The sequence below is a fragment of the Phycodurus eques genome, chromosome 9, assembly GCF_024500275.1.
Source record: "Phycodurus eques isolate BA_2022a chromosome 9, UOR_Pequ_1.1, whole genome shotgun sequence".
NCBI lineage: Eukaryota > Metazoa > Chordata > Actinopteri > Syngnathiformes > Syngnathidae > Phycodurus > Phycodurus eques.
Window position 1 is genome coordinate 28,875,622 of NC_084533.1, and position 288,358 is coordinate 29,163,979.

Genomic DNA, 288,358 nt, shown 5'->3' on the forward strand with positions numbered 1-288,358 from the left:
TTGTTCGACTGCAGCAAAACAAAAAGTAAAGTGCTGCGGGTGGTGGGGGTTAGGTTAGGTACTTCCTTCTCTTTTGACACTTCCGCTTGTATGGCACTTGAGAGAAATATGTCAATCATACCTCTGGTGCTAACGTTTAAACAGGAATGAATTGCAGGTTGTACGCTTGATGACTTCGTAGTTTCACTTAAAATAATGAACGCTAAATAAATACTCACAAATTTCTTCTTGCCCTCTCCATCCTCGTAGCCCTTCTTTGATTTCTTGTCTTTCTTGGGCCCGGGAGCCGAGGCGGCGTATCCCGTGTGTGAATCCATACTTGTAAAGTGAATTGTTTTCCTTGAACTTGGAGTCAAAGTAGTTTCCGCATGGAGGACACTTTTCTGACGCAAAAAAAAAAAAAAAGAAAGACTCGCACTCAAAGCAAATGTGTGAACTGACGACCAAGCAAGACAATAAAGGCAGAGCAACTAATGATAACGATGATAATAACAATATGAATAATAATGATGATGATGATGATGTCCACGGGCCTGGGCTGGTGGCCCTGCTAACTAGCCACAATTAGCAGAGAGTTGCTAATGATCTGGTCCCGAGCCAACTCCGCGCGAAGCCGCCTGTCCTTCGTCCACAAGGAGGGAAATTCAAAGCGCAGCGGCTCGTCGTCGTCGTCGGGGCGTACAAGCACCGAGCCTTCCAACTTCTTCCCAAAAATAAAACAGCACGACTTCGGGCATCGGCAGCCACGTGGAACGTAAACACAAGTTAGTTCACAGATGACTTTTGTTCACCGCGGTTCGACGCAAACACAGCTAGCGTTAGCTTTAGCTAGGCTACTTTGTCAGAATGAGTCCACTCCTAGCAGATGGTTCCAGACGCCGCGGGTGCTGCTTTCGTGGCGACTTCACGTGCCTGCTGCGGCGCCAGACAACTTTGAAACTGCGGCATGACACAAACCAGGAGACTGCTTTAACGCCGAGCCAGTCGTCTTCTTGTACTTCTTGAGGGGCGGAGGCAGCTTGGGACGAGTTCACCTGAACTACTCAACTGCTTCCTGGTGTGCAATGGGTGCACTTTTTGTTTGGTTGTTGTTGTTGCTAGACCTAACTACTTTTTAGGCAACCCGAGCAACTGCGGTATTCGTTCCAAAAATTGAAAACAAAACCAAAAAAAAACTTTTGAAAAGTGACCCAAACGATAAAATGTATTTTCCTGTCAAAACGACTCATTTGTTTTAACCCTTAGATGGACATATGGGTCAAAAATCACCCAGATAGATCATTTTCTCGCAATATCTTTGTAATAATTAAAAAAGAAAACCATAATTTAACATTCTAGCTATTTAAAAAAAAAAAAACTCTTTAAAAGTTTTACAATATTTTAGGTTTTGTGTGACTTCCCCACACTTCCTTAAGTGGGTCAAAAATGACCCTTATTATTATTATTATACCCTGGTTAGTTGAGTGTTTGCATAACATGTCTTTCAAGTTGTCACAAATGATTCATCAAAATAAAAACAAGAGAAGAATTTTCAATTGCAATGTAGTTGCCATAAATAAAGATGATTCTGATATAGGAGAAGAGTTTACCTAGTTGAATTCTATTTCTTAATCTGCTACTTTTTCTTTGTCTTTGTAGCACTATGCTGCCTCTCATAGGTCAGTCTTGGTACTATAACAGACAGTGTGGTGTGCTATGTTCCTCATCTCCAGTACACCATGCATGATAAGGGAAATAAGGGCACACAGCAGTTTTTCATCATCATGTGTGGGGTAGGCGGCCCAGTGGACGATTGGTTAGCACATCTGCCTCACAGTTCTGAGGACCCGGTTCAAATTCCAGCCTCGCCGGTGTGGAGTTTGCATCTTCTCCCTGTACCTGCGTGGCTTTTCTCCAGGTACTTCGGTTTGCTCCTCTCTCCCTCAGCTCTTAGATGAGGTCGCACACTGTATACTGTACTCCGCTGCATTATGTTGTGCTTCTCAAATGAAATCCACGTTTATTATACACTAGCAAACAATAACCCGTGTGTTTATTTTCATTTTAGTGGAATAATATTTTTCTGATGATGCCCTGAATAAATGTTTTTTTGAATCCAGCGCCCACATTACCACTGTTTTATGTAATCCCCAGAGTCCGGTACAAATGTGCTTCGCCTCTAAAAAAAACACGTTCACACAAACACAGCTGCAGTGGATTACACTGATAAACTCATTTATCCGTCGTGGTATGTGAGAGACGTTTCCAACAACAAGGCTACGGAGGATGTGAGCATGAGTGGTGTCAATGAAGCTGACAGCGCTGCAGTTGCATTTATTGCACACAAGTTGACTTGTCCTTCAGCCTCAAGTCTTACTTCCTCGGGACAATTACGCTATATGACTTGGGGAACGGTTAATTAAAAGTGAAAGATGGTACGGCCGGGAGTCAGACGGCTTTCATAAAGATGCCCAATGAGGCCATATTAAATCACAGCGGTGACCTCTGCAACAAAAACGCCAGCATTCATTCATTCATCAGATGATACAAAGACTTCACTGTAAGAGGTTTTCAATATCTTTATGTCATGGTATAGACTTCTGGTCTGGCATTTAATCACTATTGTTCAATCTACAGGATGGAAAATGTGTTGTTTGTTGCCTTATTGCACAAGACTTTTTTTTTTTTTAATACTGTCATGAAAATCGACTTTAAAGGCCATGGTAAAACACTATGAATGCTGCATTCCAGAAATCTGGCAAGTCAGAAACGCACTGTAACGCCCACGTCTTCTGACTTGCAAACATGGGGCAAATAAACGTATACCCTGAATTCAGCGAGACCCGGTAATCTGACGTCACCCGCAGAGATTCGCTGAAATAGTTTAGAAACTATTTATTATCTGCATTCATTGATTATAGACAATTTTACCGCCTAACACAAATGGTTTTGCATCAAAAACAATTGCTGTGTAGCATAGATAGCTACATATCTCCACAATCTCTGTGTGAAACATGATCCAGGCTGCCTAAAATATTTTTCATTCGTGTATTCACAAACAAAGCAAATAGTAGCTCATCAAGGTCGCCCGCAATGTTTTGGACTTATTTCTGACTTCCCAGAACACTTGAATAAAAGAAAATGCTAAAATCAAAGTTTGTTGCATACATGTACCGTAAGCTGTTTTCAGCTTCCAGAGACACATAACCAAGTATGAAAGTCAAGAATTGGGTCTACTCCTGCAGTAGGCCCAATTTTCCAACATTACATACCTTAGTGTGCTCAGTGACTCAAAAGACAATCGTTGCTTGTTGTGACTCAACCCTGGCCTCGCCCATCTTGTGTGCACTCTTATTTCAGATCCCTATCCACACAGTCCAGTGTCTTGAGAGAAAAGAGGAAGGCAACGAGTTCATATGCAGAAGCAGTCCGCGGTCTCACCCGTCCAGGCTACTTGTACGACGTCCGGGCCTCTCTCAGTGACCTGTCATACGGCATGGAGGCGAAGAAAGAGTTCCGCAGCTGACAGTTAATGAAAAACACAATGATCAGCACCAGCAGAAACAACAGGAGGCACATGACCACGTAGGTGAGGAGGTCCGGTTTTTGGAGCTCTCCATCTCGGAGCCCTCCTCCTCCTCCTCCTCCTCCTTCCTCTCCTCCTCCCCCCCCGCGACCCGCGGTGGGCCTCAGCAGGGCGGCCACGCTCACCAGGCTGCCGTGGGACACATTGACAGCGGCGGGGGTGCTCGCAGAAGACTGCGCCATGAGCACCAGGCCCAGGTGAGGGCTAATGGTGGAGTTGAGGAGGACCTGCTTCAGCATGGCCTATGTGGGCTCACCAGCTGACCGGGTGGACTAGAGGGGAAACAACACATAGTGCCCTTTTTAGGAATTTTCAATGATGCAATCATGCTTGCTTATGGATCGTTCCTGATCCATTCATTGGAAAACTTTGATACTGCCACGTCAAAATCAGCGTGACACTTTTGTCTTGGGACCCCAACAGAGAGACACACATTAGATACTGTAGAATTTAGATATCGATTTATTGTCGCGCGGCACGGTGGACGACTGGTTAGAGCGTCTGCCTCACAGTTCTGAGGACCCGGGTTCAATCCCCGGCCCCGCCTGTGTGGAGTTTGCATGTTCTGTCCGTGCCTGCGTGGGTTTTCTCCGGGCATTCCGGTTTCCTCCCACATCCCAAAAACATGCATGGTAAGGAGAAGCGGCTCAGAAGATGGATGGATTTATTGTCGCCTACAAAATAATAATAATAACAATAATGATAATATTAACTACGCAGTACCTTGCCATGTCAATTATAATGCACAGTGCATAAATTAAATGAAAATTGTGCCAAGAAAAATGTTTGTGAATTATTATTTTTTTAATCCAAATGTACTGTACTGAAGAGTTAAATACAAGTATAGCGTATTTAACAAATGTACTGTATTGGATTAAAAAAGAATCGAATTGAGTGATTCTTGATGTACCACTAGAGGGTGCTGGCGTACCGTTAAGTGTACGTGGGTCACACTTTGAGAATCAGTGGCTCCACCACGCCCGCGACCCCACTTAGGATAAGCGTTACGGAAAATGGATGGATGGATGATTTAGTCTTCCATTTAGCTAACATCTAAGTTTTTGGAATGTGGGAGAAAATCAGAACACCCCGAGGAAAACCCACGCAAGCACGGGGGCGAACGTTCAAAATCCACAGAGGAGCAAAGATTTGAAACAATACTTCAGAACTGTGAGGCCCACGAGCTAAACACTACGGCACCGTGCTGCCAGGTATAACCACATTGACAGTATGACGTGTCACTATTCTTGTTTTCAAGAAGTTATCATTAACATTGATCCCTGATTGGCAGGGAGCAATCACATGGGCCTCCAGTTCACGGTTCCTCCCCTCCCAAAAGGGTTTATAGCTTGCATTAGTTTACCAAGCAATACAAATCATTTTAACGGAGTGCCTTGGAAATATTAGATTAAAACTACTCAGTGTATTTCAAGGTCAGTGTTAAAGTCCATAACGTCGACAATGTAGGCACCTGTGTAAGAAGTCGTAGACCTGGACAACAACTGCCATCCATGGGTGACTTTGCTCATGCGAAACGTCAGAAGAACATAAATAATAACAATGTTCGTCACGAGAAAGACTTACGTGGGCGCGTCACAGGTGATAGCGGACAGGACAAATCCCGGCTGCGCATTCCTATCGGTTCCCTGTTCGATGCCGACAAGCCTCCCCGAGGACGCAGCGGTGCGACTGCTTCCCGACACAGTTCCTATGTGTCTGGCTCGGATTCAAAACAGATTCGAAGCGGCAGAAAGGGTTATGAAAACAAGAAACTGTGGTCCTTATCTCCGATCGACTTTAGGCTCCTTCCGTGAGCGATCGAGCGCATCTCTTCTTGCGCGTCCTGGCGTGCATCGCGACAAGCCAGCCTCTCGCCCGCAAACCCGCTTTTTGCTTTTTGCTTTTTGCTGCTCCACCACACAGATTAACGCTCCGGTGCGGTTAGAATGACGAGCGCAGGGAGGTTAACCGAGCCCAAATACAGAACATGTCTCGCAGCAGGTCGGCTGCTCATCTTCGCCCTTTTCTGCGCGCCACCGGGGAGCGCAGATCCGTTTGTGTTTGGGTGTGTGGGCGTGTCACCTGACAGGGACGTGCTACAGTCAAGTCACAAAGTCGACAGAAATCTTAACCCTCTCCATCTCTCTCTACAAAGTCACGAGAGGGTTTGTGGGGTCGCGGAGGAGAATGTCGACGAGAGGCGGGAGGACACATTGGAAGGCCGCCGTGAACATCTTCTTACACTTTTCAACCAATAAAAAGATTCAAGATGAAAAAGATGAGCGAGAGCCAGCGGGGAGTCGCAGAGCCTGACATAGGAATTGCAAATCAGACAATCAAACATCCTTTTTTTTATGACTGGAGAAAGAAAAAAAAAAAAGGCCACGCATCGGGAACGTGACGACAGTGGTTAGACATATTTTCTTCTGGAACGTGAGTCAATAGCATAGCATAGCATGTCATAACATGTCATTTAAGTAGAAAAAAGAAGTGTACCCATCCAGACATCCATTATTTGTCGCAGAGTTGATACAAGTGGAGTGGAGTGGAGTGGAGTCACCCCCCCCCACCTATGTTCTCCTCTCAAAATAGGTCTTAAGTGACTTCACTGAATGATTTGGTTGATCTTCCTTGATTTTGCATCCCTAGCCGCTCGTCTCCAGCTATTGCGGCTCAACCTGTCAATCGGCCGCCGGATGTGATGTCGGCCCCATAGCGAGAGGCGAGTGTTATGCCTTTTTACCGAGTCTTATTCATGGTAGTGGCAGCGGCGGGGCGACGGATATTCCGATTTTGCGGTTCCATCATACTGTGATGTTGTCTCGATTTGATGTGACACTTGAGTGCTAATTGACATAAAGAAGCCAGGTTCTTCTTCCATGACGCGGCAGACATAAGAATGGACACCAAAGCGGCCCACCCTAAGAGCTCTGCCGGTCTGTTTCATATTCATTTGCACCTGTTCTGTCACAACAGAAGGTTCTAGCAGGCAGTCTGCAAGGACACGCGCGCGCGCACGCACACGCACGCGTTGCAGCAAGAAACAAGACCGAACACAAAACTGCTGACTGTTCCCAAATTAGAAGCTGTGACGCTTGAGAGAAAAAGGGTTGTGGACTCCAAATAACAGACCTCTCCCCTTCAGTGGCCTACATGAAGTCTACATGCAAGGCCAATTTTGGGTGGTAAAATGTGCTTTTCACATGGGAAATCTAATCGCAGCCCAAAGCTTGCAGCGGTAATTGCGGTTTATTGCGTACATTCCATTGCTACTATCGTCATCATCAGCGTCTACTGTCCGCAGGGCTAATGTAAAAATACACTGAGGGGGGGAGCTGGGGAAAAACAACAACTAAACATGAATGTAAATACGCTCAAGTTGTGACGTGTTGTCAGTATGAGCAAAGAATGTTGGGAGGATGGATCTTCATCAGCAGACTGATCGAGTTGAGAGGAGATGCAAAGAGTCATAAAGTTATTTTCATTGACGGTCAGGTAAGTTTGAAGTCGACGATATGTTTAGCAATTGAATTTTAGTTGACGGTGTTGGAAGTGCAAGAGGGGTGGGCGATATGAGCAAACAAAAATAGCTTGATATTTTTTGTTTCCAACCCCAATTCCAATGAAGTTGGGACGTTGTATTAAACATAAATAAAAACAGAGTCGCTATGAGGTTGAGCTCAATAACTGTGAGCCACCAGTAAGGAATTTTGATGAAGAAAAGGTCAACTGTAATTCTACACAGATGTCCAGCCTCCATTAAAGGCCTCTCAACAATCACTGGTTAAAAAAAATAAAAAAAAATAGCAAAATACAAATTTGACTACTTTCATGTATTCGTCTCTCTCACTCACTCTCTCTCTCTCACACCGAACACACACGCGCACACATGCGCGCACACGCATGCAACATGACACGCTCATGCAATGTTACATTTTCTTCTCTCGTTACCTCCTATATGTCCTCCATGTTTTTGCCATCATCTTAATGTGTTGTGCTTCCCTCCTTGCCCATCATTCCCTCCCACTTTCTGATTCTTAATCCACTTAATCCATGACAAAAAAAAAATAGTAAGGGAGGGAAAAGACAACTCATCCATGAAGCACACTCCAAGCTTTAAATTGGAGATAAACAACTACAAAATGAACAAGAAAGCTCCAATTATTCTACGGACTTTAATAACATTGAAGAAGGAAAAAAACAGTTACCAGTTACCAGTAGTCCCAAATGTCTGCCTTGGAAGTCAGCAAAGATTATGAGCCCTATTTTGGTGAACGGCTTAATTCCTGCGCGGCGGGCGGTGCAACTGTGCGCCAGAGGCGGGTTAGCCCGGTGTTGTTATTTTTGTAGACAGGCGTAAGCCGGCGGATCCGGCTTATATATATATATATATATATATATATATATATATATATATATATATATATATATATATATATATATATATGTACTACCGGACAGAAGGCCGGGTGCCAAATGCGCCGCCCGCCGATGGTAAAAAGAAACAATGCAACATTGAGTGATCAAATTACAAGTAACACAGTAGTGAATATGAAATGCAAACTCAATCACTACCCTCTCTAATATACGTAATGGAAAAATAGAAAGTTATCTATCTTTTTTCAGCACAGCACCATCTGCTGGATCTGGTAGGTTTTGCCCACACATGACCCTAGTTCGAAAACCGAATAAATAGGCGTATAAAGAAAAGGGGAAAGAAATCTGCTCTCTAACAAAACCAGCCAGATGTCATCCATCTTGTATGTACTAGAAATGTCCTTTTCTGTCTGACTTCTGTCTAAAACCAACACGAAATGCACCAAATCCAGATTTCCTTCCTCTCATTTCCCCGATAATGGTGTTGAGTTCCTCCTCCGTGGAAGAAAATCAGCCAGCTTCAAAGAATATTTTGTTTCTCTGCCAGTGTAGCAGTCACCCCCACTGGCGCACCTCAGACGCTCTACAATTAGTCACTTGATTATCTCACTGCAACTCAAATGCTGTGCAGACCATAAAAAAAAATCAAACATTCAAAAATAAAAAATTGCGCACTCTAAAACTAACCGATTGTCATGCAGGCCTAAACATTTTTTACAACCATAGTAAGGATAAGCAGTGCATAAAATGGATGGATAATTTCCAAGGGCGTACACTTCTATACCTTTCTGTGACTCCTCTAGTCTCTCTGCATCCCTGTTGTAACCTGCTCAGGACACTCAAAGCTCATTGGCTACTTCCTCCCGAGAATATCTTGATTGAATCCTGGCAATGACGATGTAATGTCGATCGATTGTTATGATTGCTCTCGATGTCACAAATGTATAGGCCCATTTATGGATCGAAGAAATGGAATTTTGCTGTTCAGTTCCTTGTTAGCGAACAGCAAGTTGTACAAAAAATACTGAAACATTGAAGAGTAAGAGAGAGAACGTCAAGTTAAGTTCCCCTTTGAAGATTTTTAGGTTTATCCTGAAATTTCCCACAAAAGTTGAAGACCCCTCACTTGATAGGAGTCATGTGAGTAAAGAAACAAAACAACAACAACAACAGCACCTGGTCACTGAAAACATCAACACAGTACATTTTTTGAAAGGATAGAAACAGATTGAGCTTGACATGGATTACTTGCCAAACAGATTGCAGCTCAAATCAATTCAATGTGTGCACACTCCCTGGCCACAACATTTGGTACACAATCGAACGAGATCCAATACAAAAACCATCACACGATAATTGCCCTGTTTTGGATGCCCCTTTTCCAAAGTTAACATTTCGACAAATGTGTCACCTCCCGCAGCAGGAGTATTCGAAACACAGTCGGTACGACCCAACTTCACTGGAACCAAATGAAGCTCTACTAAGCATCTTCTGTGGTCATGACCGTACTTTACAACTCTTGTGTCATTTTAACAGCCGCGGTCACACTGCAGCGAACTGATGCCTCGCGCCCTGTGTAACTGTGTATGCAGTAAAGATGGGGGCTCGTAGAGATTTGCAGCGGACATTTCATATTGATAGATAATGATGATGATTATTATTAAGTGGGAGTGGCTTGCACATCCTTTTTCCCCATTAGCCAATGGTGTACACAAGCCTAGCAACAAGTGAGCATGCTGACATAGGACGTGCCCAGAAACAGGAAATAGAGCAATATTGTTCTGTATCTGTGTTGCTGCGTCTCCTACACTGAACATTTTCAGTGGGAAATATATGTTTATGGATCTCATATGATTTGCGCGATTTGTTATGTTACAGCTTGAAGAGAAATTGCTATTTAAAATGAACATCAAGTCAGACAACTGTATTTTGTTTCAAGTCACACCACACCACACCACAATTTATTTGTTTTTCACATAAAACACCCCTGTTCCAGACCTAAATCAATGTTAGAAAAAGAGCAAGAGAGTCCCTGAGCGAATAAATGACGAAGGCCGACGCAAAGCAGAACGAGGTGGTCAGAGAGGCAAAGCCAATCGGAAGATGAATGGTGTTGCAAACACCCCATAAAAGGCAAAGTATGTTGGAGCAACCTAAATACGCTGAAGCACAATGTTGCTGTACATTACCGGCAACGGCTGTGCTTTGCAAGAAACACAACTTCCTCTCTCTGTCCCAATCATGTAGACTCACTCTAAAAAGGCAGAGTCAGTGTTAGAGAGTACAAAAAAAACAACAACAACAACACGTTGCAGCAGTTCCCGTCATCTATCGCCGTTGTTGGCCCCGTGGTACGACTACAGAATCCATCCAGCTGACATCGGGTGACAGGCGCGGTACACCCAAGACAGGTCACCAGCCAGTCTCGGGGCACATACTGTACGGGTATCGACAAACAAGCATTTGCGCTAACCTTTGGAACCTTCAGGTCACAAAACATGGCTTTTGGAAGGTGGGAGGAAGGCGCAGTACCTGGAGAAAACCCACACGAGCTTGAGGAAAACACTCAAACTGCGCACAGGAGGGCCTGAGCAGAGATTCGCATGCAAAGCTCTCGACTGGGAGGCACGTGCGCGTGTGAGCTTGCTGCCCTTCCGCAATTCAGTCGCCCGATGACCAAGAAAAACCTAAATCATGTATTTATGATTAAAAAAAATGGTAAAAAAAACTCTCCTCAATCAGTGCCTCTCAATGTGTAGTACCGCTATTGCTACACGGGTTCCCTCTCCGAAAAAAGAAGAATCACTGCCTAAGTACAGTTCCGTTGAGTTTAAATTAAGGTCTACACACTTGCAATCTTTAGGAACCGCTTGTTATTTAACTTTTATGTGCAATATATTTCAATCTCATCATTATTCAAGTCTTTTGAAAAAATATTTTCCTTCTACTGTGAATAACGCTTGAGTGGCTCATTTTTGAAGAACACTTAGGCCTTCTGCACTACTGTAATTGAATGTTGGGCATGCTGGTGGTCAAGTCGTCCTTTCAGTGGTACTTGCTGTAAAAGGTTTGAGAAGCACTCATGGTGGAGTTCCCAAGTACATGAAAGTGGCTACATTGACTAAACTGTGACAAAAGTCAATGTTTACAAAGCTATTTGACAAAAATGACAATAAAGTCCAATTTAGATATATCAATCAATCAAAGTTTTCTGTGTCTATCCTTGATGAACTGCTGTGGTTTACGGCAATCCATTTTTCGAGTAGCTCACTCATGTCTACAGGGAAACGTTTCAGTGATCATGTATATTTTCTATGGTGCATATTGTATTGTTAACATATTTGTGGATTTCTTTTTTAAAATGAAAAAAAACAAAAATTAATGTACACAATGAGCCTACAAATAACACAATACCTCAATAAATAATGAAAACGATAAATCAACAGATGATAAAGATGTGGCACATCAGGAGAGGGTGCAATACGTCTGCTTCACAGTTCAAGGGTCGTGGGTTTGAATCCGGGCTCCGACCTTCCTGTGTGGCGTTTGCATGTTCGCGCGCACACACACACGATTCTGATAGCGTTCACTAAATTGTGAATTTTCTACTGAATGTTGTCCGTCATATTGGTGCATCCGAACGTTTTCATATTCATTGCAGAATTGCCACTCAGTGTTGTTTTTTTTCCAGAGAAGTGAACTCATTTTCTATCCGACGTAGCTACCTCGTACGTGCGTGACAGCGGCCGGATCCGTCTCGGCGAGGCTATACTGACACGCCTGGAAGATCGGCCATGTTGCCTGGAGTCCCTACATCCATCGCCAAGGTCTGCGTTCTTTCCAGCAAAATCAGTTAACACTCGACAGCGCTTTCATTTTTCGGCCGACGGCAACCTGGCATTCCAGGCCCATTCCTCAAGCGCTTATTGACTGCAAAAGATTTGCATTTGCAAGAGTATTTTAAATACACTTGTTCAAATATTTGGCACCCGTGAAACCGGATATGTTATGGAAAATTAACTTTTGCCTATTTACAAATAGTTGGGTTTCTGGAGTGCCAGATCTGTGCATTGCCATAATTCATCTCGGAGCTCTTCAGGCAGTTCCTTTGACCTCACGATTCGCATTTGCTCTGACATGCACTGTGAGGTCTTGTGTAGACAAACAGGCGTGTGGCTTTCCTAATCAAGTCCAATCAGTATAATCCAACACAGCTGGACTCCAATGATGATGGAGGAGTCCAGCTGTGTTGGATTATCTCAAGGAGGAGCAGAAGAAATGGACAATATATGAGCGTCACAGCAAAGGGTCTGAATACTTCTGGCTGTGTCAAATTTCAGTTTTTCTTTTTTAATACATCTGTAAAAATTTCAACCATTCCATTTTTTTCGGTCGATATGCGGTGCTGTGTGTACATTCGTGAGGGGAAAAAAAACGTTAATGATTTTAGCAAATGGCTGCAATATAACAGCCAAGAGTGAACAATTTATGGGGGTCTGAATACTTTCCGTACCTACTGTACATACAGTGTGTACATACATGTGTGTGTTCACACTACTCTCCTCCAAATCCTTGGAATCCTCGTCTCATCCGAGGCAGGAGGTCACGCCGCTCCGAGATAGAAGGCAGATGGAGCGGTTGAGATGGATGCAGAAAAGAAAGAGAGGGAGGATGAGGATGAAGAGTGGAGAGAGGCTGCAGGGGGTGGGGTGGGAGTCGGTAGGGGTTGGGGGCGTGCAAAGCTCTCGCCTTGGGCCTCTGGGACACATTTCACCAGTGAGCAGGTTGTCAGTTAGACTGAACACACACACACACACACGCTGGCAAGCTTGAGCTAAGAAACTCAATGGCTGCTGCGATCGAAACAAACACACATCCTCATTGACAAAGTGTGTTATTAAGCGAGGCTCTTCAGGCTGACACTCGCATCCAAAGTCTGACAGAGCGCTGAAGGAAATCAAATAATTGGAATATCTTATCAACTTCCAAATGCAGATCACTCTCGGACTGACTTGGTTGCTATGGAGATGTGAGCGTTAGTGGGCTTCGTCGCAGCAGTTTGTGTGCACAATTACGAGACAGGTGTCTCTTAATTGAATTGTGTTTTTGAGGTCTGTATAGCGGTGGTCCTCAACTGTTGTGACCTTAGGGCCTGCATTTCCCTATTGTTGCAAAACCCACTTTCAAAGAAGTTAAGGACAACAAAGAATTATTTGAGTTTAAAAAGCGCCTCTGAAGATACAGCATTTCATATTTTTAAATGCCGTTTGAAAAGAGTGCTTTTCCGCCGGTAAGGCATATTACTTGCAAATGACGTCCTCCAGCCAAAGGCTGAGCTGCACTGTATTTGTTTACAGAGTAAACTAGTGGCAAAGTAACATTTCTTATTGACCGCGCGCGCGTACGGTGCACCGGCCTCTCGGCGGCTCAGAGGAAAGCGCTCCCGAGGGTCATCGAGACCGGCGTCTCCCCAAAATCCCGTGGCATCGTAAAGGACACCCGTCACCCCGGTCGCTCACGCTCTGTTCCGATTGTTGCCCTCAGGCACATCCATAAACGCAAGGAGAAAAAACACTCAAGCACTTCGAACCACCCTCAGTGCTCCGGAAAGATAATGCGACAGGAAGCATGCATGTCTGCAGATGTACGTTCACGCAATGCTCGCACGTGTGACTGTATGTTCTATGCCTGCTATTTATTCTTTTATTATGATATACTTTGGATTTTCTAAAAGCACTTTTGATTTTGTTGCACCCGTGACAATGAAAAAGATCGATTTTAATCTATTCAGGGGTGCCAACTGTGTAAAAGGATCAAATAGGGCCCACCACTTCAATGTTGCAAATAGAAACTCCTTTTTTTTTTTCTTCTTTCCCCGGGCTGCTGTCAGTCATGAGACCTATTAGAGAAAACGGAGACTTTTGAATTCTTGGATACAAATAGTTGGGTCTCTGGAGCTCCTGCCCACCCATCAAGTGTGGAATTAAACCACCAAGTAAATCTTAAATTTGCTGCCTATTTCTGAAAACGTGTCTTTGAATGAGATAGTCTGCACCTTCCGCCTACTCTGACATCGCAGTTGGGCTAATTAACGTAACAGTTTCTCTGCCAATGGCTCATTAGCTAGGCTGGCCGGAGTTCCAAAGCAAAAAAGCCACTTTCAAGCAGCAGCTAACAGCTAAGCAGAGCTGCAGTGTTAGCACTAATTATCTTTGGCTAACAGTGTTACCAGGATGATCTCCTGATAATAAGGTTACAATAATGTTCAACTGAGCCGTTCACACACACACACACACACACACACACACACACACATTTCTCCATTTTCTCTGCAGTCCAACCAAGAAACATAACACCGCACCATTCGAATCTCCCTTCCAGTTTCAGTCGCGCAACTTGTTCTGCTAGTCGAATTGACATCCAAAGAATTTTGCACTCAGCATTGACGCGACAAACGTGGCACGCCGTCCTTCATTCGGTCCAAATATGAGTGTAGTTTACGATCCTTTAAATAAGCTCGGGTAGCGCGTTTTGTAGGTTAGGTGAACAGCAAAGTTTTTTTGTTTTTTTTTTATGAGTGGACAATGTGGGACCACATTTGCACAAACTTGTATTGAGAACGTTACTTAATATGACCTGTTTGCAATAAAATGGATGCACGTAACATTGTACCACGTGATGCCCAGGGGGCGGGGCTAAGGGTGCAAAAGGGGCCATGTGAAAGGTTTCATTGAGTAGTATGCTGGGCTGAATGGTGCAGTAAGTAGAACGGTTTGCTCGTTTGCATTGACTGAACTTGGATGTCATTGTTGGACTTTTCGTTTATATTTTTTGGAAAAGAAACATTCACTGTGTTACACTTTGGAGGGCATGCACAAAAAATGACGCCACCATTCACCAGCGTCGTCATCGTCAGAGTAGGACGAACGCCCGGTCGCCACAGTTCTTCAGAAATGCTCACAATGATGAGAGACTTTTTGGCAGCACAGAATCGGAGAGAAGGGAAGAGAAGCTGCTGGCAGAAGTGGGTGGCCTGAGAACTTCTCTTCCGCACGACGACCACAACCTCCGACCGGTCCACACTCCAAACCTGCCGCTCGGCACAACAACCGCAAGCAGTTCCAGGCGAAATGTGCCAACACCAGCAGCCAGCGTTGCGTTGCATGGTTAAACACGTCATTGTGAACACACCGCATTTTTATGCTTAGAACACGAAACAAAAGAAAATATTTCTTCTCTGAAAATGACATGAAATAAACAAACTGCAATTCATTCAACACGAAGACAGTGACGGACCAAGCAATTCCGAGCTGACCATTTATTTCAAGGACCAAAAAATATGGCAACACACTGTAAGGTTTAAGTTCAATAATATTAAAAAATACAGTATTTCAGCCTATATATTCTCCTAGCTGTGGCAATGAATGGCTATGTTTGTCGTGGGTGTCTAAAGATCAAAGGCTGAACATAAACAACTTGTGTGTGTTGAAGGTCAACACGGCATCAGTGGCTCTTGTGCATCTTAGCCATCAATGTTAATGCAATATGAACAATGACTGAGCTATAATATTCCATCCTAGGATCTAAATACTGTATTACGCATGGAACATCCGATGTGAACAAGACTACAGTAGTTATAATCAGATTGACAATAAATGAATAAATCATACTGTATGTTGTGTATCAAGCTATACATTGTAGACTTGAAACAAATGTAATATCATAATGAATGCAATGGAAATGTCGATGTCAACAGTCATCAGCTATGCTGTAAGTGCAGCTACAAAAAGGGAGTTTTGCAGTTCAACGATGGTGACCCACACACTGAATATCACTTTCGTACCGTCCCATCTTTCCAATAGCAAACATCCGTTTGGCCGAGCGCTAGCAGAAAAAACAAAAACAATAAACAAAGCTTTGAGCCTCTGTGTGGTCCTTTGTGGGAGCATCTTCAGGCTTTAAAAACAAGAAACATAAACAACAGAAGGGCATACTAAGTCGCACGCGGCTCGGTGGTTACCAAGATGTGATATTCGCACGTCGAACGGCTCCGGCAAATATTGGGGGAGCAGTTGGAATTTGAAAATTGGGTCCGAAAATATTATGAATGTCATCTACACAGCTCAGGCTTTGCTTCGAAAACATTCTGTTTAGCACTTAGGCTGTTTACTCGACTCTTTGCTTTGTTAAGTACAAATGAGCAACTGTTACAAATACAAAACGTGCGTCGAGATAACATTTGTTGTGAATTTGGCACGAAAGAAACGAGGTGCATGCAGCACAGTGCTCGAGCGGTTTTTTTAAAGGGAAGATTCTGAGTGTTTCTGTTCCTGTGCCAGTGTTGTACAGAGTAGAATAATTCCCGCCATGGCGGACGTCTGCATGGGTGCAACTTAAGCCCGGCAACACAAAGAAAATCGGCCTGCTTTTGTCCCAACACACAGACTGATAATTGGGCCAATGTTGAACATTTCCGATCTCTTTCAATCACAGTCATCCAAGGCCCGATCTTGAACGTCTGTAAGCTCATTATCGATTATCCTGTGGTGTGTATTGTTTTGTTCCTTCTCCTGTGTCGGGTCTGGGTATCAAAAGTCGGAATGTGCGTAGCCTGCTTAACGTTAGCGTTTTATTTTGATCCACTCCACAACGTGCGTGCTGTGCGTTCAAGCAGCAAATCGTGTTTGAAGCAGAAGGTCGTGCTTTTTTTTGTTTGAATTGTGAAATCTTTTGAACTGAGTAAATGCATCCAAAAATATTTCTTCGATAATCACTTTTCCCCGGGTTGTAGCAGAGGGAAGAGTATGAATTAATTAGACTGCCTGGTGTAAAAAGGCCCGTGGAGTCTCTTGAGAAAACGTACGGGAAGCGTCGATCAAGATTTCTTCCCTCCTCTTCTTCCTCCATGTTTCATCAATCAATCTTCTGTCGCTTGATGTGTTCATATTTCTCCTTCTTTTTCTTCGAGCAACTTCTGTTTTTTGCACTGTCAACTCAACGCGATCAAGCTGAGTTTCTTACTTTTTGCTTGAAGACAGGAAATGATACGAAATGATACTTAAAGTCAAATTTGTTTTGCACTTTTGTCCTTGTGTCTCTCATAAACATCCCGCTTCCCGTCCCTCGCTTCTTATTCTGTTAGACAATCGAGGCCCAGTTTTTCGAGCGTCCTTCCCGTCCCGTCAGGGCCTCGTGGCGTTCTTGCCAAATTTCTCGGCGAGTTGCTGAATCAGCAGCGACAGCTCCCCGGCAGCCTCCGACTTGTCCTCCAGCAGCTCGTAACGCAGGCTGGAAATGTCCTGCTTGATTTCCTTCAGCTCACCTGTGAAAAACGCGACAATGGCAATTTTGTGTTGATTATTGTGGTTGAAGTTCAGGGTGGTACAAAACTGGTGAGAGGTGTTTCTGCAGTATATTTTGTTGTGTCAGGGGTAAACTATGCACATTTCATATGCACAAGCACATTTCGCTGTGATAGCGTCAATGTACGTAATACAATAACGAACATATTGTTATCAGGAATACTTTCTAACAGGGCCAATAAAATACAGCCGCGTACAGCCGTTGTATCGGCAGGGTGTGAAATTGTCGGTACGGTATATTTTTAGGAATTCAAGATTCTGGACCACAAGGTCGAATATGCGTTCGTATCAAATATAAAGCGCAAAGGATCGTTAAATGGTACATCGAGTTCGGGATGTGAGCAGCGTACGAAAATAAAGAAATCCAAAGCGTCCGTTACCTTCGTTGACTTCATCGCTCTCTCTGTCCACTTGGGCCTTGAGCACGTAACGCTTAATGAGTCGCTTCATGATCTTCTGCAGGGCGAGAGAGAGGACAAGAAAAGGAGGAGGTGACGAGGTGATGCGGCGACACTTGTATACCGAGACGGCAAACGACGAGCGGCTCGTTAAACTTTGAACACGCACGCGACAGGCTCCGCCACGAACAGAGATGTCGGCTACTGATCTCGGAGCCTGCAAACAAGCCTGCGCCGCTTCGTATTTCATGGGCCGTCTTCTTTGTTGACGTCTATCGCCGACTGGTTGACTCGGAAATGAGTGCAGTGGGCCGGGGAGGGAATTGTTCTTTTGCATATCTCTCAGGACGGCGGTGATGGTGGACAAATGAGGGCAGGGTCCGATCCCTCTCGTTGCGGCCAGATCGTTAGGGTCATTTCGGCCTCATTATCTTGCTCAAGATGCTTGACTTGCAATCAAATTCGTAGCGCTTGCACACTCACGGCATGGTACGGCATTCTTTTCTCGTTTCCACTTTTTTCATTGATTGATGAGTTTGTTTGGGAGCAACTTCCTGTCTGCCGTTTTTAGACATTTCGTTTTTTTCCGAGTAGGCATTCTTCAAGAATTATCCTTCTTGCATATGAAAAGTCTACAGTCTAGTCTAGGTTTTTGCTAAATGGAAAAAAAAAAAATCATGTCAAAAATGTTCCACCATCATTATGACCATCTTTTGAAGCTCAACTGCAAAACAAATAACACACACACACACAAAACAACCAAAAACTGACTGAAATCATGTGATTGCACAAGTGTGAGCACCCGCTTATAACTGTGAGGTGGCTGTGTTTAGAATTAAGCACTCACATTCAAACTCCTGTTAAATGGGACTCGGGACACGCCCGCCACCATCTCAAGTGCCTCTGGTTAACCCAAATTATTTGCAGATGTTTCAGTAGGGTTTTGCTTTCTCGCAGAAACCGAAAGGTTTTGTGCTTGATTTGAGAGAACCCCAAACGTCGGAACTGCGAGGCAGACGTGCTAACCACTCGACCAGCTTCAATTTATCGCATTGCATTAGTTCTCTGTTGACTTTTTAGCATCCAAATTGAATCGAATACAAGTTTTTGGATTTGAATCTTGACCACGTGCATGCAGGATAATGAAACCCCACATAAGAGATTTCAGATTTGAATTTCCGGACTGACTTTAGCACAACTGCCTCACAGTCGAGGTCCCGCGTTCCAATCTCGGCTCAGCTCTTCCCGTGCGGACTTTGTTCTCGCTGTGCTTGTGTGGCTTTTTGCAGCACTCAAAAATAAATAAATACAACAACAAACCTTTAGGATACTTTAAAAACGAAACAACGCATTGGTGTGAATGTTTGTGTGCTTGTGTGTGTCCTCCGTGAACCCCGCCTCTCGCTCAAGGTCATCTGGGATTGGCTCCGGCTCACCCGTGACCCTAATGAGGTCAGACGCGTGGATGGACGGAAGGTACTGTACGGTACGCTTAGAACTGTCAAATATCCTTACTTTTGCTCAATTCATTCAACTCACCTCGTATCTGGTTGGATGTTTTCTAGAATTTCGGGATAAGTTGTGGAACTCGTCTCCCAGGGGCGGGTAGGACCTGAAGTGTTCACCCTGGTGCAAGTGCAGACAGTAGTCAAACGTTAACTTGAAAGGAAACGTGTGACCTTGCATATTTGGGTCATATGAAAAGAGAAAAAGGAAGAAATTCCCTTGACCTAAATGAAGCTCTATTAAGCATCTTCCATATGAGAAGATGCTTCTCATATGGAAGCTAACTAGCTGTGGTCACATTGCAAGAAACGGATGCCTCGCGCTCTGTATGCAGTAAAGTAAAACCACATACGGTACCCGACAGCAGTCAAAATAAGTACAGCTTTATGACAGTACATTTCCTTTGTACATAATCAAAAATATACTCAGGGACATTTCTTTAGGAACATGCATATTTCAAGGTGATCCAGTAAAAATGTTGCCACAAACATTCTTGTTTGTGTCATGTTATTATGTAAATATTGATTGCAAACTGCTCAATGTGGCACAGTGGTGGGCCGTTGTATTGTGGTTTTCTAGAGTATTTATGGTTTCTATAATTGCGAGTACTTGTGATAAGGCGTTAAGAGACGGATTAAGTCGAGTAAGTTCCTAATGCAGGCCCAGGTACTAAACATACAACCCCAATTCCAATGAAGTTGGGACGTTGTGTTAAACATAAATAAAAATGATTTGCAAATCATGTTCAAGCTACATTTAATTGAAGACACTACAAAGAAAAGATATTTAATGTTCAAACTGATCAACTTGATTATTATTAGCAAATAATCATGAACTTGGAGTTTGATGGCTGCAACACGTTCCAAAAAAGATGGGACAGACAGGGTCATGTTTCCCGCTGTGTTACATCACCTTTTCTTTTAACAACATTCAATAAACGTTTGGGAACGGAGGACACTAATTGTTGAAGCTTTGTCGGTGGAATTCTTGCTCGATGTACAGCTTCAGCCGTTCAACAGTCCGTTGTCGTATTTGACGCTTCGTAATGCGCCTCACATTTTCAATGGGAGACGGGTCCGGACTGCAGGCGGGCCAGTCTAGTACCCGCACTCTTTTACGACGAAGCCACGCTGTTGTAACACGTGCAGAATGTGGTTTGGCATCGTCTTGCTGAAATAAGCAGGGGCGTCCGTGAAAAAGCCGTCGCTTGGATGGCAGCGTATGTTTCTCCAAAACCTGTATGTACTTTTCAGCATTAATGGTGCCTTCACAGATCTGTAAGTTACCCATGCCATTGGCACGAACACAGCCCCATACCGTCACAGATGCCGGCTTTTGAACTTTGCGTCCATAACAGTCCGGATGGTCCTTTTCCTCTTTGGCCCGGAAGACACGACGTCCACAATTTCCGAAAATAATTTGAAATGTGGACTCGTCGGACCACAGAACACTTTTCCACTTTGAATCAATCCATCTTAGATGATCTCGGGGCCCAGAGAAGCCGGCGGCGTTTCTGGGCGTTGTTGGTAAATGGCTTTTGCTTTGCATAGTAGAGTTTCAAGTTGCACTTACGGATGTAGCGCCGAACTGGATTTACTGAAATTGCTTTTCTGAAGTGTTCCTGAGCCCATGTGGTGATATCGGTTTTTGATGCAGCGCTGAGGGATCGAAGGTCACGGGCATTCAATGTTGGTTTTCGGCCTTGCCGCTTACATGCAGTGATTTCTCCAGATTCTCTGAACCTTTGAGGATATTATGGACCGGAGGTGATGAAATCCCTAAATTCCTTGCAATTGTACGTTGAGGAACATTGTCCTTAAACAGTTGGACTATTTTCTCACGCACTTGTTCACAAAGAGATGAACCTCGCCCCATCTTTGCTTGGGAATGACTGAGCCATTCAGGGAAGCTCCTTTTCTCCCCAATCATGGCACCCACCTGTTCCCAATGAGCCTGTTCACCTGTGGGATGTTCCCAACAGGTGTTTGATGAGCATTCCGCAACTTTTTCGGTCTTTTTTGCCACCTGTCCCAGCTTTTTTTGGAATGTGTTGTAGCCATAAAATTTTACGTTCAAGATTATTTGCTAAAAACAATCCAGTTGATCAGTTTGAACATGAAATATCTTTTCTTTGTCGTGTATTCAATGAAATATCGGTTGAACATGATTTGCAAGTGATTGGCCCGTCACATCAATTTATGTGGCCCGCGAAAGCAAATCAAGTGCATCGACTTCATCTTTCTTGCGAAAATAAGAACATTGCAAATCGTCTTCCCTTTTATACAACGTTGATTGCAAACATTTTTGTTACCAATCCCCATTTGAAAATAAACTGAATTAACAACTTTTTACTGGCTTCTGGTTTCAAATATAGTTACTGATCGATTTTGTTTGTGTATATGTAATAACATCAGGCAATTGCACATTTACTGTATATGTGTTCGCGCTCATGACGGCCCTCCGAGGGAAACCATGACTACGATGTGGCCCGCAGCAAAAATGACTTTGACACGCCTGGAATTGGGGTTGTATTATAAATGGTGAGTTTGAAGTAAACCACGACATTGAATTGAACGTGCTTTTCCCTAACCTTCATTTGCATTTTTAACTCATCATCTAAAGTAACAAAGGATATGTGCTTGATGTATATGAACAAAGAAGATAAAGCCTATTAGGAAAGGAGCTAAATGCGCAACCATCTGTTGCTATTGCAATCTGACATCGTCTGACAATTACGCGCTTGGTAGGAGTGAATACAACAGCTGGAACAAAGCGCCACATTGAAAGAAACCTGGCAATTATTTCATGGCCACAATGTGGCACGAAAAACATCTAATCAAAAAATGTTTGATGTTGCTTTTTCCATTGTATTTAGTTTCTCATCACTATACTTGTTTTGGGTCTCTACAGCGTAGATAGTTACCTTGGCCTGAGAGTTGAGCATACCGAGCTCCAACTCATTCCTGCGCTGATGTCCGCCCACCTTGCAGAGACGTAAAAGGCCGGACCTGATGCGCAGGACCAGGTAGTAGAAGGACTTCGGACTGGGAACCAGGTTGAAGGGGGCGGGCAGAGTGCGACCCTCGTCGAAGTAGGAGAGCCACAGCTTAGCACGAGCAAACTTCCACTCCACGTCAGCGTCCTCCTGCGGACACAGTGTGTTTGAAATGGTGGGTAAAAGGTGAAGTAAAAAAAAAAATATTTTTTAAAAAGACAAAAATACTTTTCTTAGACAAGGAGGTTGTAACTGTTTGCACTGACATGCTAGCATCGGTCAACAGGGCATGTGTGTTTCAAAGCGGCTTGCGATTAACACGGCCCTGAGCTTTCAAGGGCCTCCAATTTGTATTTCCTCTCCATTCAGCCATCTATTTTTGTGCTGTGTTTGAAATTGAATACCACGACCCTGGTGACCTTCTCCCCCCCCCCCCCAGCAGGACACGCCTTTTATTTCTGAGAGATTAACCCAGGTCTACTCTTGGGTCTCGTTCCACTTGAACGTGACCAGACGTCATTCCGAAGGAAGACCCTTATTAATCTAATGAAAAACGAGCAGTGGCTCCACGCTAATGAGTTGTCGTCAAACTACGCTTGCCAGTATTGGCCACGCTATCTCGCATCACGAAAATCTTTCGTAGCTGAGCTTCAGATGGCCAAAGACTCAGGGGCAACGCCAAAATGTAAACAAGCTGAGTTAAAAAAAAGAAAGAAAGTTAGGTACAGATAATAATATAGAGCAGCAGTAGTTCATCTGTAAGGACTTCGACTTTGGAAACGGAGGGTCACGGTTCGATCCCGCAGCGGACAAAAGTAATTGTAACGCGTTGCTGTAGTCACCGTTTGCACGCCCCATCACGCAGACATCTTTCCTTGCACGCATGCATGTGTGGGCGCTCCGCTTCTCTGTGTGGTGCCGAACACAAAAAGACGGCATAGTCATAGCGATCTAAGAAGATCAGAATTTTGTGCCGAGTGGGAAACGTCGCAACACGTTCCATTCACACACGCACTCAAGTTGGTCTCGGCTCTCTCTTACTACCTCTGCAGGCGGAATCTTGAAACTCAGCCATTACTCATGGGAACAAGATCCAATGATTATTACCTCGATCTCCTGGTACGAGCTGTTTATCATGGCAATGAGCATGTTGAGAAGGACAACCACCATGGTGACGTTGTAGACCCCGTACAGCACGTAACCAATGTTCTCGATGAACTTGTGGTCATACTTCAGCACCACGGAGATCACTTCTGACAGCCCGAAGATGGACCAGAAAAGAGTCTTAAAACTCTCCTCGACGCTGTCATGACAGACAAACGGAAGTGGTAAGAACACTGAAAAAATAATTTAACAATTAAACACTGACGGAATGCGTCACATTTAATATCTTAGCTTTGATTAAATGAAATTGATTCATTTAGTGTATGTGAAAGTTTAACTTGAAAGTTTTTACTTCATGTAAACCATGTTTGAATGTTGAAACAAACATTACTAGTGTTAGCGCCTGCTAACTTAGCTTAGTTTAGTTTAAAAGCAGTGCTCATACACATTCATTCACACTCCTACAAGCGTCACACAAGGCACATGTTCTCACCGTCGTTATTTAACTACGTTTTATGGCGTCTTTGCGGTTTATGTGAGAGAAATAAAAATGTTTACGCAGCGGCTAATCCCGTCTCCAGTAGGCTAGCATCTACCTGGCCTGCACTCGCCGCACAATAATGCGTCGGATTCGAAGGCTGACTATAACGTCCAGTAAAGGAAAGATAGGCTTAAAAACATAAATGACTATAAATCAACTGTAACGTTACCAAAATGCAAAGTTTATTAATTTATTTTTTTTACATCAATGTCAACATTGCCTCCTCTGTCCAAGTCCACAATGCATGTGAAAATCACAGTCAATTCAAGTAAAGTCTTTGGCCAAGCTGTAAAACTCATTCACTGCCAGCTTTCCCCGTTCACATGGATATTTGACTTCTAAAGCCGTCAATGGCAGTGAATGTGTTTAAAAAAAAAAAATAATAATAAAAATAAAATAAGAAATTTGGAAATGTCATTCTCAACGACACCGTGGTTATAAAAGCCGCTTGGGTGGATAGTGGAGTTACACTCCTCTCACCCTTCTTTTTCGACTGATAAAGGCCGGTGAGAGTAGCCGAGGATAAACGAAATTCAACAGTGAACCTCATCCATCCATGAAAGACAACATTTTAAGTATTGGATCAATGCATTCCAAACTCTCTCAAAGGTGTTTTAGATTCTTCATAATCAATCTGCGATGAGCGGTCCTGAAGGGACTGACCCTTAAAAACATAAAACTTGAGCCACACCATGTTAAAGTGAAAAATGAGACACCACCTGCACAATATCAGCGCTATTAGACTTTCACCGTTTGTCTACAATGCTAAAACCGCGAGGCGCTTCGTTCCAAATAGAATCGGCTGGCGTCCACTCGGCGAAGAAAGCATTCATCCTGGAGGAGATTTGGAGAGGGACCAGAACTGCTGCTAAAATGATGTAAAGTGAAGCGAGAGAGAGAGAGAGAGAGAGAGAGAGAGGACTAAATAGGATGGATTTGAACACTTCCTTCTGTTCGTATGTTCCTCACCAACGGACGAACTAACGGCTGAAAGAAAACTGCAGCGCTTTTGTTGACATTCGAACTTGCGCTCCGGCAGCAAATGTGAGGGACGTCACATGATTGCCAGATTACAATTTTAGCATCCTGGAGCATTCATAACTTCACTCCACCTGTTGTACTTTGTAACAACAATAGGGCTGTCCATTGTTGATTTTTTTTGTTTTTGTTTTTTGTTGTTGTTTTTTTTTAAATCAGATGAATCACACTTTGGAATTTGGATGAATCGAGATTGATCACAGACACCAAATATGCCACACATAGCACATTTAGCTTTGAGATGATATTTTAAACTAGTTGTGCTTCAACGAAAAGAGTTCAGCGCTGCACTCTATGCAAATGACTTTGGTTTTATGGAAAATGTCCCACCGGGTTGACTTTGAAGCTAAATTTGCTGCCGGGCACTCCAGTCGGAGTCTCGTCACTCATCTTGGCGTAAGTGTTGACCTGATCGCTGAGCAATATCCATACGCCTTTAAGCTAAAGGAGCGCGTGTGCACTCAAAATAAATTGATTTCATACATGATTAATGCAATAATCACTTGCAATTAATTAATGCATTAAGGCTTTAATTTTGACAGCCCTCGACCAGAGGGCTCAAACTCTGGACCTCCTGTATGCCAAACGCCATTGTGAAGGGAGCTCTTCCTATAGATTTGAATTATAAAATATTTCTTTCATATATTGTATGAGTTATTATTTGTATTAATATTGTTATTTTACTGTGGTTTGTTTTCTGTTCAACCTGACTTGTACAGCACTTTGAAAAATAAATAAACGAAGCCGATTTCGGCCTTGGCACCCCGGCCCGCGGCGCAGACATACGAAGAAGATGGGAGGGAGATTGTTGTCTAAAAAAAGCAATCTGTTTTTAAACCCAAATTCCTGCAGCTCCTTCACTGTCGCTGCTGGCGGTATTTCAATCCCACTCAGCAACCGTGGTTCTTTGAAATCTTGGTGCTTCTGTGATGTATTTTGCAAACATCAGAAACGCGTCCTCACCATTGCCCTCACATGCAGCCAACAGGCTGCCAGGAGGACAGCCGAGCAAGGTGATTTTGCTGAAAAGCCGGTTATTTTCATTCCTTTCACATTTGAAATAACGTCTCATCTCTTAATTGGACTCTCTCCTTACAAAACGCAATTCCCTCTCACTTTGAGATGTGACGCGTTGAAAGACAAAGAGTAATTGCTGGGTCTTGATGATATGTTTTCCCAAATATGCTTTTCTTCAAATTATTCCCCAACCTGCCCGTAAGCAACACATTTCCGACTGGGTGTTCCCATCTCATAAACACAAAGAATTATAGCACGGAAGTAATGATGGTGGGCTGTGCTCCAGGGTAGATTCAAGTGTCAGAAAATTCTGATTTCAAATTTTCTGTGTATGGGGAATTATAAACTCCAATGACTTTTTTTTTTTTTTTTTTTTTTTTTTTTTATTATCGGCCTCACTATGTGCCCTTAAACTGACATACTACGACGGATGAAACTGAGAGTTTTCAGACGTACGTCTTTGCTTTTTATGCGACTGTCACAAGATTCGGCGAGAGTCGTTTGCGAAAGGGGCATTCTGAAAATATGCACTTAGCAGCAAATATCTTATGCACCTCCACATGGACCCAATAAGTGTCAAACTCATTTTTGTTGCGGGCCACGTTGCGGTTACGGTTTCCCTCAGCGGGCCATTATGACTGTGAAACCACATAAATGGTTAATCGCCTCTTAATATTGCATACACATCCAGTTCTACTTGTGTTGATGCCACCGTTTGCGTTCAATTACGTGTCGCTTCAAGAGTTATAACACCTCACCTATCGATGCTATTTGTTAGCCCTTCTATGGCGTTTTGCATCGAGTGTTAGCATTAAGCTAGCGGAAGGTTGGAAAGTTATGTGGTTGTTTTAAATAGACAAGGTGTCATTTTCTTTGTTTTACGTAAACTTCAAGTTTGAGTGGCATGAGACGGCTTGAAGCCTCTTTTCGGAATCTCAATCTGCCAAACGGATGCTTTTTGCGACGTGACTTGAGTTCACTGCCAGCAGACAGCGCTCGTACATCGAACTGTTGCTCGGAAGGCAAAGCAAAACGTTGACCGAATGGTGGCTCCTATCTGGAAAAAAATTGCAAGGAGTTTGATTTTCGACCTGAAGAGACACGAGACAAAGGTGTTTTTTTTTTATTTGGGGGGCGACTTTTTCCAAAAAGTCTTACAACCTCAGGCTCTTATTTTTCCAAATCTTTTTTTAAACCAAAAAACAACCAATCCGTGTTTTCAGTGTTGCCCCCCTCAAAAAAAAAAAAAAAATACAAAATACAAAAATAACAATTGGAAAAAAATTGAAAAAAAAGAAAAAAATGTAAGTGTAAAAATAAACCGGCGGATCGCTGAATCCGTGTGTGCCGAACCGCGAGTACGCGGCGGGCCACTGTACACCGGTAATCTCCATACAGTAATTTTTTGGGGGGCAGCTCTCATTATGCAGAGGCCAGGATGCAAGTGGCTGGATTATGTTAACTAAGGCGTTGCGTTGTTATGGTGACACAAGTCTGTGTGTGTGCATGCGCGCGCCCCATTACAGAGCCTGTTGGGAGCTGACACTCTTAATAATAGATAATAGGACGTCGTCCATCTCTGCCACCGGATGCCCGCTCCCCTGCTGCTTTACTGATGCTTGGACAATGGTGTCATGACAACACGCACACACACACACACACACACACACACACACACACACACACGGTTTAAGACATGCGGCAGAGATGAAAGTGCTAATGTCCTGCAGAGGCGTGTTCGTGTGTGTGTGTGTGTGTGTGTGTGTGCTTGTGCGCACGCCACCTTGGCTGCGCAGGAGCCGTTCCAGCCTAACTGCAGACAGGCCCAAATCAAGCCGATCCGCCTCAGGGATGTGCTTCTTGTAGCTCTTGCTCTTTGCTTTCTACGCGACTCCGCCATTGTCTTTGCTCTGCTCTCGCCCGCTCGTTCATGTGCTCGCTCTACCGAGCGCTACTTGGTTATAATCCAATTGCGGTTGTTTTTATATCTCCCTTCCAATCCCCACTCGCCCCCGTGTGCTTCCCGGCAGCTTTCAGCTATTATATCCACCCTTCATCTATTCCTTTCAATTGTAGATCTTTTTCTCTCTCTTTGTCTCCCCCCCCCCCCCCCCCCCGCCCCATAACACAAACATTTCTCCCATTTTTATGATCTTCAGGGACCTTCTCACATAGCTCAGAGTGAATGTGTAATTTGCATTTTAGGCCTTTACAAATAATATGATATACAATACTGAATGTGTCTTTCTTGACAGCGACTGACCAGCTCTTCTCTTCAAGCCGACAGACACATATTGATGACTGGTTTGAAATGATCTGTCCTTTTCAGGTGCCAAAATCCCTGTCACGACGGCAATTGCAGGGATGGGAGCCTTGCACAGTAGATGTTGCTGGTAAGGAAATGAAGGAGGGCAGGAGAGGAGTGTGTTTGTAAGCATGTTGTTCTTTTAGGCATTTGTTTCCTTCCTTCCCCATTTTCTCTTTTTGTTCAGTACTCTTTTCATAGGCAACTCAATAAATGTGTTGTGATTTTAGCTCTTAGTTTGTGTGAAAAACATTTTTGTTGATGAAATAGTAAAAGGTCAGCAATTATAGAGAGTCTTTCGACTTGCACTGGAGCACTTTTACCGTGTTAATACAAAGAGAGACACGATGAGGCTGATGCTAAATGGAGGAGAAATAATATGCTGACGACATACAGTAGTGCGCAGAGTGGCTTCGCTATTTCGTTCACAGCACCTGGGAAAGTTGGAGGAGGAATGAAGCCTTTTCCAATTACTCGGCGGCCGCTCGACCGCCTGAGCCACGGATGCTGCAAATTAGTTTTCAAGTGACGCATTAACATAGTTTACAGTGACATTTGTCCGACTATGAAGGTCGACGTGACCTTCTTAATTCAACGATTTTCTAAGCAAAAACGCTTCCACTGGGATCACATCTGATCTACAACAAATTCCTAATACCGGAATCACACTCACTAGAATAATTTGAAATGCACAAATCAGGTGACGGTGGAAGTCAAATACTTGTACACACGGCTTGACATGAACTTGAAGAAAACATTGCTGCACGTTTGAAGTTTGCTGACGAGCACTTGGATATTCCACAGCACTACTGGCAAAATATTTTGGGGACATATGAAACCAAAAACGAATTGCTTGGGAGGAAGACAACATCCTATGAGGAGGAAAAATGGCACAGCCCACCAACATCGAAACCTTATCCCAACTGCGAAGTATGGTGGAGGGATCATCAGGGTATGGGCGTGCTTCGCTACCACAGGGCCTGGACAGCTTGCTATCATCAATGGAAAAATGAGTCAAGGGTCAACCAGTGATTAAATCCAAGGGTTCAGTTGGTTTTTCCTCTCGGTCCTGTGAATTTTATTTTCAATAAAAATATAAAAACATTTTTATCTGGTATTAGAATAAGCAGACTGTTTGTTTATTCTTGTGATTTAGATAAAGATACAAAACTTTGACCAATTAATGCAGATTTCCAAAGGTTCAGACACTATTTCCTCACACTGTTTCAAAGTTTGACCACTTACAATATAGTAAGACCTAAAAGTTTTGTTCTTCTGCTGCATTCTCCTGATGGCAATGATTCCGATGAGGACACCATCGGCACCTTCTGTTGATATTGACCCTTTTGAGTTACACCAGGAATCTAATCAATATTTACTTCTGTGGGTAGTTTGCAGAGAGGTACAAGTTCTTCAATAGTATGGCACCGCAGAAAACTTATATTAATATTACATATTTTGGTTGTTCAGCTACATGAAAGTGGTTCGAGTGAGTGTGGTTAGGCATTGTAATAAAAGAAATCCATGAAAAAGTCATGAGACAAGGATGTTTTTGTTGGATTCCCAGCTTTACGCTGCACTACTTTAACATTTGCTTCCATTTTCTTCCAATTGCGCGTGTCTATCGCAGTTCAGTGAGTCAAAAACTGGCAAACGACAAGAAAAAGGCCACAACATACTCGAGCGGAGATCATCAAGAAAATGTATGTTCCGATGTCCTACAACGAGTCATTAGCCGTAAAACGGGTGCAATGCTGACGTGCGCCAAGTCTGCGTGTCAACGCTTGCGTTTGCTTCCCAGTCAGCTTGACCTTCTCTCATCTTCTGTCACTCTGCCCGCTCACGTCCCCCTCTTTTGTTTTTGCATCCTGGCAGCTCTCCCGCATTTTTGGCCCGAATAAACGGCACAGCTCCAAACGCCCTTCGCTGCGCATCCGCAGCCGCATCCCTCCCTGTGCTCCTCGCTCCGTCCTCCATTCCCTCCGCCTCCTAGACTTCATCCCCTTTTGTTTGTTGCATTGCGAGCTCCCTCCGGTCGCGATTGATTTGTTCACTTTAATTTGGCCTCTTTCATTTTTGGGATCGTTTAAATCAATAATTTCGTGGCGGGAAAGTCCAAGGACTTCCAGTCTATTCCACCGCTCTGTGCGGTGCTTTCACGCAACATGAAGACGTGCATGTCCACTGGCCTCAGCCGGACTGACCAAATGTGAATCCTGATAAGTGCGTGTGTGCTATTCCAACTGTACAACCGTATTGTTTGAAAAGCTGTTAAATTATGCAAAACACAGGCGTTATGCACGCGCGTATCTCTGTGTATTTGCACAGACGGGGATACTCCCACTGACCACAACAGCCGCTCCGTCTAACGCAGGCGCCGTATGCAGCCCGTGAGAGCATTTGATCGGGCTCGCCGAGCAATTCTAAAAACAAATGGAACCTCAGAGGAACTGTTAGAAACAGCTCCAAAGCAATTAACCCACAAATGCTTATGATACTGTATATCAAATAAAATGCACATTGCAACAATTGCCTTGAATATGGTCTTGAGGGGGGGGGGGGGAATGCAAGAGACATTCTCCACCCAGGTAGAATTGGATTCTGATCCAAAAGCTTGATCAAAAATCCGAATTATTAGAGTCACTGTGACATATTCATCAGAATCCCAATCATCCCAATCGAGGACTTTGTCTCCGCTAGGTGGAGCCGCTCGAGTACGACAACAGACAATCGATTGACGAAACCGCGATCATTGCGTTGACCCTGCGGAAGACGGATTCATTTCGCAATACGTGCGCGGCTTTTCTCCGGGTACTCCGGTTCCCTCCCACGTTGCAAAAACATGCACGCTAGGTCAACGGAAGACTCTAACCTGCCCGTAGGTGTGAATGTGAGTGCCAACGGTTGTTTGGTGTTTGTTGGTTGTGATTGGCTGGCGACCGGTTCGGGGTGTACCCCGCCTGTCGCCCGAAGATAGCGAAGACGGCGTGAGGAAAAGGAATGGTTATGTGTGATTATTGTTATTTTAGTTTCTGCACTGCATGTTTTGTTTGCCTTATTGAGCCACACGATGCACTGAATAGGAAACACAAGTACATATGAAATGTTCAAATGGAGATTTCTTTGCAGAGACAGATTTTTGGGGGCGAAACGGCTTTTGTCTTGACTATTATGTGTGTACCTAAAGTTATGTGCGTGAGGTGTCACCAAAAGCACAGCAAGTGAGAACGCGCGACGGCGTCTTCACGCGTGTGGGAAGACGCAAATGGCCCGACGCCCCATCGAAGCCGCCTCCCGCCTCGACTATCGTCTGTCTATGGCGTTGTGCATTGTGTGACAGCATTAAGGTAACGGAAGGTTGTTTTAAAACACGACGCGTCCTCCTCTTCGTTCGATGTCGAGTTTGACAGTAAACAATTTTCAGCTCCAGGACGAGAACCGGTCACCGCTTGCTGTCGGTGAGTCGAGTTCACCGCCGACGTGCGAGCGAGTCAAAGCCAAACGTCGCCCCAACGACGGCTCGTATCTCGGAAAACGCGCAAGTCGAGTCGCTTGCATCTCAGGGCGCGGTCCGAACCGGTTTCCTCTGCTTTGCGAAGAATTCCTTCAAGATGTTGGAGAGGGTCCGTGGGTCCATTCGGGTCCATTCATCCAGAACAACATTTGCTAGATCCGATGGTGGACCTGAGAGAAGGTGTGGATCACTTTTGTTTGGGTCGGGGTCAGGCTCAAGAATTCTCCCCAGCGCGCCTTTGTGCGCAGCGGCCCAGTCAAGCCGGAACAGAAAACGAGCTTCCCCGAACTGTTTCCACAAATCGTGAAGCAAGATACGTTGGCATGCAGCTGCCAATGAGATTTAGGGGCTACTGAATTCGGAGCTGTGTCCCAATACATTTGTGCTGTACAGTATTTTGCCACAAAAGTTTTTGGGACTGATGACTTGAGCCAGTTCTTGTGCGGTGAGCGTCTTGCCTTCGGCAAGCAAACGCCTCGCTGCGGGCTGAGAGCAGAAGCCACACTGACCCCTGCTGGTGGAAGTGACGAGCGCAACATGTTTCTTGCTTTCTCAGCCACAACACAGAAGGCGATTGAAGGGGGAGGTATAGATCGGAGCAAATTGCAACTCATTGAGGATTTGGATTTACCGTTGATTTCGCAATCCTACATTTATCACAACTACCACAACATGCACTTGTTTGGTGTTTGACTAACAAGCAGTGGGTTTTTTTTGCTTTAATGTCACAGGAGATACAGCTGGGAAAAAAACATCTTCTGACAAAATGAGATTTAAAAAAAGATATGGCAAAAATAAAACAATAGACTAGATCGTAAGACTAACGGCGATGATTTTTTTTCTATATTTCTTTAAAAAAAAAAAGAAAGTAGTGCGCATAAAGAGTTAACAACTCCGTATCTTTCTTTTTCTCGCTGTAAGTCATTCAGTGTTTTATTGGCTTTCTATTAAGTCATTTAGTTTTATACCCCGTGTTTTAAATGTTGAAACTGTATCTAATTAGTATTATTGTTTCATTTATATACATTTCTTTCATTTCTGTGTTAAATCGAGGGAATTGTGCAAAACAAGTTAACGAGAAAACATTGACGAGAAATGTGCCTCGAATCAAGTGGCCTATTTATGTGGATGGAACCGAGGAGGCCAAATCGGTGTTGGAGCAAAACCACTCGTCACAACATTCGACTAATCCTCAATTTTCCCGGAGAATTGGAGACGCGGCCTGCTCATTTTCAAAGCTCTCGAGCCCCGACCAAGACTTTCCCCAAACATCTCGTTCAGGAATATTCCGACATACAACGGGTTTTCTTTTCTTCCTTGTATTACCCATTAGCTGTCCATCTTTTCTTTAACACTGTAAATGTGGATTAGGTATTTGAGAACTAAGCATAAAACAAGGAAAAATACACAGTCTATTGCGGCAACTCATTTTGTTTCTTCCTTCTGAAAGTCTGCTAGCCTAATGCTAACACAATGTAAAACGCCATGGACGGGCTAACGAAACCAGCATCAATTTCACTGTAATTTTAAACCTCAACAATTTCTATGTGAACCCAAGCGGTAGCAACACTTGTAGTCACACGACATAAGAATACGCACAGGCATATATTTTTGAATCCCTAATATTAATGCAGTTTAGCTGCTCGGTCTTCTTCTGCGTTCCGTCATCAAATTTTGGTGTTTGTTTTTGCCTCGTTTATGTCTGTATTAAGGCTGACACTATTGAATGGTTTTAAACTGGATTATATCAATTCAGGGGATAACAATGTATTTTGCATTCAAGCTTATTGCAAAATCCTTCAGACTGTTTATTAACCTCTTACCGTTGACGATTTGGTATCGTTTCACGATGAAACAATACCGAAGCAGGAACAATTGCGCAATATCACAGGAGAGGGAGTGATGATGTACTCGCCAAGCTTTTGGAAATTGAGAGCAACTTGTTGGGTTCGGATTATTGTCCAAGGCTACTAGTTTCTTTCATTCACACTTCTTTTTTCAGGTTGCGTCCGGTTCAACGACATCTCAACTGCACGTCACTCACACTGCGGCTGCAAATAATTATTGACTGACTCGGATTTGTTTTCCATAAATTGGTTATCGCTCCTCAGTTATTGGTTTGGTCTGCAACACGTCAGGAAAAAAAGCCCAAAATGTTGAACATTGTAATCCAAGGTTGAAGCAAATGTTTGCAAATGTCTTGTTTTTGATTCAACACAAAAAACAATCAGTCTACTTTGATAAAGGACTTCCAGAAATCAAAGAACATTTACTATATATAGAGAGGCTGAAATCAGAGGATTTGCATAATTGTATGTTCAACAATGGCTCTACACGATTAATCGATTGTTTTTATGAAGTACGAGATTGTGTCAGGAAATCGAGAAAAAGCCGAGGCGTAACTCACGTGGTGAAGGCCGGATTGTACTTGGCTCCAAGGTAGTACGAGTACAGGTTGAACATGCCGATCATGAAGGCCACGAACACCATGATGAAGATGACCATGAACTTGAAGATGTCTTTGACCGTGCGGCCCAGCGAGATCTGCAGCGGGCCGAAGCTCTCGTTGGCCGGAAGGATGTAGGCGATGCGCGAGAAGCTCAGCACAACCGCGATGGCGTACAGACCCTCGGAGATGATCTGAGGGTCTGACGGGCGCCACTTGTTCCTGGCTGGACCCGCGGGTGGGGTGGGGGGGGGAACAAAGTGGGAGTCAGGGGATTGTCTGCTGAAGCTGTAAACGTTGGATTTGAATGAGACGTTCAAGTGTCAGAGACTTTTTGACATCCACCGTGAAGCGTTTCATACGCGACTACAAAACCATTCATGACTGTGTCAAGCAGAGCAGAGTCTGATAAAGTGGCGTCATAAGAGCCCGCGGGCATTTTTGCACGTGCAAAGTCAACATTTCGTGCGCTCCACTCCTTTTCAAGTGAAGCGAGAATGCGGATGAAGGTGCAAAGACGAGATGAAGCGGAGCAAGGAGCGGAAGTGACAAGCGATGGATGTGAGAGCAAAGAGCGGCGATCAACACGTACAAATTCTGGGGAGGCGCAGGAAGGCAGGGGGAAAAAAGAATGGTGCTTGGATTCAAAGTTCATAAAGCGAGGAAAGAAAACAGAAGGGCTACGTTAGGAAGAATGATGCAAAGACTTCTTCTGGGAATAGTTAGGGTGGCCCTGAAAAGACAAGGAGAGCAATCAAATGTGAGCATCACTGACAAAGGTGAAGGAAGTAATGAATACATCATCATGTGCTTCCTGTGCGCCGCCTTCATTTGTATGACACCATCAGGCCACTAGATGGCACCACGGATGAAGATTCTCTTCTCCTCCAAGATGCAAAAAGCCTTGGAGCACATTTCCACAGGTATGCTACCTACGGGCGTCATAAATGCAAGGGTCGCGTGAAAACACAAGAGTTTGCATTTCCGAGGGACGCAAACAGAGTTCAGGAGGATTTGATGAGGCTGTCGCAAATATTTCGGAAGTATTCTCTTGCATGCACTCCATTCCTTGAGTCCCGTTCAAAGGAAACTCCCTTTTTAAACTCATTTGAAATGCAGACCTTACTTTCATTCTCTTCTCTTCTACAGTTGTTGTTTCTTCTTCTATGACTTCCCTTGTTGTCTACCTTTTGATGACTGTTGATGACTCAAGCATTTCATACGCGAGTGGATCTTATATCTTATAATATATTCTTACGAAAACTGTCCCATTGCACGATAATATTTTGTCCAGCAAGCATTCCATTATTTCTATTTTTCTAGACAGACTAACAGAGAGTCGAGCTGTAATTGTGCGCAGTCGCAATAAGAGCGAGCTTCTCACCGAATGTAAAGTAGGCCACCTCGTCAGGCAGCGAGGCGTTGCTGAGGTCTTCATCCGGCACATGCATGTCCACGTACTGCTGGGCTTTCGATGCCTTGAGGAACGCCATGAAACGTGCCGTGAAGGATGCCGCAAAGATGGAGAGCATGCCGAAGTCCAGAACGTTCCACAGGTGCATGACGTACTCCCTGGGCCCATCGCTCCAGATCTCCTTGCACTCGGACCAAATCATACCTGTTGAGGCGGGCGACAAACAAACACGAATGTACTGAGAAGGTTCTCGCCGTTAGATCAACGCGAATATTCACAACAGCACGTTCCTTCAAACAAACGTTAACAGTTAAGGTGATCATTTATTAAGAATTCACCATTTGAGATTCACACGTTCTCATTAAAAGTCCGAGTCTGTCGTCTGGTTGGAGCCGAAGATTGCTTGTTTGTGGTGCAAGCATACGGAAGCGTATTGCATTCACTTGGATAGAAAACAAAAAAAAGAAATCCTGTTTTTCGGACTATTTTTTTTCGGTAATCTTTTTTCCGAGTCATCGGGACACATCGAACTCACGCGAGAACCTGCGAACTGCAAGTGACTCTTTGTGGAATCCGTAGTAAGCAACATGATCAAGATTTAATTTGAGAGATACTTGGAGATACTCCTGTCTTTGAGTCACATAGATGGTATTGTTATTAGTTTGTCGACATTACGCAGGCGCCTTAATTGAACCGGTTAGGTAAACGCGTATGGGCAGGTTGAAGGTGTGCGAGCAGTAATCCGCCATTAGCGAGTCCGCAAAGAGTCACTTGCGGTTCGTAGGTTCTCGCGTGAGTTCGATGTGTCCCGATAACTCGGAAAAAATTTTGTCAGAAAAACAGAAAAAAATAGTCAGAAAAACTAAGCCCTCAAAAAAATGACTCAGAAAAACAGGAGTTTTTTTGTTTTTTTTTTATCCAAGTGAATACGATACGCTTCCGTACAAGCATCAGTGGGATCTCTGCCAATTGAAAGCAAGCTGTCGCAATCCGACTGTTCCGTCTTCGACCCAAACTTTTCTTTTCTCATATACGGTGGGTACGGAAAGTATTCAGACCCCCCTGCATTTTTCACTCTTTGTTATATTGCAGCCATTTGCTAAAATCATTTACATTCATTTTCCCCCTCATGAATGTACACACAGCACCCCGTATTGACAGAAAAAAAAACGGAATTGTTGACATTTTTGCAGATTTATTAAAAAAATAAAAACTGAAATATCATACGGCCAAAGTATTCGGACCCTTTGCTGTGACACTCATATATTGAACTCGGGTGCTGTCCATTTCTTCTGATCATCCTTGAGCTGGTTCTACGTCTTCGTTGGAGTCCAGCTGTGTTGGATTATACTGATTGGACATGATTGGGAAAGCCACACCCCTTGACTATATAAGACCTTACAGATAACGTTTGGGACGATCGGAACCCTTCCTAGAGCTGAGCAATCGGGAGAGAAGAGCCTTGGTGAGAGAGGTAAAGAAGAACCCAAAGATCACTGGGGCTGAGCTCCACAGATGCAGTCTTGAGAGTCAACCATCACTGCAGTCCTCTACCAGTCGGGGCTTTATGGCAGAGTGGCCCGACGGAAGCCTCTCCTCGGTGCAAGACACGTGAAAGCCCACATGGAGTTTGCTAAAAAAACACCTGAAGGACTCAAGGATGGTGAGAAATAAGATTCTCTGGTCTGATGAGACCAAGATACAACTTTTTGGCCTTCATTCTAAGCGCTATGTGTGGAGAAAACCAGGCACTGCTCATCACCTGTCCAATACAGTCGCAACAGTGAAGCACGATGGTGGCGGCATCATGCTGTGGGGGTGTTTTGCAGCTGCAGGGACAGGACGATCGGTTGCAATCGAAGGAAAGATGAACGCGGCCAAGTAACGGGACGTCCTGGACCAAAACCTTCTCCGGAGTGCTCAGGAAATCAGACGGGGCCGAAGGTTCACCTTCCGACAAGACAATGGCCCTAAGCGCACAGCTAAAATACCGAAGGAGTGGCTTCAGAACAACTCCGTGACTGTTTTTGAATGGCCCAGCCAGAGCCCTGACTTGAACCCAATTGAGCACCTCTGGAGAGACCTGAAAATGGCCGCCCACCAACGTTCACCCTCCAACCTGACAGAACGGGAGAGGATCTGCAAGGAGGAACGGCAGGGGATCCCCAAGTCCAGGTGTGAAATTTTTTTTGCATCATTCCCAAAAAGACTCATGGCTGTATTAGCTCAAAAGGGTGCTTCTACTAAATACTCGGCAAAACTTCAATTATTTTACCAAAATGCTGCAACCTCAAGATTGAAAAATGTAAGGGCGTCTGAATACTTTCCGTACCCACTGTACGAGCGCCAAGTGGGTGATGTCAAGCACAGTACTGTAGAGTGATATGAGAAACAATACAATTGTTGTCTGAATCTTAATAGGTAAATAATTTTGTGAGAATATGAAATAAGAAGATCAGCAGGTAGTGAACAGCTGCGGTCCGGCAGCAATTGGATTTGTTGATCTCGCTCTCCGTCTCCATGTTTCCCGATGTTGTTTACCAGCGTTTCTTCTTTGATGAGCTTCTGTCTGTTCTCGTTACGCTGCTGCATTGTGTTGCTGTAACGTTTGCTGCGCTCGGGTCGCATTTCCATCCTGCTTTCTGTTCTCCGAGTCGGCCACCTGCTGGCAGTTTCCATTTGAGCTTCAGGAAATCAAAGTCGACTGTTGCATTCATCGTGTAATTCTACTTCATGCCAAAACTGGGAAGGCGCTGATGGTGCAGAAGCTGTCGTATACGTAGATTCTAGTAGACTATAACAAGGCTGACCGCTTTCTCTTGCTTGCGTCATCATAGACCCATGATACTAATTTACGAACGCAAATCATTTTTTATTACCTCTACCTTGATTTAATAGATGTGGATTCGTTTGTGTGCATATTGCCGTCGACGGGTTTCGATAAATTGTGACAACCTAGATGTCTTCATGACGTGAAGGCGGTTCCACTTTTCCACAGTTCTGTGACATCGTAAAAATACAATGGGCAAGAAAAGCGACATCTTTGTTAAATCCTTCTTTCAAAATATACAAGTAAACCTCGATGAGAACTCTTGCAGTCGGATTTCCCAATAAAAATATGTTGAATAAACAAATATTGGCAACTTCCTAAAGCTGTCACAAACTCACCCAACACCCACTTCATGATCAACATCTCGGTCCAGGAAAATTGAGTGGTCTTGACCCGAAAAACTTGCCGCGGGTGGTCCGTGATGGTCTCGTTGGGCAAGTTCTTCACGCCCTCGAAGCGGTCGGAGGCGTTGACGACCAGTAGACCCAAGAAGGTAGTGAAGGAGACCGCGTGGGCCACAAACTTCATGAATGGGCTTCGCAGGATCTGACCCAGCTGGAAGGGACAAACATGAGAAAAGCTTCACTCCGTGTACTACAAACGCCAAACTAGGCTTGCAAAATTCCAGGAATTTTCAAAGTTGGGAACTTTCCATGGTAATTAACAGGAATTTATGGGGATGAACCAGGAGTTAAAAACAAAGAAATGTCGGCGCTTATAATAATAATTTCGATGGAAAATTTCCAATTTGGAAGATTTCCAAACTTCCCGATGGAAATTTACCAGAGACTTTCTAGAAATGTTCAGGAAATCTTCCGGCCCCTTTACAACAGTCCTCCCAAAAAGCACGTTCTGTCACGCGACAAGACAAATTTGCATTTCTAAGCAGAACAATGCACGGACACGGATAAAATGCAAAAGGGCTTGAAGCATAAAGAGCTATCCAAAAAAAAAGCCTCACACGTACATGCACACAATTCCAGCACCGCTCTTCAAAGCTGCTGTGTTCAATATTATTTTCCCACAGGGGACCACAACTCCTGTCTGCAAGGCACATAGCAAAGCAGAAAAAAGGGGAAGCCCCATTCTGCAAAAACCTCCTCGAAACCTCGCCCCGCTGCTTCACGCTCCCAGCTGCTGTGCTGAGAAAGTTGATTCATTCCCCTCTTTGCGTGAAATCTGGAATTGTTTTTTTTGGGGTCGGTAACAAGAGATGATCACTCTTCAAACAAAAATGCCGTTTGCAGAAAGCGAGCATCTTTCAGCAAAATAAAAGGTGCTGTGTGTGAAATGAGCGTCGCACCAGGGATTTCAAGATATTCTGAATTCTGCACTCACGAATTCTGCGAGCCATTCACGCCCGGTACGCCGTATGTGCCGAAGAGTGTCCACTGACAATAGTAACGTAATCCCACGGTCCCTTGAAAACATTTCTTCACACAAATGTACAAAGGGTGCTTGGCTGTAATTAGTGCTTCCAGTGATATCCAGCCCAACCGTCAACAAGAAATGGATTGAGAAGGTGCCACGTGGGTACTGATTCATGGGTTTTCCCACGTGGCGCCCAGAATCTGAATCTCCCAGGCAACGAGCGTGAAAAGTACAAACGGGGCCCAAAAAAGAACAGCGATGCACGACAGGAACCCGACATAACAAGAAAAGAAAAAACACATTGAATGAACATGGTTCAGATGTTGATCATGTTCGTAATGCTAACAATACACGAGATCAGGATTGTGGGAAGACTTTCAACAAGATTACCTTCACAAATATGCATCAAGCTGCGCATTTCAAGCCAAAGTTCATGTTTTACGTGCTCTCTCAGCGTAACGCCGCTGCAGGAAAACACACTTGTACAAAATTAATCAGGCAAACATTTAAAGCACTTAAAGGGCCTTGACAGGGTTTATGAATCCTACAGCACACATGCAGGGAGAGTGCTAAAACCTTAATGATAACTAAGCAGTGGTGTCAAAGTCATCTTTGTCGCGGGCCACATCGTCGTTAGGATTTCCCTCGGAAGGCCGTTATGACCTCATTGCGAAGGGCGAATACCGGCCTCATTTCAAGGGATATGGTACTCTTGGAGGTCGCCGACATCGGCCACCGATACTTAAAGCAAAAAAAAAAAATCGGACATGGAGTAAGTCCTCCTCACCAGTAGGTGGCGCTGCAACACTGAGGCAGTTTGACACCTTGGTAAATCCTCATGTGCGTCAGAAAGAAAGAAGAGTGTTTTTTCACAGTTGTCTGTCATTGTATTAAATGGAATTTGACGTATCAAAAGTACAAGTGGTATCTCTATCATGAGTACTCCAGAGTGAGTGTCTGTCTGAAAAAAACCTACATATAAATGTAGGATCGGCTAATATTGTTACATATGCGCAACAGATTGATGGATAACTCGTTTTGAAATCAGAAGCCAGTACAAAAAAAATGTTATTCAACTATCAATTAATTTTATTTTAAAAGTGGAATTGGTTACAAAGAAATGCTTACAATAGCTGAACGCTACCAAAAGTGAAGTGAAGTGAATTTGTAGTGTTGGTATTTCAGCAAGAGATATGAAGTGGACGTACGTGAGTTTGCTTTTGCGGGCCACTTAAAATTATGTCGCGGGCCGGATCTGGCCCCCGGGCCATGCGTTTGACACCTGTGATCTAGAGGATTAAAAGATTATCAATCAAGGGGATCTGAAGATTTGCATAACAGCTCACTCATCTCGGGAGTATACGTATGTCATATTAAAGCCTGTCACTTTAGATTGTAATCTACAGTACCGAATGCAGACAAGACGACCGCTCCGCACTCTACCGTTCCCTCGTTCCACCGTATCTTTTCACCGTGTTGAGGTTCAGGGAAACAACAGCAGGGGGACTTTATTTTATGGATATATTTGACGGCTATAGCACCTTTTACAAAGTGCTTTGACAGACTAAATAGAACGCAATAGATAAATACACGGTAGGATATCAACGTCATAGTCATATAAAAACAATGACAGCTACGACGACGGGAGAGAGAAGATGACCGAGGACCCAACAAACACAACTGATGTGGAATGATAAAAATTGTTTGGGACAATAAATACTAAATAGATATTAAAACACACAGTCAAAAATATAAAATGTGATTTGATTAAAAATTCGACTACTAATACAAAAATAAAATCAATATTCAAGGAGGGAGAAGACACCATCACGTAAAAGCCAGGCTGTAAAAACGTTTTAAGAAGTGATTTAAAAGATGCCACCGGTTTTGCACGTCTCAGCTCCACAAGCAGGTCGTTCCAAAGTCGAGGCACCCCAATGGAAAACGCTAAATCACCTTTAGTTTTAAGCCCCGAGTTTGGAACAACCAGAACGCTGCCTCCCGAGGATCTGCGGCCACGGGCGGGCTCAGACGTGGTTAAAAGCTCAGTTATGTAGCTCGGAGCCAGGCCCGTCCGTGCTTTAAAAGTAATGAGTAAAACTAAAACTCCATTCTAAAACAGACTGGGAGCCAATGAAGTGAAGCTAAAATTGGAGTGATGTGGAGCCGCCAATTTGAAACAGCCCAACTGCTGCATTCTGAACCAGCTGGAGGCGAGAGAGTGATTTTATTTTTTATTTTTTAATTTTTTTTTTACTAATACCGGGGAGGACTGAGTTATAATAATCCAACCTGGAGAAAAGTAGGGCATGAATCAGTCGTCGGAGGTCGGGTTTAGTAATTTTTTTATTTCATTTTGGCTACGGTGCATATGTGAAAGTAACATGACTGGACGTCTTTATTGATATGGGTTGTGAAGGTAAGATCCCAATCAAAGATAACCCCTAGGTTTGAGATTGTCTAAATTTCAAGGGAAAGGGACCAAGGCTAGATTTAATAATGTGGGTGGTATTTTGCAAATTGAAAAAATATATTTTGGATTTCGAGTTATTTAGGTGGAGAAAGTTTTTTTGTGCCATCCGGCAGCTGATGTCAGAAAGGCAATCTTTTACAGCTCCTAGGTTTCTAGGGTCCTCTGGTCTGGTCCTTATGGCACTTAGTAATTTGGCCAAGGGGCAGCATATAAATAGAAAAGAATATTGGGCCTAACATCGAACCTTGCGGTACACCACAGGCGAGGGCTACAAGATAAGAATAAAACCAACTAAGTGCAGTGTTCCTCATCCCCACCCAATGTCTTAGTCAATCAATTAAAATCGCATAGTCATCTGTGCCGAAAGCTGCACTGAAATCCAACAGAATAAGTATTACAGTATGTGTGAGTGTTCATACCTTGCTACATGGCATGATCCAGTAGGCAACAGCCAAGAATGGCAGGCCAACGGTGACACCGAGCACGGTCCAGCATTTTACGCCAACCGACTGCTGCCTGAGACCAGGAAGGTTCTCATACCAAATAGTCAGTAGCTGCTGTTGACAGTTCGGATGGGCGACAAACTGGGGAGAGAGGGTGAAGAACAATTATATGACAAAATTTGCGAGGGGAAAATGGGAGAAAGAAGAGAAAAATAAGCGGGAGCATTTCAGATTTGATGTTCTACTCAAAATTTTCATACCTCTGCTTGGGGTCCTTCACTCATAAATGCACACATTGAAAAAACTAAAATCCAGCTAAGATTAGATGAAATAAGAGTTTTCTTTGTCTGCAAGCATCAAGCATTTTTCACTTTATAAGGTACTAGGCTATAACATCTTATTGAGATTTAGTGTTTGGTTATGAGTAAATTCATCTTAAAATAAGAAAGTGGCTGATGATCACATATCACCTTCTTAATTGTGAACGTTGCCTTAACAATGTGTATTCATATTCATAGTGAGGATGGGGCGCTGCTGGCCTCGACTCGGGACGTTGTGAGTCGGTGGGGAGAATACTTCGAAGACCTCCTCAATTCCACCGACACGCCTTCCCAGGAGGGAGCGGAGTCTGGGTTCTCTGAGGCGGCCTCTCCTATCTCTGGGGTTGAGGTCACCGAGGTAGCAAGGCCCCGGGGGAGGATGAGATTCGCCCCGGAGTTCCTTAAAGCTCTGGATGTTGCGGGGCTGTCCCGGTTGACACGCCTCTGCAACATCGCGTGGACATCGGGGACAGAGCCTCTGGATTGGAAGACTGGGGAGTGGTCCTCCTTTTTAAGAAGGGGGACTGGAGGGTGTGTTCCACCTGCAGGGGGATCATACTCCTCAGCCGCCCTGGTAAGGTCTATTCAGGGGTGATGGAGAGGAGGGTCCGTCGGGAAGTGGAGTCTCAGATTCAGGAGGAGCAGCGTGGTTTTCGTCCTGGCCGTGGAACAGTGGACCAGCTCTACGCCCTCGGCAGGGTCCTCGAGGGTGCGTGGGAGTTCGCCCAACCAGTCTACATGTGTTTTGTGGACTTGGAGAAGGCGTTCGACCGTGTCCCTCGGGGAGTCCTGCGGGGGGTGCTTCGGGAAAATGGGGTACCGAACCCCCTGATACGAGCTGTTCGGTCCCTGTACGACCGGAGTCAGAGTTTGGTCCGCTTATCCGGCAGTAAGTCTGACTCGTTTCCGGTGAGGGTTGGACTCCGCCGAGGCTGCCCTTTGTCACCGATTCTGTTCCTAACTTTTATGGACAGAATTTCTAGGCGCAGCCGAGGCGTAGAGGGGGTCCGGTTTGGTGGGCTCAGTATTGCATCTCTGCTTTTTGCAGACGATGTGGTTCCGTTGGCTTCATCAAGCCGTGATCTACAACTCTCACCGGAGCAGTTTGCAGCAGAGTGTGAAGCGACGAGAATCAGGACCTCAAAATCTGAGACCGTGGTCCTCAGTCGGTAAAGGGCGGCGTGCCCTCTCCGGGTCGGGGATGAGATCCTGCCCCAAGTGGAGGAGTTCAAGTATCTCGGGGTCTTGTTCACGAGTGAGGGAAGAACGGAACGGGAGATCGACAGGCGGATCGGTGCGGCGTCTGCGGCGATGCGGACTTTGTATCGGTCCGTTGTGTTAAAGAAGGAGCTAAGCCGAAAGACGGAGCTCTCGATGGCACCGGTTGATCTAAGTTCCTACCCTCACCTATGGTCACGAGCTGTGGGTCGTGACCGAAAGAACGAGTTTTAAGAATAGTTATTTTTATTTACTTGATTTTAAAAACTCTTGCCAAGTCAAATGTTACTGTTTTATTAGGAGATAATGTTGTTTTTGTTTTTTGTTTGTTTTGTGTTTGTTTTTTGTTTTTGCAGTGTGACTGCAGTTGTAGTAGATCCTTGCTTATTTTGTTTTTTCATTCCCTTCCTCGCTCAGTCTCTTGTATTAAACTATCAACAGACAGATCTCTGTATAGGATCTTTTTTTTTTAAAATCACCTCACTGTTACCAGGATTTTCTATTACGATAAGTGGTAGAAGGTAGCAAGCGAAATCGATAGGAGCAGTTAACTTTTTTTTCATCCGAAAAATCCCGAAAAATCTGCGACGCTTCAAAATAAACTAGAATAACCAGTAAAGGGGCCAATAAAGCATTGCTCAGTATTCCAGTACCGTGGCGGCCAGAGAGAACAGAACACTGAGGAAACAGTTGACAGCTGTTGACTTGTAAAATCAAACATGTTTTGTTTATTTACATTGTGACTTCATTTAAGTGGCACGTAGAAAAGAAGAAAAAAAAAGATACGAGGTGATGCCACTTCGCCCTTGTCATCCGCCATTTAGATTGTGAGTGTTGAACTTATTATTTTTGGAATTATTGTATTAAAGTATTCGGATTACAGGGTTAGAAGTCAACCACTGCAATGGTAAAATGGGACTTTAATCCTTGCTTGTATTGTATTATTACCAAGACATAATGCAGAACAGAAAGGCACTTAGCCATTAAGACAGCAAACTACATATTGGCCCAAATTAGCTGCAATAACCAGTCGTGAAACAAACATTTTCTGGTATGAGTGGAAGAAATTAATTGAGCACTCAATCACACTTGCAGTCCTCCCTCCATTAGTTTGCCTCCTATTTTCACAGAGTGTGAATCTGTGCTAATTTAGATGCCCCGATAAGCCAAAGTCAGACACAACCGCCACTGATCATTCGGCAAGTTGCTTTATGCGCACTGAACCGAAACAAATCCCATCCCTCAATCCGGCAACATGCATCACACACACTCGGGCGCCACCTGGTTTCCATGGCAATAAGCCCCCTCCCTCTCTGCTTGTCTCCTGCGCAATTATCTCCGAGTATTGGTCATGCTGGCTTTTTGCTTGTACTGAATTAATGCCAGCATAAACAGTTTGGCCAACACATGCATGGGACACTAACGTGCACGTTCAGTATAAACGAGGGATTTGCCAGAGGAGAGAAATAGGAAGTCAAACAGTTGAGCTTTGGATGTGAGAAAAAAAAAAAGATGTGGCAGAGGTAATGGGAAATGGTGATTGGTTTGACATTTGGTCTTTAATAGAGAGTCCAGGTTCCCATCAGCAATGAAACTCGTGAGACCTCGTACATGATAAAAGATTCCTGCACATGCAAAGAAAGGTATCCTCTTTGAGCAGCTTTCTAGCATGCGGTGACCTACAGGTGATCCAGAATGAATGTGGCAGCAGTTTAAAAAAAGGCCACGTCGCTCAGCTGCGCACAACGCCTTGAAAGTGACTTCTGGCTCTCAGCACCCCCCGACTTACACTTATACAGGCTAACTCACGAATACGCTGCGCAGCGGCTGATGTGAGTGCACGTTAGGAGTTGTCGAACAGACCAGTCGACGCGTCGACTTTACCGCCGCGCAATGACCATTATAGCTTGAAGTCGATTAGCTGCCAATCACGTGTGCGTTTTGGCACGAACAACACGGACGTCACAGCAAACTAGCAGCGCAGGCTTACGAGTGTGGAAAAGTATGTGACTTACAATGGACCTAAAGCACGGTCACTTGCATCATATGCAAGTCTGTTCTCAACCATAACAAAAGCACAAGTGCTACTAACGCCAGTTTGAAAATGCATCCAATAACGCTAGCTGACAAACAGCCGAAATACAGCCAGTCAGCAAATTCTTCCCTTCTGTAACACCGTAACGTCTGCTTGCACAAGCCTTGGTCGACAACAACAACATCTCTGTGAAAATGATAGGGCCACCTGGTTAAAAATGCTTGATTGTGCTCCTAACTTATTTCGTGACCATTGGAAGTTTTCAATTTGATCGAATGGCAATGACATATGGCAGCGGTGTCAGTCGTTTTTGGACGCAGGCCACATCGTGGTTAGGATTTCCCCCGGAGGGCCGTCATGACTTAATTGGGTAGGGCGAATACCGATACCGGCCTCATTTCAAGGGATATGGTACTCTTGGAGGTCGCCGACATCGGCCACCGATACTTAAAGCAAAACAATTCTGACATGGAGTAAGTCCTCCTCACCAGTAGTTGGCGCTGCAACACTGATGCAGTTTGACACCTTGGTAAATCCTCATGTTTGTCAGAAAGAAAGAAGGGTCTTTTTTCACAGTTGTCTGTCATTGTGTTCAATAAAATTTGAAGTATCAAAAGTACAAGTGGTATCTCTATCGTGACTACTCGAGAGTGAGTGTCGGTCTGAAATATAGTCGTATCAAACATGCATATAAATCTATGATCGCCTAATATTGTAACATATACACAACAGATTGATGGATAGCTAGTTTTGAAATCAGAAGCCAGTACAAAAAAAAATTGTTTTTCAACTATTAATTCATTTTATTTGAAAAGTGGAATTGGTTACAAAGAAATGCTTACAATAGCTGAATGTTACCAAAAGTGAAGACAATTTGTAGTTTTGGTATTTCAGCAAGAGATCTGAAGTGGACGTATGTGATTTTGCTTTTGCGGGCCACTTAAAATTATGCCGCGGGCCGGATCTGGCCCCCGGGCCATGAGTTTGGCACCTTTGACATATGGGGTCCCTCAAGGATCAGTTCTTGGACCGCTTTTGTTCAGCCTGTTTATGCTACCCTTGGGTCACGTTCTTCCAAACTTTAATGTTAAATATGCAGATGACACACATTAATGTCTAGCAGTCCCCAAAGGACTCTCGTTAAATTGAGGCCTTGCCTTGATCGGGCTTTGTAAAAGGCGCTATAGAAAAGTATTTCCAATATTTTGGTTCCTTTATTTATGACGGGCTTAAATATTAATAAGCATTCCTCACTGTGTAATTACAGTAATATCTCTCCTATGGACGATTATTATCTTCATGAAGGCATCATTTTTAATAAAGCTCTCTTTCATAAATCTCACGAGATTGTATAATAAAGTGGCAGTAGTGCACCTTGATACGTTGTTTTTCCTGTTTTGTTTGCCACTGGAAGTTGGGTCTTGTACAGCGCATGTTTTACAGTTGAATAACTTATCTTGAACAAAATCCAAATAGTTGTTTCAAATGCTGCTCAGTGACTATAAAGACTTGAATTTCAGACGTTTACCTTCTTCACTTCATACTTGATAGCCAGTTTGACACGGCTGAGGCAGGGTCGGTTGTAGGGGCTCGGCGGGCACAGGTCGACGTCGCCGTTCACAATGGCTTCCACTTCCTCAGTGTTCCGACAGAGGTCCAACACCCCCACCACAAAGTCTTTACACTGCATTGACAGCTTACGGTAGTCATTCTGAAGATGGGAAAGTAGATGGTCAAGTACTGTTCACAGAACACAATGTCGGCCGATTTCTGTGCATCGTTTTCCAATTGAAATATTCAACATTCCTGAATCCACTCTACGGATCCTAAAAAAAATGGAATGCAGAGTCTATTATTTATTTATTTATTTATTTATTTTTTTATGCTACACGCATGCAGTTTGACAGAAATCGGTTTAGCAGAATCGGCTACGCGCGGCATTGCCATCAAAGATTGCTGGGATAGGCTCTGGCACGCCCGCGACCCGCGTGAGGATAAGCGGAACGGAAGATGAATGAAATTCCACATCATATAAGATGTGGCTCCGAATGAAACAAAAGAGAATTATTCATTATTTTCAGGGCAATTTGTGATGCTTATTTTGTCCATTTTCTAAAGTCATACACAGTCTGACACTACCTGTTTGTATCAATAAAAACAAGTAAAGTGACAACAACATTGACTGAATAATTCCACATTTCTCTGGAGACAAAATGCAATATAATAATTGTAGCCACTGTTGTTGTGGTCTTGTGGTAATGATAATGAGACTTGAGGTCATATTGCTTGCAGCTCGAGTTCAAAGTCTGATGGGCGAGCAAAGTGTAATACTCGAATACAGAACATATCATATTAACACCAAGGCTTATAATAAAGAGGTTTGTATAATGAGCACGAGCGGGAAGCTGCTTCGCAGTTTAAAATGAAGGTCAATCTCCAGTGAAGCAATGTCTGCTTGTTCTTTCGCTACTAAAAGTGTGGCCACACATTGCATGATTCCTTAACTCTGTAACAGACATGTTTGTTTACAAGGAAACGAAGACAACGAGACTTCAGGGTAGACCATGTAGTGTTTAAGAGTTGCAATGATGTTTGCATTGGAAGGTTATTACACGGCACGCTCACGAGTCAGAGCGTGTGTTTGGTGCCCCGGGGGGGGGGGTTGAGATAAAGGCGTGGGGATGATGATGTGAGAATGAAAACGGAGCCTTGCGCGAAGTAGAGGGAAAAACGGTTACGGTCGAGTGACTCCAATATAAAGTGAAGTCATGCAAGATGTGTGAAGATGGGTGAGAAAAGGATAGGCTGTTATGTTTTATAAAAGGGCTAAGAACACTTATTTCATGTTCTTTCTCGTGTCTCCTTTTTCAGCCGAACATGCCGGCCAACCTCCCGTTTGGTCAGCTGAGGTTACGCTTGATTTTGCACAATCGGCCCCGCGATGTATTCTGTTCTTTTTGTTGTAATTGTCTTCTTCAGCTCCTGCCGCCTTAGCGATATTGAACTCAGCGGCCAGGACACGGGTACGTGCTCATCAGTCGCTCCACTTCCGGGTCGACAGTCGTGAGGATAATTCCTTTCTGTGCGCACGAGAAAGTCTCTCGAGATATGCCGGTGTGTTCCCCAACAATGGACCTTCCAATTCTTGTTCTGCGCAACTTTAGGGGCACGCTTTCGTCTGTAAATGTTGGTAGAACTCCGACTTGTATGATCTCAGTCAGGGGCAATCGACGAGATGTTGAACTCATCTTTACGCTGTTAAACTACAGGGAACCGAAACTAAGAGCTCAACTGGTAGAGAAATGCTTGTAGGCTTCGGCAAGGTAATGTCACCGTCATTTTCCCCTCATACGGACTCTCCCATTGATTGAGAGGTCGAGAGTCAGCATGTGTCCATGGGCTCTGATGACAAATGGATGTGCGGTCTTGAAAATGTTTTTGGGAGCTAAATATTCTGCTGTCAGGGAAGTCGTCACACATGCTTTCATAAACTGCTCTCCTCCTTGTGCTGTGACAGGGTTGTGTACGTGTGAGTTGTTTGCGCTTGACTTGACCCACACAGGGTGAAGCCCTCCCTTTTGTGTGGGCAAACGTCCCATAAAACATAATAAGTGCATTTCAACAGCATGAGGATGAGCCTGAATCATATGATTGATGACAACCACGTCAGAAAAGGAAGCGTTCTGTGAGGGATGAAATGGCAGGAAACTTCAAATGTGTTCCCCTTGATAAAGGTTGGTTGTCAATAAACCGATCAAAGCCTTCTTTTTTCAAGAATATCTCCAAAATGGTGTCATCTGCCACCACACGACGCTCGGAGCCGCAAATAGTGAGGACAGCACGCAGGACGCCACGCACGTCCGGTTCTCATCTTGCAAGTGATTTCCCGAATTCGAGACGTCGCTCTGCTGCCCGTGTTGCAAACCCGCAAGAGGAGGAGTGCAACATTTGTGCACAGGTAGCTCCTCAACCCCCAAACTTCACTTCACCCCCCTCACCACCTGACCAACTTTCAGAGCTCCAGCCACGGCCCCCTTCTTCCACACTCATTTCCCATTTTCGCATATTGTAGCGTCAAGAGATGACGGCGGAGAAAAAGAGAGAGCGAGAAAAGACGGGCTGACGATAATGAAATGCTAATGAGACCGACGAGCACCAACGCAACTCCGCACCCTCAGGTGCGCCCTTCTCATTAACTCGTCTGGAGACGGAGCACGGTGACGGTACGGGGACGGCGGACGACAAACAAGATCGGGCAGATGAATGAGATGAGGGATAAATTAAAAGAGAAAAAGCGCTTGGCAGATAAAGGAAGAGGTGATTCATCAGCAAAATTGAAATTGTTATCAGATCATCGTTATCTGACGTGATGATTTAGACTGTAAATACAATGCAGAGTGTAATCAAGTGGAACTACACGATGTTGGCATACGTATTGGGAGTCTTTCATTACATCCACTGGAGGTGAAAATGGGAAAATGCTGCAACGGGAGTTGGCCTCCCCGTTACCGTTATGACGGCTTTGGCTCATCTGGGGAATTCCTTGATGGCCCTGGCGTTACGCGATGAGCGCAGAGCCACACTGGAACAGATATTACAATGTTTAAAGAGTGGAATCGGCCAAGATGAAAAGATATGTGGAAGAATTAACATTCGAGCAGCATTCATAAGTCTTGTCCAAACTGATTGACAAATTTTGCTCACTGACAAAAAAGCATCTTCCTTTAGACCAGTCCTCTGTTGTGACCGCGATAGAGCGTCTCGTTGCCCGCCCTGAGTGCATGCAGGTCGCACAGAGAAAGCTGGCAATTATTTTATTTTTTAAAGTCTGACTTGAAAGGGAGTGTGTAGACTTGAGTTTCGGGCTGGCGTGGCTGCTTTAGAGGGCCTTATTGTCCGCCGCATCACAAAAAGAAGGCGGAAGAGCGAGGTAAGAAAATAGGCGTCGATGGTTAATAAATCACCGATCAACATTGACTCCAAAGGGTGCTACATCTCTACTTATGAAACCCAATCACCAATCTTGTGTTCTGCGATAAAGTATCATCCCCCAGCCACCATTTAAAAAAAAAAAAAAAAGAAAAAAAGCCCCCGGTTAGAGGGCAAAGTGTGAAATATGAATATCTATCTGGCGTCCGTTGAATGCGATATTATTTTGAATGCACGCACAGATAGACGGATGAGAACTTGAACGAACCAACGGGAACTTACCTTGAACTCCGTCTCAATGTTGGCCAGTCTGGCCAGCTCGTTGCTGAGCTCCAGGGCGGTCAAGACCGGATCTTCGCTGCTGAGTGACAGGTAAGCTGCACTGGCCAGGCCCTTGTAGGCGTTCATCCTCGAGCGTGAATGGCTGAACGAGTCCTTTTTCTGTTTTTCCACACACTCGGAGCACTTGCAGAAGTAGTCGTGAGGCCTCTCTATGCGAGCCCCTTTGGTCAAGAGAATATGGACTATCTCGTACTCTTGGCAGTGAGCAGCCAGGATGACGGGTGTGACATCGTGCGAGAAACGCGTTCCATCCTCATCGTAAGCGTAGAAGTCGTCATCGCGCATCTCCTGCTCCGGGGGACTCGAAGCCAGGCGCAGACCCCCGCCAAAGGCAGGGTGGCCCAGGACGGCTTCTACGATGCGGACGTAACCCTTGGAAATAGCCAGGAGGAGGCCGTCTCCGATCCGAGCCAAGCCGTCCTTCTTCAGGAGCAGCTCGGTGACCTCCAGATGCTCGTTTCCGACGGCCAGCTGCAATGCATTCTGGCCCATGTAGTCCACACAATTGAAGTTGAGAGTTTTGGAGTCTTCCAGCATTTTACGCACGACGGGAATATTCCCGTACTCGGCCGCATCTAGAAAACGCTCCTCCTCCGCGGTGAGAGCCGAACCGCGCTCGTTGAACATGTACGCCGGGCCCCGGACCGCCTGGCGACGCCCCTTCTCCCTCAGCGTGGTGTGCCGGCGGTGCATAGCCTCCACCCTGTACAAATAACAGGAAATGCTCAGGACCAATTAAGGTAATACGGCTAAAAATAGCAAAGTCAGAAAGCAAGGAAACGAGACCACGAGGCAGTATCGTTAAATGCGTCGCACTTGGTGTTTTAAAAGGGTACAACAAAGTCCTTGGCGACTCTTGGCGACAACTTTGTTGGCAGGGATTGGTCATAGTTCATTACCAGAGTTGAGCACGGATCTTTCCCCTGGCACCCAAAGAGCTTTTACGACGCTTGGGGCCCTTGGAACCACAACCGGGGTCACAGCTCATCAAAAGGAGACGTCAGGCCAATGGCTATTAGGCAGAGATGAAGTCATCATCTTCGTCGTCTCTGGCATCCATCCATCCATCCATCCATCCTTTTCTAAAGCGTGTGTCCTGTTGACGGCCCCTCCCTCACTGTATTGTATGTATTCCGCCTGCAGCGGCTATTCCTGATTGATAATAACTTTACTATTTGTACCACTACAGCATGCGGTCAGCCATTAAGCTACGTCAACATCCCGTCAAAATGCATCTTCACTGACGCGTTGTGTGTTTTTGGACCACAGCGTCTCTGCCGGGCGCCCACACGGCGTTGGGGCCCGCCCGTCCAGCTCGCCACAGCCGCGCCCCACAATTCAGGGTAACTGTTTATTTCGTGCGCTAGCTTGTGAGCTAACTGGCTAGGAAGCTAACGAGCCAGCGAGCTCGCCAGTACGGTTGTCGTGTGTGCGTCCGCATAACAGCGACACATCAGGTGAAGTTAACTGTTTCATAGGCACAGTGACAGTCATCTTGTGCCACAGACACAAACTTGATTGACAGCTGAAGGGGAACATTCAGTTGAACATTGAATTACAATAAGAGCGTTTTGGACAGTTGTGTGTGTGTGTGTGTATGTATGCGTGTGTGTACTTTACTTTTTTATGCACATCCAGCATAAAGAAGCAAAGGGGATTTGGTTGCACAAGTGTGCACACCCTCGTAACTGTGATGTCGTTGTCTTCAGAACGAACCAATCACATTCAAACAGATGTTAACCATTTAAAGTGTCTCTGCCCCAAATAAATTTCAGCTCTTCTAGTTAGCTTTGCCTGACTTTTTTTTTTTTTTTTTTTTTATTTTGCTAACACTGACTGATATTTCAAACTGTTCATAATTCCAATTTGGAACATATAACACATTTTCCCATACGTGTTATATTGTGTTTTCTTATGGTCCGATGAAACCAAGGTTGAACTTTTGGACCATAATTCCAAAAGATATGTTTCGCGCAAAATGTTTCATTTGCTCCGTGTCCATGCTCTTTATTCAAAATGCTCTTATCTCAAACCATCTTTCCCCATTGAAATGAATGGAAATGCCATTAATCCGTTACGGCCTCCCCTCCGTAGAATAGAATATATAGAGACTTTATAGAATATAAAGTAGGCCGCACGGTGGGGACCTGGTTAGCACGTCTGCCTCACAGTTCTGAGGTAAAGAGGTGCAATAAGGTTTGAAATCATATTTTGGAGGACAGCCTGTGAAAGAGGTGCCCAGCACACTTGCATCGAGGAACAGCTCGTTTTCAGGATCAAAGCCGGGTTGCTCATCGTGTTTCGCCGCTAATGAGAAACAGCCACGTGCGCACGGCCGACGTCCCGAGCTTCTTTCGAGGCCTTTCAAGCCCAACGCTGGCGTATCAAAGCTGAGATCAAAGAGCCGGCATTGTGAGCCGCCGCTCTCGATGGCGGATCGCCTGGCCGGCGTGCGCACCCGTGAAAGCGGCACCGTCGGTGCGTGCTTGTGGACGCTTCCCACGTAGCACGGATGCACCGCGCTCAGCCCACTGTTGATTTTCACAGCGAACGGCTTCAACATATAACAGTCGCAGAACGGACACGAGTCCTGTTGAGCGCATCTTTAAATACGAGGAGTGGAAAAGTAGAACAAAAGCTAAACACGCTAATTCAATTGAACCCACGCAAGTTCCACTTTCGCGCATCCACTCTGTACATAAAGTGCCGCGAAAAGGTATTGGTATTATAATTTTAATATTTTTAGGCCACAAAGGAACTCAGGACAACTTGGAAAGAACTGCAGGCCTCCCTTGCCTGAGTGAAGGTCAGGGTTCAGGACACCACAATAAGGAAGACTGCAGGGGGGAAATGGCATCCGTGGCACAGTTCCGAGGCCAAAACCACTGCTGACCAAAAAGGTTCGCCTTTCCTTCATAAATGAAATCACCACTTAAAAACAACATTTGAAGGTTACATTTGTTTGATGATGTTAAACATTCAAGTGGAGAAACGATGCAAAAGTATAAGAATTGGAGAAGGGGGCAAATGCTTTTTCACGGCACTGTAACGTGAGTTCACGGCATCGCGTTCATGCTGGTTCGGAGGAGGAAAGCCCAGCAAAGAAAAGGAGGCACAGTGGCCCAGTTGGCGGGCCGAAACGGCTCAACCAGTGCAGCAGGTTGGATAGGTGCATTTTTGTTCTTTTCTTTTCTTTTCTTTTCTTTTCTTTTCTTCAATTGATGAAATCCCCGCCACGCAGAACCATCAGCGGCGCCGGTGGAGATCTTTGGCTTGACTTCGACTCTACTTCTTAAAGCTCTTCTTGTAAGACCTTAACGCATTGCCGCGATAGCCCTTATTTAGAAATGAAACATATACGCACTGGCCAAAGCATTAGGCACAATCCCATTTTACTGACACCTTGTAGTATGGGATTGTCACGCTTTGCAAAATGTATTACTATGCGCAATACATTTTGCAAAGCTGATGGCATTTGCTTGAGACTGCATTTATATCGGGAAATGTTAAAACTGCATTTGCGATCGGTCGCTCGTCGCGTGTCCTCGCCGGGCGGCCCCGCCTCTCCTCCGTCCGCAAATAACAACGCAATTTGACTTCGTACGGAGAGATTGCTCAAGTATTGCTCAGCTGCGTGCGGTCTGTGCCCTGTGCCCCAATTCCCCTCGTCTGTCCAGCGGCATTTTCAAGAAACGTCACAAGATTGAACACACACACAGGAACTATTCAACCTCCCCAGTTTCCAGATAGTTGAACTGATAATACTTATAGTTGTTGTTGTGAGGCACGCCGGGCGCATCTGCCTCACAGTTGTGAGGTTGCGGGTTCAAATCCCAGCCTCGCCTGTGTGGAGTTTGCAGGTCTCCCCGTGCCTGCCTGGCTTTTCTCCCGGTACTCCGCTTTCCTCCCACACGCCCAAAACATGCACGGTAGGTTCACTGAAGACTCTACATTGCCCGTAGGTGTGAATGTGTTGTTTCCATGTGCCCTGCGATTGGCTGGCGACCGGTTCAGGGTGGACCCCGCCTCTCGCCCAGAGGCAGCCGGGTTAGGCGCCAGCATGCCTGCGACCCGCGTGAGGAGAAGCGCTTCAGAAAATGGACGGACTGATACTTGTTCCTAATAATATGTCCTTCCTCATCTCGCTAAACGAGGCTACCAAATTACGAGAAACGCCTCTCTCGGCTTCAGCGCAGTTCTCTCCATCCTTATGACGGGGCCGATCTGAGCTGAGGCGTGAGAGACCCTGGACTGGTCGCCAGCCAATTGCAGGGCACATAATAGACAAACAACCATTCACATCAAAACCATTTGGGCCAGATGGATTTTTCCTTCCAGATATTATTAATTGTCGATGGGTGGGCTGCTGGACAGCCCCCCCCCCCCCCTCCCTTCAACGCCCCTGCCTTTGAAGGTTAGGCTGGACGAATCGAATCATATAATAGTTTATCACTTGTTTTCCTTGACAAGAGAGCAAGAAAGAATTTCCAAATGAACCAAATGTTTCGGGTCTTTCCTCGTCCTAAATCGTCGTCCAATTCAGGACGGAGCTGATTGCAAATGAGCCTGCACGTGTGCCAAGTCGAACCAAGCAGTCGATTTCATCGTCGCGAGCCAAAGACAACAAGTCAAAGTCAACGTTAGAAACTCACGATTGCCGGTTGTCGGAGTTGTGCTCGGTGTCGGTGTGCTCAGTGGCGCGGCGGCTCCCGCAGTCCGGCGCTTCGGGGGCTTCGGGGGCTTCGGAGGGTCGCTGTCCGCGGTGCTGAAGGCCCCCGTCCTTCCCGGAGCCGCGTCCGGTCCAGGGGGGCGACGGCGGCTCGTCGCGGCGCTCGCACACCACGTCGAGGTGCGCGTAGCGGCGCCGAGAGTCCCCGCTGCGGTTGCGGAACTTTGGCGGCGTGAGCTGAGGGGAGTTCTGCGGGGACGAGTGAAGACAGTCCGTCGAAGCCAGGTAAGGCGGCTCCGTGTGCTCCAGGAGCGGAGAGGCCGAGGAGAAGAGGTCCCGGCGGGGAGGCGATCCTCGGTGGACGCGCAAAGGTGCGGAGGGAGACGCGGAGCGACGCTCTTTCTCGCCGCCATCGCTTCCCTCCCCGTCGTCGGACATCGGCGCACTCGGAGGCACAGAAATACTTCAAGAAAACATCAGATACGACAGCGCTAGTTTGCTAGTTTATGTGACGCACATTGCGCAAAGCGTGGCAAACTTTCATCGCAACTGCGCGCGAGCGTGGAGTCCGGATCCTGCCAGCGCGCGCACGAGGAGCCAGCGCGCGCACGAGGAGCCAGCCCCTCCTAAAATGGAAGCCGCTAATCAAAAGTGACATCTGCGCTCACTCATCTCAGACATGATTGAGGACACACACCGAGAGGAACAAATAGACGCAGCGTGATGAAATACAATTGCTTTGACTTCTCAGACTCATTTTCGTTTTGCAGCCGTCGTCCAAAGTGCAGAATTGCTGCAGCGCCTGCTCAAATCCGGGCGAGACGTCAAGTGCAGCACACTGAAGAAACCGCTCTGAAAGTATTCTTCCATCCGTTGCACATGATGATCGAAATGTGCTAAACATTTAGCAATGTCACATGTTCAAATTCAATACGTTCAAGTGACCCTTTCCTCTGTGCGGTGAGCAACCGAGCCTCATTTGGGACTTTGGAAAAGTTCGGAATTTTGGCAAGCGCCTGTTTTCCCGTCTCTTCACATCTCCAATCTAATGCTTTCAGGCACTCTAATTTTCCACATGCAGGCTCATTTATGTACGATTTTGAAGAGCGCAAACGCAAAAGCAGACAGACGTCTCTGTGATTTCCGTATCGTTTTTTAAATTTCTGGCCTCCAGTTTCAAGATTTTTATTCGACGAGGCTACGTTCAAATATGGTTTGAAAACTGCACATTGTCCCTGAAAGGGGGCGTGCGCGAGCGCACGGGATCGACACAAAAAGTGGCGCTAGCTTCAATCGAGTGCTCATTCATTCAAAAATGACAGCCGAATGTGGAACGCGTTACATCTATCTTCAAACATTGCTCCAAAGCGGACTACCAATTGAATCAGGATCTTGCTAATGAAAGGAAGAGTCTACCTCGTCGGCCTCCTGGTGGGACCTCTGTCGACGTAGACCCAGCAAATAAACATTGATCCAGCTGACATCTCGCCTGCGCACGTCAATAACGAGACGCGGCTCGCTCCTGCAGTCGCGCGACCCCGAAGCAGCGAAAACATTCCACTTTGTCGGCTAGTTTGCGCGAGCGGGCCGCTGCACATGTGACTGCATGGTGATGGGAGCAAATGATCGTATGGGCTATATATTTCCCACTGCCTTTGCTCCGCAAACACAGCCAGGGTTTTCCTAAATCAAAAGACAATGGAATCCGTCCATTCTCTATGCCGCTTAACCCGACTTGGGGTCGCGACCCGCAGCGGTGCTGGAGGGAAACCGTGGAGGACATAATGCGTCATCGATCGAGCGACTGGCAAAATGATCATCGGGTCGACGATTTGCGTCCTCTGACACGTGACAACGATCGGCCTGTTGAAGTCAATAGAATGAGAAGCCGGGTGGCTGCGTGGCCTTCCCTTTGTTTTGCCAAAGACTCAGAGTCACAAGCCAATCGCTCTCTCGCACGTGTCAACCGGCTCGGCCCAGCGATTAGCGCGAACTAATCTAATGACAGTTTGCCCATCGATCCTCCCTTTTTGTTCCCGATGGCGCGATGAACTGTAAACAAACGTATCTCGGACATGCTTGTCGGAACTCCCATCGTGAAAATGGATTTGAAAATACTAAATCGGGCAATCGGATGTTGACGCGATTCTGATGCACGACTAAAAGAACGACTTGAATATGAATATGGCGAATGGAATGAATCGAGGCCACATTGCCACAATAAGTGTAAGCGTTGTAGTGGGAGGGGTCAGTGCTTGAAAACGTTAGGAGACCACCGCACCACCTCGTGTAAGGTTATAGCTGCCCGACATTTACAGCACTGGCAATTCCCGACAGCACTATGGAAAAGCTCGTGAACACAAACAACAGAAGACAACTTTCACTGTCACAGGAACAATGAAAATCAGTTGGCCCATCTCACAATTTGCGGTGCTCATGTTAAAAAAAAAAAGAAACAGCACAATAGCAACGTAAAGACACAATTATCAAAAGACACTTCTCTGCAGAACATACAATTTGGGTTTTGTTCAGACAATATTGGACAGTCCTTGTTCATTGTATTGCATTTATGTGTGTTGGTGGGGGGCAGATGCCTTCCCCAGCTTGATACCTGTAATGTTAAAATATCATTATTGTTATTCATTTTCCATTTCAACTTCAGTGTTTTGTAAAAAACGAAAAAAAAATGGTTAAACACCGGGCTTTAAAAAAATTTTTTTTTTTTTTTTTTTTTTTACTATTTCTATTTTTCTACTATTTCTAGGAGGGAGCGCTCTGCCTCGAATGAGGCAATCCGGAAGACGGAAGAACAATGAAAGGAGTTCGTTGCAAATGCAGGTCAGGGCTAAACGGTGAAAATGAAACAGCTTCCAATAGGCCGCAATGACTTCCGCGGCTTGATTCGGTTTTTCTCAGTCGAGGATCCTCGCCCTGTCTGGTCCACAAAAGGATTTTTCAAATCTGAAAAGATGCTTTTCTTTCTTTCTTTCTTTCTTTCTTTTTACTGTCAAACTAAACATAACACAAATAGAATTGCACGTCTATTTAAGGTAACCACAGCGCTTTGCCTCAATAAAGTCAGCTTAATACGAAGAAACAATTCCAAATGCCATAGATGGGCTAACAAACAGCAGTGGTATCCAGCAACAGACATTTGAACCCAAACGTTTAGCTGTACAATGTAACAGCTCATGCATATTGTATACTCTTTATTCTCTGCAAAAAAAAACAACCTCCTGCAGCTTACCGAGTCAGTTGTGAAACTCTTCTTTGTGTGATGTCTGTATTACACTGCCCCCAAGTGGTGGAGGTGCACACACCAGAAGGTGTAGGCCCGCAACAATGTCCATTGACATGAAGCAACAAATGTGGCAAAAGCTGTTGAATTCTTGACATTTGATTCCATTATGTAATTACTGTATATTTTTGAAAGTAAGTATTTTTTTTTTACAGAGTGCCTTGATTGTTCTGGGGGAGGCTGCAACGGAATAATGGCATTTCCATTCATTTCAGTGGGGAAAAGCAGATTGGCCAGATGAAAGTTTTCCCGGAACGATGTAACCTCATATCTCAAGGCGCCACTGTTCCGAACATCCTGATCCATTTCCTTCTGGGCGTGAAGGGGGCATCTGCGGCGGGCATCTAACTGGCGGCCTCTGTGAAGTGGAGACCGAAGCGTCAATTACCCTCCTCGGCGGGCCACCAAAGTCTCAGCTTGCGGAGCTGCCCTCTCAGCCAAATAGACCGAGCAACAGGGGGGAAAACGTTTCAGTCGGAAACAGAGGACTGCTTTCCGGGATTGGCTCCGCACGCGTCGATCTTCGGCGATCGGCCCCGATATAGCGCACGGCACACTTGCCGATGTCATCGCGCGTGATGTCAACATGTCCCGCGAAGCAGCCACGGGCCTCACTGGACCTCATTTCAAAGATTGGAAATGGATGTCGATTTAGCAGCATTACGTGACGGCCGTCGAATTCAAGGCCCGGGGGCCAGATCCGGCCCGCCACATCCTTTTATGTGGCCCGCGAAAGTCACGTGCGTCCACTTTTGATTCCTGCTAAAATCATAGCAGTCAATTATAAAGTTGAGATAATGCTCTTTTGTTTCTGTTACCAAACCATTTTGTTACAGTAAGTTGAACAATAGTTGAAGCAACTCTTTTCAAAAAAGCAGCTATCCCTCAACTTGTTGTGTCTATGTAACAATACGAGGAGGCGATGAAACATTTGGATTGTTTCGCGTTCATAACGGCCCTCTGAGAGAAAATCAAGACTTCAACCCGCCTTACAGCTTTAGTCAATTGAAATATGGAACACTTTTATTTTACATGGCACCGGACTCCAATATTGTTGTGATCATGCAACATTGAATTGGTCTGCATTGTGATGTGACCGAGCTCATAACACAACAAATTTAACTTGCTTAAACAGCGCATGTCTTTTTCTTTCCAATCGAAATCCAAATCCACTGGCAACATGCGGTTATTCTGTCGGGCGTAGACCGACATTGTCGCAACAGCCAGACTGCGTGTCACCTTTCTGCCTCATTTACTGTATCGTTAACGATGTCTGATTAGATTTGACATCTGTTTAGGGAGCGGTTAGTACATCAAATACACAATGCATTTCCCTTCCATGATATTTGCAAAACAATAAAAAATAAATACATTTGCTTTCTTCTATGAATGATGTGACTGCAAACAAAATAATCCGTTGTTGAGGCAACGGTATTGTCAAATCTAAAGGGAGTCCAAACATTTGCAGGCCTGCACATCGTCGTTCGCATGCCGCCTATCTCTTCAACACACATTTGACTCTACCACGGAGTCGGTGCGATTATTACTTGTGCATTCATTTCGCGACGACATTTCACGTTTGCGGGAGTGGAAATGTCAAATAGCTCACTTTAACGTCACGGTGTTAAATGTGGTTCAACTACTTTTTAGCTGGAGTCGTTGAATATTTGATAAGCGTCGGATAACTCGGAAGGGATTTTTTTTCTTTAAATCACCACAGGCGATTTTGTTTTTTCCCATTTCCGTCCGCTCCATCGCATTAGTCTTCCTCCCGACCTACACGAGCTTCTGTGTGTGTACGCGTGTGTGTTTAAATCATCGCAGTCTCACCCAGTTACCGCCTCGGAAATCCATTGCACAAATTGAAAAGGGCCCAGAGAGAATGAAATGAAATGAAATGTGTCGATTTCCTTTTCTCTCTAGACTGAAGAAAGATGTGAAAATGAGTCGAGGCTGCGATGGCAGGAGTCAACGGCTTGCAGCTGCTGTCGGTCCCTTAGAGGTCAAAATTCCCGTCAATTTGTCAGCTCGAAAGGTTGCGTGTAAATGAAAAGGTAATATTACGTGAAAACAACACAAACAAGGAGTGCAAACTTAACTGCATTGTAATGACGCTCGATTAAGTTTCGATGTGCTTGTTTTCTCCATTCCAACCAGAGGTGGGTAGACGAGCCAAAGATTGTACTCAAGTCACCAGATTTGTTTTTTTCTGATCAGCGCATTGACGTCAAGTAGACAAAAATATAAAACCCAACAGTATCACTTGAACTAAAACAACGATCATTTTGAAATTCAGCCCAAAGAAATGCTCTTAAATGATGACGTTGACAAGTGCACTTTATCCCAAAAGTGACTGAAATAAATGTAACGGAGTAAATGTAATGTCTTACGAGCCGCCTCTGATAACCAACAGCAAACTGACTGCGTGCAACTGAATTATTAATCATGTAGAACAGTCGTCTGGCCTTTGAAAGACTGCATTGAATGTGCACTTACAGGCGCTTTACCAACGCTCGTGCATTCCCGAAGGTAGCGCTGTTGAGTTTGGGTGTACACTGTGTATTCAATGCACAATGTTTATTCTTGCGGTTGGTGCACATTATTATGTCTGTCAAGACACAATTGCAGATGCTGATCTTTTATTGGATCGAACAAGCGGACTTAATGTCTTGGCCACCGGCCAGCGAGTTTAAATTTGACCGAAGAGAACGCGGCGGCCGGTAGGCTCGATAATTGATCATTTCACGCTTAGTCTGTGCTGACTCGCAGTTTGAATCTGTGAAATTAGCATATAAACCGTGTGGCTTCCTAACACTCTGGCTCCGAGAATGGGTGTCAGAGAGTCGCGAGCGAACGAGAGGAGCTGATGCGTTTGAAGGTGTGGAGGCTCATCGAGAAGAAACTGCAAGACATGGCCGCGCTGCAGCTCGTGAGATGAAGATGAAGCAGCAGGGAAAGGGACTCAACGGCGGACAACGCTCCTACGTTGCTTTTGGAATTCAAAAATGTCTACCTTAAATAGAGCTCTTTGCTAGGTAGTAGCTATTTGAATTTGCTTTCAGAAAAATATTTGTTTTTGTTTTTAATGCATCTACATATGAGTACTGAAATACATTTCCTACCATATTCAAATTTATTGAGCTGTACCTGCAGACAGATTATGCCCAAAATAAGAGTCGGCGGCAGAAAAAGCAAAAACCGAATGAAAACCACGTGCATCGAGGCTTCAGAGGCGCCCGCGTTTCCACTTCGAGGCTCAGCGCGTCAGAAAGTGATCGTCGATGTGAGGGGACAAGGGAGACGACGATACATCTTCATCTGGATGACTCAATAACAATGTCTTGTGTCTTTGTAAAAGTCAACATCTCTCCATGCTGTCACGTGTTCCAGTGGCGCAAAAGACCAGACGCTGCGAAAGGATCTCGCTGAGAAAAAAGACAACAATTCTTTTTTGCCCCGGGGTCTCATCCCGGCGGGACGTGCCCGGAACGCCTCACCGGGGAGGTGTCCGAATCGGATGCCCCGGCCACCTCCTCTGGCTCCTCTCGATGCGGAGGAGCGGCGGCTCTACTCTGAGATCCTCCCGGACGACCGAGCTTCTCACCCTAAAAAACCCCACAAAAACAACACTGGCATTATATGTTTTTTATTCAGACGTGACTCCTCAGAGGTGCAGATTTATTTATTTATTTTTTTTCAGGAGGGGAATGGACAAAATGAAAAAAGACAGTTCCAAATATCCGAGCTCTGACACATCAGCTAAAAGGCTGAAGAAAACAACAAGAGAAGCAAAACATCTTACCGAGTCATTTGTCACAGGTCGACTGTGAGGTCAGGTTTTGTTCACGAAAGTCAAAGCTCAAACAAAAGCAGGCAGATTCCTTATTCGCCGGCGGCTCTTTCCCTTTTGGCTTTGCCCTGCTACGGGGTCGTCACAACCAAAGCCATAGAAAAGAAAGTCTGGACACCGTTTGGTTAAATCCACATCACATGGTTCCCGGACGGCGTGTTGTCTCTATTCCCGCCATTGGCTTGCGTCGCCTTCGGACACTTTGATGCATTTTTAAGATGCGTGCGGAAGGATGGAACGTGGATCCGCGAGCGGTCCTGACCCACCACTTCAATCAATCCCTGCTTGAAACATTGAGTACATTTTGGGTCATTTTTAAGCGAGGGCCGAAAGGAAGTGGGAAAAGCCATTTCGTTCAGATGAATAGTAAATCAGTCTTTATATGTCCAATTTGGACATTCCATTGTTGTACTCTATTGCAGACTGGTCAGTGCAACAAGTGGGCCAAATCCCATTTCCAAGAAGGCCACGTCCATGAAAGCGGACTTCACCTGCCACCAAAGCATCCCGGTTCATCTGCACGCATAGCGAAATCGAATGCTGGGGTTCGGGGTTGTCACCTTGCATGAACTCTTGATGGATTTGACGGACGTTTGGAATAAAGGACAAATGTAAGCAAAAGCCCAATTTCTGCCAGATATCTCACCAAGATATAAATCCGCATGATTGCAGCCATAACGCTTAAATCACCCTCCTGCATAATGACAAACGTGGAGCGAGCCCGCTCCAGTTCTCGGAGGCTCAGTCGAACCCTCGTGCTTGATTCCACTTCTACTTCCTTCCATTCACGCCCTTGTACTCAACGGCCTTGGTTCGCCGCCTCTCCAGCGCATACCTCAAGATTTCTACATTCTCTGCCACCTGCTCCCACCGCAAATAACAATGTCACCTGCAAACATCGTTGTCCAGGCAGACCCCCGTCTGACCTCATCTGCCAACGTGTCCGTCACCGTAGCAAACAAGAAGGGGCTGATTGATTGAGCTGCAATTAAAAACATCTTATCTTCTCATCCCGGTCTGGCATTGCCACGTCACCAACTCCCATGAGTCCATCCATCCATCCATTTTCTGAGTCGCTTCTCCTCACTAGGGCCGCAGGTGTGCCGGAGCCAATCCCAGCTGTCATCGGGCAGGAGGCGGGGTACACCCTCAACCGGTCGCCAGCCAATCGCAGGGCACACACAAACAAACAGCCATTCGCACTCACATCCACACCTGCGGGCAATTTAGAGTTGTCAATGAAGCTACCACGCATGTTTTTGGGATGTGGGAGGAAACCGGAGTGCCCGGAGAAAAGCCACGCAGGCACGGGGAGAACATGCAAACTCCACACAGGCGGCCCTCAGAACTGAGAGGCGGACGCTCTAACCGGGTCTGCCACCGTGCCGCCTCCCATGAGCCGTATCGAGTAATTTACACCTCGCGCAATACAAATAAATCCATATGCCTCCTCAGGGTACTGGAGGACCTGTTGCGCATCCATGCATCCGTCCGTTTTCTAAGCCACCTTTCCCATTCAGGGTCTCCGGGAGCCGGCGGCCGATCTCAGCCTGACTCCGGGCAAAAGGCAGACTCCACCCTGGACCGATGGCCGGCGGCCGCTCACTGACACCGAGCGGCAGCTGACCCCACGCTGCCCCGCAGCCAAAATCCGGCCCGCCGCGAAAGCAAAAGCAAACCATGCGTGTGAACTTCCAGGATTCCTGCTCAAATCTCTACCAAACCTTCCAATTGTCATACGTCATAAATGATAAGGTTGACATAATGCAAGCATTGCTTTGTTTCTTTACATTACCTTGAACAATAGTTGAACAAACTGTTATCCTTGGCTTCTGATTTCAAAAGTAGTTATCCATCAATTCGTTGTGTCTATGTAAAAATATGAGGAGGCGATGAAACATTTATGGTTCCACAGTCATGACGATCCTCTGAGGGAATGGGGCCCGCCACAAAAATGACCTTGATACCCCTGACGTACATAGTTTTTTTTAATTTATCAATAACACACAGAATTATTTCAATGAATTTCCGGCAAATGTCTTCTTTCAGAGGTGTTCTCAACGTGCAGCTCTTCGCAATAATCGCTACCCAAGAAGTAGCTTTTATTTTCAAAAAGGTTCATGACTCCTGTCCTCGATGATGCAGCAAGCTCAGTCCGCAGAATTCAACTACTAATTGATCATTGCACCCATTTGTAAAGAACATGACGGTAACATCGATATGTGTAGCTTAGGCTTTTTGCTTACATATTAGCCATGGGAACACCCAAAAAATAAATACATATTCTTATCAAACTCTTTTCAAGTTCAGTTTCACTGCCAAAGGGGACTCAAATAGTCCAGTAAACCGGTAGATAAATACTAAACAGCGAGCTCCATTTGCTCAATATGGTTTGAATTTTTTTGGCTCCTTGAGAGATTTAACGTCCAAGGTAAACACGGTCTCTCGCATCGAGTCAGCTCCAGCTTCCCCTCGAGCGTGAACACGATACGTGCTCCGAAATGGATGCACGGAGCCGCCGATGCCGGCGGCGTTGCGCCACCGCCTGCTAATTAAATTACTCAAGCATGGCTCTCCATCCCTGACAGATATCACAATTCCTCATTTCGTGCTTGCCTCTACTTTGCACGTTATCTTCTTATAGCCTTCAAAGCAAAAAAAAAAAAACAATAAGAATAAGAATAATAATGACGAGTGAGTGAGGGAGACGAGGTGGTAATGACAGTTCCTATGTGCATAAAACAGTCCCTTAAATTGTTTTGGCATATTTTCCAAGACAATTACATTTGTGTTTATCATGGATTTATGATTTACAGAAGGCCAATAACCTTTTTTTCTTCTTTGCAAATATTTATCTCATCATTCCCCAGTCTGTCTTCAAACAAGAAATTGACATCAATCAGTACTACAAGGCACGAACTGAACAATAGATTTCAACTTGCAAGTAGGAATGCAGAAGCAAGAAGTGAGCAACCGAGTGAGCGCTGAGACAAAGTTGTGTGAAGGGCAACCAAACAGAAACGCGACAAATATTCAAGAAACACAAATGAAATGCACCCAAAAACACCAACTACAAATAATTGAACAGTCCAAACAATAAGAACCAAGCTGTCGGAAAATGGTGGGATTTGTTGACATTCAAGAACGTGGACATTTTAGAAGGATTTATCATAATTAAAAGAAAACAAAAAAACAAATGCACTGTAAAGACATATTTTGTTTTATCAATGCAATTTTCGTGAACTAAGATCTCCTAACCCCAAAAACTAGCAAAAATCTAGCTGTAACAAAATACTCTCATGAAAAACGAGTTGAACAAAAACAGCCAAATTGATCTCTATTGAGCATCGTATTGTAGTGGCACAAAACAGGAAATCCTTCACTGTAATTACATTTGGAGCAAACGGTTTTCAACTGACACAAGTTTCTGCTGGCTGGCAAACCCGGCGGAATTGCGGCAAACAATTCTGGTGTGAGAGAAAACAAACAAGCGCCCACACGCAGCTCAATAGAAAAGTTGCTCAAAAGATTGTGGGGGCAGCCTGCCCAGGGCCACAGACACCTTCACCAGCTGGTGCAGTAAGGGGGCACCCCGCATCATCAAACACTCAAGCCACCCCGCACGCCTTCTCTTCCATCCGCTCCCGTCAGGCAGGAGGCTACAGAGCATCCTGAGCGGCACCACCAGGCTGTAGGAACAGATTCTTTCCAGGAGCATTGAGACTGTTCAACTCAAACAGGGCTCTGTATCCCCAACGTGTCGGTATGACAAATAAATGACTTGAGTCCTCTCTTGAGAAACTTATCATGGGTAGCGTTAACGGCCCCACCTGTCGGAGAAGTGTGACGGCCAGAAATCTTCTCAAACTGTCGCTGAACGTCTTGCCAGGCAGCAATTTTGCAACGCTGCTGCAATGTCAATCGGCGAGCCGTGGTCAGGAAAAGCTACGCTTACGAGAAGGCCGAAGCCTACCAAGTGAAATGGTGATGACCTCACATCTGCCCGAAGTGACTTTTGGGACACACTGTATTTGAAGGAACAATCAAAGCGATGACATCGGTGGATACATCTTCGGTAAAACCTCCGTAACGGAATATATGATAGTTTTGGGATGATAACCTAACCTCTACTGTTTAAGCCTTAAGTTTCTTTACAGTTTGCGTCGAGCAGATGATTGATGCTTGTGTGTCAAAATCAGAACGCTCAGCAAGTCCTTCATCTCTGAATTATGCAAATCTCAACGTGAAATATTCATGCAATGCTTTAACGACATTTTGAGTTGGCGCAACGTTGCATTGTTTTTGTTCGCTACCTCCTGATAGCGGCTGAGAGGAATACAAAGAGGAGATTCCAGGTTCGTAAGTAGCCGTCCTTCATCGGCAAGCCGCGATGGAGGCGACATGTCGTACAATAATTACAATCATTCACCTTTGTTTTAGCTGCAGGGATGAACAACAACAACAGTGCCGATGGTGACGTCGAAGCTTACCGGCCATACAATTCATTTCATAATTTAAGAGACTTATCAAATGTGAAGGGGAAATTGTGGCGGCGCTGAACACACAAAGCCATCGTCTGCTCATATTAAAAACATGTTTGCAGACAATAAAGCGGTCTGTTGAGCGGAGGCTTAACGAGGAAAGAACAAAACGGCGCGCGCCGTGCATTCAAGCTGTGGTGAAGGTTGTCTGCGGCCCGTTGGGCTGGCCTGCTCAATCCATCCCGTTTGAAATGGAATTCAATTAGTTGCCCGAACGCGGGAGCTTCGCACTCCTTTTGCCGAGCCGCAGACGAGTCGCTCCCGTGACAGAACAACGTTGAATTTGCGCAGCCTGACGGGGTTTCTTTTTCCGAGTCCAAATTCACAAACGGCAGACGAATAATCAAGCTCAAATCCAAAAGAATTGACATGGGAAGATCCCAATCCATTTTGACCCCGTGGGTCCCAAAACGTAGAAAGGGTCGGGACTAGCTGCATTATTTATTGATTGATTTTATTTCTGATAAGTGGACGGCCATTTTGGCAGCCTTTCGCAGACAATAGCGAAGGGGTGTATCTCCTTCTTTGAAAAAGACGACAAACAACATCAGACAGCGGCACCGCTATTGCCAATAACGTCCTCGGGCTTCATTTCCTAATCAGGAGCCTTAATGAAGATGAATGCGTTGCCGGTATTTAGACGTGTGCGTGCGTCGTGCGTGTATCAAGGCGCACACTTTGCATTTAATGAGTCTTTCATTGAAGCAATTGGCAGCCGTTGTATTGCATACATTTTCTCCAAGCTGTCATTGTGAATTGTTTCATGATTTCGCTGTTCGAAGGTGGCCGCGCGCTTTCGTGCGCTGACACGTTGAACTACTTTGACGACTGAATGTGAGCAAAATGAAGGATTGCTGAGCTATCGGCCGATTGGACGAATGACTTGACCTGGATTTCACAGTACTTCATTCTAATGTATGCGTCTGTCGAATTGGACGGTTCAACCTGAAAAATTCATATTCATATCATTACAAATTCGACCAAACATTTGGTGAACAAATGCTTTTAAAATGTGATGAGAACAATTGAACACTTTTTTTAATACAGCAACAATACACACACACACGAGCACAATAATAACATGCTGCAGGTGCTCATAAAGCCTTCGAGCGAGAGTCAAACAGTTGATTAAGCAGCGATCAGGCACTTTGAAGACCCACCGATTATTTCTGAAACGCACACCAGCTCGCTAGATCACCTGAAATCCGCACGCTTGATTACACTCCCAAATGATCCCATTTCCCATCGCCCTAAAAATCCCCCAAATCCCAAATCGCTGATCAAATACTACTACTACTACATCCGATTTTAAATTGCCAATGCACGCATCTTCAATATGCTTGAATCTTTCCACTACGATGTGAACTCATGCACATGCACGCTCCTGTTCTCAAAATCCTTAGGATGTCTTCAGAGCAGGATTTGTTAGTTTGATGATTGGATGCTGCTGATAATATGGTAACCAGAGATGGGAGATACATATTCAGTATATTCTATATCAGTGGTTCTCAAACCTTTCCCACCAAAAACAAATACTTAGCTCCACAAGTGCGCCACAACGACCGGTGGTCATCGGAAATGTCATAGCGGGTTTATTTTCGAGACGTACATTTAAATATTTAATATGTCATACTAGCGGAGACAAGTTTTTTGGACGTACTTGGCAAATAAAGATGATTGCGATTCTGATTCTGATTCCGATGTTGTATGATCATTTTTAATACTGTAAGTCACTAACATTAGGTTATGCAGTTTTCATATTAAAATTGTGGTTAAATATAGGAAAAACACAAGTCAAATAAAAATTTGAACCCAAAAAAAATGTTCTATAAGAAATGACTATGTATTGAACAAAGAAGTTAAATACAACTGAACAGTATTGAGGCAGTGATTCCAGTTGCGTAACGGCACTTTTCCAAACAATTAAAAAAAGAGGGAGTCATGTTGTCCGCTGGTGAATAGAACGCCACTATTCATATCAAAGGAAGAATTCGAATCAGACTTCTTCTTCCTGGACACGTACAACAAGAGTGAACTTTTAAAAGATGACGCATAAAAGGAGACTGTCCTCAGGACACGCTAAGCGAAAGACCAAAAACTCCAGAAGGAAACGGAACCTTTCAAAGTTCAATATAACTTAACTGTTATAGAATTAATCATACCCAAGGCACGTACGGTGTACTGCTGCTGATAAAAAAAAAAAAAAAAAAAAAAAAAAAAAAAAAAAGATTTTTAAAAGAGGTCATTGTACTTCGGGGTTTACAATGCTCATTTCTGAAAGCTTGAAAGTATTACAGTATATTGTTAGGAGCTTTTCTGTACCGCCGACGTTTTTTTACTACCCGTCTTCTTGAGATGGGCCGTCGGGACTCGGACGAGAGACTCGGACGCCTTCTGAAAGCCACGGGACAAGTATTCTAGTATCAAGCATTATTTCCACGTGTACAGTGGCAGTTCCCCGCTTAGAATATGCGCAACTACATTTCCCATCATTCCCCAAACCCCCTCCCTGCATTTCTTCCACAGAGGGCAAATCCACAAGGAAATTTGTGAACATTCTTCGGCAACGGTCACGCACTTAACTTTCATCCTGTGATCATAAGGCAACAGTCCCGGGCCCTTTTCAAATGTCGATAAAACGCACGCGGACTCGTCTCCGTCCCTTTCGTCTCCTGCGCCTCCTGACCTTCACGAAACGCCAGCAGCCCTCTTGTCGAGATGGCAGCGTTTTCAGACGATGCGTGAGATTTGGCAAAGGACTCGTCCTTGTTTGTTTGGGATGGACGAGCGCCTCGTTGTCACAACGCCCTTCCCCACTTCGCCGCAGACAAAAACAAACATTGTTCAACAAGTCATTGGGCTGGCATAGCAGTATAAATAACTAAAGGATTTGAAGGCATCGGTTCAGGTCGGGGTCTCCCGCAAAGGTTGACTGGAGGAAACCGTTGTTGAAAGTTTCACCTTCAATCCAAAGGGCTTCTTCAGTTCAAAATGTTTTGCGCGTGGACCGGGGTCTCCGTACAGACGGATCCGGTCTGCGTTGTCCGGTGCAGGCAGCGGCAGGCGCTTGATCTTCTCCTTTAACGAGGCAAGGTGATATATTTATAGCTTTTAATCATCGATTCGTGACTTTGTCTGTGAACTTACGAGCTCATCGTTTGCATTCGTGAATCCCGTCCTTCGTCTGTCGATGCCTCCCCAAAAACCAAAAAAACAAAAAACCAATAGCGGGAGATAAACTGATCAACATCCCACATGAGCTTTAGCCCGACAATGTGGATGCAGTCTCCACAAGCAATCTAAGTTCTTGTAGCGGATGCACAATAGACTTTTGAAAGGGTCTTTAACAGGCTCCACACTTGAGTTGACGAGCAACAAATGTGTGATTCGATTGGCTGGTGGGCATTTTGTGACCTAAGCAGCTGCATTTGATGCTTTCCCCTCGAGGCATGTTCAAGATGCAACAAATGATTTGCATCTAGAAGCAGGGGCATTTATAACTCCAATTAGTTATTGATCGTATTAGGCTGATAGATTCGGCCACTTTTCAGGTATTGATTCCAGCCAACAATTGGGAACGCTCTTTTCACATATTTATACACCCCAAATGAATGAATGACCCGGTTACCAATGAGACCGCATCTGCACGCATTGACATCGCCGCATTTGTATCACGATGTTGAAAATGGGCTGAAATTGAATATCAGAATTCCGATCCCCTCTTGTTCCGGCGAGGGCCTACAAAGCTTGTCAGCCGTCGGATGACACCTAATCCAAGGATGATTGCTTTGAAAGTGGCTGGTGTCCTGTGTCACTTGTCCTCCCCATCATCATAAACGAGACACCAGACACACACACACACACACACGCAGTTAGACCCATATGAGTCACTAATGCCAGAGGACAAATAGTGTAGCTGAAGCATTTACACAAGTTTGCTGCGCTGTGTGGTTTCGGGTTTACTAAACGCCTGTGACAAAGGAAATAATAAATGACTGTAAACCTTTCGTCAGTGTGGGATGGCCTTCTTTCTCAACAGACGGCCTGGAGAGATCACGCGCAGCACCCACAGCACCGATTGTAATAGCTACGAAGGGAGAGCACAAATAATGCACTTCCCTTTGTGGGATTAAGATTCTAAAAATAACGCAACTTTAAAAAAAAAAAATATATATATATATATATATATATAAAGTCTAAAAATGGGATTTGAAGTTCAAGGTTTTTGATACTATTACAACGGGAGAGGGATCGGTGAACAGCGGAAGTCTGAGCGATTGATACACCGCTTAAAATGGTTTAGAATTGCCTCTAGATGCCACAAGATGGTGACAAAGGATCGCTCTTGTTTAAATGGAGCTCCTCAACTCACTTGATGGCACCAGGATGTTTTTTAAGCAACAAACAGAGGATTGGGTCCAACTTAAATCTGCAGACAGGTGAATCTAGGAACGTGCTGGGAAACACTGTATTGTTGTTCTTATCGAGCCATTTAGTCGGCTTTGTAGTCTCAAAACAAAAAGTCACTTTGCTTCACCGCTGTGGCCAAGTCATGTGACCAAAGAGTTCCTCCAAGGTCATAGCATGCACATGCACTGATCTTGAGGTCAAAGTGTGTTTTGTAGAAAACCAGATTTTTTTGTGGTTTAAGAAATGAAACGCGTCAGTTCCGCCGTGCGCCGTGCGGACCCTGTCACATGACGTTCAGAATATGTTTCATTGGAGAGCTAAAAAAAAAAAAATGTCATCAGGTTCTAGAGCATTCTGTATTGGGGCTCCAATACTCTGGAACGTCCCGCTCGCAGAAATGAAAGCAGCTACATCTGGAAAAATTTGTTTTTTTCTTTTTCTTTTACAACTAAACCGCATCTGTTCTGAAAATAGTCTCTTGCCCTGCCTTGAATTTTGTCCAGTTTTACTGCTACCTCTCCTCTCCCCTTCACTCCTCCCGGAGAGCGGGCGAGGTGGCGATGATGGAAGTGGGGCCGTCGCTGTAAGGATCACGCATCGAGATCTTTTCCCCTACCCAGATGGGGGTCTATACCAGACTGCTTGAGATTTTTTCGTGACTCAAAATCTCCAGGAGACCTGCTGGTCGAACAGTCATTTCATCAACTGTGCGCTTGTGTTTCGTTCTCACTGAGAGCGGAAATGGTGCAGCTTTGGCTCCAGAACCACCATTTGTGGAAAAGAAGGAAAGAGAGAAAGAAAGAAAGAAAGATAGATCTCTATTTGTAGAGGTCTCAAACAAAACATCAACACTGGCTCAGGTAGCAACCTATAGATTCCACACAATTGCTACCAGCTTTACCAACAGCCGCGGCTCCCGCTGGACTCGCTGCAGCTCGGATGACATTGAGACAGATCTCGAAACTCCAGAGTAATTAATGAGCCCAGTGTGCGTCGAGGGGCGGAGCTGCCCAAGGAGGGATGAGAAGAAGAAGCGGGGCTGCAAATGAGGAAGCTGTGTTTAATTAGACCCATACGGAGTCCGGCCTGTCCCGTGGGACCGGCCCGTCCTACGCGAACTCTTGCGCGCACCAGGTACCGTTAACATGAACGTCAAGATAATGAAGAGAAAACAACGCATATTGTGACCGCGCAGAGAACGCGATCGCAGTGCCGATCAAGACCATCTGGCGTCGTGAAGAGCTTTTACCACCGAGTGCCTGGCGTCAATCCATATTTGACTATTTTGAACAAAACCAGGAAACTGAATTGACCTTTTGAAGCTCCAATTTGAGTCAGTTCACTGGGCTTCAAGTTGGAAATGTATCAAGCATGACATCTAACCACGTTCAATCAATCCTTGATACATTTTGAAAATGGATGGAAAATCATTCTATTTTAGCATTACAAATGGCAATTCCATGAAAGAGCGACATTTGTTGTATTCCTCAATGTTATTCATTCATGTTGTTCATTTTGGCATAAGCTTTACACGAGCTGAGTCGAATTCATTTGCTGAACACACAGTTGCATGCGGTGAACCCGGAGTAAAAGCCAGTAATATGTGTGAGCCACGGAGCTTAACATCCATCTGGCAGACGGAGGGAGGTGTTTCTGAGGCTCGGGGACCATCGGCTCCGGGACGGAGGCGTCATGGAGCCTTTCGTAAAGGTGTGACGGCGAACCCCAGCCGCAATACGGGCAGCGTCGGTCTCCGTCTCCAGCAGCGCGACTCGCCGTCATCCAAATCCGTCCCGCTCCGCAGCGCTGCAGCCTGTTCGACAAATGGACCCTGGATTTTCGGCCTTTCGCCTGTAGAAATAGACAATATACACTGTAGAATATATATATATATATATATATCATTTAATAAAGCTCAATGCAAAATCGGATTTTTATAAAGAGGCTGATCATGCATTTGGATTGACACCTTTATATCGAATAACGCTTAGAACGCTATGCAAATGTACTATAGTAAACTGAGAGACATTCCTAATGTTTTGTCTCTTTGTGGCACTTAAATAAGGCGACCAAAACAACACAACACACATTTGACACATTGTATGGACAAGCTAATATTATACAAACGGCCATCCATCCATTTTCTGTAGCACTCATCCGCAGTAGGTTCGAGCGTATCGCGGCTGACTTCAGGTGAGAGGCGGCGGACAGGTGCACCGCAGATTGGTTGCCAACCAATCGCGGGGCTGTCGCAACACCGCCATCGATGAATCAGATCACGCGCGGAAAATGCGGAAAAGTCAACGGTAGTGCAAATTGGCCGCTCACGGTACGTGCGCACGCGGCGCCATTGGAGCCGAGACCGCCACTGCCAGTGAAACCAGATGTGCTGGACACGCAAATCGATTCATGGGATAAAAGCAAGGAAGCAGTAGCCAAAGTGTGAAATCTGTCAGCACGGGCATGACTCGTTTGGAGCTGATGCAACGGACCGCCGCCGCATTCCATCTCCGGAGGGATGCCGTGACCGCCCTGCGTGACTGACAACACACACGCGCAGTTTGCGAGCGCTTGCCCTTTGGATATGAAAGTAGACCGCAGCAGGACAATTGCAACGCAAGGATGGAAAGCCAATCCCCGTAGGAGAGGCGGAGGGCAGTTACCGTGGCAACTAGGCCTCCGGTGACAACAAACTAACAAGTGGGCGGACAGCTAAATATTCTGGTTGATTCCTCAAGGACGTCTCATCAATGGGCTACTGGAAATATTTTACTTGACCGCACAAATTGTGACTCGACACCAACGTACGCAATTGCATTATTTTGCTCATCAACTAGTTGAGGCGCCCGCGACCTTAGTGCGGATAAGCGCGATGGGAAATGGATGGGTGAACTAGTTAAGCTACAGAGTATATTTGATTCACATCGAGTTAAGTCCCAAATGATTCATACCGGTACATGGGGGAATTTGGGGGAATTCATGTTTTCATTTGTCGATGAGTGAATTTCTGGTTGGTGACGAGACGAGGGAGTGACAAGAGACTCTCTAGAGTCAAGGGTCAAATCAGCCGGACCGGTTTTCATGACTGTCGTGCCATGTTTTCTCCCCTTGAGGACGACTGCCTTGACTTTGTTCCGTACTAAATTTAACGCCTTGGAGATTCTTTTGTGGGCTTCTCCTGACTGATTCCTTTCAACAATGAGATTGCTCCGATGCCGCGGAAGCTCTCTGCGGACTCCGGCTCGTGCTACGAGATCTGTCCGAACAGCTGAACTTTATTTGGGGTCCGTCCGCTTTAAATGGTGGCAGGTGCGCGTTGAGCCGCATTTAACATGTTTGACTGTGATCGGTGCATTCTGAGCACAGCCACATCCCCAGTTATAAGAGGGTGTGCACACTTGTGCAACTACATCATCTCAGTTGTTTACTCCAAACTATTGTTTTCCCGACTGAGAAGCTACGGGTCACGTTAATGGTGGGGAAAAAGCGTGGAAGGTCCTGGTGTCTTTTTGTTACGTATATGTCAAAAAGCTGACATTTGGACAGGGAAGTGGAGACTTTTGATATCCACGCTAGTTTGAACTCTTCTGTTTGTTCTGCAAATGTAATCTGCGGTCTGACCACACGGGAAAATCCTCACATTTCAGCCTCTTTCCATTTCCTCTTCTTTGTGTCCGTCATACGAGCGCGCGGCGACGGATCAAACCGATTGCTGATTCGCCGCCACAGCGAACACATCCGCGAGCGCTTGAAACGCTGCGTCAGCGGATATTCAAGACGGCCATCGGCAATGAATGATCCATTTCAAATAACTACACCCACCCTAATGTCAGTTTTGTGTGTCTGCTTTGATAACAGCCCATCAAAGCAACCAGCGGCGCACGACTCGAAAAGTAAATGTATGCAAAACGACGGCAGCACTTTTCTTGTCTCGATCGATCGATCGATCTGCAGTACAAATTGCGCTACTCCTTGGAACACCGTTGCCAGCAGCAGCAGCAGCAGCAGCGACAGCGACACTGTGGGCAGAACGTCACTCAAAGTGCATGTAAATCTTTCTCGTGCGGCTCGTCTTTGGGTCAGATATCCTTAAACATCAACAAGCGTCATGAAAAATCATCCCCGATATTTTGGAGATCGATTGAAAAGGGAAGAAAGATGGAAGAGGAAAGTGTTCAGTGCTGCCATTTTAGCGATGAGCAATTTGTAATTATATCAAACATTGGAAAATAATAACATCCATCGCATGAACTGATTTGAGCTCGTTGACTTCTATAATCGTAAGTACATTAGAGATTGTTAGTCGCTACGAACTCGACTGATCATGATTTGACTTTTTAGAATGGGGAGCTTTGCAAACACAATCCTTCCCCCCCCCCCCCAAGTCCCTTTAGGACCAGTAAGCGGATCCCAACAAATTCCGAGTGTGCGTGTCATACAACAGCCACACGACGATGCGGGAGTTCATCTCTTTGCAAACAGATGTGTTCCAAATGGCAGCTTCCCGCCAGTGGCAAGAGAGGCGGGGCTTAACCAGGAAAGGGAGGAGAGCAATGGCGGCGGGCCGCACTTTCGAGCCCAACGTTGCCACGCCGACATGCTCAATCTTTCACCTCATGACCACGACAGCAACTCTCCCCCCCCCCCCCCCTTGAAAATTGTGCACCTCTCGAGCCATGTTAAAATGGATACAATTCTTTCTTTTTTAAAGGCGAAATGATCTCGGAGAGCGTGACGACTGTCTGGAAGGAACACAACGCCCAGATCAGATAAGACCGTCGAGCCGCAGTTGTCGGTTCAAATCCGGGCTCCGGCCATCCTTTGTGTTCTTGTGCTGGGCTTTCCTTGCTTCCTCCCACAGTCTCCAAAAACATGCCTATTACATTGAATCGTATCCTTAATTGCCCAATGTAAGCGTGTCCTTGGGGCAAAAACTGGTCTTTACAATTCTACATCGCATGAGACTTTTCCAACTTGAGTTGGATCCCTACCTTTTTCAAAGCACTGCTGCAGTGGGCGCAGTCTTTCCTTGACGAGCTGTCAAATGCAGGACTACCAAAGCTGTGCTGTAAAACCCCACAGCGGCGCCGTTCCCCTTGCTGCTCTGCCAGCGGCTGTCAGAAATGGATCGAGGGCAGCGCTCGCAAGACGCCAAACGGACGGAGACAAGAGGCAGAAACAGAAGAAGGGCGGCGGATTACTCGCGTCTGGTGAGGCAACATCGGTGGACTCGTGCCAGTAAATCAGCAGCGACACCTGAGCGACCTCCGGCCACTGATGACAAGAGAAACATTGCAACACTGCCCTCTGTCGGGCACAAAGGGAATGGTGAATTACGAGTCATCGACTGCTCTCTAGTGGACGATGTGAACGGCTGCAAATCCGCTGAAAGGAAACTTGAACTTTATTGACATGTCGCGACACGTTGCCTCGTCGCAGTCATGGCGAATACGCACTTGCCATTTGACTTGAATTCAAACTGTCTGCAAAGGAGCTTGCAACTTCATTCGAGTATCACGGGGCCATCTTAAGGCCTTATTAGTTTTCCATCACTTGCGCATAATTCCATTCATTGTGATTGTCGAGAGCAGAACGTAGCTCTTCTGTCCGTCCTAAGATGACAATTCATTGTGTGAATGCTGAAGAGGAATTTCTCCGGCACTAAAACATGCATAGGCTATTATTATGATGATGATGATGATGATGATGATGATTATTATTACCTACACCCACTTCTTGAGAATGTCCAAAAATCCAATTACTATAAAAACATTTTGGGTGCAGAAAAACGTGTGAATGAAGGCTCTTGAGTATTCACACTGCTTCCTCATTCCAACTTCAAAATGTTTCACCCCCCCCCCCCCCCCACACACACACGCACGCGCACAAAACCACATTCAGGTAAATGAGATATAAAACAAGTTTGCCCTTTTCCTGCTATTCCAAATTCCTTTTGGTATTACGGTCCAAAAGTTCAACCTTGGTTTCAAAATTCAGCAAAAACACAAGGAAAATCTCCCGAACACATTTGGGAAAAGCTGTTCTGTGTGCAGTTTCGGCGTGTGCCGAGTCACAGCACCACATTGTTGCACTTGTCATAAAATAAGGGAAAATATGTCATTTGAAGTTATCCCCTTGTTTTATCATCGAAATAATAAAATGACGGTTGGACGAAAGGAGATATCATTCGACGTTTGGAAATCATTAAAGCCAATTGAAAAAACAACAAACCTTTTCTTGTGCTTTTATTTGGAAAAACTCCGCGACCAAGTAAATAGTTACGTGCTTTGGATAAAAACAAAAAGCCGGAAAGATTTTGGACTGAGACGACACCACAAAGTGAACGTATTGTGTATGACGGACTTATTATCTCAGAGCCGTAAATCAAACTTATACAAAAACAAAAGACTTCTTTGTAGAGCAACAAAATCGTCTTTTTCGACCCGTTTGAGAAAAATACAGAATGTGGATGTGTCTGCAGAATAACAAGGAGCGACTGGGAAGTGTCACATTTCAGTGGCGGATTTTGCTGCTCAGTGTCCGTAGAGAGACACGGCAACCTTTGCGAAGTGCCGGATCATTATTTCCGCAACCGTACCGAAAGCCGTACGATCGTTTGTTTTTGGTGTTTTCGTTAATCGAGCATCGCAGTGAGGTGTTTTCCATCCAAACTGAATGGAGAGCTCCGAGATGGCATTTCGCTTTCCGAGCGATCGTTAAAGGTCATCCTTCAAACGTGGCGCTTATTGACGGCCGCATTGTGTTCCTCTGAGGTGACATCACTCCAGGGAAAAACTGAAGGCGCATTCAGCGGCCGCGTGAGTGAAAGCGCAACTCTCAGGTCGGAATAACGAACAGGCGTCAGAAATGATTGCCGCCGTCTTTGGCCGCATCGCTGGTCGTGGCATCGTCGGCCTTGGAGCTCTGGGAAAAGAAACGCATTGAAAAGAATCAACATACATTTATAGATTGATGTGATGTACTGTTTTGGTACATTAGGATGTCATCTGACACAATACAGTCCGGTGTTAGATCAAATGTATTGAGCTACCGTTTTGTCTTAAACATCATGTTCAGTGTAGTAAGTAAGCATTTACAAAACATCATGATGATTATCATACTGTATGTAGCACAGTCCTGTAAGAGGTTGTCTATTTCTATAAATCTATACAGTATGCAGGGCTTTTTTGTGTGTGTGTACTCGGAGAGCAAGCGCCTTATTAATATCTGTGTTTTGGCCATATTTTCAAGAGCGTGATATGAGATTGAAAATCGGCCAGGCAAATATCGGAGTACATGACAGCGAGTTGCATTGCATTGATTTCTTCTGGGCGAAATCACGCACTTCCGCTGCTTCACGGCGAAGTGCACGAGGTTTATTATCAACAAACGGTGACTAAATATCTTCATGAAATCTGACCTTTGATTAACAAATATAATCTAACAGAGGGAAATGAGCAATGTTTCTATCGGTGACGTATATTTCCCGGACTGGATGATGCGGTGAGTCCACCGGAGCCGTCGTTAAAAAACACCACCCAAAGGTTCAGCAAGCCGATCCGATATTGGGATTCTTGCGGACGTGGCGGCCTCGGTCTACCTTGGACTTGAAGAAGAGGGCGATGACGCCTTTGGAGCGTCTGTCCGCCGTTCGGTCCGAGGTGACGCAGAGGGACACGGACTTGCTGTCTCTCCTGGCTCGGGCGGTCTCGGCCTCGTCCGCCCCGCCCGCCGCCGCCGCCACAGACAAACCTGCGATACGTTACGATATGATATGTCGCACGAATGCCGCTTTCCTCACGAAACCCGTTCCATACCTGTAATGGCGGGCAGAGACCTGGAGTTGGCGCCGCTCAGCCGTGCGTTTCCGTTATTGGGGTCTGACAAGTTGGTGTCACTCCGGAACTCCTGCTTCTTGGACAGCTTGGCGACAAAGACGACCGTGAAACGCCCGCATCGTCGGTCGCTCGGCGCGCCGACGGCGATGCGCAACACTCACCCGTTTGCAGTCCAGAGTGTTGGCCTGCTCTCGCTCCTCCGTGATGAAGATCATGCTACTCCTCTTCCTCTTCTTCTTACTCTTCCTCAGTTTGACCTCGGAGTCGCCCACGGTCATAAGGTCGTCGTCCCGCGTGCTGGCGCCGAGGCTGCCGACGCACGACTCGGAGGGGAAGTCCCTGCAAAGCGCAAAAGGAAGATTTCGGGTCTTCCCCCAAAAAGTGGGCAACGCATTGCGTGTTCACGAAGAGACCGCGCGCACTGTCGGTTGGCGCGCGGCAAAAAAGTGTTGCGGCGCGTCCTATTTCAGAGGATTTTGCGCTTCAGGTAGCTCTGAACATCATTTCCGGGCGGGCGACGCACACGCATAAATGCGCATACTCGACAAGCACTTCAACGGAACCAAACGTGATGAGAAAGGTCAACGGTCCGCCTTGTATTGATGATTTCTTTTCACTACCTGTCAACGGAGAGCTTGGTCGGCGTCGCACATTCAGAGCCTTGCAGTGAGGAAATGGAGATGACGGAATGACGGACGGATCGCAGCACGGAGCAAGGTCGAGTCGTCGTCCTGTCGTCCAAGTCCAACTGGAGAGACAAACAGTTGAGTAATGCGCATCCCTTTTCTGCATCGCTCGCCGTCCTGCGGTCGCGGGCGTCCGCCCCGGACTGGCCGCCAGCCAATCGGCGGGCAGAGTGGGAATGCGTGCGACATTGCCAAGTTCTTTCTTACCAGCTCTCTGACGCCATACTCCTTCTCCACTTTCTTTTTCAACTGCTTGAAGCATTCCTCCATGCGCTCGTGAAAGGGACGCAGGGCATCGGAGACTCTTTTCCCATGGAGTGAAATGCCTCCGCCCAGCAATGGGATCTATAGACACAAAGATTCAAAAGTGGAGGACAATGAAAACGGTCATGGATTTGAGGCCGGGGCAGCAAGTAGATTGAGCCTTTCGCAATCTGGCACGGTGTCTTCTCAATCTAATTAGGGTAAGAAAGAGAAAACTTTCAACGGTGTACGCAAATTCAAAGAGGCCGCAATTGGAAACGTTTCTTTGTTTTCGACATTTCGATGAGCTGAAATGTAATTTTTGTTTGGTACCTGCCACGCGATGAGGTCTTTAAGACGCAGCAGTTTCTCTTGGTCGTCCGGGTGCTGCTGAGTGTACTCTTCTGTAAAGAAGGCCTGACAGCGAGACAACTCAAACATGGGATGGGTTTCATACACAGTTACGTTATCATAACAATGAATCATATTAGACTGTATACGGACGGTGGGTAGAAAAAGCCGACACGGCCCCGTTCGAAGGCCATCACGAAGATTTCTGCGATATAACCAAATGAGACCAAGAGACATCGTTTCAAAACGTTTTTTTCCATAATGAATGTCACCTATAACCTGTACAACTCGATTGCAAAACAAAATGGGAAAAAGAGGGCAGGCACAGATATGTAAACTATAGGTAAATACTATAGGTTTTGATCTCTGTGCCGAAAGCGATGCTCAATTTGGTCGCCTTCCACGAGTGGATGGCGAGGACAAAAATACGGTTGCGGAAAACGTCGTACAATCGCGACAAGGGAGCTAACCGGGAGTCGCCGTTCACGTGTAAAAATGTATATTTTTGCGCTTTTTTTCTTTCAAGCGTCGTACATGGCGTTGACAAAAAAAAGTAGGCCTCATGAAAATCGGTCGCAGTTGGACAAAACCAAACAAATATGAAGCAACAATAGATAGTGGACACAATGAAACTCAATATCAAAGTAGGGTCTCTTCACAAAGATACTGCGTGACTAATATTTGCTTCTTGTCACAAGCGGATCTGAAGTGTCTTCAAACTCTTAATCCCGTGTAGTTTGACTTAAGAATTACCGAGACCTTTTATTCAGACAGCTGGAAAGTGTTTGTGAAAATTCTTCATCTCCATGATGAAAGAAAAAAAAAGCACAATAGCATCTGCCTCATAGCATAATTGCCCATGTCATCTTTAAGCGGCTCAATGAAAAATGCTAATGCGCTTGCTCGATGTTGTGTATTTTTCTCAATGTCAGTCATCCAGGTCGCGGTCGCTCCGGTTGAATTGAGGGGACGGAACTTTTTTCGTTTTTTCTTGTTTTCCCCAAACTTCCCCCCAAATGATTGAGGGGCAAATCGGCTAACGACATGTCTCCTTTCAGGCCTACTTCTGCTGCGCAAAGGCTAATTTACTCACCTTTTCATATTTGGCAAAGCCTCCCATGACTGCCGGGTCCACGATACCGTTGAGCAGCATGGAGAGGGGGTTGATGGGAAGGCTCCAGTCGGCCTGGTACTGGTTGATCATGGCCAGAATCTTCTCATTGGTGAACTCCATGGTTTCAATGGCGTTCTCCAAAGGGGACAAAGTCGTCTGAAGATGCGGTGACCCGAGTCGAGAGGATGGAAGACGCAAAAGACACATCGTGACAGGGAACGGAGCGGCGTGGGAGAATGTCGGCTTTTGACGAACGAAAATACGCAAAAAAACAATACGTCACATCTCGGAGGTTGGGGCAACCGTACGACTTACGTGTTTTACGTCGGTAGCTTCGAACCAGCGCAGGATTCCCGGCAACTTGTACACCGTGGTGAAGGTTGTACGCTCGATCCACATGGACTTTAGCGGAAGAGCAATTATGTGTGATTAGCGCGGAAGGTCAAAGAATGCATTCCGTATCTACCCGACAGTTGCACTTCCACTTATGACATCGAACCCAAGAGCTTTATCAAAAACTCTGCCACTACGAGATCATACAGCTCAGCTCACTGCTCAATAAAAAAATACAAACTACAAATACCAAACCATAACTACTATCTCTCTGACAATGTCAATCAAAACGTAACATCTTCAGGGAATATTCCAGATAAAGCAATTGCATCAGATCTCATAACATTGTGCAGTCAGTGTAATTATGATGGAGCGTTTCTATGATTACATTGACTGGGAATGTATCATATCAGAGTGCCGATAATGATTAAAACAATGGACTCACGGCGAACTCATTGCTTGGGTCCAGCGGTCCTTTCTTCACAGGTCTGGAATAATGAAAACGCTGCACGTAGTTGGACTTGTAGAAGCTAGACGCAGTCAAACAAAGGTCAGTGTCATTGAAATTCCAAACTCTTTTCCAGTCTTGGCTCACTGCACACTTTCCCCTCTTCAAACAGCACTGACTTGATGATCTGGTCCGGGACCGGCTTATTCTTCAGGCGAGGAGGGATTTCGAGGACAGGCCGCACGGTGAAACACTGAATATCTGTTGCAAATCACTGAGAATTTCACAAGTCAATAGCAAGATGGGCCGCAAAAGTCTGGAAAATGAACCGCCGTTTTGTACGTCACATGAAACCGCTGCATGTCCTGCATATCGGCGCTGGCGGGTGGAAACCTTTTACGTCCAGATGTTTTTTGTTTTGTTTTTGTTTTTGAAGTAAATCGACACAATTGGCCTGTCCCCACACAGTCTATTATTTCTCCATGCATTACTAATACGTTGACATCCATTAAGAATCTTGGACGCAGGAATTAAGTGTCGTACAACTCTGCCTCTCCTCGCTCTGCGGGAGCTGTGCGGCATTATGTCACCTCAAGATTCAAAGTTTGGATGCTTTTTCTTTTTTTTTTAAACAATAACGAGCGAAAAGTATGTTAGACACAATGAAGTAAGCCTGCTTTGTTAAAAACGGATAGCTTCAGCGCAAACGGAACATGGTCGGCCACCAAGGTAAGTTTGACTTTTGCCTATTACGCTGCTGTGCTGTGTCGCCTCATCAGTTGAATTTGTTGCAGACCTTTGAAAAAGCGAGTTGGTTGCTTTTGTAACATATTAAAAGGCTTTTTTGTCTGATCGGGAGTTAGGGTTGATGTCGTTGCGCAATACTGTATGAATGTAAGTTATAACACCAACTTGAACGACGCGGTGCCTGGTAACTCGAGCAAGATGGCGTTGTTGTTGTTGTTTTTTCATTTCCCGATAAGTAGTGATTTTGGAGATGTAAAGGATTCCGCCTGTAAGCGACGAAGTAAGACACATGCAACGCATTTGTAATCAGCGCGCCAAATCCGTCCATTGGTGTAATGTGCTGCGAGGATACACTGGAGGGAAGAGTTGCAGATGTCGTCCCCTGGCTCGGCGGTGGTGTTGAGGCGCACGGCGCTGGGGAACTGGCCCATCAGCTGGTTTTGGAAATCCTCTCTGCGCTCGTATTCTTTACCACGGTGGATGAACACCTTGTTCTGTTGGATCATAAACTGCTGTAAGCTTCGCATTTGCTCTGCATTGTTGATTGTTTTTATTTTGACCATCTTGATTTGGCTCTTTAGCGTTTTTCCGCCCGGCCTTTTACGTTCAACCCTCCTCCGGTAAAAGCTGAAATTGAATTTGTCCTATTCCTTGGCGCAGCACGAGATCAAGCAATCTACTCAAAATTGGAATTGTAAAACGTTCAATCCTATCAGGCGGCATTTTCTTCTTTCCGAAGTGTACGAATCAAGTTTTTTATAGTCTACAATATTGACCTGCTGCATTAAGTCCACAGCTGTTTTTACTGTCCCAATGTAGTGGGCCGGTGTTACTCCACAACACGAATACCCACCCTGAGGAACGGCGGGTAGCCTTGCCCATAATAGCCCACTGCAAAGTAATCCGGTTTGGGCCTCAGAATCTTCATAATGTTCTCGTAGAACTTTGCTTGTTTCTCCTGCACAAAGAGAAAGATGAATGCCTCTCCATCTGCGTCCGTGCGCAGAGGTTGCACGGGCACTCCCCCCCCCGTTTTTATCCGCTCACAAAGCCGCACTCAGCAGAATGCAGGCAATTGGAAGGTGAAAAAAATGAAGTGCAACCCGTCCAAGGTCATTTCTACGTTAGCGAGAGAGCGACTGCAGGAGTCGTGGAAGGCAATGAGTGTTTATTTATGAATATTTCTTCAAAATCTTTTGTTGACTTGACGTTCCGCTGCAAAACGGCACACATTACCAGTCTCTTGCTGAGCAGCTCGTAGTCAAAGATCTCATTCTCATACTGATCGGCAAGTTCCTTGCACAAAGAGATGGCCTCTTCCCACATCTAAACACACACACACACACACACGAGATAAGAAATTAAAAAAAAGACAGCAGCGTCCTTTATTACACCATCTGGTGACAAACAGCCACCAGATGGCCTTCAGGTCATTCGTTTTATGGAAATCTCTGAAGAGTGAAGGGACTCAATCACTGTTTGAGAGAATATAAAGGACTCAGTGGAAAATGAAAATGAAAGTGTCACCAGCACATGGGAAATTGGTTATAAAACTTTGCATTATATTATCACAGCTAGTGTCGTGTATTAACTTTTTCAAAATACAATTTCAACTATTTCCCAAACTATTGATTTGAGACAATTTAAGATGATTTATTAGCATAGCCTCTTTAAATCAAGATAGAACTTGCAGACGTGCAATGAGACAACGCAGACCTTGCCCATGTCAAAGTAGTCGATGATGGTGTCGGAAAGCTTTTCTTTGAGCTGCCGCTGCGTTTGGGAGCCTGGGAACTCAAAGTGGCTGCACAAGTCATCTGACCACTGGCGGGGAAAAGACAGCGGAGAGACGAGACAAGAACACACGTCATGGACGAACGAAGGGGAGCCTTGCAAATGTGACTTTTTTTTTCGGTTTTGAAGATTGATTTCTTCCATTTCTGTTTACATTTTCTCTTGAGTTTTAATCATACAAAAGGGAAATGGTATGCATATGTGCGTGTGTGTGTGTGTATATATATATATAATGGGATATACTGTATGTGTGTATAGTTGAAAGTGTTTTCTGAATAAAAAAAAAATAAGCCTCTTAAATCCTGAAAATGAAGGCCCGCCCTGGAATTGCAGGACTGTGCGGGCGTGTCCGCTGAAGGCGCTGGAGACAGCCTTTCACCTGTCAATCAAATACTACTTCTACTACTGGCTGAAAAACGTGTGCCACGGAGGTTATGCTTAATAAACAGTTAACTTTCCCGCGTGTGTGAATTGCGGACTAACACACAACATCTCGGAGCTGATGTTTTAAATGACAACTGTTTCGCTCCTTCGCTCGTTATCTCGCAGGCTAGTGAACGTAATGAACAGTTAACATTCTCTTAAGTGTCTTTGTTGCGCGGATGTACGCACGGCGCGTGACGCTACCCAACGGAGGTCGCCCGCCGACCCGCGAGCCCGCCGGCGACTAATGTGTGGTAGCCTCGCCGCTAGTAGCAGGCCCCTTGGCAGCGGAGCCGTCCGAGTCGTCTTGGGCTCGCTGTGCGTTGGTCACCACACTCGCCCAAATAACACAACATTTTTCAGGTTGTAGGCAGAGCTTGATGGGTAACTGCACAATTGCGTAGTTAGAGCTTTCTTTGTTAAAGTAGCTAGAAATAGACCAAGCTATTATTACTTGGTATCTCGCAAGTCCAGCGACTAGCCCGAGACGGCACTCTGGCTAGTCGCTGGACGTATACGCCCCGGGCTGATTTCGTCACGGGGCTAAAACGAAACATCCGGCCAAAAGAGATGGTGCCTAAGAGTTTGCAGCTATTTCTCAATTGTTCTCAGTCTTTCCACACATTTTCAGCACTTACCTTCAAACATACGTCATGTATTTAGAAAGAAAACACGACAAAGAGTTCTGTTCAACTTTAAATGTGACAGACAACTTCCATTTTGTGTTCTCTGAAGTATTTATTTTTTTCTGTGTAGCGATGTAGCCCTAGCGGCCAGTGTGGCGCAATAAACGAGCCACAGCGTTTTATCTTTCAGAGGCCAGGTGGACTATGTAACGAGCGTTATCTGCTCTTTTGTAACGCTCACATTCGAGGCAGGCTGCAGACGTGATTAGAGAGCAGGACGAGCTATAAATGTTACGGACTCAATTCCACTTTATGTGCCCTCGCTACCTTGAGCAGGCGCGAGTGCAGCAGCAGCGTGTACGCCGCCTCCGTGTAGTTTTCGTCCTCCAGGTGAAGGTCCCGCAACTTGTAAAGATACCTGAGCACACACAAACACCAACGCGTGCAGAGGTCAAGTCCAAACAACATGTGAGTCATGTATCATTCCACTAGATGACACTGTTGGACCACCTGATGTTCGTCTGTCATTTGCAGCAATTTCTGCCTGCCAGCCAATTGCAATTAGCCACATATGGTGAAGACCAACAAGCACCCAATTTGGAGTTTGCAGTACACTTAACATGCATGCTTCCGGAAGGTGGGACGAAGCCCGATTAAAACCCGAGCAAGTGCGCCGGAGAACATGGAAACGCACACAGTACAGGTAGATTGAGCCCGAATCCGAATTCACATCAGAACTGCGTGGCAGATGTGCCCAATTTGACCATAAACCATGAATGGAGCTCAATTCAAGTACTTACCTTCGGAACTAAGGCTTAAATAGGTTAAACCTCGTATTCTGATTGATTTTGGTCTTGGATTCCAGAGTCGGCGAGCCATCTCCCTCTGCCTAGAGACCACACGTTGCCACATGGCCAGAGGCCACCACAGGGAAAACTCTTTGCAATACACAAACAAACTATGGCTTCAAGCTGCTTTAAAATCAAAAATCCAATTTCCCCTAATTTGTCCAAAATGATTACTTATCAATGGAAAAAAGAAAAAAAAAAAAGACATCTTTGTTCATCTATGCCGGCCCGCGATGTGGAATGACATTCCCGGTAAATGCTTTTCCATGAGATGGCAGCAGGTACAACAAACCTGTGTATCCATCCATCTGTTGCCATTCATACAACAGAATATAAATCATGGCTTCCTGCCAGTCAGTATGCAGCATCATCAGCTTTGTGTTCAATTGAACAGGACCCGATTTCACATTGAGAAGATCGTCACAATTTCAGTTTGTGTACTTGTGTTTGTTTGTTTGGTGGTGCGCCGTGAGTGTTTACGAATGTAAATGTCGGGAAAGACTCCGATGAGATGGTGCAGGTGTACCTAATCTTGTGGCCTGTGAGTGTGCGGTCCATTTGGAATAACAACCTAAATACCAACCTTTCATTGACTAGAAAGCAGGCCAGGCAGACGGAACCCAACGATGCAGATGATCCGCTTGGGAGTGGCGCTCACGTCCGCAAATACAAAGCGATTGGATGCACAGTATAAAGCATCAGCCGGGCGGCCGTGATCATCGCCTGCCACCGTGGGGGACCTGGGTTCCAGACCCCGACCGGACCATCCGCCAACATCCCCCGGACTCCCGTTTGAGCAAGACGCCGATACCCACGAAATGCTCCCCGGGCGTTTCGGCCGCCCCCTGCTCCAGTGTGTTCCGCTAGCATGTGTATGTGTTCACTGTGATGGGTTAAATGCAGAGAACAAATTTCGTGTGCATGCATGCATGCATGCATGCTGATGACAATAAAAGGGGATTGTTCTTCTTCTTCTATCAGCAGAAATGCACAAAGCGATCTAACAAAATGGATCATCTCCCCTTGTGCTATGATCCCGTCTTCCACTTCCCACCCACCGGGACCTTGGTTCTCATAGCCGCTCCCTCTCAGTCAGACCAAGTGCTGATCCAGTGGATTGTGACATTAATTCTGCGGGATGTTTATAATCCCTTGTGAGATTATGGAGCCTCACACTAACACACGCACACACACACACACACACGCACAATGACACAAATGCACAATGTCAGACCCATCATGTACATACCTGATATACATTCCTTCGCGATTGATGTCCTTGTAGAAATTCTGCAAAGGCAAAACAAGAATTGTCGGTGATAATGTTAATTGTAAACATGATTAGAATCAGTATTCAGTATAGGTACTGTATTTGTTTGAGTACGTTGTCATGTTGCATGACTATTTGGTGTCTTAGGTTAGCAATGCTTAATGACTTCAACAGGAAACAGGAAAGTGTGGTGCAATATGAACCGTCAGACAAGCCGCAATGTGGAGTCAGCAGCCGCTCCATTAGGTACGCCTGCACCATCTCATGCACGACCCGTTTGAATTGACAAATATGTCACATTTCGGTGGTTTGTTTGTGGTGGCGTAGAAATGCACAGGTGGTCATGCAGAGGTGTGCCCAATATTCTGGCTCACTCATGTTGCAAGATAACTTACCAAAATATAAAACTGCAAACACAATAATAAACATATTGCTGCCACAAATGTGTGATAACAACCAACTGTACTCTCCCTTTATTTATATATATGTATATATATTGTATCTACTTTGTATGTAGCATTAAGCCCGAAATTATTTCTACATTGGCCACATTTTCAATTAATTTCTATTTGTTGAATGTGGCTCTTTTGGGTGTTTAATAGGGTTGAGGTCAGGGCTTTGGGAAGGGCATCCCAGAAGCCTAACATGAGTATGCTTTTCCATAAAAAAAAAATATATATATATATATATTTGCCAAATACATGTCGCTTCAGTCTCTGTCTTGTCGGTTCATGAACATTTTTGTCATTTGTTTTGCCCGTCCGTCCGTGCGGGCGGCTGCAAATCACAGTCGAATCGAAGGTGACGATTTTGAAAGCAATCATGATCACTAACAAGTTCATCTGGCTTGGCCTTGTCGAGTTAATAATACATTATAGAATATAATTATATATGCACATACCATCATGTGTAATTTTGACCCCATTTAAATTGAGAACATTTTGACTTCTGCGCCCAATTCTAGTTTTCAAAAACCACTGAAAATGTATGAAAAACAACGGTTCCGACAAATCTTTATGCATTTTTACTCAGTTATGAATCATGTTGAGCTGTAAAACGTAAATTTGAATGGCACCGACTAAATGTCACAATGCCTCATAAATACTCAAGAACTCGGTAGGAGAACATTTCCCTGAGATCCCAATAAAACAGAAAGCTGTGCTAAATGTCAGCAACGGCGGCAGCAAACGGGCAGCTATGAATCCGTTGCATCGTAATGTTTACATCTTTTTAAAAAGCGAGACTTATTCATACACTTCTTGTTTTGGATCTCATTAGATTCTGCAGGTGTAGCCTACAACAAGTGAGTGTAAACGCACACAGGCACCGAGGGGAAAAGCTACTCCACTGCGAGTTTTTCCACTATGTTCTCTTCCTGGCAAAGGTCACCCACACCGTCGCTGCAGAATAACATCAGCGCGCCGGCATCCCGCCGGAGGACCCTCCTTCCTCTATACGAAGGTCGTCGTGTGCTTCACGGTGCCTCGTAGCCGAGTGAGTCAAAACCTCTCACGACGTGACGATGCACCGACGCGGGAGCTGGTAACAAAACCTAACCGGCACAACTGTGACGTCTGCGGTGAGCACCCGGGGGCATAAAAAGCACACTAGCCGAGCATGAGAACACATTTTAGCTTTGTGTTTGCGTGGCCATGTTTGTTTTCAACGCCATCTGCATGCAGCAGGGGAATGCGATTGTGCGTGTACTTTGGAAATGATGTCAGCCCGAGGGTGGGCTGATAAGAATTCACTAAAAAAGATGAGCAAATGAACAAAGGGAATAGCTGACAGGCTGCTATTTATCGCTACCTTGTGAAAAAACGCATCCATTTTACTTACAAAAATGGAGTATAGGGTACAGTAAAAAAGAAAAAAGGCATATAAAAGGCTTCAAATTATGAACACTATGACTGCAATATTTATAGTATAGGTACGGCAGAAAAAGGGATTTCCAAACGTTTTCCAGCGAGGGCCACATACAGAAAAATGGAAGGAAGAGACCTTTCACCTTTTGCTTCAGACACATGCTAAAACCCATTTAAGAATCAAAATTTCCCAAGCAGTTAAACATATTCGGGGGGGCAGCCTAAATCTCAATTTGGTGTTTCAAAAATAGTGATAGATTTTGATCTCCAATTTTATTTTATACAATGACAGTTTTTCTTTTTTTTAATTAAAAAAAGCAAGGAATTTTCAAAAGTGATATCTCGTAACATGAACCTTTTTTTTTTGACATTTCTATTTTTAGAAAGGTGCGCTATCTTTCAACATTTTGTTGCACCAACCTGTCGTTGAGGACCAGAGAACCTGAAGAGGACAACAAGCCCGGCTGCACAACTGTGAAGAAAGGGACTTACGAGGAGGTTGACAGTGCAGCTCATGCGGTTGTTGCGGCTCTCGTCCCTCATCACGGTCCGATAATCCAGGAGACGGATGAGGAGTCCCTTCACCAAGGCGACAAAGTGCTGCACCTGAGGTCTCAGCATGGGCTTCTCTGCTGCACAGTCCAGCAGTCTGGCACAAAAGTTGTCAAAAGTTGAAAAGATTTTGTCAAACGTTATCTCCTTAAACATCAGCAACAAGAAAAAAACATCAGTCTAACAGCAGAATTTGGGGAATTCACTAAGTTGGGCTGCTCACGAGTCGGTGGTGACTCAAATTGGCATCTGAGTCTGCTGAAAAAACCCAAAACCCAAACCAAAACCCAGTTTTCGGATTCAAAATCATAACAAATCGAACAGCAGCGTAGACTACTACTTACTTCATCCTGACAAGAGCTGCAGTGTGCTGCCACGCCACATTTCTAAACCAAAAAAACGAAATTACTTCCGATTCCGAGCTTTAACAGTCAGGCAACGCAAAATACGGGACGTGTTCATTACTGGACTTCAAGATAGCTGTTTGCAACTTTTCCTGGGCGAAAAGGTCTGGCTACAAGTCGGGACCTGTAAGGGTGCAACACCCGAAAGGTACGATGTTGGACTTTCTTAATATTACCAAATGGGCAAAAGTATTGCGACAGCATGGAATTCCAACAATAGGAAGTGAACATTGAAGAAAATGGGAGGAGTTGTTCCGGAAGAGCATTTGTGATGTCGAGGTGGCTGAGGCTGTTAATAATAAGTGTACATTATATTTAGAGGCACATTTCTGGGCATTCAAGGACAAAGCATAAAGTGTACAGTAAAAAAAAAAAAAAAAAGAAAAAAAAGAAAAAACAGAAACAAATAAATATAAAAACAAATCTCGTCAATTATGTCCAAATGTTGGACCTACGAGAGGGCCTGGCTTCAAATCTCTGATCTAGGTATTTGATGGGGTTCTTCCACACCAAACCCGATCGAGCTCTGTGCACTGCGACACAGTCATGCTGAAACAGAACAAAGTCTTCTCTAAGTCTTTTCTTCTTTAGTTAGGAATTTCTTGGAAGAGGTTTTTTTTTATTTTATGTTCGATTGCTGCTGCAGTCAGGCCTACATGGATTCCAGCAGTTGCATGTATCGCTCGTCTCCGCCTCCACCCTCCACCTCGTGGTCCAACTTCAGAATGATCTCGTTCTCGAACTGCAGAAGACGAGAGTTGAATGAGCGGCGCAAAGAGCAAGACAAAAGGAAGATGAAAAAGCACACACGAGGAGGTGGATAGGGGAATCAATTATGCAAGTAGAAGGAAGGTGTCTCTTTGACTTTTATAGGAGGCGTCAAAGGAAATCGATGGTACAGTGCCATGCACGTGTGTGACCGTGAACCCAAAAAGCATTTACACGCATGTCATTTTTACGTGCGCTCGATTAAAGACACGTTGGTGTGCACCTTGTTGAAATTCCCAAAGTGTCCGTGTTCACAAGTGATCATGTCAAAGAAAATAGGAATGGTGGCCCTCCTCAACTCCTCCTCTGGGATCAAAGTCATCTCCAGGATGGGACCCACCATGCCGGGTATGAAACAGATCTTGTGGCTGCCTGGAGGAAGTGAAAAGGAGGCTGAGTCAAGTCAAGTCATTGCCTGTTCTACTGGCCACATTGCTCCTCTCGTCAACACTGTTCCAATTGCGCTAGTTAAGTCGCGTTTTTAGAGCAAATGACGCCATTAGAAACGTCACAGTAATTTTGACGCGTCGACGTCTCGGAATTTTGGCAGATCGTACAAGCGATCCGGTGGATGTTTTTAATTGAAACTTGTCAGTTTATTGGAGAAAGGGTTCCCCGAGTAGCAGACAAAATGAACCGGTGAGGAGATATGTTGAGGGGAAAGAAAAAAGTAAACATTTTACGGTTTTGCTCTAATTTGAAGACGTTTTCTGACCAGATTTTCTATAGGCAATAATCACACAAAAACATTCCGCAAAAATTTTTTTTTTTTTTTTTTTTTCCTAACGTAAAAAAACTTTCTCCAGAAAGTTCTTGCTGCGTTATACTCCGGTTGAAGCGGCCGTTCCAACCGGACCCTGCATTTTGACACAGCCTGTAATTTGTTTGCAAAATTTACCACATTGCTAATGATATATGATATGCTTTCATATCATTGCTGTCGGGTGGAAACCATGCATGTCCAAATATGGTCAATTTCAGATTTTTTTCACAAATCAATACCGTCGGTCTGTCACCGCGTTGTGTGTTATTTGTATGCACTTTCAACCGATTTAAAGTGTGGAAAATGGCTTGAGAACAAACGAAGGAACTCTCCTGAACAGTCAACTGTCTGAAACGTGTCATAAAACTCCACCTCTTCCCTCAATCGGTGGGAGCTGTGTGGAATTATGCCACCTCAAGATTGAAAGTCTGGATGTTTTTGAGATAATGACGTGTTAGCTACAGTTGAGTGAGCCTCTTTTGTTAAAAATGGGTCAGTGTAATGCTTCATTGCAGAATGAACTGGTAAGCTACGAAGCAAAGTGCGTGCAGATTCATTTGTGCCAGTCAAACTTGGTTAATCAGCTTTATTTATTGCATGACTCATCGCTCAAAGATCTTTGCTGACATGGTGGCGACATGTCCTACCATTTGAAGCAATTACAGTGTAATAAATGAGCATTTAAAAAAAAAAATTTTTTTAGCACATTAAGTTAGCAATTGAACTTGTGATGCGATGTGAGGATTCTGCCCGACAGTGAAGAGATATGATATGATATGTTATGGCATGATATCACATGAAACATATGGTACTGTACTGTACTGATTTGATAAGCTACGATCTGCCATTGTATTGTACCATTTGACCTGTTATGCTATTTTATGGTATGGTATTGTACTTTATGATAATGTACGATATATGATATTGTATTTTATTGCGTGATATAACATCATGTTATGTTTACGCATGACCTGTACGATGTGTCGGACTCTCTTACCCAGTTTGAACCAAATGTCGCGGATTGCAAAGCCGATGAGCCGTCGCATATCTCCATATCTGAAATAAAGAGCCAGTCAAGCGTTCCAATGCAAAAACTCCTTTTCACCATTAAAAAGTGAACATCTCGCTGTGAAAAGTAACACCGCATTAATCTGCCTTAATTTGACCTTCATTGAATGTTCTATCCCCGTGTAGTCCAGCGCGGCTGCGGGACTATAAAGAATGATGCGGCTCCATAAATCGACGTGTTTTATGAGAGCGACGGCAAAAGGTGTGCGAGTGATGCGGCCTCTCTCTCACTTGGCGAGAATCTTGTTTCTCTTTGTTGGCGAGAAATGTTGCAGCTGCAGAGACTCCTGAGTAATGAATGCAACAGCCAGGTGGAAGTAGTTATTCCACAACTGGAGGGGAAGGAAGAGGACATACGACGTCGTGATCAGCATAGACATACAGTGTATCGAGCGTTTAGCTGCGTCTGCACAGGTATACTCACCTGCACTTCAAAGTCATCATTGTTGAGAAACTTTTTATTCATTGTGTCAGCGTAAGTATTGATGGCTCTCAGGAACACCCTAAATCACAACAAATATTGCCAAGTATGCAGCATCATGAATCAGCGCTGGCTTGTCGGTCGCTAGGATTGATCGCTCCATAAAGAAGTAGCTTTAAGACCTGTTGGGGCTTTTCAAGACAAACACTTACAGTATTAAGAAAAAGATAGATTTGTTTTAAACATGTTTAGATGCCCATGAGCAAACATGAAGGGGGATGTGGGGATGAGACCGGCCACGTCGGTGGGGGCGATGTTGCTATAGATTGAAGATAAAAATCATAACCTGCTCATTTCTCATAGGAATCTCCCTTTGGTCAACATCAACCTCCCACCTCTGTTTTTCAACTACTCCTTTACCATTTGCATCCATCGAAAGGTTTTACGATACAACCCTGCTCACAGTAGCGTACCTGTTCTGTACCATGATCATGGCCATCCAGTCAGAGGGGTACACATGCTTCCCGATCAGGTCTTTAAAAAGTAAGAAGGACTCCATGAGAAAGTCCTGAAATGAAGAGAACAATCTTTGTTATTGAAGATGTACTCGGCTTTTGTACGCGCCTGCGTGGAGACTTACCACAAGATCTGAGGTTTTCGCGAAGGTTTCGATGTACGTCGAGTAATGACGGTCATCCATTTGACCGAGGATGGCCGTCATGCAGGCCACCACGCGGGACTTCTCACATCGTTTTATGCGGGGAGACAAATCGAGAGAGAGCTGTGGTTACCTCTCAGTGGTGTGCAGCCGTTTCTCAATTGAGGGCTACGCGTCGAACAAAAAGGCTGATCCGCAAAAAAACGAGACGAATGGCTTTTTTTTTTTTGCACAGTAATTTCTTCCAAAGTCATATGTAAACGTCAGTGCCATACAGTTCAGCTTGCAGGGAGGATTTTGAGGACTTGCCTCTGTCGGAAATCTGACACAATGACTAAGCGAGTGCTGAGCAAATATTTTAGCCCACCGCTGACTTTGTCGCTTGAACAAACTTGTTCCACAGTCGTTATTTTGACATCGCGAAGCAGGAAATAGAACTTTGAAAAAAATAAAAGAATCAAGAGTGATTTACACAAAACTTTGTAGAGAGGTGGCTCCCGTGCCAAAAAAAGAAGACTTTGGTTTTGGTGAGAATCTGGATTAAGGTGCATACGTGTATACAGTGGCACCTCGACTAACACGTGACACGACTTTCAAGTACTTCGAGATGTGAGCGTCACTCAGCTGATTTGTTGTTGTTTTTTTGTCACAAAAATGCGTATTACGTGTGAGCGCTAAATGGCGGGAGCGAACTTCACGACGAGCAGCGATTCGACAGAAAGCGAACAACTCTTCGGAACAGAGGCCAAGCGCTTGATTGCTTCTCGCTCTATTACCACCCCCAGTGGACGTTTACTGTAAAACGATACGTAAAACAACGAGAACAACACTTTAACGTTCCCACATTTGAATCTGGCAGATCAACGCTAACACAAAATGAAGAAAAAAAGGCCACAGACGGGCTAACGAAACGAGCATTGGTAGAACTGGTGATGCAGCCGCAATGGAAATTCTTGGCCAAAACCGAAAATGAGCAAATAACTATGCCAATTATTAGTAAAATTGCATTTATGGCAGTGACCGATAGAAATTCACTTCCAGAACAATTTGTCAGAATTTCCAGATTTTTAAAATGATGTCAAGAACATTTATGATGGGAAAACTATGGCAGTATATTATGTCATAGAAATCGGCGTAGTTGCGATCCATTGCTATTCCTAAAATAGCCGGATTTCTGTCACACTTCCTTTGAATCTAAATTTGTAGAACTGAATTTGAAAATATATACAGTTGAATTTTCAGTTAGGATTAAATACAGTTTCCGAGAAACTGAAATACGGTAGATTCTATAGGCTTACAATCAGTTCCAAGTTTAATGGACTTCGGTTTCAATCAAAGGATACTATTCAGATTCATTTTTTGAATGCAATGACTCAAGTTTAGCAATGGGGCACAGCAATGTGAACTTGTGCAGTGCAAATACGTGGGTTTTGATTATACTGCGTATTGTTGGCAACATTGACGTTTTGGAACAAGCATACGCCGCATATTGAGGTACAAGCGCCTCCAATGAGAGCGCGCAACCGAAAACGGATCTCAACACTCTGAAAACTCCGACAATGCGACACAAAGGCTTTCAAGCTCAAACCGACTGATTGAAAAACTTTTTCACAGGGGACGACCTTCACGAGGGCAAAAGGACGGAATACGAGAACGAGGCAAATAACAAATCAAACGGCCAACTGCGAGAAGACACACAAATGAGGATATGAATGTCAAAACTGATTTGTAGGAATACGTGTTGATGCTGTGACTTCTGATTTCCCAGATGATATTGACAGCGCACTTTCGTTCACATTTCAGCGCGCAGGGCGGAAAAACTCCGCTAGTGGTTACTAGTGGCCTTGCTACTTGCCTGCTCAGTTTATATTCGGAAAACCTTTGACCAGAAGAAGCAAGCGAGATGGGTCAGAAAGAGGTCAGCGGACCAGACGGAACACGAGGAGGACTTTGACCACTTTGATGCTAATTTTGTCCAATCGTATTGTCAAAATGTGGCAGCTGCGGCCATTGCGTCTTGCATGGAAGTGGTCAAGCGCGCGGTCTGTCTTCGTCTTTTCACTCGGATGCTTCTAAATTCAAGCGAGACAAATGTACCGATTCTAAGCTACTACAAGAATCAGCAGCGATAACTGCGACTGGAGTTGGGCTGAAGCCGAATGTGCTCGTATATTCGCTCATTTGGCGCTCACAAAGACACGATTACGTGGATTATTATTTGTACAACAGTGGCGTATAAGTGTAGCGTATCATAGCGGAGAGGGTTTCTGATATTCAGATGCTCTCGTACCGCTAAATACGATTTCCACAAACCGATCGTATTTGACCGCTGCTGTCAAACGTACGGCCAGCGGGCCAAAACTGGACCGCAAAAGGGTACTGTCTGGCCGGCAGGATGAATGGGAAAGTGAAAAAATACACAAGACCAATATTGTGGTGGTGCGGGATATTTTTTTTACATCAAATTAGGCTTCATGTGGCCCCTGAACGACAATGCCTTTGACACTGTATATGTATATGTACATTAATTAATACAAGATAAAGGTTGCATTTCTCAGTAAAAGTGAAACAGCGCGGACACGTAGAAACATGCGCAGAAGCCCGCAAAGCAGTCAGGCGGAGTGCAGCTGTTGTTTTCTACATTGTAAGGACCCACACTATATAAAGTCGAGTCTCGATTTTCTTTCACTTCAAACCATTGTGTGGAGAATGTTTACGTTGCTGCGTTACATCCACACCGCGTATATTATGTGACATTTTTGCGTGCGGTCTTATGCAACAGTGAGGAGATTAGCGACAAAACAGGACACAGCTGCTGGGGAGCTGGCGAGTCCTGGGATTTGCCCACTCTTCACCTCTTACACTCCTCCTCCTCACTCCCTTCATTCCCCTCACTTTTCATCCTCATTTATCACTCAAGTACATCCTGCATCAAAATCTATTATCGCCCACCTGTATGCAAACAGCACCAGAGAATTAACCTGCCAAATGATGCCATCCAATGTTCAGGATGTTGCCAAAAGCCGCAAGTGTTGTGATTAAATCGAACGCTGATTTAATCACCTATCATGTTTGACGTTTGGAAAAATATCAAATGCATCTCTTTTTCTCGTAAAAACGGACTCAATTTATGTCAACAGCGCTGAAGCCTTTCATTACAGATTACCGCCACCCACGAGATGCCCGGCGGGGGGGGATGGTGATCTAAGACTGATGCAATTAAATGTGATTCATTAGGATCATTACGTTGTCATTGAGAACGAGCAGCAACAATGGATAAGTATCAGCTCGTATATGAAAGATTAAAAGATGGAAGGCAATTATTGACTAGACTCAACAGACGGATTCAGACCCCCCCCGGGGAAAAAAATAAAATAAAAATAAATAAATAAATAAATAAACTTGAAAAATATGCTTCAAAAGTATATATATATAAAAAAAAAAAAAAGAAAAAGATTCCGTAGAAGTCTGCAGCATTTCTTGGTAATACATATAATACAGGAGCGGACACAAGCGTGAGCCGCAGCTTTAACGCATGCATACTGCACACATGCTGTACTGTATTTCACGTCGTCGTCAACACGACATAAGCTAAAGCTAAGCTAACAAGCGCAGGCCTTGGACGTCGAGAAGGATTGTCCAAGGTGGAATTACGCGCCATCTGTTCACCACACCACCCCGATGTCCTCAAGCTGTCATTTGTCACTCCTTAAAGCGCACGAGGACAGAAGAGACGACAGAAAAGCAACCTTCTCAATGCGACTTAGACACGGAGTCGTACCATATCGTACGCGGCGAGATACAGCGCGCACGCAAACAAAGGCATCTTTGCGGTGCACGTCATCCTGGCGGCTTTTTGTCATGTGGACACACTTTGCAAAACATGTTTGCAGTACAAAGAGTTGACCGGATTTCCGTTAAGATCATTTCATTTCATGATCCTTGTGAATTTGTGTGCAGTTGTATTGCCCATACTGTCTTCTGTATCTTGATAGAAACCTGTTATCAACAATTTCAGAGAGAAAACAATTAACCAAATGCTAAGTACTAGCATAGAACAAGAACAAAATAAGATTGAAGTCAGTGTTTATGAGGGAATAGTCATAATAAAACACACATTTAAAAAAATCCAACTTTAAGAGGAATAGTCACAACACTACAATGTAGAATAAATGTGGACTATTACATAAATGAATGGATACCTCAGTTCAGATGAGGATTCCTTATAATCTCCTTGTTAAATTATTGGAATAAAACTATTATTGGGGGGTCAAATAAGTAGTAACTTCCCAAGAATATCGTTTCAAAAAAACATTCTAAAAATCGCAATATTACAACAGGAAAAAAAGGCACATTTTCCTCCAGTCAAGTCGTCATATGGAATCTGATAAAGGTGTAGTTTTCTGAAAGGTTTTTGGAGAAGCAAGGTACAGTTTTACAGTTTTAGGGGAAAAAGGCTTAATAGTAATATGTTTTTTAAGTTGTAAGAATACAGTCTTATTTCTCATGAGGAAATTCATATTTCAACTTAAAAACATCATTATAATACTTCCGGTTACTTTTGATATTTTTGTTTTGTGGCCGTGATACTGCTTTGTACCAAATAAAATAACCTACATAAATGGAAGAAAAAGTAGGAATTGCCGAAAATGAACACAAATAGAACTTGGAGAAAAAAAAAAGAGCCACGCAGACACAAGCTTCCGACTGCAGAAGACGAGAAGCTCGAGGCTGCAAGGAAAGCGGACGCGCACGCTTGTCTGTTTGCGGTGCTCAACCGTGCAGGGACCTTTCTCCACAAACTACAAAGTCCAAAAGAGTTACAAATATATTGAGGCAAATCTGTTTTGAAAACGGAAGCAAGGCCTGGAGCGGAACAACAACAACAAGCGACATTCCCAGAATTTATGCAGGGAGAAAAAAATAAATACAAAATTGCGACATTTTGTACATTCGGGCCCGCCTCGTTTTTAATCTGCACTATCATGGATGATCCGCCAACAGCTTTATTGTGCATAATCTGACGTGCGGGGTTTTGGATGTGCTGAAAACATTGGTCCAGATGGCGTCCCGGGCCAGGTCAAAAGCAAACGCTGGAACGTTGCGATTCCACGACGTATTTGCTGCATTGAGGAGACCCTGCACAGGTGCAGGCAGCTGTTTCACAACTCCTCGTTACAATGCAAACAAAGCCTCAATGCAGTCAAGTTCAAGCCCTTCGTCCCGTTCTCCAGTCAAAGAGAATCCGTCCTGGTGGAGAATCGACGCAGTAAACATCAAACAACAAGGCAAGTCCAAAAGGTAGAATTCAGTTGACGTTTCGAATTTTCTTTGCGATCCAACATGCTTCGCCTTCACTGATTTGAGAACACGTCGCCACCAAGGTTACATGAAAAAGATCTTTCTTGTCAAAAGCGTCAAGTGGGTAAAGCGGGGCCGGGGGAAAAGAGGACAGCGGCTTAAACGGGGGAGGGGGGCACCGTGGACGGAGAAGAGACCCAGATAAAAAGAAAGTGACTGAAGCCAGAGTGTGCGTTATTCACGCTTGTGTGTGTGTGTGTGTGTGTGTGTGTTTGTGGCAAGCGCTGGCATTCGTCCCGGTCACGGGAACGTCTGTGTTGCCCGAGTTTGCCAAGGGTCAATATACGAAACGAGGGGACATGTCATGGAATTAGAAAGGGTAAAAAGGAAAAGAAACTGGAAAAGAAGATGAGAGGGGAATGCTCCATCAAACAAAGGTGAGAGACGAACGCGCGGCGAGACGGCGATGCTGCGTTTGTAGAAGAAGATGACGGGAGAGAGCGAGAGAGAGAGAGAGAGAGACAGGGAGGGAGCATCACTGCGAGCATGTGACGATCAAGAGCAACACAAACGCGGAGGAGAGAGCGAAAGAGAGCGGCCGAGACGCGCAGACGACTCGAGGATTATTCGAGATGGGAGCAAAAAGACCAGGACGCAATCATAAGGACGAGAAAAGACGAGGAAAACATCAAGTAAGTCTGTGTGCGTTTTTGTGTACGTGTGCGCAAATAGAGGGAGATCCAATCTGCGGAGCTCCTCGCGGTCCACGCTTGGCGTTCAGCTCAGTGCGGACGGACGGAGGTGCGGAAATATTTCACGGACCACTGAAAGCAACAAATAAACAACGTCAAACTCCGCTGAGAGTGCATTTTGCTGCGCAAAGTCTCCCAAAGCTGCGCACACGTGACAGCTTTGTGCATTTCTGTATTCACAACAATGAAGACTTTTACACCCTCAAAAAGTTCCAGATGTTTGCGATGACGTGTGTGAGCGAAAGAGGCAGAGCACTCCATCTGATTGCTGTTAAAAGATCTAATATGGGATTACACCAAGCTCCTGTCGTGGTGCAGTCAGAAAGACGAGCGTCCCATTGGCAGGAAGGAGAGTTCATTTCTGTTCCTCGAGTCCCACTCTGGGCCGATGGACCCCCGTGGGGCCAATTATCGGAAGCTGCGTGGAGCTGCAGGTCCCCAAAGGTGTCTCGGGTGCAAACGTGTCGTTGAGGGGACCAACCCATCTCGTGTATCCCGAAAGGCGAACCTCTGAAGTCGAACGGAATCCGTTGGCGCTGTTGCTTGACGTCCCATTTGTTGCGGTTTTACCATCGCAAATATTGAAAATGGAATTAGTTTCGGGATTTAACTGTTGCAATGATAACGCTTTTATTAACGTACCATTGAATAACATTAAGACATAATGCCCGACGTGAGTGGCGTGGCAGATGTAGTTAATATTCCAAAACGGCACACAACCGCAAAAAGGAGTAAACTCAAGTAGGACACACACCTTCCGATTTTGAACCATTTTTTTTTGCTGATTTTGTAAATATGAGGGAGCTCACACGTTTGTGCCCGGGATCGCCGAAACAGCCGAGCGCGCACACTTAACGGTATCCCCGCCACAAAATCACAATCAGACGTATGTCGTCATGCCGAGATTGACCCGTGAGAGGCAGCACGGCGCCGCGAGGAAAATACGAAGAAGAAGAAAGAGTAGAAGAAACTCCACTAACTCTTTTCTTCTTGGGGAATTGATTGTTGTAAATGATACAACAAGTTGCTTCTCGATCCTTCCGTTTCATGTCGCAATCGCAAAGTCCGTGGCTAGGCCAAACTCGGCGTGGAGCGGACCACGCAACCGGGATTTGCGATCGTGAATGCGGAATCAGTTTAACGTTTACAATTGTCACCCCTGACCCTTTCCTGAGATCGATCGATCGCAATTTGTGTTTTCGTCTCAAAGTCACTCAACACGGCATAAATGGTCGGGACGATCTTTCGGAAACGTCCGAGAATCTGCCTGGACTGACTTTGGCCGCAAGAAAGGCGAAATGCGAACATTTGGCAAGATTGTCAGCATGCGTGCACTCTGCTTTGAAGTACAGTATCCCGAAAACTCCTTACAGCCTTTTGAGCCTTTGACTTTGTTTTGTCATTTCGAGCCAGAAGATGCCGATTGACCAACTTAGATTGAATGTTATTATTTTAGGATGAGTATTGCAATACAAAAACATTCAAAACATAGGGTCACAGCTAAGACGATAACGTCGAATGTATCATCTTCTCACATTCTTGTTCTCTCAACACCTCTTGTTGAGGACGGTCCTTTTGGAATAAATGTGGCAAAATAGCCAAAGAAAAGGCAACACACACGTGGCGAGTCAAAGGAGAATTGAACTTGTGACTTTGCGGGTCCACTGTACTCCCCCCATCCAGAAAGCGTCAACGGAGATGACGAAGACACTCGGGGTCACGACGCAGAGGTCGGAGGCAACATGCAGACAAGATGAGTGACAGGTCGGAGAGACGATAAGATGACAAAAGCAGAGAGTAACGGAAGCACGTAGACAGCTGTGAGAAAGAGCCGGAAAAAAAGAAGATGAGTTGAATGAGTTGGGAAGCAAAATTGCTGGAACGAGAGTGCTGATGTGATCAAGTGAGCACGCTCAACCGGCAACAGCAAATCAAACCAATTCCATCGGCAAATGGATTTGTCAATAACTTGCTCCCCTGAAATATTTCAGCCCTTGTCTGCTTGCATAGGTCGCTAATGACTCCGAAAACGTGTCCCTCACAAATCAAAGGAAGACACACTTCTTCTTCTTCCTGTGTGGCCCTCGACTGGAACTGCACGTCGCCATCAATTACATCCTGTTCGGCAGAAGGAAAAGAGCTGCGAAAAGGCGCACTGAAATCCTGAATGAAAATTGAATTCGGAATAATGTCCATCCGTGACCTCTTGTCTTCCTTGGGGTCACGGGCGCGCCGGAGCCCGCAGGCGGGGCGCGGCCCGGACTGCTCGCCAGTCAATCGCAGGGCACATATCGACTGGCGCGCACTCCCACTCACGCTAGCGACACAGGACGCTACTCGCGATAAGCCCGGTCGAACTCAAATTGAAATGCTAAATGGTGAAGCGCTTTTCTACTTTCAAGGTACTCAAAGCGCGGAGCAACTGGGGGTTCGGTATCTTGCTCAGGGACACCAGGACGCGGTCACAGGGTCGAAGCCACAACCTTTGCCCCAACACTGAACCTTGGGGCCCTCTCGGTAATGTCCAAAAAGGAGGCTGCGCAGTTATTATTATTGTTGTTATTGTTATTATAGTTCATTGAATTTTGGTTTTTCGTCCAGTCTAAAGGTCTTTTCACACCAACTCCTTCATTGTGGATGTGCCGCAGAAGTTGGCAGCGCCCGAATTGAAATTGTTTCAATTCAGGCAGCAGCGTGTTATGATGACATCTCTGCACATCCAATCGGAGAGATGGAGGCGGAGTGAGTTGTACAGCTCAAAAAAACAGCTTGGGGAAAATGGAGGAAAAAATGTGTCCCAATACAAATGTGCTACACTGATGCGGCCGCTACTTGGAAGGTAGCGGGTTGGTTGAAAGTGGTAGAAACGTCTGATTTGAGCATCTTTAACAGTAGAAATAGCGCTGTGCAAAGTATGCTTCACTTATATCGCGTCTCCTCCTCCTCGTTATAATCATCGTTGTAACGGTGAAATGCATATTGCGGAGCTGGGGCCCACTTCACGTCTAAACCGGCGAGAAAAGGCACGAGGCTACTTCCTGCTCAGTCGCTTAGCAACCAGTGCCTGACACGGCCACGCTTGCGTTGTCCCCGTGACGTCCCGCGCCCTACCCAGCAGTGGCCGGCGCAAAAAAACGAGTGCATCGTGTAAGCTCCTTAAAACGGATTATTCTTAAGCAAGAAAGAGAAGTGTCGCTCCACTCCTGGAGGTGGCAGTAATGTGTACTACACACAGTTACATGAAAATAAGGCACTTACAGAAAGAAATCCGAGACCCTTACCTGATAAGGAGACAAAAACTTGGTTTGTCATGCCACACCCCACCACAAATGTTCTTTAAAACCAGTCCAAGTTCTATAGTACAGTAGTTTTTACACACAACTAAAAGCAACATTCCCCCCCCCAAAAAAAAAAAAAAAAAACAATACATCACTAACAATGAGAAGCTACCTGGGACTATACTGAATTTCCACAAGTAAAACAAGGACAGTGAGCTAAACTGGATTGTAAATTCACCATGAACCTTCAAATGACATTTTCCATTACTGCACTGAATTTTGAGTGTGCGTGCGTGCGTGCGTGCGCCACACTTTCGCAGCAGAAACGAGGAAAGAGTTCAGCGTGGCACGGGCCGCTCCGGTGGGAACTTTGGGTTGGCTTAGGCCGGCCGCCGCCGTGTTTGTCTTATTGCCCGATTCGGAGATGAGCTTTGCTGACATCTGGCTCTTCGGCCGAGCAGCCGATTAAAGCGCGTTGTCCCTTCAAATCACCCAAGCACCCGATTCAAGTTAACAGCAAAAAGGAAACAGCAGGGTTGCCTTTCTGCTGCTTTCGTCGGCGCTGCTTACTTTTTCTGAGGTGCACTTTTGATGAAATGTTGAAAGGAGACCTGCAGAATCACAATATTCAATCCTCAGCAGAAACAAATATGGTTTAATGGAAGGGGTCAACAAAATACCAGACACAAAAGAGAAACGTCTTCTTAGTACTTTCCCGAACAAAATATCCAGTAATCATATTTAGTTACGTCGTTCTTGCCAACGATCAGCTGAGCTTTTCCGTGTCGACGGCGAAGTCAACTTGAATGAATGTGAAAAGAATTGCAGGCAGACAAGGACGTGTGCAGGGATCACGTCTCAGCTTTGTACTTGTTGGCTTTCATAAATATGCAAAGAAATCTCTGGCGAAACGCTCGCAGGCATATTCGGAATCACTTGAGGAGGACCCTCGAGGTTATTGCCAATGGCGGTGTGTCTTCATTTTCTCTTTCGACAGTTCTTGCGGTTTATTTTTTCAATGAAGTGGCAGCTTTAAAGATAACAATACTATATATGACACTCAAATAGGGATACGGTTCAGGTATTTTCTCACTTTAGTTTCATTCTTATGGTGGCGAACTTAACCGAAATGTTTATATAAATAGGAGCCCCTTCAAAAAGTATGCATCAATACCATCAATGTGAAACAAGCCATAACATAAAATGTGTGGAATGTTTTGGGCGGAAAGATTACTGTGACTCCAGTACCCAGAATGCAATGCGCGTCACTGGACTCGAAGTATTTACTGGCTTTCGGAGGTGAGGGTTTGAGGACGAAGGACCGAAAGGTGGAATTACAGGCCGCTAATATGAGTCTCCATCAAACGTGTACACGCGCACGCACGCACGCACACACACACACACACACATCAATTGCCTGGTGAATGATGGGCCTCCCCTTGAAACGACATAAGACATGATTCGTTGGCACAGTTCGTGCTTCGTTACCAGCCTACAGGAGCGCGTGGACATGCACTTAAAAACATTTACACACACACACACACACACAGTCTAAAAAGCCAGCCACACACGAAGCAACTCAGGACTAATACTCACATCAGGATTTTTCAAACTTAAAAAGATTTTTTATCTGTGACGTACAGTATATAAAGATTAAAATAAAATACCAAAAAATCAGGCATTTAGCAGTTTCGATCATATTGTGTGTGGTGTGCTCTGATAATTGTAACACAGAACAACACTCCCATAAAGTTTCTGTTCCACCGCAATCTCCAAGTCTCACGTGATCTCAATAAATTGGATTTAGATTTTCTGATTGCCAATTGAAAATCAAAAGAAAAAATGATGCACAGATTCAGAACTACGCACACTGCGAAATGTTCGCTGGGTCGGTAGCGTCGCTCGGTGTGCGGCAGGCTTAGTGGGTTGAAAGACGCTCATCCTAGCATGCTTCCTGTCTGCCAAAATCGAAAATGTCTACAAAGCCCTAGTGCTACACAAGACTAGAAAGACCACAAACACAAACACAAACACGCACGAGCATATGCGGACACCGACCTCGGGCCTGCCCTCACTGTGGACAATTGGCGAGAAGCACAAACATGCCAACTGGCAAATTTAATTCACAGCATGTAGAAACAACTTTCAGTCAATCAAAATAGACGCTGCTGAAAACAAAAGAAAAGTGTCGTGTTTAAAGCTTGTGTGTGTGTGTGTGTGTGATAATGGATGCGCAAGCGTACTTGCAGTGTGTATTGATTATGTGCAGCTTGTGCGGCTTTAAACATTTCATTTATTTGCGCGCGTTTACTTCTAGAAGCACGACTCTTCCACGCTTCTGTCTTTGGCCTTCTGCCACTTTTGGAGCTTTGAACGTGGGAAAATTGGCATTTCTCTCTCTTGCACTGACGTGCGTACATGACGCTCCTCTCTTTCTTCATCCGTTCTGTCGCGTTTTACGCTGCTCACCACTTCTTTGCGCCTCCCTGTTAGCCTTGCTCTGCTCGTTTGTCGCTTCCTCATCGTCGCCCTCGGCCAACAGCGTTACCTCCCCTTCTCGTCCCCGCTCGTTTTTCACTGTCAAGGGTGCGATGTGGGTGAAATACAAAGAGCGGCGACATCGGGAAAAGCCGGGATCCGACCACATGAACAGCAATTGAAAGACAGCGCAACAAAGACGTGGAAAATTTGATGGTGAGCCAAAAAACACAAACAGCGAAGGAAGACGACAAGCCAGTTGTCAAAAGCCGCACTTGAACACACCGCAAAGGCAACACGGAGTTCACTTGCTCACACAATTGACGTGCGGGTCGATACTGTAATGCCAGGGGATCTATATTCGTGACCAGCGCAAATCCGGTGCGAGGCGTGGCATGACTCTGCGAGGGGGAAGGGTTTCATCGGGTTGTTGTAATCTCGCAAGTGCCCGCAATCAAAGTGGCTCAAATCATTCATTTGCTTTAAGTGAGGCACAATGATGGTCGCACGCACGGAGAGAGCGTGACGTAGCTTGGCCGGCGTGGCAAAAGACAACATGGTGATTCAATACAGGATGTGCTGGTGATAACTGCGGGCGACTTAAATACGAATCGATCCCCACCCATGCACGATCGTTCGTTCCTGAGAGGGTTCGATGGCCGCCGCTCACACATTTACGTCTGACTCTGATCCACTTCGCACGTCCGCGCGTCTGTTTATCTGCCAGGAGGCGGGCTAGACCCGGTTCCGGTACTTTCGTGCACCGGCGTACCCACCGGCGCATCTAAAATGCGACGTCTGCGCCGGTGTGGGCGTCACCGCGGCCGGCTTCAATCCTGTCCAATCGAAGCGGGTCATCTCGTACCCTTTAAAAGCGCCGCAAATAGTCTGGCGCGGTGACGTCATAAATGCGGAACAGGTCTGGGCGAACCGTGCGTGACCGGAGAAATGAGCGTTTGCGGTATTCTCGTATTAAAGACAATGAGCTGGCGGAAAATTGCTGCTGACTGAAATATGTCTGGGCGCCTCATTGATTGACATTCCATTCGACGGTCGTTTGTTTCCACCCCAAAATGGCAGTCGACATTCATGACTCAAAGTTTGTCAAAACTGAAAAAAGGGCATATAAATGTTTGCCACTGTTGAGCTCTCAAGGACTGTTACTAAAGCAGGGCGTACACACACACACACACACACACACACACACACACACACACACACACACGCGTGCTCCAGTCGAATTGGGGACTGTCATTCTACACGACAGAAGAGGGAACTTCGGATTTTGGTTATTTTTAAACGAAAAAAATAGAATAGAACATTGACTTAACGGTCGGGGACAACATCGGCGAAGTTTAAGCCTGTTCTAAGTATTGTTTTCAAATATACTGTAGCTAGTAGTGCAATTGGCTCCTGACCTATGCCCGTGTACCCCGCCGGCGCCTCATCCGAGGGCAGGCGATATTCTGTCCAATACGGAGGCACGGCTGGGTAGTTTCAATTGCATTTGCCTGACTAGAAGTTGCTGCTAGGGAACTGCTAAGAAGGTCATGTTCACTGTACTTAAACAGCTGCTGACATTGTTTCTGGTGCGGCTGCCGTTTGGAGAAACAAACCGTTAGAAATAAGATGAAGTGAAATTGCCTTCAATTGATTCTGCCGGAATCCCGCAGCAAACACTGGAGCAGACCTCCTTCTTAAATATGCAGACACAACTGCCGTCCATCACAGTCTGGTTTGGTGCTGCTACAAAAAAGGACAAACTCCGACTGCAACGGACAATCAAAACTGCTGAAAGGATTGTCGGTACCCCCCTACCCGCCATTGAGGACTCGCACGCCGCCAGAACTAAGACAAGGGCGTGCAAAATCCTCTCGGACCGTCCGCACCCCGGTCACCGGCTCTTCCGGCTCCTTCCCTCAGGTAGGCGCTACCGATCGACGCAAACTAGAACTAGTAGACATTCCGACAGCTTCTTCCCTCTTGCGATCAACTTCTTAAACACCTAACCTATAATTCCATTACAACAAGCTGGCAATTTTTTGACTTGAGTTCGTTGTCACATTTCTGTGGGGCCAATTATTTATTACTTGTGCACTCACTGTAGTTGTCTCGCCATGCTGCACTATTTGCATATACTGGCCACTCATGCCAGAGTAGCATCTGCTCCATTTGCACACCGATTGAGGAGTATCTGTAACATTTGCACAACCGACATTGTCCCAGATGATCGCACTACTCGTCACTTTAAACCGCATACACTCCTTGAAGTCTCAGCGCCCTTTGCACAATGGTCATTGCACCGGACTATTGCAATATTAGTCGTTCGAACTGCTGTAAGTGCTAGAGGACTCTGCATCTTTTTGCACAATTGTTTTTTGTCAATGTCTTTATGTCCCCAAAGTGTTCTGTAAATTGACCGTCTGTCGTACTAGAGCGGCTCCAATGACCGGAGACAAATTCCTTGTGTGTTTTGGACATACTTGGCAAATAAAGATGATTCTGATTCTGATTCTGATTCTGATTGTCCGCCTCACTCATCTCACTTGCTAGAAAATTATTTTCCATTTCGCTTTTCCCCTGTTCAATGTGGTTGGTCTGAAATTTAGTTGTATCATGCAAAAATAATGCACACACACACACAAATCAGTGATTTTTGGTACAGTCCAGACCCAATATCATGGTGACCCTTCCTCAACAGTCCAAGTCCGTTTTTTTTGTTTGTTTTTTTATGAGCAGGCAATGGAGAAGTCCCATAGCCAAAGATACTTATGTCAAGATATTCCGAAAAATATCATCAATGTCACTTAAAGTTGGAGCCTTTAGTGTGATGAAGGCTCACAGAAGAGGCGAAGAGCCAAAGAGGCGCCTTTGAGTTTCATTTTTGACATCAGCAACAACTGCACAACTGTTGCCACAGCTGATTCAGAAGGTCTGAATGAGGTGAATACGATCGCTTTTGCCATTGAACAAATAAAAAGGCCGACAAACTCATGGATGTGAAAAATGAAGAAACAAATTGTTATTTCTTCGTAGGCCCCAAAATGACATCAACAACTTTCTTTTTAGTGTATGAACTACTTTTTTAGAGATTTTTTTGTTTGTTTTTCTGTTAAATAGGACAGCTAGGAAGTAATTGCATTCAGTAATGCGTATGCTTGATTTGCTGAGGTGTCATGCTCTGTAGCCGCACCACCGGTGGCCTTGTAGTTCCCAAGTCCACAGATTCTGGCTTCAAGTCCCAGCTTGAGCCTTCCTGCGTGAAGTTTGCAACGCGTGGCTTTTCCTCCCACTTTACAGAATCATGCATGCTAGATAAAATGATACGTTTAATACAACTCCTGTTGGACGTGTAGCTCATGAATTGGTCAATCAGGAATTGAACAATTGAAAGCTACTCGATATATTTCATGTAACACGTGAATGTCGCATCCAAATAAGCGGGATACTTTAACATTAGAGACCTGTTGAACATTTGAACTGTGCCTGGTGCTAAATCTATCACTTTGATCAATACGCTGGAGTGTGAGTTCAACATGTGGTTTACTCTACTCTATTGGTCTTAAAATACCTCAAGCAAAAGTCCCTCTTAGTTCCTGCAAGGGATAAAGATCTGTTCCCAGCACGCGCCTGCTGGTCTAATAAGAGCTTGATAGAGTTGTATTGATCCGGCAGCGAGGCGGCACTCGAGGCTTACAGATGGTGCGAATGTCTGCATTTCCGTGCCAGTCTGGACATTTATTCTCTCACCCCCTCTCTCAGACATTGTCTCTCGCTCTCTTTCCACAGATGCAAAGTCTTTGCCAACTCATCGTCTGCAGGCCATTGGTCAGAAACTGGGACAAGCCTCGATAATGGCAAGTTGCTAAACCACTGAGGGAAAGGACATCGAAGCGTTTGTTGAGTGCCGAGCAGTCGCATTCCGGCACGCTACCGCTTCCCTGACTCACTTCCGATCGGACGGAATCGGGCTGACTTCGACCCATGCCCCCGCCCGCCCCGTCTGCCTTCAGCTCCTCGGGGGGCTGAGGCGACCCGCCGAAGAGCATGGGCAGGAGGGTGGCCGACCCCACCAATCCCGTGCCCGCGCTTGGGGTCCCTCTGACGGTGGGACGATGGGGCCCGCCGTGCAGCGTCGCCGTGCAGACGTCTCCCGGACCGCGGACTCTCCCTTCCGTCGAACGACACGTCGGCCGAGCGGCCGACCCGCGGCGAGCCCTCGCCGCGGCGACAAGCGCAGCGGACAAAGCGGAAGTCGCCAGGAGTGACGGCGGCGGTCTGCCGCTGTCCAAGGAGACTTCGCAGAACGAAATCAACAACCTGACGCAGGACGACATCGGGTCACAAGGGTCGGGCAGCGACGTTTACTGCCAGATAAAAATGATACGGACGAATCCGACAGACTCTAAAGGGAAAAGGATATCGAAGTACGCCAATGGCAGCGTGGTGGGGTCTGATATGTTGGGAGGCGTCTGCACTGAGGCCCCGGAAGTCGAGGAAGAGAGCCAAGAGAAAGGAAGGGTGCAATCTCCTCGTGAGGAGCGACAACGTTCTTTGTTCAAGACGGGGGGCGTTCGCACAACCGTTCACGCCGCTCCGCCTCGGCCCTGTCGGACGGCGACCGCCTCCTCGCCCCAGCTGTGCGGAACGTGCGGGAGAAAGCGGTCGCCGCTCACCCAGTGCACAGGCGCTTGTCGCAGAAGGGCCGCACCTCAAATATCGTCCAACCCTGCACGGAAGCAGAGCGCGCTCCAGGACCACGCGAGAAAGGAGTCGGCTTTGGACGCCAGGAACCGAGACGCGTCGGTGAAAAGCAGTAAAATCCCGCAGTTGTCACACACAATACCGAAAGCGCACAGTTCACACTCCAGCCGTGAGGCACCCGCTCACAATCAAACAATGAATCAGCAGGCGAGGCCGCATTCTGCAGAGTTTACACACTGCAAGGACACGGCCACACAAACAGCTGACACACACACTCGCAGGACGGCAGCGCTAACGGACTCACCCACGACGACAGAACCATCGTTAGCAGACAAACACAGGCGTTGTAAAAGCCAGCATCCAAGTTTAAACTCCACAGCTTCAGAACCTTCTCCTCGTGCAGATATCAAATGTAGCAGCCCTCCAGCTCTCCCTGCAAAAAACTCCCCAAAATCTGCCGTCCCCAAACCATCCGGTCTCGTAGACCCCGACAAAAACACACAGCCCAAACCAAACTCCTCCAAAGAGACGAAAGCGAAGAACTCTACCAAACAGAAGAGCAAATCTTTCGATGACCACACTCAGTCTTGTAAGACTCATAAAGCGGCGCAATGTAACGGCGCTCCAGCGGGACTCCCGGCTGGGAGCGCACCTCGCGGCCTGGAAAGCAAATTGCAGTGTGTGGAGGACAGCCTTGTGTCCAATCAGGAGAAGATCAAGGTGCTCCTCAACGTCATCCTCGACCTGGAGAAGAGCAAGGCCTTCAGCGAAGGGTGAGGCAATGTGATGCTCATTACTTTGACGTTTTTGAAGAGACTAAAATCAAGTTGAAGATTAGCGGCCTCCACTCGGATCGCGGGGAGTGTTGCCCGCGTCTTACCTCCTAGCAAACACATGGTGCTCTGCAGTTGAGTAAATAGATATTCTCGGGCTCTAGTTGAGGAAAATATGGTCCACTCACTGGCCACTGGACATACTGTGGTGAATTGTATACACCATGCCTGTGGAGATTTGATGTCAAGTGTGGACATTTGTGTCATCCTTTCTCAATTCCCGCGGGCATTGATTGAATTCCTTGCGAATCGTGCGCTCTTACATCTCGTCACCTTATAAGGTGAGTCGTCACCATGGCAACACCATTCCTTCCAGATGAAAAGGTATTGACCCGAAGAGAATACAATTCCGTTCTCCAATCCCTCTGGAGTTCATTATTTTATTCCTGAATCTCCCATACATCCAAATTGGCCTCTGCCTTCACTTAATTGACCAAACGCTGTCAATTTTTCTTTCGTTCACGTCTCTGCCATCTGCTTCCACCCCGCACGACGACCCGTCCAACACGCCGCTACATTGTTACGTGCTCCGACGGCTTCCCGCCGTTTGCCTCTTCACCTTCTACCTTGCTGCGCTCTAACTTTCACCGTCACTAGCTCATTTCTCTCCTGAAGCCTCCACATTTTTCCTTCCATTTAACTTCCTTTCGAGCATTCCTTCTTAATGGATGCTGATCTCACACGGCATTAGACAAAGCGTGCTCTTGCCATTACTTTCCCTCTCAGTAAAATCGTCGTCAAATCATCGCATCTTGAAGATGATTCATTATGTCTCGAAGCAATTGAAACTGAATGGGGTGTAGCATTAGGCTGCAGCCAGCAGAGTTTCTGTTGATGCGCTCTTTACTAGTTACTACTCGTAGCAACCTGACATTTTGGCTACTCCCTACTGCAACCGGTACTACGTCATACTAAAAGGGAGTTCCTAACACTGTATATTGCCTCTCTCATAAACAAGCAACATCTCACTGACGACAAGGATGAGCATTTTGTGTAATGTAGTCCTCTCTGACACTGTCAATCGAAAATGTCATTTTTCGACAGGCATAATATTTTTTTTTTTTGCATTGCATTTCATCTGATGATGGCGGCTGTGAGTGTATTTTCTAAACCGCATCGAGCAGCTACGTAATCTCCCCCCGACAAAAAAAGGGATGTAATGGTTTCGTTGGCACGTCATTTTAACACATCGGCAGGTTTCCCCGTGTAGCGCGTCCACCTAAATTCTTTTTCAGCACGGGAGCGCCCTCGTCCCCTCTCAGGGTAGACAGATGTCCCGTGCAGCAGGCTAATCCCTATCAGATTACATTTGTGAAATGCAATTAAATGTTTACGGCTGCTAAACTGAGTGCACAGGCACTCCCGCACTGCGTGCGAGTAGCTGAGTGTTATGGACGTTTACTCATCTTTTAAGCAGTTGAAAAATGAAGGACGGACAAGACGAGATGAATGGCGGAATGAGCATAAAAGAAGTGCAAGTGAGGGCAAACGTGATTTTAGCCTACAGAAGGAAACTGTGATAATGTAAAGAGGCTTCTGCTGCAGTGCTCAGCTAAAAGAAGCCATAAAGTTTTGCAATTTTAAATGGTAAATACAGTAGGAGTCTCGCGGTCAATTTTAATGAATTAAAACGGCGGTTTTATTGACATGGACGACAGATTAGCACATCTGCCTCGCAGTTCTGGGGACCGGGGTTCAAATCCCGGCCTGGCCTGTGTGGAGTTGGCAAGTTCTCCCCGTGCCCGCGTGGCTTTTCTGCGGGCACCCCGCTTTCCTCCCACATCCCAAAAACATGCGTGCGAGGTTGATTGAGGACTCTAAATTGCCCGTAGGTGTGAATGTGAGTGCCAACGGTTGTTTGTTCGTATGTGCGCTGCGATTGGCTGGCGAGCGCTTCGGGGCGTACCCCGCCTCCTGCCCGATGATAGCTGGGATGGGCTCCGGCACGTCTCAGAAAATGGATGGATGGATGTTTTATTGACAGGCATCAGTGGGCCTAACCAACTTCAGTTGTGAAGGGAAACAGTCCTTTTTCATTTTGTGCCGGACATCGAATTTAAATTCTCCCAATAGTCGCACACAGACTTTCTTTCTGCGAAATCTCAATAGAATTGCAGACATAGTGCAGACCTCTGCCAAGGTTGAACTGTTAACACAAGTGAAATTCTATTTATTAGCATCACTTGTTGTTCTGTACGTTTCCTCTCACAAAAGCGGAAAAAAGAGCATATTTCTGTTTGTTAGCTCGCAGGCTACTCATCGTAGGTATTAGAACGAACAAAGTGAAACCTTGGGAAAAACAGGAAATAGGAGGATGACAGATTTGTACATTTGTTTTTTGTTTTTAAATTCTGGTGCAGGAGTAATAGTTCTATTGTGACTAAAATGGTGACCAAAAAAACAACAAGGACTTTTGTTTGCATGTCTATCCATTTATTTTTTTTAGCTTGAAAGATACAGTACTTCCTGGTTCATGCTGAATGACTGAAGCTTTTCCGTACTAACCAACAAACACAATTGTTTAATATACAGTAGGTCTCTGCGATTGGCTGGCAACCGGCTCAGGGTGTACCCCGCCTCCTGCCCGATGACGGCTGGGTTGGGCTCCAGCACGCCCGCGACCCGCGTGAGGAGAAGCGGCTCAGAAAATGGATGGATGGATGCAGTAGGTCTTGTGTCACATTTCATTGGACACATTTGCACCTACTGGCTGAATCCTGCGATGCACATCGCGTCTTGAAAATTGAAGCTGACATCTTTTGCTCTTCCACGGCTCTTAGAAAACGTTTGAGACAAAGCTCTCCTTTTCCACCACCGTCCGTTCCATCGAGAAACCCGGCCTGCTATTTTGGTCCCGACGACACGGAGACGCAGCTGTGTGTGTGCGGGACGAGCGCGCGGCGACAGCAAGGAAGGTTGTGACGTGACCGCTTGACAGTGCAACGCGAAGAAAGAAAAGAGTCTTCCAATTACACACACTATTGTGGTATTGTGTGTCTTTTGGAAATAAATACGTCAATGAATAAATACCGGGAATAAAAGTGTATTGTGTCAGAAAATAGTGAGTTTAGTTGATAATATTTTCCTCAAATGAAAGGGAATCATTGGCTTCGGAATATTTTACATTTTGGACCTCATTCTGTATCCTATAAAATGTTTTATTGACATCCTATTGGGTATTTATTCATATTGATAATATTTATTATGGTGATGCAGCAGGTGTGTAAAGAACATGTTTTTCGGGGTACTCGGTTTGTAATCATATTTGTATATTCCATATGCATCTTCTTCTTTCTGAAGCCGGATTTCTTCCGAGGTAACGCTATTTGCAGATAGAAATGTACAATAAGCGAGTTGAGCAGAAAATCCTAAATCCCGCGTGCTGTGTTAAGCGCCGGTTTGTTGTTTCTGCAGCCGCAGCTCCTACAGGACGGGTCAGGACATCAACAACTGTCCCACCTGCCAGAAGACAGCTTGCATCATCTACAGGTAACTTTTGCAGCTAATCGGCGAGCTGCAGAATGCAGGTACATCTCCATAAAGGACAATACAAATAAACCAATTCTCATTGAGTGAGATGTACCTGTACAACATTTGTTTAGATGTTCAAGTTCATGTTTTTCTCCTCTTGGCTTTCCCTGCTTCCAAATATATTCATCATACAATTCGTTCTGTTGTAGTTTTCATTTCCTTTTCAGTCTGCTTTCCTGCTGAGTTTGCCCCTTCTGCTCTCTTTTGATACTGTACATTTATCATGGTTTAGATAAATACATGAAGTACACGAAGTCATCCGTCATTTTGATCAAATCCAAATTTGCGAGAAGTGATGCGCTGCCTCGCAAAGTTATTTACACAAAGGAAAGTTCCGGGGACGCGAGCACTTGGCGACATCACATCACTCGTCTTCGTAGACACGTCGAAGCGCGTGTGTGTTCTCGCGGCCTGATACGACGTGTGCCTGTTTCATCCTCCCGTTGTTATGCAAATCAGCAGCTTCTCATGCCGTGATTCGCATCCCTCATTTGCATTTCATGTAACGTGCTGTAGCCTGGATCCATGTGCCCGTTGCCAAAGGCCTTCATCATTTCTTCCACACCGACTGCACACACTCTTTCTTAGCGGCGATGGAACACAATCCATCCATCCATTTTCAACAGCGCTTATGCCGGCTAGGCTCCGGAGCCTATCCGAGCCGACTTCGGGCGAAAGGCGGACTACGCCCCGAACCGGTCGCCGGTCCGTGGCGGCGCACATATAGACGCGGACGACACTGAGCGGGACCTGAACTGGAACACGATCCTCCAAATGCAGCAGCCGCAGTTCGACAGGTGCGAATTAAGCAAACAAAACAGAGGGAATTAGCTTTGTTTGTTGCAGATGTCCCGTTTACTCATTTCATTTGCGCGAGCAGTCCGAGATGGCCTGACAGGGGGTGCAGAATCGTGACCACCTCAGAATGCGGTTCTTGCATTCTGCATGACAGACATGCACAGCTCGTGTTTTTCTAATGTATTTATCCCTCCCTGGAAGGAAATTCCTGCCAGCAGAGACCAGGGAGGTGCCTGGGATTGAAACATCAACTCTAATCATTGATGATGAAAAAGAAAAAAAATGGTTTTGATGTGGGCTGGCTGCCTGAGGATATTTTGCATTTGCTGTCCTTAATTAAAGTCAGCGATTGGAGACAAAAAATGAACTTTTGACAGCCCTTCAGTTTTCCTCAGTCAGCTTAAACAGGAAAAATGGACAGAGAGGAACACTCATTCGAAAAAAGACTTCACGATACAGTACAAGGGATCTGATCAGAAGACAACAATTCTAAATCTTGAAAGAAGCAGAGAAGAAATGGTCGAGTTGATTTTCAACCATGAGCATCTTGGCTCAAAATCAATCACGTGTCGCAAGTATGTGGCGATTAAACCGCCAAAAGAAAAACCATAAGAAAGACGTGACATTTTGACCTTTGACTCCCACGCCGAAGACGTACTGTCGCGATTTGAAGACGTACTGTCGCGATCCGTCACCTCGGCCGGCTTGTGTCAGATCGTTAACATTAGTAGGGTTATTGAAATGAGCAAGGAACATCTCGTGGTCATGGCGGGTGCAGAGAGCGGAAGCCAAATCTTTTACAGGTTTGTTTTTTTAGATTCCTACAATGAGAGAAACTCTCTGGAGGTAGAGAGTCCAGTTATGTTCTACTTTTTGCAAACAGGGTGCGTATGGAGAAAAAAGTACGTCTCGTCACATGATTTCTTCAAGGGAGGCTTCTTCACCCATTAGTGTCGTCAAGCTCCGATCTGTTATTCAGGCAGCAAACCTCTCCATCGCCGTCGCTGTGCCAGCGTCTGTGGCCCTCACTCAGCCTCTTATCCCACTCGTCCAACGGCTCTTTTGAGGCCCTTCCCTTCCTTTGCCTTCCTGATTCGCTCTGCGCTGACGTCAGACTTTCAAAAGCTTTCGAAATTCCATCTCTCGGAAAGCTTTCCGGCCTACCTGCTCGCATCCGCCGAGCGAGTCCGGCGCCGTCCCGCCCTCTCATCTCGCGACCGCTCGGCTTCATAAGATAATCACGTTGGAAGTCAGGGGAGCCCTCAGTTGCCCCCCGTCTCCTCTTCCCACTTGTCTGGAAACGCTTTCAATCAGTTCCAACAGGGCAAGGTCTGAAACAGGTCGGGTCCGACAATCTCGTATATCATATCAGATCTTGAATACCGAAGGTGTTCAGTGTTTACGTGAAGCCGACACCTCCCGAGTCACGACGCCGAGAATTGTGATGTGGAACGTAACGTAGCCAATCGAAGAAGCACACGAGACTGAGGAACACGGACACGACCGCAAATCAAAACAAACCTGTCTTACCCCGTGTCGTTTTCTTGTATACAAGTCGTTTTATTCCGCCTCCCTTCCCTTCATCATCACGCGGCAAAGATCGGCGCCCGTCTTCGTTCGCGGGAGCTCGCGTGCGATCACGCGGAACTTGGAACGGAATCGGTGTTCTGTGTTGAGGTTATCAAAGCACACCACACACAATACGAGAAAAATACCCCTTAACTCTGAGTACCGATTTGACGAGTAATAACAAAATAATAAACAATAATATACAGTACAGTCCACGCTAAGTATCCAAACATAACAGTTCCAGTTAAAGCGACATGGCCCCGCCCAAGCACCCATGAGTAGCCCGCAAGCCTGTTCTAAAAATAGCTCACTTGTGATGGGACATTATAGTCATGGTCTGTGTTTTGGTTTAGATGAGACTAAGTTTTGTTTCGCGTTGTCCTGTGTCCCATGTTGTTCATGTCTCGTGTGCCCGTTTGGTTCTCGTGTCAACCAATCAGCTTCTTCCAGCCACCGGTGTCTCGTCCAGGTGTTGTCTCGCCAGTTTGCTTGCATTTCATTTTCTTCTTTTCTTCCGTCCTGCCTGGTTCAATGTCGATGTCGATTTGTCGTCCGTCGTCTTATTTCTTTGTTCTTGTCGTCTTTCTTCGTGAGTTCTTCCCAGTGTTTGTTTGTCAGTTTGAATCGTAGTTTTTTTTCAATTTGTTTATTCCATGCATCTGCCTCCATTATCCTTGCCCACCTAAATTCAATTCTTGCCTCCCTGCACTTGGGTCCTCCACCTTTCCGCCTCCAACACCACGTAAAACCCAAAACTCTGACAATTGTGATTTTCTAGAAATGGGATCGTTTGAAAATGTAAACACTGGCAGAGATTTATAGAAGTGTGGCAGATTGATTTTTATGTCTTATGATTGTGACAAATGATTAACATCCACCAAAAGGAATATCATGAATTATTAATGATAAGATAAGAAATGATTAAAGGTAACTTCAGCAAATTTGTTATTTTGCAAAATGTGTATCAAACTGGTAGCCCTTCGCATTAGTCAGTAACCAAGAAGTCGCGCTCACTTTCAAAAAGGTTAAAGTCATCACAACCTTCAAGCCAACATTTCCAACTGCATCATAATTATTTGATTGACTGATTCTCAACTACAATTTACACTCTCCTGTACAGTTTTTGTACAGGCCGGCAGCGGCGGATCTTTCAGAAAGATGGTCGGGGGTCGGGGTAAGAAAAAAAGAAAAAAGGCAGGTGGGGGGCTCAGGGTGAGGTGGGCAGAAGGAAAAGAAAGCCGGGAGGGTGAACACATCGCACGGGCCGTGCGCCCTTTCCACATCTTTCGCTTGTCTGCTTCTCCACTCCGATCGCTTTACTTGCGGTGTTCCGATTCTCGACAGCATATGATCAATAATGATAAAAGATACGCTTGCGTTAAGAACCAAGTCAACATCTTGATCTCGATGCTTTTTGTTCACCATTCTTTCAGGTGTCCGTTTTGAACGGGAATTTCTCTCCAAATCGATATTTCCTCCATGCGTCTCTCGTCTGCATTAAGTTGTTTAATGGTGTGAAAAATGAGCCGCCTCATCAAATAAGCGCTGCAACTTGACTTGCGACGTTAGCCCTGTGTCTCAATGGCTGTCATTGTGGCGTGTCCACTTGCACCACACGTCCCTCCCTCTCTGCAGTGTGGAGCATGACTTCCGCCAGCAGGAGGGCCGCTTCCGGCGGGTGATGGAGTCCCTGGAGGGAGAGTACGACGTGCCCGCGCCGCCGGTCACCAAAGCCGCGCTGGCCGCTTCCCAGGCCGACCGGCCCGGCGCCAAGGCCCGCGTCAAGAAACTCCGCAAAAAGTGTTTCTGGTGGCTCTGATATCGCAGCGGCCTCCGAGGGACGCTCGGCCCGGTTGAGTCCGGAAAGTTCCGCCGCACAGGAATTTTACGGTGCCGTTTTGGCTTTGGAAAAGAAGTGGCAATGAGACACGGATATGAAATCCAAAGGAGCTGCTAAACATCGAGACAAATGTAATGTATACCAGATCTATTGATTCATGTTCCAGTTGTGGTCCAAATGGGGAGCCCGTGTTCCATAATTTGGAGCAAACGGATGGAGCATGAACACTTGAACACTTGAGACCGTTTGCCACCCGGCAAAGTCTTTTGTCACAAGGATTTATGGCCGAATGGATTCGTGCACGTGGATGGGAATGAATCACAAAGCGACCGTTTTGGCTTAATCGCCGTGGGAAATATCGGTGGTAGATATTTCCCACATCGAAAATCCCAGGAATTTAACAGCTTAATGTTGGTACATGTTTCTGAAGTCGAATAACGTAGAATTAAGTGAAGCATCGGCGAGGAACTCAATAACGCAACAAGAGAGAGCAAAGTGTTGCAGACGACAATACGGAGCAGCCGATCACGGGCTGACAGGCGGCCTCACATGATTAACATTTATGTCACCGCTGAGACTGATTGATTCACACCTCAGGCTCAAGCTTTCTACAGTCCATTCATTCGGGACTCATACACGTGCAGACCGTCAAAGTATAGGAGCCGCACTGTTAAGTGTTCATTGCTTGTATTCTTGGTTCCTTGAGACCATTCTGAGCCCAAAGTAGCAAAATAGGGAGAGGAAAAAAAACTGTTTGTTACAAACTAATGCACACTAAATGGGGCCAGCTTTTGTGAAACTTTCAAACAATAATAATGCCCATTTTGGATTTAAATACATACTACATGCTTGAAGATCATTGTTGAGAGTTCTCAAATGTGGATGAACTGTATTTTCCCATTACAGTTTTTATGTTGTTGTTTTTTTTTTTGGGGGGGGGGGGGGGGGGGTCGTGGCTAAAGCGTGGCCGAGTGACGCAGCTCGGCCCCGACGTGAGTCGTCCTCCCTGACAGCCGACATGTGCCAGACAAAGTCGCATCCGTCTTCCCGGTATTTGATTGACAGTTGCCGGGTGAGCACGGACAAGCAGAAAGCATTTGAGAGCGGAGAGAACCGTCGGATTTCTCGCAATTCTGAAGCCTCATTTGATATCTTTTAACCATGAAAATTTGGCAGGGTTGTTAACACTCAAACATTGATTTTCATTGTACTTTTACAGTACAGTATTTTTCTTTTCATATACTTCCCCACCACTGCATCAGACTGCGAGCTGTGTCTAATTTACTTTTCACGTAGCTAAATAACGTTACCCCGACAGCAGTTTTATACCTCTGAAAAGTAAGTGGACTTTATTTTGATTATTGTATTATTTTGCCAATGTTTCTTTCTTGTTTCTTCTTTTTTGGGGAATGGGGGGAACAACTCCCAAAAATGCTTAGTGGTGGTTTAGCCCCGCCTAGTCAAAATTTGCGGTGTTTCAAGTCAAATTTCAATGCAATTATAATGGGTGCCAATTGTGCGCAGATTGGCAGGGGGCTGCGAATAGCGAACGTCCACTCTATTGCTAAATGAACTATTAATTATCCTGAGTCAATTGTCCTCCACGACTAATTATCTACCTGGCGGCCTCAATCAAAACGAAACCTTTTCTTTATGACTGCACAAATTATGTTTGGCTCTCTCTCTCTCTCATCTTATTAAACACATGGTAATCATGTTGTTGCCAGTCAGCATACGACCCTATCAAGACAAACACGTATATACATTTATATCTCGAGTATAAATCTGACATATAGCCTTAAAGCTGCTGCTTGGGTATTTACACTACAGTAAAGATACTCCTGCAACAGACAAATTCAAGCCCACATCTCATCAAGTCTCTTTGTCAGGTTGACGTAGTGGATTCCATTCAGGCGAGTTGACAGTTAAACAATTTATACAGATGCCGACTCTTTATTGAGTAGAAGTGAACCAGTTGAGTCATAAAAATCACACGTGGCTGTCTTTGTAACACTCTCTCTCTCACGCACAAACTAAGACAGTTTGGTTCCAAGCAATTCAAACCTCTCACATCGTAAACACCTCATTCAGCTAACAGCTGACAAGTAGCCAACAATTGCAACCTTGGATGATTCTTTGTTTGTTTTTTGTAAAGCTTTCCCACTTCTCCTGATATTCCTCCCACGTGTACAATACAAATGTGTATTTTCCACAAGGCGCACTATTGCTGACTCAACGTGAAGTCGACTGTATAAATTGCAAATATGCCGTTGTTTCCAAACAGCACACCAAGAGACAATGATATGATATCATATAGTATGGGCAGAAACCTTCAGGAACAGTAACAACAGCTAAACCATTGATTCGCCAGCCACAAAATTAGGTCGAGTCATGGCTAAAAACATTGGCACCCTTGGGTGCGATATAAAATGTCAATGCAAAACTGTATTATACTGCCAAGTCGCACGCACCAAAATCAGCTACAATGAATTCATGATGCAGAAAACCGATTACTGCTTCTGTTTAATTATGTTATTACTATATTTTTATAAAGTACAGCATCATAGATTGCTATTTTCCGTATCAAAAACACAACTAATAGTTTCGTTTTTTGGGGGGGGTTGGGGGCTGGAATGGATCGATGGGATTTGGATTCATTTCAATGGGGAAAGATGACTTACGTGAGATACACGTTGTGAATTACAAGCGCGGTCACTTGGGCCGTTCACGAACGGGTGCCAACTCCGCTCGGACTTCGAGTCTGAGCCCAAGTAGCCGCGGAACAAATTCAACTCGGATTTGAAGGCACGTCTGTCTTGTTAAATGAGCACAAGGCAACAATCAGGGCACACGCATCTTCGGTTCCTATATTGCTTCAAAACATTTATTTACGACGCTAAACATTCTTAAGTCATTGTAACCAAGTATTTGGTAAACAAGAGCGGTGTAACAGTTTGTCATGTTCAAGCTACTGCTGCACTTCAATGTCTGCAATAATCTCGGGCGATGTGGTCAACGAGCTTCTACCATTGGTAAGTGACAAAGATAATGGTTTAAAAAGGTGTTCATTTAAGAAAGAGTCAAAAATAAACACTGTTTAAGCTCCCTTGTGTAGTGGTCCAGTTAATATCCCTATGACAGTGTCAAACAAAAGTGAACATTATTATATTTGTAAAATGTATATTAATTTCGATACAGCATCTCGTCAGATTGATCAAGGTTCCCTAATCAAATAGCATTGTAATTGTTATTGTGCATTGCTATAGTTGCCCATTGTAGCATTTGCAAAGAATGACTTACAATTAGAGCATGCTCTCGGCCCATTGTGATGACCGTCTGGTTGATGATCCTCAGCAAGGATGCCACAATGTCTTTAATGTGCTCAAACGTTTCCCCCTAAGAACACAGCCACACAGAAAAAAAACAAAAGAGCTCAGGTGCACATCAAAACATGCGCAGCTGTGGAAGAGCCGCTGCAAAAAAAGCAAAAAAACAAAAATCAAAACAGGACACAGTCTTCACTATGCAGGAAATGAGTCTCAGGAAAATCTTTTGACTTGCAAGAGATTCTGACGTGTGTGCGTGCGCGCTTCCATTTCCATTCCTTTGTGGACACTTTTCCCATTTGAGAAGACGATGAGGACTATCCGAAGCTCTCGGTTTCACATTCTACATTCCTGATGTAAAATTCCAAAAGCCTGAAACTGAAATGTTTTTTTTTTGAAGGAATGGAAGTATGAAATTGAAAGATCTGGTTCAAAGTTTGCATTTCCTTCTGGTCCTGCTTCAGGCATTGCTAAAGACACAAGTCGCTTTGAGGGAGGGGTGGGGGGGTGCAATAAGATTTAGAGAAATGATTTATCTTTTGAAACAAAAACTTGAAAATTGCTATTAGTGCACATTTGCTGGCTGCTCAGGAGTTTTATATTCAACTCTGTTGAAAAAAAAGTTCAGAAATGGGATTTAAATAATCTATTAGTTCCACATGTGGGGAAATTCATGTTTTTTCTTTGTTTAAGCATGTGTGATGACGATGTAATCTGAAGGGGGTTACCGACTGTAAGGTAGTGGTGGGGGAGAGTGTGGCTAGACAGGTTAGGATGGTGGTGTGGAAGATGACTCTGGCGGTGGGGAGGAAAATTAGGAAAACAAAGGCAGAGCAGAGAACCGTGCGGTGGAAGCTGAGACAGGACGAGTGTTGTGCGGCTTTTCGGGAAGAGGTGATACGGGCTCTCGGTGGACGGGAGGAGCTTCCGGAAGACTGGACCAGTGCAGCCAAGGTGATCAGAGAGGCAGGCAGGAGAGTACTTGGTGTATCTTCTGGCAGGAAAGGAGAGAAGGAGACTTGGTGGTGGAACCCCACAGTTCAGGAAATCATACAAGGGAAAAGCTTAGCTAAGAAGAAGTGGGACACGGAGAGGACCGAGGAGAGGCGAAAGGAATACATTGAGATGCGACACAGGGCAAAGGCCAAACAAGAGGCATATGATGACATGTATGCCAGGTTGGACACTAAAGAAGGAGAAAAGGATCTATATAGGTCGGCAACTATAGAGGAATAAAGTTGATGAGCCGCACAATGAAGTTATGGGAAAGAGTAGTGGAGGCTAGACTCAGGACAGAAGTGAGTATTTGCGAGCAACACTATGGTTTCATGCCGAGAAAGAGTACCACAGATGCATTATCTGCCTTGAGGATGTTGATGGAAAAGTAGAGAGAAGGTCAGAAGGAGCTACATTGTGTCTTTGTAGATCGAGAGAAAGCCTATGACAGAGTACCCAGAGAGGAACTGTGGGACTGCATGCGGAAGTCTGGAGTGGCAGACAAGTATGTTAGACGAATACGGGACATGTACGAGGGCAGCAGAACAGCGGTGAGGTGTGCTGGAGGTGTGACAGAAGAATTGAAGGTGGAGGTGGAACTGCATCAGGGATCAGCCCTGGTTCAATGTTTTGGAGACAAAGTTCGAGAGAGCAGACTTGGATGGTTTGGACACATCCAGAGGAGAAACAGTGAGTACATTGGTAGAAGGATGATGAGGACGGAGCTGCCAGGCAAGAGAGCGAGAGGAAGACCAAAGAGAAGGTTGACGGATGTCGTGAGGGCAGTTGGCGTTGGAGAGGAGGATGCAGGAGGTAGGCCGACATGGAAAAGGAGGACGCGCTGTGGCGACCCCGTACGGGACGAGCCCAAAGGAAAAGAAGATGTATGTTTCGATAAAAGCTTGTTATCGCAATCTGTGCCTTTGCTGATCAGCCATGCAGAAAACCACGATGGATGACCAAAAATAACCAAGTGCCAAGTCCAAAAATAACAATGTTATATTGCAAAGTTGAAAACAAAACATCAGAAAAGAATCATGGAAATCTGTTCGAGTTATCTTCAAAGGTTGCTCAGTAATTCAACCTCCTCACAGACATCAGCCTGGCAATTTCACTGCTATCGATGCATCTCTCTCTCTCGCGCTCTCTCCGTGCTTTGGCAGAGCATCTTAGTCACACAGCACCCAGAAAGGCGAAGAGCAGAGCGGCCAAAACAAGAGGCAAGAGTGCAACATAAGGGCTTCGGCACTGACATCGTTCCAGTCACCTCTCTGCCTTTTCCCGCTGGTTGCCATGGTTATTATGCTCAGAAACCAAAACTGAGGATAAGCGGTAAAGAAAGTGAATGGATGGAAACAAACAGCAATTTGGTGTTTCAAAAGCGAGCATGCAAGAAAGTCAGCAATCAATCACAACATTGAGATGTGTTGTTATTCTTATATTTCATTGGACCAGACTGCGTCTCCGCTCCTTCGAAAGCTGGTTGAACCAACCAATTATCGCTGCGATTAACTGCTTCCAACAAGACAGACAACTCGTGCTCATTATGTCATCTCGTCCTGGTCTCACAGTCCAGAACTAATCAACGGCTAAACCCGGCTGATTCTCAGTATGAATTCCCGGGGTAGCAGTTTGGAGAAGATACAAAATGCGTCGTGCTCTTTCTATAGATTTTGTCAGCATCTGTCAAGACAGACTTTTTGTCAAATGTCTGACTGAGGACGTGTTCCTAATCAAGTGGCTAGTAAGCGTATGCTGCACAACAGCACTATCGTTTTCATTTTGACCCAAAAACTGAACCAGTCGAGTCGCAGCTTTTTGTGCCAAATATGTGACAGTATTTGTGCATGTCAGGTCGCCCGCCCGGCACGGTGGACGACCGGTGGACGACCGGTTAGAGTGTCAGCCTCACAGTTCTGAGGACCCGGGTTCAATCCCCGGCCCCGCCTTCACTCGAAAGCAGAATATCACTGACTTTTTGCGATTAGTATACACAATCGCAAATCCGTGTCTGTGGTGAACACCAAGTCCGGCCGAGTCGCTGATTCTGGTTCCGGTCACGATGATCACTGGGGATATCGTTAGGTGTGTCGTGTGCCGTGTTGGTCATCTCAAGTCATCAGAGCAGTAAGCACACACTTTTTCGCGTCAGGTCTCTCACACTATTAGGATGTTAAAAATCGTGATGTGTCTTTATATATTGCATCCAAGATTAATTTTTTTTTTATCTTTGCAAAGGCATAACGTTGACACCACTGTATGATTTGATCGTATCTAACGTCGATTTGTGTAAGTGTCTCACCACATTGTCTTTGCTGAGGACCTCCAGAATGTTGTTGAGTAACTCCAAACTTTTTCTCCTCTCATCATGAGGTCCGTCCGCCATGGTGGCCAAAGCGCTGCTCAGCTCTCGCAGCATCATTGGCAACAACACATCTCGACACTCTGGGAGACAACACACCCAAACAACACGTTGAATCACTACAATTCCTGAAATTGTTCATTTACTATGATTGGGCAAGTGTGTAAAACTCTCAATGTTTTCAATGACCTAATACTGCGAACACTGGCACTTAGTCCATAGTTCTGGATTTGAAAACAATGTCTGCGGAACAAATTCCCCCCAAAATAGGCTCAGCAGTCATTTGAGGCTTGTTTCCCAAAGACAAAATTGAATTTCTGCCAGATTTTGGCCCGCCCACTTTTCGGTCGAAACCTGCGTGAGCATGCTGACGTCAGCGACGGAAGGCGTGCACATTTCCTTATAGATGTACTCGTATGTGTTCTTGCTTGCGCCACAAATCGATACTTCTGGTCCACCCCCACCCCACTTCGTCTGATATTTCTACCCAATAATAGTAAGCAATTTAAAGTGGTAGGAAAAAACTTGAGAACAAAAATATAAATGCTCTTGAACATTCAAAATGTCTGAGAAGCGTTGTAAAATTATTTCCAGTAAAATAAAACTATTTCCCCGTTCAAGGCGTGCATTGCATTGCTCATGGCTCTGAGACCTTTGAAAAAGAGTTTGGAAAGATGACGTAACACAGGCGCTTGCTTTTGTGTGAAAGGCTTTTGTACGGTCGCGCGGCTGACTGATGGGCATGGCTGGCGCCGGGTGCCGTATTCTACCATTTTAATCGATGACAGCGTAAAAAATGTGCATTTTTTTTAGCATATTAAATAAGCAATTGAACATCATTTTGGGGTGCTGTTGTTGATGTGAGTGTGCAACAGTATATGATAGCAATATAAGGTATAATACCAAGTAGAACAAAGCAGTGTTTGGAAACTCAAACAAGATGTTTGTTTTATTCCTGAGAAGTTGTTATTTTGGAGGTGAGAAGATTACGCCCGACAGCAACGATATACAGTATAAAATATGAGTTAATACTGCTACTTTCTATTGTAGTACGTTCCTTTGTCCATGTTACGCAGCGAGTTTTGCTGCTGACGTCACACCGAGACATGGCGGCGTATCGGAGTGATCCTTTTGCGTGCCACGAGAAAGATCCCGCTTACCACACTTGGAGAATCGCTGGGCTAGATCAGCAAGACGTCTTTTTTTTTTTAAGGTACAATAATGCTTCAAAATGCAAAAACCGATGTCTGTGCGCCACCTGAGGGCACGGAGAGAGGACAAATGGGAAATGATGCCACCGCCTCGAAGAAGGAATAGAATGCAAAATGAAGTTATAGTCGATCAATCAAAAGTATTCTGCATGCGCGTCTGCCGCTGCGGACACACACCCAACACATCAATCGCGACGATGTTGCCGCCTTCCCGATCGCTCGGATGAATCCAAATCTTAAATTTGTCCATTTGCTCCTTTGGCCTCCAACGCACTCCATCATCACAATTAAGCCCAATCAAAAGTGAGGAAGCATCTCATTACAGACCTCGTTGACGCTTCAAAGATGCATCCATTTTTGTTTGGCACAGAATTGTTGAAAAAAATGTGAGCCGCCACAGATTTTCCATGAAGTAAAATTAACAATGTTCAAGTTTCACATGCACTCACTGTCCACGATTTGACACGGAGAAGCATCATTTTTCATGTTTATGAGATGAAAAGGGACCTTTCTGGATTGACAGGAGATTTACTGCGCTTACTTCACACGGAGTTGAGCTCATTTTTCTCGTGACAGTTTGCACCAGCTGCCGAGCCACTCTACTCTCGGCGTATGTAAATGAACACGGTGCAGGTCTGGTTTGGGCACGGTCCAAAGAAATGCTGCCAAATCACTAAGAAACAACATTGGAAGCTTTATGGCAGTTCAATTAGAAAGCAGCTGGAAGCAAATCAGGCCAATTAAAGGATTAACTTGAACATTGAAGACCATTGTTCCTTTAATCCATTTTGGAAGGTCTTATAAATGATCACTTTGATAGAAAATATCTCCCGATACTGCTTCTCGCCTGAGGCAGATCCCACTGGGCAAAGCAAAGCGATATCGTCCTGCCTTGGAGTTTGGTTCAAACAATAACATAAAAACGCCACGACTTTATCAGAGGATAAAACTTCTTATCAGGCCAGTTTTCCATAATTATGGGAATGAAGTTTTGTCGACGGCACCTTTCATGACATGATGAAAAGAAAGGCCATCTTATAAGTAGACCATTGTTGTTTGTCCAATAAGAGAGCGAAGTCAAGTGCAACGGTGGCCGTACGCAATGAACACGTTACAGAAACATGTTCAATTTTAATAGTAGCCGATAAATAGTTGGGAATAAGCATGACAGTATTCCTGTGGCGGCGGCAGTTCAGTCTGCAGGGACTTGGGCATCGGAGTCCCGCCATGGACAATAACTTAAAAATGGGCAATTAGTCGTTGGGCAGATGCTAGTCCGCTTGCTGGCTAATGTGCACGTGCCCTTGAGCAAGGCTTTTCCCCACAAGCGCATCTCAAGCGCTGCCGCACTCTTTGCGCGCTTCTTTCCCTCTGAATCGCTGCTCGCGTGTGCGTGCGCCTATGTGAGCTGCAACACAAACTACGCTGGAGTTGAATTTACCCTTCAGGGACACGAATAATACGTAACAAAATTCATAAATACAAAATAAAGACAAAATGGTGTTTGTATAATTGACCCCCAAAGTTGATTCTTTTTTTTTTTTTTTCAACTAAATGGAGTGTTATTAATCAACGTGCAGTATCTGTAGGATGTGCACAAAATGTAACATTTTGCAACGTATAATGTTACTGTACGCTTTCAATGTACATTGAAAATGCAGCCTTTATGAAAGCAATTTCTGGTTTCATTCGTTGGTTTAAAAAAAATAATAATGATAATCTTCTGGAATGTCCCAAAAACAACAATCTGCCAATTCAACTGAGATAAGAATAAAAAGAAGAATGTGGACAAAGTACTCAGCCGCAGACAACATAACGAATGTTAAATTGGGAGGCAAATTGGTCGCTCCCATTTTGCTTTCATCCAAATCTTTGCACTCTCCAAAATGGAGCCGCCCACACAGACCCTTTCTTCCCCTCCTTGTGGAATCAGCTACAGTAAGTTCATACACGCATTAAAAGCTCATCTGGGCCGACGCTCGTTAGATCCATTATTAACCTTGCCGAGCCTACCCGCTTCCCGCCCCTCTCAAGACTTCCTCCGAGCAACAATGCGATCCAACATTAAGCACAAGAAGAAGAAATGAAGAACACTTGTCTTGAAAATCCTTCTTGAAAACTGGTTAGTATCTACAGGTACATCTCAATCAATTAGAATATGGTAGAAAAGTCCATTGATTTCAGTACTCCTATATTACACAGGTTCATTAAATACTTGTCAGAAGGCAAATAAACATCTTGAAGCCTCTTTTTGGAACAATTGTTCACTATTTGCCAAAGTGCTGAGTTGAGTTTCTTTTTCTTTTCTCGTTAACGCAAAGGGTCACGGGTGAGCTGCGGCCAATCACAGCTGACTTTGGCCGAGAGGAGGGATACACCTTGAACCCGTAACCAGCCAATCACAGAGCACATAAAGACAAATAACCATTCACACTCACGTTCGCACCTATGGACAATTTGGAGCAGGGGTGCCAAACTCAAGGCCTGGGGGCAAGATGCGGCCCGCCACATCATTTTATGTGGCCCGCGAGAGCAAATCATGTGCATCGACTTCATGTTTCTTGCTCAAATCCGTTCCAAAATTGCAAATTGTCTTCACTTTCAAGATTTTTTTCTGCTGTCAAAACAGTTTTGAAAATAAATTGAACAATCGTTGAACATTGTTTCCTTGATTTTGTATTTCAATTTTTTTTTACCTATATATTTCCACGTTCAGCAAAATAAACTCAGGTGATATGTCCCGAATGTGGTAACCAGGTGAGGCCGGGGTTGACTTGAAAAGATTGGCCAGCAATTTTATTGATTTATTTGTTTTTTTGTGTCAGGAGCTACACACAATCAAGAGTAAAAGCATGAATAAAATCTACTCCCAAGTGTTAAAGTGCAGGTGGATCGAAGAGTACATTTTCAGAAGTGCGATGCACTACAAATATTCATGCACATCGGAAGCGTGTGAGGAATATAGTTTTTGGGAAGGCTTTGACGCTGCTGGTTTTGTAGCTACAGTACATCGTAAGTTGTGCGGTACGTGCGATTCTTTTTGTGTGATCTGACTCAAACTAATGACTCTGTCAGTCAGCATACAAAAACTGCTTCTGATGTGGAAAAGAAGAAAGCAAAGCCCAAGCGAAAGAGCGGGAATTGCCAAGGAGTGTAGCGGTTCATCCGATCACGAGTTGACAGCAATTGTTCTTCCGATTACATTGCGGATGTTCCCATCAAAGCTTGAACTCATCTCTCCTTCAAGACGTTTGAATTTCACGTCGGGCCATTGATGGTGGAGTGCTTCACACAGCCGGCGTGGGTTCGATTCCTGTTCAATATGCTCAACGTGGAAATACGGATAGATGAATGGATTTCATAAAGGTTCTCTTCACAATGCAACTTGAGCGGCCTGCCTTGGGCTACTTTTACTTTTCACAGCAGGCCTAAGTGCCTAATTGTGATTCAAGGCCAATCGCTTCTATTGGCCTTGAATCTGTCGCTACATCGACTTTAAAGTTCCGCGTACCTTATAACACTCAGCTTACATTTAGTGAGCAGCTGAAACAAGCGCCTGCCGCATCCCCAAAACAGTCCTCGTAAGTCGACTAACGAAAGTTGAACGTGAATGGTTGTTCGTGTGCCGATTGAACCCCACCCATCTCTCAAATTCAGGACGAGATGTATAGAAAATGGATGGATTCATCAGATGGGAGGAGGCCTTCTCGGGATGATCTGAAATCCTGTTAGCAAACTGAGCAAAATATTGCTGTCCAGAGGACCGGCCATAGAACTAATATGCAGTAGCTCAACTCCCCGTCGCTGATATGTTCTTCTTTAAACAACGAACTGGTAGTCCACTCCATTTTGCTGCATACTTTCAAGACGTGTCGACAATTAATTCAAAACAATCTCACATGATTCCTTGATGATCCATGAATTGACTTGACCGTCTTGATTTCGAAGGTACGACCCCGCAGCACCTTGCCTGTCCCCGTCAAGGACGTGAACGGATGCTGCTTCGCTCTCGTTGGCGTGCACGAGCTGCGCTGTGGCCCTTTCGGTCACCATCCACACTGGCGTGGCACCTTCAAGGTCACATTGTTTAAGCCGCCATTTTGACGTGCTTTTTGCTCTTTCAAGTAGAGCGACACTCTCGCTGACCTTATTGCACTAGAAACCCCGAAAATGCGCCTCTGCAAATAAAACCTCATTATTGGTCCAATGCACTCAGACTGACTGTCTACATCCAAGCTTTAGTGGACATCCGTCACAATACTTTGGATACTTTTTTTCTACTTTCATACACTTTTACTTTTGTTGGTCCTTTTTTATGCCATCTTGTATTTATTGGTACTGTTTCTTACAATCACCGGCACAACGTAATGCACGTTACAACTACACGTAATCATACCGACAGGCTTAGCAAAACACTGTGCATCTTCAGGAGGCTGAGAAAATTTGGAGAAAATAAAAATAAAAAATGTTCTCAGCAATTGTTACTGATGCACAGCGGCGAGCATCTCCATCGCAGTGTGGTACGGGAACTGCAGCAAACAGGGCCCGTCATCAAAAGTGCACAGCACATCTGCGCAGTAGCATTTCCACCGCTACATCATCAACTACATGTATAACAGCCGTGCCACAAAGAGGCCACAGATCGTTATCACGGGCGCGACACATCCAAAACACAGTTCTTCCATCTGGCAGATGCTAAGAGCAGGCAGAGCAACAAGACTCAAAAACAGCTTCTACCCACAGGCAACAAAAGACATGGAGCCGTCTAGAGCTGTGGACCACACTGTGCCATGTTCCTGTAATCCTTTATGATCCTTTCCGAGATTAGAGCTGAAGTTGCAGCCACTGCTTGCGTTCTCATTCCCCATTAATGCTAATCTGCCTGTTGTTACTCTTTTGACTCTTACATTTCTCTCCACACCTGCTGTCTTGTTCCACCATAAACGTTTATGACCTTAAATAAATAAATAAAGTCTCAGACAAAACTCCCCTGCTGTTGCGGACATCCTGCCGACATCATTTGTCAGGATTAACAGACCTAAACCAGAGGCTAGAGGCTGAATGCAAACTGTTAAAGTAGTGCGATGAATTCCCACACATTATGATGCACTCCAAGGCCGACGGGAGCTTCTGCCATCTCGACGCCTTCGGTGCACCAAAGCGTTAAGACGTGGACTCGTGGTGCAGAAGATGGACTGTCGTATTAGAACACCAAATGGTTTGCTGGTGTTGTCACAGGATAAGTACAAAACTGGTTTGCAATGTGTGAATCACGAGATCTGGACATTTGTGGGTTGGGGACTTACTATATATGACTTGTTTTAATTAGAATTCCGACACTGATGCCAGACAGACAAATATTTTTAAACATGTTTGGGGAATTACATAAATCGAATCCACCAGAGTGTGTCTGAAAGTAACTTGTGTATAAGCAAGTTTTTGCCCCGAGTGGCAGATTGATGCATTTACGGCAGCAGTGCACTGCAACAAGGATTGCCGGCATTAGTCTCACGTCATCTGCCAGCAGAATGCCGTCTGGCAGAATGAGCAGCATTTACAGTGGCATTTATTTTAGCTGGGGGCAGCGAGTACGTGCTTCTCAACCATGTCACCGCCTAATCCTCTCAGCCATTAACATCCGTATTTGAGTACGTACGCGCAGAGCGCGTACCCTTGCCAGCCACAACATTGGGTGCAGCTGCACAAACCCCCTCCTCCCATCTAAAAAAATAAATTAAATACAATTTTAAAAAGCTCTGCTTTTAATGAAATAATCATGATTAAATTGAACCAAGACTGTCTAACATCAGGCGGCACGGTGGTCGACCGGTTAGAGCGTCAGCCTCACAGTTCTGAGGACCCGGGTTCAATTCCCGGGCCCCACCTGTGTGGAGTTTGCATGTTCTCCCCGTGCCTGCGTGGCTTTTCTCCGGGCACTCCGGTTTCCTCCCACATCCCAAAAACATGCATTCATTGGAGACTCTAAATGGCCCGTAGGCATGACTGTGACTGTGACTGTGAGTGCGAATGGTTGTTTGTTTGTATGTGCCCTGCGATTGGCTGGCAACCGGTTCAGGGTGTCCCCCGCCTCCTGCCCGATGACAGCTGCGATAGGCTCCGGCATGCCCGCGACCCGAGTGAAGAGAAGCGGCTCAGAAAATGGATGGATGGATGGATGGATGTCTAACATCAAAACCGTACACTATTCCAACCCTTGTTGTCCACCAAGTGCAAACATTTCAGAATGTTTGTAAACAATAGGCCGGCATACTGACGGTTGGCAGAATGCGAGTGACTACAGCTGCCCTGAACTGAAACAATGACAAAAACCTGTTGGGATCGTGCCGCCAGATCGTATAAACCAAAAGGTTTGAACCCAGCGTAAATAGCTCGACACTAAATTTGGCCACTTCGAAAGGGACAGACCAAACCTCCATCATTGGCTTTGTGGAAGATATTTTCTCACAGGAATGTATAAAATATTTCCTTGGGTTTTCTTTGAGTAATTTGGCAAAACATAATGTTAGCCTGCTAACGTCAGCGCTATAGTGAGCTATTCGGGTGCAGCATCAAAAGAGCACATTGCTGCCATTAATCTGAGCAACAGAAAAGTTGAACATCTTAAACCATCACAGCTTTCTTAGTGAGGTCACAGCAAAATAGACAAACAGTTGTAAGTCAAACAGCATCAGTCAGCAAAACAACCATTCAAAGGTACGCTAGGCACACTTACAAATGATAGTAGTATGCTGGTATTTAGGCCGCCGTTGGTTCTCCTTTCCAAGCAGTTTACCTCACTTAACATCAATTCGACTAAAACGTCACACATTCAAACTACGGCGCTAGAGAAGAAGGCTAAAAACATCATTCAAGCCATTGACACTGTTTTCTCAATTGATCAGCCTTGGTCAAAATGACAACTTAAGTGTCAAGTGACTCGTGGTGCACGAGGAGTTTTTGCCGGCTTGGTGAAATAAATGTCCAATTTTGTTTTTTTATCTCAACGAGAAAATCGTTTTGCAGAAAATCAGGACAAAAAGGTGGATAGAGAGTCCTTTCTGACTATTACATCATTCTTCTTGATCCAGAAGGAAGCATGCTAACTAAGAATAACATTTTAGTCAAACACAGTTGTTTTGCTTTTTTGTTAGAAAAGAAGAACCATAATGGTGGAGTCCCATCCACCAAAGCCTTGCGTCACTCTTTAGGAACCAAAAAATCGTCTACTAGCCTACAAAGGGAGGAAAGTAGTCCACGTGTGATAGATTGGTTCTTTTTTTTTCTTTTGTACTCTTCATTGTTTGAGCTCCCCTGAATCAAAATGGAGTGTCATCCATCTTGTGTCATTTTCCATTCATCACAAATTACGTAGGCAGCTAGCTAACAAAGAAATGGACAAAAACTTTGTTTTTTGGGGTTTTTTTTTACTTCTATTGGGAACCTTATTTTCTTTTTGCCGATTATGGCTTCTCTGAGTGGTATTGAAAAAGGTGAGGTCTTGTAATATATAGTCAATGTGCGAGCTAATTTAGGTGGCCTGCTAGCTGACACAACGGAACGATACCTTTTGTGTGTGTGTGTGTTTGAAGACTTTTTTGTCTTTTTATTGCAAGACACAATGGAATCCCTCTTCCCCAAACACATCGTTGCCAACTGTTCTTGTATTTGTACACAATTGTATAAGTGTAGCTAATGTTGTGGCCGGTGAACGTCCTTGCAGTACTCGATTTGATGAGCCTATTAAAAATAAATAAGAGTATTTCCAAAAGCCGCATGCATCTTATTATTGAGTTTATGTCGTGCGCACAGTACCAATTATAAAAGGTGCTGCTCAGATGAAGCCTCATTATTTCCCGCTATCTGTTTGCTTGGAATTAATGACACCGCTGACAAATATGTATTCAGTTGTTGATGAAAATGTCTCCAAGTTCCTCCGAAGACAAAGTCTTTAGTCGTACTAAACCATTTATGCTGCTGCTGATTTATAAATGCCATTCTGCCTTGAACAGTCCCAGAAATGTTGATAATTTAGCTGAAAATGTGTCCAGCGGAACGCAAGATATTATCTTGTATATTAACATGGCAACCAAATACACATGAAATCGTATTTAATATTGCGTTTATTTGCCAAAACATTGCATTCTTACAGTATATTGACTTATTTGCGTTAACCCCACAGACACAATTGTAAAAATAAGATTAGTAGAGTGTAAGAGTGTGTGTGTATATATACATATATGTATATATATATATATATATATATATATATATTATTATTATTTGTTTTAATCAACTTGAGATATTCTTTTCCTTGAGAACCAAATTGCGAACAAGTCCGACAACTTTATGGAGCTTGGAGCTTGGAACCATCAAGCTGGTAACCAGTAAAACCATCAAATCAAATCAAAAGTCTAAAGTACTGCATGGCCAATAACTCATCTGCAGGCAAACGCACTTTATGGACACAATTGATATTCATAATTCGACATCAGTACTATTTTACTGGATGATTTTGAGCATTGAGAGAAGCAAAGCGTGACATGGACTTCATACAACACAAACCGTCATGAAATGACGGAAAGCAACCACTCAACTCGAAAGAGTTTTGTTGCTTTGCACGGCTGAGATTGTGATGGTCGTAGTGTTGCATCCTTGAGCTGCACAAAAGCTCTGGGCTTTAAAATCAGCAATTTGAGCATAAAATAAATCAAGCTGTATAAAAAGCTTACACATATGAATCTGATTTCATTACGTCACGGGCTTTATTGTAAACCACATACAACACATTTTGCGTGCTTATTTGGTGATTTACTTTGACAACCAAAGTTCTCTGATGTGGAAAAGCACACAGAGCGCCGTCAAAAACGGGAGCCTAATGTCACTCATGAAGATTGGTGGGGGACACGAGAGGGCTCACTCAGCGCTGATTAAATCCAGACGGTAATGAGCTAACGGCACATCGCACATCGATATTCATCAAGCCCTCACAACGAGAAATATGGAGACGAGGGTGTGAACAATGTCAACAAGTGATGCAATTTCGATGATGAGATCGCTTCTGCTGTGAAGAAGGGATTTCTGCTTTCTATAGAAGAGCAATGCATTAGTTCTAAAACATTCTAAAAGTTATTTTTGTCGCAATGTCGTGAGACCAATAGCAGCAGATTACAATGCATAGTGATCCACTGCACGCAAGCTTGGTTTGCTGTAGCAACCTGGATTAGACGCTCAGAATTGGTCCTGCGCGCCCCCCCTCCCGATTCTCATCTGTTTCTCCCCGTTTTTAAGCCCCAGCGCTCAAACAACAAGATGATCCAAAATGAAAAACAGCTGCAAATATGCATCTTGCAGATGTATTTACAAAGCGGACATAATGTCTGTGCCTGTGCACCTGTTAGTGCGAGTGCAGACTGAGTTGTCGAGTGCGTGACGAGACCACCGCTGAGTCAGAGCGATACAATTCTACAGCCCGTGGAAAACACACCCCAGTGACACATTCACGTCTAGTTTGAGGGAACATATTTTGAATGAAGCGCAAAATATTGCATTTATGGATACTCACAAGGCACCGCTCTGTAAATGACAATGACTGTACATTTCCGTTTCTGTCGAACCCTGTTTGAGCCTCATGTTTGCTACACGCACACCCAATAACTCTCAGACTGCGACAGCCAAAACCAAACAGGATTCTTCGTAAATTCCGAATTTTTGTTCCAGCAGCGATTTGATCTCGGGAAGTGCGAGTGCTCATCGTGCCGTGACTGTTCAGTGTACATGCAGCAAAGGTGATTGGGTGCAGTTCCCACCCAGCAAAGACAGAAAACATCTCTATAAAGCCAACGTTCATAGCGTGCTTATCCTTTGATTGCGCAGGTGAACTCAATGTTGTTGCTGACGAGTTTTATTTGTCATACAATAATTGACCGGTGATAGAGTGTCATTCCAAAGACACTCGATCATGGCGCCTGTCAGTGAGTTTGACACTTTTCCCTGGCCAGGCAGCTTGGCGAGCAGGTGGGGCTATGAAATATGTACCTGCAGTCCAGTAATAGGACACCGGGGGCCATCAATGACTCGGAATATATAATTTAGCTCTGCTGCATATTTCAGCCTCCTGGGTGATTGCAATCCTTGCACACAAGCCGTCTGATTAGCATCCGAATGCTAAAATCCATCTCAATTACACCGAGTCGGGCCTTATGCGGCAATGCTTGAACGGATTCATGAACAAATAAATAAAGAGGTCGTCACGGAAGCGCAGGATGGGAAGAAGACAGCAGATGAGCGTTGCTGACGGACCGCATACGAATTTGGGTAGCCACTAAATTCTTTTAATCAATTGCTTCGTAATTTGTTGGTCAACACTGTGACTCCAAATGTAACTCGGGCCAATACATTGCAGAGAGACTAAAGCCGCGATAAAGCCCACGATGGACGAAAATCCGCAAAGTAGCGGCCGTAGAGTATTTTTATTTCATTATTGATTTACATTTTAAAGTTTAATAGCTACGTAATACCAATACAAAATACGCATATGAGGTGAAGGTATTATTTCTGTCCACTTGAGGTCGCCATCCTTGTGTGTCAGCGTTAAGCCGGTGGTTCTCAACGGTTGTCACCCTGCGACCCGCATTTCCAATTTTTGCCAAGTCACGGCCCACCTTCACAGAAGTTAAAAAAGGTGAAGAAAGAAAGCGAGAGCGAAGAAGTTACATTTCTTGTCGCTATCCATGTGGGAACTTGGTACGGTTCTGTAAAAAAAAAAAATAATAATAATCAAAATTGGGATACGTGTAATTCTTTTTTGCTAGCTGTCCGCAACCCACTTTTGGGTCCCGACCCACCAGTTGAGAATCGCTCCATTCAGCTAGCGGACTTTCGTAAGTTACGTGCTTCGGTTAAAGACGTGACTTGTGAAATGCTTTTTGTTTTATGCTTAAACTTCAACTGGGTGAGGCAATAAACATCTGGAAGAAGCAATTGGACTGAATTGTTCTGCTGCTTGTTGTAACGTTAGCTGCGACCAATTAGCTGGAACTTTTGCTTGCAACGCAACAACAAAAATAACTGGCAGAGCGACAGCTCGTATCTTGAAAAACTGCCGTCGTTCGCAGCACTATGCTATTTATAAAAAAAAAAAAAACGTATGAAAAGGCGGTACGCCCACATTTGCTAAATAAATACCGCGGCAACGTTTTTGTTATTTCCGAGCATATCTTCGGTTCTGGCCGCCATCCGAGCGCGCTGACGTCCATTTATCAGCGTGAAATGGCCTCTCCTGCCTCCACAAGCAGCTGTGGCCTCCTGTCGCTCGCCTAGCATCCGGCTTTGTCATCGCCTCACTTATCCCTGCGCCTTCCGCCGCGTTTGCCAATCATCACGTCAGCGCTGCTTTTGCCTCTCAACTTATTCTAGCGTTCCTATTTTTAAACCGCTTGCATCAGCTCTCCTTGGTCACCCCGGCCGGACTCACTCGGTCTTCACCTCTGTCCAACTCCGTCATCTGAGGGGTTTATCTTCAACGAAGATAAACGAGACAACGAGCGGATTTAAAATCTTTTTTTTCCAAGTTCATTTCTATTCACGTATCGCACCAATCCCAGTGTGGCGAAATAGATGGATGCGGGATGAGGCCACGTCCTCCCCCGCTCACACGCTTTCATTATCCTGCTCTTTACCTTTCATCCGCACCTCTCGGCGCCCTCGCGCTCTCCTCTGCAGGCGGCAGAGCGCGAGGGAGCAGACAGCCGGCCCGAGAGGACAGCCCGTCGGCTCGACCCGGGGGAATCCATCAACCGAGTGGGGATCGATACAAAGGGGCCGAGCGGCGGGGTGAACCGCGGCGGCCTAGTGCGCACGCGTAGCCATTCGCAGCTGCGCGGAAATGCACACGCACGCCTTTGTCACGCGTCACTCGGAAGTACAGAAACGCCGGGATCGGTGCGCCTCGTATGGCCGGACTGACTCTTTGGTTTGAACCCGATCCAGCCTTGCGCAATCTACTCGAAATTCCTACCGTCCTCTTCCTCCGCCGGGGCCTCACTAAGCAGCACATTAGCGCTCACAATGCAGACAAACCGACACTTATCAGCCCGCTGGGTCCAAATTAGGCGGCTGCGACGGGGCTGGACGAGGCCGGGGCGGCTGAACTCTGCTCGATCACCGGCGGCTTTGGCACTTTTTAAAAGGGCCTCGTGCCGTCATGTCAGCTCCGCTGAATTATCGGAATGCGGTGTGAAAAGTCTCACGTAAATACGTCAAAGTGCTCTTGTTTACCTTCGACGTTAATACCTTCTCTCCTTTATTAATATGCAGCGCGGCGCAACTACTGAGACATGAATGATGTCCTCATCTTTCCGACATTCTCCGTCTGCGTGTAGAACGTGTCGACTCTACGGACAAAGTCAAACTATAGCGCGATGACTATCAGCATTTCATATAGCTATGCACTTGACTTCTTTTACCAAGCATTAACAACATTACCTCTGCCAAGTGCACTAATTAGTTAACTCCGATGAATGTATGTTGACTAGTGTAGTGCACTGACTAAAATGTGTTGAACTGTATTTGTTTGAATTGCTGTTGTGAAAACTAGTTCAAAGTTTGTTTGGTTCTTTGTGTGGATGGATACCGGGGTGTCCTGCGTTCCGAGGGGTCTGTGAACATTTCAGGGTTTTGTTTTTTTAATGATTGATTGAAGGGGCGGTGCGTCCAATGGGATTGGAAGAAGGAGGTGGGTCGTGGAGGAAGAGCGGGAGATGCGGCGGGAGGAGAGAGTTGTTTTTTTGGGGGGGGGGGGGGGGTCGGGACCTGGTTTTTGAACGCGAACGGATTGACTGTTTCAACGCGAACGGATTGACTCTTCAAACGCCACCGGGCTGCCGCTTCGACGCTACGGGATCCAGTCGCTGTGCCTACTGAAGCGTTTTGAGGGCGCGTTCCTACGGAAATGGGTTTGGGTTTCTTTTCCCCAGTGAACTGAGGGTTCAACGGTTTTGTGAGTACTGCCAGTGAGGGCTACACTAGGCTTAATGACGGCATGTGAAACTGTCGCACGTTTTTCTTTTTTCAAAATTCAACAAAACTATGTCAAATCACCTGCCATAACCTAAGACGTAGCCTGCTAACTAATAAAGAACATAAAGATTACGCCCTCATATTTTTGGTAATTATTTGTATTTGTACAGTTAACAGTTGGGCGTCGATGGCAAGCACAAGTGCAAAAAATCTCGAGTCTTTCTCTTCAAATTAATTTTGCTGTTGTTACTCAAAAAACAAGCACGCCTCATGAACAATAAATACTTTGTTTTCTTTTTCATAGAACTCATTGCTGTATATTATATATTCAATATTGGAGGACCTTGACGGTACCGAATGTTTCAAAGAAAGACCGTAGTCTGGCTTTATTGTACCTGAACTACTACGTGTGGCTACTTTCATGGTTTCAACTCTGGACGGTGAGGTGAACAAGAGTGTATATAGAAAAACAAAACAATGAATAATGCAATACAGTGCTTGTCCTAACCTGCCCTAACAACAAGAGGAGACCATAGAGTATTGTTGCGGTTTTCTCTGTGACTTATTAATTGACGGTAACTTACTTACTTTTTGATTCAGGGACCGACCGCTTGCAAGGGACTGAAGATGGAAATTATTTGTACATTTACATTTGTACAATGTTTTGTCAATATACCCTGTCCCGTTTTTTCCAATTAAAAAAAGAAAGTACAAATGCAGACACTTTCCGTTTTTGCGAGCTGTTGGCGTTGGACAATTTTGAATTTCAAACTGAATTCCCCTTTTTAGAGCTGAATTTCAGCCCATTGGGCAGCCAGAATAAATCAAGCATTAATATTCAACCAATAAAAGGTACCGGTATTTGTTTTTCCCGTAAGTAATTATCATTTACATCTTCATCAAGAAATCATGTGATTTACTTGTTTCCGGTTTTCATGAAAAACATTTCCAATATTTGTAGCGAATAATAATAATGATTATATTTTCGCATGAAAAATAGCATTGTGCTGAACGAGCTTCCACATACATCGGTGCAGCAACCATTAGGGACGTTTAAACGTGATTCGGGTATTTAGCGAGGCTGTGCTTTTCCAATGGTGAAACCTTCCATTGGGTGGTGGTCTACTAAATGTGTTTAAGCGCTGTACATCCTGTTTCACCTTTTGGCAACACCTTCATCCGGAACGCTTTCGTGGATTGTGGTGGAAGAAGTGGAACGTTGCCTAACAGTAACACTATTAGCATTAAGCACTGAGCTGTATAACGATGAATCCTTTCGTGCAAAGAGCTCCCTGACTGGTCATAAAGAGCAGCGTGAAAAGCTGTCTGCTGGCTCCTGTTGCTGGGCAAAAATGATTCAGCGCACATCTCATGACCTCTTCAATTGGGTAGAAGCATTAAGTGAGACTCAACTAATGCTCAGGAGGATTTGCCAATGGTGTGCTCGTGTGCTTTGGTCCATGGTTTTTCTTCTTCTTCGTCCTCTTCTTCTTACAGAATCAAGCAGAGTGCCGTCTTCAAGTGGATTTAAAAAAAAAAAAAAAAAAAAAAACATACAAACCTGGCCGCTGGAAAAGTTGACTCCCGACAATTTCAGTCATAGAGGCCACTTTCTGTTTCTGGAGTTTCTCCGGTGGGATGCAGCAATAAAAGTCATGCAGCAACTGACTGGAGGGAGAAAGCGAGAAAAAAGAGAGAGAAAAGTGTTGTTGTTTTTTCCCCTGTGACCACAGCACTGATCGTGAGCCCAGATATATCTTTATCATCGCATTTTAAATAATACGGAAATGGTAAAGGTTCCTTTGTACATAGAAATTGAAAATCCGAATTTTGAAGATGAGTTGCAAATTGTCTCCAGTAGAAATGTCCTGATCTGACCTTTGACATTTTAGCCGTGCACGTCTCTATACTAGTAGGCAACAGGTGCCGTGTTTGTGTGTGGGCGGGTTTTGTATGTGCCTGCTATTTTAATGATCTGATTTTCTCTTTAGGTTGCATTTTTTATGCTTTCAAAGTGCCTCATGAATTCAATTTAATTTGAAGATTGGAACGCTGAACCTCAGAACAGATACGCTAATCACGAGGCCACCACGCTTCCCATCTCGACGATCAAATAATATTGCTATCAGTTCTTATTTTGGGTCCTCTGTGCGACTCGTCGAAATTTTGGGTCGCTCTTTTGAGTTTTTTTTTTTAGTTCTTCACGGATTGTATGAAAATACTGAAGATAATTGATGACAAGCCTTACGCCCGCAGTAATGGAACTACTTTCATTTATTTTGTGGGAAAGTACCACCGTAACCACGATAGTTTATGGCGTATTTCTTGTTTAACGACAGGCTTGTTTAGGTAACATTAGCATTTTGCGTTTTGAGTTGGGAATCTGCAGCCACGATGATGGAAAACCAACATACTGCATCTCATGTGTCAGATCTTACTCGGAGCATACATTTGAAAGCACGAATGCTCAAGCGACGCACGTGGCCGCTATTTGCCGCGCAGGCGTGAGCAGAGCTGTTGACGCCCCCCATGAAAACAAATGAGCTCCCGCTTTAACGAGGACCACGTTTTAAGCGGCGTTTCTCCCCAGATTCAATCTTCGAGCAATTAAACGGCCCGCTCGCAAGCGCCCTTAAGGAACGCTGCAGACATGAACGTTCAGTCAGTCTTGCCAGAAACAACTCTTATTTTGTTCACTCATCTTCATTGGAGATCAAGTATAAAGCCTACATTGGTTTAGCGAAGAAAGTATGCTCAGGGATACACTTTTATCCACAAGATTTATGGAACTTTTGATATGCATATCAAGAACCTTCTGAGGCTCACTATAGATTTATCAGGCCAGCTAATCATCTGAGATTAAACAAATTAAAAGTGCAGAATGTCGCTCGTTGCGCCACGGACAAGCGAAGCGCACACCAAGTGGATCACAGCAGACACGCTGGCGGGATTATGGCCGTGCGAAAGATGAGGCGAAGCTCTGAGGTCCACCTCACGCGTTGCGATTTGAATTCGCACGGCTCGGTTTCGGAAAGTGCCCGAGGCAACACAGCATACCGGGGGCCTCCGTTGTGCGCACAGCGTGCCAAACTCGTTTTGGAGAAATAAGGACGAAATAAGACAAAGTGTGGAAAAAGGTGAGAATACGACGTGACTTGCATTTGAACTGGCTGTGTGCTTGTGTGTGGTAACAATCAGAAGCGGCGGCTTTGTGACGGCGCGTTGACACGGAACACACTCAAGGGCGCCGCACTGGCAGATATTTGCACAAAGCCTCACAAACAGATGAGGTGAGTGACGGCGGCGATGAGGGTGCTGGAAAATGCAAGGGCAATAACCGACCACGTTCACAATATATTTATGTGAAATCAGAAGGTCAAGCCGGGACAACGGATTCCCGCTTGCCTGCGGGGCTTCTCGCTTACCGCTATGACCAATATGATACATTCCAAATGGATATTCTATTCATCCATCCATTTTCTATCGGGGCTGCGGGTGAGCTGGAGCCTATCGCAGCTGACTTTGGACGAGAGGCGCGGCCACGCCCGGATTGGTTGCCAGTCAATTGCAGGCCACAAATACACCGGGGGGAGGGGGGGAACTGCATCATTTAATATTTGAGCTTTTTCTTGTGTGTTTCCTGAACGTTCTGATTTCATTTAATGAAATCCGAACGTCCTCCATGTTTGAAGGTTGGAACAAACATTTCCAGTGGGAGCCAAAACGTTAGCGCTTGCTCACATTTTACTTTTGGAAGCGCAGCAGCGAGTTTCAGTGCTCATGCACATTCACACACAAGGCACAGGCTTTTTGGATGATTGATCTGAGAGAAATAGAAACATTTAAGCAGCTGCTCCTCCCGTCCGCGGTAGGCTAGCGTTTACGTCTACGGGGCAATAATGCGTCGGACTCGAGGGCTGAAAATTACGTCCGGTCAAGGACAGATACGCGTTTAAAATCATAAATGAATTTAAACGAACTGTAATGTTTATTCGTTGTTCTTATCAATGTCAACGTTGCCTCCTACGCCGAAGTCCGCAATGCGCAAAGCACATTCAATGAGAGGAAATCCTTTGCTCAAAATGAAATGTTTCAGTTCGGTCAATGATCTGAGACTCCAACCCTCCAATTTGCAGCCCGTCATTGGTGTCACTGTCCCTCACATTAAGACGTGCCTTCAAAGCTTCCTTGCAACGATCCTTAAGAGGCCAGTGGAATTGTGGGCCAAAGGTCGAGGCGATGCGAGGCGGGGTTAAGAGCGGTCTGCTTTCGCCGGAATTGTCAATTTGGTGGTAAAATCGAGGAGCTGTGGAGCGTCGACGCGCATTTCCTTGTGTACGCGTCATCTTAATGAGATTTTTATCACCTGATGAAAGAGCAGAAGCTCCCTCGGGCGGAGGGATGAGCTGTATCGGACAGAAGATTAGCATCGGTGGGGCGGGAGCGACAAAAGCTCCCACACGGAAGTCTCGGTCTCAAGGTAAGAAGTGAAGCCAGCGTGCATGCGCGCGTGCGGGGGTTTACCTCAGCAATTTGGCATCGAATACTTTCTCCACATCATGTAGGACTGTCGGCAGGTACTTCAGGGCTGCAACCTGAGCACACACAAAATACTTCAATTATTCAGGTGATATTTTGGAGATCCTTTTTTTGACTCTTCAGCTTTTTCTTCTCTGCATATGTGTGGTGAGATCTGAAGGGCATTTGGAATAAGAAAAGGAAAATCACCATATCAGGACAACGGCCGGGATAGGCGCCGGCACACCCGCGACCTGAGTCCGGAAAAGCCCGACGGAAAATGGATGCGCGGCTAGACTGAATTGGAGAGTTTATGTATGGACAATAGTTTTGATTTACATTTCTTGCAATGTACTTGTTATTTATATGACATATTTACAGTTCCTATATCCACAATTGCTGCTGAAATGCTGCAAATATCCCCATTGCGGGACTCATAAAGGTTATCTTATATTACAAATATTTAACAATAATAATAATAATATACTTTTAACCCGCCCACGTTCTGACGTACTAATTTCCGGTTCACATGCGAATGTGTATTATTTATTTTGTTGATCAAAGTTGGTTACGCGGTTGTGTACTTATTTCAAGGTTTTGCGACTGCATGACATGATAGCTTAGCAATTAGCATGGCTTTGACATGGTCTTGGCCTAGCCACTCCCGGTCCTCCCTTCCTGACACTTTTGTAAGACGCACGCTAAGAAGTGTAGCTTATTCGCTAGCATGGAGGCGATGATCTTTGACACCGGACGCAAAGAGAACTTTCGCCTCCGTGGCTTGGCGGCAGGGGGCGTAGTAAAATTGCGTGCACCAAGCAGCTGTTCAATAATGTCAAATGCTGGATTTTTGGTTTCTTCCGATATCCGGAACAATCGGTGTTACGGCCGCGACGAGTCAACGTTCAGTGATTTCCGTAACAAAATACGGCCGTTCCGTAACATTTGGCCGCTTTGCCAATAGTATCGATTTATGAAAGAATTTGGACACAGGAGGTTTTGGCCTGATGCTGGCGAGATGACGATTTGAAAGGATGGTTCCAATTTGAGCACTCATTGTGGAAGTTGCCGCACGTGATTTGCTTTTACGGGTTTTACGGGTTGTGGCTGGCCGCATCTGGCCCCCGGGCCTCGAATTTGACCCCTGCGGTGTAGCGACTCAACGGCCCGACTTTCGCGCGAGCAGCGTGGATTCTGTTTCCGCTCGGTCATTTTAGGGATATGCGAGAACGCTTGTCTATCTCAAAATGCGGATACTGTAGCGTTAAGGCTCCTTTCTACTGGCGCTGACGTCACTGCGGCTGTCCCGCACGCAGTTTGCCTTTATACTCGAGCGCTGCTACCTCGCTACATGTTCTCCGCAAGAAGTCAAAAAGGTAACTGGAGCTGATTATATTTGCTGTCAGTGCAACCAGTAGCTTTAGTAGATCCGCTATATTGTTACTGGGAATAAAGTCTAACAGCTAGATTTGGCAAGTGTACAAACAGACTTTTAAACTTACACAAAGTTTGTAGAAATCGATTAAAGTAGTAACAAACAAACAGCACGGAAGACAAAAGCTCTGTAGTGAAGGCAAGAAGTGGGGGAGAGAAGCAGGTGTGGAAAATAATAATGGTGGTGATGATGATGATGATGATGATGATGATGCACAGGCATTTACCCGCAGCAGCAGAGTGGTGGTGTAGTCCGTCCTCATCAGGTTGTTGATGGACTCGAAAAGCTTCCGCAGCGACTCTTCGAACTGGGCCTGCTCGTCGCCCACGTAGAGCCTGAGGAGGGGACGCAGTCACGCGCTCAACGCTTGACGTCGTGTACCAAAAGATATCACGCGACGGTCTTTAACTTGCACGAAATGATCACTTGAAAAGGGGACTCTTGACATATCAGAATCGTCATCCATTTTCTAAACTGCTTGTCCACACCGACGCACCATTAAGAGTCTTCAAGTCGGAGTATTTTTGTCCCCCCCAGTGTTTCTTACTTTGGAACTTGGACACATCGATGAACAGCCTTAGGCAGTTTTACTGTAAGAGATGAACCAATCATGCCCTCTCCCTTCCCGGCCCATCGGCATCTCTTTGGGATTCCGCGGAGCTGCGTGGCTAGTAATTACAATCCAAATGACGACCGTGCCGCATGCGCCGCTGGGATCGCAGACGTGCGAGACATTGCGTCTTGCTGTGACGTTATGTCATGCGTGTATGTCATGTAACGTGGATGTGGAATTCATATTTCATGGTGTTTAGATGATTGTGTGCTATGAACCAAGAAAACTACAGCCCTATCTTGGAGGATGTCCTATTTCTCGCTCAGTCTGTCACCGGCAAACAGGTGAACACATTTCAAATATTCAGCAAATAATGGAAGCTGCTGTATTGCAAAAATCTGAAAATAGGTACATTTGCAAATGCCAAAGCGGGAATTGGAGCGTCCACTGAATATTTGTTCCGCCGGCGGCGGGATTCGATCCGTTCGAGATGACTGAACCGAGGTGGAAAGAGGAAGGAGAGAAGGAAAGACGAAGGCCATGAAGGGGAAACCTTGCGTGGGCTCAGAGGAAGGGAGAAGAAAGAAAAAGAACAAGCAGCAGCAAAGCAATGAAAGTTGCAGGTCATGGAGGACAGAGGGGGGTAAAAAAAAAAAAGTTTGAAGGTTAGAGTGAGCTGCGCCTTATCGAGCTTTTTTTTAGCCACAGTGAATTGCCTCAATGCATGTTCCCAATACGTTATTTGAATAAACCGCAGATTAGAACAAGCACAGCGGCGCCGCGCTATTCGGGACCGGGCCGGACCCCAAATAAGCATTTTCGGGGTTGATTCCCACTCAAAAAATAAGACAAAAAAGAAAAAAGAAAACAATTCCAAGAAACGGAAAAGAAAAATGGATTTTGAGTCCGCGGCTAGGTGAATCCGCGGGTGCTGAACCGTGAAATCTGCAAAGTAGCGACGATACATTTCTTTTATTATTTTGATTTATTTTTAAGCTTCATACAGAACTCCAATCCGAAATATGCGTGTGAGGTGCAGTTGGTATGTTTACCCACTGGGGGTCGCCATCCTTACGTTCTACACTTTAGCACGCGTGAGGCTGTATGCGTGTTGCCTTAAAAGGCGGGGCCCGGACTGTTGAGTGACGTCGGAGTCAGCGAACGAGAGTGCAGACTTTTCCGTGTCGGCTCGTTCGGTTAGCGGGCGCTGGCTGTTAACTGGCCGAACGGTTAGCCAGCCCGCGTGCCGAGTTACTCGGCTTTAATTGCGACGATAACGGCAGCTCGTGTATGAATGTGCTTGTTTTCTTACCGTTTGTTCAATGACGCAATTAAAAGTGCGCTGATGGCCTTGTCTGTCTTTGTGGAAGGATTACAATTCGTTCTAACTAGCGGTGGCAGGCAATATTAAATTAGCTATTTGTGAATTAGCTAGACGTTTAGATTAGGGTAGACAGCCCTGCATTGTGGTCCGCCCACATTGCACTCGCTCTTTTTTATTTTAAGTGTGAAACGATCCCAAACTTAGGACATTCTCTTCTTCTTACGCACTCTTTTCACCTGGCTCGCGATTGTCGCTATGCGAGTCTGCGGCAACGGTCAATGTTGAAAATGAACACCGCAAAGTCCCGTGATATAGCATTTAAAATAAGATGTGTATGATTTAAAAATCCATGATGCGGTGAAACTACAAAAAGCCAACCACGATGTGGCGAGGGACGATTGTACACCACAGACAAAAGCGAGGGCTGAATTGACAAAATGACTTCTATTAACCGTTAGAAGGTTTCATGTATTCTTTAATGTGTATTCTCTTGTCTGTAAATACTTTGTAATAAATCCCACAAAGAGCAGACTGCTTTCTTAATGACTATTTGCCAAAAGAGTGGCACGTGTAGGCAAGGAAAGAGCAACTCGCAGGGCACCTGAGACGACTGGCTCTCAATGGCATCTCTAGATTTGATGCTTCCTATTTTCCCATCCTTATTGATTTCACGAGGCCGAGTCGCCGAGTTATCCCGGTGCATCGCAGCAATGCTCGCTAATTGCGAGCCTCGTCCTTGCCCTCAATGCGTGTTAGCGCCACTGAGACCGGAAGCAACACCCTTGGCTAACTTGCCGCAGTTGATTAGCGTGATCGATGCAGGCTCGCTGGCATGCGGGAGGCACGCTCAAATAATTCACAACTCATTATGCTGACGAGGGCATCAAAAAGTACACACGCAGTAACTCACTGGGAGTAGAGCATGCGTGAGCGAACGATGAACTTGAAGATGTACTCCAGAGCTTTGAGAGTTCGCAGAATGGCCTCGCAGTGCTCCCCTCGACTGGAGATGTCCAGGTACCTCTTCAGCACCGACATCAACTTCCTGTGAGAGAGACGAGAGACAGAAAAGCACAAACGTTGTCCAACCAAGTTATGCTATTCTTCAACAACTCCATTTGAACTTTTATAGAGCAGAAAAAGAAGTGAGGAAGCGGAGGACTCATCGAGGGGAAAATAGTTCACGTAGTTCACAGCATTTCCGACGGGCGGTTCAAAAATACACACTCCATAACACTTGCAGCGCGTGGGAGCGATGTGGTATTCAAGAGCCTTCACCACGATGACGCGCTAATTACAATAACGATAAGAAACCAATTGTCAACATATGATCTCTGTAGGTAAAGGCTTATTCAAGTCTTGCGCAAGGGTACCTAATGAAGCGGCCCGTAAGAGCTGCATCCGGTGTCACAGCAAACACATACGGTCAATGAAAACATGGGCCTCCTTTGTCATGGCAATGAAGAGAGCCACTAACTGCTTTAAAAGTATGTATATGCAATCCTCTTCAACGATAAAAGCGTCCCGAAAACAACTCTAATCTTGCCTAACGGCTAGCGGGCCCGCCTTAAAAATATGACCAGTTGCGTCCGGTTCTGACCGGTTCTGTCTCTGGTGCACGGCTGAAAGGCACACGGGACAGGATTTAATGCCGCCCCCGTGAAACCAAGATGGCGAGTTCGGAATGCGGTTTTTCATCACATCCCGCAAGCTCGCGGGCGCCGAGCCGCAAACCGGATGGACGGGACGGGGAGGAGCCGGACAACGGGATCGCGCGGAAAACGAACAATTGAATGATCGAGATCATCGAAGAATATGTCCTGCTCCACGTTTACGCATGAAATGATTTGCACAAACCGCAGTTTTGAAATATTTGTAATTGATCATTTCTTCACGGTTACGTTGATTTAAAAGGCGACTTCTCGCTCTCGACTTCTTGGCCGCCGTCCGCTGATATCAAAGCGGCTCTGAGTAAACCGCCAGATCACGTGATCACGCAAGAGTAAGACGACTGTAAACCTCCAAAAGTTGCGCAGTCCAAATTAGAAGCCATCCGTCCGTTTTCGGGATTGTTTGTCTTCACCATTGATGAAAATAACGTACGACCGGTTCGGTGTCGCTTGCCGTCCGGGTCCCCTCCGAACTTTGACCCAAGTCAGCCTACTGAGGATCTCTCAAGTTTTTGTACAAACGTGTCGCTTTGTCATTCAGGCAATGAACAAAGCAAAGAAAAGGGTCCTGATTGGAGACGTGACATACTTGTAGGCTAACGTGGCGCTGAAATGCTGCTTGATGTACGCCTCCAACACCGTGTTGAAATGTTGAAATTTCCTGTCTGCGATGAGACTTATTATGTAGATCTTGCGGGAGACAGAACAACAACAACAGCAGCATGAGAATCCATGTGAAATAATCCGACAAATTCTAGTTTGGACTCACCAACGCATCGAACACGAGAATGTCGTAATCGTCGGTCCGAGAGTGTTCCATCATGATGTTGAACAAAGCATCCAAAGTGTCCTGCAGGAACTTCAAACAAGCAGCGAAAGCTGGTGAGGGGGCTCGCACAAGCAAGAGGGTGTTAAGTCTCCCCGCTGACCTTGACCACCTCCTCCCCGTCGATGAGTTTCAGCTTCTCCAGGTTTTCTCGCAACAGTTCAGGAAGAGTTCTCCATTTAAGAAGCCCCAGCAGGCCCACTGCAGAGAAACGCAGAACAACAGCATTTCATCTCCTGACTGGAAGCTTTGTCCTTTTCACAATGAATATCGATTCGAGCTTTTGAAATGTTAATGACGTCCGAGACCTTCGGATTTGGGGGATTCTTTGTTGGCAACTTTTGCAAGATTTGGAAAAGTGTGTCGAATTTTGTGTCACTTGAAAGGCCCCACGGGCGACTTGGCAGTTTGTCGTATGACGACCAAGTCCTGGCACACGCAAGGATTTTTCAAATCGGATTTTTTTTTTTTTTTTTATCTGTGACAGACCCTACACACAAAGATTTGTTTTTTTTTTTATTTTGGTCGTATTGTGTAAGGTGTGTCAGACTTAATTGGGTCAATTTCAATTCACGGGACAATAAGGACATTGCGACTCTGATGTTACACATTCACACATTTTGAAAAGTCTGTAGTTCCTGATTAGGAGGATATTGTTGGCCTGGGTCAAAATGGACCCGGAACATTCTTTGTGCGCATGGAAAATGAACAGTCCGTAAGCTTTTATTCCGAATCCTCTTTCAGACGACAGCATCTCCACGGCGTCGTCGGTGCGGCAAAGCAAACTTCTGTGCGACGGGAGGACGGCCCGGTGGCCTCCCGGTGCCCGGAAATACGTGACGTATCGAGCTGCGCATCCGGCAGGCCGCCTGAAACGACCCCGGCGATGTGCCGAGGGAGTGCGAGTGCGCCTGACTGAAACAAAGGTTAACGTTCATTAGGGCGACGGACGCGCTTCCCCGGTAACGGCTGTCGCTCGGCACCTGCGCCAGATCGCCTTTCGCGCGCGTTGACGTTCGAGGAGGTGTGCCGACCTCTACGTGGCCGCCTGCCGGCCCGCCCGTGACGAAGTCCCGACACCGGACGCTAATAGTGTAGTCACGTCGTTCTTTATGACTTTGCCACGAGTCAAGTGCACGCTCATACGATGGGATAAAAAAAAATAAGCCATTGTACTACGTGAAGAGGCCAAGAAAATGGCCCTTGCAGAAGCGGGCCTGCCCCACCGCTCATCTCGTCATAACGGAACTTTTAGAGTACTGCGTGACACACAATGGGCCAAATGAAGAGCTTGACGCACTTTTTGAAAGGCTGCGTGAGTCACAAATCTTTTTCTTTCCTCCGATTTATGTTGTACGATAATATCTCGCGCACGCGCACTCTTACCATTCTGGGTGAGCTTGGTGGAGCAGACCAAGGTGGAAATGGTGAATCCGTCTCTGGAGCTGACCGAGAGCCCCCCGCTGCCCCCGCTCACGTTGCTGGTGCTGCGGCTCAGTAGCGCCCCCTTGTGGAGGTCCCCGTAGTGGTTGCGGGTGGAGGGCAAGGACAAGTAGCAGTTGACGTCCTCCATGCGCTTGCTGTCCCCCTGTGACAACGATGATCGTGAGTCCTCTTTTCATACGATAGTTGCAAGTTTCCAAATGGTCCTCGCCTTGTTTTTATTTCCCATTTTCAACTTCAGGCACGATTACCGGCACGTCTGCCTCACAGTTCTGAGGTTCCGCAGGGTTCGATTCCCGGCTGCGTGTGGAGTTGGCGTGTTCTCTCTGCGTTTGCAAAGTTTATGTCACGTACGTCCTCCCACCGGCCTCTTCCTCAATGTTACGTTAGAAATCCACCACGGGTGTTAATGATGAGCAGAAAATGTCTACACGCCCCTTTTGGTGAGATATATATATATATATATATTAAAAGAACAAAGATAAATCTTTTTAAAACTTTTCCCACCTTTATTGTGATTTATAAACTGTGCAACGCAAAATAGTTTTTTAAAATGCCAATGGATGTAAAAATAACCCCAATGGGTGTAAAATGCAGTGGCACAAGTGTGCACACCCACTTCTAACTGGGCTGTCTCTGTGTTCAGAATCAACCAATCACATTCAAACTCATGTAAAGTTCTGATGTTCTAGTAGTCTTTTCCTGACTTTGTTTGCTTTTTTTTTTTTTTTTTTGGTTAGTATTTTCTCTGTGTGTGCTGGAGCTTGAATGTGACGGGTGACTTCTGAACGCAGCCACATCCTCATTTAGAAGAGGGTGCGCACAATAGCACTTTATCGCACTTGATCAATTTGACTTCTCTCGAAAAAGCTCGAAGCGGAGCCGAGATCGAGAGGAGCGCTTCGATAACAGGAGACCATCGAGCGACGGGGAGACCATCCGTCTGGTCTCCGACTACATCACCAGTAATTAATCTGCGCTGGAGTTGACATTTAATCAGTAAGTGGATTCAGTCTTACATGCGCTCATTAAGCAGGAAATCTATTTAGCTTCGCTCAGCCTGTTCGGGCGAGCCAAATGTCGCCTGCAGACGTACTGAACAGCCACAACTTTTAAAGATGGTTGCCAGGTTACAAATCAGTGTAAAATGCAAACTTTTTTCCCCCTGGAAAAACATGGGAGGGTTATTTAATACCTCCTTTTTTGTGGAGTAAAATTTGAAAATGTTGTGAAAAGGATTTTTATTGGTGACGAATAAAACTAACTTTTTACGGTTCACGCGTAATGACAAACATTGGTTGGAATCGAATCCAGCATAGTTTTGTTTCGCTTAGATAAGTGTGGCAACATGGACATTGTGAGGTTAAGCCTTGCCACCTCACACAGATAAATTGCTCTAGCGTGGAGATCAAGCTTCTAATAAATATATCATAATAGCATTTTTAAAACTTCCATAAGTACAAAAACACTTATGTCCGGGAGGGCACAATGTGGACCCAGAAAAGGAAAAATAAACAAACACACAAACAAACAAATAACTAAATAAATTCAATTCTATATTATTAAAATGAAGTCTTCCATTTCAATCAAGTACAGTATGGTTTTGTTTGTTTTGTTTGTTTGTGTTCTTCTTCTTCTTCTTGTGTAGCTTGCTAAAAACAGACACACAGCACCCCCAAAAACGGGCTAGCATGTTTTTGGGAATGTGGCGAGAGATCCGAGTTCCCGGAGAAAAAGAAAACCACAAGCGCAGAGATAACACGCAAACGCCACACAGGATGGCCGGAGACTGGACTCGAAGCCCCGACAACACAACTGCGCCGTACCGAGCCCCTCGCCACATGCCGGTTGTCACGTTAGACTTTGGTTTGGGGGTTTTTTTTTCCCCCTCTCCTCACGTTGCCGTCTTCCTCGGCATCAATGAGCACGCACTCCGGGCCGTTAACGAGGCGCTCTAAAACGGCCACGGCAGCAGACTATCTGAAGGAAAGATCATTTATTTAAATCGCTAACTGCGAGTTGCAATGGCAGCTGATAACCGACGATGCGAACGAAGGCACTCGACTTCTTATATCGTGGGGGAAAGCCGACTGAGCCAAGTGCGACACTCGGTGCCGTTTGAGCCACGCCGAAGATTACAAAAGAAAAAGAATAATAATGCAATTAAAAAATGAGGAAAGCTGTTTGACGCAACATCTCCACAACTGTGCGGGGGGACGATTGCTTTCACAGCTCTGGACATCTTCTTCCGCAGAGCTGCGAAAGAAAATCGTCCCCTTGCATTGAAACAATCACACAGCGTGCCTTCGCAAAACGCACGCGCACACACACACACACACACACACAGACCACCAGTTCTCAGCAGATGTGTGACATCACACATCCATTCACAAACGTTCACTAAAGTGCACTTTCGCCACCTGACTTGAAGTTGACAAGTGGCTTCTTCTCGAGTCTCCATTATTGAGCAAGTACACAGTTCTCGGTCTTTGCACGTTATTTTCGACATGAGAAAATGCCCTCTTTAACGTGGATTGGGATCCGACTGGTGATTGCGCGCCGACTCGATGCAACAAAGGCTGCCGATTATCATTATGCGATGAGGTGATCGAGCGCGTCTGATCTCCGACTTTGAAAAGGCGACGGCTACATTTGAGCGGCGTGTCTTTTCGCCGTGATTCACAGCCATGTTTTTCATGAAATTCTCGAATGCCAACCTTGAAGACCACGAGGTCGTGAAATCCATCCCGTAGAACCGTCCCGTCGTCCTTCATCAGACGCACAAAGGCCATGGCAAACTTTTTCTCGCTCTTGTCTCTGGCTGCAGCACCACGAGGAGGCGGATGAGAGAGAACATCGGGGAAAGCGAGAGAGAAGCGTGACGTGACGGCTCCCTGTGTAACGACGCCTCGGCTCAGTTCGCAAATTGCCTCCGAGCCTTCGGTCCTTTTCCCGTGTCACGTCACGAGACGGAGGACGAAATGCCGACGGCTGTCGCACTCACACTCTTGAGACGAGCGATGTCGGAACATGAAGCGAAGATGGATTCTGTGCATTTCCTCCAGAGGCACAGCCACCTGGAGGCCAAGGAAACACACACGTCGTCTTTCCAGAAGTTGCCGTTGTGCTTCGACTTTTGACGACAAAGACCTCAGAATATATCTGTCAATAATTGCAACACACCTTAAACGTCTCCATCCAGCGGGGTTGTTTGACTTGGTAGTAGATGACCGCTCTGTATTCGCTCGTCGCTTTATCGCCTGCTCCGAGGCAGATGGAGTTCTACAAAAGGACAGTCGGCGTCACGCTCGGACGATCGAGACCGAAAGTGGACCGTGGCGCCTTGACGGATTAGCGTTAGCATGAGCGAAAAATAATCCCGTCGCAAGTGTGGCGCTCCTTCTTCTAAAACAAAAAGGGAAGACACGTTTTCGATCGCCGTTGGGCCACACACTTGTTCTTCGTTGGTTTTCGGCGCGCTCTTCTTCAGGTCGCCATCGAAACTACAAACGGAAATTTGAAACTTTGAATGATTCCGGGAGAACTGGAACGTTAGTCCCGCTTCCAATGGAATTTCAAGACCCGATGCCCAACGCTAGCTCCAGTCCCCCCAAAACACGGAAAATTAACTCATGATTTCATGCTTGAATTCAATGGGCAATGTGTCGTTCCTTCTGCTGAGTGCGCCACGTCCACTAGGGGGCTGTATAATAAAGAGATCCGTCATACACGAAGAAGACTGTCTCAACGAAGCTGGAGTAATACGAGTCGGTTTTCGCAGGGCATAAATCATATACAAACGTATGCTTTCGATTGTTGTTATACACAGTCTGCATGTGTCGCCGCACCATTCGTGCTGTCGAAAGGTTTCTTACTGCTATCGCTGTTAGTTTCATTAGCCCGTCTAAGGCGTTTCCCCTTACGCGTCAGCATGAAGCTAGCGGACGTCCGTGCTAAATGCACAGCATTAATTGACCTTGTTATGCTTCGTTTTACCCAAAAACATTTACATAAACGTTCATACTTTGATTGAACAAAATTGCGCATTATTATTTGGTAAGGTCGTTCCTTTGGCCGAATCTTCTCACGATATAGCGCGCAGGCGCAGAGGCCGCCTCGCTTTCCCGTCGGGCTTCCCGCTGCCCACCTGTACGACCTTGCCCTTCTGGTCGCACACGCACACGATGACCTCCACGTTTTTCTGCGTGGTCTTGTTGTACTTGTCGAAGTCGCCGCCCTGCAGCGTGAGGTAGATGTCGTTGCGCACGTCTCCCGGCATGATGATCTCGGGGAAGCCCAGCTTGCGCGCCACCGCCGTGCTGCGGTCCACCAGGTGGGGGTATTCTTTGCGGATCTGGACCGTGTCGCCGACCAGAGCCTTCATGGTCACCCACAGTCCTGCAAACAGCACATTTGGACTACTATGGACACCAACTCCGAAGTTCCCCATTTCAACCCCAGACAAATATTGTCGAACTCTTTAAGAAGAAGTTTGGAATGAAATGCTTTGACATGCTGCGTATCGCGGGCTCTGAGGTTCATCGCCCGCTTTCAATCTCTATTCTATGTCTGGACGGCTCCTTGGAATTGACAAGACAACTCGCACAAGAGTTTGGCAAAGTCCACAAGAGCCGACCGAGCCGACCGTTCGGTATTCACGTTCGCTCGCAAGGAAAACCGTCGATATACGTATAATGTGCGTTTATGTCGTCACAATTGTTCATTCCGATTCATCAACCTTGAATCACGACGAGGTCACAGATATTGCAAAGGCCAAACGGGATCTAATAAGACCCTTTTTTTTTTTTTTTATCTTTGTATATTATTGTGAAGGCATCTGATTATGTATTTTTGTTCACTGTTGAACAAAAGAACAATTTGTGCATTTTGTAATGTTTATAGATGCTGTGGGACCAAATATAAAATATATATATATATTTTTTTATTTTTTTCATCTGCTAACGAATAAGCGACCATCTTGTGTTTTTTTTTTTTTTTTTTTTTTGAGAAGCCGAATCAGAGTTGAAAATCTTCCAGTCTTACGATTTCGAAGGACGCACACACAGCAAATATGAACATTTTCAAGGACATATAATTTCACGAAAATAGGAAACAACATTATTCTGATGATGGATTCTGGTGGCTGACCTTGGGCAACCATTCACACCTCCGTGGGCAATTTCAAGTCTTGAATAAACCTAACATGTTTTTGGGGCGGGGCAGGCTCATTGCCCACAATTTGTCCCCCTTTATTCATGCTGACTGATTGTCACTTTAGCAATATTTTTCTGTGGTGAAGTTTGGTGAAAACAAACGGTTGCTGCTACTACGCGCTAAAGAAGATGGCTGAAAACATCAGCGTATGCTTTGTGATGTCTTGCTGCAACGTGAAAAAAAGGATACATGAGGCCCCTTCCTCTGGATTTCACATGCGTTGCATGAGTGCTCAAAGCAAGACAGGAAGTGGGCGTACCTTGGCCGCCGCTGTCTCCTCGGGACGTGGTCACTTTGTTCAGAAAGGTGTGGAGGAAGTCGTTCTCGGCCACGACCCTGCGCACGCACGCACGCGCCGACACACCGACACGACACATCAGCACACAAGAGGACGTGTGAAGATTCGCGAGGCGGAAGAACCGGCACATACGGGAAGAAAGGGATGAAAAACTGCTTCTCCTCATCGCACTCAACCTTCCCTTTGATGATGTCGCTGATGTCCATCACTGGGAAACACGAAAAAGAAAAACCTCTCAGCTGACCGTACCATCGCTTCAAAACAATAAATTCGATGTCCGTGTCTTGTCTTGCTCGTTAGGTTTTGGTTTCCACCTGTTCCGCTAGACACTCGCGGCTTGTCCAGGTGGGCCTCGTTGTCTCGTCGGTTTGCTTGTCGTTAAGCTCTTTTTATTGATTTTTGATTTCCAAACTAGTTATCCATCAATTTATTGATGGATATGTCATAGGATGAGGCCATTACGCGTTTGTAGTGGTGCCTTGAGATACGAGTTTAATTTGGTCTGTGATCACCTCTGAAATCAGAACGCGCACGTCTCAAATCATCTTTTCTCATTGAATGAATGCAAATGTCACTCATCTTTTCCAGCCTCTCAAAAAGGCGCGTCTGTATTTTTGTCACAAGCAAGTGCTGTGGTTTTACTTTTCGATATTGTGCATTAATGACATACAGTTTCAAAACATGATTCAAAAAATGAGCTAAAAACCGAACTGCCTGCAGATAGCAGACTAAAACGAGGCCCAAGGAAACCAAAGACATATATTATACCGTACAACAAACTGCACAATGTGATAGAACACAAACTGCACACGGAAGACAACATAAAACATATGCCCAACCCTTAGCGGTTAGTCGATGAGAGTGCGTTCAATGAAGCGCGAGGAAGGCATGCATGGGCTCAACTTCCCTTCATCTACACGGGAGGGCCCGAGGCGGGATCCCCAAACATGCTCATAATAAAAACATCAAAAAATGAAATTACATTTTAAAAAGTCCCTCCACCACAAGAGACTTTGAGCAACACTACCATGCATGTGTGTGGAACGTGGGAGAAGGGAGATTGGAACCCCCAACTTCCGAACTCCTCTTCATTTTCTTCTTCTTCTAATTATTATTATTATTTTTTTTTTTTTTTTTTTTTTTAAAGAGAGAGAAGGGGAACTTTGGTCATGTACCTGCCACTCCAAAAGGACGTCTGAGACCCTGAGTGCACTTCTTGTTGCTCTCTTTCAGGTCCATCCTGCCCACTCGGACTATCTGACAGATGAGGAAAATCTTCTCCCTGCTCAGGTCCTTATTACCAAAATCCTGCCATAAAAAAAAAAACACACACACACACACACGTAATTGGAAGAATCAACAAAAGTCTCCGCTTGAGACAGTGCACCATTGCCCTCTTGTGGTGACTCACCGTAAAGACAACCTTCAGGTTGTTGAGCATGTCGATTTCTTTGGGGAAACCTTTGCTGCCCCAACGAATGAGGTAGTTCTCACTGCACAGCAGAGACACACGACGACAGTTCCAAGAAACACGGAGAACATTCACCTTCCGAAAACGATTTCATCAATCTGAATGACTTTAATATTCGCATTTATATGAATGCACCAGTGTGCATTACTTTCCAGTGCAACATATAGTACGGTATCAAAAGTATGTCCAAACCCGCTGTAGCTGCTCTATACATAAAAGGAAACGACAATAAATGACTTTTGATCTTTGCAATTTGCGTGCTTTTGAAATCTCCACGAGCCCAAAACAGTAGCTGCATGCTTCTTTTTATTTTATTTCACAGAATCTATGAGCTCATTTGTCGAAAGATTGATGAAATTGTAGTTCAGCGACTTCCCCGCTAGGCTGCGCCACTGTACAATTGTGCTATTGATTCAGCGCATCTTTAGCTGCGTCCCGCAGCTTTGAATACCTGTGAGCGTCCTCTCACAGGGGTCCACGTGTTGCATTCCCCCACTGCCGCACTGTCGGGTTCACTGCGCTCTTGGCGTCTTGTCCTGTTCTGTCCTGTCCCTCCCTCGCCGGGTGGAGCGCTACTGTCCCATATGAAAGCTGACTCGAATGTTACCTTGTAGTAGTCATATAATGTCGTTGTTTTTTTTTTGTAGGAATTTTCTTCAAGCTAGTGTCCTGCCTTTACTTGTGCCTATTTTCCTTTGTGTCCTGTCTTCTGTCTAGCCAGATCCTCCATTCTGCACGGACAAGCATACGAGCAGGATCGGTTTGCGGGCGTATTCTGGCGCTGGGCGCACTCTCCCGTCGATTCAAATCTGCCACGTACGCACCCTCGCACGCCAGGCACGCTCTCTGGGTGGAGCAACCCAGAGTGTGGGCGTTTCAAAAACGGCGTCATAATAACAATCAAAATCAATTGTTTTGGCACTATCTGATATGACCTTCATGTTGACCTTCAGCCTAATTAAAACGCGACAAGTAATACCCGCGAATATGCTCGTGCATCCAGGTCATTTCATTCTCAGGGCACCGAATCGCTCGCGACTGGACTGTTCTGGTTTTCTTAGAGGACGTGACTGCAAATACGCAAGAGACAACTAAAAAAAAAGAAAAGGATCAATCCAATGCCCTAATCAGTTATCATGCATTAAAAAAAAAAAACAACAACAAAAAAAAGGTCAAAGCGATCGATACCTGATGATCGTTTGCTGGTTGGGGTCGTAGAGGGACATGAAGAGTTCTGAATCCTCTCCCACGCGACACACAAAGTTCCTGACAAAGACGTAGAGGCTGTGCGTGGGCGACGACTGGATACGTGCCGAGAAGCCGCTCTTTTCCGTCTGAACATCGGACTGCGAAGGAAGACGCGTCAAGCTTAGCCGGGCGAGTCGACCGAACGAGGCCCGAAGAAGTCATTCCAATTGCAGTGCTTGCTCGCCTATAAGGACCTTCGTTAAACCTCCTTCCATTTCTAACGACGCGAATACTCAGCGCTCCGCACGTGATTAGCAAGTCAAATGTACGTACGGTATCGACATTTCCGTGCATTGAGAAACGGAGAGTGTCCTCTCTGAACTTTCTCTGACCTGCTCTTCTTTTATGCGTTCACGGATCTTAGCGGAGGCCTCCTCGTGGGCCCGGAAGAGGCTGACGACGCCGGCCCGCTCCGGCTCCAAAATATTGCCGTCGTCGTCTCGGACCACCTGATCCAGCTCCAGAATCCTGCGGAGGGCCGAAGCGGCGAAGATCGTCGATGTATTCTGGCCGATTCGCAACAAATGCAACTGACTTTTCAAATATACACGTGTACGCTCGCATAAACGTCACGACAATCGCAATTCCAATTGTGTCTTTACAATGCATATCCCATATGCATTCATGTATCAGCGTGTTTACTATGACTACACTTTGCATTTTGTCATTTCAAAGCAGTTTGCAATACATTCAATTGTCTAAGTATGAACACAAAAAGACAATTGCTAACATCGCATGGGAGACGTTTGTCTCGCACTTGGAAACAAATTTTACACGTCTATCTATCTCTCTCTCTATATATATATATATATATATATATATATATATATATATATATATATCTGTATATAAAATCTTGGATTCCGTCCGAACGATCACGTCAGCTGTTGTAGGAAAAATCTGAATTAAAATGAGCTCCTGGAAGGATGTTTGCTAATTGGCATCCACCGAATGTGATGAATATTGATCACCTTCTATTAGCTTCACACGAGGAGCAAAGTGCAGCGGAGCCTTGAGTGAATCTGTTCCAGCCCCCCCCCCCCCCCCCCCCAAAAAAAAAAAAAAAAAAAAAACAGTTTTGTTGTTGTTGTTGTTGTTGTTGTTTTACACGATTATTGAGAACGATTGGATGTCGCTGTCGGACTGTAATCGACTTGGACATCTGGCTCAAGAGTAGCATTTTGAAATGAGGTTTGATTACAGACACTTTGGCAGGCTGCCAATAATAGGACTTGGCCATCATGAAGTGAAGCTTTGTTTGACGTTTACTTTGACAGCAAACCTAAAGCGGGAGCGGCCTTCGAGAGTTTCGGAAGAATCGTCGGCTATCCGCCAAACCGCCGCCACTCGTTGCGGAGGGAGTCGAGTTGCGTTCAGCGTACCAGAACCGTCTGGCGGCGTCACTCAAACGCGACGGGCGTCCTCTTCGGAGCGGCTCGCGTACCGGACACGGCAACGTTTGCCACGTTTTCAAACCATTTGCTTCTGTGCGTGTGACATACTTGTTCCCGTAATCGATCTTGGAGATGACCTTCTGCTTGACTTCCTTGAATTCGTCAGTGGGCAGCGTTCCGGAAAGGAGCTGCGAACGCCACTCCATCAGCTCCCGCATCAGCGTCTGCACCTGCCTCACGCGCGCCTCCTTGTCGGCCTGCACCGGTCAACGCAACCTTTTGTACTCGCCTCCGTGCGCGCGCGCGCGTGCGTGCGTGCGTGTTTCCGTTTACCACAAAGAGTTGCTTCCATATGCCGCCCCATTCTCTCAGCGTCATGGTCACCTCCTTCACTAACGGCATCTCCTCCCAAAGCAGCGCCTCCTCATCTCTGCGTGGGAGCACATGCAAGCGTTACCACCAATGTTCAGGAATTACATTTGCGAACGTTACGGACACTTTGGAATCCAAAACAAAATTATCAAAAATAAGCGAATCATTTGCTTTGTCTGGAATGACGAGCAAAGGAAAACAATTACACAGGAAACAATACTTCATCATCACAAATATTTTAATATCATCTATAGCCAAAAGAATAACGCTGCATGAATTGAAGTCAAAGCGGTATTGGGAAAACAACACACACAGCTTTTCCCAACTTTGAATATAGTGGACGTGCACATATTCAGTCCACGATGTATATGTACGAATTTGCGGTCAAAGTGTGGGCCGCCGTTCCCTTTCTACTTGTAGCAATTCCAATAACACCGTATAGGAGCACCTATAGTGGGACAGTCATCCCTCGTTTATCGGTTCCGGACCCCAAATGAACACGAGCCCATTTTTTTGGACCACCTCCACTTACCTGCGATGCGCAACAATAACCTCCTTCAGGTGCACAAAACTGGCAGGAAACACGCCCTGGAGTGCGAAATGGGAAGGAAGTCGTTACTTTCGAAATGATTTTCTCTCATCACAGAGCGAGAGCAGACCGTCGATGCGTCCTTCCGCTGCTTGGAATGCAAGATTCCAAGGATCAGTCGGTACCTGATGGGCTTTGTTCCTGGCTAAGTAGCCTCTGTACCACCCTGGAAGGAACACACAAAAAACACCACAGGATTGATATTTGGACGTTTCATCTGAACGCGGATGTTTTCTTTCACTGCCAGACAACTTGACACAATCGTTGCTCTGTCGCAATATATTGACTGATATGCATGATATGTCCAACGGATTCATTGAGGTCGTTTCAATTATTTGCACACTCGTGATCATTCGTGCCACAGCAAAAGTCGTGCGCTCGCTCACCACTGCACCGCCCACAATTTCCTCACTTTCAGTTTGTCAGAGTAAGAGTGCGACTATTTGTTGTTGTTGTTTTCCTTCAAATGAATCGAAATTGGGGAAATTCTTTACGGTAAAAGAATACAGGTTTTAGTCGTACCTGGTTGATTTTATTATTTCATCGTGCCGTACCCCAAACAAGGTGCCCTCACGCCAAAATGAAATAAATACACGTCGTTTAATAGAGATGTGACAATATTTTGGGATTAAAAGTGACGATATCACAGTCTCAGTATAAAATAACGATCCATTGCGCTTGAAACGAAGTTCGGGGTGTACGTCAGCCGTCGAGATGTGGCGGCGGCCATGTTGGCCAGGTCGACTTTCCCGCCACAGGCGACGCACGGACTTTGAAATTGAATGAAAAGCGGCCTTTAATCCAGTCAACATTGCCACTTTCTCCATAGTTGTAAACTTCAAAACATTTCCCCCCCCCCCCCAAAAGGACTCAGTATTTATTTTCTGATGGTTTTCAACCGATGTTGCCCCGCCCACATTTTGGTGGAAAACATGCCGCAGCTGTGACGGAGGCGGCAGAAGCGATACGCGTCATCGAACTCGCTCGGCTCACAAGCAATTGTCGCCTATTTTCAAGTGCAAATAGTAACTAAATCGTAAACACACCAGCTCGCTATTTTACAGGGAATATTGTGACAATGTTTATAATTGAGGAACTCTCCAGTACAAATGGGATCATAAGATGAGCAAAAGAAACAATGTCTCCAACACGTTGGGACCAAAAACCAAGTAGGTGCTGTTCAATATAGCAGCTAGCGTACGATACCGTCGCAGATCTCCTGGATGTAGACCGCATCCCCAACCTCCAGAGAAAGTTGCTTCTCTCCGCTGCCAGCAAAGTTCCACTTGGCTAAAAAAAAACAACAACAACAAAAACATTTGTTCAACTCCCATGGGCTTACGCCAGCGCAGCGTTTTGCAGAAGGTGCACATGGGGCAACATCAAGCTCTTGCACAAGTTGTGAACGGGATCCTGGAGCTAAAAGGTCAACAGATTATATGCGCCTTCGAACTTTAGTTGATGGTGTGGGACGTCGATCGGCGGGAAATGTTTTGGACCAAATGAGATGCATGAAGCCAATTGCTGGAAAGGTGGCGCTGACCTTTGCGCAAGGACTATTACAATTGGAAGATCTTATTGAATGGCTTTCCATATCAAACAGCACTGGTTACGGCACGCGGCTACGAAACTTACTTCCTTCTGCCACTTCCTGACTGACACATTACGCGAGTATGACAGTCAGACAACCTGCATGATCTTCCAGTAAACAGGCTCGAAAACCGAATCGGCGCCTGGCGCGCAACGGGCCGGCCAACGTCTGCTCTCGCGTCCCAACGGCAACACGTGCTCGGGCGCAATCGTTTGCTCATCTGCTCTCAGCAACTTTTTCATTCCTCCTAATCTTGTAAATTCAGGCCTTTTTTTTTTTTTTTCTTTGCATTGCGGTTACATTGACTCTTTTGGCTCTTTTTGCACCCGCTCACATCGTGTTAAGCAGTAACACCGTTTTCCCTTTTTCTTCTCGTCAGCCGTTTTATGTCAAGTACGTCACCGCACCGAGGCAGATCGAATCCTATCTGCAAGCACGCATATATTCATATCGCTATAAATGACTCACCGACACCATATCGCTCCGTGGTCGTGGTCCAAGGAGTCATGATTTCTCGTGTCGCTCTCCTTGTTTGCTGAGGTTGTTTTTAAGTTGCCTGTTTAAATTGTCCCTTTTTTTTTACCTAAACTGAAAGCAGCCGCCCTCGACTTTGTCTCTTCCTCTTTTCTCTTCTCTTCCTGCCAACGGGCCCTGAAGAGGAAGTGCGTGGGAGTCCCGCCGAGTAACGCAATTTTTTTATATCTCCAACGTGCTCGTTTTTTCCACCCAATAATGCGACGTGCATTCGTGTCGACGGCATTTGTCGTGCGCGCCTCTCTCTAAAGATGTCGACGTGTTTATACGGACACGAAGTGCTGCAAAAATAGGAATACGAGTGGGTCAAAGGTTGATTGAAGACTCTGAATTGCCCGCAGGTGTGGATGTGAGCGCGACTGGCTGTTTGTTTCTATGTGCCCTGCGATTGGCCGGCGACCGGTTCGGAGTGTACCCCGCCTCCTGCCCGAAGATAGCCGGCGACCCGCGTGCGGAGAAGCGGAACGGAAGATGGATGCACGAATGAATGAATGAAATTGAGTTGTTTCCTTTATGTACTCCATATTTTCTGTAGATGTGGCTTAATCACCTAGTTTGGTTTTGTGATAATACTTTGTCAGTCGTCATCTCCATTTCACTAAGCCGTCTTACTTGTCCCTGTTATAATCATTTCCTGCAAAAACAAGCGTTGACCTGCGCGGTGATTCCGAGTTTTGTTGCCGCAGAGTGCAAAAACAAATCCCGCAGGCGGACGTGCCGATTCGATCGTCGGTCCGGCCGACAAATGAACTCCCGCGCGTCGCTCCAAGTGAGATATCGTTTCAGTCGGAAAAAAGGAAAAACCTCGAGGTGCGTCTATCATTGGATTCAGCGGCATTTAAGAATTTAGGCGACTTGATTCATCGAGTAGTCGCCTCTTTTAGTGCCTCTTTTGTGCGGATATGTTAAGCGCTGCGCGCTGCATTCGAGCACACACTAAAAAGAAAAAAAACGAAGAAGAAGAAACAAGAAAAATAATATATCATAAGTATGCAGGACAGTTATATGGGGTGCTTGCAGCACGCCATCATAATACAAACTCAAACCAAATGACTATACAACAATTTTAACTTCATGCGCATAACTGCATGGCAACAGTGATTAATTCATACGATTGACACGAAACAATATTGTTGCAAAGGCAAACTTGGTACAGCTTTTGTATTGCATCAGACTGGATTGTACAACGTGGAACTCATGGAGAGTGCGCGAGTTTCCAGCAAAAGGGAAGTGACCGACGTTAGCCTCTGAAGTGCTCAGAAGGGGAAAGGGAACAAAAGTCAACACACCACCGGTGCGTCTGCGATGGCCGTCGCTTGACAAGCGCAGCGCACGGCCCAGTAGATTAGAAGGGCTTTAACAGGAAAAGGCTCAAACACAAACAAACAACAACAACAACAACAACAAAGCGAATCAGCTCCGTTGCTGCAATGAGCAGGATTCGGCAGCTCTCTTCAAAGAGGTTTGGCCAAATGAAATGTTTTCACGCGCTCTCTCGTCCGTTCAAGCATTTCAACACAAACTTCGCATTGTGCAAATGAGCGAAATGACTCCAAGTCGGTCGGGACGGCGCGGCGGCCGCGCCGTCTCGTTACTCTTGATCCCGGCTTTTCAGAGCCCGAGTGCAGAGACGTGAAGGATGAAATCACATCAGCGACTCAATTAGCATTGAGTTCAAGTCAAAACAGAAGAGATTTGCCCTCAAGCTTTGGCAAATCTGTTCATTTGCCTTTTCAAATTCAGATGAGAGTCGACAACAATCCGCAGCCGCTTCACCTCGACATTCTGGTATTTTGGGGTTTCTTCCGAGCGGAGGTTTGCGCTCTCCTCTTTTCGTCTGCGCTCAGTTTGAGTGATTCGATGCGCGACGTCAGTTCTTGTTGGTGGAACGAAGGCCTCGCGTGAGCCTTTTGCCTCTTTGCGCCCACCAGATGGCAGTGCCGCCATAGAAGATGGCGTTTCTTTCACTCGCCTCTTCTCGGAGCCAGCCGGCATCAGCAGCTGCTCGCTCGCGCCACAGCGACTCATATCGCCACTTTACACTCAGACGCTCGTTGAGATTAGGCTGCGAGAGGCCCGACGAACGGAAGCAACAAGCAACAAGACCTTCACCTCCAGGGTTAAGTGTCGAAGGGCCGGGAAAGTCACGATGTCGCAAGGTGAATGCCGAGCGTTAATGGGGTCAAAGATCGGCGGCGGCGACCTGCGCCCGGCGCTAGGTCGAGCGGAATGGAAAATCTGTGTCCCTTTTATGCCGGAACGGTTTTCCTGTGCCACAGTGGAGTTTTTAAGCTTCCGCTGTGGTATTATAATTCAACTTTGGCAAACTTTAATGCCAAGCCAGGCAGGGAAAAGAACCCCACAGCCCGCAGGGGACCGCCCGGCTCCCCCACTGGAAGAAGAGGAGGCGACCGAGAAGAGGGGGAAGCGGGCCCGAGGAGCGACAGTGGGGCCCCGCCGCCCCGACCGGCGCCAGCCCAGCACCCACGGAACATGGGCGAGTCACCGTTACTCCCCAGGAGGTCGCCCCGGTGGTCCCCCGCCCCCAGAGATCAGGAAGGAGTGGGAAAAAAGTCCCGCCCCCGCAGACTCCGGAACAGCAAACGCAGGGACAAGAGGAGAAGATCCCCCGCAGCACGCATTTGTGTCTTCTCACACCGTGCAAAATGTGTGAAAATAAATAGAATCGCAATAAAACGACAGCCAAGAATGTGGAATTCCATTGTTTGCTTTCACACTTATAGAAAATAGTCTTATAGTCAAATAGTCAAATGTCAGATGGCCCCCTACTCCGGCAAAGGAATCAAGCGTCTCGATTTCGCATGTCGAGGGAAAGGTGACCAGCGATCGACGCGTATGTGTCATTGATTTGTTTTCTTCTAACGCGATGTATTCTACGATGAGATTCAGCCACTGATTGATGGTAACAGTTTGTTAGTTTTTACAGTGGAATAGAATTGTTTTCTTAGCGGTAGCGAACGCGACCAGTAACGATTGTGAATATTTATTCGGGAGGTCGATTATGCTTAAGTCGCCAAGTATGCGCAATCTCGGGGAACGTTTAAAATACACGAGAGTTGTTGTATAACCCAAGAGCAAAAGCACTGAATTGCTGTGCATTCCCACATAGCATGAAAATGGGCGTCTGGGGTATCTTTGGTGCATTGCTCGCATATATTCGATGGAGAGAAAGGCCCATTTTCTGCACAGTGTACTGAGTAAAGTGTGTTCTATGGAGCACTTTATATTGTAGAAAGGGTAGATTTGTGTTTTTTGTCATTCTAAACGTATTGTTACAAATCTGTATCCAGCAGCTACGGTCAGCGGACACGGAGAGGCCTCCTTCCCATTCGGTGATTGGTAAGCGCATTGATTTTAGTACATGAAAGGAATTGATCGATTTGGAGAGATTTCTTTCAGTTTGCGGGAGAAGCTTCATTATTTGCTCGACAAACTCCGGCAGTTGGAGGGTGCCCTGGCGTGTTGGTATTCTTTTTGTTATTGCTGCTTTTAATTAGTTGTATTGAAGAACGTTTCCGGCTGTTATTCGGAATTCTTGGAACAGAGCTCATCACGTGCCCTAAAAACATTATTGTTAAATATTGTTAATTCCATGTTGTTGCCATGTACTCAAACGAAGGGGTACATTATTCATTTCATTTCACAATCTGGATGATGCCAGACTGGGGAGAATGGCATGCTGGCAGCTAATTTATCGGAGGGAAGGTTTTCATTTTTATTGTAGCTATTCTTCCCAGTAATGATATAGGCAAGTTATTCCAGCGTCTTAAATCAGCTGAGGTTTTTGTCCAGAAGTGCTGTGTAATTTAGATTGGTTAGCTCGGTGAGTTTGGACAAAACATCGATACCGAAGTACTTAATGCGCTTCCTGTAGGAAGAGGGTCCTCTGGGATTTGATCCGCGGGAGTCCATGAGTTGGTTTGTTGATTTTGTCCAGCTCATCGAGTAGTCTGCTATTTGTGAAAATGTTTTAATGGGACTGAAGATTGCCAGAAGAGCATGCTTGGGTTCTTGGGTTCCTGTAAGTAAAGAACGATATCATCAGCATATAGACTGATTTTGTGTTATGTAACGAGTGAGCGGATACCTTTTAATATGAGCATTCTGACGTATAGCGGCAGCAAGAGCTTTGACAAATATTGCAAATAGCATTGATGAGAGTGGACATCCTTGTCTGGTTCCTCTTTGTAATGTCAAACTTTGCGAAGTCGTCCTATTTGTGGTGACTGTCGCTTTCGGTGAACCGCTATCCAACGTCTAAATGAGTCTACCAAAGCCCAAATTTGCGTCGTACCGCGAAACAAAAGCCCAGTTAACTTTATCGAAAGCTTTCTCTGCGTCAATTGCGTTTAGAGTTTTACGCTGTGAGACGCTGAATAAATTCAACGGACGTCTGACATTATTTGTGGAAATTCTGCCTTTAATGAAGCCTATCGGGTCATAGTGGATGATCAACGGAAGTACCTTTGCAGGTCTCGCCGCGAGGGCTTTCGAGATCATCCTGATATCTACGTTAATCAGTGCCGAGGGCCGATAATTCGCCGGGAGAGGGGGGTCTTTACCTGGCTTTAGTCATAACCGAATGGAAGCTGCGTTAATATGACTACTAATTCTACCTTTATCCCTTATTTCATTGACTGTTCTGAAAAATAGAGGCGCTAGTAGCATTGGCCAAAAACGCTGAATGAAATTCAACAGGGACCAGGCGCCCGTCTCGCTTGCATATTTTGGAATGCGTTTTGTAATTCTGTGATGGTTAAAGGAGCATCAAGGCTGTCTTTGATTTGTGTATTGAATTGAGGGATGTTTCCATCCTTAATCAAAGTTTCTATTTCTTTTTGATCCGGGTTGTTCGAAGATGAAAAAAAGCGGTGACTGTGTAGAGTTGCCGTTTGAATCTTGAATGGCTGTAATTAAGGATTTTTCTTTTTTGCGCTGAAGTTGGTTCGCAAGGAATTTTCCCGATTTATTATTGTACTCAAAGTTAGTGTATGTTATCTGTTCTTTTTGATAAGATAACATCGAACTATTGTTTTGCCTTTTGAAGTTGGTTTCTATCGATCGGATTAATTGCGTATTCTTCTGTGAGGTGTTGAATTTGTTCCTCAATTCCGTTTTCCAATTTCTGTTCTTGTTTTTTCTTATTTGAACGCCGAATGTACATTGTTCAAGGTAACTGGGGCAACGCTGGTTACAATCACAAGTTACCCTGTTGCAAATATCACAGCAGTGACTATTTCAGTGACTTTCGGGAAATAATACAGATAATTACATTTGATTTTGACATTCTGATGACTTTTCTTAATTCCGAATAAATCCACCAACTCTTGGATGTTTCCTCTTAAAAGAAAAAGTGCGGACAAACAATACTGTAGATCATTATTTTGGAATTAACCACATTTGTTCTTTACACAAATAGTAAAATGGCAACAAAACAATCAAATGTGAATGCATAATAAAATGTGGAAAACATGATAACACGTTGACCTAATGACAAATGTGCACAATGTTGCACTCCATATGACACACCAGATAAGCGAATGTTCCATTAAAGAGGAAACGGTTCAAAAATGTAAGTTCTTCAGTGTGTTGAAAAGTAAAACGATGAGTCGAACCTTTTCAAACTCTCAGATAAACTAATAGATTGCGCCACAAGGTGGCGTTTCGAGGTCATATTTGGAAAAATAGGTCCTGTTCGAGACTATGCCAGAACGGCACGTGACCAGAGAGAGCCGAGCCGAGCCCAAGTCGAGCCTCTGGAATGTCGATACCGAGGCATTTACGATCGAGCAGCGTGAATCTTCGTGAAATAAATGTATGACTCGGCGCAGGTGCTCAGTTGGCGGGTGAGCGCTCGACTCAGCTCGTCCTACAAACGACACTATTGATGGATTGCCTCGTCAAATGCAAGTTGTAGTTCGCTTGTCACAAAAGAATTCACACTCGGTGGACTTTTATTCGGAGGCAAGTCATTGAAATGCGTCACATTTGCTAACCTGTCGCACTTCGAACTCCGAAGACTTCATTTAATTCGTAATATCGTTCGGCTCGCCCTGACTGCCGGGCCTTCGGGCAAAACGTTTCCACATCTCGCTCGGTGCCCCTTTTCCCATAACGAGCCGCAGACGAGCACGAAGCCCGTGGCCCTTTTCCGACGCAAGCTTTGCGGACAAAGGCGCTGGCCGTCACGGCAGACGCGTAGACTGCTGCCGGATCCGCTTCTGTACTTCTGCGTGTCAAATATACGAATTGCCCATTTCTTCACCCTTGCTCGATGTTCCTCCATCTTAGGCAGAGAAGAGCTGACGGAGGGGACGCTGCAGCCCGCAAGCTGCGGGGCGGGTCGAACGGGTCAGACCCGCTTCACGCTACGAGAGACGACTAGCAGAGCAAGCGCAGCCGCGACCCAATTTGCGGACGGCGCGACTGACCGAGATGGCAATTAAAAGGTCAAGTGACACGCGCTCGACAACGCAGCAGATACTTCCAGATGTACACAACTGTACGTCACTGTATATTACAACCGCTTATTGCCATATACGGTATTGCATCATTATTGTTAATGAACTCGTGAGATGATTAATGAGTCTCAGCTGCTGAGGAGGTTTCGAAAGGAAGCTGCCTTTGAAGAAGAAGAAGAAGAATCACCCTTTATTGTCATGAACATGCATGCATGCACACCAAATTTGTTCTCTGCATTTTACCCATCACAGTGAACACATGCACATGTTAGTGGAACACACTGGAGCAGGGGGCGGCTGAAGCGCCCGGGGAGCATTTCGGGGTTTCAGTGTCTTGCTCGAGGACACCGCAACCGTGGGTCCGGGGGATCACGGCGGATCGTCCGGTCGGGGTCTTGAACCTAGGTCCGCCGCGGTGGCAGGCGATGATCTTAACCATTGGGCCAGGGCTGCCCGTTCGCATCAAGACTGAGTGCTTGTCGGCTTTTTGCCGTCCTGTAGACAGACCGCCCAACGCAAGCAAAGATGTGAACAAGTGCGTGAGAAAATAGTCCAACAGTTTAAGGACAATGTTCCTCAACGTACAATTGCAAGGAGTTTAGGGATTTCGTCATCTCCGGTCCATAATATCATCAAAAGGTTCAAAGAATCTGGAGAAATCACCGCATGTAAGGGGCAAGGCCCAAAACCGACATTGAATGCCCGTGACCTTCGATCCCTCAGGCGGCGCTGCATCAAAAACCGACATCGATGTGTAAAGGATATCACCGCGTGGGCTCAGGAACACTTCAGAAAACCAATGTCAGCCAAACCAATACTGTTCGGCGCTACATCTGTAAGTGCAACTTGAAACTCTACTATGCAACACAAAAGCCATTTATCAACAATACCCAGAAACGCCGCCGGCTTCTCTGGGCCTGAGCTCATCTAAGATGGACTGACGCAAAGTGGAAAAGTGTTCTGTGGTCCAACAAGTCCATATTTCAAATTATTTTGGGAAATTGTGGACGTCGTGTCCTCCGGGCCAAAGTGGAAAAGAACCATCCGGACTGTTATGGACGTGAAGTTCAAAAGCCAGCATCTGTGATGGTATGGGGCTGTGTTAGTGCCAATGGCATGGGTAACTTACACATCTGTGAACCATTAATGCTGAAAAGTACATACAGGTTTTGGGGAAACATACGCTGCCATCCAAGCGACGTCTCTTTCATGGACGCCCCTGCTTATTCCAGCAAGACAATTGCCAAACCACATTCTGCACGTGTTACAGCAGCGTGGCTTCGTCGTACTAGACTGGCCTGCCTGCAGTCCAGACCTGTCTCCCATTGAAAATGTGTGGCGCATTAGAAAGCATAAAATACGACAACGGAGACCCCGGACTGTTGAACGGCTGAAGCGAGAATGGGAAAGAATTCCACCTGCAAAGCTTCAACAATTAGTGTAGGTCAGTTCCCAAACGTTTATTGAATGTTGTTCAAAGAAAAGGAGATGGAACGCACTGGTAAACATGACCCGGTCCGTCCCAGCTATTTTGGAACGAGTTGCAGCCATAAAATTCTAAGCTAATGATTATTTCCTAAAAACAATCAAGTTGATCAGTTTGAACATCTTGTCATTGTAGTGTATTCAATTAAATATAGGTTGAACATGATTTGCAAATCATTGTATTCTGTTTTTATTTATGTTTAACACAACGTCCCAACTTCACTGGAATTGGGGTGGTAAGATCCAATACCAAATCTTTCTGATAATTGTGCACTTTTGCTTGGCACAATCAAAACGGTATCAATTTAACAATACAGTCAGGCTCAAAAATCGTTTAAGCCATGAGTGAATTGTTTATATATACGCAGTCTGTATACGTCTAAAAAAAAACCAAATCCTCTCATTATTCTGGCCTTTAGCAAATCGAGATCATTTCAGTGGTCCTAATTGACCTAAAACGGGAAAAGGTTGATTTGATTTCATGTCACGTGAAGAGAAAAGCAAAAAAAAAAAAAAAAAGAAGAGTCCCGAGGGCCGACCCGACTCGACTGCCGACATGCAATCCCTTTATGGAGCGTTCTTTCCATTTTCATCAATTGAAAGTCAAAACATTTTCAGGTACCCGAAATGTATGGACAGTCACGTATCTTTACTCAGACCAGTAAAAAAGTAAAATCACATTTATTGACCATTTTGTATCTTTGATCTGAGCATGAAATGGAAATACGAACATTGGAATTGTTGTGTTAGCTCAGAAACAAACAACAAAATAATTCGCGGCTTTTTCACGTTTGGATTTTGGTTTGGGGAGGAACGAATGGCGCACGTCCTGTGAAGCACGACGGCGAGCTGACAGATGCTCGATTTCCCGAGAGGGCGAGAGTGAAACACTTCATCGCAGGACGATACCTTGCAGGAAGCTCTATTGTTATGACAACGCCAACCGAGCGTTACTCACGAAGGCGCATTTTTCATACACATCTGTAAGATGTCAGCCAGTGTGCGGAAGCGTGTTGGCAGCAGAAAGACAAATCCGATAGAGTTTTGAGCAATTTTGCATCCACTGTAAGGGCCGGCATTACGACACCAACAATTCGAAATTAGCGAAGGGCAATAACAATTACAGTCAATGAAGACTTTATTGCTTTGCTTGTGTGTTTTCTTCACCATAATAACGACCATGACGTGCTAGGATACACGCCGGTCTTAATCTACGAATACTGCAGCACCTCGAGAGACCGGGACGCTAGAACGTCACCTCACGTCTGCGCCGTTGGAGTTTGTTTGTCGTCCGGAATGTGCTGTCGACGCTCGTCGACATTTACTGCAAATCGCTGACTTTGCTCAGAGAGCATGTTGGCAAATACGTTAGAAATAAGAGACAATAACTTTCAAGCATACACATGAAGACGTGTGAAATGAAATCTCTTTCCACTGCTATTTGTGAGTATTATTAACTCGAAAGTTATTTCCCTTTCCTTTGCGTTAGGTAAGACGTGTCGGCGCACTACGAATACTTACGGCTTTGAAGCCATGATAACATACTGGCTAGCGCTTTATAGCCCACTTCAAATATTTTCCTCATACGCATGTATGTTAAGTTGGTCGGATGCCAAAATTGAACGTACTTTTTAAATACGTGTGCCAAGGCATTCAAATGAAATATGTTGTTAGTAACCATAAGTGGGACACTTCCAAAGTAGCAGAGCTCTTTCATCTGTCTTGCCGTGTGTTCAACTGAATTTGGAAAAGAGCCGCGAACAAGAACCCGACGCTCCCTCTGCCCGCCGAGCAAAAGTCCCATCGTGTGCGGAAACGGGGCCGACTTCCCAAAGGAGAAGCGTGGACTCGCGGACGGGTGACCGGCAACGGTTGTTTTCCGAACAAGCGATGGCCAAGTGTGGAATTTTGGTTGGGACGTGGATCTCTGCTTCTCGCTCAGGATCTTCTTCTCCCCTGATTGCGCTATATGAAGAATCGAGATCTCACAGCGACCGAGACGGAAAAGTATTCGCGCGGCCTTACCGAGTGCTTGTCTTACTGTGGTTTTCGTTGCCGTCGAAATGCACAGGGCGGCAGGTGGACTCCAACCAAAGTGGAAAAGATGATCAAGAGAAATGTAAGGACCGCGCTTCGTCATTTGGCTGCGAATACACGTGTCCACGCGATAATGGGGTTTTGTTTAAATGTGTCAGCGTTTGTGTTGTTGTGACGGCTGCGAAACAAATTCAAAGTGCCGTGCTGTATTTCCAGTATTTTCTCTTGTTCTACATTGAAAAGGTTTGCACAAAAGCACATCCTCCTCCAGGCTGATTCAGGTCTTGAAATTACAACTGGCTTTATGATGCAGACTTTCTCGTGTCCATCGATTTCATGACTTGTTATGCTCAACCGCTTCAAGACCAGGTTCGGTTCGCCTCCGAAAGAAATCAGCAACCTGTAAGGTTTACTCGTTAAACTGGTAAAAATTCTAATTGATTTACCATTGACACTTTAGACTTTAGATCACATTTACCAGGGAAGCCAAAAGCATGTTTTACAGGAGAAAGTCTCCTTTGCAGCTATGACTGCAACATATAAAAGGCAGATCCACACTTGAGTTTTTACACAATCGTTGGTTTTTACAATAGTCACAGAAAAACACAAGTTTTCCTGGACCACGAATGAGGCGGCCTCGTCGCAAGCACAGACAAGGGAGCGAACTGATGCTATTTTCCACAAGAAAAACAAGAACAAAAATGTCATTCTGCAGTTGCATTTGATCGCAATGGTGTACCTAATCAAGTGGCGAGCAAAAAGGCGGATATCTTACGACCACAATAAAAAGTAAGCAGTACAAACGGACACCGTGAGTGCCTTGAAAAAGGTTTATGTGGGAGAAAAAAGGCAAACGCTTGCAGAAATCGCTTCATTCGCTGTTTTCGTGTCTTGACGTGTTCAGAAAGTCTCACAGATTTTTACGAGGGACGCCAACGATCTTTAATTTATGACGCTTTCATCTTTAAGAGCGCCTCTACGTCCCCCGCCGTACATCACGCCTGACTTCCGTCGGTCACTCGCCGCGCTCGGCCCTCCGTCTCGTTCGGAGCCACGACTGCTCGCGCGACATGAAAACCATTCATCATTGCTTCTTAAGCCCCCCCCCCCCAAAAAAAAAACAACAACAACAAAAGCCTCGCAGTCACAAACACAAGCATCTCCACAGAAGCTATCAATCATAAATATTGTCATTATTCAACTGTGTCATTGACAAGCCGTCCTGCTTTTCTCTTTTTCTCTCTTTTCTCGTTTTGCTCACGCGTGTACGCGCACACACACACACACACACACAGACACGCAGATGCACACACCCACACACACACACACACACACACACGCACGGGAAGAGCACCATGAATCATAAATCATATGAATGCCATCTAAACACTTCTCAGAGCTATGAGGAATGGAGATGATTGATCGATGCGGTCGAGGGGGGCGGAAGCGAAGAAGACGGACAGAAGGTCGGAGCGAGCGACGCGGGGGTCACGGGCTGCAGTTCAGGGGTCAAACGGATTTGGCCGTCGAGGAAGGAGAGATGAGCGGGGGGCTGAGGAGAGGAGTAAATGGACGGACGGAGGAGGAGGAGGGGGGAGGAGGAGGAGGTTTGCCTCAGTGAGGCTGAAGCCATAACTCATCTTTTATTAAAAATAATGAAAAAAACTTAATGAGTTCATATCTGCAGAAGCAGACAGTGAGGCGGAGACTGAGGAAGGGACAGCGAACGGAAGGAAGGAAGGAAGGAAGGAAGGAAGGAAGGAAGGAGACGTGATCATCCAGAAAAGCGCAGCGGGTCAGTGTTTCGTCATTTCTCCCCACTTTCTGCAAAGTTGATGGAAAAGCCATTAAGGCGGGCGGGCGGTCCCGGCGGTCCCGGCGGTCCCGGCGGTGGCTTCTCCTTGTGACGACCTAAATCCACGTGCCTGCTGGCTAATTAAAGGCACTTAACAAGCAATTAACAGTGATGAGCTAAATTAGCAGCGTACATTCCCCATCGATGAGCGCACATCGAAAGCTCAGCGGCCCGCGTCCGCGCGCGGACAAACGACAGATTAATCGCTATTCGAGCATCGGCACGCTAATGAGCCGAGAACCAATTAGAGGGGCCGCTCGCGTCCGAAGCGGGCGTGAAAGCGAAAGGGAGAAATCTTCATTGGGAAGCAATTGTGATTAAAAGGATGGAGAGAAGTACTCTTCAGCCAATATCCATGAACTTATTAAATACATGACATCACAATTTGTCTTCGCGAGCAGCCGAGTCCGCCATCATCCATTGTTTGTCGTGCGTGGAAAACTCTCTTTCCTCTCTTTCTTTCCAGCTCCTCTCCGACTCTTGCCTCCTTCCTGCTTGGGGGACACAGCAGTCCTGTGAAGGAATTTAATATGCAACTTTGATATGAGAAACCAATCGCATACGTCCGCGTCTATCGGGCTGGCAATCTATCGGCCCGGACGGCTAATGTAATAGAGGGAGCCGGGGCTATTTATCACACGGGGAGCTGCGGTTCCCCCTCTCTCTCTCTCGCGCGCTCTGCCGTTATTCAAGCCCGGATTCCTCGGCTGCCGCTAAATCAGGCCAACTATGAGCTATGACTGCCCAGGGGGCATCTCCTCTTTTATAGAGGGATTCGGATGGCGCATCTTCTGCTTCCGCTTCCGGAAGCCGGACAACGCTCGGACAAAAGCCCGGCGTGGACGCGGGACGGACGGCCGAGTGACGAAGCTGACGACGAACTGATGAATTGCTGCAAAGATCGCCTCGCTCGCACGGGTAGAACTCGCACGTCTCAACGTTGACGTTGGCACTGCTTGTTACGACTTGGATTTCAAATGGGGCCGAATTGACTCGTCTACCTTGTAGGATATATATCTTTTTAAAAGCCTCCTGCGGACACGCGTCGAGAATTAGCACTGGTGCTGAAACTCTCGACGCGGCGCGTCTGGTTCGTCCAATATTCTCGTGACGTCCGTGTCGCGTAAACGAAGCGAAAAACGGAAACCTCTGCGTGGAAGCCGTGATTTCCGGGTCAAACTAGCACACGTGACTGCACGGGAGCGCGCCCAAAGGCGTACAGAGCCACCATTGCGCCCGACCTTTGCAGCTGAACGGGAAAGCTTTCACAAAAAAAAGATCATTGCGCGTCGTCGGCCTCATAGTTGCATAGTTGCCCCGATGGTTTCTGAACGTGCGCCTTTGCAAAACACGACAAATTCCACACACAGGCGCTCGCCGCCTCGACTGACCCGCACAGGTCACACAATCAGGAAGGAAGAACAGGTTTAGGATCATTTGGGCTTGGCGAATGTCTGAGCATTTCATTACATTATTTTGATCGGTATGGGTAAAAATCGATCGATATTTTTTGAAATATTTTTAATGGAGGCTGCCTCTGGATGTTCGGCACTCCCGTTTTGACGGCAGGTTTGGAGATCTGTGTGGATATAAAAAGTCTACACACCCCTGCTCAAACGCCAGGTTTTTGTGATATTAAAAAAAAAAAAAAAAAAAAAAATGGCGAACAAAACCAATTTGAAAATGTTTTCCACCGTTAATTTGATCTCATATCCGTACAACTCAATTGATTATTATTATTATTATTATTGTTATTATTTATCTTTTTGAAACAATAACAAAATACCCCAAAGTGGTGTGGAAAAACGTGTTATGATCTGATGCAACCAAAGCTGAACTTTTTGGCCCCGATTGACACAACACCGAAGAACAGCATCCCTGCGGTCAAGCGTGGTGGCGGCAGCATCGCGTTTTTTGCTGTTTTTCCGTCAGCTGGAACTGGGGCCTCAGACAAGGTGGAGGGAGTTATCGACGGTTCCAAATAGCAACCAGCGCGAGCACAAACGTTTCAGGCCTCTTGTTCCAAAGCGACCAAAATGTCAGGCAAAGCCTACGAGAACACCTCGACTTCATTTGGGGTGAATCGCGCACAGGCGCTTTACATGCTGGCAGGTGTGTGCAGACTCCCGTTAAACACGAGTTTGAATGAGATTGCGCAATTCTGAAAGAGGGTGTGCAGACTTATGTCGCATCTCAAAAAGATTCCAAATCAATCCATCAATTGAGTTGAACAGGTTATAGGCCACAAGTTCTGAAACGGTTTAGCTTGGTCTCATTTTTGTATATCCCAAAAAGCTACATCATTGGAACAGGGGTGTGTAGACTTATTATCCACTGCATATGGCACCATGTTGTCTTCAGATCACAAAGTAGTTGAGTAGTGTGTCCCACTGTGCCGCAATTGCTCCGGGGCGCGATTAAAATGAACCATCAATTCCACACGATGAACAGAATTCTTTAGGATTAATTAATCAAGTCACCGATTCGTATGCCCATTGGAATGATGACGTTTGCAGCTGTCGGCATGCGTGGCAACACGACGCGTGTCGGAGGTTCAAACTCTGAAGTTTGGGGTTTGACTTGATTAGCCCACCGACAGTCATGGCTGACAACCTCGGCGCCCCTGGGACACCGAGGTTTTTAGCCACGACTGAATAAAAATGCACATGAAATCAGACGTTTCCTGTTTTAGGTCAATTAGGATGACCAAAACGATTTCTGTTGGCTAAATGCCATATTTTTTAGACAAAGGCTATATATTATATTGGCAGTATATACTGTATAATAGACAATATAGTGATGGCTAAAAACATTGGCACCCCTGTACATATCAAATATGCCTTGATTGGCTCAACGGAATTGTTTATTTTTTGTAAAATGTCTGGCTGCAAACAAAGTGTGCGCGTGCGTGTGCGACAGGGGTATAATGCTGCCCACCTGCAGCAATTAACATGCCGCAGATAACCAAACTCATTGAAACAAATTAGCCACATTACTGGCCACCGTGTACTCGCTGATGGCAATTAATAAGAAATTAGCCACAATCAGCCCTATATTAACATCTCACTGAGGGGCCGCGGCTGGAAATTAATAAGTGGAGATTCATCCCTCTTACTGTCTTCCTGGCTCCTCCTCCTCATACGCATACACAAACACACACCTACACACACCTAGATTGTTCATCACACACCTCAAACAGACACTTTTTTCATCCTATCAAGCATCTCATGATCTGCAATCTGCTCATGTCAGCTCGCCAGCTTCCTCTTTACCAGGGTGTGAAATCCCCCTGATAGACATATGTGCGTGCGTGCGTGCGTGCGTGCGTGCGTGCGTGTCTGGTGTATGAACACTCACGGACCGATAGAGATATACCGTAGCGTGTATATTTAAACAAGTGCGCGGCGTGACTACTGCGTGCGTGTGTGTGCCGCACAAATGAGGAGTGGGGGGCACGGGCCAGCCTCTGGGGGTCCTCACACCAATCAGCGAAGTTCACCGAGAATCAATTAACACCAGTGGGAGGGGGCAGAGGGTACGGCAGCGCACACACTAAGACTTGCACACACGCACGTCGCCCACACTCATGGCACTGTCTGAGGAGATATCCGTCACATCGCACGTTCAACTCTGTGCCAACCAGTGTGCGCGTGTGTGTGTGTGTGTGTGTGTTTGTAGTAGTGTGTGTGTCCATCCCGGAGTGCCCCGGACTCTCACGGTGTGAGGTTGGGGAACAGATTGGGGGTCGGCGGGGGGTCAGAGCAGGGTCACCCCCGTCTGAGTCATGTGTGTGCGCGTGTTGTCCGTGTACGTGCGTCTGACCGCTACGTCCCGACGTGAATAAGATGGACGGAGCTCGTTCAAAGTACAAATCGATCGAGCGTAAAAGCATCCAAGAAATGATGAAGCGCGGCGGCGCAATGGCGATCTCACATTTCAGATTCCACTTCATCATTGCATCGTCCTCCTCAAAACAAAAACAAGCGCTTGCCTCCTTTCCAAGTGGATGCAGACGTTATTGCGCGAGGAAGGCGGGGCTCCGCGAGACACAAGGCCACTCAAAACAAGCGATCACAGAACATCTTCCGTTGCAACATTCCTCGGCGAAGGCACGCCTCCTTCCTCTTCCTCGCTGCCATCCCCATCTGTCCGCCCGCCGCAAGCCCTCCTCGCCATCCATCCTCTTCTCCCCTCGCTTCCTCGGCTCCTCTCAGGCCTTCCTGCCCTGGGGGAGGTAAGCCGATCTCCCGGCGCTGGTGTAAGTGACCGGTATTAGTCTCCTCCTCGGTCTGTCTGTTTGATCCCGCCACTAATGACTCCACGGGGAGGGAGCGCCGATAATGGGAAATCGATATCGAGGCTCGCGCTCAGGAGTGGCCTCACTTAGCTCTCGCTCTTTCACGCCTCACAGCAAAGTGCCTCCGTGTGTTTGCTGCTATATCTTTTGAAAGGGCTCGATGAAAAAACGACTTCGAATTCATCTCCTTTAGGCAGCACAACTAAAATCGGACATCAAAACCGGAGTGGCTTTCATAGAGTCAACGAGTACGCTCAACTCACATGAAACCTCTGGCGAGCAGGTGTCACGCACGGCTAGCAATATGCTTTTGGCAAACTCATTTGAAACAGCGTTTAAAAATACGATCGACTGTACGTGTGTTTTCAGAAGCTATTTTCAAACACAACGAATCTTGATCGTTCTCAACTCGGACTGTATAAAAGCGTCTTGCGACTTTGCAACAATTGGAAAATGCGGTTGAGAAGCGCCGCTCTCCGAGCTGCGAGCAATCTGATTGGATGCTGAGGAAACGCGCAACTCTTGCAATAGTATCGTTTCTACGCAGAGCTCCATTGGAGTCGTCAGAATCAGCATTGGAGACATCTTGGTGACGAGTCATCGTTGGAATTTTGTCTACAACATCATTTCGCCGAGGACTACGGGGTTTTCTCGTTCCCCCCCCCCCCCGGTTGATCGTCAACGGGGGGACGGACACGTCACGAATATTGTGATCGTCCCAAGCGCTACGTGATCGGCAAATTGTCCTTACATTTAGTACATGGCAACTCCATTGGCAACGAGCGCCGCCCTGTGCACATGCCAATTTCCGCCACTGCTTGTTACGGTAAATAGGAAAAAAAATATATGCGTTTATATCCTTTGACAACATTTTTTTTATTGAGATTGAATATAACTACGCCGGAATAAAATGTCATTCGTGCAATTTCCGCCACACGTCACCAAGATTCTAGGGATGGACATTTCAGTGGCGTGTGTGTGCGTACATGCGCACTAACGCGCGTGTCCTCAATCAGTCCCACGATTACGCCTGCAGCAAGACAGGTGGGGCTGGTGGCATGGGGCCGCCGCCCCCCCCAACACAAGCCTGAGGGTCCAGAAGGCCCGGCCGAGCAGTGCGGCCCCCTCTGCCAGGCACCAGCGCACTATGGCTAGTGGCAGCTGGTCCTCTGCCCCCTCCCCCCCCGCACTACTCCCCTGCATGAGCGCCCCGCGGGCAGGCAACAGGAGGGGTGAGGAGGTCAAGAGGCAGCGGCGAATTGGTGGAACGGCGGCGACGCGCAGGATAATGGGCTTTCATGAAGCGGAGAGAAGGGGAGCTCGGCTCTGACACGATGCGACTTGACTACGAGCGCTAATGAATTAGCGCATTAGCGCATTAGCCCAGACCGGGAGGGGCGTTCAAGGCCGCTCGGCCGCTCTCGACAACACACCGGCACGCGTATTGATCACTCGAAGGGAGCGGGAATTCATTCGTTACGTCAGTCGTGGTCTCTCCATTTTCACAAGTAATCTCATTTAATCCCGCAACTGGAAATATACTCCCTTACCAAAAAGATTCAAAACTCAAATGGAAAAAAAAAAGAAAAGGAAATGAGAAGCCTCTTGTCCAAACATGTGTTCAATTATCATCAGGCCTTTAATGCTTTGACTCTTTCTCTCACGTGACCTTCCGTCCCGGCGCATCCCTTGAATTGTGACCATGCGGTTACATCCTTCCCTCCCTCCCTCCCTCGCTCGCTCGCTCCCTTCCCCTTAACGAGCGTGAAGAGGCAGCCGTGCGTTCAACCATCAGACAGGCCGAACGCGGAGTTCCTTCACGCGACATATCAGCGCTTCAATAAAAACGCCTCCCCGTGTCCTTTACGCTCCAACTCGATCTTGTTGTTGTTGTTGTTTTGCTGCTGCGGGAGGGGTTAGGGTTAGGGTTATGGTTAGGGGGGCTTTTGCAAGTTCTGCCTCATCGTGTACGAAATCAGGGATGCGCCGACACCACTTTTTACAAGCACGGAATTTAAAACAACAACTTTGCAACAAGTCCGCTAGCTTCATGTTAACACATAATGGGAAACGCCACAGAAGGGCGAACGAGTATCATCACAAATGCTTCAAGCAATGGATATTTGAACGCAAACGGTGCAACAGCACAGGAAGACCGTCAGTATAATTCTTTATCCTCTGCAAAAATAAAAAATAAAAAAAGTCACTTACAATATGCAAGGCAAATGTAGTCGTACTGCACTGCAAAAACGTGGCTTGGGATTTTGGGGAGGCTGGAGTTTGACGCTGAATGTCAACAATTCGGTACTCAGCCTTTGCACACATTTTCATCAATGACCTTCAAACGTATGTCACGCATTTCGGAACAAAACAGTGCAACGTCTTTGGTTCAAGTTCAAATGGTCGACTGAGTCTCATTGGCCGGTGAGCTTCACGAGGATGACGTCACGCGGCAGGCGTTCCGTCCGCATTGTGCGCAAAGATAATCCTGCTGCGGTGCAGTTGTACGCCACTGCAAACAACCGCAACAACATTTCCGCTTTGAAAGATAAAATCCCTCAATTCGTTATCAATCTCGCAACTCATCGGTTCCTCGAAAGCGAACGGTATTATCGTCGTCAAATGGGGATTTGCGCTGCCTTTCATTTCGTGTCCTGCTGTCCACGTGACCGCGCCGAGTTCAAAGGCCACAAGGAGGATGCTGATGACGACCATCCCAGCGAGCGTTGTCAATATGAAAGCCGATGCCCACCGCCGCCCCCTTCCCGCATCCCGGCACAACAAAACGCTGTAAATTCCACTAAATCAACGTCCCTGCAACATCGCGGCTTTATTGCGCTCAATGTGATGTGATTTATTCCGAGACTTTTCCTCCGCGCTGCTGGGAGCGTAAAGCTTTGTTTACACCCCCCCCCCCCCCCCCCTCCAAAAAAAACAACATTTAAAAAGGAATCATCAACCTTGTAAATGCTGTCAGACGGCCGACGCGATGCCACGCGCAAAATCTTTGGGCTTAATACTACCTATATTAAAGAGTTTAAATATTTCATAAGGGCGGTTTTAAGAGCGAGGGAGGGGAAATCGTTAGCTGCGGTAAAGTTTCATTAAGCGCTCCCCCGTTTGGCTGCGAGGCAAACTCATCTCCTCTCATTGTAATAAAACAATCTCTCGCTTTCCCATCTCGCTCGGCGCTTCTCCTTTACATCATAATAACACACTACATCCCCTTTAAATGCACTATTACTTACCGCTGCCTTTTCATATTGCAACATCACGGGCACTTTAGCGACAATATAAAAGCGTGTCATTCATTATTCACAAGCAGCCGGCCTGCCCCCCTCGAAAGGATAAAAAAAAAAAAAAAAAAAAGAGAGTGAGGCGCGCCGGTGAAATTGATAACGTTGAGGAGACAAGCAATAAAAACGCCGCCCCGGGTGCCGAGCTGCAGCCCGCCCGTGCACGCCCCGATTATGCAGATCAACTTGGTCATTTCTCAAACAAATCGCTCTCTTTTGTTGTCGGCCTCGTTTCTTTTGGGGACGTTTGGCCTCCATTGCCGCACGTCCGAAGCGCGCCTCGGACTCGGGCTGAGGAGCTGCACGCGTGACGTGTTTTGCCTCACAGCGCCCGTGAAGGCAAAACCAAACATCGGCGATGCGTCGCTGTCCAGGAACGTCCGTCGGCATCTCCTCATCCCAGATTACATGCGAAATGTGCTACATTTGTCCATTTTCGCACACGTTTCATCGCCGTTCCCTTCGTGTCCCGCGCCGAAAAAAATACATCCAAACAAATAAACGCATCTGCGCAAATGCTTCGAATTATACCCCCGTTTTATTTTTCCGCTCCCCGTTTCGAGGTGGGATTATTTCCGCAAATGAGAAGCCTCCGAACAAAGTGATGACATCTTTTAATTCTCTGGTGTGGAAAGCCGCCGGTGAGCTGACATATGGCGGCGAGAGGCGGCCAATCCAACCGGTCTGCGGTCCAGATTGCCGAGCGAACACCGCGGGCCTCGTCCCGGCTCCGATTGCTGCTTCACCGACTGTCGGGAGGCCGCTCGCTTTTTCTTTTTCCACACGTGCAATTCGGGTTCCTTCTGGGAGATGGAAAATGGAAGGATTGCACATCATCGTGCTTTAAAAATAAATAAATAAATAAATAAATAAAAAATCATCATCATCATCATCATCATCATCATCATTTTAAATCAATCGTAATGGGTGAAAACAAATTTGGTCCAAAAACGTACAGACCACCAAATCGGCCTGTTCATTTGGGTTAAATGAATAACCCGAGTCCCTGGGTCAAAACCATCCAATAAATGGCTAACTTGCCCCAACAATTTGGTTGCAACACAAAGAACCTATAAACCAGTTGGGTTCATGAAATAACCCAACCGGTTTGAGAGAGCACGAAGACGATCCAAAGTACGTTCTGCAGCTTGGACCGTGCGGGGTTGCATCGGCCGCAGCGCCAAATTGCCACTTCGCCAGGTGCGAGTCCAACAAATGCAAACTCCTTTTCCGAAGATGACGAAGACGCCCGCTCGGGTTTGTACTTCGCCGCCTGCGTGCACCGCAAAGGTCTTGAGAAGATTTGCCCGTCGGTGACCCAAATGGCCCAAATCGAATGCAATACAGCGCGACGCCGGCGCAAACTACAACCGCGACCGTCAACGTGCTGTTGAAGCACAACCAGACGCGACCTCCGCAAAGTTTGTTCCAGGCAAGCGCGATATTACAGCATCAATGTGCACGCAAAACAAAACAACGATCATTCTCCGATCGATCATTGTCAGTCGTGCTCTTAAGAAGAACGCGGGCACACCGACAAGTATTTGGCTTTCTGTTGATCTCCATGTCGTGGCCAGCGAGTGAGAAATAAAAGTGCTCCGAATCAAAACGCATCAGTGGACAACTGCGCCAAATAAAGCCACCTTGTCGACAATTGAGCCCCGTGCTTTGGTGGCGTCAAGTCACGTGAGGCCGCGCAAACGGGCGCAAACGCGATGATGGGCCCAATTTGGGCGCAACGGCACCTCATCAAGTGGCGCGTGTCCTGTCATTTTCCGACAAACGCCATCATCATGACGGAAACGGAAACGGACAAAATAAACCGTTGCCTCTATTAGGCCAAAGCAACAATAAGACGTTTTTTGCCACCTCCAAATTCAATTTTGTGCACAGCAAATGCTGCACTTCACGAGGTGAACCCGATGAAAGGGCAGCAAACGGGGAAACCGATCTTCACGCCCAGTTTTGGATCGACGCTGCAAAAGGATTCGTTTATTAATATGCTTTTTTTTTTTTTTAGAGATGAACTCGACCGAGAAAATATTCGAAAGGACTTCTCAATATCAATGCAGTTGACACGGAACGACATCTGATATGAGTGTCAGGCTACACTTAATTGTCATTTGACTCGATCACCTCGTCGGCGCGTTGCTGTGTGAAAAGAAGGACATTTTGAAAAAGCGGCGCGCTGCCATGTGCACGTTTCGCGTCGTCGATCAACTCCATCTCGCGAAGCCTCAAACTGACGCGGCGGGTTTGCGCTGTCATCGTTTTGACGGGATCTATTTCGCTCGTCGTGCCGACGACCCGCATTAACGTTCAATCAGTCACGGCGGCGCCAGCCAATGAAAGGTGAGCACGAGGAGAGGAGGAGAACGCAGCTGCCAGACGCGGAGGATGAAGATGACGAGGAGGAGGAGGATGGCGCGCCGTCAAAGTTGAGCAAACGCTGAACGCCGCGAGACGGACATGGAGACTTCTCCCACTTCGAGCCACTTTTGAGATCCGCGCAAAACAAGAACGACAGGAAGGAAGGAAGGAAGGAAGGAAGGAAGGAAGGAAGGAAGGAAGGAAAGAAAGAAAGAAAGAAAGAAAGAAAGAAAGAAAGAAGAAAGAAAGAAAGAAAGAAAGAAAGAACGCAAGCAAGCAAGCTCCACTTTCAAGCGGAACCCGCCGCGATGGACCGAGCGCCGAGTCCTCCTCCGAAAGCGAGCCAGCACGAGCCCATCAGCTTCGGCATCGACCAGATCCTGGGAGCCGGCACCGAGTCCGACGGCGGGCCCGCGAGGCGACGCCACGTGAGCGGCGGGGACGCTCGCTACGGCTCGGCGAGCCCGCCCGGTTGCGGCGCGCTCTCCTACGCGGAGGCGCCGGGCCCGTACGGCGAGAGAGGGAGCGCGGGGGCCCGGGGCGTGATTCGCGTGCCCGCCCACAGACCGCCGCCGGCGCCGGGCCCGCAATCGCCGCTTCAGAGCGCCGTGCCCGGCTTCGGAGGCCTGTGCTTCCCCTGGATCGGGAACCGCTTCGCCAAGGACAGAATATCCGGTAGGCGCGATTTCGCAACATGCCGAAAGAGATGCGCGCGCGCTGCGATACGTGCATTATTTCAAAGAAGAAGAAACAAAACAAAACAAAAACAACAACAACAACAACATAGTATATATATATATATATATATATATATATATATATATATATACTATGTTGTTGTTGTTCCAGCTCCTGCATTGATAGAACACAGACGTCTGCAATTAAGGCCTCCGCCACTTCATTGTTTCAAATAAAAGGAGAAAATAGCACGCCACTCATCCTGGGCTATAAAACGAAAAGCAAAAATTCACATTTTTTATGACACAAACGCAAATTCTGACAGCCTCGTAAGAAGATGGTGTTGTTGTTATTAATAGTTGGGGTTGTTTTTAGGCGCGGAGGAACAATATTTGACCTGGTTAAAGCACTTCAGATCCACTATCCTTCATTTTCAAAATCCCAGATATTTATATTTATATTTTCTCGTGCACCGGAAAAAAACAAAACGGTAAGACTTTGTCGTCAAAGTCTTACCGTTTTTTGTTGTTGTTGTTTTTCAAAGTCTTGCTTTTGATTTAAGCAAAGAAAATAAAGTCGAAATGTCAGAAAAGAAAATGGGGCCTAATGAGAACAATTTAATATATATATACATATATGTATATATATATATATATATATATATATATATATACATATATATATATATATATATATAAATAAAATTCTTTTTTTTTTGCATGTAGCTAATGTGCACCAATGATTTTGTTCTTCCAAATTGAAGCGCGTGCTCGCGCTCACCCGTGTTGGTCTCGTCCTCATCCAGCGGCTCTGGTTCCGTTCTCGGTGACGCGGCGGATAGGCCACCCGTACCAGAACCGGACGCCCCCCAAAAGGAAAAAGCCCCGCACGTCCTTCTCCAGGGTGCAGATCTGCGAGCTGGAGAAGCGCTTCCACCGCCAGAAGTACCTGGCCAGCGCCGAGAGGGCCGCCCTGGCCAAGAGCCTCAAAATGACCGACGCGCAGGTCAAGACCTGGTTCCAGAACCGCAGAACCAAGTGGAGGTCAGCTTTCTTTTGCTTTCGTTCCAAACGAGCACGCGTTTCGCGTGCCAATCATTTCCGGTTCGTCGACAACAAGAACATTGAACCTTGGCCTCTCGACCGACTACACGTTTCACGTAAACTTTACACACCCGAGCCATTTCCAAAAATATATACTTTCTAAAAAAAAAAAAAAAAAATCAAAAAATCGAGCGCATTTCCCAATTCCCACAGTGGGTAAATGACCAAATACGGTCATATCGCGCCGCAACTTGACCTGTGTTACGTCGACGCACATTTGTAAGACTCCATTTTGAAGATAAATCCTCGAACGTACATCGGAAAATATGTGCCTTGTCGAAAATAAAGATTTCCTTTTCTTGACAATTTGACCCCAAAAAAATAAAGTGTGAAGGCGGATGACGTTATGTGATTTATTTCAATGTATCAAGTTGAACGTCATTCCAAAATTTCCCAAGACAGATAGACAAACAGACAGATAGAAAGATAGATCATTAAATGGTATTTAAAAACAACAACGACAACGTTAACACTCATATACTCTTAACGCCAGGCACGTGCGCAGACATTTTGGGGCGCAGGTGCTCAAGCCAAATAGAAGGCACCAACTGCCAAAATAGTTCACGCTATTGAGAAAAAAACAGTTGTGCGGTATATTTATGCACTTATTTCTCTCATCAACACAGTCAATAAAACAACTATTAACAAAGGAGCTGAAGGGAAGCTGTACCGGCTGTAAAAGGTCCACACACCCCTGTTCAAATGGCAGGTTTTTGCGGTATACAACAATAGACAACGCTAATTCATTTCACATGTGTTTTTTACCACTTTTAGTTCATCTACAACTTGGACAAATTCATTGGAAACAAATTAAGAGGGGGAGTGAAAAATAAACAAATAGATGACATGGTTGCACAAGTGCACACACCCGCTTATAAATGCGTTCGGACCGAAGCGATCGCATTCAATCTCGTGTAAATGTGAGTCAGCGCACACCTGCCGCCATTTCAAGTGCCTCTGGTTAACCCCCAAATAAATTCAGGTGGGAGCATATGGACAATTCTTCCAGGGACTCCAATAATTGCCCCTCAAATATCAGAACACTCTGGGTGGAATTGCTGGCAGAGAGGACAATTTTAATTCGTTTTAAATTCTATGAACGGAGGGGAAAAGGGGGCTGCAGAAACAAGGGCACTTTTTTTTCCGTGCAGGGCAAAAGGGGCGCGCGCGTGCTTGAGCACCCCTCGGGCTCGATGTGTGCACGTGGCTGCTTACCTGTGTTGGGAAGATGACTGGAAGTGTATTTGTTTACAATTGCAAGTTAGCCTGTTGAAAATGTAGCAGTAGTGTAACTATTTCAATGACCTTTTCAAAGTAGTACAACTAATTACATTTGATGACATTTTGATGACTTGCAGCAACGGGACCCTTGGATGGTTCCTCGAAAAAAAAAAAAAAAAAGTGCATTCAAACCATACAGCATTGTTTTGGAACTAACCACAAATAATAATAATTTTTGACACAAAACATGATGAATTGTAAATACAAAAGAACAAATGCAATTGTTGCATTATATCATGTTGACCTAGTGGCAAGTGTGCACAATTTGGACAATGTCGCTTCATATGCGATAACAAGAATGAGTCAATGTTCCATGAAATAAAAACAAATCCCAAGAGATCAAACTGAAACGGTTCAAAAGTTATAAGTTAATAGCTTGCACCACAAGGTGGCGCTTCAAGGTTTCGATTTGAGAAAAAATGTGCACACGACCAGCGAGAGCCAATCACAAGCGTCGGCTTGACAAGGAGGAATTGAGACGGGAAAAGAAATGTGAGCTTTTTCAAATTTCCAAAAGTCATCGAATGGCACATTTTGTCACGGATATCGACGACATCCGTTTTGTGACGACGTAGCACCATCTCATGTCATTGCAACGTAGTCCTAATCCCACATCCCGTTGCTTGTGGTTTTTGTGGGTTTTGCCGACGTCACGCAGGAGGCAGACCGCCGAGGAGCGGGAGGCGGAGCGCCAGCAGGCCAACCGGCTGATCCTGCAGCTGCAGCAGTCCGCCCTGCACAAGTCGCTGCAGGGCGACACGGGCGCGTCCGACCCGCTGTGCGCGCACAACTCCTCGCTCTACGCCCTGCAGAACCTGCAGCCCTGGGCCGACGACGGCAGGGAATAGACGCCCGAATCGATGAGGCCTCATCCGCTCTTCCCAATTGGATGACGTCGTGGCGATATCACAATAAATGTGCCATTGAACTTTGCTGTGTGGGAAATTGCAAGAAAAGGCGGCGAGTGGACGACATTTGAGTGGTGAAATTGGATCTTGCACAGTTTCGGGGTGAGTGACGTCAACCGCGACGCAAACCTGGGACGACATTTTGCACCCTGAGACGTTTTCCCATCCCCCCGAAAATAAAAGAGCCCCTAAAAGAGTCATTCCGTCACATAGTTATTGTTTTTCTATCTGCTCGTATTATCACGTTTATTGCAATTGACGGGAAATCGAGTGTCACCAGCCGACACAATGTGCACATCAATCAAAGCCTTTGACTGTAGGCTCATTTATGAAAAGGTTAACAGCAAATAAGGTGGACGCGTGCTCCAAAATGGCGTGTGCCCTGCTGAACCAAACAAAACTTTCATTTATATATATATTTTTATGACGATACGGCGCTTCAAGCTGATTTCGACGATGATTTAGCCCATTTCTTTACAGCCCACCAACACAATCACGTGTATATATATATGACATTTGCTGCGCGCAAAATGTTGCACAATTAATTCAAGTGAAAGAAAATGAGCATCGACGAGACTTGATGCTAATGAAGGCGATGCATGGTCAATGTTAATTTGTCCTCGTAAGGACGTGAATGTGTTTTGTTTGTGGGCCACAAAAGAATGTACAGTGTTCTTTCTTTTTTTTTTGGGGTACTTTTATTGTGTGAATAAGAATAATTATACAATGTTTTTGTGACCATATTCTTCATAAAAAGGTTTTAAGAAGCAGTAATGTCGCAATTGTTTCTTGAGAGGGTTACTGATGAATATTTCCATTTTTATAGAAGAATTCAATGCACACAAGTTGATTGCGACAGTTTTTGTTTTCCGTCGGTGTGTCTGCGACGGGATGATTCCGTTTCTCGGGAGAAGTTAGTTGCAGGTCCAGTCGAGGAGAACACACAAATCCTGTTGGTGCTTGTTACAATAGGCCTCCGTCAGGCACATTGAAGGTTCAGGCCCGAGTCTGACGCCTCGATCGGCCTCCAGGATTTTAGCCCCGATATCGGCCCGATGAGCCATCGCGTCCGATTTCCCAGATCGGGCCCGACGTATTTTGTCGGCAACTTGAAGCGTGACATAATCCACGACCGACGATTTGGCCCTACGACGGCAAAAAGAAAAGTCGAGCGCGTTTGATTTTGGGGGATATCTTGCGTGTCGTGTGACGGCTCAACGACAACTCTCCGACAGCGCACCTTGACACTGACCAAGAGGATTGCGTATTGTGACCGCCGCCTCGCCTCCCGTGCTTGCCGTTATCAACATACTTGCACGCCGTTGTCAACATTTATTGTTTACCGAAGCTTTAGAGCACGATTCGACAGAACGCCGCCATGTTGACGTACAACCGTTAGTGCTATCGCTAGCTTGCGAGGCTACATAACGTTCTGTTGCCTGCTTGCGAGCTGTATCCTATTAAAAGTACGTGAACAGACCTCAAGCAATCCTCGAATGAACGTCCTCTCCCGAGCACCGGTGACGAACGCCACGCGTTTTTCCTCTTTTTGTTCTTTTCCCCCCGCGCAATATATTAGAGCGGCACGTCGTCGTCGTCGCCGTGATAACGAGGGTATCCGGTCGCGTTGACGGGCGACACGTTTTCTGGTTCCGCCTCTCCGACAGCGTTTGATTTGACAAGCTAAAGCCCGGTGATCGTAAAAAACGGGATGGGGTGCTATGGTAATACACGTCGCGTCGTGTTGCCAGCGTCTGCCCGAGATACGGCGAGATCCGACGCCAGTCGTCTGGCGTAGTGCAATCGGGAAAGACCTCATTTCTGATCCAGGCGTTACTTGTTAACTGCTCTAAGCTGTTCACCGCTACGGCCTTGAACTCCTCGAGCTATTGCGCCCGATGCTCGCTCATATTAGATCAAACCGGTTATGATCATTGAGTCGCACATAGGAAAAGTACCGAGGCATCGTTAAACTGCGAGGGAGAAGACCGAGATGGGGAAAAAGGAGGGAATAATGTCGGGGCCGCCAGACACTCTCCAGCTGCCGTCCAGCGCTGCCGTAGCAACTCTTCTGGCATTAAACATCCTTAACTGGGAAAATGGAGTCATCTGGGAGTTCATAACAAGGATATATATATCATATCATATATATATATATATATATATATATATATAGCAGACCATTTAAAAAACGAAAAAAAGAGAATCCAAGTGAAGTTTGGACGGAACTGCACATGGTCAAAGCTTGGTTTTTCAAATGATACAAAAAATAATCATAATAATAAGCCCTTAGCATCATTCTGTGTCTGGATTATGATGCAGTGAAATGTAAGCGTAGTATTGTTGCTGGAAAGTCCAGTTCCCGATTTTGGTTTGATATCCGATTCACGGCCAACTGTGATAAAACATCCAGCGGGCGTTCAAATGAAGTCCTGAAACAAAATGGCTTCTGAAATAACAAAGCAGTCTGATCTTTTTGCTCCAAAAGTCCCTTTTTTGAACGCCCTCACAGTGAAAGTTTGGGTCAACGATGTCGCAAAGTCCAATCGAAAAGGTTCTTCCTTGTCACGCACGACGCACATAATATGAACATACATACATGCGCCAACAAATGTGGTTTTAATATTCAGGCAAACCAAAAGTTCACATCAGGACACGCATGCACGTTCTCGGGTTTGCGCGCGCTCGGTAAAAGCCCCAAAGTTCATGTCCTCCCCACGACGGGCCAAATAAGCGCAAACGCACGGATTACAATTCCCACTCGGAGACGGAAAGACACAAAGCGGGAGCCATGGCGCCTTACGCACGCAGAAACAACAAATAGAACACTGAATTCAATATTGTCACAACGTTGAGACTCTAACAGACACCAGCGGGACACAAACTTGCTCACCAGATGCCGTCTCCTGAAATGGGGTGAACCTTGACCCCTCAGAGTGCGACAATGGATCCGCCTCCTTGCATGCATTGCAATATTGCTCTCGTTTTGGTTTTTGTAGGACCGACAAGGAGCTTCACAAAGCGCACCGTCATTTTCCGCCACTTGTGCGCGCAAGCAAAAGTCAGAGACACGATTATTTACACAAAATGCACGCTTCACGACAAAGAAACGGGAACAAGCAAAGTCAGCCAAAGTCTGCGGGACGTTTCGCAGAACCGGCGACGACGCTGCGTCCAAATAGTTTCGAGACAGTCGGCGAGTCACGTGTTTTGAAAGTCTGCTTTTTCGTTTTCTTCTCCGGGGCCCTCACTCGCACGATGACGTCTAGATGACATTTTCAAACAGTTGAAGAGACCTCATGATGTTTTCATCCTGTGTGAGGGAGGGAAGAGCAGACTTGACGAGTCGTTTAGTTTACTGGCCACGAGAGGGCAGTGTGTCAAATGGGAAATTCCATGCAGTCAAATGAACTGGAAACACAAATAAAATATCTAGCCATATAGATAGTAAGAACCAATCCAAACAACTGCAAAGAATTGGATAGTTATTCTGCAGGACACTTCATGAGGTACACTAGGTAGAATGAGACCCAATACATGAACTGCCTTTGCAAATATTAGAACTAAATGACAGTTTAGTAAATGCTCATTTAGCAGACTACGAAATAATGACACAACGTAACAAAATCCAATACAAACATGCCTCCTGAACGTTTGCGCCTGCCCCCTCGAGTTTGCGTTCCCCCGATGGGAATGCGCATTATCTGAGGGAAGGCCCAGGTGTTCCGACGACGTGCAAGATGGCCGCCCGGTGACAGTGAGCGAGCACGCGTCAAAGGCACCCGCTGACAATGAAGCGGCCAAATACAATTCTGCCGTGTGAACGTATTAGTCACACCTGCCGCTCGAGTGCAGCCAACGACGACAACTTTTAGCACGTGAGCGAGTTTGTCAGAGACGGGACATCGATTGGAGAATACCTCTTGACAAGAATAGATGAATTCGTCAATGGTGACCACACCGTCTCTGTTTTTGTCCATTTTCTGCGGAGAAGAGCACAAACTTTGTTTGGTAGCATTATTACTAGCGCCACTAGATGGCGCCGTGTGAACGTCAATCCACCTTTTACACTGGACTCGGCGCATGTGTGTCATTCTGTGCATTGATTTCAGAGGGGAGGGTCACTCTGCAGCCGTCAATCATTGAATGGACATTGAGGCATTCTGCAGCGTTACTGCCTTGACCTGTGTTTCCATGAGTACATTTTGAAGAGGCCCAATTTTGACAGCATTCGAAACCACAAATACCTTTTGTCGCTCGCTCACAGCGAGAACCAAAAACCTGAGCGACCCTGTATAATCGTGCGTCGCCGTCAGTCGTTCTCTACCAGCGCCTTCCTCCTTCCTCCTCCCTCCTCCCTCCGCTGTTGTTGCTCACATTTAGAGAAAAGTTCTTTGTGTCCGGAGCAGTTATCTCGTTACCTGAAAGAAGGCATCCACGTGCTGCTTGTGTGCGTCGGTTTTCAAGGCGGGGTAAGTGTACTTGCCCATCATGTCATAAATGGCTCTGACAATGTCCGTCATCTCCTGTCAAAAGCCACGCAGAGAAAGACAAACGCAGCAAACACGATATCAAGTCCGTGTTGAACCGGACACTTGATGAGGCACACATCCGCAATCTCTTGAGATCCGATTCAAGAGCTGTACCACAAGGTTGGCTTTTTGTTCAGTGTAGATGGGTATTAATTCAACAATAAAAAGACAGATAGGCTTGAATGAAAAGACGAGTATTTATTTGTACTATAAAATAAAGTTCTATACAGCACAACAAAAATCGAAATAAAAACAAATGAATTGGGGGGCTGACTGAAACTAGTCGAAAATGAGCAAATTATGGCTATTTTCAGTTTTTTTGTTTTTTTGTAGTTTTGTTTCGGCAGAGGGTAAATAAATGTGTTGAAAATATTATTATGTTAACGCTGAAAAATGACCATTTACTGCCAGTGAGACAGACTTCATTCAACAAGCTAGCTTAAAAAAAAAACCAAAAAACTAACATGGTTTATTTACTGCAGGCAATTTTGAAACAAATATTCTTACCTATTAAAGGTTACTCCCAGTTTGGAGTTCCGTTGCAGTGATTGTTCGACGTGTGTGCAACTGTACGCAGCACAATGCGCAGTCGTTCTTGTTATTTTGGTTTCCGACCGTGCCGTCCACAACCACGTAACGTGCCGACACTTTGCCCCCGCTAGCTTAGCTACATGGAATGCGCTGACACTTTGCCCCCACTAGCTCAGCGCCGCCGTAGGCGCTCGACTCGCTTACTTACTTACGATTTCCGTTTTTTCGGCGTTCTTCTTTTTACGTGGCGTCGTCGCTAACTTGAGAAGGTTTTAAACGTAACAAGCCCATTTTTAAAATGTAAAGAGTAAAATGTACAGATATTTGTGTTTAAAAAGTAAGGAGCGAAAGTTAAAAGTCGCCAGAAAAAATAAATACTCAAGTAAAGTACAGATACCTGACAAAATGTACCGAAGTACTTTGTTGCTTCCCAACTCTGGATTTTCTGTACGTGGCCCTCAGAGGAAGCAGTTTGAAAGCACCCACCTCTTTGTTGACGTATCCGTCTCGGTTGATGTCGTAGAGGTTGAAGGTCCACTGGAGCTTCTCTGTGATGGAGCCCCTCAGCAGGATGGACAGAGCTGTTACGAAGTCCTGATGGAGGACAAAGCAGCTTCTTCCCACACGCTGAAAATCACACCAAGCAAACGCTCGTATTCACCTCGAACTTTATGGTGCCCGATTGCGCCGCGTCAAAGGCGTTAAACAGGTAGTGCGCGTAGGTGCTGGCGTCTGCAGGGGGCGACACGAGAACACAACAACGCGCTCGTTGTCATTGTGCCGATATACTGCACGCTGACCAAACGACAATAGTGGCAGACGACGGAGAACATCGACCTCCGTGCGGGAAAAACTGGGAGTAAATTTGCTTGAACGTTTCCTCATTGACAATTCCACTTGGACACTCCTGTGAAAAAAACAAACAGAAGCAAAACACAGCAAATGATGCGACCTTACCAAAATATGGCAAATGTCAATAAATGGCTGCTGTTTGTAGTTACAGTCAAGATTGTTTACCGAAACGATATCGTGCATTTCATAACCATTTTGCAAAGAGACGATTGCTTGCTGCAATTACAACTGATCATGCAGAAAGGCAATTGAAATGCTTTCCACGGGCAGAGAAATACACACTCGTGCATGCTTTACTCTACCAAGGAGCCTCCAGCTACTAAGACGATGCAACGTGCATTTCTGAGGAATCGTTCACAATTAGAGGCTTTTGGATCCCGCGCGATATGCTTTTGTCGTGTCCGTCGGGGAACTGTCGCTGGTCGCAGCATGAGGCACACCCTTACAATCCGATCGGAGCCAACGATCGGGCTCGTCGGACGCTATCGCACAGGGTTCATTTGACAATGTTTATGATTGGAGTGAACTGCATCATACTGACAGGTGTTCCTAATATTTTGCCCCTGACCCCCCCAAAATGACCCGGTGTACCTAACGAACGGGCCAATGGTGGTCTGTCTGCCAAGTCAACAACGTACGTTCTTGAAGCCCCTGTACAGCACTTGGAGTTCTCGTTTGGTGAAGTTGGTCTGAGCCTGCAGCTGATCGAGGCCCTCGGGTCGGTGGCACACCAGGGTCATCTCCAGGTCGTCGTCGGCATTGTCTGGCGACGCACAAACAACGGGAAGGAGATGACGCAGCCTCATTTACAGCCGGCGCGCAGCCTATTCCAGCGGACACTTCCGGGCGAGAGGTCATGAATAATATAATACCATTCATCTGTTCCCCAAAACGCTCAGAAACAAATTGCAATGTTTTTGTTTTAATCAAGAAAATAGCATACTATATACTTGATAACACACTTTCTGATAACGTATCAAAATAGAATGGAACAAATTAAACAGTTTGCACGTCACGATGAATTCATCGTGGCTTTTTTGGTGTGCCCAACTTGGCCACCGGGGGCAGTATATTACAGTCATGAAGACTCACGACGACTGGAGGTGACTCGGTAAACCGCAGTAGTATTCGATAAAGGACAAATAGGAGAGTATCGTTACACTGTCGGTCTCCATGTGTCGATGGACCATTTATGTTCACCGCTGAAAGCATTGGACCGCCGCCAAATAGATGCCATTCGTTAGCCCATCTTTGGCCTTTCGCATCGTGCGTGTTCGCATGAAACTAGCGGAAAGGCGGCAAAGCTGTGTGGGTGTTTTCAAGCTTCAATCTGTGAATTCTGTCGCCCCCTAGGCTGGAATTCCGAATCGCTTCGATATGACGTCGACGGCTGCTCGCGTGTGATGATTCCACAACATTCTGCAGCGTTTTCATGCTGTTTTAAAGGACGGATTTGTTGTAAATTGACTCTTTTTGCCGGGTTTTGTGCACGCGTTGCTCGGACATCGCTGAACTTTTTTGTCCCGTCAGGCGCCTTGTCGGGCAGCTACGGGGTGCTCGGAAAGAGGATTTATTTGTCCGCGGCAGTGTTGCTTCTTGTTGGCGCAGTAATTATTTTCCGCGAGAGAAATGCAAAGTAATATCTTTAGCGAGGTTTTGACAAAAGACTTCGCCCGTTACTCGGTAAAATGCGTCATTTCTGTGCCGTCGTCGTCGCGACGTCGTTTGCGGTGCGCCACCTAGTGGGCCAGTGTGGGAAACGAATCGGGCATTCTCTCAATATATATTAAAAATACTTAATAACCATATCATCAAATATTGAACAATACATCAAGATATTAGAGGTGCCGGTAGGCTTCATCGGCATTGTGTCATCTTCTCTCGTGGTTTGGGTGAAAAGGAGCTTTTTTGAGCGACGCAAGTGCGCAAAGGTCGAGCGGAACTACTCGTTACGCCGCCGCTGACAAAACACACACACACACGCCCGCGCGCGGTGCTGGCTGGATGTGCGAAAGGCAGACTTTCTATCAATGATAACATGGACCAGGGGTGTCCAGACTTTTTCTTCCAAGGGCCACAAATGGAAATCTTCACTTTGATGTTTTTCATGTATTGAATCAGACTCGGTAAAGCTATGCAAAGCTATAATAGCTGCATTGTAGACATCGTATTAGAATGCAGGCAAACGACACGCACCGCGTCAATTGTGTGTATTTCAGTCACGGAGGAGGCCGCGAAAAAATGGATGGCGGATGGATAATTGGATGGATAATTTGGATCCCCCTGCCATCGACTGTTCCCTTGCCAGCGTAAAGTACATCGAGTCACATTGCAACGCCGAGTCGTTGAGCATCTCCCCGTTCTGCTTCGCTTGAGGGTCCCGAGAGGTCAAAGTTCATCGTAGACGTTCCGCCGCGCGGACAATTTCGTCCGTCGAACATTCATTGGCTGACAAACGAGCTTGATTGCGGGTCACCGCAACATGCTGATTTGAGCGTTTCCAATGCGGCTCTTAAAGGTCACCGGAGAGAGTTTTTAATCATGTCGCTGAAATCGATGGCGCCGCATCATCTTGTAATATAATACGCCATAAAATCGAGTCAGGGAAAAGATTACACGCGCAGACGCAATCCGAGGGGACGTGTGCGAAAGCCAAGCGTGCCAGTGTGTGCGCGCGCGTGTGACTCCATGCGTCCCTTTTTTTCGTTCGTGATACACATACCAGATTTAAATAAAAACATTAAATGAAATGATGATGTATGATTAAGAAAACTCTGATTTCATTTCAAGGATCGTATGATTGGTCTACCCAGAACAATGGACAACTGATCTTTCCAGTATCTGAAATACAGTACATATTTAGGAAATATGATTTTGTTATTTTTGGAATATCGAGATTGGAGAAACGGAAACACACATTGAAGTTTGTTTTTGTTTTTTCAACCTGCCTCATTTCAATGCACTCGCCAAACACGCCGTTAAAAACCCTTGCAGCAAAAGTGTCTTTGCATATCAAAAAAAGTCAAAAGTTTGACTTTTGCTGGTGTTAGTTTCCATTGGCGTGATCATAAACATCAAAAAAACAATAACCATATTTTTAGATGCAGTGTATATATTTATGATCTGATCTTCAGCGGAGATGACGTTAACGTAAAGGAGAGCGAGCGAGCGAGCGAGAAAACCGGCAAGATTTCAATGATTCGGTGGAACGTGAAATTGCCGTATCGTCGCTGAAACTCCGTCGTGAGAAAGTTTCAAGAGGTCCGGCGCATGAGCTGCACTTTGTCCAGGCTCGATCGGAGACTCACCGTCCGCAGAGAGGACCCCCAAAAGGTGCAACATCTTGACCAGGGCACAGCACAGCACAATGACGGCGACGGCTTGCAAACTCTTCTCAGGCTGCTCCTCTTTCTCCGCCATCTTCAGTTACCGTCTCCGTCACCATCTGTCAAGCTCTCGACTTCCCGCCGCACCCGACTTCTTTCGGGCTCTGACTCGCGCGCGCTTTTATGCCGACCTTGTTTCTACCCTGGCGAATGCCCCCCTCCTCCCCTCTCTCCGTTTCAGTCCCCGTGTCCTTCGCGCTTTGGGACAAACTGGAACAATAACAAACTCACCTTGTGCTGGCCAGCGCTTGATAAATCGTCCCCATGAGGACTTGCATTTATCCGGCCTGACCCAAACAACGGGAGGCTGAATTTGTTGCACCCTAACCAGGAAGCACAATTACGCCCGCTTAGACAACATCGGGGCCACTGATGGCGTAGTGGTGCCCTGCGACTGACCGGCGACCAGTTCAGGGCGTAGTCCCCCTTTCGCCCGAAGTCACCTGGGACAGGCTCCAGCGCCTTGAAATTGGCTAGACAACATCGCCCCCTGCTGAGTGGGCTGCGTCTAAGTAGACTTCGTTACATTGTGCACTGTACAACGACACGACCCGCTATGACCACTGCCTTCCGGGAGAGGGCGCCAGCAACCAACAAAAAACGTACAAACCTGTACGTTCAGCCAGAACGTCTTCTGCAAAACAATCAACGCTTCAATGAAATGAAATAATGTACTTGATTTTTGGTGGCACATGATTGAAATGTGGCAAACGGATGCCATTTTCTGCACTTTGTCTTGGAAATAATCCATTCATATGTGTTATTTGAACACATTTTCGAATGAATTCAATTCAAAGGACTTTGTTTTGTTCATTGCATCACAGTTTTTCCAGGGCATCAAACTCAGTCAACTTGTTGAGTTAGCTGAGCGACATTTTTATGAAACCCCCAACAACTCTTACTGCTTTTGAAGTATTTTCTCGAGAAAAAAATAAAATCACACGAGAAATGAGTCTGCCGTCACCGCACAAGTATCAACGTGCGCCACCCCCACAGAATGGCGCCCCTATCGCCCATATCACAAAGCGGGGAATCTGCACGGAAGGCCGCTCCAGCGCCGGTGCAGAAATTGTTCAGTGTGCCGTGGGAAATTATCCAATTTTGCCGAATTGATCGGGAAAGTGTTCCCTGTAAATCACGCGTCCTTCTTGTGCTGCTATCTATGCCAGTGACGTTTCGTGAAAGGCAGAACCGGCCAACGCTCTTCCACGAGATGGCAGAAGGCACAAGTAACCTGACATTATGACAATAAACACCATTATTCAAGTTCAGGCCACGGGTACATCCCAAGAAATGAGAATACATTGATGTCATTAATTTGCGAATGACTCTACATGTGATTTATTGTCCTCCAATGCGCGAGGCTTCAGGCTACGCCCCGTTTGCATTTCCCAGCTAATAAATCACATCGCGTCATCTGCAGGCTTCTGTTGCACAATTTGCTGTCACGTCAATGTCATCTCTATCAACGAGACGGAATATATCCGAATTTCGTGAGATGCACCTGCACAGTGGACCCCTGCATACTAGCGGATTGGCTTTACAGCTAGTTTTCCTCCCCCCAAATGGTCCCAAAACACTTATTGGTGGCTTATCCTGGCTTTTTCAAGAATGATTTGGCTTAAAAAAAAAACACACACACAAAAAAGCTTTTTCTCACTGCAATCGTAACGGGCATCTATCTATTATTGATGAATTTTCCCCTGGCCCACAGTATCTACGTTTTTGGTTTGGTGGTGTGCTGTGATATTTTGTATTTTTGTTTGATGTTGCCTAAATAAAGGTTGAGAAACCCCACCGGCGGATGGACCGACTTGAGCGAGTTGATGTACAGTCGACGGGGGGGGCGCCGTGGCGTGCGGCACTTGACTTCATTTCAAGCGGCTGCGCCGTCGACGGTTGAATGTCGCGTCAAGGGTCGCATTTCATTGAATTTGATAAGCATTCAAAGCGTGCTCGCAGCTTTGAATAAGGACGTTCCATGAATTCGGGGTTAGGGAATCCAATAGTCTTCTGTCTCTTGTTGTGTCCAATCTGCGGCATCTCTCTTTCTGAGCCTAAGAAAACAGTGGCGTTGCTCGGCTGCCAACGGGGCATAAAACACACCAATGTGTGAATCAAGTTGGCGGCTAACGGGCTGGCAGATTGAGAGGTCGTGCGGTACATCGGGGGACGGAGCCGCGTGGCAAAATTGGGTGGGAACGGAGAGGCGAACGGTGGACGGTTGGCACTGCGTCATAATGTGTTTGCGTTGTTTTGGGTGGGCTACGTGAGCCGAAGATTCGAAAGGGCTCCACGTCGCAACAAAAACATATTTTTCCAGTGTCGCCTTGAAGCGGACCTGAAAGTGTTGAACAGACTCGACGTGAATCGTCAGGTCTGTTTGATATCAAGCATAAAAACGAAGAAACGGAGGACGATGTCAGCGAGCTCACGATGCATTTCCTTTGAAATTCATCGGCCAATGGCGTGACACGAGGAAAGCGTTTTTTTCTTTCCGCGGTCTGAGCGATGACTCATATCAGGAGCGTCGGCGCAATCGCTCCCTCATTCAGAGATACTGACGAGCAAGGAACGGGGAATCATTTGGAGCGCCGTCAAGCCTTTGGCTCAAACGTGTGCCGCTGCACCGCCATCTTGGCGGTGGGGAAATTTCAGCAAACCTTTTCCACAGGCCTCTTTCCTTTCTTTCTAGATCCAACTTCCAGAAGGGACTTGAAAACAAACGAACCCCAAAGCTGCTCCACCGTTTGCCGCAAAAGAAACGAGCGAGCAGCTGTTGAGTTGACGCTGTGACGCCAATTCTTTTGGCGTGGCAGAGGAAAGCGCGCCCGTCACAGCCGGCATATCTCCTTATGTTCCCCGTCGTCGTTCCGTTCGGCCGACAAAACTCCACTTTCCGCTTGCGTCTGATGACGTTTGCGTCACGCGCGGCACGAGGTTTGTTCGCGCCGCCGAGGTCGACGCTTGCGCGGCTTCAAAACAGACTTCGGCTGCCGCGGTGCTAACTGCGGCGCGCAAAAGCTGCAAACGCGATAACGTTCGACGGCGGGATTTGAGGATCTCGTCCCCGGTTTGGCAAATTGACCGAAGGCGATTTGCAAGGGAGCCGCTAAAATCGCACACGCTGTACTTTCGGGTGTCATTCAACCCGAGCCGAGGCCTAAAAAGAAATCGTGTGCATCGTGGCTCCATGAACCTTGCAATCCGTCAAAAAAATGCTGACTCTCCACCTTCAAACCCCGTTAACAGAGAGCGTATCGTGCCTCCAAGCTGAGAATTAGCAATTCCCGATTCCCCAGTGACTCGGAATTTTCCATTTCTGAAGGCCCGGGGCGCTCATCCATTTTCCATAATGCATGTAGGCTTGTACTTTTGATATTATTTACATCACAGCAAGAGTAAATGGAAAAAGAATCCAAATGGAAGCTCGGCATATCTAGTTTTGTTTTGCAAAATCCCTTTCGATTGTGAACAATAAATACGATTTCTACAGCTTCGTGATCGGGTCATTGCGTTTTCTCTTGTCTACGTGGTCTGGGACCGTTCAGCGGCCTCCGTAGACGTTTTGAGGCAATAATTGGGCTTTTGCGGACGGAGTTCGCGGAACGGAAGCCGAACGCCAGGAAGCCCGACGGTGACGACGGCTGGCGCCGGAGATGTCAAGCGAGAGGAAAGGGGGAAAGGAGACCAAACGGGTTGCGAAGGGACGGAAAGGGCGCGGTGAAGCGGGAGCGAGCACGGCCTGTGAAGAGAGAGTTGAAAGGTCGTGCAGGAAAACGCGAAGATACAGGAAAGTGTGGCGGAAGAACGACACGACAAAATGACAGAGGAGACGAGACGTGTCGCCACGCAGACGGCGGACGAGAAGCAGGCGGAAGAACGCTCGCAGCTCGGCGATCGCCGACGCGGAGGATCCGTCACGGAGGAATCGAATCTGGCGATATCGCAGCTGCGTCGCGTTTGTCGGAAAGCCGGATAACAAGTTGGCGCCTCCGGACACAAACAACCGCGGCGGCGATTGCACACGCAGTGCTGCTTTGACTTGCCACTTTCATTCATTCATTCATTCAATTCTAATAGGCATCCCATATTTTCTAGACTTTTGCCTGAAAGGAACACTGCAGTCAAATATAATTTTGCCCAAAGCTTACGCTCGCAAACAACTCCAAGATGAATGCTATTCAAAATTGGAATCAATTGTATTTTCAAAACACATGCACGATGATTTCTCTCTCAAACGGAATAGCGAACTTTGAACGACGTTATTCGGAAGTTTCTGGACCACAAGCCAAAAGCTTCCGCTTGTCGTCAGATTATTCACGCTCAGCGGTACTATTTGATTCATGGGTTTTCTTCCACTGTTACAGTTTTTTTGATCAACTGCTAAAACACTCAATCCCATCCGCTGAACCAAATCCTCAGTGGCCTGAATTCTTCTCATGAAGGATGACAACTGTAAGTAAATGAGCTCAGCTCCTGTTTCGTGGTGCGAATTGACGCATGAGGTTCACTCACTTCCCCTTGATGGAACCAGCCAGGAGCTTCGCGATGCATTTCAGACTAATGGACAAGCTAACGAGCTAGTCGGTAGCATCGTGGGACTTTCTGCCGTTAGCTGAGGGCCGCGGCTAACCAATTGTTAGCGCCGGCACCGACGAAGACTCACTTTCCTGAAAAACTTTTCGATGTCCGCGATCCGGCACGTTCTTTCCCCGGTGTCGCTTCGCTTTGAGTTAGCGCCGCGTGTCACGCAGGCACGCTAATGGCGGCAGCGACCGGCGCAAGCAAGGTCGCGCAGAAAACAGCCAACGGCATTTCAGTAAGACGGACAATCGCCATATGATCAAGTGGAACGGATGGCATAACGGGCCACAACGGGCGCGCTCCGCCACGCTATGAAGCGAAGGGAAAACCGGAGATTTGTGATTGTATCGAAGTGAAGAATGATAGTTTAGGTGGTTATTTATTTTCACTTATTTTCTGGCCGTTTTATATTGAAGTTGTCGGTGCTGTTTTTTGTCCAAATAAATGAAAACACTCACTCAAGCCCCCTAAAATAAGTGTAACAGCGCCACTCGACAAGCTTGTCGAAAATCTTCCCAGGAGAAGAATGGAAGAAGGAGGAGCAAATGCATTTTTCGCCCATTTTGACTTCCTGTGAGTAATCACCCAATCGATTTGTCCACATGGAGTATTTCCTTTCAAAGATCAAATGCTTGTCATCACATGCGAAACGTTTCCCCAACATGCTTTGCGCCTTATCGCCACAAAAAAAGCAACAGATTGATGCGTCGCCTCGGTTGCTTGACAGCCACGAGGAAAGCGTTTGCACCAGTACGAGTGAAAACATTCCGCAAGATGGAAGCGGCCGCACGCACGCACGCACGCACGCACGCACTCCAAAATGTCCTGCAAAATGCTAACGGTCCATCCTGACCAGTAATGTTACAAAAAGGGGAGAAAGGGTCCATTTTTACTTTAGTATTATTATTGAAATTATGGCGGCACGGTTCGCACGTCTGGTGAGCGCATCTGCCTCGCAGTTGTGAGGTTCCGGGTTCAAATCCAAACAGGACAATAAAGTCGTGTTTCCGCCCGTTGCCATTCATACAACAGAATATCTCCACTTTGTGTTTGCTCAAGTAGGTCCGACGCAGCTCTCGAAACCAAATGAAGACTGCCAAGGTTATATTCCGTTGGAGGTTTCTCACAGTACTATTTATGCGCTAGGAAATGTCAACAAGCTTATTCCCCCCCACCCGCAATGTTGAACGGGCGGCCAAAGAAAGGCTACAAGCAACGAGACGAAAGGAAATGCAAAGTTACGCTACGGGCGCATTCGGAAATATCCTCGGAGCGCTCTACTACGCTGTCAGAACGGCGTTCCCAATACACCTCGTATGCGCCATACGCGCCGCCATCTTGGCTTGCATTAGCGCTGTTAAGCTATATTCCATCCCTAATATTATATATATATGTGTGTATGTATACATGCTTCACTGGATTTGACAAGGCGCAACAGATTCTGTGCCGACAACAGGTCTTCTTCCCTTTCCAGCATGACGTCATCGGCACACAGACAGGAACACCCAACCCATCTCATCTCGTCAAGCAGCCCCGAACCGACCGCTCCAGAACTGACATTTTTTGTTGCCATGGCGACGGTGCTTCCAAGGTAACCGCAAGACGGAAAAGTGGCGCGTGTGAGCAGAGTGACAAATACCTTCGACGCGCGCGCGTTTACCGCCGCCGCCGCCGCCAGACGGACCGTCACGTGACGCGATCGCCTTTGCTGGAGCTCAACACATGCACGCGCGCGCGCGCGCGCGCGCACACAATGCACAATACGCACTCTCTAGTTATCAAACTTTACGGCATGATAGAAGAGACAGTTTATCATTGGAAAACCTGTTGGTCTATTCTGGATGAGCACGCACGCGTTCACATTCCGGCAGCAGCAAACCAATCGAAACATCTGCTGTTATTCATCCAAACAATTGCGTGAGCGCACGTGTACGTGTCTCAACTTGCATGTCTGCAATTCAACTACGCTCGAGTGGACATTTGTCAAATTTGCGCTGACGAATCACCGACAATCCTCCAAGTGCACGTGGACTTTTTTCAAAGGTGCGCGCGCGAGGCCCCTCACCCCTGGACGGCCTCCTCGTCCTGGTCTGCATGGTCAGCGTGCCCACCACAGCCCCCATGTTTGCAACGTCGTCGTGGAAACCGGCGCGTCTGTCCGTGCGCTGACGTGTGGAAGTGTTTCGTCACGTGTTCGCGAGGACGCGCGCGCATCAAAAAGGCTCGTACTCCCTCGCCCTCTCATCCTCTCGCCCCTTTTTTCTCTCTCCTCTTCCGCTTGTTGGCTGCACTCGGCACAAACCCTCTTCGGAACGGCCCCCCCCCCCCTCCCCCTCTCACTCCATCTCCCCGCGCTCCTCCTCTTTTTGCTCTCTCCCCACTTTTCTCGCTCTCCCGCATCCTATCGGGGGTCTCTCAGCCCAGCCTCCCCAATGACGAAATCATCACCGAATCGTATCATTGCAACATTCCGTGAATCAGCGGTTGCAGATGACTTGTCCACAACTGCAATACAAATGATGGGAATTCCTCGTGTATAATGCGCTCTCGAGTATAATATGCAGCGCCAAAATCAGGAATTCTCTCCTCCGCATGTATCTGGATCACATATGTAAGACTTGAGAGTGCGAACGCTACTTGAACATTTCCCATATCCTTTGCCATTTGAATGGACGTTTTATGTTCGGGTGGGGCGGCACTTTGCCCCCCCGCCCCCCAGAAAAAGCCACATCCATCCGTCAAGGTGCCCGTTCACGCCCTCCATCATGCAGTCGCAGTGGAAAAAAGATTAAGGTAGCAAGAAAGAAAGAAAGGATGGAAGATCGTCAGCCAGTCAGACAGCAAAAGACAGGAGAAAGGCCACCGGCCGGGAGAGATTAAAGCAGGCGAGGGATTGGGAAGGAGGGATTTGTTTCGGAATAGAGGCATGAAGACGAGCGTCAGATTCGAGCGGAAAGTGTTCGGAGCGGGCGAGGGGCGCTCCTGTCTGCGCCGATAAACGGGAGCGCCGTTTACAAGCGAATCGATAGAAACGAGGTCCGGCGGCGAAGGAGATCAATCGGGCGCCGGGCTGCTCAATCGATGATACAGAACCGCTCCGGCGCGACGAATGCTTTCGCAATCGTAGCGAGGCTCAATTTGGCACGAAAACGCTAACGTCCGGCCCGACTCCGAAGCGCAAGCGAAAACGAAAACTCTCACGTTGGGTACTATAATTCCATTTACATCAAATAATATACTGGCGTGTTAAATGCATCCATCCGTTTTCCGCCTGGCTTCCGGAGCCCGTCCCAGCTATCTTCGGGCGAGAGGCGGGTACACCCTCAACTGGTCGCCGGCCGATCGCGGGGCACTGCACTAGGAATAATAATCGCAAAATTATTTAGCAAAAAGGAAACATTACTTACTGAAAATCTTCCCCATTCCACCAAATGTCATTTTGAAATGTATGTATAATTATGTTCTTCTCACTCCTTTTTCAATGTGCATTTGATTTCCGTGCTCCCCCCCTTTATATGTTGCACTGGTACTATTACTTTATGTATTTTTCCATGAAGATGTTTTTTTTTTTTTTTTTTGATGGCGCATCGAAATAAAGAGATTTGAAACCGGAGCCTTTATTGGTCCTTTTGAACAAACAGACAAAAACCGACCATCCAGATTTGACTTGCGTCGCGTTTCATCCATTCGATGACGAGGCTCCAAATTCTCCCTTTCAGAACAAACTTGGTCTTCTTTTCCTCTCGGCTTTCAAAACAAAATGTTTTGCCAGTTTCTGGTACGAGTTACAAAACATGAGCAATGCAAATATGAATTTTAACCGACCTCCGTCGAGTCGTTGAACCCTGACCTTTAAGGGAGCCGGCGGCCGGCCGGAATGTCGTTTACCCCTTGTTGTTTGCCAGCCGTCGTTTTTCTCCGCCACATTCGACGTCGTGTCGGTTTTCTCCACACGGAAGTAATTGCGGTTTCCTCCTCCATCCTGGAGTTTGTCGGCGCTTTCTTTCTTGTCACCTGTGCGCTTTGGATTCTGTTCCCTTGTTTTTTCCTTTTTCACGACTTTTTCACTTAGTGAGGACTCTTTCTGTTCGTGTCATCGCGTGTTTCATTTGTTGATAGCGTAGATATTGTATTTTTGTTATGGATTTCTTTTGCCGAGCTTCCATTTGGATTCTTTTTCCATTTACTCTCTTGAATGCTTTCAATTTGGGCGCCCAGCTCCCGTCGCGCTTTGCCCATCGACTTGGGTTTCTTCAGTGTTCGCTGCCGCTGGTGTTTCCGCCTCAACATCTTGTCGACGGCGTTTTTCGTGATGGTTATTTGTCTTTGCTCATGTTTGTCCTGCCTCCTTGGCATTTTTACAACGATTGTTTCGTTCTGCTCAAGTCGCTCTTCGGGTTCTCGATTCTGACACACGAACGTGACAATTCGAGTCGATCGCCGTCTTCGTTCTCCTTTGCTCGGATGACAACGCCAATGTCAGCGCATGCACACAGAGCAGAACGTTTCTTTGAAAAAGCTCCAAAATACAAATAATACTTTTTGGGCACGGATACCAGCAAATCGACGGTGCGTACGATGCACGTGTAGAAGGGAATTCCTCATTTCGGCGGTGCGTATGATATTCAAGAGCGTATTATACACGAGGAATACTTTTTCCTTTTTACGAAAGTATTCAAAGCAGTTATGTGCAACTGAAAAAGTCAAAACACGTGCCCAGGGAATGGTTTGATTCTCTGTGAAGTGAGGGCTCTCAAGTTATGCTGAATCGTCCGATGTTCGCAACCAACCGCAGCCTGCAGACATGACCCAGTTTACAACAGGTAGCGAATAGGAATCGTCCGCTGCAAATCAACCGCAGCACCTAAACACTTTGACGCCTGCCTCGACGCCCTGCAACAAAATGGGCGATTTCATAGACTTTCAAGCGCTTCGGTAAGCAAAATGTCAGCTTTGACGGTTTTCCATTTTGGGTAAAAGAGGGTGTCTTTATTGTCGACCAACTGTCCATATTAATAAAAAATGATGATAGCCCTCCTTTTTTTTGTCCGTTGCTATGATCATCAAGCGTGAGGGTTTGGAGGAGTTAGCCGGAACTTTTTACGCTTGATGAGGAGAGCAAGTCCCACTCACCGGCCACAATATTAGGTACAGTTGCACACTCCAAGCCAAGGCACTAACTGTATTTTACACTGAAAAAGGGTTAGTCACACCCTGTCACACCACCAAACAAAAACTTAAGAAAATATATACATACCCTACAGTGCCAGGAGAAAGTATTTGCCCCTTTCTCCAAATATTTCTCCCCACTTTAATGTTTAAGCTCATCAAACAAATGAAAAAGTAATTGCTCCCCTTGTTAAAGCATGAATTAACTGTGGCTAACCACATTTTGGGGAAATAGGACTTTGCTTTCACTGAGCACACCCAAGCCTGACAACTCCAGACCTGTTCAATCAAGAAATCACTTCCAGAGAAAAGTGAAGTCGACCAAAATGTCTCCGAAAGCTGCAACAAAATGCAACTAGCCCAAGACATTCAAGAACAGATGAGAAATAAATGAATTGACATCGATGATTTTACATTTCAAAAATGTTCGGATTTCAGCAAACCGTGGTGAGAGCCATTATCCTCAGATGGAGAAAACACGGAACAGTGGCCAACCTTCCCAGGATTAGCCCAAGAGCGCAGTGACGACTCATCCAGGAGGTCGCGACTTCGAAAGAACTTCAGGCCTCCCTTGCCTCAGTTAAGCTCGGTGTTCATGACACAACGATAAGGAAGAGACTGCGCAAAAATAGCATCCACGGCAGAGTTCCAAGGCCGAAACCACTGTTGACCAAAAAGAACAAAGGTTACTCTTTACGTTTGCCCAAAAAAATCCCAAGACGTTTGGGGAAATATTCTATGGACTGACGAGGCCAAAGGAAGGTGTCTCAGTACATAAATGTAGCACAGCATTTCTGAAAAAGAACATCATAACACCAGTCAAGCACGGTGGTGGCAGTGTGATGGTCCCGGACCGCTTTGCTCCTTCAGGACCTGGACGACTTGCTGCGACTGATTGTTAAATAAATTGTAGAAGTTATCATTGATTTGCTTCGCTTGCATTAGTATTACGGACGATTTGGATGGTTGCTTGCTGACCGTGAGAGAAAGGAAGATGTCTCGCCTTCAAGAAGATGACTCAGCAGGAATCATCAGAGAGAAGGGCGCCTTGACCAAGGACGTGGTCTCATGTCTTCACCTTGAAACCCTCCCCTTAGTGTGTTGTGTCTTGTAACTTAGATACCTCCCTATTTCAAATAAATTCAGGAGCCACGGGAGAGATTGTTTCGAGCGTGATGGGAGACTGGATCTGAGCAATCTCCCATACGTCGTCCTCCTCACGAGCAAAAGAAATTCCTGTGTGTCTATTTTGTACAGGTGTTGGGTGAGATTGATCCAACATTAAATTGGTCCTTCGAGACGGATGTCAACACACCCGAGGATTCCAGTTGTGGAGCCGACTTCCAGTGAAGAGACCTCCTCCAGTGTTGCTGGATTCAGACTGCAAGGAAAAGGGGGGCCAAATGATCTCCACGGAGATGTGAAAGGCTCTTTGCCAGTTAGAGAAAACGCTTGATTTCAGTTGTTGCTGCTGAGGGTGGGCCGACCGGTTCGGAGGTTTCGGGGGACATTACTTTTCCGCACAGCGTCAGGTAGCTTTGAATTTTTAAAAAAAAACAACAACAATTACATTTTATGTTCATTTGGGTTATCTTTGTATGGTATTTACATTTGTTTGCTAATTTTAAATAAAGTGGGGAAACAATGCAAAAAGATCATTTCAGAAAGAGGTAAATACTTTTTCACGGCACTGTATATACATTTAATCATAATACTATCATAATAATTCCTTTGTTGGCAAACAGGTGGACCCACAGGTTAATTGTACCTCCCGCCACGGAGTAGAAGAGCATTCAATCGTTCTGCGGGTCCGAACTAAGACACGATTTTGTAGTAAAGCCGAGTCCGAAAACTGTCGACATATTCCAACCTGACGTTCGACTGTCGTGTCAAATCAATCACTGAAACAGTCCGCTAGTAGTTGAAGAACATATCCAGAACGAAGGCTCGCATGTGCCAAGCAGACCGGGAGAAGCTCATCCATGCTTTTATCTCCAGGAGACCTGACTGTTGTCGAGCAAACATGGTGAAGCCGCTTTTAGCCGTTATGCTGCACACAAATGGAATAAAGCGCCCACAGAAGAGACCTCAGCCCCAAGCGTCAATGTTTTTAAGTGCGGGTTAAAAACCCTTCCTTTTTCTCATGCTTGTGAATGGGCATTTGAGAGAATTTCCATTTTTTTGAAATCATCTTTCTCGCACGTACCTTCCTTTCATCATTTTAGTCCACTGTTTTTTTTGTTTTTGTTTTTTAAATGTATGCACTTTCTTTTTAAATATCTTTTTGGTCGTTGTTCGTAAATGACTTTAATCATGTAAAGCACATTGAGTTACCTTGTGTCACTTTTGGGCCAATTGAGTGAAATTGGATCATTTCCCCCAATCTCATAATGCTCACTTTTGATTGACGCTGTCAGAGGTATTTGAGTCAATATCACCAATAAGATTTTCCATTTCACCCAAAAAGTTGATATTTGTCATTGAACCTCCAATTCACTGAATTTGAAGTCGATGTTAAAAATGCATATCGGTCATCCTCACAGACTTTTTTTTTTTTAAGAGCAGACAATGTACATGCAAAGAGCAAAATATGTGAGCTTGGCGACAGGGTGGACAGTTTTGGCTGATGTTAGCCTTTAATGGGCACACGGTGGACCGTCACTTAGCGACATGATTCATATCAAACATATTTTGAATTTCTGAAAGGTTTCTGCAGGTATATCAATTGTCCTTTCACGAGGACAAAGCGGACTTGCGAAGCTCGACAACTGCTCCCAAAGTAAGAGGAGAGCGGCTGAGCGGCTTGCGCGCACGCATTCAGGCTCGCGATATAAAAGGCAGCGAGAGATCGTACCTCCAGGAATTCACAGGCCGTCAAAGTGATTTGTAAGCCATCGTCCACATTCCTGACTTCATCCTGAGCTTCCATCCATCTCTCTCCTCACTCCCGTATCTGGGATTTGTCTGCAGGCGTCCCGCCTCTGCCGCTAACCTTGATTTTCGCCATCGCCACCTTGTAAATCTCCGCTCACGGCGTCGCTGGCCTTCGAAATCCGCAAGCCGATCTTACGTCTTCGTCCATTTCTGTCTCCGTCTCGTCGGTCAGGGACGGGCCTATATGTCCGGGTGTCCCCCTTCTAATAATCCGTTTGTGGAGAGAGCTGTTGGTGTGTAAGTGTGAGTGACAGATTTAAGGAGAGAGGGAGAAATGGGACAAAGACGAGAGTGGGAAGACACGCGGAATATGTGGAGGAGGAGGAAAGTGGCAAACTTCTTTGTCTTTCTCTTTTTGGCATAAGAAGCAGCGCAAGAAGAAAGGAGGAGGAAGGAGGCCAGGAACGCTTCCGGGGGGGAGATGAAAGTGTGACGCTGGCGGGGAGGAAAAGAAACGTGAAAAGAGCCAGAATGAAGTCCAAATAAAGAGCAAGTGGGACGTGACGACAACAGGAAACTATCACGCAGTGTCTGGGGTGAAAGAACGTAAGGAAAGGGGGCACGTGGGAAAGCGAGCAAGTGAAAGTCGAAAGCCTCTCATGAAGCTTTCTAAGCTAAAAAGCGCCTCACGGCTCGCGTGAGCTAACACGTTGCTCTTTCGTGCCGCACATAGCGTCCCTCATCTGTCTACGTCGGGAATATCAGCTTCCGATGACTCCTCACACACGTCTCCGTATGTTAATTAGGACGCGCCTCTCGCACACATCCTATTCGTCGAAAGGGAATCATTCACGGCAGCTCCGCTATCGAGCCCTCGTCACACGGGAAATGTTGGCGAGGAGACGGAGACGAAGGACGAGCGGGGAGGCGAACCCGGCGAGCCTGCTCCCTTTTAGGCGGATTTCACAGCAAAAGGGCTGCGATCGGCACCCCGAAACAATGCAACCGCTTCAATTCTGAACGTCATGAATAAAAAGAGCCGTCGTCACAGTCGGCATCGGCTTAGCGAAACGGGTGAGCCTTTTGGCCGAAGCCTTTGCAGCAAAACGATGTCCGCTCACTCATTGCCCGGCTCGCTTCTGTCGCTCCGTCCTTCCCGACACATTATTTCTCAAGGACAGATGTTTTCTTTTCCATGAGGGCTTCAGCCAGTATTTTCCCAACCAAATTTGCATTCGGGCTTGGTTGTTGATATACAAACCCCAATTCCAAAGAAGTCGGGACGTTGCGTGACATGTAAAGAAAGAGAGAATCCAGTGGTTTGCAAATCCTTTTCAACCAATATTCAATTCAACACACTGCAAAGACAAGATATGTAAGATATGTGCGCTCCACAATATCAAAAGGTCATCAAAAGATTCCAAAGCTTGAGAAATCTCTGCACGGAAGCGGCAAGGGCGAAAACCAGCATCGAGTGCCCGTGACCTTTGACCCCTCAGGCGGCACTGCATTAAAACCGGCATCGCTGTGTCAAGGATCTTGCCTTAACGTGGGCTCACGAAAACCTCCGAAACGCAAATCGTCCACAAACGCAAGTTCAAACTGCAGCACGCAAAGCGAAAGCCTCACAGTATCTCGGCAACAACCGGAATGCTTCTCTGGTGGGCGGAGCCTCTGAGCTGCACCTGTTTGCAATCGGCCTTGGTTGGTATTTAGCTGCGGCTCCAGCGGAAAGAAGGTTCCGGACTTTTGTTTTGCTTGTTGCCGTTGCGCTTGTTACCTTGCTCCTTTATTATTTTTTTAATGTTGATTTTTTTTAAATTTTTTTTAGGAAGTGCTTCTTCGGCTTTTAGTTACCCGTTTGTCTAACTTGTTGTGTTGGCGGCGCATTCCGCATCACCCGCTCCTCCCTTCCAGGCTCGTCCACCGCTTCTTGTTTCTATTGCTCTCCGCACGTTCGAGCGTTTGCGATGACCTTTTGTCTCTGTTGTTTTTCGTTTTCATTCCCTCGCATTTGTTTTCTGGCGCTCGCGTGCTCCTTAACATTTGAATAAAGTCCGAGTTATTGCTCCAACCTTTTTGGGTCTGCTCCGTTGTCCGCCCTTCGGCCGTTAGCCGATCAATACCACACGCGTGTTTTGGCATTTGGGAGGAAGTTGCAATACGCAAAGTCCCAGAGAACATGTCGACTGTAAAATGTTTGACTCGTGTTTCTGGCCGGGTGCGGTTGTTCTGGTATTGCGCTGTCATGTGCTTCATCATCCCGCCATTTCATTTGACTGTGTCCGATCCCGCTTCTGCCCATTATGCCACAGATATTGCAATTTTGCGTTTGCAATTTCTCACACTCATTTCCTCATTTGTGTTCAGCGTCTTTTTATAAATAAAAATGGCTGAGCTGTTTTACAGCAATAAATCGCGTAGAAAAGGTTCATATGAAAAACCAAAAAGAATTTCACTGAATATATTATGCAAATGTGGAGCGGGTGGCACATTTGTTTCATTCTTACATTTGAATGTGGGTTTCATGTTTCATTGGTAATGGTAAAAGATGAAATACTGATGTCTTATCTTGAATAATTCAATCAATTCCTTAAGCACTGCACACACTCATATTCAGTGTGCGTGGGATTAGCGCGCGCACACACACACACACACACACACACACACAGGCTTTTAATGTTGTCATGGCTCTACTAAAACTTCTTTTCTGCCCTAGTTAGTCCACTTCTTCTGATGTTCGGGGATGAGCAGGAAGTTTGGATACTATAAAGCTCCATTAACAAAAGATCGTTTCAACTCTTGAGCCCTGCAGCAGTCCAGCACACGCCAACACTCACGCAGGCCTCAGACTGAACCAGATTACGCGCAGACTGAAGCTTCAAACAGAAAGATGTATATGAATGATTATATCCCCTGCGCTCGGGTCGGAGAGGCTCGGAGAGAGCGAAGAGACGTGAGATAAACGGAAGAAAATGGAATCATCAAAGATCGAGCCAAGCACGGCTCAGGGGAAGATGCATGCGAAATCTTGACGGGGGGACGCGAGCGAGAAAGTTGCAAATCCACTTGGCGGAGAGAGGTGAGCATGAAAAGAAAGAGACGAGTTCCAGAAAAACAAGAAGGAACAAAGGGGCAGGGAGTGAAGGTGTGGACAAGAGGCAGCTTTTGTTGTTCGTGACACGATTTCATGTGAGACAGGCAGCGGCATAAATATCGGGACGTGGACGCAATCCTCGTCTTTTTGGCTCTCAACGCCACGCGAGTGGATTTGAAAGTTTTGGGGGTTTTTTTTGCGCTTTATCTGCAGACTTTCATCTTCCATTTGAGAGTATTTACATAATCGTCTCGATTTCCTTTCTTGAAGCGGGTAAGGCAATTGAGAGCAGTTCCTCGTTCGCGCCGTCAACCTGGAGGCAATTTAGGGTTCCGTGTCTTGCTCAAGGGCACTTTGACAGCGGGCAGTCAGAGCCACATGCAAATACCAGTTTAGGATTCCAATAAACATGTATAAATTGCTTGCATCATACATTAGGATTAAAGTATCAAACTTGGACGTATTGTATGAAATGTTCCCATAAAAGACTCGAACACATCACATCATTCCAAAAGACTCCCGAGGAATGCTCAACGTGACAACAAAGTGGACGGATGAGGATTGTCCCAAAACAAACAACCGCAGTCATGTCAGCCATTCGTACGCCGCTCACGCTCGTACTGATCTGCAGCTTACACGGTCCGACGTTGGACTTCCCGTAAGAACAGCGACACCGCGTGGCCTGGAAGTGTAACGGCAGGCGCACTCCCCCCACCTGACGACACGACTGTGTCACATCTACAAACAACTCCGACTATGGAAGATTACTCGTCCTCTCAAACTCAATCGTTCTCGTACGTCCGCAAGCAACTTTCAGCTCAATCGTTCTCAGCTTACCGTCTGCGCTGGCAAAGGTTTTGGCGACTATGCCCACAGGCCAGTGGCCCCTCTTGACTTGATTGTCCTTAAGAAGCACAAGGTCCCCTTCTCGAAGATTCGGTCTCGCAGACTGCCGCTTCCTGCGACCCCGTGGCGTCGGAGGGGTCGGCGGAGCCCCGACCTTCTGGCTCGGGAGGGCCGCCGGGGTGAGTCGTGGAAGCAGCGGTCGGGAGTTGATGATGGCAGCTACTTCGGCGAGGAAGGCGGCAAGTACTTCATGAGTCAGGTGCCGAGTAGGAACACTCGGGATAGGTTTTGTGACGCCGATCTTACGTCCCCAACTGCCTCCCGTGTGTGATGCACGGGGTTAGGCTTGAAGAGCCTTGTGCATCCCTTCCGTCAGAAAGTCTGGAATTTCCCGGTCGTCGCCTTGTTCTGCGGCGTTACCAAGCGCCGAGAAAGTTACTGTAATTCCCCAGTCGACCTGAGATGCTGGACCGGCCCACGGATCGAAAGGAATCTTCAAAGTGCGCAAAAGAAGTTCGATTCTAGCAACTGGAAGCGGACAGCTCCGACATCTGAACATTAGCGCCCGTCGCTTACTGCCGGCCCATCCTCAACGTGTTCGACGAGAAGTGACCGTCCAGGGGCAGGTCGGCCGTTTTTTGTTCCTCTGCCCTGCCACCTCGACTTGCGACAGATCGCACGCTTGTAAACGATGGAAGCGACGCATCGCTTAGCGCCGATGATCCGCGGGCCAGCTGACCTCGCGGCTCTCTCTGTGAAACGGCGTCCTCGATGGCGTACTCGTCGGCGCTGGTGTCGTTTCATCAAGGTCGTTAATTGGCGATGGGCGGATTTCCGTCGTCGCTCTCAAGATCGGCTCGTAACACGCGACCTCTGACTCCGAGACACCCGTCGTCGTCAGTGTAAGGAGACGCTTTCCTGAGCGGCTTGTGAGCGGACGCAGGCCAACGTTCCAGGAAATGTCTGGCGTTGAAGAGTGCGTTCGCACACTGACAGATTTTGCTTCGTCCCAGTCCTCAGGACGGCGACGTCCGCATCTGTGCCAGCAAGTCTCGCGTCGCTCGCCCTTGAAGCGATTTGCAATGCGAACGAGAGACGCTCGAAACGTTTCGGATCGGCAGTCGAGCTGAGTTGCTTGAGACACGCCCCCGTGAAGGTGAAGCTCTGGCTCGAACTCGGGGTCAATGAACTTCCCCTCCCGAAATGATGACGATTTTTCATTCAAATGAGTCGAACAGTTCATCAAGACTTTCGATCATGAAAAAAACTGGCATTCGAACGGGGGGGGGGTCCTACTTTTCAACCGGGAGAAAACCCGGGCGAGCGCGGCGAGAACATGCAAACTGCGCGCAGGAAGCGCGAGCCGAGATTCGAGCCCCAATCCTCGGAAGTGTTTGGCAAACCACCAATTGGCCGCGCTACGATAGAATAGGTTTTTCAAAATCAGGACCTTTTTTCCCCCAAGGTACAGCATCATAAACGTGAGTCAACATCTGCTTTTCAAACATTCAAACTCACTTTGAAATCAGATCAGAGGTTTCAAAATGGCTTTGAACCCTTTTCCAAGCAACTGTGGGGAGGGGCTGTGTTTTTGTTGTCAAAACCAAGTACTGTGCTTTTTACCCTTTTCTCTACTGTTTGAAAATGACAAAGTTGGAAAAACAATGTCTGTCTCAGACTTTCGTGGGGTTGGGATTCGGTTTTTCGGGTGCTTGGAAGTGGGCCGGAAAGGCCCCAGCATGCTTCGAGCGCCAAACGAGATCTTTGTCACGTCCTCCTCGTGGGTTTGGGCTGGCAATATGAATGATTGATACAAGTTGGCTTTTGGGTGCATCCCAGCTGGTCGCGATCAAGATCGGGTCCGCGCGGGCGGGCACGCGCGTGAGCGTCGCCCTGCTTTCCCTCGCCAGCGCAGCAGATGGTCACGCGCACGCACGCGCACGCACGGGCCCCCCCGAGGAGCGACCTCGCCTCCTCTCGCAACTTTTCTCCCTTTTCACGCACCGCCTCGCGAGGTTGACGAGACTCCCCGCAAACGCAAATGCATCTTTGTTTTGCTGGGTTAGCACAGCAACGTGGCCCGCTTTCCCTTCAGCGCCGCGCGGCTCCCGTTTTGTTCGGCTTTTGTGTTTTTCTCCAGGAGAAAGCATCCGCCTCGCCAACGAGCCTCGAGTGGCTCGTTGGCCACCTCGAGCGTCTGCTGAGAGCCGTTGCCATGCGATGAAAGGCGGCGCGGGGATGGAAATTAAAATAAACAACCCACGCAGGAAGCTACATTTGCCTGTATTTCACTCAAGCGTTCATAAGGTCCATAAAAGTAAGCAACCCCCCTCCTCTCGCAACTCTGTCTCACATGTTTGACAGGAACAGTAAATACGGAGAGGTGGGAGCAAATCTCCCGAGGGAGTCCACAACGTGCTGCGCCGCATTTGAGGAGGAGGTTGGAGGTCAAACGGCCGCGGGTCACGTGCGCCCCGTGAAATATTTTCCCATTTTGTCAGCGCGTTGAAGTGCGCGCGTCGCTTGTCGAGCAGACGGAGATGAACGCGAGCTCGCGCCTTTTCTCCACGTGGCCGATGGCGCCGTTCGAACAGAGGACACACCCGCCCGGGGCTCTTTTATGCCAACTCGACCAAGTCGTTCCCCACGATTGCCATCTTACCTCTGCGGTAGCTGAGCTGCTTGGACTGCATGGAGAAGGTCCCCATCACGAGACCCATGGCGGCGGTTGCTGCGCGTGCGCGTGCGGCCGCCCGGGATCCAGGTGCGGGTCTGCGCCGGACGTGAAGCGAGTCCGTCGGCCGGGAGCACGTGCTCGCTCCTGGTGCCTGCCGCCTTCTCGCGCGCGCGATAGCTTCGGTTCGTCTCGCTGGACTGACGCTCTTTCTCCTGCATCCCCCCTCCACCCCCTCCCCCCCCCCCGCTCCCCCTCCTCCTCCCATGTCTCTCTCTGTCACTCATCCTCAGTTCCTCTCTGCCTCTTTATTGACGTTTCTTCCTCTCCTCGTTCTCGTTTCACCCTCCAATCCCTCGTAGTCGCTCCATCTGGTAAAGAATAGAGCATGGAACCCTGTTGGGGGGGGGGGGGTTCCCTTTCAACTGGAAGAGTGAGCAACACTTTAAACAAAAATGGGAGAAACAAGGCAGCTCTATATTTCGCATGATATTGCTATCCACTCGCAATATGATGCGATCGCGGGTACACTAGCTCGTCCCAGTCCACTTCAAGCCGAGGACACTTGGACTGTCTGACCACTTGGGTCGTTTCCGAGAGCTAAAAAAAAAAACCTTACCTAACCACAAAAACGGCGAACTACGACGAAATGCGGCACAAATCAGGAAGTGTCCTGTATTTATGCCGTATCACTGGAAGAAAAGAAAAGTAAGCGCGCTCACAGCTGGGAGAGGTGGGCGGGGTTAGTTGCTGGGGGCGGGGTTGTCAACAAATGTTTTGATCGCTTCCATTTTCGGGGCGCTGAAGGCGTCGATGGGTCTCGCTGCGCGTTTCCCGACTTCGAGTGAGGAGACAAGGCAGGAGAAACATCGCTGAACAAGAATTTCCCCAAAAAATAGAGCCTACCAAATGAAGAGACCCCCCCCCCAAAAAAAAAAAAAAAAACATGCTGTATTTAAATAGCAAAATCAGAGAAATTTTGCACTGGTCTGTTATTTTTTTTGTCAAAGCTGGAAAAAAATGACTTTGTCTCAGTTTACTCACAAATGTAATTCCTCATTGTAAAATCGTTTGGATTATTTTGTTGTATGAAACGCAACAGGTACACAGGTTAATTGGGCCTTCTTGAATTCCCGGCGTGCTGTAGCTCGACGATCAACGAAATATAATCGGTACCAGTAGCCAATAAACCACTTTCAAACCAATCAAGTGCAATTTTCCCGCGGCACGCTCATTCGTTGGGAATCGCCTGACGGAACCGCTTTCTGATCGCAGAAGGCAGAGGTTCACCTGGAAGGACTCGGCCTTTGGAAAAGGAGCTTTAAGGTTTGAGTCCCGCTGCCGACAAACGCAGAAAGGCCGCCGGATTTTGGAGAGACGCTAGTTTGCTTCCTGAGCAAGGCGTCACACACCTCGTGTGTGTGTGTGTGTGTGTGATATGGTTGTGTGTGTGTGCTGTGCAAAACAAATGTACAGCAGTGTGTCAAAAGCTCCAAAAAAAACCCGTGTTGAGGTCAGATGGAAACAAGGTTGAACTTTTTGGCTCACGAAAAGAAAAAGCCCATAAAATGCCAGGAAAAGCCTACGAGAACAGCTAAACCTTTGAAAAAGTCACGCAGAGTCGCCGCCGATTTTGTCCTCCGCAATCCATCGGCTACGTGCCGATGTTTGCCGCGATCGCGTCATCAACCGTGTGGCTTTCGTGGCAAAAACAATTCGGGTGGGCCAGTCATAGAGCCCTGATGCACTTGCGAGAAGCTGTTGGCCGCAGCCGCTGCTGAGCAAAGAAGAAAGCACCGTGCGGGGAGGAGGCAACGAGGAAAACGAGATGAAAGTCGCTCATCCCAACACACACTCGCTTCTTTTTCTTCTTCTTCTTCTCTGCGCAAATCCAATCTGGCACGCACACAAATACACAGAATGTAAGCTGAAGAAGCGAGATAAGGAAGCTTCCTTAGCCGTTCCACTGGCGTTAACGTGAGTAACAGACATTGCGGGCGGATCCCTTTCGCCCAAACTGAAGAAATCCCTGACTCCTTGGTGTTCCGCTTTGTCGAATTGATTTGAAACTGTAGTGAAACTTCACTGGGGGATGTCCTCACGTTCGTCCTCTGAGTGTCAGTGAAGATCGCTCACACATCCAACTCGTCGCCCTCGTCATCCGTGCAGACGACCGGAGTCGAGCGGCTCACGTCTCAACCTTTACGCTTGAAGCCGGTCAGGTAGAGTCCACACAAAATTCGATTCAAAGCGTTCAACCCTAACCCCAAAATAGATTCTGGAATTCGCCGCTTTACACTCAGGATCTGTACTCGGGGGCGCACCTCATACAAAACGGTTGCCTCTTGGCCATGCCAAATCGTCAATATGTCCTCGTACGATATCCGCTCTCCCCAACCGCGTGCTCGATGCTCGTCGTGCTAATTCTGCTTCAAATGCTTCCAACGCTCAGAATCCTCATAGCGCTTACGGAGCTGACAATGCCGAGGCCAGTTAAACAGTCCCGGGACACGGTTGACCTCGAGTAGGTTTTTATGTCTCGTACGAATTCCCCATACGACGCCAACGGTTACCATATTCATGCAATAAATAACGGAAAACCGTTTCCAGTAGCAGCTGGCGGACGCTAAGTACAGCCTTCGTTACCACGACGAGCGGAAAAAGAGCGCCGGCAACTAAGCTAGACTTCTTCAAGAAGCGGCAGCCCGAGTCCGAAAAGAAACGAGAGCGCCCCCGGAGACAGTCAGCTGACTAATTGTACTCGGGCTCCTTGAAGCACGACGGTGGCCGTTTCTGCGGCCACACAAACCGAGCCAATAAATTTGCCTTTCAATTGAAGTGTGAATCTGAGGAAAATGTTGGCTGGAGTGTCAAATAGCATTTGAAGCGCTTCGGAGTCATTATATCGTGTTATATTACAACTTTTCAAGATGTTCGAAACATTTTTTGCTTTTTTTCCCCAGACGTGTCTGCCAGGTTTCTGAAGTGCAGCCTTCCATTTCTTTGTGTATTTCTGGAGCATGATGACGAAGCCGATACGATGAACATTTTCTTCCAAATTCTCACGAGACGATGTCACACTAATCCAGCTTCTATTACAAGAACGGAGGTCAAAGGCGAACTGCTGTCTGTCAAGTTGGCTTTCGGAGGCCACCAAATGTGCGGTGGCATCGGACGTGTTTCGGCACCTCGCTCTCAAACGGTCACAATGCCGCCCTCTGCTGGTTGTGTGCCTTCCGTTGCTGTTTGCTTGGCGTTTATTGGTGGGCGGAGTCTCCTGTTTCCCACCTATTGGCAAGCTTCATGAGCGGGGCATGTAAACAGGGGGGAAATGGGAGGCAGATGCCGAGTAATTGTTTCTTTCCCCGCGTTCTCCTGTTTCTCCCAGTTGTTACTCTTTGACTGCCGTTGTAGCACATTTCTTTGACAAAATGCTCCTTTTCTCCACTTTGTGGTCAGAAACGGGTGTTTCTGGTGCAACCGACCCTTCTATTGTCCAAACGCTCGAAACAAACATTTTCGTGTGAAAGAAGAGAGTGTCGTGTTTTGTTGTTTCCGCTGTGACAATATTGTGAGGGTCCGGAAAGATCCGTCAAAGCGCTTTGAAAACTGAATGAGTTCAGTAGGTTTACGGAGTACAAATACTTTGATACTGGACTTAAGTCAACTGTTCAGGTATTTATTTGTAAGTCTACTATTGTTTTCTGTGCGTTTGCGATGATGAACCTCAAATGTTGATCAAAGTTCTAGCGTGCTGGACTTCGTCTGCTCAAGAGGTTTTTATCCTCCGCTGCATCCAAGACGGAAGTCAGCGTAGCCGACAGATGGGGGCGAGCGCGGCGATCCCGACAAGACTCACGGGAAGGAGGCGACTCGGACACCTGCCAACTCTTCCTGCAAGGAATCCATCTCGTGTCTCCCGCGCACGCCACGAGCTCCGAGCAGAGCGACGGCGGGCGATGTGGAGAAGGAAACGCCGGCACCAAGTTGGCCAAAACCAAAGCGCTGTTGGTGGACTTTTCGTCGGCGCCCTCATCGGTGTTGGCGGAGCCCCCGTGGAGATGGTGAGTCGGTTCAGGTTCTTGGGACCTGAAATGGGACACTCGTGCTGATCAGGTGGTGAAGAAGGCCCAATGACACAACCAGGCTGAAGAGGTTTGCTATGGGGACAGTTCTTTGCATGCTTTTTGCACGGCCACAACTCGCAGCCTATAGCTGGCCTAAGCTCCGGCTCACCCGTGACCCTCATGAGCACAAGCGTGATCCAAAATGAAACGTCAGTAATTGGAATTTATTGTTGGGAATTATTCTGTGTGGAAAAAAGATCCTCCATCCATCCTACACCGCTTCTCCTCACGTGGGTCGCGGGCGTGCTGCCACCGATCTCAGCCGATTGCGGGCAAGAGGCGGCGTACGCCCTGAACCGGTCGCCGGCCAATCGCAGGGCGCGCATAAACAAACAGCCGTTGGCACTCATATTCACACCTACGGGCAATTTAGAGTCTTCAATGAACCTCGCGTGCATGTTTTTGGGACGTGGGAGGAAAGCGGCGTACCCGGAGAAAAGCCACGCAGGCGCGGGGAGAACAAGCAAACTTAACCCGCAACCTCAGAACTGTGCCAGGAAAAAAGATCAATTGGGGGGAAATGACGGTGATCACCTAAAATGTTGTCATAAAAGCAGCGGCCTTGCAGCTCGTTCCAACCTTATTCAAGCGACTGAGGCCTCCGTTTGCCTCATCAAGGCTGCAGCTGTTGTCTCTTGGTCCCGGAATGAACCTTCTGTTCACTTTACATCGCCTGTCACGGAAATGGAAAGAAGAAAAACAAACTCCACTTTATGAGCACCGTCAAGCACCTCCATAAAACATTGTTGAAGGTCATCTCGCTGAATGCTGAGTTTTGCGCCGCTTTGAGCACAACAAAAGAGGAAGACAGGAACGACGACACGCCACGCTTTCCCACTTGCAAAATTGACGCCACGCGTTCCCTCTCTTGCTCGAAACGATCCACGCTGAGCATCGCCTCGCTTGTGTTGTTCCTGCACTCCCGCCGTTTGTCTCTACAAATGCACAATTTAGTGATGGTGGCGCAAAGTCATTATCCGCCCAGTCGAAGGATTGCGTTGCGTTGTGTTGTGTTGTGTTGTGTTGCGTGCGTCGCGTACAAACGCCTCCGTTGACGGAGGAGGCGATAACGGGAAGCCGTTTCAGCATTTATTCGATATCCAACTGAAGCTCTTTGGCATCACTCGTACGGCAATTCAGTAGACTAGTACAAAAGCTAGGGTGAACTAGTAGAATGAATCGTCGTATTTATTTCCACTACTAGTGCCACTTCTGGCCCACTGGTATGCAAATACACTTAGTACTAATACAAACCCCAATTCCAATGAAAATGTCAATAAAAACACAATACAATGAGATGACGTTTTACACGCGAAGCAACGTGAGTCCCAGGATGCGCAATGAGTCCCAGCCCGGGAACAATGAGACCCTGCAACTTATCGGCTGGCGACCAGTTCAGGGTGTAGCCCGCCTTTCGGCCAAAGATAGCCGGGATAGGCTGCGGCACGCCCGCCACCCGCGTCAGGAGAAGCGATAGGGAAAATGGATGGATGGATATATTTTCCCCAAAACTACCACAGCAAACGGTAGTATCGTTGATGTTTTTTATGCCACTGATCTCGTGATATCAGAAAGACTTCAGAAACACAATGTGTCGCTACATTTACAAGGGCAAGTTCAAACTCTACAATGCCAAGCGAAAGCCATACAGCATATCAACAACAACCGGACACGCCACCGGCCGGTTTCTCTGGGCCCGAGCCCATCTGAGTTGGACTGTTGCAAAGTGGAAAAGTGTGCTGCGGTCTGACGAGTCCACATTACAAATGGTTTGAAAATCACGGACGTGGTGTCCTCCGGGCCAAAGAGGAAAAGGACCATCGGGGATTGTCTTCAGCGCAAAGTTGAAAATAAGGCGGCATCTGTTATTGGTATGGGGCTGTGTTAGTGCCCGTGGCATGGGTAACGTGCGCCTATGTGAAGGCACCATGCATGCTGAAAAGTACATCCAGGTTTTGGGGCAACATATGCTGCCATCCAAGCGACGTCGTTTTCAGGGACGTCGCTGCTTATTTCAGCAAGACGATGCCAAAAAGAGTGCGAGTACTAGACTGGCCTGCCAGCAGTCCAGATCTTTCTCCCATTGAAAGTGTGCGCAGGCACATTATGCTCATAACGTCGTCAGCAACGTCGTTTCCAGGGACATCCCTGCATATTTCAGCAAGAAAATGCCAAGTCACATTCCGTACGTGTTACAACAGCGTGGCTTGCTAGCAAAAGAGTGCGAGCACTAGAGTGGCCTGCCGGCAGTCCAGACCTGTCTCCCATTCAAGCGCGAAATACCACAAGGGAGAAAAAAAACGTACTGTTGAGCAACTCAAGTTGTACATCAAGCAAGAATGGGAAAGAATTCCAGCTCCAAAGCTTCAACTTTCTTGAGTGTTGTTAAGAGGAACGGTGATGTAACACAGGAGTAAACATGCGACCGGTCCAAATTTAACAACAACGTGTTGCAGACATCAACGTTTGACAACTTTTGCAATGTCCTATGAGGCCCCATTAAAGTGATATGACTAGCATGTTTAACCGAGCGCACACCGGTAGATGTACACAAACATGCATACTAGTAGCCACATGTGACGTAGAGTAACACACATTAGCAAGGCAACACGAAAGTTCATCCTCGCATTCGTCTTCGTTCGCCTCGTTTGGTCGCATCCATCACACTTCGCCTCCTCGGCTGAATGCAGCAAAGTGTGCAGCAAAGTCCCAAGAGAATATCCGGTGGAGGAAGACGCCGATGAATATTTCATGTGGCGCTCATGAGACGCGCGACGTCTTGTCGATGAGACCCTCCAGTTCGCTATCCTGTCGAAAGATTTCAATGAGTCAATACTCCTCCAAATCCAAATGGAAAGGATGGCGAGAAAACAACAACAGCAGCGGGTCAACCTGACGCACTTTGCTGTAAAACGGCTATGACTCACGACTGAACGGCACTTTTAGTGAGGCGGTGACCTATCGGCTCCGGCTGACGGCACTGTGGGGAAAAAGCGTCGTTCCTTTTAGTACTTTGACACGTATTTGATATTTCAATCAAGCAAATAAATACTAGTACAGTATACAGTGGTGCTTTGAGATACACATTTTGAAATGAAAGGAAATGCCATGCAAATGTACCAGCCTCCACAAAAGCAACCAAAATGTTTCTATGATAGTTGGAGAAAATAAGTAGCTCTCTATAATATTGTACTTTAAATGTGGGGACTAAAATTTGAGTGGGGACTCCGTCGTTCTGCTGGGGGACTTCAGCTCGGGACTTTTGTTTCGGGATGTCCTCACATCATGACTTTGTTTTTAACCAAAAAAGTTGCGGATTGCAGGTTTAAATTGAAGTGCTTCTTTTATTTGTATGTTTTGCAGTGGTTAGCGTGTCGTTGCATTCATATGGCAATTAGAAATGTTGAAAAACCTGCCGCGCGAAATCACTTACTGTATTTGGACGGATTCTTTCAATGGGGGTCGTTTTCACGTAAGTGATGATGCCGCGCGCCACGGAAGCTGCCGCTTGGAGTGTGTTGCTATGGTGACGCCACTCAAATCAACGTAAAGAGTGGGTAAAAACAAAATATCCAGAAAAGAACTTGATAATATCACTACAATCTTATAGTGAGGACTAGAAGTAAAAAATAAATACTATATGAAGGTATGTACAGTGCATATAAAAAGTCTACACACCCCTGTTCAAATGACAGTTTTTTGCTAAAAAATATAAAAATAAAAAAAAGTAATCCAAGATAAATCATTTGAAAACCTTTTTTTTTTTTGGGGGGGGGGGGCATCTGAGATAATGTGGTTGCACAAGTGCACCCACCCTTTTATAACTGGAATTTGGCTTTGTTCAGAATTAACCCATCACATCTGACACACCCCTGCCGCCATTTCAAGTTCCATTGTTCCAGTAGGCTTTCCCTGACATTTTTCTGCTTCCTCGCAGAAGTGTTAATTGTTCCTATTTCCCTCTACCTCGACGAAGGCCCAAATTCCATCTGAAAAGTTGCGAAATGATTTAGCTTGGTCTCATTTTTGTATACCACCCAAAAAAATAAATAAAAATAAACTGCCATTTGAAGACGGGTGAGTAGACTTTCTATATACACTGTATGTATGTGCATGAAAGCGAATGAGAGAGAAATTGAGGGCAATTGCACTTCTCCAACATGTGTGTGTGCTGCTTGATGGAATCCTACTATGTGCGTGTGTACTCGTGTGCGTCATCGTTGCTGTTCCGCATGGCTGCCGGCAAAGTGTGCAGTGGCGCAATACTGTAAGTCTGTTTGTGTGTGTGCGTGCCTCCAAGGCAGTTCTTTTTGTGTGTGCAATTTCCTGCATTGCTTCCACAGTGAAAGCGCCACAATGCGATGAAAGAAAGACCCCCGTTAACTCCACACACACACACGCACGCACAGTACAATTGCGCAAGGCACAAACAACGACCCCGCTGCTTCCTCGGTATCCAGTGTGTGTGTGTGTATGTGTGTGTCTCCTTTTTTTATTACACACATTCAGCACAAGTGTGCGCCTCATCAACTTTATCTCTGCCCGTCTATTGGTTGGCGGCGTTTTCACGGCTGAACGTAGCGAGGAGAGAAGAAGGAGGTCAGCCGCACGCAAGATGCAGAATGAAGGCCAGTGCAAAAAGGCAATCGCATGTGCGAGATGATAAAAGGATTTGCACCGCGGCTTTTAAGGAGTAACAGTAACGTCACGCGACAGGAGCCAAGTTTTCATTTGGCCAGCAAAACCTCGTTGAGATTCAAAATCTCTTTTTACAGTCCAAGCGAAAAACATTCAGACCAACAATCTCATGACAATTTGCCTCATGCTTTCAAACCAGATGAAATAAAAATTCGCCAAATTTATGAAAAGTTTTCAACGAGACCAGAAAATCGGATCCGTCACTTTCAGCTGTTGCCGAAGATCGTTCCATCAGGAATGAAAAAAATGTTCGTTTCACATCTTTCACAGTTTGAAACGATTGTAAGCTGCTTTGCTCAAGTCAGCATTGGATGATCCATGCATCCATTCTCTTCTGCTTATCCGAGGTCGGGTCGCGGGGGCAGTAGCTTTAGCAGGGACGCCCAGACTTTCCTCTCCCCCAGCCACTTCATCCAGCTCTTCCGGGGGGATCCCGAGGCGTTCCCGGGCCGGCCGAAGGACGTAGTCTCTCCGGCGCGTCCCGGGTCGTCCCCGGGGTCTCCTCCCGGCGGGACGTGCCCGGAACACCTCCCCGGGGAGGCGTCCGGGAGGCATCCGAATCAGATGCCCCGGCCGCCTCATCCGGCTCCTCTCGATGCGGAGGAGCGGCGGCTCTACTCTGAGATCCTCCCGGATGACCGAGCTTCTCGCCCGTTCTCTCAGGGAGAGCCCGGACACCCTGCGGAGGGAACTCATTCCAGGCCGCTCGGATCCGGGATCTCGTTCTTCCGGTCGCGACCCGCAGCTCGTGACCGTAGGTGAGGGTGAGAACGTAGATCGACCGGTAAATCGAGAGCTTCGCCTTTCGGCTTAGGTCCTTCTTCACCACGACGGACCGATGCTATGTCCGCATCGCTGCGGACGCCGCACCGAACCGCCTGTCGATCTCCCGTTCCATTCTTCCCTCACTCGAGAACAAGACCCCAAGTGATATTTGAACTCCTCCACTTGTGGAAGGACCTCATCCCCGACCCGGAGAGGGCACGCCGCCCTTTTCCGACCGAGGACCGCGGTCTCGGATTCGGAGGTGCCGATTCTCATCCCGGCCGCTTCGCACTCGGCTGCGAACCGCTCCGGCGAGAGTTGGAGGTGAAGCCGACAGAAGCGCATCGTCTGCAAAAAGCAGAGATGCAATTCTGAGGCCACCAAAGCGTTCATTTTAGGATGATTTTGAAAAACATTTGAAGCTGCGCTTACCTTTCGCGAGGGTCCCCACGAGCAATTTGTGGAGCGACAAAACAAAGTTGACAACGGCCCGTTTGCAGCGCTTGGCACGCGTGGACATGCTGAGCCAGCCAGCAAAAAGAAAAAAGAAGAAGAAAAAAAAGAAAAAAAGAAAAGTCGTCGCGGCAAACGCAAAACCGGAATGGAGAGACGAGGGTGCGCGTCACTTCTCTCCTCTTCCCTTCTCTTGTGCGTGTGACTCCTTCTGCACGGAAGGAAAAAAGAAGAGTGCGATCTTCATCGGCTTGCCTCCTCCTCTTCCTCCTCTTGAACGCGATGTCAGCACTGAGAAAGAACGAGACCAAAGAAAGAGCAGTTGATCGAATTCCGCACTTCCACGAGTACAATTCGACAAGTTACAGTCGGCGGCCGGCGGTCTGCTCGGAGGCGAGATCTTAAAATGTTTTTCTTACATTTTCAGACTTTACAGCGGTGGCTCCCTTTTATACGAGGAGAAGGCGACGATCTGCGTTCAGCACCAGCGGCGACGGACAGCAACGTTTTCAAAACCTTGACATCAAGTGCAAGCTATAGCTCCATGTCCTAGTATGCTCGTTGGCCTCATTCGTAAAACAATTCAGTGCGCACGAGTAGAACGACAGTGTCTCGCTAGTAACCGTTTTCCGTTACTGCCGTATGAAATTACTGCCCGCTCATCAAAAAACGTCCCGTCGCATACTAGTACGATAACTGCATGCAACAAGCGAGGCCAAACGTGATTTTTGTTTTTTTTTAAGACACAGCCGTTCTACTAGCGCGGCCTTGTCATTCAATTGTGTGCTGAAGTTTTCTTACTAGCGAGCATACTAGTGCATGGACTTGGAGCTGGATATCAAGAATATCGAAGTACTGCTCGAACGCTTTTAACCATCAACATCCTCAAGGCAAATAATGCACCTGTGGTACTCTTTCTAGGCATGAAACCATACTGTTGTACCCTGTTCTTAAAAATGGGCACCAGCACACTTTTCTTCCACTGGCTCAGGCATCTTCTCACCCGCTATAATTCGGTTGCACAAGATGGTCAAAAACTCCACAGCCACCACTCCTAGATGCTTCCAAAACTCCACAGGAATGTCATCAGGACCAAGTGCCTTTCCATTTTTCAATCTATTTTTAACTTCCCCCTTACTAATCATCGCCACTTCCTGGTCCACCACACTTGCCTCTTCTACTCTTCCCTTCTCTCTCATGTTCCTCATTCATCAACTCCTCGAAGTATTTTTTTTCCATCTGTCCAGCACACTACCGGCACCAGTCAACATATTTCCATCTCTATCCTGAATCACCCTAACCTGCTGCACATCCTTCCCGTCTCTCTCCCTCTGTCTGGCCAGCCTGTAGAGATCCTTTTCTCCTTCTTTAGTGTCCAACCTGGCATACATGTCATCATATGCCTCTTGTTTAGCCTTTGCCACCTCTACCTTTGCCCTGTGTCGCATCTCAATGTATTCCTTTCGCCTCTCCTCCTCGGTCCTCTCCGTGTGCCACTTCTTCTTAGCTAACCTCTTTCCCTTGTATGATTTCCTGAACTGTGGGGTTCCACCACCAAGTCTCCTTCTCTCCTTTCCTGCCAGAAGATACACCAAGTACTCTCCTGCCTGTCTCTCTGATCACCTCGGCTGCAGCGGTCCAGTCTTCCGGAAGCTCCTCCTGTGCACCGAGAGCCCGTCTCACCTCTTCCCGAAAAGCCGCACAACACTCGTCCCGTCTCAGCTTCCACCGCACGGTTCTCGTCTCTGCCTTTGTCTTCCTAATCTTCCTCCCCACCACCAGAGTCATCTTCCACACCACCATCCTATGCCGTCTAGCCACACTCTCCCCTACCACTACCTTACAGTCGGTAACCTCCTTCAGATGACATCGTCTGCGCAAGATGTGAACCACCTGCGTGCTTCTACCTCCGCTCTTGTAGGTCACCCTATGTTCTCACCTCTTCTGGAAGAAAGTGTTCACTACAGCCATTTGCATTCTTTTTGCAAAGTCTACCACCATCTGTCCCTCCAAGCTCCTTTCCTGGATGCCGTACTTACCCACGACTTCTTCATCACCCCCGTTTCCTTCACCAACATGTCCATTACAATCTCCACCAATTACGACTCTCTCTCTCTGTCTGGGATCCTCAGAACTACTTGGTCCAGCTCCTTCCAGAATTCCTCTTTCACCTCTAGGTCCCATCCTACCTGTGGGGCATAGCCACTCATCACATTATACATAACACTCTCAATTTCAAGTTTCAGCCTCATCACTCGATCTGATACTCTTTTCACCGACAAAGACATTCTTAGCCAATTCTTCTTTTAAAATAACCCCGACTCCATTTCTCTTCCCATCTACGCCATGGTCAAATCATTTCAACCCTGCCCCTAAACTTCCAGCCGTACTGCCTTCCCACCTGCTCTCCTGGACACACAATATATCAACCTTTCTCCTAATCATCATGTCAACCAACTCCCGAGATTTTCCTGTCATAGTCCCAACATTCAGTTGTAGGCTCTGTGCGTTCCTCTTCTCTTTCTGCCGAAGAACCCGCTTTTCACCTCTTCCTCTTCGACCCACAGTAGCTGAATTTCCACCGGCGCCCCGCAGGTTGACGGCGCCGGTGGAGGCACGTGTGATGAATGTTATGATGTGTGCGTGTGTGTTACTCATGAAGCTGAGTGTAAAGGGAGTCCCGCGGGGTCGTGAAGGCTTGCAGTGCAGGACTAACAGACCAGAAGAACGCATTCGACATCAAGTTAGTGAACTTCCCATTTCTTGGAATGAAACCCGTCCTGCACTTACACAACAACATCGAAATGCAAAGCGCCTGGCTCGATTCTGCCGCCCGTTCGGCTTGTCGTTGGCCACAGGTCATCGATTATTTTGAAGATTTCTTCTTTGACTGCATTGACTTTTTAATCAAGATCATACGTGAAATGTATCCCGTCATACCGTGATACCGAACAAATTTGTTTTCCTGTCACGGCAGCAATTCATCAGTATAAAATATTCCATCGTTTTCCCAACCCTTCAAATTCCACTTTACCCGCAGACGTTTGTAAAACCAGCTCCAAAAGGACATTTGTCACGAGTACCACCTCTTTTCCGTTGACACAATTGCTACTAGTAGTCTTGAAGTTTACTAGCCAACTAAACATAAAATACAGACAACCACACCTTGTTTAGTTCAAACAACCACATAGCTCAGCCTTTGCGTCTGCTAGCTTAATGCTAATGCTAAATTGCACCTGTTGTGCAACTTTAACCCTTGAAGCACCAGATTAACCACAAATGGTGCAGCGACACACGATGAACCTCAAGGTCGTCTGCCGTTTGATGCGCTCGGTGCACAAAAACAGGACCGATTGTCTTTGGGTGTGTATCGGAGTCATACGACCCAACTTTTTGGTCCTCGTCCAAAGTTTTGTACTAACTTTTAATACGAGACATGCGAAGATCAGACAGCTGCACGTTACAAGAGTGGAGGCGAGACGTAACAAACGCGTGGACTGTGACCTCCGCGTCACTGCCGGATAGATTGGGCCGTATTTTAGCGGTATTGCCGAGATGAAAAGAAACCCGCAGTTTTGGGAATATTCTTGACGTGCTTTTGAAAGAGGAGAGTTGAGGCAACTATAACGGCGAGGTCTTGGCGCTGGAATTCGATGGAATCCACTTTGTGGCGGCCCCCTCGACATTCACCCGCACTCGCGCTCGAATTTGTGTGCACAATTGCAAAGTGAGGCGCGGGAGAGGAAGAAGAAGGTGAGAGAGGTCGGAGAAGTTTAGGCGCAACTTGCGTTCGCAATTCCTGCCCGGGCCGAACGCAGAGAAAGACAAGAAGAGCTTTGATTTTCTTTCCAAATCAGCATGACTCCACCATTTGCTGGGACGTTAGCTTGCAGGGCCGCCATCTAGTGTTCGTTAATGTAACACGACGAGTGCTCTTGAAAGTCTTTAGCGTCAAGCTTTTTATTTAGACATTTATTCTGCTTCATAACATCCATTTTCATTTTGGGATGAAAATGTTGATTGAAATCATTACATTCTTTTTAATTGTGGGTTTTAAATAAACTAACACCAAACATGTATTTTGATTGCATTCCTTTTTTTTTTGGGTTTAAATACAGAAAAATCTTGTGAAATGTAGACATAAATAACATTTTTTAAATGTTAAAAGAAATGTCATGAAATATTTAATTTCGTTACAAATGTCAAATAATGAACAACAATAATTGTATTCGATATTCTAATAGTACAATTATGCTATTTTACAAAAATGAAATTGATGGAATGAGCAGTAAACAATTGTTAAAAAATACAAATTATGAACAATAACAATTATTTTGAAATGTTAATATACCTTTTACGCATAAATATATATACAGATACATTATTTCACGATTTAAATCAAACTTATTGCAGTAAATGTGTACAAATTGTGTTTAAAATAGAAAAAGACATTTTCAAGCAGGCGTACGAACCCAGCCAGTGATTGTCAGTGTCGCATTGTTGAAGTCCGCACAGGGCGCAATATCAAATGTGTCCACAAGATGGAGCCGTGCGCGCGTCAACCCAATTTGAAGGGTAACATGAAGCAATTTGGAGGAATCAAACCTGGTTCCTTCCGCTCACAGGCCGCATTTTTAGCCGCTAGCAGTGATGGAAGATATATATGTCAGAGAAAGGGTTTTATTTATGGATCATGTCCACAAAACTAGTTGTATTTATTTTAAAACGAGTATTTTTGCAAGGCCTTGGGTGTTCTAGCCCGAGAAGCACTTTTAAACATTCTGCGTTTCGTTAGAATGACTTGTGCTGTTTCACTTAAATGACACTTATTATGCGTGGACTTTTGTTTCTTCTTGGTTTGTTTTTTTTGCCCAGAGTGGTATTGATTTATTGTTTTCTTGTTTTCTTTTTTCTTTTGTTTTGTTAATAACCTAATTTAATCCCTGAAGATGAATGTCAAGCAGACACAAAAACCCCGCAACCTCACAACGGTGAGGCAGATGTGCTAACCGGGCGCCTCATTGTTAACTCCTCGAAGGGAAATGATTCTCTGTCATTTTTTTGTTGATTGAAATTGATGAACTTGGCTGGCTTTTTTTTTTTTTTTTTTGCATCCTCTGTAACAATGATTTCATATTTAGTTCTTTTTTGCGGTTAATGCTGTAAACATACTTCCTGTGTTTGCGTACTGTATTACAAAACAGAAAGAAAAAAAAACTAACGCTGCAAATCTAACGGCGACTTTGAACTTTTACCCGGTATTGTGTTGTCTGAAAATCAGACTCCGTTAGCTGTTTGTGAAATGTTGTGCTCACGCGCGACACTTCGCTCACATCCTGTCAGCCCGCTGGGGGCTCGGCCCCCCCATCCAGTAATCCTAGTGACGCCCCAGTTGCCAAATATCGGAATCCGTATCGGTCGGCTCCGATAGCATTAAGTCGCAAGTGTTTCCACAACCTGACGCAATTGTCGTCGATCTTTGCGTTTGGACGAAACGATCCTCTCGACTCGACGATCACGAAGGCGTCTCGTTGATTTCGTGCTTTTGGGGAGCGCCGACGAGCTGCGAGAGGCCCGAATGAAAGGGAACATCTGCTCGCTCTCTTTGCACACGCTGTTGTTTGTTCAGCTGACGTCTCCGAATGGACGCACAAGGAGCAGCTGCCTTGTGTGCGTATCGACAGCAAGCAGCCGAAACCGCCCCGACGCTGCGATGAACCCACGACGCCTGAACGCAACCTTCATTTCCGTCACTTCGCTACTTTTTGTACTTGAGTACTTGGGAGTCAGGACTGCGTATGATACTAAATGACTTGAGAGCCACGACTACTTTTTATACTTAATGAACTCTAATCAGTACAGAGTGGAGCCGCGCATTCTCACAGTTTGGCACCGACGGCTGTTTTCGCAATTTGTTTGCCATTTGTGTCGTTTTTCCTCCTTTTTTCTTTTTCTTTTTTGGAAAGGAACTAACGCACAAACCTGAGTGGCAATTTATCCCCACTTATTCTAGAATGTTTGGGCTTTAAAAAAACTTTAAAAAAAAAATATTCAATGCAATTATAACGGCCGTCAATTATGTGCGGATTTCCGCTCTCCGCAATCGAAAAAAATATATTTCCATTTTTTAACCCCCCAAAAAAGCTGATATAAATGGGGAGAAACCGCCCGTGTTTCCCACCGAAACACTCCGGCGCGCTCGCGACCCGCGTGAGGACAAGCGGTACGGAAAATGGACGACTGGATGGACGGATGACAAACGCCGAAGTGCGAGTATGCGGGAGTCCACGCTCATGTTGTGTCTGTGTTATTTTGTTTCCCCGTTGTCAGCTGGCCCACGCTTGTTTGTCCTGTTTCCTTGAGGGGGCGCTGTGAGCCGGGCGCGATCAGCGCTGCGGGCGCGCCGGGAAGGCGCCGGATCGTATTTTTGTTGTTCGGTTTGTAACCGTTTGTAAGCTGTCTTACTCCAGAAATACTTTGTAGGATTTGGTCTTTGGTTTTGGGTTCACATTCCTCTGGGTTTTGGCGACCTCCTGGTTGACCCTCCTCAATGAACCGTAAGCCAAGTTTTACAGTCTCGCCTTTTGTTGTGCTTTTGTTCGCTTTTTCCTTGCGCCGTAGTTTGTCCGTTACGTTTTCTACCCGTTTGCTCATGCCTTTTGTTTACCAGTTTTTGCTCTTTGTATTTTTTGAAATAAAGGCGATTGAATTTCTCTGGCCGCGCCGTTGCTGCTTTGTGGTCCAACCAGTGACAAACCGTGAGACCCGCTGTACAATTTTCTATCATCTCGGTTGTGTGCCAAACTGCTGCTCGTCGTGACGTCCGCTGCCGCCGTCTCCTGCTCGTCTCAAATTTTTGCTCTCAGTACTGACCGACTGGCCAATATCAACCCTTTCCAAATTGGCAGAAAATCAGCAGATTTTTTTTTTCTACTGTGTTTTGCAAAATCAAACAAATACGAACTCAAAGTTTGCGCGGACCAGCTCGCTCCAGTCTTCACACAGATCTTCAATAGATCTCTGGAACTGTGCCAAGTACCACCCACCGTCATCCCAGTCCCAAGAAGAAACCTGCAATCTCGGGTCCGAATGACTACAGGCCTGTCGCCTTGACATCTGCGGTCATGAAGTCCTTTGAACGCCTCGTGCCGGACCACCTCAAGAGCGTCACGGGTCCCCTGCTGGACCGCCTGCAGTTTGCCTACCGAGCAAACACGTCTGCGGATGACGCAGTCAAAACGGGACTGCACTTCATCCTAGAACACCTCAACGCCCTACACCAGGATCCTGTTTGTGGACTTCGGCTCATCCCCAAACTCCTCTCCTCCAAGCTCCTTCAGCTCAGCGTCTCGCCTGCCCTCTGCCAGTGGATTTACAGCTTTCTGACGGGCAGGACACAGCAGGTGAGGATGGGGGAGGCCACCTCATCGACACGCACCGCCGGCAGCGGGGCGCCCCAAGGATGCGTCCTCTCTCCGCTGCTCTTCTCTCTCTACACCAACGACTGCGCCTCAACAGACCCGGCTGTCAAACTCCTGAAGTTTGCAGACGCCACCGCAGTCATCGGTTTCATCGAGGACGGTGACGAGTCTGCATATCGACAGGGAAGCGCGGCGGACGTAACCTGGAGCCGAACACGCTCGAGACTGTAGAGATGATCGTGGACTTCAGGAGGCATCCTTCGCCACGGCCGCCCCTCACGCTGTCCAGCCGCCTTGTGTCAACCGTCGAGACCTTCGAGTTCCTGGGAATTACAGTCGCTCGGGAACCTGAAGTGGGCGATCATCATCAACTCCGTCCTCAAAAAGGCCCAGCGGAGGATGTACTTCCTGCGGCTTCTGAGGAAGCACGGCCTGCCACGGGAGCTGCTGAGGCAGTTGTACACAGCGGTCATCGAACCGGTCCTGTGGTCTTCCATCTCAGTCTGGTTCGGCGCCGCTACAAAAAAGGACAAACTCCGACTGCGACGGACAATCAAAACTGCAGAAAGGATTGTCGGTACCCCCCTACCCGCCCTTGAGGACTTGCACGCTGCCAGAGCTAAGACAAGATCGTGCAAAATCCCCTCGGACCCTCCGCTCTTCCGGCTCCTGCCCTCAGGTAGGCGCTACCGATCGATGCAAACTAGAACTAGCAGACATTCCAACAGCTTCTTCCCTCTTGCTATCAACTTGCTAGAGGATTTAACTGTCATTTTATCAGCATTACCACATGACCGCTAACCTTTCATTGCTCAGTGACTCTCCGTGGTGTGTTTTTATGTTTTCATGTCTCCAAGTATTGTCTATTGTCGTAGCAGAGCGGCTGAACATTCATGAGGCTCTCTCCGGTGGCGTCAACGCTCAAGACGGCTCGAGTGGCATTTGTAAAAGAAGCAACAACAAAAACAAAAAAAAAAAAGAAGGAGGTCTTTCGACACTAACATGCATTTTGTGTTAGTTTTCCCGGAAAATGCAGATTAAGCAATCGAAGAAATATCCCATATATCCAAAAATGTCATGAGCACATCTTCACAAAACGTTGCAAAGCATGAAAGTTTGGAATATGTTTTATGGGAAACAGTATGACCTTTTGATGTCATATCAGTGCAATCAATTGATTTTCAAAAGAAAATTCAGTGGGCCATGTCTTGACGGTTATGGATCAAATGATGTGAAAATAAATGAGCGAGCGAGTGAGTGAGTGAGTGAGTGAGTGAGTGAGTCCATATGCTGCAGCCGCTGTGAGGTCATGAAGCTGCGGAGGGGGCGGGGCCGAGAAACAAAGGCGTTGTTGCTCGCTCGGCGCGTGCGTGCGTGCGTGCGAGGGTCGTCGGACGGGGGCTCGGCTGCACACTCGCGGCGTCCTCCTTCGTCCTTCCGGCGGCGGCGGCGGCGGCAGCAGGTCAGTCGATACGCGCGCGCGGCTCTCGAGTTCGCCCCAGCGAGCTTTCGAGCGTGCGCGTGCGCACACGGCGGGGGCGCGCACGCTGAGGCAGGTTTACCCAGTTTGGGGAAAAAAGAAGGGACGAGCATTTTGGGAGTGTACCGCCTCCGCGTGCGCGCAGGGGAAGGCGCGGCGTGCACATCTTCATCAGGAGGAGGATGAGGAGGGTGTGATGAAGGTCGGGTGGCAGGGAGTAGCCTCATTGCGTGTCATTCACTTTGCGTGCACGTGATTCTTGTCTGTTGGGTGCGTGCACGATGACGTGGACGTCATGTCAATATTTGCACGAGTGTGTGTAGTTGTGTGCACGCGAGTGCAGTTTGTTGTGTGTGCCAAGTAAGCATTTTGAGGGCGTCATCGCCCCCACCCAATTTTTTTTCAAAATTCACCCCCCCCCCCCCCCAAGCCAGTTTGACTTAGCGACATGAAATTTCCATCATGGATTGGCTGGCGACCAGTTCGGGGTGTCGCCCGAAGTTAGCCGGGATAGGCTCCGGCACGCCCGCGAGCCGCGTGAGGATGGAGCGGCAAGGAAAATGGACGGACGGACGGATGGATGTCCGTCACGGGCCTACGCACAAAAAAGTCTGAACAAGTCCTGCCCGCAAAGACGCAGGAAGTCGGCCATATTGGAACATTCCGGGGGTCAAATTGTTTTTGACTTAAATCGACCCACAAAAGATGGAAAAGGATTGGCAAGAACGTGCGTTTTTGTCACTGCTTGCGGACAGAGCAGCCAGGTTTCCAAGACGGTTCTGCTCCAAATCTCGACATCGACAATATGGACTTCGATGGGAGCCGACTGCTCTTTATGCACGTATACTCGGTGCGATTGCATAGAAAGATCATACGCATGCAGTGCAGTCTGCGCTTCGGTGTTGTCGTCGTCTGCGCCGATTCCTCCGCAGGACCGCATGAAAAATTCACACGCTCATCTTTTATTCATGAGACGTGAGTGGCAGCGGGCGGTCCAATCTTCGGGAACAACAAAAACAAAAAACAACAGCTGACGCTCCATTCCGAAAGTCTCAAATTGACTCAAGATGGATTAGAGCGGTACCTTGACCTCCGTCTCGTAAATTGATTTTCCCCAATGAAATGAAAACATAAAAAAGTCACAAAAGGCAAAGCAAAGACGTGCCGGTTTGATGAAGTGCAATTACTGTACGTGCATTCATTTTCGTGTGATGGATGTCTGCTTTCAAGGGGCGTGGCCTAGTGAGTGACAGCAGGATCTTAAATGGGTTAGTTTGCGTGTGAGTGTCTGGGCGTGAGTTGTGGTCCACAGCAGCTCCTTGTGCGTGCGCTCAATTTCTATTTTTCAATTTACAGCAACTGTGGCTCTGACGGCACCGTCAATTTTGCCTCTCAACACAAAGCCAAAAAATGAAAATGAAATCCAGCCCACTGAGTCACATTTTAAGATCATTTCCTGTGACCCGATGTAAACATGCCGGCGCGGCTGTCCAATCGGGCAGCTTGGACTGTGAGCCGATGCGTTGCCGTGGAAACGGGCAGCTCGCACCTGTTGCCGGGAACGGTGGCGACGTTCAGAGTTCACCTGAGCGACAGAAGTGTTGACTCGGTGGGAATTTGTGGAAAATTCAAACCCCCGTCCCGTGGCGGAAGCTTTCAAAAATAGGCCGCCGTCCCTTCCTGTCGTCTGTCCTCTCCCTTCCCTTGTTTGCGTTCATGCCCTCCTTTTTTGTCCTCCATTTTCCGCACGAGCCTCACTCCGTCTTTACATCCAATCCGAATGCACACACGCACACATTTGTCCTTTCTTCCCGCTCTGCCCGTAAGAAACGACGAACGATGAAGCGACTGGGAGTTATGTGTGGCCAGAGAGTGGTGTGTGTGGTGTGTGTGTGCGCGTGTGTGTGGGTGTGTGTGCGTGCGTGTGTGCACGCGCACAGTACGCAAGCTTCAAAAAAGCAACCCGAGCCGGTGAAGTATGTAACATCGGAAGCATATCAAGGTTGTTTTAGTCATCTTACAAAGCTGCGTGTGTCCTAAATCACACTTTTCAAAACACATTCGCTCTCAAAGCTATGTGTTGGCATAGCAACCAGTCACCTTTGTATGCGTGAAACCCTTTCAAGTTGCATGTGCGTAGATTAAGGCTACGTGAAGCATGTTACAGGTATGTGAGTCGTATTGAAGAGGACATGTTTGACCAAAGCAACTTGTTTCTCGTATTTCGGGTGCAATATTGTCTCCCTGGTGCCTCAGGTAAGCATGTGAAATAGGAATTCAGACGGTCCACTCATTCCTGAGTCGCGGGCGTTTTTCTGCCGAGAGGCCTGAAATCAGCGCATCGGAATTTGTCGGAGCTTATCGACGGCACTGGCGAAGATCTCCGCTTACCTCTCCGCTCCCGAGCCGGCGCTGTCGACGTGACAAACACGTGTGCTCTCGCAGGTGGCTGAAGTATGTATACGTAACAACTGGACACCTGAGTATTGGCAGAATGAAGCGTGACAGTTACTTGTACTATATGAAGGCAACGGGACGCATTTTAAGGTTGTGTGAGTCACTATAAAGCTACTTGTACCCTGACTTTCATTTTTGATGTCGTGCAAAGCGCCACTTTTGACATAACAACCGGACACTTGCTCCCAAAGCTGTGTTTGGCATAACAACCAGACACCTAAGTAAAACTAAAAAAAAAAAAAAAAAAGGGAAAATAAATGCGGTAATGAATAAGCGGCATGTGTGGAGAAAACCAGGCGCTGCTCGTCACCTGTCCAATACAGTTCCAACAGTGAAGCACGGTGGCGGCGGCATCATGCCGCGGGGACAGGACGACCTGGTCGCAATCGAAGGGAAGATGAATGCGGCCGAGTACGGGGACATCCTGGACCAAAACCTTCTCCGGAGTGCTCGGGAACTCAGACTGAGCCGACGGTTCACCTTCCGACAAGACAACGGCCCTAAGCGCACAGCTAAAATAACGAAGGAGTGGATTCAGAACAACTCCGTGACTGTTTTTGAATGGCCCACCCAGAGCCCCGACTTAAACCCAATTGAGACTCATGGCTGTATTAGCGCAAAAGGGTGCTTCTACTAAATACTCACCAAAGGGTCTGAATACTTATGGCTGTGTGATATTCCAGTTTTTCTTTTGTCATAAATCTGCAAAAATGTGTCAACAATTTTTTTTTTTTTCTTCTGTCAATACGGGGTGCTGTGTGCAATCTGCAATCTAAAAAAAAGAGTGAACATTTTAAGAAATTGAAATACTTTTCCTACCCACTGTATATGATGTATATCCGCTACGGTTGGATGATTCGATATGCGGTTGTATACGGACAGACGGATGGCTGACAATGACATTCTGTAAAATATCAGCGGACAAATGTCAGGGTGTTTGCTCGTGTCTCTCGGCAATTGACGGTAAAGATGCCGGGGTTCGGGGCAGGGGTTCGGTCATGGACCGGGACCATGAAGAGCACGTGGCTTTAGGAAGTTCTTTTTTTTTTTTAGAAAAACTGACAGATCCGAAAAGGAAATGAATGTTGGTTCACAGAAGGACAGACAAAAAAAAGGTGGAATGGTGGAATTGATAAGAAAAGAAATGGGAAAATGAATGGGCTCAAAGAGGGAAAGGAAAGGTAAAAAGGGCGGCAGGGTCAGGACAGAAAAAGAAAAGTGGATATGCTCAGGGAAGAGTGAAAGAAGGAGAAACGTGGATGGATCAGGCAAAGGACGTGGACAGGCTCCGGGAAGGAACGTGGACTGGATGAGGAAAAGAAACGGGGGGAACGAATGGCATTCGAGAAGGAAAGGAAGAAAAGAAACAAGTGGATGGAAACAGGTGAGGAAAGGAGAAAAGACATGGAAGGAGTAAAAAAGGTTCTCGGAAGAAAGGAAGAGAAAAGGCCTGAGATCAAAAAAGAAAAATGTGTGTCAGCTCATGAAGGAACAAAAGACAAAAAGGAATCGTGATCGGCGTCGAGGAAGGAAAGAAAAAGGAAGACATGAATAGGTGGAGGGAAGAAAGGAAACAAAAAGAGAGAGAGGGTCCTGTCGAAAGAAGAGAGAACGTACGCAGGCCTGCTGTCTTTGATAAGATTATCCGGCCAGCCTTTGGGATGATCAAATTAGAGCACAAGAAACAGAAGAAGGGCGGAAGGACGGAAGGATGGATGGACACAATTGTTATTTTCATCACAATTTTCAAGAGGAACTCAATCATATTTAAGTTTGTTAATGTTTGTCGTCCAATATTGAATTGCTGAAAAACGTAAGAGTGACATACCACATATGTTCCAATGAGCCGTTCTACTCGCCGCGTGAATTTGCATCTTTCATTCTCGCCGGTGTTTACATTCCGCCTCAAGCTAACACGAACGCCGCACTGCTAACGCTCGCTGAACATCCATCCGTCCATTTTCTGAGCCGCTTCTCCTCACGCGGGTCGCGGGCGTGCCGGAGCCTATCCCAGCTGTCATCGGGCAGGAGGCGGGGTACGCCCTGAACCGGTTGCCGGCCAATCGCAGGGCACATACAAACAAACAACCATTCGCACTCACATTCACACCTACGGGCAATTTAGAGTCTTCAATGAATGCATGTTTTTGGGATGCGGGAAGGCAACCGGAGCGCCCGGAGAAAACCCACGCAGGCACGGGGAGAACATGCAAACTCCACACAGGCGGGGCCGGGGATTGAACCCGGGTCCTCGGAACTGTGAGGCTGACGCTTTAACTGGTCGGCCACCGTGCCGCCGCTCGCTGAACAAGTAAACGAAATTGGGAAAATAAAAAAAAAAAAATAAGATTTTAGACCACTGCTATGCTACGCTAAATAACGCATACCGTGCCAAACCTCGCACAGCCCTGGGCTCGTCTGATCACTGCTTAATTCACTTAATACCGACGTACAGGCAAGAACTGAACTGCGCGAAGCCAACAGTGAAAAAGTGGACCAATGAAGCCAAGATAGAACTTCAATGTTGTTTAGACTGCACAGACTGGAGTGTCTTTGAAAATTCAGCTGGCACCCTGGATGTATATACGGACACTGTCACATCCTAGATCATTCCAATCGCTGACCAATTACAAGCGACGATCACCCCAAGCTGAGAAAAATAGCACACAATCCAACGACTTGAATACCTCCGACTGCAGTTTTGAAAAGGCCACTTTCATACCCCACACCCACCCGGCCGCACCACAGACCAAAATCTGCGCGAGCTGACTTCTGCGCAAACCATCCACAAACAGGATCTGAGACGCATCTTCAAACAACAAAAGATTAACAAAGCGGCAGGTCCAGACCATGTGTGCCCATCCTGCCTCAAAGTCTGCGCGGACCAGCTCGCTCCAGTCTTCACACGGATCTTCAATAGATCTCTGGAACGGTGCGAAGTACCATCCTGTTTCAAACACTCCACCATCATCCCAATCTCGGGTCTAAATGACTACAGGCCTGTCGCCTTGACATCTGTGGTCACGAAGTCCTTTGAACCCCTCGTGCCAGACCGCCTCAAGCGCGTCACAGGTCCCCTGCTGGACCGCCTGCAGTTTGCCTACCAAGAAAAGTCGACGCAACCTGGAGGTGAACACGCTCAAGACTGTAGAGATGATCGTGGACTTCAGGACGCATCCTTCGCCACAGCTGCCCCTCATGCTCTCCAACTACCTTGTGTCAACCGTCGAGACCTTCAAGTTCCTGGGAATTACAGTCTCGTACCCGAATTATTTGAGTAATTCCACTTCGTACTGAATCGGCATTGAAGCATTTAAATCAATAGCAAATCAAACCCTAATCTGGAGAATGAAAATCAAATCGAATTGCAACTTAAATAATCAAATCGTAAGATGTAGAATCGAAATCGAATCGCACTAAAGAATCACTATCGAATCAAATCACAACCTAAAGAACCAAAATCAAATCGAATCGCGGCCTAAAGAACCACAATCAAATTGGATAGCAACCGAGCAAATTAAAATGAAATCGTATCTCAAACCGAAGGAATCGAAATCGAATCAAATCGTCAGGTTCTCAAATACCCGGCCCGACTGCAGAACGTGGCATCTGTCATTTTTGTGCTGGTCAAAAATCAGATTTCGTTCTTTCTTCCTTTCTTGCGGCAGGTGCATCCAGAGAAAACCAGATCAGAGCGCCGGACGTTGCGGCGGAGGCTACATGCTAGCTCGTCTTTGACATCCAACAAGAAGTTGAACACACCCAAAAAGCCGAGATGGACTTTGTGATGAAACAAGCTTTTGGCGGTGAGTAAGCAACACATCCGTTGAGCTTAGCATGCTAGACCTGTTAGCTATGAGCTAAGCTAGTGGGAATCTTTGTTCATTTGCGTTTGATTCTTTCAGCACTGACTTTGACATTGGTGGCATGACTTTTCTGCCATTGTTTTGGGTTTTTTCTTGCTTCTTTTACAAATGTCACTCAAGCTGTCTTTACCGTTAACACCACTGGAGAGAGCCTCACGATGTGCACACAATAGCAGACAGCAAAATAAATGCTGTTATTTCTCAGATATGTTTATGAAAGTATCGGAACGATTGCGTGTTTTTACCGTTATTACGATGTAATGGCTTTAATGTGTAGTTGGGATCATTTAGGCACTTGTACCTGCAGATTTTGAAGGGGAGCACATGGAAATTGTGCAACTGACACAATTTTTAGGAAGCTAAACATCATTTGCTCTGTCAATAAGGCTTTGCTATGAATGCCTAAAATCTGAAATGATGAAGAACTTATTGAAAGTAGCACTGTTAGCGCAGTTGTTTCAGCACGAGAGACACGTTCGTCTAATCCGCCATATGCTGAACGTCACGTGACCAAACCCGGAAAATGGGATGGATGAATTCCTGTGTATGCTACGCTAATGAGCATGACTACGGTTTGATGGCATGATTGTTTGAAGCAGAATGTTTTTTATTTATGGCTGGTGTCTTCGGACAAAAGTTAAGAACATGGATGTCATTTATTTATGAAAATATGATATATGTAAACACAAACAAAGCCTACAGTAAACATCAAATATCGTCATCTTTGATGGATCTTGTGTTCGACAAAGGACAATGTAGACATTTAAAGGTCCAACGCTTGCTTTGTCCCGGCCCCCTTTTGCTATTCATCCGAACCGGGAGGAAGTGCTTAGACCCGTTTTGTCGAATGCGTAAGTAGGTTTTGTGGGCCAGTTGGTACGTGCTTTTGTGGGTAGCATTAGCATTAGCACCGTAGTAATGAAAATGAATTACTGAAGAGTTGGCCCTGTAAAGGTTGACAAAATGTCAACAAAGGCCTCCGCGCACACACAGCTGAACACGCTAATGTGATTAGCGCATACAAATGAATGTTATTGGAAGGGAAATATTGACGCAGCTGCAGGTCACGGATTGTTTGTTACTGATTTCTTCATTAGAAACGAGGCCAGCAGCTCGTCTAAAACCAATCAATATGTTGGCCTCACAACGGCACAAACTAAAGGTTTGCGCAGCTAACAAAATCCTCAAACTTCACAACACACACATATATATATATGTATATGTATATATATATATATATATATATATATATATATATATATATATATATATATATATATATATATATATATATATCATAAGATGTATGACATGTGCTTCTTGACCTGCTCAATGTGTGAAGTGCCTTGAGATACTGTAAGTTTTCTGTTGTGAGTTGGCACGATAGCACGAAAAACTTCTCCAGGGGTCTCCTGTAGTTTCAACCACAATCATGAGGGGGAGGGGGCGATTCGCTGTACCCTTGTGCACTCGTTCCTACTTCCCCGCCAGCAGGATTTCAAGCAAACTTTCTCAGAACAGAGCTAAAATAAGCAAATAAAAGCGCGTGGAGAGGATGCAGATGTTATCGCGGCCATCTGGTGGAGCAGACAGGAAGTGTCTGTCTTTTGATGTCCTGCGCTGGCGTGTGTGATCAATCCCCAGCGTGTCACGAAAACATCCTTGGAACAATATCCTAATGTCCGCCACACAGTGTACGTGCTCGAAATATAGCTGATACTATATGATCAAGTGTAGACAGGAGCACCTCATGTGATTAAGATCATAGCGCGAACTGATCCAGGATCAGTTGTATGCAGGACGAATCGTTCCTGCTCTTCATTTCCTGTCCGCTTATCGGGATCTCATTCCGCTTTTTGTTTTTCTTTCCCCGCCCTGAGCCTCCCTGGCTGGCCGCTTCCCGTGAGATCCACTGACGATGACGACGATTTGGCAGATAAGACGACATCATTCTGCCGAGTCAGCTTTTCATCAAACGCAACACGAGTGCTCTTGAGCGCTTCTCACCGCGACGCCGTCAATGGAGTAACCGGGAGCGCTTCAATTAGCCGCCGTTGCGCTAATGGCCTGATGAAGCAGGTGGAAGAGGAGGCGTGCAGAGGGTGCTCAGGGATGAAGGACGGATGTCTAGGTTCAAGATGAGTGCAGGGACGGTGATCGCCCCTTTCCGTTAAGCCCACAATGGAACCCTGTCCTCATCCACTTATGGTGACGATGATGATGAAGGTCAATCACATAAGGACCGATTAGAATTCGAACGGGGTGCCCACAGCGCGTCCTCCATTTCCATGTAAGCTCCGTCTCCTGCCTCCTCCTCTCGGACGCCAAGTGCCCTCACGACCTCCGTCAACCTTCTCTTTGCTCTTCCTCTCGCTGTCTTGCCTGGCGGCTCCGTCCTCATCACCCTTCTGCCAATATACTCACTCTCTCTCCTCTGCTCTCATCCAAGTCTGCCCTCTCGAACTTTGTCTCCAAAACATTCACGCCTATTAGAATCGCATCGGGACAAAGAAACCCCAAAAATTCTTGAATAGGCCGGGATACACCGCCTATAAGCGTTTTCAGGATTTCGTCCCCTTAAAAACAGGAAAACATGAATAAAATGCAAGTATATTCAGAAAATATTAATTTATTGATCATTATCTTGTTGCAAATCATTTGAGCAATTGGACATTTCTCAAGATAAATGATTTCAACAGTATTATGAATCACTTTTTTATTTACGATTTAAAGATCAAAACGGATCTACAGTATACACTATACTGGTGTCAAACATACGCCCCATGGGCCAAAACCGGTCCGCAAGGGGGCACAATCCGGCCAGCAGGATGAATTTGAAAGTGACAAAATACTTTGTGGTGGTGGGAACTAAGGATCATTTTTAGAATTGTTACGCTCATGTAGAAAATGGAATGGCAATAATTCCTAGGTCTTCATAAATTGATTTCATTTGAAAGTGAAATCCGATATTTTTCAGTTCCAAATACATACCTTTCGATACAATCACTGTGATGAATTATTGTGGACACGTGTAGATGACAAACTGAAGCAAAATGTGAGCAAAGGGCCTTGAGTTTGCCACCAGCGCATTAAGGCCACAGAATGGAGGGACGATGTTGACCCGTGAATTTCACGGCGTCTGAGGTCGTATCAAGAGTGTACACGGGTGGATAAAAGCCACATCTTGTGTTGAGTCTCAGCCGCAAATTTCGTGGAATATTTCACACGGGACGATGTTGACCAACAAATTTCCTAACTTCGGATGTAGTACCGTACACCGCATCTTCACATATTTGGGGGAAATTCTAGCTCCTTTCACACCGCCCATCAAAGCCGTCTTTTTCCTGTCCCGCGTTCAAGAGTCGATACACAATGGAGGAGCAATCGCAATTCGCAAATTTGGCGGCGTTCTGAGGTTGCAGCCGAAGTGCAACACCGTTCTGTGGAAAAGGCGCAGGTAGATAAACGCCTACATCGGCGGTTTAACGTTTGGAAGTTTAACGCCGACACGGCCGCTTGCGATGTCGTGTTTGTTTTGCTTGCTGTCACACGCCCACAGCGGACAGGCTGACCTCAGCCCCGCCCCCATGCTGAGCGCTGACCGCCAAATCTCCTTTTCTCACCAGCTGAGCGTTAATTTGTCACGCTCGCTTTTGTTATGATGATGATGATGATGATGATGATGATGACGATGAGTGCTGCTATGCCATAGCCACCACAACACAATGAATAACATAAATAACATAATACATATCAACAGTACAAACCCAACACATTTCATATACTGTTCAGTACATTACATATATGTACAACATTTTACATTATATAGTATCCGTACAATGTCTACATTACATCTATCACACATACACATATACTGAACATGCACATTACATCATGTACAACACATTTACATGATCTGTACTGTACATAACATGTATGCATTACATTTGACAAACAGATTTGAGGGCAGACATTCACATTTTCAGAAATACAATCGCTCGTGGCGTTCAGGTAAACTTCTTAAAATATGATATCCCATTCAAGCCTATGAAGATTGTGGTTAGTTAATCCGAGTTTGCAGTGAATTCCCACTACCTGTGGGTGTCGCTGGTGCGCCGTCCGTTGTCCCAGCCCGGATTTGTCCCAAATGTCTCGAAAGAGGAGTCTTTGTTTTTGATGCTTTTCGGGTCGGAGGTTCGTTAATTTAACGTCCGGGTGCGAAACCAGGTGTCTGTGTCTCAGCTTTGATGCTACTTGGGACGGTCTGTAATTCGTTTAGCGTCCCCGTGCGAACTTAAATCTGGCATCCCCGTGGTCGTCTCCCGATGCCGCTCGGCCTGGAGTTCGGGGGTCACGGTGCCATCGGGCGAGAGCGTGTCCGTTACAATGTAAACATTACTCATACAACAAAATATATATATTCTATATATTCTGTGCTATACAACATATACATTACACATATGGCACACCGTATATACTGTACATACACTAGGTACACAGCACTGTTATATATAAACAAAATATGAATTACTGCACATATTTAAAATGTATAAACTACTGTACATAAATTGTTACATTACAATGCAAACAAAGTATCACGTAAAGCATGTTCTGTTCCATACATGTTCTCTATACAATCCACAGTATAATATAATACAATACTGTACATGTTCTTGATCATACATAGTGTAGTATAAATGTTTTAAATAATGCATGTGTCTTAATACACCATAGTCCATGTTCTGCATGATACATGTTGACTTGCTGAGCAGTGCAGCAGATGAAGTCATTTTCGAGAAGGTTCTATACATTGGATGCGTGTGTGCGTGCGTGTGTGGATCAATAGTGTGATGCAGTTGTTTTTTCTGGGCAGCCGGATCCATAATTCGTACACCCAGGTGTTCGTGTATTTACTATCGATCCCAGCGAGCGAATAACAAGACGCCGTTGACGCTTCTCGCTACACGCGTTCGGGCGCCGCCGAGCCCGTCGGCTTCCACGATCTTTTCCCCGTGAACTTTCACCGTCTTCTCTTCTGCGGTGGTGCGTTCAGGTGCCACCAAAGACATGGGCAAGATGCTGGGCGGCGAGGAGGAGAAGGACCCTGACGCGGCCAAGAAGGAGGAAGAGCGCCAGGAGGCTCTGAGGCAGCAGGAGGAGGAAAGGAAGGCCAAACACGCCCGCATGGAGGCCGAGAGGGAGAAGGTCCGGCAGAGCATACGGGACAAGGTTCGGCAAACTCCTTCTGTGTTCGCATATCCCGCACGAGCCGTCCGGTGATGAGTGCCAACCGTTTCAGCGTGGGCTAATGCTAATGTCCGGGGTCGAGCTGACGGCGAGCAGTGTTAACTTCCTTAGCAAGTGCTAATGCTAATGCCAATGCCGAAGCTAAATCACGGAAGAGTATCCGGGACAAGGCACCGGAACCTCACGCGTTAGCCTGTCGGACGAGTTCACAATGGACAGTGCTAACTTCCTTAACAAACGGTAAAGCTACCACTGATCATAACACTAACGCTAATGCCAAGGCTAATGTTACAGACACTGATCATTCGGACGTGACCGTTAATGCTGCCGCTGATGCTAACGCTAACGTTACATATATTGCTAACCCTAATACGAGTGCTAACGCTACCGCTAAAGCTAATGCATGCATAGTTGTATTTCTTCTTGGCACTGAAGGGATTTTTAATTCGTAGTGATGGGCACGTATCGGGCAGACACCGACCTTATTTGAAGGTACCGGGTCCTCGCCAAGGCTGCTCATACTTCAAGCAGAACAATCTGACACTGAGTAAGTCCTCCTCGCCGTTAGGTGGCGCTACACCGCGGCACTTTGACACATTAGCCAATCATCGCGTGCATCAGGAAGAAAGGAAGGTCTTCTTGTTCATCAAAATTTGATGTATCAAAAGTACTGTGGTTGTTGCAATACACCAGAAGGATCTGTGATTAGGCAGCCATTTTTGCGTTCACACAATAGCACACAGCAAAGTAAATGCTGTTATTTCTCAGGTATGAACAAATATGTATGAATTTGTGTGAGTGTGGGAACTGTTCCATGTCTTTACCGTTATGATGATTGTAGAAAGACGAGCGTAAGCGTGGTTAGGATCATTCATGCGCTTGTATGGAGATTGCGTGACGCACACCGTTTTTACGAAGCTGAAACTGTCTTTACCGTGATGCACTTTTGTCTTTGGCGTTTACTCGTGTCTTTACCGGCTGTTTCCGCATGGGAGACGTTTACCCATATGAAACAAGGCGGCATAAAACAAATCAAAAATTGCTAAATTCTATATTTTTGGGGTACCATGATTGATCAAATGAAATGAAATAAGAGAATGATTGTGAATGCAGCTAAGGGGGTCTTTTGTTGTTTTTTTGGCAGTACGGCCTGAAGAAGAAGGAGGAAAAGGAGGCCGAGGAGAAGGCGGCCTTGGAGCAGGCGTGCGAGGGCTCCCTGACGCGCCCCAAGAAGGCCATCCCCAGGGGCTGCGGGGACGACGACGACGACGACGACGACGACAGCATCCTGGACACCGTCCTCAAGTTCCTGCCCGGCCCGCTGCGGGACATGTTCAAGAAGTAGACCGACCGGACGGACGGCGAGGAAGCGAGGAATCGTGGGAAAGGACAGGGCAGGTTTTTAAAAAAAAAACAAAAAAAAGGGAATTGTGGGAAAGGTGATTCATATTCTTGCCAAACTGTTGCAGGCTTCACACTGCCTTTTTTACTCCTCACAACAATTTTCATTTCATTTAATCCTATCAGGCCTTTCGATTGGTAGGCCGTCACCTGTCGCTAGGCGGACGCCACCAAATCCAAAGTACGTATTTGCGACACGTGCCTTCATCGCAAATGGTCGTGGGAAATGCATGCTGACGTTTAGGACCGTCTGATTGGCCAGCCGGCGAACAGGAAGTAGCGACGCTGCCGCAGTTACCGCCCATCACTTTTTGTGGGAGTCGAAAGCCCCTTTCGAGCGGCCCGAGTTTTCATGGCATCGTGGTGAACCCGCATCACAAAGTAAACGTCACTTTGCCCCGTTGTCTAACGATTTAAAAGACGCTTACGCAATGAGGGATAACTCCGTATCGGTGCGAAGGTTTCCGGCACCGGACGGGGCGTTGAATGCGAAGGCGCATAAACACCGTCTTCACTGTTACGTCTCCGATGCAGCAATTTTGGGGAGACTCTACGGGTACGGTCAACCTTCCGAATTTCCCAGCGTCCTCTGTTAATTATCTAATTGCGGGCTTCTGTTTCTCTGTGTGAAAGTGTACACCTTTGCTGGATTGTGTATGAAAGAGCCCATTTTCGCAGAATCTGTGTGAAAGGAGCTCGTCATTCCAAGGTTCCCTCTTTGTTTCGGTTTTTGACGCGTATTTCTGGTGGTGCGCTCCCTTGAGACAATCAGGACAAACTTCTGGCATTGGGAAACAGTACTGGGCGCGAGGTTAAACTTGTTATGCTTTGTGAAATTCAAATTCATCACCACGGAGACCAAAGATTACCATTGCTTTGCAAACAGAAAAATCCCCACTGCACGATGACGCCAAGCTGTGCGTCAGTGGTGCGATGCATCGTGAGTACATTAGTGGCGTGCCAACGGTGCATTCCTGGCGCATCGGCGGTGCATTTCGGGTGCAGTAGTGGTGTGACAACAATGCAATTGTGGAGTGTCAGCGGTGCGCTCTCACTGTGTCCACAATGTAGCGGTGGCGCGTCAGTGGTGCGTGACGGGTGCATTTGCGGTGAGCCAGCGGGGCGTCACTGATGCTTTGTTCATCAATGGTGCATTACGGCTGCATTTGTGGTGGATCCATGGGGGTGCATTAGCGGGGCATTATGGACGCATTTCGGGTGTGTCAGCAGTGCATCGGTGATACACATTTGGTGCATCAGTGGTGCGCTGTCAATACATCAGTCATGAATTGTTGGTACGTTATAGGTGCATCAAAACCGCATTAGCGGTTGCACTGCGAGTGCATTAGCTGTGCGCTATCGGTGTGTCCACGATGCAGTAATGGCGCATCACTGGTGCATTACGGGTGCATTTGCGGTGCGTCAGCGGTGCATCGTTGGCGAGTTAGTTGTGAGCGGTAAATGTGGCAAAGTGCCACCCAATCCAAAGGTAACATCATAAGCGTTTGGACGAGCTAACAGCTTTAGCGTGTGGCTAAAGGCTACGAAGCGATGAAGCTAAGTCGTTTGTTTTTTGTCAGCGGTTGTCAGGCGGGAAGAACACAAAACACTCGTGTAGTTGTCGACTTAACGGCGACAAAGTAGAAGAAGATTCCGGACGAGACCACAAAGCCATACGCTTTGGAATTTTTTGTCATAATTCCTTGAATGTTTTTGTTTTGTGTTTGTGTGCGTGTGTTGCGTGAACATGTACACGACACGCGTATAGGAAGAAACTATTGTGTTTGTGCGTCTCTGTGTGTTGTTGTCTATGCGTGTCTTAATACTCCATGCATTCCTCACGCATGCCAACCGAAGACCAAATGTATGATTTATTTGATTGATTTATTGGACCAATCATGGAAAAAATACAAAATGAACAGTAGTCAAATATTAGGGAACAATTCAATCGTATCAGACAATAATATTCATGACTAATACACAAATACCAGATAACAATACAAAAATATTTGGCAAATATATTTTTAAATAATGCAAAAATAGCTGAATATTATGAGAAAAGTATTTGATGAAAACTACCCAAGTATTAGAAGATATACTTGTCAATGTTGGTGCCTGATTATGAAATGAATTGATGAGTTTGTGTTTACGTGTGACATTAATGTATTGGTCTGCGTTTTCTGTTCCGCCGGTCACATGTTTGCTCTTCTGTCCTCCTATTGGCTAAACCACGCGCCTTCCTAAAGGGCTATTCCGTGTTTCGTGTTCCACGTTTTAACGTTGGCCATGCTGCCTCGAGTGTTTTTAAAGACACTCTGTAATATTAGACAGTATAAAAACATACAGTAATGACATAAATCACTGGAATTAAAACGAATTCAACAGTTTTTGTCACACTTTCTCATTCAATTCAATGCACACTGTGCTGCTCCTTCTGGTGTGCGCGCCTTGGCCACCTGGGGGCAGTATACGGACAGACATGCGGATACGAGTCATTTTCATATAATTTGATTAGTGGCGATAAAGACGCAAAATCTATTTGATGCCGCCTTGATTTTGTATGTTTTTTTTGTTGTTTTTTTTTAAAAAGCCATTCAAGTCAACCAAATAAATAAAATGAATGACCAAAGTGGCCAGCAGAGGGCAGCGATGCGCCACTTCAGAAACAAGGTAAGTCCCAGTTTTCTCGGTTTCACCAGCCACACAAAACAGGAAATGGCTGCCATGTTGCTGCTGCTGACAATCGGGACGAGTTGAAGCAAAGATCATTGGACACTCCAACAGATCATGTATACGTAGATGTATAGATTTCACAACAAGTGTTGTGCAGAAAGCATAAAGTATGTGCGTATTATAAACGAGACGACAGAGATCTCGGACGTATACGCGGACCGCGATCGCCATTTTCGGAGTCCGTCGCCGACGAATTTCGGTGAGTTGCGTCGCTCCAAGCGTGTGGATATCGCTCAGTGCATTTTGATTTTGAAATCAAAAGCCATTCCTAAGTGTTGCTTGAGCTGGTTCGGGATCATGCAATCAAAACACTGCTCAGGTGTCACAAAAGCAAGAAAAATGTATGCATGAAAGTCGCTGTGTGCGCCATATTATTTCGTTTAAAAAATACACGCAAATTCTACACTTTCTGGGAGAAATGGCACAATTTAGTGAAACTTAGCCTGTATTTCACCTGCCGATTACTGAAGAAACTTTAATTTTTCCTGCGGAACCATGAGATTTTAGTCTTATTCGGTAGATTCGTGTGTGTGTATATAATAATACAATAGAGGGCAATATTCTTTGGGTCTTGAAAAATGAGTGAAAATGCTGCAAATGGCTCGCACTTCATGGCACGCATGTAAAATGGCTGCCATTGAATGAGGTCAAGTCCTCGCTCTTGACCCTTTCAAATTTGAAACAGGGCGGAGCAAATGGAGGAAATATCGAATCCGCCGGGAACTCAATTGGAATCATTTAGATTTGAACTGCTGAACTTCAAAGACCCAATTTGAATTTCTGTTCAGTCATTGTGTTGAAAAATTGAATCTGAATTGAAAATGAATTTAGAGGAGGAAAATTGGATGCCAGGAGGATCTTCACAAAACCTGTTGCAAAACTACATTTTGGACATTTGCCGGGCAATGTTTTTTTACTTTGAAAAAACCGATGACCTTTTGATAGATAACAGCTGGCAATAATTGTGAATTGCTTTTCAAAAGGACGTTCGGTGAGCCATGTCGTCATCGTTATTGAGCAAATGATATGGAAACGCGCCATATCCACTTGATTGCGACACTTGTTCTTCACAGAGGATCAAGAATATGGAGTTATATGTTCAACTCCGGCGGCGGACTGGTTAGCGCATCTGCCTCACAGCTGTGATGTCGCGGGTTCAAATCCGGCCCCGCCTTCGTGGAGTTCGTACGTTCTCCCCGTGCCTGCGTGGCTTTTCTCCGGGCACTCCGCTTTCCTCCCACATCCCAAAATCGTCAATTGGAAACTTTAAATCGCCCGTGGGTGTGAATGAGAGTGCCAATGGTTATTGGTTTCTGTGCGTCCTGCGATTGGATGGCGACCAGTTCGGGGTGGACCCCGCCTCTCGCCCGAAGATCGCTGGGATGGGCGCCTGCACGCCCGCGACCCGCGTGAGGATAAAGTGGAAGGGAAGATAAATGAATGAATGAATGAATGTTAAACTGCTGTGAAAAAAAGATCAAATAAAATAAAACCCCGAGGTTTTTACTTTTTACATAACTCGACTGACTTCCCACGGTTTGCGGTCCCTGGAGGGATCCAACAACAGCAACAAAACCATTCCGGTGTCTTTCCTTGCTCACGGGAATGTTCCATTTTTTGAGGTCCATCGCTGAAGAATTGAGCTCGGTTTTCCATTTTGCCACCGGTGGCGCCAGGGAGAAAAGTGAGCAGATGACGTCATCTCGCGGCCTTCCTGTCGTTGGGTTTTGTTGTTGTTGAGGGTTCAAACGATTTCAGGTGGAGCGCAATGTCAAATCAAGGAATTTGTCGTTTGCGTGTCACGCCGTCCGTGTGGAGCTCTGCAATGTCAACGCTCATCTTCATTTGTCCTTTCTGGACGTCACGGAATTCGAAACAATGTTTTGTTTAGAATTCCAAATTGTTTTGTTTAGAATTCAAATTCTTGATTGAAAAAAACGCCTGTGTCCTATTTGCATTATTTTCCAACAGTATTAATAGTCGTTAAACCCCTTCCCATATTTGATGGCTGTGCATCAAAATCAGACTTTTCAAATGGACAGATGAAGTAAAAAACAATGTTCTGTTTGTAAAACATATCAAATAGACTTAAAAGTCATTTTATTGTTTAGAATTAAAAATAACTAAGCTGTTCTCTAATAGAATAAATTCAATATTTAATGTTGTATGCATACGTTTATTTTTTTTTAAAACGGTTTTCATGCGAATTTTTCTGTTTTGTTTATAATTAATCAATTAATGTATATGTAAAGTTGTTTGTTTTAGGAATTTAATTGTATAAAACTTCACAAATACATTTTAAATATCCATTTTTTGTTAGAAAATGCTAAATTAATGCAACAATTAAAATAACTGAATTCAATACAATATTTCTTCCATTTAACAAATTGATTAATCAATTAAAAAATAATTGAAAATGTTATTTTTTTTTAAAAACTTTTTATTGAATTAAAATTAACACATTTTACCGAACCAATTTTAAGCGGGGGAAAATGGCAAAATTGTTACTTTATTTTATCATTTCAGTTTTTAAAATCAAATAACAATATCAATTGTAAATGTGTCGTTTTATTTAAAAAATATTTTTTACTGTGTCGAAGTTATTTTATTTCATCAAAATTATGAGTTAATTTTAATGAACCAATTCTTTACCTAATGAAGTGTCCAGTGGGGACCGGGCTTTTTCAATGTGGCGCTACACTCCCATCTAGTGGACATCAGCTTCCATTGCAGATAAACAAGCATACTGAAAACTTTCCCCACTGAACAGCAAACCATCCATCCATCCATCCATCCATCCATTTCCCGTACCGCTTTCTCCTCACGCGGGTCGCGGGCGTGCTGGAGCCTATCCCAGCTATCTTCGGGCGAGAGGCGGGGTACACCCTGGACTGGTCGCCAGCCAATCGCAGGGCACACATAGACAAACAACCATTCGCACTCGCATTCACTCTTACGGGCAATTTAGAGTCTTCAAACGTCATCTTCAAACACCAAAAGCTCAACAAAGCGGCATAAAATGATTGTGACAAATTTTCGCGAAAGATATTTCATTTTGAAAAATAGTGTTATCTCGTCACATTCAACTTTAAGAAGTTTCAATAAAAAATAGCGTGTTGTAAAAGTGACATTTACACTTTTAAAAGATAAGATACATTTGGTTACCTACTACTCTTGGTCATTATTATTTGTCATTTTAAAAAGTGCTACTTTCAACGTTTGGACTTTTCCCCTTTTCCCCTTTTCCTCCTTTTGATGCGGGTCTTCTTTGATTTCATAATAAGAATAGCCAGCGTGCGGGCCAATAAAAACCAAGCGGCGGGCTGCAAATGTCCCCGAAGCCGCACTTTGGACACCCCCGATGCAAAAAGTCAACTCGGCGACAACGCGACGATCTTCGTCGTTGCTATCGGCCCACGAGTCCGAATGGACCGGGACGTCGTGACCTCACGGGGGCGCCGTCGTCGCGTAACCGCGGAGGAAAAACAAGCGCGTTTTGTCAAACATTCGCATTTTATTTCCATACAAAGAGAACCTGGAATGGCGGTTGACACATGAACATAGCATGACCTGGCAATGAAGACATTTATCATACAAAACAGACGTGTGCCGATGAGTTCTTTTGGAATGCACCTTTTATTGCTTATTCAATGTAACTGCTTTGTTTCATTGTATACTGCAGACGACCCCAAGCACCGGTATTTGTTAGGTTGGAGGTTGGGGAACACTGGTACACAGGCCGTTATTGTTTGTTTTATATTGTATATTTTGAGGCTATACAGTTGTGGTAGTAACATATCACGCATATTAATGTCAATACAATCTTTTCTTCTTAATATAAGAAACAAACTATTTACATTACCTTACAAAAAAGTTTGAAAAAGCTCATATGAGAAATCATGTCCAAATCAAAGACTTCTTGTTGTAGCTTTTGCGTGCGTGTAACCTGACAAAAATTGGCGCTTATTGTTTAAAGTAATTGGAAAGAAAATCTGACTTTAAAAATGTTCAACAATGTTAGCTTAGCCTAGCCTAGCCGCTTTAGCACAATGCTAAACTGACGCGGCCGAGCGGCTGTTGACCTCTCGTCTCCGAGGTGATGATGACAAAAAAAAAAAACAACGCGATAAGAATTGTCGCCACGGTAACGACTTGACCCTAAAATGTCTGGAAGAACTGCAGCGAGAGCTCGTAGGCCAGGAACATGGTGGCGCTCATGGGGAAGCCTCGGATGGCGTTCACCGATGCGCCGCGGAAGAACACCTGCGCGTGGGCACACACGCACACACACAGTGTTAAAGAGTGGACGTCATGTGTACAAACCCTGCTGTTAAAACCTGTTGACACTCGATGCTAAACGTGTCCACAACAGCTTTTGTTTAGTAGCTGCTGTGAAAACTGATTTACATTTGGTGTTTAACCTGTTCAAACTGAGAGTATCGATGACTAAACTGAGGCTGAGGTCGAATCGTGTCGGAAATTCAAAGCGCCCGCAAACGCATCAGACGTAATGACGGCGGCGTCCACCAGGGGGCCTCCTCACCTGTGCTCCTTCCGTCTTGTAGCTTTGCAGGATGCAGTGAAGGACGCCGTTGTACTTCCTGTGCAGGTGGGCGTCGGCCTGCAGGCGGCTCTTCACCACGTCGGCGGGCGTGGCCGTCACCCAGGAAATGGAACCTACGAAATAAAACGTTGCCACCTTCAATTTCCTGTCGCTCGCCGTTCGAACCCGTTCACCTCGCTGAGCTCAACTGACGTTTACGAGCGTGTCAGATTGCCTTTCGGGGTTAACGCGGCCGGCGCAAAGTGCGCGTGTGATAAAGTAGGTCACGTTTTTGTCTTTCCAGTAAACAAAGCGTGCGGTTTGTTTGGCAAAACGGAGTCCAGCTGCGGCGGCTCGACCTTCCGTCCGGTGGGCAGGAAGAAAATACAAATAAGGACACAAGCAAAGTTAATGTGCAAACGTCTCGTTGAGGGCAAAAACGTGGAACTCGGCACAAGTCCAAAATGAACTCGTAAAAGGGTCGCGACCTCGAGCACTTCAGCAAACATCATTCGAGATTTGTCCTTTCGGACTTTTCGGATCTTAAATCTGACATAGTTCCCTCTCTCCAAATCAAATGTCCACATTTGAAATGAAAACATCTTCCAGAGGCTGCTGAGAAAAAGAAATCTTCCTCCAATATGGCGAAAGCGGCAGAAAAGAAACTAAGGATTCTTCTGCCTGCGTTTATGACTTCATTTGAATTTTTGGACTCAAGCAAAGAAATCACGGTTAGTAGCCGGTATCCGATTTCTCCTGTTATAAATCAATCAAAAATAGGATGATAAACACGAGGTACTTATTAAACAGACAACTTCTCAATGGACAGTTTTGTTATTGCGAGCATATATTATTGCTGCAGCAATAATACTGTTTTGGAGGTACACGACCGTAAACCCTTGCTATATCGCGGTTCATGCTTTGCGGTCCTGCTATTTTGCGTTTAAAAAATAAATAAATAAATAAAATATATATATATATATTTTTTTGTACAGTTAAGGCCATTGATAGTACAGTAGTCCCTCCAGGACGAAAACACCTTATTTGTTGTACTGTATGTGTTATTAATTTAGGTATTTTTTTATCCATTGCTCTTGCACGCTCTCCATATAGTCTGTGTTGAAATGTGTGTATTGTTCTCAAAGTGTGTTTGAAGACCCTCAAACAATTTCAAGTAAAAAAACAAAAAACAAAAAGTTTCAGAAACATCTATTTTTCATATTTGCATAGATATTTCTATATCGCGGCTTTTCACTTGTTGTAGGGGGATCTGGAAGGTAACGCCTGCGACGGACGGGGTTTAGTCTATACCACAGGTGTCAAACTGGTGGCCCGGGGGCCAGATCCGGCCCGCCAGGTCATTTCATGTGGCCCGCGAGAGTGTGCATCGACTTTGTGTTTCTTGCTAAAATACCAACATTCCAAATTGGCTTCGCTTTTAAAAAAGATTGAGATATTGCAAGCATTTTTTTTGTTACCAACCCCACTTTTAAAATAAAATGGATTCATACTGCAGTTGAACAAACAGTTTTTTACTGGCTTTTGATTTCAAAACTAATTCTCCATTCAATTGTATGCATGTAATAATATGAGGCAATCATGCATTCATATGGGTTTGCAGCCATAACGGCCCTCCGGGTGGAACCGTAACTGCGATGTGGCCCGTGACAGAAATGAGTTTGACACCCCTGCTCTATACGAATGTAAACGTCGGATGGACGGGGATAGAAGTGCACGATAATATATGATGTGTGAAGAAGTCTTTTTCACAAAAACCTGTGGGGAAACGCAAAGAAACCACTGCAGCCGATTGAGAAGGACTCGGCCAGCAAGAAAAAGAGAGATTTTTCGCTATTCCTGCTTTTGCATCCCTCCCCCCCCCAGTACCGTCAACATTCCTGCAATACCGTGCGCTTTCCCACGATACTGCAATAATCAGCGTACCGTGAGATATTCGTTACATCCCTAGTTAATGTGTAGAAAAGAAAAAAAAACATCAATAAAGCTTCCGATTTGTAAAGAGCTAATATTGACCGATTAATCGGTCAGGACTTATTCAAGAGTTTTCTGACCTGCGAGTCCGCCGGCCAGCCAAATAGAGCAGGGGTGAGGCTCGGAGGTGGCGTCGGCTTTGAGGAGGTCGCAGAAGACGGCGTAGGGCACGAAGTAGAGGGCGTAGCCGGGCACGTCCCTGAGAAGCATGGCGCCGCCCCCGCGGTACAGGCCCGGGAGGCCCTCGCGCCGCACGATGCCGCTCACGCAATGCAGCGGCCCGCGGTACAGCTCGCCGCCGCCGCCGTTGGACACGTGCAGCGAGCGCGTGCCCGACGGGGCCGCCGTCGCCATCTTGTGGGACGCGCTGCCCGCCAGCTGGAAACTGTCTGCCGACACGACACAAAACACAGCTGCTTCGTTTACAACTCTTTGTCAACCACACAAAACTTATTGTGATTTACAATTCATAAACCAATGAATTATTACATAAAATAAATAGGTTGTAATAAAGCTAAAATTATTTTACTGGTACTTTTATTTGATTACTTACAATGAATAGATTTACCAATTGTGAAATAAAATACATGGAAAAATGTTAGTGTTATATGGTTATTTTGCTGGTACAATACATGAAGTGACAATTTCAATTTCATGAAATAAATTTAAAAAATGCAACACAATTTTCACATTTTCAAACCAATTTCATTTTACTTGTATATTTTTTCATTTAAAATAAAACAATGATTAAATACATCGAACGGTTTAATATATAGTAAACAAATATTTTTCATTTTATTTCAATTGCAATCAATAAATGAACCAATTATTCAATGAAATAAATAAACTAAAAAAAAAAGTACAAAAATAACTTTTAACCAATTTTAGAAGAAAAATACCAAATTAATGAAACAAATATTCCATGACTCCTGATAATGTAAATGCTCGGTGGGCCGGATCAAAGAACGGGATGGGCCCCCGCGTCATACTTTGAACACCATGCCTGCCATAAACCAAAAATAGATCCTCAATGTTTCACACGGCGCCTCAAAAACATGTTTACTAATTAACATACCTCCCCCCCCCTCCCGAGTATAAACTTAGCTGAGGAGCTCACGTTTGATTGACTTCGTGTGCGTGTGCGCGCGCGTGTGCGTACGTGTATGCGTAACATCAACTGCAATCTGCGATCACGTGCTTGCCGAGGTCGTCGCCACGTTTGCAAAACTCGATACTTCTCCTTCGCCCGAGACCGCCTCGGCATCGCACCCCTCCAGCATTCCCGAGCCGGGTCCAAAAAATAACAAAAATGAAATAAAAACCGCCCAACGCGCTCAACAAGCACACGGCAGTGCGGCCGCCGCGCTTTCGTGCTCGTTTGTGTCTTTCCGCATTTGGTAATGAGTTCAAACTCTTGTTTGAATCAAGCAAATCTTTGTTCTTATCTTAATGCCAACGCTAATTAGCATTTATGCTTCAGCAATGGACTGAATACAAACAGTGCAGCAACACATGTATACAGACAGTGCTCGCAGTCATACATTCTTTATCCTCAGAATGAGAAGGACTCATATTAGTGCCATACTGATGAGCTGAGAGGAGTCGAGACGTCTCAGTGGACAGTATATCCATTTGTCTGTCTTATACTGCCCCCAGGTGAGCAAGGCGGGCGTACCAGAAGGAGCAGCATTTAATTGATGCAGCGTGACGGTTTAGCCATGTGATGACTCTGTTTTTATAAAGTACTAATTGAATTAATTATAATCAACTGTTTTGTTTCTTGCCACAGCTTTTTAACTGTATTTTAATTGCATTATTTACAATAACGAGATGAACCAATCGATCAATAAAATAACTTTCAAACACATTGACAGTATATATCAAATGTATCAAATATCAAATGCATTTGTCGTGCGGCGGTGACACACGAGGCGACGGGCGCTCGTGAAATCGGAGAGGCGCGCGTACCCGCCGGCACGGCCGCGTGCGTCTGCATCTGCAGCCGGATCTTCACCAGGTCGACGGGGGCGCCCAGGCTCACCGACGCCAAGCCGGTCAGCATGCTGGCCGCCGTCACGTCCGCCAGGCCGGCCGGGCGGCGCTCGTCGCCGTAGCGCCGCTCGCAGATCAAGCGCCGGGCGTTGTTGAAGAAGCCGAACACCAGCGAGTTGTACGCCGTGACGGTGGCCAGCGGGAACGACATGCCTTTGAAGAAGCCCGCCGCCTGACAGCCAAAACACCAACAGACGCTTTGAACGCTCCGACGCGTTTCCGCAAAACAAACAAACAAACAAACAAACAAACAAACAACCGCATTGTCGTCCACTTCATTTTCTGCTGCTACTGATGACTGCTACTATTGGAATCGTCGGAGATTTTTTTCATTTCCATCCCTTCGTTCAAAAGCACGACATTATTTGACAAATGCAACTAACATAAATAGATTCAGGATTCTGATCCGCTACCGCTTTGGTCCGTAACATCCGTCAGAAAATCGGCCAAAATGTTTGCCGAAGTACGAGCCGATGTTTGCAAATGTCTTATTTGGAGAAAAAAAAAAAACTCCGCTGCTTTCGTGGAGGATGACAGAAATCTGTTGAGAAGTTGAAACTTTTGAGTGGAAGTTTAACAAGGTCGCTTAACGATGAATCGATCATCGATTAGTTGTCAATTAATTGATGAATTGTTGCCCCTCAAGTTACAGCCCTTGTGTCCAGTTTGGCATTCACAAAGTCATATATTCGCTCTTTTTGTTTCTGGAACCAATCATTATATATTCCTTCCCGTTTTTGGTGGGATCGTGGTGCAGAAGTCAATTGAGGAGCTTCATTGGAACAAAAGTAGCCTTTTGTCGCCATCTTGTGGCATCTATAGGCCATTACAACACAGTATCAACCTTTTCAAATTATTTATCTATTTGCCCATTTGAATTTGAACCCTATTCCCCTAACTCGCCGAAACCGCTCCTTTTGGGTGTTTTTCTCATTGCAATTATAAGGGACTGTCAAGTATTCATGCATTTTTCGCTATTTCCAGTCACGCTCGGTCCCCGACCGCCACCGATAGCGGCGGTTCGCTCTACGGCGGACCTCCGCAAAGTCATCGTTTGGTATCGGCAAATTCACTTCTTCGGAACCTGGCCGTGCCAATTTGCGTTATGTTGCGTAGAGTCGAGCAGGAGAACTGGATTAAAAGGCGGCCCCTCGATTTAATCAAGTCAGACATAACTTTATTGACAAAAACGAACAGCTGGAATACAAAAGCCGGCCTCTTAACTGCTTAATATGTATTAGCTGCCAACCGATGCCGATTCGGATATTTGGCGGAATAAAATTCTGATAACTGACTAGCCGATTAATACACACACAGGTGCGTGTCATATAATTAGAATGTCATGAAAAAGTCGATTTATTTCAGCAATTACCAGAAACTAGTATAATGTATACATTCGTTTCACACAGACTGACATATTTCGAGTGTTGATTTCTTTTAATGTTGACGATTCTAGGTGACAACTCATGAAGCCTCCAAATCGAGTATCTCAGAAAATGTGAATATTGTGGAGAGGTGCAATATTGAAAGCACCTGGTGCCACCCTCAAATCAGCTACTTAACTCAAAAACACCCGCAAAGGCCTTGAAACGGTCTCTCGGTCTCGTTGTGTAGGCTGCACCGTCGCGGAGAAGACCGCTGGCCTGACAGTCGTCCAAAACACCACCGTGGACACTTTGCGCAAGGAGGGCAAGACGCAAAAGGTCCTGGCTAAAGAAGCACATTCATAGAGAGGCCGAGGGAAGGGAAAACCAAAGCAGTCGCGATAACTGCACCCTGGAGAGGATTGCGAAACAAAAGCCGTTCAAAGATGCGGCGGAGAGCGCAGCTGGAGTCGCTGCTTCGAGGAGAAGCACCGTTCCTCGTGTCGAGGCGCTCTCCAACGAGACACGGCGGACTGCTAGCGAGTGCCGCAAAGTTACGCTCTCTGATGAAAGTCCATTTTTGCGTGTCCTTGGAAAGCAAGGTCCCAGAGAGGAGAGGCGCACAATCCACGCCGCAGTCGCTGATGGTTCGGGGTGGTCCGCTGCGTTTCCTTAGGTCAGAGGTCAACGCAAGTGCTTCCCGCCGCCGAGCGGCTTTACGGAGATGCGGATTTCGTTTTCCGGCAGGACTCGGCGCCTGCGCGCGGTACCCGCTTTGAGGACCGCGGTATCGCGGGTCTCGAGCGGCCTCAACCCCGTGGCAAATCCACGGGGCGTCGCGAAGAGGAAGACGCGACAATGCAGAAGAGCCGAAGGCCACGACGAGAGCGAGCTGGGCTCTCGCGAGGCCCGAGCGCCGCCGCGGACTCGGCGACTCCGCGCCACGCCGCATCGCTGCGGCTCACTATTGAGCGCATTTGGAGAAATATTTGTTTTTCTATCGGTCTGAAGTCACGTTCTCATTTGCTGAGATGCCGAATTTGGGATTGTCACGAGTTGTCAGTTATAATCATCGAAACTCAAAGAAAATCGACATTTGAAATATAGCAGTCTGTGTGTAATGTGTGAATATACAAGTTTGACTTCTGGAATGGAATTAGTGAAATACGTCAACTTTTTCCCTGATACTCTAATTCTACGACAGCGCCTGCATAAAAATGTGCATTTCACACGAACGGCGTGTCGCCCTACCGTCTCCTTCCTGTAGATGGTGACAACGCAGTCCGTCATGTTCTTGTAGCCTTTGCCCGCCTGGAGTCGCGTCTGCACCGACGGATGAGGGGAATCGAACATCGGACAGTCAACGCACACTCATGAGATCACGCGTGATTTTCTTGTGGGCTTTTTCTTTTTTGTCTCACCTTGACAGTGTCCAGTGGATGTCCCACCACCACACTGGATGCCCCTGCGCACGCGCACGCGCACGCACACGCACACGCACACGCACACGCACTTGACGTTACTGAACAAATTTCACGTAAGTTCATATTGGACATGATTTTACATTCATTTTTGTTGTTGTTATTTCTGGATTTGAACAACACGACCGTGATTTAACTCAAGCGATCACTGAAACGGCAACAGCGCCCCTGGAGGCCAAACGTGCGCATTCATGCGTGTTCGGAGGTTATTTTCAGCACTTTATTTAGCCACATGAGATGCAAAATATTCGAAACACTTTAATATTACGCAAAGTCAAGACCAATTTATGACAAAGATTTACAAGTCAGTCAAATAATCTCCACCACGACCACATTCTGCGTCGTACTCTTTTGCGTCGTACTCGTACTTTGCGTCGTACATTTTGCGTCGTTCCTAAGATTTTGGGTCTCATTTGGCTCAATAAGGTTTTTCAAAATGGCACACACACGAATTGATCGCAACTGCAGTTTGGATCGTGTCAAGCTGTCCCTAATATTTTGACGTGGCTAAATGGGGTAGACGCGCACAAACGCCAACGCACACGCCGACAAATATGCACGCGCAAACACACGATAACACGATCATGACACACGCCGAGTGAATATTAATGTAGCTTGCGTCACAATGAGGTGTTCCTAATATTTTGGCCCTCACCTGTGGCTATACAAGATGCTGAAAATAACGCGCACTGACCTCCGACCCATCCCGCGAGGAAGTCATCCATGCGCAAGCTCTTGTTCGAAGTCATTTTCTTCTTTGCACTCCTCGAGCGCGCGCGCACACACACACGCGCACACAGTATCAAACACACGCACTTGTTGGTGAGCCTTCAAGTTGTGCGTGCGTGCGTGTGTTTGTGTTGTGAGTCCGCCGACACACAACACGACGCTTTGATTGCAAAGCGGCGGCCAATCAGAGCGAGAGGTCGGGCGAGCGCGAGGGGGGTGCAAAGTGCCAGCCAATCGATGCGCGATATGCAAATGAGCCATGAGGAGGACGAGCCAGAACAAATTTGGGCCCAAAAAAACACCAACACAAGAACAAGTTGAAGTTTTTTTCTTCTCATATTCACTTTGTATGCATACATACAGACAATATACAACTTATTCACTTCATAGGAATGTTTCTATTGTTTCAATCCTCTTGTGGCGCTAAATAAGGAATTGGTCAAAAGAATTGGGACATCTCTCGGTCGGACCACAAGAAGAATCATCAGAATATTGTTCAAATCATTGAAAAAAGGGGGCTTACGATCTTCTTCAAGGCATTTTTTCACGATATTGTTTATGGGCAAATAAGGCTATCACTTCCTATTCTTATTTAGCAGATGTGATTTTATTTGTCTTTCTTTTTTTCTCTCTCTTTTCTCTGACCTCGTTGGCCCGATTCGTGTGGACAAAAAAAAAAGAAAAGACGATTGCGCAACCGAGGCAAAGTCAACTCAAGACCACATTGGACAATAAACTTTCTTCCGTTTTCCGGGAAACACGCGTCGACTTTTAGTCCTAAATGCCGATTAAAAGTTGATACGAAAAAGTATCAAATGTATTCAATAACAAGGCAGTTCCATGTATTATCTTGGTCCGAGCAATCGTTGTTGTGTCGAAATGTGCAATGATCAGCTCCACAGTTCAAAGTTCCTTTCGTGACTTTGGGTTCGATAGTTTTGTGCGTCATCGGGAAATTTGCTAACGTGCTCATGAACGTCTTCTACTTTGCCGAGCGGGTGAGTGCATTTGGCCGGCTCTCGTGTGAACGTTTCAGCTGCTCGTCTCCTGAGATAAAACCTCGATAGCGTGCAAACTTCACGCTTGGACGGAAAGTTCCAGAAAAACAAACCGGCTCAAGTGACTCAATCACTTATGAGTGCAAAGTCAATCGGTGGGTTCAATTGTATTCTCGGTCGCCCTCAACATGCCTGAAAATGTTCCCGTTTTGGCACATGTGTGCATCCTGGTGAAAATGGGAAAACTCACTCACTCACTAGCGCCCCCTGGAAAGCCCCCGAGACCGCTTTTACACATCAACGCAAACTCGGGTGGACACGTCTATTGCAACGTGACGCGCCGAAAGGTCCGGAGATGAACAGCGAGTCGGCCATTTTGGTTTGAAGCTGACATTTTGGGCAAATTCACTCATTCGAGCCCCCAGTTGGAAACGTTGGAAAAACAAAACAACATATTAGGTGGCCACGTCTATCAAGATAGGACGCGCCAAAACGTCTCGAGGACCCGTACCCGGAATCAAATAGGAAGTCAGCCATTTTGGTTTGAAGCTGAGATGTTGGGCCAATTCCAAGCAGGGAATTCGCCCAAATGTGCCCCGATATGAAACAGGCGGACGGAAAATGCTAAATCAGGAAGATTTTTGGGGCCTAAGCCTTCGTATGGGAATATATCGCATCAGTATTTTCACCGACATATCAAATACCCAGAGCAGTCCTCAGATGACTTTCAGGCGGAGCCAATGTCGTAGATGACCTGCATTTGTGTGCGTGCGTGCGTGTGTGCCACATTTCGACCACTAAATGTTTTACGTGGCTGGCAGCCATAAAAGGTCTCGCAGCACGTTGACGCTCTGCCGTCCAGTCTACTTATTAACATAAATCATATTCTGCTGCACTGTGATAGCGCTGTGCTATGTGCTGTTTATAGACACGCACGCGCGCACACACACACACACACACACACACTGTATTGGATACTGTAATTCAATTCAGTGGTTTATTTCAATCTTGTGGCTCATCCGAAGATCACAACATGAACTATAGTTTATATAATGCAGTTTGAAGTTAATACAGTACTGTATTAAATGTGAATAAATACATATATATATATATCTAAATGAATAGATCCTTTTTTTTCAAGTTTCACTTCCTGTGTCCCAATACATTTGTCCTGATTCCACATTTTCATTTCCCGTATCGTCTTGACTTTTTCCACTTGGTGTGCGTCCCGATATTTCGTGCCACTTGACTTTGATGTCGTTCGTGGGAAGATGAGAAAGTGGGTCAGTCCCGAAAAAAAAAAGAAAAAAAAATCCTGTTTGCAAATGTTGCGTTTAATTGATTTAATACATTTATCTATTATTTTTGTGCATCTTTGCTCATATAACACTTCTCTTTTTTTGCTTTTGTTTGTATAGTGCTCTTTTTCCCCCTTTTTCTTTTTTGTTGCTTTTTGTTTGCTTGTCCAAGGGAGGATGGCAGATGCCAGACTGTTTTTTTTTTTTCTTTTTTTCTCCAGGTTACTAAATTACAAAATATAAAGACTCAACATTTGCTGGTCTTTGTTTTAAGACAAGTTGGTGTGATATAAGAAGAACATGAAAAACCCAAAACATGATTTACTGGCAATATTTTGGTGTCGGAGGGGGTACCTAATAAAGTGTCCTCCTAGTGAGCATGCACGCCACTGTGGTGCATTCACGTTCAGTTTTCACAGAGGTAGGAAATAGCGACAAATACTTTGTTACTGTACTGAAGTAGATTATTTTTTGGAGCTATCTGTACTTTAGTATTTATTCTCCTGACCACTTTGAACATTTCCTCCCCAAATTTAAAAGGTATGTGTGCTCTCTACTATTTTGTCAGAGTGTCGAATGCTTCTTTTACTTTTACTGAAATAAAGCAGTACATTGAGTACTTGGACTCTTGTCCGGAGTGTTGTTGTCCCCCCCCCCCCCCCCCCTCACTCCCCCCCTTCTATTTGTGTGTGAGTGGCCGACGCGTTCAGCACACTCACATGTCGTCTCGGCCCTCTCCAGCTGTGACACCCGATTGGCCCGCCGGGCACAGGTGCGCTTGACAAGCAAGGCTTGCACGTGCCTCCGTGGTAACGTCACACACACAAAAAGCAACAAGTGTATGTGGCGTCGGACTGAAAGAAAACTTGTGTACATCTGCACCATGTGACAATAACGCCGTGTGACCTCAGGCTGATAGCGGTGATCGAACACGCCGCCGCAATGTAAATACGTTTTTTTTCTTTTCAAGCTTTGCGGTGAACTTTGTGTTTTCAGGCTGATTTGTGATTTTGCGTGTCTGTGCACGTATGCGTGTGAAGTGGAAACACAGCAGCAAGAAAGAAGAAATGGTTTTGGATTCTCATGATTTCTTCTTTCATTTGGGCTCCAAACACGCATGTGTTTGTCTTCATGGTGAACCATGTTTCTACTGTGTTTCCACTTCACACGCATACGTGCACAGACACGCAAAATCAGGCTTTGAAACATTTAATTGATCTCTGAAATAAAAACAGTGCCTTCAAATCAAGACAGGCAACATCTGGTGCGTTTCACAAAGTGGACTTTTGAATTATTGCCGTGTGTGAGGCCACGCCGATGTAACACGTGCAGAATGTGGCTCGGCATTATCTTGCTGAAATAAGCAGCGACGTCGCTTGGATGGCAGCATATGTTGCTCCACAACCTCTATGGCCCTTTCAGCATGAATGGATCGAAAAAGTATTTTTTTTGTTTTTGTTTGTTTGCTTTTACCAGGGCAGGAAGCCCGTTTCCGCCAGTTAAAACAAAAAAACAAAAAAGAAAAACTATAGGCGGACCCCGTTGCCGCCGGTCATTTTTTTCCCGTACTCATATGAATGGCCCCTTCAAATAGGTGATATTTGGAAGAGGGAGGGGAAGGGAAAAAAAACATCCCACAGACAAGAAAACATTGAAATTCACCCTAAAAGTGCAGCATCCACCAGGGGCACCAGGGGGCAGCGTGACTTCACCTTGGACTTCCTCCCTTTTTGAAATGATTTGGGAAAACCTTTCTCCCTCTTTTGTCCTGACTTGTCAATGTCATTTTTCCCATTAGGAAGAAGAAGAGGTCACAGAGCCTGCAAGCCACACGCAATCCCGAAACGGCAACAACAACATCAACAAGACCAAACAGGAGCGGAAGTCCAGGAATTCGGAGATGGAGGACGACACACACACGCGGAGGTACAACATGCTCCCGTGTACAAGTGTGTCTGTGTGTGTGTGTGTGTGTGTGTGTGCTTCGCTCTGTATGATTAATGTGCAGCCGACGAAGGAACTGCTCATGTATACGACACGCAAACACAAACACACAGACGCACGACACTAACAAACACAAAACGCACACTAACTACACACACAAACAAGCACACACAACCAAACGTCTCACACAAACGAAACCAACATTTAAATGACACAACCACGTGGGCAAACACAGGCACAAAATCGCCCAACATGCCCACAAATGACGCAAAAACACACCAAATTGGCAAAAACTCACCAAAGACACACAAATAACACTAGCACAGAGACACACACTCCATCACACGATTGACACAAACAGACACGCAAATGACACAAACACACACATTTCACTAACACACACACAAATGACGGAACTACACAAGAATGACAAAAACTCCCGAATGACAAACACATCCAAATGAGACAAACACGCAAGAGACACAAACATGAATCAAACCAACGCGCACACACAAGCACCCAAATGACTCACAGACGCACACGTACGTACTGTAAATGACACAACCACATACACCGGTATCAGACACACGCCCGGTGATTCAACAATGTCGCATTTGTGTGTGTGTCAATGTTCTGCTGGCATCTTAGCTCGATCAATCTGATGTCAGACGCCGTTCAAAGTCAGAAGTGCTCCCCGCTGTATGGCGCGTCATCGTTTAGAACCAATAGTGGTTTTGAGGGCAAGTGCGAGTCGCCGTCGTGCAGTGGAGTAGCGCACGCCGACAGATTCGTAGTACCGGGCCGTACGGTAGCACCGTACCACATATTGACATTCGAATTCCCACGCAGTTAAGAGAATATATGCCTGCGAGTATTGTTGTATGCTGCATGCTCCGTTTGCATGTGTTGCCGCTCCGTGCGTGTTAAGTCGCACTTGTTTGTGCTCGTTTCCGTCCGTCCGTCGACGACGACGTTGAAGAGTGTTTTATCGCCCACCGCATCCTCGATGATACTTGACTTGTTAAAGTCTCTACATCATCTGTGTGGTATTTTTGGGGAACTTTAAATGCCATACGTTGATGAGTAACCGTGAGCAAATGTCGCCGTTGACATTCTGTGACGGCGCCCGCCGCTCGTGATTCATAATGTCACCACCGAGGGTAGACATGAAATACGGCGGAACGGCCGAAACAGCCCCGAATGCAGTATGTGATCGTCTTTGGACCACCACCCCGAAACTGCTCAGCTACTCCAGGCGTAACAATCAGTGGACTACCGAAACAGACTAAATCCAGACTCGGGCACTTCCCACGGTACTGTTGGGAAGATAACCCCTCAAAATGTGGGGCTAAAAGTTAAATTCATCCCGGTATGACTTTCCGTTCCAAAGTCACGTTGAACCGGAATGATCCGTGGACCCCCAGACTCAAACCCCCCCAAATCCATATTCAGGTAGGTGACCCACGACAATCCATGGACCCTTCCTGACGTCGAAAAACTATACGGGATGTTCCGTTTGGCAGCTCCCCACTGAAAAGGCGATGTCATTTCGCTAAAGAAAGCTAGGTGGCGCCAGTCAGGTACGTTTGTGGCGGTTGGTCGAAGGTAAACTTTGTGTTTGTGCTTTGTGACTCGTCGTCGTGTGTGTGTGTGCTTATGTAAAACCGGCTCGGGCCTCCAGCGGCGTTGAGGCTGCGCGCGCTTAATGCGGAGTGACAGTCGCTAAAGCCAATAGGCAGGCCGCTTGTCCTGTGGCGCCCGCGTGCGTGTGGGCGTGCGCATCAGCAGGGTGGTAAATATGTTGACGCCGTGTCGCTCGCCGCTAGCTCGTCTCTGAAAGAAAAGAGAAAACATCGCTTTTTGTCTGTGCGCAGCCCAAAGGCTACAGTAAATGTCAACAAACGTACGTGGCAAAGACAAACATGTTTAGCGTTTGGACTACACTATGTTCTACGCCTGTAATATTGTTTGGTTTTGTGTGTTATATCCGCAGAATATTTTTACATTGGCTGGAAAATGTTAACATATTATTGGAACAGCGCTAATGGTTTTGCAGCCAAATAATAGCGAGTTATCTTACGCATATTAGCAGAATAGTTTTACATTGGTCGGAAAATGTTTCCATTTCAGGGGAAGTGTGGCAGTAGTTTGATCGATTGAGCAAGAAATTAGCATATTAGCAGGAGAGTTGAACATTTGGTCGAAAAACGTCAACAGATTAGCGAAATAGTGCTAGTAGTTGATTAGCGGGTAGTAGATGAGCACAATTTGAACATATTAACAGAATTTTTTACATTGCTCAGAAGATAATAAAATAATAGTGGAATAGTCCGAGTAGTTTTGTGGGCAAACAGGAAAGTTAGAAAGACATTTTTGAACATATTCGTGGAATAGTTTTACATTGGCTGGAAAATGTCACCATATTAGCGAAATAGTACTAGTAGCCTATTTTAGTATTAGCGAGTATTAGCGAGTTAGTATGAAATTTGAAATTTTTTTTGGGGGGGGGGGGGGGGGGTTTGTGTTGTATTTGTGTTGTTTTTGTTTCTCGTACTTTTGCTCATGTTGTGTTTCGTATGTTTTGTTTAATTTTGGGAGGCTTGTGTAGCTTTGTATGTTTTGTGTTGATTTTTGCAAATGTGTGTGTGTTGTGAATGTGTTTTTGCGTATTTATTTGGTATAGTGCCACCAGTTATTGTGTCCTTTGTGTGTTAGTTTGTATGTTTTTGTGGGTTTGGATGTTGTTTTGTGTATTTTTGAGTTGTTGGTTTTCGTGCCTGTGAGTGCAGTCGGTCTTTTCGTTGTTGTCTTTTCCACTCCTGACTTGTGATTGGCTCACCCGACATCATGTGACCCGATGACGTTCGCTTGGGGCCTTTGTTCATATTCGGTCCAGCAGGGGGCGCCTTTCGGGCTTCAGCGACGGCATCAACCTCGGCGACGACCAACGGAGTCGGCCTTCGTCACGCCGTCTCGGCTGACTGGCGGGTGCGCGCGTCAACATCTCGACGTGATGTGTGCGTCTGCCGTGAGTCGTCGGGTGACTCGTGACCAAATTTGCACTCACCCAAAAATGAACACTTGGTTTTTGCTTGTTTTTTTTTTTGTAGGAGGGGCGGGGGGAGGTTGTTTACGCTTGAGGTCGTCTTGGCACCACGCTGGAAAAGCGCCGACCTTCACCGCGGTTGACGCACGGAGTCGTCAGTCGGCGAACTTTGCCCCCAGGGTCGCCGGTGTCACATTCGCCTCCGTTTTGTTCGCGGCGTTCACATTCGCTGCTTGCATTTGTGTCGTCGCGTCCATCTTCTCATCACGTGGCGTGACGATGACGATGAGGATATTATGTGATGTGTGTTGTTTTTTAGTTGTTTGACTGTATTTTTTGTGTATTATTGTGTATCGTTGTTGTTTTTGGTGTTTTTTGTTTGATTTTGTGGAGTTTAGTGTCGCTTGAGGATGTTTTGTGTTGTTGTTTTGTGAATTAGTGTTGTTTTTGTGTATTGTTGTGTATATGTTTTTCCATGATGTTTTTCTGTTTGTTTTATTGTTATTGTATCATTTTAGTGTTGTTTTGTATGATTTTTGTGTTTTGTGTTCTCAAGTTCTTTGTGTTGTGTGTTTTTGTTCACATATGTGATGTGTAGTGTAGCTCTATTTGGTTATCTGGTGTTGATTTTGTGGATTTGTGTGTTTGTGTTGTTGTTTTCTGTGATGTTTTTGTTGTGTTAATGTATTTACATGTTGTTTTTGTGTATTTGTTTTTTTTAATGATATATTTTTATGTTTTGTGAGTTTTTGCCTGTGTTATTTCTTTTGTGTTTTTGTATTTTGCGGGGTTGTAAGCGGTACGGAAAATGGATGGATGGATGGTTTAGTGTAGCTTGGACGTGTTTTTTTTTTGTGTGAATTTGTGTTGGTTTTGCATATTGTGTGTTTGTTGTTTTGAATAATGAGTTTGTGTTTTTTTCTTCAGAATTGTTTGTTGTGTATTTTTTCTGTGTTTCTGTTAGGCTTGACACGATCAGGATTTTTGGGGCCAATCGGCGTGTTTAAAAAACCGATAACTGATCACCGATCCAATCACGATAGAGCAATGTGTCTATTTAAATGACTTGTTCATTTACTGGATATACTTGTGTACTGTATAGTATTCTAATCAGTCAGGTCAAACCGACATTACATGACAGAAATAATGGGTGCTAACTTACTGTAATAAATTACTTTATTGTAATTCAATTACTTCACACACACCGAAACTTTAGAGCATGATTTGACAGAATGCTGGCATTTTTACGTATAACCGTTAGTGCTAGCGCTAGCTTGCTAGGCTACATAACGTTTTGTTGCCTGCTTGCAAGCGGTATCGTATTAAAAATATGTGAACACTAGCTCAAGCAACTCTTGAATGAAAGTCCTCTCCCGAGCACCGGTGACCACCAGCACACGTTTCCCCCCACGTTGTTCTTATAATACACACGACACCGATCCATCGTTGTTGTCGCGTTGGAGTTGACAAAATAAAGCCCAGTGATTGTAAAAGTCGGGATGCGGTGGTATAAGATTTTATTGCAGTAGTCTGACATAGTGCAATCGTGAAAGACCAAATTTGTCTTGTCGTCTGATCCACGCAGACGTGTTGTCTGTCCCACACCGCCGACATGTTTTTTTTTTTTTTTTTTTTTAAATAACCTTATTGGTGGTCAGATGCAGTACTACGTCAAAAGACACACGACAAGGCTAGAAATAAACTCGCTGTTGGATTCAAATATACTGTAGACGATGGCGACACGGAGTAAATGTCTTTTGCGGAGCCGATCAAGGACGTCATTGATCGAAATGGCGAATTTTGACATTAAAGCCTAAAATGCGAATTATCGTCCGACACCGATCAGATCGGTGTAAAGTCTAGTTTTTGTGTGATGTATTTGTGTTTGTGTGTTTATTTTTATTTTTTTTGCCTGTGTCCTTCCTCATTCTTCTTCTGAGGTTTTTACCGGCGGATCGCAAACTAGTCTATTCGCGCCCACTTACTGAGTTCAAGGAAACCAATGTGAACAGAAGGTGACCGGAAGTCGTGAAGTTTGATGGCGCCGTCTCGCGGTGGAGGTTAGAAGTGCACTCGCATCTCACGGCACCACTCGATTCTTTTGCGTTGTTAGCTCATCTTCATTAGTCACCGGATGAGTTGGGAATGGAAAACGTGTTTGTTCTGTGTGTGTGTGTTTTTTTGTGTGTGTACACGGATGCGTGGGCGAGCGAGTGGACTGGACGTCTGTCCGTCAGTCACGCTGGAAGTGAGCTCACTTCTCTTCACCGGGAAACCTCAAAGGTCAAAGACTTCACTGACGACATCGACCTGACACACGCGCGCGCCGGCGCGCCGTTATGTCACTCTCGTCTTCCTCCGGCCTTCAGTGGGCGAGGAAGACGATGGCCACAACGAAGTAGGGTAAGGATGATGGGATAAGGAAGAGAAGGGTGGGCAAGGTGAAGAAGAAGAGGTAAGGAAGACGTGAGGAGGAGTGCGTGTGGAAAAAGGGAAGCCGGTAAGGGTTGAAGGGAAGGGCATAAAGGAGGATGAGGAAGAATAGTGGGGGTGAGGAAGAGGATGAATCACAAAGAGGAGGGTGGGTGAGGAAGAGGAGTGAGGAAGAGTGCGTCTGCCCTAAATCAAGGATCGTGCCGCAGATTCGAAACATTTGAAAAAACATTTCCTTTGGACTCGTCCCGTACGGGGTCGCCACAGCGCGTCCTCCTTTTCCACGTGGGCCTATCTCCTGCATCCTCCTCTCCGACGCCAACTGCCCTCACGACATCCATCAACCTTCTCTTTGCTCTTCCTCTCGCTCTCTTGCCTGGCCGCTCCGTCCTCATCGTCCTTCTACCAATATACTCCCTCTTTCACCGTTGGACGTGTCCCAACCATCCAAGTCTGCTCTCTAACTTTGTCTCCAAAACATCGAATTTTAATTTTATCCAACCTGCTGACTCCTCGAGAAGACCTCAACATCTTCATTTGCTCTGCTTCCTGTCGTCTCTTCAGTGCCACTGTCTCTCATCCGTCCATCATCACCACTGTTTTCTAAACTTTGCCCTTCATCCTCGCAGAAACTCTTGTGTCACACAACGCACCTGACAACGTCCTCCACCCGTTCCAACCTGCTTGGACCCGTTTCTTCACTTCCTGACCTCACTCACCATTGCTCTGGACGGTTGACCGCAAGTATTTCAAGTCCTCCACCCTTGCTATCTCTTGTCCCTGTAGCCTCACTCTTCCTCCTCTCATTCCTCTCACACATGTATTCTTCGGCTAATCTTCATTCCTCTGCTTTCCAGTGCATGCCTCCATCTTTCTAACGGTTCCACCACCTGCTCCCTGCCTTTACTGCAAATCACAATGTCATCTGCAAACATCATGGTCCACGGGGATTCCAGTCTAACCTCACCACTGCAAACAGGAAGGGGCTCAGGGCTGATCCCTGATGCAGTCCCACGTCCACCTTAAATTCGTCTGTCGCACCTCGCCGCTGTTCCGCTGCCCTCGTGCATGTCCGGTATTCTTCTCACATACTTCTCTGCCACTCCAGACTTCCGCATGCAGTGCCACAGTTCCTCGCTGGGTACTCTCATAGGCTTTCTCTATATCCACAAAGACACAATGTAGTTCCTTCTGACCTTCTCTGTACTTTTCCATCAACATCCTCAAGGCAAATAATGCATCTGTGGTACTCTTTCTAGGCATGGAACTATAATATTGTACCTTGTTCTTAAAAATGGGCACCAGCACTTTTCCTCCATACCTCAGGCATCTTCTCACCTGCTCGAATTCTGTTGAACCAGCTGGTCAGAAACTCCACAGCCACCTCTCCTCGATGCTTCCATACCTCCACAGGAATGTCATCAGGACCAACCGCCTTTCCATTTTTCATCCTCTTTCATGCCTTTCTAACTTCCCACTTACTAATCATTGCCACTTCCTGGTCCACCACACTTGCCTCTTCTACTCTTCCTTCTCTCTCATGTTCCTCATTCATCAACTCCTCAAAGTATTCTTTCCATCTAGCTAGCACACTGCTAGCACCAGTCAACACATTACCATCTCTGTTCTTAATCACCCTAACCTGCTGCACATCCTTCCCGTCTCTCTCCCTCTGTCTGGCCAGCCTGTAGAGATCCTTTTCTCCTTCTTTAGTGTCCAACCTGGCATACATGTCCTCATATGCCTCTTGTTTAGCCTTTGCCACCTCTACCTTTGCCTTATGTCGCATCTCAATGTATTCATTTCACCTCTCCTCGGTCCTCTCGGTGTCCCACTTCTTCTTAGCTAACCTCTTTCCTTGTATGATTTCCTGTACTGTGGGGTTCCACCACCAAGTCTCCTTCTCTCCTTTCCTGCCAGAAGATACACCAAGTACTCTCCTGCATGTCTCTCTGATCACCTCGGCTGCAGCGGTCCAATCTTCCGGAAGCTCCTCCCGTCCACCGAGAGCCCGTCTCACCTCTTCCCGAAAAGCCGCACAACACTCGTCCCGCCTCAGCTTCCACCACATGGTTCTCTGCTCTGCCTTTGTCTTCCTAATCTTCCTCCCCACCACCAGAGTCATCTTCTTTGCTGTCTCGCCACACTCTCCACTACCACTACCTTACAATCGGTAATCTCCCTCAGATGACATCGTCTTCACAAGATGTAATCCACCTGCGTGCTTCTACCTCCACTCTTGTAGGTCACCCTATGTTCGTGCCTCTTCTGGAAAAAAGTGTTCACTACAGCCATTTGCATCCTTTTAGGAAAGTCTACCACCAGCTTTCCCTCCAAGTTCCTTTCCCGGATGCCGTACTTACCCATCACTTCTTCATCACCCCCGTTTCCTTCACCAACATGTCCATTACAATCTGCACCAATGACGACTCTCTCTCTGTCTGGGATCCTCAGAACTACTTCGTCCAGCTCCTTCCAGAATTCCTCTTTCACCTCTAGGTCCCATCGTACCTGTGGGGCATAGCCACTCATCACATTATACATAACACCCTCAATTTCAAGTTTCAGCCTCATCACTCGATCTGACGCTCCTTTCACCTCCAAGACCTCTGAGCTAACGCTTCCTTTAAAATAACCCCGACTCCATTTCTCTTCCCATCTTGACCATGGTCAAATAATTTGCCTTAATGTCTTTCCACCTGCTCTCCTTGACACACAATATATCAACCGTTCTCCTTATCATCATGTCAACCAACTCCCAAGCTTTTCCTGTCATAGACCCAACACTCAAAGTCCCCATACTCAGTTCTAGGCTCTGTGCTTTCCTCTTCTCTTTCTGCCTACATTTGAAAAATTATTATTATTATTCGTTTTAACATGGTCATAATTCACATTTTTAGATCATCATTGTGTGCTACAGCAGGCTGCGTTTGCTGCCTAATAAAATCCAAACGTCATAAAAGCAACCCTTGAAATATTCATGAAAGCTTTACGCTGCAGCCTGGGCACGCGCGCGCACACGCACACACATCCACTCAACCAACACACGGATGCACACACGACCCAAACATTTGTGTGTACGTGTCTATGTCTAAATGTACGTACAGTATTTAGAATGTTCTGTGTGCGTTGATATGTGCATCCAATATTTATCTTGTATCTTTGCGTGTGCGTGTGTGTGCATGTGCGTGTGTGGTTACTGCGCTTGTATATGTGTGTTCGAGAACGTGACTCAGTGTGTGTGTGAAGTCAATAAACTAGTATGCACATAAATGTGCGTATCATGACCCGTGCCGGAGCACACGCACGAATTCATGTTGTCTAGTCACATGACCGTGATGGGAAGGTAAACATTCAACAAAAGTGCACTTTCAGTCCTCCACACCAACAGGGGGCAGCATTACATAAAGTTTTTTTTTTTTTTGTGGAATTTGACATGGGTTGTGGTGCAGTGAATATATTGCCCGTTTGACACGCGTGTTTTGAGATTGGCGGTGGAACACATTCTTAATGTGCGCGCGGTGTCGTGTGTTGAGATTAGCGGAGCACACCACACGCAATGCGACCAAAGATGTTTTTTATCTTCTCTGTCACGGATTAAAACAAATTCTTTTAAGAGTTGAGAAATCATTACATGTGTAACCACGCCCGAAGACATGCTTGTTTTATTTATGGTCGTTTCCGTGTTCATCTGTGAAAAATGCAGTGGCCATAAAAAAATCACGTGAAGCCACGCAGTTCCCAGATTGCGTTGCGCCATGCGATGCTGAATTATTGCAGTAAAAAGGACGTCAATTCTTGTCGTTCGTGTGTTCATGTAACTTAAACGGCCAAAACGGTTAAATGCCTCATTTTGTTGTTCATCTTCATGTGTGGGGTTTGAAAAATCTCGAGTGTATCAGGCCGAAGTCAAGGTAGCAGTGGAGCGAAGAAAGGACTTCTCCCTCGTTCCTCCCGCAAGCTCGACCGACCGCTGTACGCTTTGCCTTCGGCAGGTTCTGGCTGGACTTGCCTAATTGACGTGCGCGTGCTGCAGTTCCATCAATGATACGGGCTGAGCGGCCCTCTCTCTCTCTCTCTCTCTCTCTCTCTCTCTCTCTCTCTTTCCATTCCCTTCTTGCTCTCTGTCCCTCTATTAGGGCTTGGCGATGTGGCAACAAAACAAAAACACAAAATAGCGCAATTCATATTTTCATTTTGTCCAATCTCAACTTTTAACAAAAAAATGTTTACGAAATTTTTAAACTGCTAGTTTTAAAACATCCATAATGAAAACTGAAGAGTAGTTCAAGTTCTCTCTCTCTCTCTCTCGCACTCCCCACCTTCTTCCCCTCCCTCTTTCCCTCTATCTCATCTCTCCCCTTCTCTCTCTGTATCTCACTCCCTCTCTCTCTCTATCTGTCTCACTCCTCCCGCTTCTTTCCTTGCTCTAGTTGTCTCCCTCTCTCTGTCATTTTATCTCTTTCCCAGTCTTCTCCTCCTCTCCGTCTTTGGCTCCTCCCCCCCCCCTCTCTCTCTCTCTCAACCCTTCTTTCCTCCCATTCCCTTCTCTCACTCTTTCTCCTCCCCATCTCTGCATCTCACCTTTTCCCTCTTTTCCCTTCCCCTCATTCTTCCTCTCACTCCGCCCTCTTTCTCACCCACTCTCTTTCTCCCTCTTCCCTCCACACTCACTCTCCCCTTCTCTCTCTTTGTCCTCCTTCTCGCCCTCTTTCTCCCCCCACCGTCACGCATCCCATCAGCGAGACGGCTGCTGAAGATGCTGATGGATGTTGAAGATTTGCGGCGTATGATTGATGGAGTGTCGGCGCGTCCCTCAGAGATGTTCATCTGCTCGTCGGCTCGGTCATCACTCAGCCTGACTGCGTTTCCTCCTCCTCTTCTTCTCCCTCTTCTTTCCCCCCCTGCGGATAGGAAGTAGTTCGGCCCCAAAAGCAGAAACCCTCGCCGTCTCCGGTCGCCGTGGTAACCCTCCTCACTCCCCCTGCCTCCGTTAACTCCCGGTCACTTCCTGTGTCTTTGAGCGACAGCGCCGACGGACCGGACGGGCGGAAGGGACGACGGTCGCCACGGCGACCGCAGGCTGGAAGGAGGCCCGCCAATCAAAAAGCACGTGGGCTCGACAATCTGCCCTGTGTCACTTTGATTGACGGCTTGAAAAGGTCATCGCCTGGGAGCACGTCGGCGCTACTCCGCCGATGAGCGCATGACAACATGGCCGACACGTGTAACGTGTTAGCTGTGATGATGGGAAAAAGGAGAATGAGTGCCAGCAGGATCGACAAAAAATAATTTGTAAACAGTGTGCATGTAGATGTACCTGTATATAGAGTGTCTATATGTATCGATATTGTGTATATATAAGGAGAGAGAGAATTGACAGAAAAAAATAGTTGAATCAGGAGGAGAAAGGAAGCAAATCCCAGAAGAACAAAACAAAAAAATACAACTTTTGTTTTCGCATTGTCATTTGCTTTTCCTACAAGCGAGGGAGACTACTGGGAATACATTAAAAAAACATGAATCCGATTTTTCAGTAAAAACAATTGGAGATTTGTTTGGAGGCCGTCCCTCCCGGTCAGTCCTACGAGAAGACGAAGGCAGCGAGGCGTGTGCGATTGCAGGTTAGCGAGGACAGAAGCCAGGACGCAGCGGCGGGCACAGGGCCCCGAACGGACGCGGCGCCAAAGCGGAACCGACGTCGCTCGTCGGGCCGCTTAAGCGGGGGCGATGCACCCGAATGCGGACGCGCTCTGCTCGCTATTTGTCTCCTGCGGACGCGAAATGCCTTCGCCGTGTCCTCGTCGAACGCTCAAGCCTCCAGAAACGCCGAGTTCACGGCCAACGTGTACCTTCCAAAAACAAACGCTGTAGAGTTGACTTGGACACAGCTGTTAAAAGGAAAAAAGCCCAACATTCACATTTTCACATTTTCCACTCGTTCAAACCGGGACAAGTCTTAACTCATCCCTAATTCAAAATTCTCAGCATGCATGTGTTTGGGGGGTGGGCTGCTTGGTTTTAGGCCTGTTTCTGTGTTTTTAGGGTCCAAGGGTCAGGTTGGTGTTGGGGACCGGACGACGACGGCGTTCAGGGTCGAGTCACCGCTGTTGAAAAACGAGCTCCATCTGCAGCCTCACGCCGTCCGTCCGCGGGCGCCTATTAAGTTTACGGCGAAACATTTGTCATGTGCTGGCGCTGACCTTAATCTACCAGCAGAGGTCACGCACGTGCGCACATGCCTGTGCGGTCAATAAAGGGCGTTGAGCGGCGCACACAAAGCCTCTCGCCATGTAACCTGTCACAATTGCTTTAGTTGAATCGAAATAAAGCGGCGGCGGTGTCGGTGCGGCCGCGGCGTGACGCTGGCAGCTCGCCGCTTCCATCGCCGCCGCCGCTTCAGCCCAGCCATCCGTCCCCTCGGCCCAACGCGGCGCACATTGCGGCTTCCGCCTGCCTGAGTCGCCACTGACTCCAACACACGTTTGCTTTCCTTCCTTTTTGTCAATAAATGCAGTACGACTTCATACCGCAACATTGTAGAGAATAGCCTGCCTTTTATCGTCACTACGGCTCCTTCTCCACTGCAGACATGGATGTTGAATATGAAAAATAAAGAATCAAATATTTTAAAGGAGATCAATAGTAATGCAAGAACATAAATAACAGAGTTGTGGTCTGCGTAGTAGTATTGCACAGTTTATGGTAGCGATGGGACGAACAACACTGATGCGTCAGCACTGTGCCGCGCGCACAGGAGTGAAATACCGTATTGGTGCGTGTATTGCTTTAAGAAAAAAAAAAATCATGTGACCGATACAGGAAGTGTGTCGTTCGGATGTGCCGCGCCAAATTGTGTTTATGAGGAAACAAACTGTGTCGAGGTGTTGCGGATTTGTCGGACGGAGTTTTGCTGTTGCTGTTGGATTTTTGGGATTTGGGGATTTTTGCCTGCCACTCACCTTGAACCACTGACTTCATGAATCAGTCCAAGAACGTTTCCCCAGTCTGGAATCATTTGGATCTTTTCACACCAAATAAGGTCAATCTTTTTCTCCTTTGGGCATTGTTTACTGTTAGTCTTTTCATTAAATATGTTTGTACTCTTTTCTGGTAAGAGGTTGGAATTGTTTTCAGATAAATTAACTTTTGATTTTATTGGAGGTGAAGTGTCAGCTCAGAGCCATCTTCGATCAATAAGAGCACTGGATCGATGCTGAGGCATCGTCGAGCTCGGCATGGCGATGAAGAATTGGCAGATACTCGCGTGAGTAGCCCAGGTATGTTGAAATTCTCACCCAAAAATAGAATTTTCAGAAATAGTTTATTAGACACAAAAGGCTTTGTGTCGAATTGAATATCGTTTGTAAAAATGACAGTCCTTTAATAAGCTTTGAACAAAATTATTTCCTTTTGGCTCGCAGTTCCGAACGAGCAAGCAGTGGACGAGGCTGCGGTCGACATGATCATCAAAGACCGTCGGCCGCTCAGCGTTGTTGAAAATGAGGATTCTGGGAGCTCCTGAAGCGCATCAAGTCGCACTTCAACTTTTATGCTCACCGTCTTCATCTGGACCCGGTCAAAGAGTTTTTTCCAAGGCAGGAGAACACCGCGGTGTCTAAGAGGAGAAATCACCTTGGAGCAAAGACACTTTGTTTTGTTCCTCAATAAAAAGGCACAAATGAATCCGTTTTTAGTCTTTTATTTCATAGGATTGAACCCTTAAGTGAACAAAATTCCATACATAAGTTAAAAATGTTAACTCTGAATTATATTACAAATTTGCTATATTTTACATACCAACTCATTTTAGAATTTACACAAGGTTTTAAGCAAATGTTAAACTCTTCTCACAAACAACAAATGGAGTCAATGAAATTACACAGTGATGAGATCATATTTGAAGTAAAGGACGAGCGATGAAATATTATTTTACAGGCTGATGTTGGGTTTGCAGCATTTAAGCTTTTCCATCTTACGTTCATGTTGTTTACCTGCAATGATTTTAGAACTACCGCAGGGGTCACTATTGAGTGACCAACACAGTGTCAATACAGTGCCGACACGGTGTGTGTAGTGTGTCGATACGCTCCTCGAGGTAACATCATCCCATCGCTAGCATAGGGATTGTATTCAGCGGTTCAGACACGTTTGAATTTTGCATCATGTGCGAAATCATAAAGTGACATCATAGCATAAAAACATAGCATGATGTCATTTTATCACAGTATCCGACTGTAACAGCGTAGCAAAATAACGTCGTGTAACATCGTAGCGTGACAACGTAGCGTGACAAGGTAGCGCAATATCATAGCCTGACATTGTAGCATAGCATGGCAACTGAACATCGCATCTTAACCTCATAGTGTAACATCGCATCTTTACATCGTAGCCTGACATCATAGCATAACATGGCATGGTAAGATTGTAGCGTAACATCGCAGGTTAATATCACATTTTAACATCGTAGTGTAACGGTTACGTAACAACACAGTGTAACATTGCAGCGTAACAACATAGCACAACACCGCAGCGGAACACCGTAACATCGTAATTGAACACCGCAGCGTACCGCTGCAGCTTAACAGTGTACCATAACACTGTAGCGTGAAATCTTAGTGTAACATCGCAGCATGACATCTTGGCATAACATCGCAGCGTAAAACTGTACCAGTAGCGTAACATTGTGTGTGATATTGTACTGTAACACAATAGCGTGATGTCATATTGTGACTTCGTAGCAGGACACGTCCCACCTGAACGGTTCACGAGGACTGAGGTGAATGTCTAAGAGGTGTTTGAATGAGTCTTCATCCGGTCGGTCGGTCGGTCAGTGAAGCGTGCTTTAAGAAATGAAGGGATGCCGTGATGCCGGCAGCAGAATCCGTCATTCGTTCAGGAGATGAGATTGAAAAGTAGTCACGCTTGTGCGAGCCTCCTCTGCGATCAATAACGTCTTGGTCCTTTTCTTCGTCATCAACCTGGTGGCGGTCAGGTTCTTCGGTTGTTCGTCACGTGCCGGCGTCACAGCCGACGCTAGTTTATTGCTCAGCCGACTGGCAAATTTATTGTTCCAATTTACTTGTTCCAAACTTCTGCAGGCCCATTGATTGCGCGCGCGTGTGTGTCGTGTGTCCGAGGCGGGCGCGCAGCTCTGCAAATGGAAATTGATCCGCGAGGCATCTTGTTCATCGTTTTCGGATCAGCAAGCGTCACTTCGTTACCAGGCTCAACTCTTTTACTCAACTCTTGTCACCACAGTGAACTGTTGGAACCCAATGACTGCCGTGGACGTTATGTTTGTCAACTGGAATCCAAACGTTTACTGCCACTCACGTTTTTCGACGGGTAGGCGTGGAAGAGGGTCTGTGACGGCTTGTCTATGAAATTCAGGTTTGGAAACTACTGTTATGTTAAGCAGACACCAGTAGATGGCGGCGTTGCATCACTGGATATGAGATCAGCACAGCTTTTGAGTAGGAGCTAAAAGTTAGGCGGTGAAAGGAGAGAAACGCTACCACGTTGGAAGGAGAAAAGGTTTAGGCACACAAACATGTTCGCTAGAAACAGTGTATGTGTGAAGGTAGAAAGAGTTTGTGCCGACGAGATTTGAGATCGTGTGACCACGATAACAGCTTGCTCAGGTGCTAACATAGTAGCAAGGAGTAAGAGTGAATGTTGTTTATTGATATTCTAGTTGAAGTTCACTGTAAAACCAAATTCGCATCCCAAAAGAATTACTCCGATTGAATGTTCAAATACATCACAGACTTCGTTTCCCTCACTTTATTGAAATTGTTAGTGCAGAAAATGCACAAACATAAATTGAATGATTCAGTTAGTGGTTTAGTTCGTAAGATCCGTCAGAAAATCGGCAAAAAATGTTGGTCATTCTTTTCCACGGTAAAAGCAGATGTTTGCAAATGTGTTATTTGGATGAAACACAAAGATATTCAGTCTGCTTCCATGGAGGACAACAGAAATCGGAAAATATTTCCTGTTGAGAGATTTTTGAAGGTAAACTAAAACATTCCTGAATGGGACTATTCACTCTTGCACGTTCGAAAGCTTCATGGTGACATTTGACTGGGAATGGCTCACTTGATTTGCGGTGTTCAAACTTAAGCGCTCTTTGCTTGATGTTTACTTGCTAAGTCATGATGCAAAAGGTACGAGGTTCAATCTCTGCTTTTATTCACTTGAATGAGCTATTTCATTTCTCTTTCATCTTTCCCTTGCGGTACTTGTTCTATAGCTCCTGGCTCCTTTTCTGTGTCCCGTACTTGGGACTTGGGGGGGGGAATGGTTTGTTTAGTTGTCTGTAGTCTTTAAGGGGTTATCTATAGTTTTATATTGCTTTACGGTTGAGGGCTAGTTTTGAGGTATCAGGACAGTCCAAGTTGCATGGAGCGCTGCTTGAACCTTCTTAGCACACTTACCCTGTTACGACTTGCCTCCCCTTTCATGGGTTATTGTCTTAGTTATTGTAAGGTTTAATTAGGGGAGAGTGACGGGCGGTGTGCGCGCGGCTTCAGGGTCAGTTTCAAAAGGACACTCTATTTCCTTTTTACTGCTAAATCCTCCTTTCGATTCATCTTTTCAATACATGGTTCGTTGTTCGCCAGACGACGAATGCAGCCCGTTACTTCCCCTCCCTTCTGCTACACCTCGACCTGACGTTTAAGGTTGTCGTACCAGTTGTGCTCACTATAAGACCTTCATAGGGTAAGCTGACGACGGCGGTATATAGGCGGGAACAACAAGGGAGGGCGAGGTTTAACGGGGGTGATCAGTTCTAGAACAGGCTCCTCAAAGTGGGTCGAAAGCACCGCCAAGTCCTTTGGGTTTCAAGTTGATGCTTGTAGTTCCCGGGCGGATATGTAAGTAAGTTGTTATCAATGTTTACGGCTATGCATAGCGGGGTATCTAATCCCAGTTTGTTCCGTAGCTTTCGTGCGCTCAGAAATATGAAAGCCACTTTCGTAAGTAGGCCATCATATCTTCGGATGCGTATGACCGCCTTGAAGAGGTTTAGCCTTAATTACTTTTGTGTCTTAACCACAGCTTCCGTCAGCTCGGGCGTCTCGTATAACCGCGGTGGCTGGCACGCGTTTTACCGGCCCACTTAGCTTGAACGAAGTCAAGTTCGCACTTATGGCTTAATGTTTATCACTGCTGAACTCGCTTGGGGGTGTGGCTAAGCAAGGTGTTATGGGCTGCGGTAGTGTGCCTGATACCCGCTCCTTGATCTCATAAGAGGGTTAAGGGCATCATCTTCGCGGGGGTGCGGATACTTGCATTTGTGCTTTGGGAACTTTGCAGGGTTCTTCTTAACAGCTTCAGTGTCATGCTTTAGTTTGAAGCTACGATCGCGATGTGACAATATTGCACTGACTTTATAGGGGTGGAATAAAAGTAAATACTGGTGATACTATAATTTGGAACTTCATTGGAATTGGGGTTGTATATACCATTTTTATTTT

General features: G+C 46.1%; 9 protein-coding genes and 1 long non-coding RNA gene across 28 annotated transcripts in view; 4 read left to right on the forward strand and 6 right to left on the reverse strand.

The window, feature by feature from the left end:
• LOC133407311 (protein diaphanous homolog 1-like) overlaps positions 1-1,037 on the reverse strand; it is a 97,328-nt gene extending 96,291 nt beyond the window's left edge. The window contains 1 exon segment of the mRNA XM_061685018.1: positions 219-1,037. Within this exon segment, the coding sequence (XP_061541002.1) occupies positions 219-317 (99 nt within the window). The 5' untranslated portion in view covers positions 318-1,037.
• Positions 1,038-2,543: 1,506 nt separating this feature from the next.
• LOC133407787 (small integral membrane protein 32-like) lies at positions 2,544-5,729 on the reverse strand. Of its 2 annotated transcripts, none has more exons than XM_061686028.1 (2): positions 5,150-5,729; positions 2,544-3,837 (listed from the first exon to the last, which is right to left on the reverse strand). In XM_061686028.1, exon 2 carries the CDS (start codon positions 3,802-3,804, stop codon positions 3,430-3,432), a length of 375 nt encoding a protein of 124 aa, XP_061542012.1. In that variant the 5' UTR covers positions 3,805-3,837; positions 5,150-5,729; the 3' UTR covers positions 2,544-3,429. The 2 variants fall into 2 exon arrangements, with proteins under 2 accessions (XP_061542012.1, XP_061542013.1); XM_061686029.1 differs by lacking the exon at positions 5,150-5,729 and adding an exon at positions 4,076-4,128.
• Positions 5,730-17,098: 11,369 nt separating this feature from the next.
• On the reverse strand, positions 17,099-56,662 carry LOC133407659 (short transient receptor potential channel 7). Of its 6 annotated transcripts, XM_061685761.1 has the most exons (13): positions 51,484-52,236; positions 47,801-47,983; positions 42,676-42,840; positions 38,751-38,967; positions 35,553-35,786; positions 34,130-34,394; positions 23,311-23,506; positions 22,095-22,353; positions 20,167-20,178; positions 20,116-20,125; positions 19,242-19,263; positions 17,685-17,760; positions 17,099-17,264 (listed from the first exon to the last, which is right to left on the reverse strand). In XM_061685761.1, the coding sequence occupies exons 1-13, from the start codon at positions 52,234-52,236 to the stop codon at positions 17,125-17,127; spliced, it is 2,532 nt and encodes an 843-aa protein (XP_061541745.1). In that variant the 3' UTR covers positions 17,099-17,124. The 6 variants fall into 6 exon arrangements, with proteins under 6 accessions (XP_061541745.1, XP_061541747.1, XP_061541748.1 ...); XM_061685763.1 differs by lacking the exons at positions 20,116-20,125; positions 20,167-20,178 and adding an exon at positions 56,196-56,662 and having other exon boundaries at positions 19,242-19,328; positions 22,132-22,353; positions 51,484-52,246; XM_061685764.1 differs by lacking the exons at positions 19,242-19,263; positions 20,116-20,125; positions 20,167-20,178 and adding exons at positions 21,054-21,083; positions 21,784-21,798 and having other exon boundaries at positions 17,685-17,757; positions 22,192-22,353.
• A 21,863-nt stretch (positions 56,663-78,525) lies between these two features.
• LOC133407349 (dedicator of cytokinesis protein 2-like) lies at positions 78,526-166,103 on the reverse strand. The gene is made up of 51 exons (XM_061685137.1): positions 165,942-166,103; positions 165,089-165,172; positions 164,008-164,048; positions 163,826-163,881; positions 163,255-163,351; positions 163,030-163,178; positions 161,860-161,995; positions 161,468-161,625; positions 160,220-160,301; positions 159,984-160,116; positions 158,941-159,016; positions 158,770-158,846; positions 157,444-157,694; positions 156,480-156,578; positions 156,301-156,373; positions 156,014-156,117; positions 153,240-153,441; positions 151,957-152,054; positions 151,797-151,886; positions 151,617-151,717; positions 150,268-150,402; positions 147,707-147,815; positions 146,052-146,122; positions 143,089-143,195; positions 127,240-127,382; positions 123,916-124,011; positions 95,514-95,612; positions 95,347-95,441; positions 94,877-94,955; positions 94,684-94,784; positions 94,382-94,440; positions 92,845-92,993; positions 92,510-92,595; positions 91,390-91,546; positions 89,012-89,052; positions 87,242-87,332; positions 85,788-85,895; positions 85,308-85,397; positions 84,925-85,029; positions 84,424-84,565; positions 83,504-83,585; positions 83,322-83,406; positions 82,859-82,945; positions 82,523-82,699; positions 81,412-81,495; positions 81,043-81,180; positions 80,770-80,897; positions 80,311-80,488; positions 80,129-80,234; positions 79,912-80,063; positions 78,526-79,235 (listed from the first exon to the last, which is right to left on the reverse strand). Exons 1-51 carry the CDS (start codon positions 165,979-165,981, stop codon positions 79,173-79,175), a joined length of 5,490 nt encoding a protein of 1,829 aa, XP_061541121.1. The 5' UTR covers positions 165,982-166,103; the 3' UTR covers positions 78,526-79,172.
• LOC133407350 (protein INSYN2B) lies at positions 101,088-124,325 on the forward strand. 2 transcript variants are annotated; one of them, XM_061685138.1, is made up of 4 exons: positions 101,088-101,524; positions 111,130-112,817; positions 116,292-116,366; positions 120,411-124,325. In XM_061685138.1, the coding sequence occupies exons 2-4, from the start codon at positions 111,388-111,390 to the stop codon at positions 120,592-120,594; spliced, it is 1,689 nt and encodes a 562-aa protein (XP_061541122.1). In that variant the 5' UTR covers positions 101,088-101,524; positions 111,130-111,387; the 3' UTR covers positions 120,595-124,325. The 2 variants fall into 2 exon arrangements, with proteins under 2 accessions (XP_061541122.1, XP_061541123.1); XM_061685139.1 differs by lacking the exon at positions 120,411-124,325 and adding an exon at positions 120,209-120,357.
• Positions 166,104-188,137: 22,034 nt separating the features above from the next.
• LOC133407403 (T-cell leukemia homeobox protein 3-like) lies at positions 188,138-191,739 on the forward strand. The gene is made up of 3 exons (XM_061685259.1): positions 188,138-188,504; positions 189,313-189,550; positions 191,550-191,739. Exons 1-3 carry the CDS (start codon positions 188,138-188,140, stop codon positions 191,737-191,739), a joined length of 795 nt encoding a protein of 264 aa, XP_061541243.1.
• On the reverse strand, positions 191,056-230,619 carry kcnip1a (Kv channel interacting protein 1 a). 11 transcript variants are annotated; one of them, XM_061685257.1, is made up of 8 exons: positions 230,370-230,619; positions 198,353-198,477; positions 197,700-197,769; positions 197,524-197,594; positions 197,349-197,456; positions 196,221-196,325; positions 195,720-195,782; positions 192,852-195,112 (listed from the first exon to the last, which is right to left on the reverse strand). In XM_061685257.1, exons 1-8 carry the CDS (start codon positions 230,455-230,457, stop codon positions 195,065-195,067), a joined length of 678 nt encoding a protein of 225 aa, XP_061541241.1. In that variant the 5' UTR covers positions 230,458-230,619; the 3' UTR covers positions 192,852-195,064. The 11 variants fall into 11 exon arrangements, with proteins under 11 accessions (XP_061541236.1, XP_061541241.1, XP_061541234.1 ...); XM_061685250.1 differs by lacking the exon at positions 230,370-230,619 and adding an exon at positions 220,336-220,928; XM_061685258.1 differs by lacking the exon at positions 230,370-230,619 and adding an exon at positions 207,753-207,942.
• Positions 230,620-239,195: 8,576 nt separating this feature from the next.
• LOC133407670 (complexin-2) lies at positions 239,196-254,683 on the forward strand. 2 transcript variants are annotated; one of them, XM_061685785.1, is made up of 4 exons: positions 239,196-239,273; positions 245,417-245,554; positions 250,668-250,843; positions 252,006-254,683. In XM_061685785.1, the coding sequence occupies exons 2-4, from the start codon at positions 245,524-245,526 to the stop codon at positions 252,204-252,206; spliced, it is 408 nt and encodes a 135-aa protein (XP_061541769.1). In that variant the 5' UTR covers positions 239,196-239,273; positions 245,417-245,523; the 3' UTR covers positions 252,207-254,683. The 2 variants fall into 2 exon arrangements, with proteins under 2 accessions (XP_061541769.1, XP_061541770.1); XM_061685786.1 differs by lacking the exon at positions 239,196-239,273 and adding an exon at positions 241,278-241,736.
• Positions 254,684-259,153: 4,470 nt separating this feature from the next.
• On the reverse strand, positions 259,154-267,205 carry slc25a48 (solute carrier family 25 member 48). The gene is made up of 7 exons (XM_061686235.1): positions 267,122-267,205; positions 266,368-266,411; positions 266,198-266,269; positions 263,499-263,754; positions 261,611-261,919; positions 259,539-259,672; positions 259,154-259,258 (listed from the first exon to the last, which is right to left on the reverse strand). Exons 1-7 carry the CDS (start codon positions 267,174-267,176, stop codon positions 259,154-259,156), a joined length of 975 nt encoding a protein of 324 aa, XP_061542219.1. The 5' UTR covers positions 267,177-267,205.
• Positions 267,206-282,353: 15,148 nt separating this feature from the next.
• On the forward strand, positions 282,354-284,544 carry LOC133407818 (uncharacterized). The gene is made up of 3 exons (XR_009769215.1): positions 282,354-283,917; positions 284,046-284,155; positions 284,300-284,544. It is a non-coding gene; the product is annotated as an uncharacterized LOC133407818 (long non-coding RNA).
• The last annotated feature ends 3,814 nt before the right edge of the window (positions 284,545-288,358 follow it).

Bases quoted from the DNA above. Each gene is read 5' to 3' on its own strand.
- LOC133407350 (XM_061685138.1), top strand. From the start codon at position 111,388: ATGGGCAGGAGGGTGGCCGACCCCACCAATCCCGTGCCCGCGCTTGGG. The intron at 112,818-116,291 runs GTGAGGCAATGT...TTGTTTCTGCAG, and splicing joins AGCAAGGCCTTCAGCGAAGG to CCGCAGCTCCTACAGGACGG. The intron at 116,367-120,410 runs GTAACTTTTGCA...CCCTCTCTGCAG, and splicing joins ACAGCTTGCATCATCTACAG to TGTGGAGCATGACTTCCGCC.
- LOC133407403 (XM_061685259.1), top strand. From the start codon at position 188,138: ATGGACCGAGCGCCGAGTCCTCCTCCGAAAGCGAGCCAGCACGAGCCC. The intron at 188,505-189,312 runs GTAGGCGCGATT...GTCCTCATCCAG, and splicing joins CGCCAAGGACAGAATATCCG to CGGCTCTGGTTCCGTTCTCG. The intron at 189,551-191,549 runs GTCAGCTTTCTT...GACGTCACGCAG, and splicing joins AACCGCAGAACCAAGTGGAG to GAGGCAGACCGCCGAGGAGC.
- slc25a48 (XM_061686235.1), bottom strand. From the start codon at position 267,176: ATGACTTCGAACAAGAGCTTGCGCATGGATGACTTCCTCGCGGGATGG. The intron at 266,412-267,121 runs GTCAGTGCGCGT...GCGCGTGCGCAG, and splicing joins CCTCGCGGGATGGGTCGGAG to GGGCATCCAGTGTGGTGGTG. The intron at 263,755-266,197 runs GTAGGGCGACAC...TTTGGCTGTCAG, and splicing joins CCATCTACAGGAAGGAGACG to GCGGCGGGCTTCTTCAAAGG.
- LOC133407659 (XM_061685763.1), bottom strand. From the start codon at position 56,650: ATGTCCGACGACGGGGAGGGAAGCGATGGCGGCGAGAAAGAGCGTCGC. The intron at 38,968-42,675 runs GTATGAACACTC...TGTCCCTTCCAG, and splicing joins GGATCATGCCATGTAGCAAG to CTGGGTCAGATCCTGCGAAG. The intron at 17,265-17,684 runs GTAACGGACGCT...CGTTTTTCACAG, and splicing joins GAGCGATGAAGTCAACGAAG to GTGAGCTGAAGGAAATCAAG.
- LOC133407349 (XM_061685137.1), bottom strand. From the start codon at position 165,981: ATGACTCCTTGGACCACGACCACGGAGCGATATGGTGTCG. The intron at 87,333-89,011 runs GTATGTACATGA...GTGTGTGCTCAG, and splicing joins CGCGAAGGAATGTATATCAG to GTATCTTTACAAGTTGCGGG. The intron at 79,236-79,911 runs GTAGACCGAGGC...TTCTTTTCCCAG, and splicing joins CCCTCTTCTTCAAGTCCAAG to AGCTCCAAGGCCGACGATGC.
- LOC133407670 (XM_061685785.1), top strand. From the start codon at position 245,524: ATGGACTTTGTGATGAAACAAGCTTTTGGCG. The intron at 245,555-250,667 runs GTGAGTAAGCAA...TGGTGCGTTCAG, and splicing joins GATGAAACAAGCTTTTGGCG to GTGCCACCAAAGACATGGGC. The intron at 250,844-252,005 runs GTTCGGCAAACT...TTTTTTTGGCAG, and splicing joins GGCAGAGCATACGGGACAAG to TACGGCCTGAAGAAGAAGGA.
- kcnip1a (XM_061685247.1), bottom strand. From the start codon at position 220,615: ATGGGAGGAGGAGGGGGAGCGGGGGGGGGGGAGGGGGTGGAGGGGGGA. The intron at 197,457-197,523 runs GTGAATACGAGC...GTCCTCCATCAG, and splicing joins CGGGCACCATAAAGTTCGAG to GACTTCGTAACAGCTCTGTC. The intron at 196,326-197,348 runs GTGGGTGCTTTC...GGCTTTTGACAG, and splicing joins ACGGATACGTCAACAAAGAG to GAGATGACGGACATTGTCAG.
- LOC133407787 (XM_061686028.1), bottom strand. From the start codon at position 3,804: ATGCTGAAGCAGGTCCTCCTCAACTCCACCATTAGCCCTCACCTGGGC.